This window comes from Enoplosus armatus, chromosome 7 (assembly GCF_043641665.1).
Source record: "Enoplosus armatus isolate fEnoArm2 chromosome 7, fEnoArm2.hap1, whole genome shotgun sequence".
NCBI classification, from domain to species: Eukaryota; Metazoa; Chordata; class Actinopteri; order Centrarchiformes; family Enoplosidae; genus Enoplosus; species Enoplosus armatus.
In genome coordinates, this window is record NC_092186.1 from 5,814,367 (window position 1) to 6,078,971 (window position 264,605).

At 41.7% G+C, this 264,605-nt stretch overlaps 15 protein-coding genes across 22 annotated transcripts; 11 read left to right on the forward strand and 4 right to left on the reverse strand.

Annotated features, from left to right (window-relative positions):
- Nucleotides 1–15,672: 15,672 nt before the first annotated feature.
- Nucleotides 15,673–30,148, reverse strand: hdlbpa (high density lipoprotein binding protein a). Of its 3 annotated transcripts, none has more exons than XM_070908505.1 (28): nucleotides 30,095–30,148; nucleotides 27,913–27,984; nucleotides 25,117–25,229; nucleotides 24,841–25,004; nucleotides 23,914–24,129; nucleotides 23,618–23,824; nucleotides 23,301–23,516; nucleotides 22,956–23,162; nucleotides 22,757–22,864; nucleotides 22,555–22,659; nucleotides 22,289–22,367; nucleotides 22,045–22,184; nucleotides 21,856–21,960; nucleotides 21,639–21,752; nucleotides 21,440–21,526; nucleotides 21,224–21,355; nucleotides 20,907–21,125; nucleotides 20,260–20,481; nucleotides 19,935–20,153; nucleotides 19,690–19,828; nucleotides 19,452–19,600; nucleotides 19,271–19,375; nucleotides 19,043–19,177; nucleotides 18,568–18,711; nucleotides 18,091–18,270; nucleotides 17,433–17,549; nucleotides 17,191–17,331; nucleotides 15,673–17,095 (listed from the first exon to the last, which is right to left on the reverse strand). In XM_070908505.1, exons 3-28 carry the CDS (start codon nucleotides 25,187–25,189, stop codon nucleotides 17,006–17,008), a joined length of 3,813 nt encoding a protein of 1,270 aa, XP_070764606.1. In that variant the 5' UTR covers nucleotides 25,190–25,229; nucleotides 27,913–27,984; nucleotides 30,095–30,148; the 3' UTR covers nucleotides 15,673–17,005. The 3 variants fall into 3 exon arrangements, with proteins under 3 accessions (XP_070764606.1, XP_070764604.1, XP_070764607.1); XM_070908503.1 differs by having other exon boundaries at nucleotides 19,452–19,603; XM_070908506.1 differs by lacking the exons at nucleotides 22,956–23,162; nucleotides 27,913–27,984; nucleotides 30,095–30,148 and having other exon boundaries at nucleotides 18,091–18,276; nucleotides 25,120–25,217.
- Nucleotides 30,149–34,045: 3,897 nt separating this feature from the next.
- farp2 (FERM, RhoGEF and pleckstrin domain protein 2) lies at nucleotides 34,046–61,128 on the forward strand. 2 transcript variants are annotated; one of them, XM_070909052.1, is made up of 29 exons: nucleotides 34,046–34,130; nucleotides 34,800–35,034; nucleotides 41,568–41,672; nucleotides 43,297–43,339; nucleotides 43,422–43,500; nucleotides 43,968–44,065; nucleotides 44,467–44,581; nucleotides 47,059–47,206; nucleotides 47,314–47,409; nucleotides 47,542–47,705; nucleotides 47,789–47,857; nucleotides 48,003–48,060; nucleotides 48,201–48,474; nucleotides 53,580–53,764; nucleotides 53,998–54,087; nucleotides 54,759–54,892; nucleotides 54,978–55,059; nucleotides 55,168–55,405; nucleotides 55,627–55,757; nucleotides 55,846–55,914; nucleotides 55,995–56,084; nucleotides 56,300–56,320; nucleotides 56,504–56,586; nucleotides 56,847–56,965; nucleotides 57,175–57,338; nucleotides 57,764–57,937; nucleotides 59,098–59,205; nucleotides 59,309–59,460; nucleotides 59,570–61,128. In XM_070909052.1, exons 2-29 carry the CDS (start codon nucleotides 34,834–34,836, stop codon nucleotides 59,661–59,663), a joined length of 3,384 nt encoding a protein of 1,127 aa, XP_070765153.1. In that variant the 5' UTR covers nucleotides 34,046–34,130; nucleotides 34,800–34,833; the 3' UTR covers nucleotides 59,664–61,128. The 2 variants fall into 2 exon arrangements, with proteins under 2 accessions (XP_070765153.1, XP_070765155.1); XM_070909054.1 differs by lacking the exons at nucleotides 56,300–56,320; nucleotides 57,764–57,937.
- A 3,400-nt stretch (nucleotides 61,129–64,528) lies between these two features.
- boka (BCL2 family apoptosis regulator BOK a) lies at nucleotides 64,529–71,962 on the forward strand. The gene is made up of 5 exons (XM_070909056.1): nucleotides 64,529–64,662; nucleotides 64,897–65,213; nucleotides 66,790–66,918; nucleotides 69,242–69,405; nucleotides 70,927–71,962. The coding sequence occupies exons 2-5, from the start codon at nucleotides 65,000–65,002 to the stop codon at nucleotides 71,050–71,052; spliced, it is 633 nt and encodes a 210-aa protein (XP_070765157.1). The 5' UTR covers nucleotides 64,529–64,662; nucleotides 64,897–64,999; the 3' UTR covers nucleotides 71,053–71,962.
- Nucleotides 71,963–74,103: 2,141 nt separating this feature from the next.
- atg4b (autophagy related 4B, cysteine peptidase) lies at nucleotides 74,104–81,557 on the forward strand. 2 transcript variants are annotated; one of them, XR_011597423.1, is made up of 13 exons: nucleotides 74,104–74,147; nucleotides 76,174–76,275; nucleotides 76,409–76,480; nucleotides 76,590–76,688; nucleotides 76,864–76,965; nucleotides 77,071–77,143; nucleotides 77,713–77,792; nucleotides 78,123–78,319; nucleotides 79,272–79,350; nucleotides 79,480–79,625; nucleotides 79,768–79,810; nucleotides 79,914–80,007; nucleotides 80,122–80,164. XR_011597423.1 is itself a non-coding variant. In XM_070909055.1 (13 exons), exons 1-13 carry the CDS (start codon nucleotides 74,138–74,140, stop codon nucleotides 80,193–80,195), a joined length of 1,185 nt encoding a protein of 394 aa, XP_070765156.1. In that variant the 5' UTR covers nucleotides 74,104–74,137; the 3' UTR covers nucleotides 80,196–81,557. The 2 variants fall into 2 exon arrangements, 1 of the variants encoding a protein (XP_070765156.1); XM_070909055.1 differs by having other exon boundaries at nucleotides 79,754–79,810; nucleotides 80,122–81,557.
- dtymk (deoxythymidylate kinase (thymidylate kinase)) lies at nucleotides 80,710–83,566 on the reverse strand. Of its 4 annotated transcripts, none has more exons than XM_070909059.1 (5): nucleotides 83,334–83,566; nucleotides 83,065–83,173; nucleotides 81,491–81,581; nucleotides 81,200–81,325; nucleotides 80,710–81,120 (listed from the first exon to the last, which is right to left on the reverse strand). In XM_070909059.1, exons 1-5 carry the CDS (start codon nucleotides 83,461–83,463, stop codon nucleotides 81,010–81,012), a joined length of 567 nt encoding a protein of 188 aa, XP_070765160.1. In that variant the 5' UTR covers nucleotides 83,464–83,566; the 3' UTR covers nucleotides 80,710–81,009. The 4 variants fall into 4 exon arrangements, with proteins under 4 accessions (XP_070765160.1, XP_070765158.1, XP_070765161.1 ...); XM_070909057.1 differs by having other exon boundaries at nucleotides 81,200–81,397; XM_070909060.1 differs by lacking the exon at nucleotides 81,491–81,581 and having other exon boundaries at nucleotides 81,200–81,397; nucleotides 83,103–83,173.
- A 1,059-nt stretch (nucleotides 83,567–84,625) lies between these two features.
- On the reverse strand, nucleotides 84,626–88,849 carry agxta (alanine--glyoxylate and serine--pyruvate aminotransferase a). The gene is made up of 11 exons (XM_070909206.1): nucleotides 88,691–88,849; nucleotides 87,376–87,568; nucleotides 86,827–86,891; nucleotides 86,647–86,747; nucleotides 86,487–86,557; nucleotides 86,270–86,354; nucleotides 86,098–86,196; nucleotides 85,916–85,985; nucleotides 85,131–85,230; nucleotides 84,843–84,967; nucleotides 84,626–84,733 (listed from the first exon to the last, which is right to left on the reverse strand). Exons 1-11 carry the CDS (start codon nucleotides 88,847–88,849, stop codon nucleotides 84,626–84,628), a joined length of 1,176 nt encoding a protein of 391 aa, XP_070765307.1.
- Nucleotides 88,850–89,897: 1,048 nt separating this feature from the next.
- On the reverse strand, nucleotides 89,898–94,861 carry LOC139288146 (allantoinase, mitochondrial). Its single transcript, XM_070909408.1, has 11 exons — nucleotides 94,715–94,861; nucleotides 94,485–94,636; nucleotides 93,579–93,693; nucleotides 93,343–93,489; nucleotides 93,188–93,233; nucleotides 92,575–92,668; nucleotides 92,285–92,471; nucleotides 92,053–92,191; nucleotides 90,342–90,514; nucleotides 90,193–90,225; nucleotides 89,898–90,108 (listed from the first exon to the last, which is right to left on the reverse strand). Exons 1-11 carry the CDS (start codon nucleotides 94,859–94,861, stop codon nucleotides 89,959–89,961), a joined length of 1,383 nt encoding a protein of 460 aa, XP_070765509.1. The 3' UTR covers nucleotides 89,898–89,958.
- A 3,611-nt stretch (nucleotides 94,862–98,472) lies between these two features.
- Nucleotides 98,473–104,814, forward strand: LOC139288059 (tetratricopeptide repeat protein 39C). Its single transcript, XM_070909307.1, has 14 exons — nucleotides 98,473–98,618; nucleotides 99,366–99,414; nucleotides 100,545–100,673; nucleotides 101,164–101,278; nucleotides 102,152–102,512; nucleotides 102,833–103,001; nucleotides 103,340–103,433; nucleotides 103,533–103,640; nucleotides 103,732–103,841; nucleotides 103,936–104,059; nucleotides 104,169–104,266; nucleotides 104,363–104,467; nucleotides 104,575–104,613; nucleotides 104,725–104,814. The coding sequence occupies exons 1-14, from the start codon at nucleotides 98,473–98,475 to the stop codon at nucleotides 104,812–104,814; spliced, it is 1,737 nt and encodes a 578-aa protein (XP_070765408.1).
- Nucleotides 104,815–112,989: 8,175 nt separating this feature from the next.
- Nucleotides 112,990–145,206, forward strand: kif1aa (kinesin family member 1Aa). The gene is made up of 48 exons (XM_070908865.1): nucleotides 112,990–113,095; nucleotides 120,360–120,433; nucleotides 120,590–120,772; nucleotides 120,889–120,954; nucleotides 121,211–121,389; nucleotides 121,705–121,816; nucleotides 122,070–122,147; nucleotides 122,312–122,377; nucleotides 122,469–122,486; nucleotides 122,602–122,680; nucleotides 122,781–122,859; nucleotides 123,146–123,288; nucleotides 125,654–125,787; nucleotides 126,173–126,252; nucleotides 126,547–126,622; nucleotides 127,261–127,340; nucleotides 127,495–127,601; nucleotides 127,695–127,778; nucleotides 127,900–128,080; nucleotides 128,326–128,398; nucleotides 128,593–128,683; nucleotides 128,775–128,923; nucleotides 129,016–129,194; nucleotides 129,478–129,615; nucleotides 131,467–131,790; nucleotides 133,971–134,089; nucleotides 134,210–134,295; nucleotides 134,385–134,520; nucleotides 134,825–134,987; nucleotides 135,089–135,179; nucleotides 135,272–135,390; nucleotides 135,498–135,553; nucleotides 137,050–137,158; nucleotides 137,321–137,387; nucleotides 137,498–137,582; nucleotides 137,690–137,795; nucleotides 139,557–139,583; nucleotides 142,079–142,193; nucleotides 142,297–142,430; nucleotides 142,524–142,585; nucleotides 142,671–142,816; nucleotides 143,465–143,653; nucleotides 143,900–143,971; nucleotides 144,087–144,208; nucleotides 144,427–144,570; nucleotides 144,659–144,851; nucleotides 144,952–145,070; nucleotides 145,164–145,206. The coding sequence occupies exons 1-48, from the start codon at nucleotides 112,990–112,992 to the stop codon at nucleotides 145,204–145,206; spliced, it is 5,382 nt and encodes a 1,793-aa protein (XP_070764966.1).
- A 3,745-nt stretch (nucleotides 145,207–148,951) lies between these two features.
- scly (selenocysteine lyase) lies at nucleotides 148,952–153,646 on the forward strand. The gene is made up of 13 exons (XM_070909173.1): nucleotides 148,952–149,027; nucleotides 149,836–149,934; nucleotides 150,067–150,176; nucleotides 150,320–150,420; nucleotides 150,534–150,711; nucleotides 150,873–151,000; nucleotides 151,251–151,406; nucleotides 151,496–151,602; nucleotides 151,722–151,758; nucleotides 152,539–152,622; nucleotides 152,818–152,917; nucleotides 153,109–153,184; nucleotides 153,288–153,646. The coding sequence occupies exons 2-13, from the start codon at nucleotides 149,843–149,845 to the stop codon at nucleotides 153,439–153,441; spliced, it is 1,323 nt and encodes a 440-aa protein (XP_070765274.1). The 5' UTR covers nucleotides 148,952–149,027; nucleotides 149,836–149,842; the 3' UTR covers nucleotides 153,442–153,646.
- A 578-nt stretch (nucleotides 153,647–154,224) lies between these two features.
- Nucleotides 154,225–165,757, forward strand: espnla (espin like a). Its single transcript, XM_070909321.1, has 11 exons — nucleotides 154,225–154,518; nucleotides 155,202–155,392; nucleotides 156,278–156,464; nucleotides 156,556–156,738; nucleotides 156,880–157,011; nucleotides 162,119–162,283; nucleotides 162,399–162,528; nucleotides 162,643–162,815; nucleotides 162,899–163,063; nucleotides 163,740–164,701; nucleotides 165,226–165,757. The coding sequence occupies exons 1-11, from the start codon at nucleotides 154,225–154,227 to the stop codon at nucleotides 165,755–165,757; spliced, it is 3,114 nt and encodes a 1,037-aa protein (XP_070765422.1).
- Nucleotides 165,758–167,279: 1,522 nt separating this feature from the next.
- klhl30 (kelch-like family member 30) lies at nucleotides 167,280–171,091 on the forward strand. Its single transcript, XM_070909324.1, has 7 exons — nucleotides 167,280–168,053; nucleotides 168,195–168,351; nucleotides 168,823–168,909; nucleotides 169,042–169,197; nucleotides 169,484–169,672; nucleotides 170,318–170,463; nucleotides 170,593–171,091. The coding sequence occupies exons 1-7, from the start codon at nucleotides 167,280–167,282 to the stop codon at nucleotides 170,839–170,841; spliced, it is 1,758 nt and encodes a 585-aa protein (XP_070765425.1). The 3' UTR covers nucleotides 170,842–171,091.
- Nucleotides 171,092–171,689: 598 nt separating this feature from the next.
- On the forward strand, nucleotides 171,690–201,848 carry crocc2 (ciliary rootlet coiled-coil, rootletin family member 2). Its single transcript, XM_070909472.1, has 36 exons — nucleotides 171,690–171,746; nucleotides 173,090–173,243; nucleotides 173,399–173,514; nucleotides 181,327–181,494; nucleotides 181,593–181,676; nucleotides 182,478–182,581; nucleotides 183,636–183,780; nucleotides 184,236–184,342; nucleotides 184,909–185,115; nucleotides 185,809–185,905; nucleotides 186,096–186,185; nucleotides 186,286–186,420; nucleotides 186,915–187,114; nucleotides 187,449–187,631; nucleotides 188,075–188,219; nucleotides 188,316–188,462; nucleotides 188,549–188,779; nucleotides 190,997–191,190; nucleotides 191,684–191,811; nucleotides 192,150–192,340; nucleotides 192,444–192,623; nucleotides 192,944–193,078; nucleotides 193,160–193,303; nucleotides 195,413–195,651; nucleotides 195,766–195,925; nucleotides 196,017–196,184; nucleotides 196,789–197,173; nucleotides 197,260–197,381; nucleotides 197,562–197,682; nucleotides 197,780–197,943; nucleotides 198,026–198,466; nucleotides 199,137–199,286; nucleotides 199,370–199,570; nucleotides 200,620–200,751; nucleotides 201,456–201,635; nucleotides 201,765–201,848. The coding sequence occupies exons 1-36, from the start codon at nucleotides 171,690–171,692 to the stop codon at nucleotides 201,846–201,848; spliced, it is 5,889 nt and encodes a 1,962-aa protein (XP_070765573.1).
- Nucleotides 201,849–203,684: 1,836 nt separating this feature from the next.
- sned1 (sushi, nidogen and EGF-like domains 1) lies at nucleotides 203,685–227,661 on the forward strand. Its single transcript, XM_070909123.1, has 32 exons — nucleotides 203,685–203,903; nucleotides 210,234–210,521; nucleotides 210,883–211,023; nucleotides 211,159–211,321; nucleotides 211,403–211,528; nucleotides 211,815–211,928; nucleotides 212,418–212,531; nucleotides 213,077–213,190; nucleotides 214,336–214,383; nucleotides 214,482–214,589; nucleotides 216,031–216,123; nucleotides 216,283–216,417; nucleotides 216,783–216,902; nucleotides 217,224–217,340; nucleotides 218,050–218,193; nucleotides 218,630–218,803; nucleotides 218,957–219,070; nucleotides 219,175–219,288; nucleotides 219,380–219,493; nucleotides 219,607–219,723; nucleotides 219,875–220,162; nucleotides 220,296–220,479; nucleotides 220,729–220,841; nucleotides 221,338–221,616; nucleotides 221,934–222,075; nucleotides 222,180–222,262; nucleotides 222,915–223,013; nucleotides 223,374–223,490; nucleotides 226,459–226,546; nucleotides 226,647–226,726; nucleotides 226,828–226,851; nucleotides 227,003–227,661. Exons 1-32 carry the CDS (start codon nucleotides 203,685–203,687, stop codon nucleotides 227,044–227,046), a joined length of 4,218 nt encoding a protein of 1,405 aa, XP_070765224.1. The 3' UTR covers nucleotides 227,047–227,661.
- A 2,108-nt stretch (nucleotides 227,662–229,769) lies between these two features.
- ryk (receptor like tyrosine kinase) lies at nucleotides 229,770–263,985 on the forward strand. Its single transcript, XM_070909278.1, has 15 exons — nucleotides 229,770–229,992; nucleotides 243,664–243,785; nucleotides 243,893–243,992; nucleotides 244,934–245,065; nucleotides 246,231–246,293; nucleotides 246,853–246,988; nucleotides 247,845–247,945; nucleotides 252,237–252,362; nucleotides 256,159–256,245; nucleotides 257,157–257,226; nucleotides 258,022–258,154; nucleotides 260,200–260,309; nucleotides 260,445–260,604; nucleotides 261,875–262,011; nucleotides 263,774–263,985. Exons 1-15 carry the CDS (start codon nucleotides 229,770–229,772, stop codon nucleotides 263,883–263,885), a joined length of 1,812 nt encoding a protein of 603 aa, XP_070765379.1. The 3' UTR covers nucleotides 263,886–263,985.
- Nucleotides 263,986–264,605: the final 620 nt, after the last annotated feature.

The window sequence follows — 264,605 nt, forward strand, 5'->3', positions numbered from 1 at the left end:
ACGCTTTCTGTGTCATGCAGACATTTTTAGGTACAAATGCTCTTGACAGACGCCGCCACGTGCACCAGTGAAAATATGAGTCCGTGCACTCTTCCTCCTGCTTTGTTAAGAGATGCAACATATTACAAATTAGCACGGATCTGTACAACTGTATTAATATTTCTTATGACCCAAGCTTAGATCATCTCCAGAGGAAAATTATCCTTTGAGGTACATCAGGCACAGATCCTATGAACACTGACACATCTAATTAGGGGGACCAGGGTTTTACTCTTTCATTGTAATATTTGACCTGCTTTAGGTTTGCGATTGCAGGACTTGTCAGCACAAATCCGAGAAATGGAGAAAATGGGGAAATTAGGGCACGGAAACGTAATACATAACAGTTCTTTCATTAGTTAAGGTGGTCTTCAGCAAGGCTACCAACTGCTCCATGAAGCTGGTGAGTAGTCGAGCATGAAGGGTCAAAGGTGTTTATGGTTGAATGCGTGAATGTGAACCAGGACGCAACTGAAAAACCCTCAACTAAAATCATTATTTTTATCAGGGTGTTTGGACTGTAACCGTTTTGCTATGAAGTCCTAAAACACAAAATTATGTTAAGAATCAAAAGGAAACTATCTATTTCTAGGTGAAAAGCATCTTTCTCCAACATTACCCCTTTATGGGGCTTTAAGGGGCAGTGATTCAAATTTACTGCCCCAGAGCTCAGAATATATCTGTGATTGATTCTTGGGATTATTGATCAATACCAATGACTTGATGACTGCTTTGCAAAAAAGCAATTGATTTGTGGTTTTCCAAACTCACTTTTCCAGCCTATAAAAGTGGAAATAAATACACTTCATGTCTCTCCACCAACCTATCCTGTTTGCATTTTCAACCGCTTTGTGAGACAAATATTACATTATATATACAGTGTGATATATTTACTATCACCATGGGCGCCTGGTTATGTTTTAAAATGGGGGAGTGACGGGTTCGACTGAACCAACTCAAAGGGGGGTCCAAAAATGTGATTCTTTTTTTTTATTACCTGTTTTTGTCAGTTGCTGAAAATTGTTAAATGATCTTTGATATAGTCTGCTTAAATATAATCACCTGATTGCAGGGACTGTATGATAAGTTTATTTTTAAAAAAGTGGGGTAGCAAAACCTCCCCATAACTGAATAATGAGGAGAGGATGCATTCGCTCCAATTGCTCTACTGCTCAGACTATGACTCTCATACACTTGATGTTTCCGATAGCTCTCTGATAGGGTAGCTTACTCATCTCTACTGCGAACACATGACTTTGCTTAGCCAGCGCGGCTCATAAAAATCAGGGTTCATGACAAAGTTGGGGACTGTGCCAAAGATTTGAGATCTATCAGTGCTGCTGGAATCCTTACAGGTCACCACTAGATGTTGATGAAGTTCATGGATGACATACTGCGTTTTTAAAGTAACTAGAAAATATAAAGTATATAAGTATTAAGTAGCATAAAATAAATACTAAATAGTATAACTATATAAGTACCTCAAAACCTATACTTGACCTGACCTTCCTTAAGTACAGTTATTGAGTAAATGTACTTAGCAGCATACACAGAATCCATCCCTCCACTACAGGAAAACCTTTGTACTTTAGTACTTAAAGTCTTACTTCACGTACTTTACTTATTAGGAGGGCGAGAACGTTCAGAAAGAAAGAACTTTCTAACAACTTTTTATTCTTCAGAATTTAAATTTAGTTTAAATGACCAATTTTAATCTACTGAAATTATTACAAAGTTTTAAACCACATTTAAAGCAGATGTTTTTGTGGCATGCGCCAGTCTATTCTGATGCTTCAAGATGATTTCATGAGGCATGAGCAGTTTTTCTGATTATTATCATTGTTGAATAAAAGGCCAAATACAAAGCTACTGTCAGAGTACAACTTCTTTAGAGGTATATATAAGGGTTACATGTAAATACTGATGACAGTGGCATGATGTTAAAAGAACTAGTCTGGCAGTGAATAATATGCTCATCCAAAACAACTGTACATGGAGGCAACAAACATCTGTTAGTCTTCAACACAACATTCAGTGAAATGTTTTTAATTCATATATGGTGTATAGAAAAGATTTTGTAAGCTATCGCAAACTGAACACATGGACATGTAACACCGACATGTATACGACATTTTAAATATATATAACATTTTAAATATAAATGTAAGCTTTTTATATATAAATCTAGAAAATCAATGCCACACTTTTCCTTTCACATTAACAATCAGTATTACCAATTAATAACATGCTATTAGATTAAATTATGCACCTCCAAGTTGCTCTAAAGGCTCTACTAAGCTGCAGCAGAAGGAAAAAGGCAACCAAAAACAATAACCTGTACTGTGAAGTGTTCTCCTGTTTCAGATCACTTTGAGTGTCAGATGGGGTTTTTTAATGACATAAACCCTGGTTAGGAAACTATAATTTTTCATAGAGATCTTTGATAAAACCATGTGGCATTACATACTGTATATAGCCCTTGGCTCATTGGCTAAATTTCACACTTAAATGAGCAGCAAGATGTTTGATGTGTCCCTAAAAACCAAAGCAGGTGAAGATTAAAATGCAGGAGGTGGTTAAACCGGGAACAGGCAGAAAATGAAAACAGCAGCAGCAGCAACATCAGGACCAATTACAGGTTGGATAGACTTTAAACAAAGCAGCAGACAGTATTGTGTAATCTCAATGAAGTGAGTCAACAAACAGCTATTGACTCAGTTACTATGCATGTGATATAAAACAGAGAGGCAGAAACTGCTTTCTGTGTCATCAAGGTCATTCGGCTAAACGTTAAACAAGCGGAGTTCCTGGAACAAATCCAAGAGAACAGGAATTACACCTGCTCTTTTCTCTCAAAGTAGCCAGTACTACACTGTATTCTCATGTAATGCTTGGAGATTTAAAATGTAGAAGAATGTCCCATACTGTTTTCTGACCTGGTTGGCACTGAATGAAAATCTCACACAACACTAACATAATTAGCTCCGGTAAAAGATGAAATGTTGCTGCTAGCAGATGAGCTGGAAGCAACATTTAAAGCGAGACTATTTAACAAAATTGTGACAGTAATGGTTAAAGCTAAAACATGGTGTAACAGTATCGCAACTACAGAATAGTCAGCAAACTGACTCATTAATATCAGTTACACAGCAATATCTAGAATCTAAAGTTTGCTAATATTAGCTAACATATGTTAGTGGTCATACCAGATCACATAAGGCTGTAGCAGTCTACCACTGAGTGTATTCAATTGAGGAAAGGTTGATTTTAATGCTAATAAATTAAACTTTTTGTTTGTAAGAGGAAGAATGTGTTACTTCCTATTTTAAAAGTTACATCGTCTCACTTTAAACCCTACTTACAGAGAGATCCATGAATTTAGTTGCAGTTTTCAGTTGAACTTCTTCTCATTTGACATATAGATATTTTCATTATAGTGAGTGAAAGCACGTTCAGCAATGTTAGAAAACTAGCTTCAATTACATACAAATGATACGATAATGTAACATTGGTGCATGTCACGGTGAAACTCAACATGATAACCACTGCACAGATAACACACAGTTATTTAATCAACATGGCTGACATGGCCACCGAATGGGTGTTGGTTGGTTTGCAAAAACATACTTCCAGGAAGTGGAACAGCATTAGCTTGTAGCTATTTTTTTCCCTTTGGATTTAAATAACTCATCATTGCTACCATTTATTCATGCATTCATACATTGAAGCATGGGCAACCACATCATCAAAGGTTCCATCAACGTAATCATTTTCTTGTTCGCTGATAAATCCCAACCTATAGCTATGTGAAACCAAGGTACAATGGCTGCGTTAGCGGTGTCACTCAGGGGCTTCATATCTTTGCTGTTCTAGCCAGCTGCTAAGTGCTGGTGACCAGCAGCCAAGAGCTCCAACCACTCGGGCTGATGTGCATATTCGTAACCAATCACATCTGTCACAGTCACAACATTCTCCGGGGTCAGATCAAGGCACATTGATATTTCATGTGGCCTATTTCTACCGAGCATGTCACAAATTATACAAATTTCCACATCATAAATGTAGTCTGGTGCAGAATTAGAGCGGTCATACTTCTTAAATTTTTCATCTGAGATATCAAAATAAATTGCACAGTGGTTGCAAGTTGCATTAGAAGATGCAGCTCTATACAGAAAATGCTATAGCAGGCAGGCAGTCGCACTGTGACCCTAAATGTCCTTTTAACTAGTATCCATACAATCACAGTTTTGCGAAGTAGCCCTTCCTGGGTCAATTCTCACTGTTATGGCAAATAACAAAAATATGGTAATATGCGTATTGAGATGGGACTAAGCACCTCCTGAACAAGCCCGAACAATGATCTCACCCTGACCCTGATGTTTATCGACTCAATTATCCTTCTATCTCCCCATTTGGACCGTACACTTGGACTACTTATTTGTCCTGTGTAAAAGATGAAAGCGACTGAAAAGTGTGGCGAGGAAAAAATGAGGGATGGGGAGAGAGTCAAAGAGTTTCATTTATAAGAGGAGGGAGGTATTATGAGCACATTTATCCAAAATTGGAAAATAATGAAGAAAGATTAAAGCCCTCCCAGTATTTTAGATGTTCCAATTGGACAACCAGTCCTGTAGTTGACAATGGACCACAGAGAGTTCCAGACACTATTATGTGCCACAAATGAGAGAGTGACAATGTGAAAGCCTCTTTGCAAGATAGAGGGAAAGAAACTTGAATAAGGCCTACTTGTGCACATCCCCTTTTATACATTTTGTGCAGTGGTGACAAGACAAGAGATAAGCGCTCACTGTCTTAAATGAAGTAAAAAGTGTAAAGAGGCTTTTACATCACCCATTTCGGCTGTTATTATACTCCACCTTTGCAAGTGCAGCGGCTCCATCCAGGCTAGTCATGCTGACCCCTTATTTCTCTGTTCCCCAGCAATATTTGGAGCCAACACTAACACGCATGTGGCCTCCTCATTCGGTCTGGTTGCTGCCCCTGATTTACTTCCAAAAACTGAAAAAATATGCTTTATTAGTTGTGTTTTTCACTGCACTTTCCTGAATGAATCTGCCCCTGTGAACTCAGTGTGCAGTTTCGGCTGCACATGACAGGTTGAGCATTTTGTTCAGCGAAGCTAGATGAGAACCACAGCCCCCATCACCTCGACCTAAGCTGAGAAAATACAGACAACCAGGTCACGGAAATTCTGTCACAAGTTATTGGGCACCTAAGAGTGTGGGAAATCCTACGGTGCAATATTATTCTCTGTAAATCTCAAACTGTGAATAACACAAGCCAAGCAATTTAAGCAGGAAGGTCATAGCAAAGTAAAGCAGGAAAATTGCCAGGGAAAAAAAGGGGGCTTTCTGAGAGAGTGAAATAGATGAGAGATGAAGGGGAGATGAAAAGTTGACGGGCTACCCAGGCAGGTCTACAAAAAGTAATGAATATCCCTTGGTGTGGAGCGATTTTGAGGAACTGTCATTCTGAATGAAGTGAGATAAAAATTATATTTCGCCCAGATAAAAAAACCAACCAATACAAAAGCAGAAAGGACATATGTCTGCCTGATGCTGCCCTTAATCCAAGACAAGGCCTGACAGCCTGCACCATCAAATGTCAGAGCGACTGAAGCATCAAAACAGGATGATTATACAACACATATGGCCAAAATAAAAACAGCAGAGCATTCAGAAAAAAAAATAAACAGAAAAATAGAATTTACGGACACGATTTGCAATGCAGCCTTAATTAACTCTCATCTCCAGTAACTTTTGAATATATCCTTGGCACTTCCTTGTAAAATAGAGGAATGAACGATGAGAAATGGAGATGAATGTGCGCCATTAGTCCAGCTTGCAAATTATTTTCATTCTGTATTCAGAAAAAAAAAAAGGTTTGAATAAAACATAAAAAAAATAGCTAAAAAATTATCTCTGAGTCAAAATCGACATGCAAGGTTATGTCCTGTGTCTCAAATGTCCCAAAATGGACTACATGGCTATCAGCTTTAGCATTACCGTGGTAACCAGTCAAACATAGGGCCTATCTATGAATTCAGACAAACTTTTTTTCCCTCCCCACCCTCCCCACCCTCCCCTTTATCAATTCAATTTCTTTTGTGGGCGCAGAATGAATTGAGCAGCCATAGATTTCGCATTGTGTTGTGGAAAAATAACGTGTCCTTCGCAAAAGAATACAGTCATGCTTCTCATTCCAAAGTCTTAATGCTTTTTCCTTGAATAAATCATCTCCATCTATTGACTCCTTTTCATTTTGGAACACAAGCCCACCATTCAGAGAGAAAAGAAGAGTCTGAATTACTTCAAGCTGGAGAGTTACCTTGCATAGAGCGGAATTAAGGACCATTTGCCAATATTGTGGATCAACTATACCGAGAATAAAAGCAGCATTCTTGTGTTACCTGGCTGGGGAATATAGCCACAATAGACTTCAAACAAGGACCAGTGAACAATCCACAGATTGATTTTTACTTGAGGGACCTTGGACTTTTCACAACAAACATTTTCCAGCAAAGACAAGTATAAAGGGAAGCGTTTGAATAGTCGTTGTATTACCCTCTTGCCCTTTGTCAGGAAGAATGCAGGCTGTTCATTGTACGCCAATGGATGACCTCAATCTCATAATTTATCATTGTGGTGCGGGAAAGTAAAAAGATCCCATTGAAAACGGTTGTTTTGCATTGTTCACAAGCTATTTGGTGTGGTTTATAACTCAAGAAGTTTTCTTGCATTTTTGTCCACTATGCACCTTTACATGCCCTTGTCTGTTGTACAGTGGTTTTACGAATAACCCAAAACAATGATAAATAATAACCCAAACTCTGTAGAGCTGAGAGAAAATTAAACTCGAAAATGTTTTCCATCCTTTTTAGCCACACAGGAGAGGTTGTAAAAGTTTCAGCTTCTGATTTCAAACAAATCTTTAAAGAATGCGTCAAAGTGAATATGAGGGTCTGATGTTTGCGCGTCTCATTGTCAGTACTGTAAGCCGGCTGACTATCCCTGCTGCTCTTAAAGGTGCCCACACTCCCACCTGAGTGACACTCACTTGAGCTCTGCTCCAGTCTCTAGCCCCTCTAACAGCAAGATAAGACTCTTATCACCTCCAAGAGTGAAGATTTGGCCTCAATCCAAGAGAACCAACGGAGCAGGAAAACCACTGTCTAGACACTTAAGGTGAACTAAAAGCAACAATGCTCAGTTTGACAGGAAATACTAAAGGGCTGTCGCTGAGGCACGGCACGCCGAGGAGGCTGTACTTCAGACAATGTCATTGTGCGAAAGCGCCTCACCAAATCCTCTTTCCTGCAGTCATTTTTCATCACCATCTACCATGAACCTTCTGCAGGACAGGGGAGGTGGGAGCACACGTGTTATCCCAGAATGCCATGAGTTCCCAATGGCGTTAATTGCTATGATACACATCGGAGTGCTGAGGTGATTTGATGCAGTGTTATATCCCAGTAGATTAAAGGTGCCCTGTGAAGTTTTATTGTAAACAAATAAAGTTCTGTTTACATTCAGCATTACTCTCCAGTGTATCCTTGAGGCCTAACAAGCGCATTGAATGCATTTCTTTCCTTGTGAAACATTTGACGAGACTATATTATAAATCTTACATTTTTCACATCAATTGTTTGCTAGCCTGAATTCTTCTTCCTTGACTGTTTTGATGCATCTGCTGGTTTCCATTCATTTCTGCACAATATGAAAATATATTGGCACGCTCTTGAAAGGCGCTTGAGTGCATTCATTTGTGTTACCTTATTAACATTAGGTTGCATAATTGTAATTGTAATGTATTCCCACACAACAATTTTCTTACATTGACATGCATTAAAGCTGACTCATGTTCACTGAGATAAATACAGTTTCAAGAGTCTGACAACATATTTTCACACAATACAGAAATGAATGGAAATGGAAAGTTTCAAAATATAGTTAATTACATTGCATAGAGATTCAACAACAAACAGCAAAGTGGTGTGCCATCTCGTCTGTGCATCAGTGTGTTGCGGTAAGGTTCGTCTTAAAAACAAGGCAGAGCAGTGGGAGATAGCAGCAGCTGCGGGTTGAAGCGTGCAGGAACACGAGGCTATTCGTGCTATCTAACACCTCTTTAGGTAGGATCTCACCCGAAGGTATTTGTTTTTCTCTCCGCGCTTTGTTTTAGTCGTAAAACAGAACTTAACCAGCAGCTGGATGTGTTTAGGCAGAGAGCGCGCAAAAAGCAGTTACTTTTATAAAATGTCTGCTTTATTTGGATGATATTCTGTACAGTAAACAATGACGAAGAAAAATGTGAGGAGAAAATGGGCATTAACAAACTCAGAGAAATAGAGAAACAGTGGTGACAATGGTGGTGGTAAATAATTGCAATGCATTGACTATACTAATAAATACTGTTTAAAACACCTTCTGTGTTCTTAAATCTTCCTTTTCAATTTCCAGTTGATGTTCATCTGTAGGTAACTGTCAACCTATGGTGGCCTCTGTTGCAACAGCTCACTAAACAAGCAGCCATAAAACACGTCAGTTCCTGTGAGGTTAGTTGGCATTGCTGGGAATTAAAGGCCCAATCGATAATTTTTGAACCACATAAATCACATGTATATTCACATGTATCATTGAGGGATTAGATGAAAAAGGAGGAGTTTGTAGGTTTATCAACTGATCATATAATTATTACTGATGTAAACAAACCTTTAACAGCACCAGAAAACATTAAAGCCCCCTCCTCCACTCAAAAAAGTGGTTTGCTTATTGTTACTCCACTTGATGTATATGCAGAGTTTGACACTAGAAAGCCGTTTCCAAACGTATCTGCTGAAGGAGGAAAGTTTATTTGCACTTACCTTCTCTGAGTTTAAGACGTGTACCTACGAGCCTGATTTTGTGACATCACAAGTAGTTTTGCAGCCAATCATGGCCCAATTTGCAACTTAAATGAGTGTGATGTGGAAACCTGAAACCTCCAGTGTACATACACTGAGAACGGACCTTTCAGTGAAGACATCTAGCAGTTAAATGAAACGTATTTGCATATTCACAGATTCTGGAATTTGTTAGTGAGGTCAGAGTAAATGTGATTTTAAGAAGTAGTTTATTCAACCTTCAGTCTTTTCAGAGTCTTTTTAAAATGTGTGTAGGGGATCTTTAATATAATAGATTGTTGTCTGGTGTCACAGACATGCAATAGAGTGTAGAGAGACAGAATGACAACATTAGGTTAACATCTATGAATAATCAAAACAGATTTAGAATGTTCTTGTTTACATTTGGAAGGCGGACAGTGCCTTTAAGTGAGGGGTGAATTCCCTGGCCACATGTGACCCCTACTGGTCACTATAAGGGAGTCCCGACATTAAAGCATGCCAGTGCACATCTCTCCTTTAGCTTCCCCTCTCTTCTTTTTAACTGCAGAAGTCTTGCCACAGTCAAATAAACACTTGAGGTGCGTGGACTACCCATTCTCTCGCTAAAATCTTAGGATATGGTACTCATATCCTGTCAACGGATTCAAGAATGCACCGAAATGCGGCTGCTGATTTCCAACTTGACCGAGCCGAACCCCAATGCAGGACAAATCAGAAGGCAAATTGGACGCTTTTTTTTTTTGCCTTTTTTTATGGAAGTCTTTAAGTTCAACATTTCATATAGCCAAGCCTTTTCTGGGGGGGGGGGTGTCAGGGAACATTGTATTCACTTGCATGTGAATGTGTTGCCTCTCATCATTTGATTGAGCCCTGCCAGTCTCGATCGCAGGGGATTCCACAGTCTGCCTGTGCCATTTACTGCCAGGACCCTAAAATCCAAATTGACCCAGACAGACACACAGATGGAGTCTTTTTTTATAGCAAATCAAATATGAAAATTAGATATTCAAGCTAGAAGACACTTATGCAATTTCTTTTTTTTTTTTATCTGTGTCAAAACTGCAGAAAAGTTTAAGATGAATGTCACAGCCACAATATTCAACTTCTCATGGGTGAATTCAAACACACAGGATATAAGCAATCACCCTCATTACTACTGCATGACGCTGTTATACAACTAATTTGTTTGATAAATCTGTTGAACAATGTAAAATATATCCCTTCAGCAGAAACCGCTGTAGATCGATCTATGTATCTCAATGGGACATTCTCTGTTTAGTAATAAATGGTCTTTTAAAACAGCATGGTGCAGATAAACAACATTTCTAAACCGGGGCACCTCTAAATATATTCATGTACTTTTCTGTTAAAGGGAAGGGAAACAATCATTCAGATTCAACAAAGATTCACCAGGAGACAATCAGTCAGAAGAGGAAAGGAAACTGGACTTAAAAAAAATGATCATCATAATGTTACTTGATCTCAGCTGTGTTTTAAAAAGGTAATGTTCAGCAAATAGATCAAATAATCCAGCTTTTCCTTTCAGCATTTACCAAGTGGCCAGTTGAACAGTAGATATGTACACATAGTAAAAGATTTATCTACTCCTGGGCCAGTTTCATTTTATACTTTCATAGACGAGATGTATGAGAAGATTTGTGCACACTGAGCAGGCTGATTGTGAGTGTGAAGGCTGGGTTCTGGCTGAGAGGATATCAAATTCAAGTCTATCAATGCCATCTAGTGGAGGGAGGAATTTTAACTAGCTTGCTCTGGTCTTCCACTCTCTATAACAGATAGAGACTCTGGCTATTTGATGCTATACAACATAAACTATAATAATAATAAAGATAATAATTGTTACAGCAACAAATTGTGGGATACTTCGAGAAATGGGCGGATATAGTGGTTTTGGAAAGAATTCAGACCTCTTTTTGCACACTTAAGATTTAATCTCAAATACAATAAATGTATTTTAATGTCAATTATTCCAATACACAATAACCCATAATGACAAAACATTAAACAGAATTCTCTGGAAATGCAATAAAATTGTAAATATTATCGATACAGTGCCTGTTTGGGTTCTTGGTTACCTCCAAAACCCGGACACTAGTTTGCGGCATGGCTGTCCTGGGCCGGGTTGCACAAGCGGTTCCCAGATACACACAGTGTTGCGTTGTTATTACGCAGGTGTTTACCAAAGAGAGATTTCCAAAGCACTAAATCAAAACGGGTTGCACCGCACAAACCATTATTTACACCCAGTAACTGCCAGGTGTAACTAAAACACAGTCACAACTGACACGGCTAACGTTAGCTTGCTAACATATGATCTGTTAAGACGGAAAAGTAGAAGAAGTAATGAAATATGGCCGACATATCTGACCTGACACTTGAGTGCTGTTTATTAAAATGAGACTAAATGGCCAAACAACATTGGTAAGGTTAGCGTAATTAGTTGTTTCCCACTCATTCTTAATTAATACTACTCACTCTGAAACATACATATTTCTCCATGTTTTCACGTTTGTTTGCTAAAGTCTTTACTAGCTAAGACATTAAATTAAATTAAATTTTGATTGTGCAGCCCAAGTTGGTTAATCGCAAGTTTGAAACTGCCTAATAGTTAGTGAGAACTTTGGAAGAACAATCCTGTTGGTGCCCCGATTTAGCCTATGCCTTTTTCACAGGATTTTTTTGCCTTGCGGGAGAGAGAAGGGATGACACGCAGCAAAGGGCCCTGGCTGGAACTGAACCCGGGCCACTGCACTAAGGACTCAGCCCATATGGTACACACTCTACGCAGGGCGCCCCCACAGAAGACATTTTGATGTGTCACAGTAAGAAAAGCACAGGTAGTAAATAATTTAATTAATGATGGCTGCTATGACAACTCAAAATGCATGAGTTGGCATGTTTGAATGCAGAGGTGTCCAGACGGTTCCTTGGTTTTTGGTCAAGACAAACACCAATGAGCGTGCCACCAGTGAGAGTGCAAACAAGTTGTATATCTCAAGGACTATAAAAGCAAAGGAGTGCCATAGCAAGGGGTCTGACATTTTTTTTAATTGTAATAAATTCCCAAATAATCTACAAACGTGTTTTTTCTTTGTCATTATGAGTTATTGTGTGTAAATTGATGGCCAAAAACATTTAATGTCTTTAATCCAATCCACAATAGTGTGCAAAAGGTGAAGGGGTCCTAAATACTTTCTGAAGGGGTCCTGGGCCACTGTATACCCTGATCATGATATTTAGCGTTTATTAATGTTGTATTCAAAGATTTACAATGTGAGTGTGAATTTACTTACTAACTAATTTTAGTTTATAATGTAAGCATGAACCCAGCAAAAACTATTACAACCAAAACAAATAGAATAAAAAATATATAAAATACATTTATAGAGATCTGACAAACCAAGCCTTAAAACACTGCCTTTTAGCAAAATAAATCTGGGACTGTTCATTCATCTCTCACTGTACTATAACTGCACTGACATTTATTCTCCGGTTTAATCTTTAATTTTAGTTTATATTTATCTCTTTTATTTTACTCTTTTTAAACCCTTTCTACACATCTTCTGTAAAGCAAGTTAGGTTCAAGGTTTATTCACTTAAGGCAAAGCCTTGTTGTTATACAAAGAAACTTGCCTTGAACTAACATCAAGTAGCCTATTTCATTTAAGAGAATATTCTTTTTTTTTTTATTACTGAAGCCAACATCCTGCACAGATTTTCACCCCAACACATGGTAATCTCATACAGTATGTGTTGAATATTGAGTTTGTCATTGGATGGCAAGTGAAAGACAGAAAAAGGAGACGGAGAGAGAAAGTGAGACACAGATAACGGGCCACTTGGCTCTTTTAAGTCACAAGATGCAGAAGTAGATGGCAGCAGAGGCAGGTAATAAGACGACAAAATGCCCAGAGACATAAATCCACCACTCAAATGTTTCTTTCATTTTCAAAATCAAAACTGCATTACCTCACGGGCAACCTCAATGGGCAAAGAGATACCTGAGGCCACCTGGATCCCACTCCAAAGAGTTAGCCAAGACAATTTCCCTCAAATCACCTGCTATCTTAATCTGACAGCCAGACTCGATTACAAGGCGTAAAAATTGCTTTTCTCGCCACCAGCAGTCGTTGGGAAATTATCTTAATTGTGTCATGATTATGCCTCAAAGCTCTGGTGGGAGCTTTACGTTGCTCCTTTCAAACACACAGGAGCACTTCATGAGTGTTGAGAGTGCACCTCTATCAGCATTCAAGAGGAGAGAGGATGAGGGGAAAATACATTCATCTCCACTCTTCTCTGTCTGTTCAAGTATTTCCACAAACACGCATACATGTCACCAACAAAAAGGAGGAGATTTTCTAAAATTCCTGATACTGAAAGAGCAAACCAAGAAAAAAAATGTAACATTGATTGCAAATTGCCCTTTAGGTAGTTTTAATGGGTATGAAAGGTAGTTAAGTATTTCATCTGGAGGAGCAATTGCATTTGTAGTTTGTTGCCATCTGAGAATGGGTAAATAACACTTTGTTCTGGTTGGATACAACATGCACCTGTCATCTGGAGAAATAAGATATAAAGTAGGATAATGTGTAATTTTGCCAACAAAGTTAATTACGATTAATTAATAGTCAATCAACAGAAAATTAATCCTGCAAGTAATTTATAAAAGAAAAACACTAAGCAGTCACTGGTTGTACCTTCTCCAATATTAGGAATTTGTGTCTTCTCTGCTTTACATCGTTGCAAATTGAATATCTCTGGGTTTTGAACTGTTGGTCAGACAAAACGAGTGATGAGTGAAGGTGTCACCTTGAGCAACTGTAATGGTCATTTTTCACTATTTTCTTATGTTTTATAGACCAAGCGATTTAATTGAACAAATAACTGATAGATTAATCTAGAATGAAAATAAGTGTTAGTTGCAGCTCTAAATTGAGATTTGTAGAATTGTTTGGAATACATCAAACCAAATTACCTTCAGTTAATAAACTATTAGACAACAGATTTCTATTCGCATCAAAAAGAAACCATGCACATATCATAGATACATGACTTACACACATTTGTTATATATTTTCTCACCATAGGAAAAATATACAGTGCTACAAACCTTATACTCTGATACAAGGACAGATCAGCACTGAACACAAAACAAATCACAGCTTTTTGATGGTCACATCAAAAAGTATCAATGCATGTTTCAAATACATGACTTACATTGCCACAGTCACTATTGTATATGCTTGGTATACAAATATCCTACAGTATTTATTAAAGCTCATCACTCATAATCGCTTTGCTTAAAACCAGAACAAGTAACTAAAAGACCACAGGCCACAAACAGTAACTACAGATCAACAGGTGACTTGCCAATACATGAAAAAGTGGAGACATTTCACATTATTCAAAGCCTGCAGGCTCTGTCCCAGCTAAATATGTTTGTGGTTGCAGCAATAGCACTTTCAGTGTCCTGGCAAACACGGGGAAACAAAGCACAGTAGCCATTTATGACCTCCAATAACAACAACACAGCAAACAGTTAACAAATTACACACTGAGCTGTGGCGGGACATTCCCACCAGGAAAGAAACCAGCAGGCAAAGAGACAGACAGAGGGTGTGTCTGACTCACCTTATGTGATGTTGAAGTCCATTCTCCTTTCTTTCATGAAGGCGAAGTATGAATGTCATGTAATGCTCCTGTGTTGGCCATTTTGTTGGAAAGAACTCCTCTTCACTCGGTCGCTGCTAGCTAACTAGCTAGTTTTACAGTACAAAGCACGCTAGCTGATAGCATTAGCAAAACTGGAAAAATAACGTTAGCTAGCTAACTTTAAATTTAAGGCGCGGACAAGCTTCACAGTTCACCTCAAAGGTTTCTCAAAGTTTCTTTTCCAGAGACCTGCGGTAACTGCTACGTACTGGTTAACGCATTTAATTGTTACTTCATTTTTATTTTCTAATCAAAGCCTTTCTAGACTTGGCTTAGGGAGTTACACCAACTTTGACTGGCTGACTTTTACCAGCCGTTAGAGCATAGAGGGCGCTGTTTCACTCATTCGTCCAAAACCAATTCAATTGATTATTGAATATTATTTCATTGTAATATCTCAAATGCTTTAGGACAGACTGCCACTACATTAGAGCAAAAACTTTAAAATTGCCCCCCTTTCTTGTTATGATCTATTTGTATGTGTGAAATGTATCCAAAATTCAATAAAAATATTGTTTAAACATTTATTTTTAACTCCCGACCTTCCCAGTAGTGCCACAAAATCAATATAATATGTGATGATACTATCTCGTGTTGTACATTATCAATACAGTTATAATACTTTGATATTTTATTGATTTGATTTAATATAATGGAGAGGTACGACCTCACTTCACAATAGTTTGACTTGAAACCGGTCTCACATTTTTTTTCCTATTGCCTGTCTCTTAATAAAACACAATAAATACAGTATATGGCCAATTTTAAATTGTTATTAGGTCGTTTTCATGTTAAATAAATTTGGTACAGCCACCGAGAGATCGAGATAACCCCTAGACTCGACAACACAAATCCTCTAGCACCACCCTCGGCACAAAAAGTAAGTCATCATGCCACAGCTGCATCAGCTTTGAAACAAGTTTCATTTTAGGTTGGGTTATACACCATGAGTAACTTTGCTCTTTACAAAAGACTCAGAAGGATGTGCAAGAGAGATTTTCAATTTTTATTGACTTTTTGGACAATTTCTTTTCCAGTGTCATCCATAACCGTTCACTTCAATGGTATTTGCATAATCTTTCATTCAATTCTAGGAGGATATAAACCAAGGTAGGCTGATGCTAGATGTTGAATTAGCAGCTAGCAAGCTAAATCTGCACTCCTCAGGCAAAATGAAACTAATTACAATAACTGGGGGGGTGTTCCAAAAGCTTTCAAAGGAACAATAAACATACCTTCCAGCTGTCCATTAAAAACGCACCTAGACATCATCTCTACCTGGTTTGTATCTTTCTAGTTGTAAGGCTGATAAAAAGGGCCATTGCTATTTAAACAGAACAATCTGCATAGCAACTGGAAGACAAAGGGACTGGACACTGACCCAATACAGAGGATGAATAACACAGGACATCACTAGACAGATAGTTGGCACGAGATGGTCTGCTGTTTTGCTCACAAACAGTCATTATATTTTGTAGAGTGATTTACTTTTGAATGTCAAAAAAAAAAAAAGTTCATTCAACAGTTAGTGTGAGGTTTGATACGTTGGAGCTCTAGGCCTAGTGTTGTAATAAGTTTTTAGTTCTGGCATGATCTCCAAGCATCTGGCAGTTTGAATGGGTGCCATTCTGCAGTGGCTGAAACCGCTCGCCCCCGTCCCCCCTTAGTTAAGTATACCAATTCATAAGGCTACAAGGTACGTGCCACTACTTGACCATATTCACAGAAGCACAGCTAAGCAAATGGAAAGATGTGACAGACGACAACCACTACAGTGTGCTTGAGGGCTAACGACTGACAAGTTTCACTCAGCTACATGAGTAAAGCAGGAGGGGGGTTTGGGTTACTGAAACAGCTGGCCCCTCGTTGGTCAGGCATCATGTCTGAACATGTCGCCAGCGGTAATTCAATCCCTTTACCCCACCCTGCGAAGGCAACTAAGATAAGGGCAGCTCAAAAAAACTGATGTCTGGCCACCATTGAATTTGGTATAACAGTTCAAACCACAATGAAATGTCAGGTCTGATCAACACTTAAATGTCAGTCTTGTACAGACTGTGTAGACTTAACCGCAACATTTTCTAGCATAAGACAGTATTATTTAATGCAGATACAAAGCTCACAAGTCAATTACAGTATCTGAAAGCACTTTTAGACTGATGAATCTGCAAGGGCAGACCAGGGTAAGTAGACAGAGATGGACAGTCTCAGAACTGAAGACTTTCAGGGTCAGCGGTCAGTCCAGGTCAAGGGAGGGGGGAGAGGGGTGATGAAAAGGGGAAGATTGTGTCCGGTTAAGTTCAGGCCCATCTGCAGCAGCGCAGCTTAGAAGCGCTTGGGTCCCCAGGGAGAGGTCTTGGTTGGCACTGGGGCTCCAAAGCTGGGGAAATCTTCAGAGCTGCTCATATCAGGGGCCTAAAAGTCAGGGGGGGGGGGGGGCAGGAATTAAGAAGGGAAGGTGTGACCAAGTCTAATTTCAAACAGCATCAGGCTTGTGGGAAAATGCTCACCTTTTCATTGCCAGTGGTCCAGGGAGCCTCCCTCACCACAAAGCCTCTAGATGGGCTACGTTGTTCATCCATGGCAGCAGCGCTACCCCCAGGAGGCCTCATGTAAGCCATCTTTGCCTCATTCTCCACAACATCTGCCAGCTGACAAAAGTGGCATGTCAAAATGGAATTAGGAAACGGTAAAACATTACAGTCATTTCTTACATCAAAAATGAACAGTTGTCAGGCACAGAAAAGCTTACGTATTCCTCTTCCAGGTTAAGGAGGTGGTCGATGGCTTCATCCACAAGCTCAGGGCGACCTGTGACTGTCACAAGGTTCGGGTCTGCAGCTCCACTCTGGGGAAACCTGAGATCAACCTAAACAAGATGGATACCAAGCCATGTCAAAGACTGGATACTTAAAGTGATAACACAAAAAAGGGAAATGTGGTGACTCAAGAGTTAGACCAAGTGGAGCCCCAGTTATTGCAGGGCACAAATTAATGCATATTAATCCGCCTGTTTAAGCCCTTTTCAGTGATAGTCTCATACTCCTGGTTGCCTTGAGTCTGTACACCTTTGATTTAGAGTTGGATCGGAAGAGTGGACCCCGGTATACCAGCTTGCAGGTCTAGTTGTGAATTTGATTTGTTGGTACAGAAAGATTTGTGCCATACTTCAAAAAAGGTTAATTCCATGTATAAACTAATAAAGATCCCTTTATGTTGCCAAGTGGAGAAGTGATGCCAAGAAACTACATGTCAAGGTTTTGCCAGATAAGAATGTGCTCACAAGTGAAAAGCTCGAAAGCTCGAAAAACAGTGCAAGTACACTGCTATCAAGCAAGCTACCTCTGGCTTTTGAATTTTATGTTTTCTTCTTCCACTGAAAAGAAAAACCTCCCTCTCAGTAGCCTCACCTTAAACTCATCCATGATCTTGCGGATGCCCTTGCCGCGGGCTCCAATGATACGGGCGTGGACCTTGCTGTCCAGGGTGATGTCCTCAGAGATCATTTCTTCGAGCTCATCCACGATAGCCTGGATGGCATCTCGTGCTGCTATGGCTTTGTGCTCATACCCTGTAATAGTAATCTGATCCTGTGGAGAAACAGCAGCACATTCACCATGACACAGGAAAAAAAATGAATTTATGGGGGAAAAAAAAAAAAAAAAAAAAAACACTTAGAGAATAATAGTAACTACTATACTTATTGGCAACTATCATAGAAATTATTACACATTCTTGTTCTCATGTAATGTCATGTGTGAATTGGTAATCTAGCACCACCTGCTGCACTGACTGAGTACATAGGGTTCACCTTTTACCTACATCTTCTGATTTGTAATAAAAAAAAATAAAAAAAAGGAAATGCAAGTTGTGTAGGGAGGCTGTACCTGGTTTTCATCATTCTTCTCTGGGAACTGGATGTTAACGTCATGCTCAGTGCGGATGTTTGTTATAATGGCACCCTTGCGGCCGATGATTTTGGGGTGATACTTGGGGTCCACAGTGATGGTCAGCTTGAAGCTCCTGAGTGCCTGTAGAGGGGTTGATGTAAATAATACTCCGGGGTTAGAACTGCAGCGAGTGTCACTTCTACTCTTGCTGGTCATCTGCCATGGTAAAAGTTAATAATTAAGCCCTTTCCTCATTCACTGTTATCACAAGGGTGGCCTTTAAAATAATCTCACAAGATAAAACTACCTGCTCCACGGAAGTATATGAATCATCAACACTGCAGAGGCACTTCAAAATACCACAAGAAAGAGTTCAGCATAAGGGGATCACTTATCCTCATTGCACACCAGACATTCAATCTGAATACACTGCCTAAAGTAGATACACCCGAGTTCTCCACACAACACTAACCCGATCCTCCTGCTCGGCCTGCAGCTCCTTGACGCGCTCCAAGAGGCCCTCTTTGGCGCGGTCGAGGTGATTGGCCAAGCCGGTGATGGCGATTTTATCAGACTGCTGGTCAGGAGCAGGCACTTGAATATTAACCTGGAGGCAGACAGTGAGGTCGCTCTGAATTAGCAGCAGAATAAAAGTCTTGTGCATCCCAGAACCAACGCAAAAATCTGTAAACACACACACCTCAAATTCATCCATCATCTTGCGAATTCCACTTCCTTTCTGTCCAATGATGTATCTATGAAGCTCAAAAGGCACTTCCACCTCAATAGTGACAGGGACCAAGGCCTAAGGAAAGGAGACAGTTAGGGAACAAAGAAACTATTTGATAGAAAATTCAGCGCCGTTATGAATACCACTATACCTTCAATGATTCCACGGCAGCCTCGCACCGCTCTTTACGTCCAGAAATCACAATCACGTCACACTTTTTGGGTGCGTTCGGATCGACGGGCTCCTTCACTTCTCCGTTGGTCTCTCCATTCTCCTGAATAGGGGCCTCTGCAGGAGGTGCTGCTAAAAGAGTGAGTCATATAAAGTTTGATGAGAAATTTATTTACAAAAAAAATAAATAAAAATCCTCAAACTGATCATGCGTTTACCTTGTGGGTCCTCACGCTCAGGGAACTTAATCTGTACATTGTGATCTCTGGTGATCTGCTGGATCCGTGAGCCCTTGGGACCCATGATAGAACGGTGGAACTTCTGGGGAATCACACACTCGATGGTCACTTGAGCATCCTGGAAAAGAAAATGTTGGTAGAGGAGAGGGGAAAAAGACCAATCAGTTACATTTCAAGCAGAAGAGGGAAAAAACCATCATAGCAAAACAAAACTATGTACTAACCAAGTCATCGACAATCTCCAGCATACGCTTTTTGGCTGCATCCACACATTCTTTGGCTCCTTTGAGTGTGACCGTTTCACTCTGAGAACCCGTGCGAGGGAAGCTCACCATCACGCCACCATACTCATCTGCAAGGTCCCTAAGGACTTGGCCACGACGAGCCACAAAGTAGCGATGATGCTTCGGATCAACGGTCATAGTATCCTCAACGACGTTGTCCTGAAACCAAAGTATACATATATTTAATATTCAGGCATTGCAAGAGAACCACAGCTTTATCCTCCTCCCTCGTCCTGCTAGGTTCAGAACTCTCTTGGAGGCTCACCAAACTCTTGATGAGCTCCTCCAGCTCCTTCTGGGCCTCCCGCACTGCTTCTTCAGTGCCAATCACAGTGATGAGCTCCTGGTCTTTGTCCTCTGCGGTGGGGAAGATGATCCTGGCCCCGGTGCTGTCACGGACCTTGCGGATGTTTCCACCACCTTTCCCAATGAGGAACTTGTGGTATTCTGGCTTTGCGCGCAGCTCGGCAGTGTGACTCTTCGTTTGCTGAAGAAAAACATACACAAAATAATGATTTTTACAACACGAAATGTATCACAAGTCAAACTCAATTACAAAAGGTCAGCACAAAAGACACGCTTATTAACTTAAGTTATAAGAGATGCAAAATTCATTCCTTTTAAGTTTTAATGGGCTAAACATGATTTAATCTTAAATGAGAAAACTGCAGCAGCCAAAACTAATTTCAGCCTCAATTTCAGACACAAGCTATGTACAAGCTTGCCATTTTTATTATGACAGCTGAAAGGCCACTGAAAGAAGTGCTCAGCATGTGGTAATGTACGACCAATGGGGCACAGAAGCAGCTCTTTGCCTTCTTACCCCTCCCTCTATGCCCCTGTCTAATGGCTGCCAGTTTAGCGAAGTCAACAGAAGTTCAACTTTTCATCATTCGAGATATTTATACGAACCTTCTCCTCTGCCAAGGCAAGCAGTTGCTGCTTGGCTTTCTCCACCTCCTCTATTGGGCCTCGGATGGTGACCTTATCAATCCCTGAGCCCTCGGTGGGGAAGTGGATGTGCACGCCGCCACACTCCTCCATGATTGAGCGCACAAAGCGGCCCTTTGACCCAATCAAGGAGTTGTGCAGCTTGGAGGGAATGGATACTTCTATCTCTGAGATGTTTGCCTGAACACAAAGAAACATTAAATTAGGCATATGTACTAGATTTAGACCCATCTGCCAAAGCTTTCGAGAGACTAGAATAAGTACATGCATGTGCTTACCAGCTCCTTCTGAATGGCCAAGATGCGATTTCGTGCAGCCTCACAGTTTGCCTTCTTTCCGGTGATGACAATCATCTCAGAGTTGCTGTTCTCAGCGGGCAGGTCAATTTTTGTGCTAGTTTCCTCTCGAATCTAGAAAGCAAATTGTCAAATCAAACTTGGGCCGCTTGAAGACCTCATTCAACTCCATCAATTCTCTCTAAACATACGCAGTACCTTCTTGATATTTGATCCTCCTTTTCCAATTATGTTTCTGTGGAACTGCTTGAAGATGGGGACTGAGACAGAAAAGCTGTTCTCCACCTGACAAAAAGGAATCACCGTTAATCACAATTAACACTCAAGTACACTAAAGTAGTTATGGATGCCAAATTAAAACAATATCTTAATCTTAGACACATGAGTAAAGACTTACCATTTCAGCCACTATCTTCTGCATGAATTTTGCGCATTTTTCCACCTCAGTTCGTGGGCCCCTAAGTTGAACGATGTCGCTTTTTTGTGCGGGGTCGGGGAAATTGATGATGACCTGGAACAAAGATTATAGAGTTATTTAAGTACATTTAATGGGCTTAGTACAGACAAACCCCCCCCCCCCCCCCCCCACCATGTACCAACAGTTTCCAACTCACCTCTGGGAATTTGTCGCGCACTTCTTTTATCTTCTCCCCTTTTTGGCCAATGATGGCTCTGTGAAAACGCTGTTCAATGATCAGGTCCTTTGTACGCTCGTTCTCCTGCAAGAGAACAGTATATTCAGTAACGGCACATAAGGATCCGCTTTACAGCATCTTGCCTGTGAACTCAAAGTTTGTATTCACCATGCGAGACGCAAGCTCAAGCAGCTCCTTCTTGGCTTCCTGCACACCCTGGGGATCACCCTCAATGCGGATCAGGTTGCTTTTCTCATTGTCGGGGGGGATGCGGACAGTCACCTTGTGCAGCTCTTTGATGCGGTTGACTATAAATAAAAAATAAATATGGTTTGAGAAGGATGCTGATACAGTTTTTGTTGCATTGTTGTAATTCAGTATCCCAGCCTGTTGACAGCAATGGAGTACTTACTGTTGACACCTCCTTTTCCAATCAGGTGTCGGTGGAATTTGGGATCTACGCTGATCTCTGTGTAGTCCATGCGGCTTACCTTTTAGGTAAAAGTAAACAAAACATGAATGTCATTGGAATACATCAACTGTAGCTGTAGTGTTGTTAAAAAGGTGCTCTACTCTCAACTTCCTATGTTGAGAAATGGTCCATAAAATACCAATTTCAGGTCCTCATCAGGCTTTGGATCAAGGTCCAAGACATAAAATTGTATCCTCAATGCTCACCAAATCAGTAACAATGGCTTCAATCTGGCTCTGCACCATCTGCACGTCTTTGGTGGGACCCTCCAGGGTGATCTTATCTTCTCCCTCGGTGAACTCAATGTGCACCTGTATGCAAAAATACACCAAAAAAGTAGTTAGAAATGAAATCTAAAAAAATGAGTATTTAATGTGTTATGGTAAAGAAATGCATCATTCCACAGACCTTGGGCATTTGTTGGGTAATCTTGGCCAAGTTCTGCCCCTTCTTGCCAATAATGAAACGATGAAGCCAAGAAGGAGCTGAGACCGAGGAAACAGTGTAGCTGTTTGCCTGCGAAGGGAAACATGTTCTTGAGTTACTCCAAGTCCCCTTTCCCCTTTAACAAATACCAATGTCAAAGAGTTTATAAAACGTTCCACACCTTGGCGTAAACTTCGGTGAGGGCCTGACCCAGGCGGTCCGGCTCCCCGCGAAGCATTACAGTTTCTGAGCTGCTGTCAGATGGTGGGATCTCAACTGAGACACCAGTTTTATCCAGAATCTCCTGCAGGGTGTTTCCCTTGGGGCCAATCACATACTTGTGCTGAGATTTCTTCACCTCCACTGCAATGGTGGTGGCATTCTTCTTCTGCAATACAAATGGTAGTTGATCAGGGACTTGTGTAATATTCAACCATAGAAAGTTAGTTCTAAAAAAAGCTTCCTCATACCAGTGTAATCTGCATCAACACTAACATTACTTGTAATAATTTTGATCTTAGCATACCTTCTCTTCAGAAATCTTCTTGATCATAGCCACAGCAAGGGCCACCTGCTCCTTTTCCCCAGTGATGACAATCTCAGTCTTGTTCACGCTTGGAGGGGGGACATTAATGCGGGCGCCGGTCTCCTGCATCATCTCTCCTACCAGCTTATTGTAGGCGCCGGTGATGAATGGGTGGTACGCCTTGTCAATGTTCACCCTCTCCACAGCACGCTTGTCCTAAAAGAATAGGAGAGGGGGAAAATTAAAATCTATCCTAAAGCTGTGATATCTGGGATGTATGTCAATGAAGTAGTTGGTGGTCTGAGGAGCATTGTTACCTGCTCAGCAGAGATCAGCAGGATCTCATGCTTTGCCTTCTCCAGGCCCTCCTTGGTACCAGAGATCTTGATCTGGTTGCTGGGGTCTTCAGGTCGTGGGATCTGGATTTTGGTGGCAGTCTTGAGCTCTAGCTCCTGAAGCTTCTCCCCATTTTTGCCGATGACAAAGCGATGATGCTCCTTGGGGATGGCGACAGTAGCTGAAGCCTGTTAGGGTTAAAATGTACAGTTGGCACCATTTTCTTCAACAATTAATACCTTATGAAGTTATCATCAACAAAGAGGGCTCTCTTAACCTGAGTCTGCAGTCGGGACACGATCTCCTTACGGGCCTTCATCACGGCATCCAGCTTTCCAGAAACCATGATGGAGAGACCCTGATCTTTAGCCAAGGAGAGTTCCAGGTGGGCTCCAGTCTTATGCATGATGTCCACACAGACTTTAGCTTGGTCTCCTTCCCCAAACTGGTTGATGTCCTTGTACCTGCGCTCCTCTAGCGGCACATGGAAAACCTAGTTCATGTGGAAAGACAGAAATGAAAAGTCAATTTGATGCGACGTTCCGAAGAGGCGTTTTTACAGCAGATATTTCATCATGTCATAGCAAAAACAGCACAGCTGTAATTGATATTAATTAACACAACACTGCATTTAGTTGTGTCAGTTCCAGGGCCCTGGTGTTCTGCAGACTGACTCACTGTTACGGCATACTAGGATACCTCATGGGACTAATCCATCATGAATGTAATAGGAGAGGAAAAGCATAGGTGCATCTGATAACAAGTCAAAATGTCTGCAGTGAAAATGTTGTTTTTGCTAAAAAGTTGGAAATTGATCAGTTGTGTTGGGGCAACTGGTACAATGTAATGATCGTCCAAAAGATAACTAATGATCTCTATTAAGAATTACATATATTTAATATAACAACCTATACTGGGGCTAAACCAGGCTTTAACAATTACTATTCACTGCTTGTATACATTCTATTAAAGCACTTGTGGTTCACTAACACATGGTTTTAATTATTTTTACCTAAACACACTTTGTAAACACCTGTGTGGCATTAAGTTAACCTTAAACACCAACAGGGAGGAATCCAACACAGACAGTTACATCAATTTCACCAACAACAGGGGCTTCATGTACTGTATGAATACACACTGCACTTTACCTACAGAGCAAGTTCAGTCTATATATGTGGTGGTAACTTTGAAAATGCTATACCTGGGTGATGATAGAAGACTTGAGAGGACGGATCTTGGATGTCCAGGCGTTGGCAGTTTCCTGGGTCCCCTCAGGTGAGGTCGCCTTCTCAGGCAGAGGTGGGAAGGCATCCTTGTAGGTAGGAAGGGCTTCCTCCTCCTCTCCACTGGTTCCTGCCACAGCAGCTGAACACAAGCAAAAAGAACAGATTAAAAAAACAGATGGGTCCACTTATGGCTGCGATTGCATTATTGCATTTTAGAAATCAAGCACAGCCTTAAATATCCAAATACTCACCACCACTCTCTGGCAAGAGCCCACTGCGGTGCTCATTGAAGCTTTCCTGCGTAAGTACAGCGACTGAGCTCATGGTCAAAATCCCACGTGAAACACAGAGTCCGAGTGTGCCACTGAAAGGAAAGTTTACATTCACAAGTTTGACAACAGGAAGGGGATAATGTTTAAAAAAAAACAACAACTTTTTTCTCAATCAGCTTCTTATTATGAGTGATTAATTAATACAACATTTTCTGCCAAAGTTGGAGCAGTTGTGGTTATTTGGGAGGTTTCTGTATGCATTTCTGTCCTCGTTTTTCCTCACTTGTCTGAAGTGGGCAGGGCTTAATTGGAAAAAGTGTATTCACATGGCTCAATAAGGATTTAGCAACATTTGAATCAAAATCTGATCAATGTTGTGGGGTTGTTTGTGACACCAGCACTGGCTGTCAAATGTGACCAAACCACAACCACCCAGTCCTGACAGGGCAGCAACTTCACATCTAACAGGCAATTAACTTCATCGTCGCTCTTATTTGTATTGTGTAATTGCAAATCTGGGCTAAACCAATACGTTGTAATCACTTTCTGGATTTAAACAGTTATCGTTTACCTTGTGTCTATGTTTCGCACGTCAGCACTGCCAGTGACGGAGATGATGGGTTCCTTATTTCACTAAGAAATTTTTGAAGTTTTGCATACAATTGTCATGATAGCTAAAACTAGATAAACAAGGCGCTCGTTTGAATGGTGGAAAATGGGAATTCTCCTCTGAAGTGTCACATGCACAGGTTTAACATGGCATACAAGCTTATCAGAGGTGGACTTTGCGACGGTCACCATTATCTAATCTACCTTTATCAAAAGAAACCGTGTCTCTCACAGTATAATCATGCTTCTTGTCACATTACCATGTCAGCCAGCACTGTGTTAATGAGACAGTGAGTGGCGAGTAAAGAGATTATCCTTAGCACCACAAAGAAAACACTGGTGTGGGCAGGGCTGCAGCTACAGTACATTTTGTCTTTCCAGAAGAAACCAGTTTGTCTTCTGTTCGACGGTCTTCGTCCAGTGCTATTCTACGCAGTGCAGCTAAGTGAGTAGGCTCCAAGGTTAAGAGGATTTTTCCCTCACTGACCCCTCTGTATATCCACGTTGGATAGGATTAAAGCAAAAATCCACCAACAGAAAACTCAGATGGCCTGTCTAGGACCTTTGAACACGAATAACTCTTTACAAGAAAGAAACCACAAAGCCAATCTTCTCATCTATGACATTTAGAAAAGATCTATAAAAAGATCTTGTAAAAATCTGGAAGTTTTGATTGAGTTCCATTATTTTTACTGTGCAAAGGAGGAAATAAACGAATGAGTGCTCCGACTAAAGCTTGATTTTACTTCACTATCGATGATGAAACTCAATATAACATCAGGAGTCACTGCTCTGCTTTTTCTGGCTGGCAGGGAAACTTAAAATTCAGGCCAACAAGAGCAGAGGAATGTGAATTGTTTTAGGGTTGATTTTGCCCCCAAGCATGCCTGAAATTCATCTGAAACGCATGGAGAGACAACTCCCAGATGTAACAGAGAGCTTGTTGATGTTAAAAGTTTTTTCTATAGACCGGGCAATTGAAGGAAATTCACTTCAAGCTTCAACATGGTGGTAGCATGCCTCCCCCCCCTCACACACACATTTTACAACACCCTTTCAGTGGCCTCTTCCTTGTCAGGATTCATAAACTTAAGGCTGCTCTGCCCAGCACGCATTACTGTTTGCCTGTTTGCAGATCCTGTTGCCAATTTAAGTCTGCAAATATCCTTCATTTAAACATTGGCATGAACAAGCATCTTACAAAACAAAAAAAGGATGATGTGTTGTTGACAGAGAGTACATTTTAGTCCAGAATCTCCAGTTTTTCCATATGGATTTCATTATTGTGGACATGTGGAGAGCTTTGTAGCAACCATAATTGAATTTTGGAGGTAGGCCGTCCCCACTTTGTTGACTTCTTTGGGGGCAAGAGAAGGTGCAAAACCCATCACAAGACATCCACAATGGGGGGAAACAAAGCCGTGCCAAAGCTAAACAGACTAGGTTACATTCTTTTGTTGTCCATAATTACATAACAGGTTACAGTGGCACGCTTAAATTCAATATGTGTCAGTTTCAGCCAAAATAAATAGTGAACCATAGTTTTTTTTAGTGTGATAACTAAGGCACACAAAAGGATGTCCTTTATGCTGCCTGCTCTAACATGGATAAATACCCTCAAAGTGGGGGGCAACTATTAAAATCTAGTGATGTTTCAACAAGTGTCCAGAACATGTAGCTTACTTTTGGGAACCCCTTAACTTAAAAAAAAGGGTCTAAATTAGCATTTTTTTAATGAAATACAACATTTTATAGATACAAAAGACAGTGGGACTAAATAAGTTGTCTTTTTATGTCTTGCCATGGCTATGTTTCTGAGCTTGCTTTGGAGATCTAAATCACAAAATTCAAAAAGTACAAGGTGAAACGGACTACTACTAAGTTTCCATATAAACCGGATTGACTGGTGTTAAATGTAAATGAGGAAACTTAACCTCTTTACAAATTTGCTTAACCAAAATGCAGAGAGAGGATTTTTAATCCACAATTGTAATTATACTTCATACTTTGACAGACAATAAAAAGTTATCTTATTACAACAAGGCCAATTTTCAAGCTGTGGTTGGGGTGGACAGAATCACATTTAGGGTAAACAAAACAGTATGCTCCTCACTGCTTAAAACCGTATTAGTGTCAGTGCTTACAATGCTAATAATTGGAACTTACCAGCTAAATGGTCAGTTACCAGATAATCCGTCCTGTAAAGATGCAAGTTCCCGTCAGCCTGCCAGCTTTTGCCTGAAGACCACAAAGAAAAAAGGATCAGTTGTATCAAAATAACCACTATGTCATCTTAGTTTCAAAGAAAGATCAAGGAATGAATATTTCAGGGAACACACTTGCACACACTACTACAGGGTTATCTGTGCACAAAGAAGAAAATTGTATTCTCAAAAACATCTGTACAATCAATTTGAAATATTGCTTATGTGTACGAGCCTTGTATCATGTCCCATTAAGCCAAACTACTAAACAAGGGTTAATGACATCACAATAGTGGACTTAAATAAAAAAAATAAAAATAAACAAACAAAAAAAACAGCCATTAAATGGAGACATCACAGAGCAAATGCAAAGTCACACGTGTTTATTTTTGACTTTGATAGTCATGGTTCTTGTTAGACTAGTATATTGCCACCACAGACATTAAGAGGTGTTCAGACAAAGTTGATGCCAAGAAGAGCATTCCTGAACTCCAGTAAAGTATAGGTGCCACTGGAGCTCACTCTCCTTGACAAGCAGCTGGCTTCTATAATTGGACACCGCCTTGTCACACAGAAGGACAGAGCTGGCAATTGATGAAGCTGCTGTGGGTGAACCAGGTAAATAGGCCATTGCTCTCTTATGCAAGGGCCGGCAAGATTACAGTGAATGTCTCTCATTAAAAGGGTGTGCGATTTAACATAGCGTGACACTTTGTGCCAGAGTCATTGGAACACTTTGATTCATTTTACTTGTTTGCCATTGTCATCACCAATTTCCTCTCTCCCCTTTGTTTTGTAAGGGGTGTATTATCAGTTAGAGTCAATTTCTTTTTAGCATACTCAATATTTATAAATTAGACACTAAATAAGACGTAACCAACAAGCTCCTACGTCTAGTATTTGGTTTAGTAGCATTAGCACAGACCACAAGGTATGGCCTGTTCCCTTTAATATTATTAAAGCAATTGATGACAGATTTCCCCTTTCTACACCAATCAGTCAATAGAGAGAGTGACTACATGGCTTGAAATGAAAGATGAATTACAGTGAGACCAAATTGTAAACTACCATGTCATGGTTACAGTTGTGCATTTACATTGGTGACTAATTGCTATTACATTATTGCATTAGTCACGAGCTCCAAACCCAGCCAAGCCCGACCACACAAAAGCAGTCAACCAACGTAAATGAATATAATACAATTTTGCGTCATATTATCTAACCTACGAGATCATTCATGTTAATGAGCTGCTAACATTAACGCTGATGGGCTCGTCTAGCTAGTTAAACTTGCATTAACGTTAGGTGCAGCATGACTTCCAGCCTATATAACATTATACCCCAATCCCAGATTAAGGATTTAAGTAGCTAGGTAGTGTGAGTGCTAGCTAACACGATATCAAGTTAACTAGCTGACAGTTGCCAACGACACATTACAGTTAATGCTAGCTGCCGTCATGTCTGCTAACGTTGATCATCCATAAAATGTACTGAGATCGAGGCAAACTAACATTATTTTAACTGTCAGAGGACACTAAAATAACGCCGGGTGTTTAGCAAATGTGTGTGCCTCTTCGCAGAAGTGGGTTTTTAAGTAGCAAAATCAGTGTAGCGTGGATTACTAGCTCCGAACCCCAAGCTAGTTAGCAAACTTGCTAAAAACTTTGCCTGTGGTGTGTGTGACTGTGACACGTAGCTCCTCAGCTAATATGTAGCTGGGCTCACTCAAGCAGCCCTGCACAGAACTTCAAGCTGTTATCTTGGCCAGCTAATGACATTAAGCTAAGAGTGGGTTGAAAATGAAAACCTTAAAATACGTCTGCCATACTCATTGACGGGATCATTTTTTTATATACACATTAGCCGACACCAACACGCTCGTGAAAAGTACAAGTTGAACTGTAGCCTTAGCTAGCGAGCTCATGTTAGCTTACAGTTTGTTCTACTAGCTCGCTAAGTCCACGTAGGCATACAGCTGAGCAGGGGAGAAATGACACGGAGTCAGGCCAGAACATACTGTAACGCTCAAGGTTCACCGACTAACTGTCTTCCCAACAAGTACCACCGTGTCACGCATATGACAGGTAGAGGGCATATGTAATAGCAATACAGTCTTATCCAGGAGAAAACTGCGAAGTACTTACTTATTTTATGTACTCGTCTGCCCTGAAGGTGCAGAAGCTGAGATGAAATTCCACTGGCGAGAAGGTGGGATTGAAGCCTGACGGATATATACCAGAGCCGCCCACCAATCATATCCTCCAACGTCACGTCAAAGAGTCCGATTACAAATGACTTATTTTCATTTCTAAGAGTGACAGACTTGTATAACTTCTGAACTGTGATTGCTTTGCCTATGAAAATAAGATGTGATTAATGTTGTATTCTTAAGACACTGCAGACTGGGCTTTAAGTAAGGATGTGTTTTTTAAAAAAAAACAACAGGTCTAGTCGTTTCCATTTATTATATTCATTATTAATCACTCATTTCAATGTGGGATCATTTCTCAGTGTCTTTTCAGACTTTAGTGAGATCAGATAAAGGATGAGCCTCCATTGCAATCAATTTTGAGGTTATGAATGAAGTCCAGGCACACCATGTTGTTGTTGTTGTGAATCTGAGAGAGCAATATGCACATGCCAAACGATCCTGCAGTTTTCGCAGAGGAAAACATATGTGCAGAAATACTCTCTACAAACTCAATACTACAACAAGTTCAGAGAGGCTACGTTCTCAGGTCCTTGTCATTCCTCAGCTAGTTGTTAATGGATACACTGCACAAGGTCACAGGAGTCTGCAGTTTACTGTGAGTGGACTGCTAAAAACAAATAAATAAGCACACCCTGTAATTGGGCTCAAAACACGGTAATGGGAATCAAAGTCAGTCCATTCTGATCAGAAACTCTGCAGGGAGTCTCTCCAGGAAGCTGCCCTGATCACTTCTAACTCACAAACTCTCAAAAGCTAAAATTATTTTACTGAACAGAATAAAACAGTGATCGTCATTATTATATCTGTCAATACACACTGGTTTTCTTGCACTTAACAGTAATGACTGATAACATGGTGGTAACTTTGTAACATCTCGTTATCATTTGCAGGGCCACAGTAATTCATGATTGAAACATGTAAATAATAGAAGACATTTCTTTGGTGTTCATTCTTTCACAACTGCACACATTAAATGCATCCCACTAGATTCAACCAAAATGTCAATTTGTTGTCCTTGAGCCAGAGGGAAGTCCTTCAGAAATCCTAAAACATAAGAATAGATCTTTTGTAATTCTGATTACAGATTTATTTCTCAATTCAAAACCTGTAAACTCAACCTGTATACTCACTGTATGGGACTGATTGTTATACAGTAATATGTGTAATATAACATGAGGCTGTAACTACACATCACGTCTTAATTATAAGCGGAGACGTTCAGACACCAACATTCTTTAGGGTTGTGCAAATTTCAATTCTTCCTTTAATTTCTAATTTCTAATTCAAATGAATTTAATTTCATGTTGTTGTTTTTTAAGCAAATTTCCACTTGGCAGATGCATCATCAGCAGATCAGAGTTTGCTCAGTTTGAAAGCTGATGAGGGCCATGAGATGAGGCTGAAAGCTCCAGAAGAAATCCAGTAAGGACCTTGAGATAAGATTTAACGTCAAGAATTTATCTTAAACCTCAAATTTTATTATTTTGTTCTAGAAGCTTTATAAATTTGTTACAATTGACAATGACTGAGAAACTGTGTTTAATATGGATCAATCAGTTCTGGCCAATACCCTAATCTGTTTAATAAGTGCCGACACAGATCCACTGTATGGGATCGGTACATCCCCAGAAATACGGATGTTTGACACTTCCTATGCAAAATAGATTTTGTCTGGGAATATGTGTGGCCTGTAGTTACAGTTTTCATTCATTGTGTCGGGTAAGGGTTAGGAGAAGGAAAGCCGTCACTGAAGCACAACATGTTGTTGGCTGCGTACAGAAATTCCCATTCTGGTGTAGATCAAATTAATAATAATTGAATGCAAGTTTTCACTGATGGTCAAATGATTTAGATGAGCAAAAAGGGGTGATCTTTGCATCTTTCTACTCACTACTGAGACAGCTGGTGTCCAGTCGCTGACTCATGGAGGACAGCAGCTCAGGAAAGGTCTTGTTTTTAAAAATGTTTTTTTTTTCTACATTAACCAAAGGTTATAGGGGGCAACAGTTCAGTGAAACTGGAGAGGAGATACACAGAGGGTGAACAAAATCCACAACAACAGCCTTAAAAATACTCCATTGTCAGGTTATTACGATCACTCTGTACTGTCATGCATTTTATTGTGCATGTGTTGCTGTTAATGTGTCCACCCTAAAACAAAACATCGATATTATAACTGAAACACTCATCTACCAGACTGACGTCATCACATGTGGGCACTGTGAGGAGGACCAGGGCTCTTTGAAGATAATGTACACAGATCAAAAAGCAGCATGGAAACATAGAACACTCAAAGAGCCGATTAAAGAATGAAAAATAATCAGCAAAATGAAAAGAGGAAAACAAAAAAATAGAAGCAACAACATGCAGACAGAATGGCAACCATGATAAATATGTAACTACCGATCAGGGGAAAGACAAACAAGTCCATAAAAGTGAGTTTTAAGAAAGGCAATATGGTCCTGAACATCTATCAGCTGGCAAAAAAAGAATGAACGCGTTCCTTATAGAAATTAAGTAGATAAGCAGCCCTGTTATTCCCTGCTTTCATCCCACTGCATGCTGGGATAGAATCTACAGCATGAGATGAATTAATAGACAATAACGACCCCCGTCTGCAGATTACATTTTCTGTTGTGTTGCATTGCATTGTTGCAGTGTTACCTGTAATCCAGAAACAAACACTTTTACAAAGTTCACAGTACAGGCCAAAAGAACGCTTGTGATGATTATCCTGATAATGTCTTATATAAAGTAAGGATGACAACAACAAAAAAATCTCCCTTTTCTTATCACCAAAAACATCTGTCTTCACAAAAGTAACTGAATTTACACTTTCAGATGCTTTGTGTATCCTTAATGTTGAGCTTTACTTTGGCCATCCCATACAATATTCTGTGATATATGCCAACGTCTGTCTCTCGCCACTATCCAAACAAAATCATATGCATACATATGTTTATCACATGTATTTGAAAATATGCACACACAGACATATATATACAGCATATTCACACAACATATATTAGAAATACATGCCTATATAATTAATATTATGTGTGTGTAAAACAAATATTTCTGCCACATATATTTTTAGATATATGTACATATGTAGTCCATTATTTAAACTAAGAACTATATACTTGAAGTATAATGCAGCTGTGTTCTTTATTCTAGAGAAAACAGCAGGGGGAGCTCCGTTACAATGCTAGAAGTGACCTTTTCCTTTCCTCGTGATATTAGTTCAATCTGACTCTTATCATTTACGTGCTGCCACAAAACAGAAAGGGCCTGTGTGCAAAGTGTGCGACGAATTCCTCATGATTGATGTAATCAAGCTCTGAAGCGAAGAGCGACATATAGGCTCTGGATAGGCATAGGTGACGCACACGCACGCACTAATACCTACTACTCGGTTGAGAGAAATGTGTAATTTAAATGTGTTATCTGTTGGGTTGCAGAGAAAACCCACCTCTATTTCATTTTTATCTACGGGTCAAACTTTAGCCCAAACTTAAAATAAAGACCGCTTCGCTTCGTGAGTCAAATCAGATAAAAACTAATCAGATGAAACGATCATCTTTTATTTCCTCTAGGTGTTCACAACCATCGGCCTGTAGACTAAATGCACGCGACCTCGAGACCATAAACTTTTTAAACTTTCCACGCGGCCTTATTAAAAATCCACAACATGTATTTATTTTAATTTTTTTTTGTCAGGCGTACAGGCTTTTAGTCTCCATCAATCGAGGCTATTTAAAGTAAAGGAAGGTAAATCTTCGCTCCTCAGCCTACAATCCTTCAGCCACATTTCAACCAATAGCAGGACGAAGGGGGCGGCTTTAGCCAATCACAGGCTAGTCTGAGTGCGCACTCCGTTGGACGACGACGACGACGACCATGGACTGGAGTAATGTCCTTCTCGGTGTAACAAACTTTTAGGATTTAGTTTCGATACAGGCAAAACGGTAAGTTTAATTCTACTTTTTGGGCATATTATCATATTTAGATATTCAAACATGGCGACTTTTTTTCGGAGAAAAAACTCGGTGTCAGGGTGTATTAATACGTCGGTTTGCCTCTCGTCGGTAAACTAGTGTCTACCGAGCTGCCTTTCCCAAAATAAAAAAAAAAGAAAGTAAAACTCACATTGTACTTATTTTGTTTTGTTTTGTGTGGCTCTTGAATGTCGTTCCGTTGGTTTTCCTCGCTTTAAAGTTGTTGGTGGCTGCAACATTCAAGCCTCACTGACCCAGTTAGGCCCGCATGCAACGTAAAGTCGGTACGCAGTCATTTCTTTTTGTACTTTCTTTTTTTTTTTAATGTCGTCTTCTCGAGTTAGGCTAACCTACACGCGCTTAGGTGAATATTAGCTATCAACTTGTACGTGTTACACGTATTATGAATGAGTCTCACATGTCCTTTTAACAGTTTCAGGCAGACAGACTACTTTTTTTGGAGAAACTATGTGAAACCGGTATTCACCTGGAGTCACCTCGCAACATTCATGACAGATTTACTTTGCCGCTGACAAAATTGTTTTAACTGCAAAGGTTTCATCGCGTTTTGCACTCTCACCCACCACCACCACCACCAATTTCGCTGATGATTTTCTGTTGTCCTCCCTGTGTTTGCAGGAGTGAAGTTGAGGGGGAGCTGCTCGGTGCAGTAATGGGGGAAACCGAGGGTTCATACCGGGTCCTGCAGACCCCTGGCACAAGGCTGGGAGCCCAGTTCAATGCTGGTATCAGCACGTTGGAGCCGGGCCAGAGCCTCGGTGGCAACATGATCGGCGGGAGCAAAAGCCATGGGCGCGGACTACAGATCCGGGTGCAGGGGCTGGACGACTCCCAGGAGTTCTTTGATATAGACGTGAGTTTCTCCTCAACTGTTGCGCAGCCTCACTGTGTCCCTCACACCCTCTTTTATTTACACTGCGATAAGCCTGCAGTTTGTTACACAGCAGGATACATCTAGCCTTTATTGTCATGAGCTACCCTGGTTGCGTGTGGCTTGGGTTTGTGACAGCTGCCACATGGCTTTGGTGCTGAAATCCTCCTTCCTCCTTAAGGCTTCTTATTCGGGCAACTTAGTGTAACTCACCAGGGCACTTTTTAGTTTCTTGGCTGTGATTTCTGCTCAAGGCCCAAGTAGTAGTAGTCGTAGTAGTTTTATTTCCTGTGGCCATCCAGGACTCAAGCTTGAACATGTGAATGAAAGTGTGTTCAATGGAAACATCCATTATCAACCTGTGTAGTCCTCAGCATGGCGGTCTAGACTTGCTTTGATGGGTTTTGCTTTGTAATGACCAGCATCAGGCATTACATTTTCTAGCCTCTCTTAGCCCGGTGTTGTCTGAGTTTCTGATTTAACTTAAAGGTTGATGAAATGGGCAGACAGAACAGGGTGTTTTTCAAGGTCTTGCTCTGCCATCATCACTGCAACTACAGCAAGTAACTGCATAGTGTTATCACTGACCCCCTGCAGTGACATCCAGCTGAGCTGATATTTTTCTTTTAGAATAAGTACAGGAGCATACAGTGCAAGGCAAGTTACACTGATAGTTTGAAATTATGAGCTACAATTTAATTTCAGATTAATCTATAACCAAGAATGATAGCTGTAATTACTTTACAGAGAAGTTAATCCCTTCTTTAAAGATTGGCAGTTGGTTTGAACTTTTGGATCCACAGTTTTACACTGCTTTCCTGTGTTTACTTGCCAAGTTGCTGCCGGAGTCATTCAGAAGGCAAGTAGGAAGCAATAAGGAAGCCACTATATCAGAGCAAGTTTCCTGTCTTTTCTGTGGGAGGGAAAGTATCAAAGTGATCAAAGTGGAGTCTCCACAATGAATAAACAACCGTGTTAATGACTGATCGATGGAGGAGTTTTAATTTGTCGTGTGATTTAACTGGACTTATTTGATACTAATTCTCCTAGAATAGGTTAATGCATTTAACTTGTGGAACTACTCTTAAATCCTTGCGTAGCCACAACAATAACGGTTCTGGCAGATGAAGTGTGGGGGCACTGCTGAGACAGACATTTCATAATCTTATGCACCATATGTTGTCTCAAAGTCTTAAACTAATAGAATGTGACAGACACAAGTTTAATTTGTGTGGTCGTGGGGTCCCTGCGCTGCTCAGTCTGGAGGAGAGGAAGTTTCAAGAAGTTGTTTTTTGTCTGCATTAGGGAGATATTCGGCTTCACATACTGAGAGACGACTGAAGTTGGCGTGGCGAGTTCAAAGTGAGCTCTGGACATGGTGTTGATAGGAGATGGCAGACAGAAATACATGGCTGCAAAAGGGGAATGACGGCAATCCTGTTGTCAAGCAGACTGCAGTTTGCAGAGAACAAGATGGCCTCTGTTGTTCACCGCTGTCCAACAACGCTTAATTTTTCTCTTCATTCATACCGAGTGGTCGTTGGCTGGTGGGAGGATGGTATTTATGTCTATGTACAGAATGGCTGCAGAGCTATACATCTGCTACATGACTTATGTTTAATTTTCACTTAAAAAGAACTGCTATTAGTTTTATGTTTATGTGACCACAACTCCCTTAAAGATAAATTAATGAAGTGGCATAACTTGTTGTTATTTGTAGTTTTCCCTCATGCGTACTGTATGCAAAAATAGATACATACAGAACATTTTTGAAATGGTTGTGGCCTTCAAACAACTGCCTCCCCTCATTGTGGCATTTTGGTTGCTCAGCTGCTCAAATACCTTATACAATTGTTTACAGTCTTTACCATGCCATTACCTTCGTCTCTCACTGTGCAGCGAAGCATGAATACTCTCTTGTCAAAAATGTGGTGAAATTCTGCTCTCTTTAGGGCACACTTGCACCTGGCTTTGTCATGCTTTATACCTATAATGCTTTACAGATTTCATCTCATGATAATGGAGAACCGTATGAACACATGGTGTGATAGAATACATGTATTTATGGTTACATAATGTCTTTAGTCTGGAACCACAACAGACAAATTGGATCAGAGCGTGTGTACTTTGATGTGTGGCCTTCATCTGCTGCAGGTACCTAGCATGGTCGTCATCATCAGCAGACATTTGCTTGCATGGCTCTCGTCCACAGGCTCCTCCCCACAGCCAGCGCAGGAGAAAGCTCAGCCTTGTGGTTTCTGGACAGGGAGGCAGGGCCGGTAGGGCAGGGAAACACAGGCTTCTTTTATCCAGCACAGCCAGCCCCCTTTTGCTGGCCGTAACTTCCAGCTCAAAACTTGCAACAAAAAAAAATAAAAGAAGCTGAGGGTGGGATGTGAAACCCAGCCGTGTGAAAATGCAGTACAGTCGGGGCATCGGCGGGAGGGGTTCCAGGCAGGCTTTGCTTTAGTGTTAGCAAACAAGCACATAAATAGCAAGGTTGACAACCAAGTGGGTTGGGGGAGACCGAGGGGCAGCCTCTGGTGTTAAAAGAGCAGTTCAGAGGGAGCAGTCATGGCCGGTACAAAGTTTGAGTCTGGGTTGTGGGGGAGGGGGCACACTCAGGAGTGAGGTCCTGCCGAAAGTTTGGAATTTCAACCACTGGCCTGTAGCAGAAATCACTTTTAGTCACTTGAGAAAGCTGAAACTCAATGGTTTTTATCTTTTAACCATTCGTACAAAGATTGACTTAGATGAGGTGGGGACAGTGTAAAAAGAAAGATACTGGTGTTTCATTTTAATTCTTTTGAGATAATGTTATATCAGACTAGTATAGCTGGGGATAATACAAAAGTCTAATTATCTGTGTAATGGGTGGATCTGTTTCATGTACATGCTCAAAAAAGGAGCACTCTTGCTCTTCATTACAACCACTACAGCTGAGCAGCTCTAAGCTCTCATCTCTACAAAGCACTCACACTATCCCACTGTATACTGAAGTAGCTAAACAACCTAATGGCTGTGCCTAGAAGGACTTGTTTAACATCTGAAACGATCCCTTGTTCTGCACATTACTGATCTCTCCTGTAGTTACTGTTCTGGTATTTTTTTGTGCCGCTGGGAGTACTTGGCTGCCACTCAAGGAGGTCCCACCTAGAAAGGTTTTTTTTGGAGGCAAAGTTTAGTTTGCAAAGTATCTGGGTTACACAGGTGACCTGAGCAGAAGGCGCACTAGCACATCTGATCCTGATTACCACTGTGTCGTGTTTATCTGGCCAACTGTGCACAGGGACAGTCAACTGAAGCCAGGTAGTGAGAAGAAATCAGCACTGATTATTTAAAATGAAAGTTTCCCTTAAGTGAAGAAAGGCATCAAACAACCTGTTGATCTTTGAAATGTGTCCTCGTGGCGAGCTTTAATATGTATGTCAGCAGGAAATCTCCAGACGGCAAGTCCTAAACAACGTACGTCCCACTGTGCCAAATGCAAGCCCCAACACACCCCTGCTGTCAGTAGGAGGTTCCCTGCCAGTCACTGGTGGCTGGAGAGTATCAACTACTGTTTGGTGAACCGTGCTTAACCTGTCATGCAAGGTACACCCAAGCCCAGGGTTTGAATTAGGCGGGATGATGTTTGGGTTCCCTGTGTTTTTGTAGGTTTTCTTCTCTGTGCACGAGAAGGGCAGTCCTCCTCCCTCGTTGCTGGCTGCTTTTCAAACACACAGGAGGAGATTTGTCTTCCAGTGAAACATCTGTTTGTCATAATCCCTGCTGCTTTCGGAGCTTGATTGACTGACCCACTGACCTGCCTTAATGTTAGAGCTCAGAGATGAGACTGCGGTCCATACCACAAGTTCAGTGTGAACAAACTGATCTCACTGTCACATCGCCAACGTGCTTGACCTGAAAATGCCAGCTGGGCTTTTAGGTAGCAGACCGCTGACATGTGTTTGCACGGCAGAGTGGGTTAAGATAAATCATGGATGGGGTTGGGGAATGTTGACCAAATGAAATACCTCAATATTTTTTTCTTACATATAAATATTTTTTTATTTTGTATTAAATATTCTCGTAGTAATTTCACAATGTTTTAGTATGAGTTTTTGTGCTTTTAGAAGATATTTACACTCCCCAGAAATTGAGAAATTATTGTTGAGAGTTATGTTAATTGTGACTTGATGACTAAACTGGAAGGATTCACAGGGTACCATCTTTTAAATCGCTTGTGTTGTCTGACCAACAGTCAAAATATTTCTCGGGTTAGGGCAATAACATAAACCAGAGAAAAGCAGCAAATCATCAACTGGGACCAGGAAATGCATGGCATTTTTGTTTGATAGATATCTTCATAATTGTCGGTTAATTTTCTGTTAATCAATTAATGGACTCTAAATTGAATTGTATTTGCTCTAACCAATAGCCTAGAAAATTACGTTGCATGTCACAATGTTAATAATATGTCTAAGTGTCTCTCGAGCCCTCTGCATATTGCAGGAGCTCATTAAGTCAACAGATCATATACACTTTACATTTATATGATGTTTACTTGTCATCTTGTTGCTCTGAATTCAGGTTTGGCTTGTCGCGTTTGTCACATGGCTTTATTTCTCCCTCTTCTCACTTTTTGTTACTGCTCTTGAATGCAGAAATGCCCAGCAGGGATCCCTGCAGTGGTATATGGACTGCGTGACTGCCCGCAGTGTATACAGATTTCCACACACGGATAACCCAATTTGGAGGAAGAGCAAGTTATTTGAAGGGAAATTCTCTGCACAAGTCTGCGTTGTGATGAAATTATTCTGCATATAAAATGCGGTAGATACAGTGCATACTTTTTGTGTGTTCATGCAGGAGGATATTAGGGTGGTTTCAGTAGTGCACCTTGTCCTTTTTGCTAGCTGTCTGGCCTCAAATAGGTCTGTGAAACTGTCATCCCTCCGTCTCAGACTGTGGAAGATAAAGCTGAATGTGCGAGAGGAGGGTTTAACTCTTCCTCCAGACCAGAGGGCTGTGAATGCAGTTTTACATTCCTGCAGAGGGTTAATGAGTAAAGCAAAGGAGGGGCGTCTGAAAGCACACCAGTCAACACAGAGTAGTTTGCTCATGACTACTTCACAGAGGAGTAAAACAATCAGTTTTTTTTTTGTTTTTTTTAATCAAACCAGTCACCCTAGTTATGATTTTTCACGGCTTGGTTAAAGAAAATATTTTAAGGTGGAGAAAAGGCGGCAATTTTTTAAATCCCATGTTGGAGGAGTGATTAGGCTGATTATACCTGTTAAACATTGCTATTTGTGCTTTAAATCTGCAGTATAGATGTTGGTTAGCCTGAATTTACTGGATTATTATATGGAAGTGTTGTCTTAATCCACAGGGAAGGTTTGGTTTTGCTCTAATAACTTTGTTTACAAAGCACTTTAGGCATTGGTTCCATCTGCTTAGAGCTCAGTATGTGATTACATTGAATTGGCATTCACTGAACCCCACTAAACGAGTCCAACCGAGACAGAATACCTCAAAATGTGTCTTTCGTTTGGCTGCTTATACATTTTGAGTACTTGCTGTTGCTGTCTGGATAGTATGTTTGGCCTGCACACAAAGACAACCCAGACAAAGTATTTTAACACACCAGTTTTTGCTCTCTGGTTGAGATCAGCTGTAATTAGACACCGTAAATGCACGGAAAAAGGGGTGTTTTTACAATAGATTCCTAAATTTATGGATGTTGTGTCAGTAGGTTTCACCTGCAATTTATAGGTTTTGTGAATGCAGAACATATGATTGAATCAAAGTAATGAAAATACTAACTACAGTAAAATCTCCTGGTGCTTTCTGGGCTGTAATGCTTTACTGTAGCTAATGCAAAGCAGTTCTTTTTATAAGGCTTTTAAAAATACTATTTTACATTACAACCAGATGTTTCAGGCTATAATTTTCTCAAAAAGTTACAGGCTGGGACTCCAAACCTCAACTGCAGTGTGTTCTTAGTACATAGTAATTAGTTCTTCATTTAGTGAAAACAAACCCCAGAGCGTTGAGAAGGTAAACTTAGGCAGATTTCCTGCTTGTGATTTTTGCTGCAGTCTGTCCAGGGCCAGATAACGGTTAATGTACAATCCACACTTTTTTGCAGTTTACTTGCTTATCCATGTCAAGGAAACTATTTAAATTGACAGACGGAACATAGGCAGCCATGAAACACACAATGAGGTGGATCATTTACAGATGCCAAATATTTTCTGCACCACACAGACAATGTTTATTCTGTGTTTACTTTGAACACAAGCATGACCTCTCTCATCCCAGCCTAAGCTTAAAAAAACAGTGATGACAGTGATGTCTGTTAATCACCTATGTTGACGAGCTATATTGTTCAAACTTCTTTTTAGTCAAAACAATGCACTTTCTCTTTCCATTGAGATTGTAAGATGTATCGTCAGTGGACTTTTTAAGATCTTTGTGTTGACATAGTGATGAAAATAATGATTCCTTTTCCTCTGTTTTTTTTCTTCCAGCCAAAAGCTTTTGGACAGGCCCTCCTTTCTGAGGTTTTCCTGAGAGGCAACCTCATAGAGAGTGATTACTTTGGCCTGGAGTTTCAGAACATGCAGATGAACTGGGTATGTACACCAGCAACTGTGTCCTCTGTTTCCTGTTTGAAACAGACACTTTGAATATCCAGAAACTGACATGCAAATTGATTAAACATGTCAGTTAAGTACCGACCAGCAAAGGCAGCAGTCTGTTTCAAAGGTCAAAGGTCACAGCTTGATGGCAACATGATGACTCTTCTTTAGCTTTCTACAGTGATGTAGGATTGTTTTACTGGACTTGAGCAGCATATAATCTAGGAATATTTTTAACTCGACAAATGTCAGACTTTCCATTGTTTCATTCTTCCAGAAACATAAATGGAATTCAAGACCACCTACAAGTTCTTTGTGAGGCAAACATACTGTATAGCTTCTTCAAAGAGAATGGAGCAGGTGTTAACCCACTGGCTCATATATTAAACTGCAAGAGCAGTGAAAAGCCATTCTGCATATATACAGTCCATTTGTTGCTCTGCAGTATTGTTTTTAAAAAAGCTTTCACATGACAAGAGTTGAGCAATATGTTTAAAACCAAGGCCCGGCAGCAAATGCAAATATATAAAGACTTTAATGCCTCTAACCAACTAAGTAAATGACAATCTAAGTCAAAGTTAAAACAAATTAAAATTTGGCTGCTCTGTTTTCCTTTAAGCGTCCCTTTGCCACATATAAGAGTAGAGTTACTCCCATAAAAGGATAGAGGCATCATTGAAGGTTTAAGCTTTTGGTTTTACTTTAAACCTCCATCAGTGGCAGGTAGATTGGTAGGTGTAGACAGGTGTCTGGAAACAACAGCTAATATCAGGTGTGTCAGCGGATTGCTGATGATGCCACAAGCCTAAACTGAACATCCACAACTCTTATATGTTAATTAGTTAAATGTTAGTCAGTCTCCTGGTTCCTTCGCCTCATGTAGCTTTGCTGCTGAGCCAGGTGTCAACACTCCATTAACAAACTGAATGCTTTTACCAAATTTATGTGATCTGGCAGAGTAAAAAAAAACAAACATACTATGTGATGTTTTGCAAACAGGATGTGTGGACCTGATGCTAATGTCAGTTTAGAGAAGTATCCATCATTCAGGCAGCTATAGCTTTAAAAGAACAATAACAACAAACATTATGTTAATATACATACATATATATATATATATATACTAATACTAATATACTAATATTTCATGCAAGTTATTTTTTTCAGTTAAACGATTTGATTATTTCATCTGGAAAACATCAGGATCAATATTGAAAAATGAAAACATCACCTTGGCCTCAGCAAATATAACCAACAGTCCAAAACCCAAATGCACCAGTATCTGTACATTTCCTGAATTTATTTGGATGCCCAAACACATGCATGTAACTATGAACTGAGAGAAGGATTCAGGCAAATATCAGCTGATGTTTTAATATATCTGTCTGGATCCAGCACATTCCTCCCTCAATCAGACCCAGATGGAATAGGGCACGCAGGCTGCTCCTGCCCACAACATTGCCACATCACTCTACTCTCCTCTAGATGCTGACACACTGTACAATCACTATGTAGTGAGGCAGTCATTGAAGCTAGAGCTGCCTCCATCTGTCACATTTTGTAAAAAGTTCTATTGTAATATTGTGAAGATGACACTATTTTTTTTTTCTCTCCTCAGGTTTGGCTAGAACCCACAAAACCTGTTGTGAAACAAGTCAGAAGTAAGTGAGCTCAAATCTTAGCTCAGTTTCCACCCATTGAAAATGTGTTTGTGTGCTGATGATGTGTTTTTGTGTTTTTCAGGACCAGCGAATGCGCTTTTTAGGCTGTCAGTGAAATTCTTTCCTCCAGACCCGGGTCAGCTGCAGGAGGAGTACACAAGGTCAGTGACTGTAATTTCCTACTGGATATTACTTTTATCTCATGCCTGTGTAGAGAGGCTTTAGAAAGACTTGCACACTTTTTTTGCCTTTTCAGAAGCTCACGATTATGGTTTTCAGGGCATCATAATATTTGTCCTCCCAAAAATGTTGAAATTCTTTTTAATGCTGTGCTGCCGTCAATAAGAAAGTGTGTCACTGCTTGTATTTATTTTGCTTTAACAACAAACCCAAGAAATGTGTGTGTGTGTGTGGGGGGGTGTAATACAATTTCAATGGGGGGGTGGGGTCTAGGCTTGTGTATTTTTTACATTAATAAACAATGACATTTAAGAGTTGAGGAGTTGGGCCGTTAAATGCCATTTAACTTTGATAAAGAGACATTAAATAATCTATGATAAGCTTGTTTTGTGCTAATTTGTGTCTCTTGAACAGACAGACAATAAGCCTCTGTGCTTTTTTTTTCTAGGTACTTATTCTCGCTGCAGATGAAAAGAGATCTGGTGGAGGGCAGGTTGATCTGCACAGAAAATACCGGAGCCCTGCTGGCCTCTCACCTTGTCCAGTGTATGTTTTAAGATGCTATTTTTACTACAAATATTTAGTTTGTTCACTTGCCAGTGACAATATTCAAATATATTGTGCCAGATTAAGCCAGTTCTTTTAATGACTGCATTTCAACGTCATTCTGCAGTATTTAAAACATCTGTTGTGTGAAGGATTTATGACTAACTAACATCAATGAAAAGCAAAGAGAAAGTCTTATAGATCCAGAAGAATAAGGCTCATCATTGGAATCTCATAGAACTTGATAATTAAAGAAATAGTTTAATCATTGGTATTGATCTAAAACCCTATCAAAACGAACGTGTGCACACTTTCAAAATAACGTCAGTCGACCTCACTTAATAGATGTTTACGTTGATGTACAAAGACAAACAGATGTTTTGCTCTTCCTTAAACCGCAGCCGAGATTGGCGACTACGACGATGCAGCAGACCGGGACTTCCTGAGGATGAACAAGCTGTTGCCTTACCAAGAGAAGGTGCAGGAGAGGATCATGGAGCTCCACCGCAGGCACCTGTAAGTTGCTCCCTCTGATCTGTCCTATACCTCGTTGTCTCACGTCGAGCCGAGGCTGCGTGACGTCGTGTTTGTATTTTGGCTTTGCCTTATCGACCCGCCTTTCCGTTGTTGTGGCTGCATATTTTCTTGATATAAACAATGTCAGTCAAACGGTTACGTTTAAAGCCGTCAAGTACACATTTATTGCTGCGCAGTGTCTCATCCCTGCCACAAAGAGACCAGCTGAGCAGCAGGCGGCCAGCAGATTGTTGTGTCGCAGCTGCTGACTGTGCACTTCTGCTCAAGTCCCTTGTGCAGTTTGTCATATTTTTTTTCATGGTTTTCCTTTAGTCTCTAACACATGTGACTTTAAATAAAGCAAAGTCCAAACTGGAAATAAAAAGCACTGCACTACTATGATTACGTTTAGTGTTTTTAAGTACAGGTACACAAACGAGAGGACCTGTGATTTATTGTGTTCTACTCCTGACCACGTGTTTAGCCAGTTTATGGTGACATGGACGGACACAGCACAGTCGAGGACAGGGACTTTTCCGGTTTGACCTCGTTCCCAAGCAGGGCCATAATATTGTGCTGTTTTGGTTGTAATCGCATGGTTTTATATAATGCCTCTCAAATCCTCAAAGTTATAAGGGATTTAAGGACACACAAGTCGGCATACACGTCATGATACGATTTTTGTTTGAATTTCATGTGATAAATCAAAAAGAAAAGATTGCAGAATGGACACTGGACTCCACATTATACTTTCAGGGGTGTGTGTGTGGTTATTCATTGCTCTGAGAAGCAGTGGAAGTAAAAAAAATTGACAACACAACAGTATGACAGTAGTGCGTTGCCTTTTACTGTTGCAAGATGTGAAAAATAATACACAGACTCGCTTCCCTGGAAGGTTGAGTTAATATATGACCAGCTTGAGTGAATATATTGTTTTCACTTGCATTTGTTTATGCTGAAAAGTACGGAGTGTACTAGAAATCACTGCCACTCTTTCCTGAACATTTTAAGCTAAATATTAAACGAACCGCAAAGTTTGAGTGTTAACTACATATTGCTGCTTCCTACCTTTTTGGACCATCTAAATTTGATTTTTGCATTTTAAGTAATTATATAACATAGTTGCAGAGCATAAGAAACAACAAAAGAAACAATAGTAAATAAAATAGTGGCACGTTGTCTGTGCCCCTTTTTTTTATGTTTAGTGTTGGCTATGATGAGGTAACTGAACTGAGACAACTGTGTGTTCTGGCTAAACAACCATAATGAGAGGGTTCCAGTTCACAAACGACTCGCTGCACTTTTCCCACCACCAGCCTCCTTGTTAGCTCAGTGCTATCCTATGGCCAATAGGGGCTCTTTTCAACCCAGTGTATTAGGCGGCTTTAAAGACCTTTGCTAATCTCTTCCCTCGGTTGCCAGAGTGGAAGCAGCGAGTTCCCTGGCCTAATCGCCTGCTCTGGCCGGTCTATTAGCCATAAGGCCAGTGGGGCAGGGGAGGGCCCTAAGGAGATTTCACCGCTTAACGGATGAACAAAATTAGAATGTGGTGATGATTGGATGGATATGTCTTCCTAACATGCTGTTTGGTTGTAATCACACGGTTTTAGATAATGCCTCTCAAATCCTCGAAGTTATAAGGGATTTAAGGACACACAACTCTGCACACGAGTCATGATACCATCTTTGTTTGCATTTCATGTGATAAATCAAACAGAAAGATGGACACTAGACTCCACACTATACTTTAGCCTGTGATTATAAACCTTTTTATTGATTACAGGAACACAAATGTTTTGCTGCACTTTTGGCATTGTGTATATATACAGGAGAACCAGAATCAAACAAAATCTTTTAGTAGTGTTGCAGCTATGCAACAATATTTGAAACTCTATTCTGACACACTGGAAACCAGTGCAGAGACCTAAGAATTTAGGTGATGTATAAATTTTTTATCTCCATTCACTTTCCTTTTGTTATTGACGAGATGCTGCTGTACAGATTTAGGTCAGCTTACACCAGGAATTCCCACGCTTGGTTTTTAAAGGTTTGAGATGAGCACAGACTCTTTGCCTTTCTTCTGTTTTTGCTCTACTTTGATATCAGTTAGATGGGTGTTGTCTACAAAATTATAATAGGTAATATTGTTTTGTATAATTTGGTCAAATTAAACCATTTAAAAGTTAAATAAAAGAAGAAATCCGCCGTGTTGGTCTGTTTGGATACATAGTTAAAAAAGAGAAAACGGTTTCTGTTTTGGAAACCGTCTGTAAGTCCATCGCATTTGTCTACGTCTGTACAGTGGTGTTATATGAAAGCGCTGAGATCTAATAGGACTATGACAAAGAGTTTGCATGAATCGGGGAATCAGACTCTCCTGTGTAAGTCAGATTGTGAATGCTGCTCGTACAAGATCAGCATGAAGGGGACGTGTTGTCACTCAAGTGTTGATGTGTTTAACATATTGTCTGCTCCAGGGGCCAGACTCCGGCTGAATCCGACTTCCAAATCCTAGAGATTGCCCGTAAACTGGAGATGTATGGCGTCCGCTACCACCCAGCAGCTGACCGGGAAGGCACCAAAATTAATCTGGCTGTTTCTCATATGGGCCTTCAAGTATTTCAGGTGACTGCTGCTCTCAAACCAGCTGTCTTTTGTGGATGTGACCCTCAGTCCCTTAACTATGTTGCTAAAGGTTATTTCTTTCTGTCAACATCCCTTTTTCCTCCCAGGGCAACACAAAAATTAATACCTTCAATTGGTCCAAGATTCGCAAACTGAGCTTCAAGAGAAAACGGTTCCTGATCAAGCTCCACCCAGAGGTTCATGTATGTATTAATGAATAGATTCATGTATTTATTCAGAAAAGTTATCTGTACTTCTCAGATTCCACATCCAATGTGAAGGAGACCAGTTTGGTGTGTGATTTCATTTGTCTTTCTTTTCATATTTGTGTTCAGGGCCCCCACCAGGACACTCTTGAGTTTATGATGGCCAGTCGAGACCAGTGTAAAATCTTTTGGAAGATCTGTGTGGAATACCACTCATTTTTCCGTTTGTTTGACCAACCCCAACCCAAGTCCAAAGCTATCCTCTTCACTAGAGGCTCTTCCTTCAGATACAGGTATTAAATACTTGGGTTTCCTTGAAAAATGTTTCCGTCGTTTCATTATTCAGTGTTTTTAATTCAAAACATTTCTCTGTCAGTGGAAGGACTCAGAAGCAACTTGTGGAGTATGTCAGGGAAAATGGAGCCAAGAGAACGCCGTACCAGAGGTGTGTGTTTCCATACACAGTATATACACACTTCATCTGAAAGACACGTTGTTTGCCTTACATATTCTTCCAAAGTATTGACACAGAAATGTTTCCGCATGGCATTCATGATGGTAATTCTTCCACTGAATTGTTTCTTGTTCAGGAGGAACAGTAAAATACAAATGTCTGCTCGCTCTCTAGCCACAGATGTGCCAAAACAGGTCAGTGTCGCTACAAGGTGTGCAACAAATGAAACTAAAACTTAATAACTTTAATAATGAATGAACTAATACAATTCTCCTCTTTCTTTTTCCTCCCTCCCTCTGTCTTGTCCTTGTCCTGCTGTGTTACATTGTTTTAGAGCTTGTCATTCAATGACAGTCTCAGGGTCCAAGGCTCCCCTTCCTCTGCTACTGTGTCCTTCCACCCAGCGCACATCTCTAGCATCCTCCCGCGAAAAGAACTCCAACCTCAGCCCCAGCCTTTGTCCTCACTGAGCCAGTCTCCAGCGCCTCCCCAGCAGCAGCAGCAACAACAGCAGCACCTTCAGTCCCCTCTGCAAGCTACCAGACCCCCCAGCCCCCCGAAGGAAGAACCTGTCAAGGCCGCTTCCCCGTCTCACTACGCTTTTCAAGGTGCCCCTAGCAATCAGGCAGCAGGACACTGCAGCCCCTTGTTTGTGTGTTTAGAGGGTGGCACATCCAGATCACAGCCCTCCAAAAATGGCAATGAGGATAATGAGCATGGTGGGAGAAGGGGAACTGGGTGCTCGGTGGGAGGGGGTGGAGGGAAGAGGAAGGGGGTTCTTACACCTGAGGCTTTTGAGGCGGAGCTTTTGCGTACGAAACAGAATCCCATGTTCTCAATGTCCACCTCGCCACTGCATGTCACAGAGGAGTTCATAGACGATGATCCCACTGAAATTTCCTTTTATGGTGGGGGGGCCGAGGCCTTCTCTTTTGGGCTTGATGATAAAGTACACCAGTTTGATTATGTCGAGGAATCTGACCTCAGCAAAAACAGGATCTTTAGTGTGGGCATCGAGGACCTGAATGGGAATACCAATCCCTTCCCTGATAGCATTGTTGGTCATTCTGAGACCAGCTCCTTGGCTAATAACCGCTCCGAGTGCAGCTCCCTGGACAACCTGGGGCTCAGCTCTGCAGGCGAGTCCATGTCAGTGGGTTATGGAGGCCATGACTCCTCCTCGCTTCGCCTGCCAGGCTCTGACATTCAGTCCGAGGCCAGCTCAATGGTCAACTTCCCGGCGTACTCTGTGCGATCCGAGAGCAGCTCTGCTGTGCAGTTCAGTGACCTGGTAGAGCAGCTGGAGCAGCTCAGCTACCCGCCCACTGCCACTGAGGGCTCTGGGAACGACAGCTCGGACTCAGACTCCGACTGGGGCTCTGACAGCGTCCTCCCCCCTGAGCAGAACCTGTTTTACAGTAATCCGCTGACGGGGAGCAGTGGAATCGAGGGTTTCCTCCTTCAGTGCCACAACCTGCAGGCCCTGGCACTCGCAGACCCCTCTGGATCCCCTCATATTAAAATGTAGATAATCGTGCAGCACTTAATAATTAATAATGATAATAAGCCACAACAGCATAACTCACTCTTTAATAATACAATTTAACTGTAGTCTCAGCAACACCTGTGACCAAAGATGGTTGCATCGTGTGAACCTGTATGTGGCTGTCTGTTTGTACTTTCCAACAGCCCGCACTCCCATCAGTGTTGATGCACACTTCATTTCATTTCATTTTGAACTTTCTACTGCGAAGTGGAGGGAAACGTCTGCTGTTCCACATGTTGGTTTTCGGCAGCAGCACTATTAGTTTAGTTTGTATCAGTGATTTGACCTGGTGCACCCCTGCTACGGTCAGGTTTTGGTGCATTTTTTTTGTTTTTTAAATCACTCCTGTCTTCTCATGAAACTTGGCTTATCAAGTTTTGGCCTTCATCTTCATGAGATTCTTGAATGAGTCTTTCTTGTCTTTTTTCAGTTGTCTTATCAACAACATTCAGCCTATTAAGAGCAAATGTTGATTATGCGTTTTGGGGTTATCCCTCAAGCAGTTCAGAAAATGCAATTTTTGTGCTTTTACTTTGGAAGCTTTTATATATTTTTAATACACGTTTCACATCCTTTATTAAAACACTAATGTACACATTAACATAGGAATGTCTTGTTAGGTTTGCCTCCCATTTGCTGAATACATATAGTTAAACTCCACTTTGATCACCTGGCTTAATAGTTTCAATTTAATGAAACAGATATAGCTAATTAAAGGAAATTTGTAAGTTATGTAGAGTTTTTTTTCCACCCATAATTTAACTATAACATCACCAACAAGTAAGCTTAAACAATGTGGTATACTAATTTACAAAATACTTAATAATAGTAGTCAAGTATTCATTATTACTTCATCATCATCTGGCTTTTAATTCTAATTTCTTAGATTGTACTTATTGTGCAGAGGTAGAGTTTTCCAGTAGATGTTAATCATTAATCGTTCTCTAATCTCATGCCTCCAATCTCAGGGTAAAAATAAAACCGAAAGTCATTCAGGTTCAGTGATCCCCACCGGCATCCTGTATTTAAAAGAACATGACATGCCATGGAGCCACTTCTGTGCCTCACTGACATCTGCTGGCTGAAGTAGTCGTCAGCATTCTTCACATCAGACTAAAAATATATTTCACCAAAATAGACACCAACTAACATTTGTATTGAATGTAAGCAGTGTACTAATGAGCCATTAAGTGCACTGTTAACACCACTTTCTACAAACTGAATGTATCATCTTACATATATGTAAGGCTTTGTGCTTCTGTAGCAAACATGAATAATAGTGTTTGATAACGTAGTACTTCCTAATTATTGAAAGTTAGAATGCAGAGCATCTAGATGTAGCGCTTTTATTTGTAATTTCCAGGAAACCCTTTTGGACGTTTTTTGGTAAAGCTTTTATTGAACCATCCGCACACGATCAGAGATTGATGTCGCTTTGTCTCTTTTCTGGCACGTTAGCAGGTTTTGGGGGTTTGGTATTAGCTCGTCTTCAGGGTACCAACACGATGGTATTCTGTTTTTTTGGAAGGAAACAGGGGTCTTTTGCACATTAGCATTATTTTCCCATTACTTTTTTTATTAGCTGGATTTGTTTTATGTAGGTTTTTTTAAAGTATTGACATAGGAACGATAGTTTGCTGTCAAGTGGTCAGTCGCTAACATGCTAGTATGCACAAAGCTTTTTTTAAGTGTTGTTTTTATCCAACCTCCTGACCTCAGATATGTCTGTGGTGTCTGGTCTGGAAAATGACTTGTGCCATCGAACACGAAAAGCTAATTCTGTGTTGATATCAAGCTCATCAGTAGTATTTCGTTAATTCACTGATGTCATTTCCTCCTCACAGCCTTGACTTGCAGAGTCCGATGTTTTTATTTCCTTCCATGTGAACTCTCTTTAACCTGCCCGAAGGCAGACTTCACTTGGTGTTTGCGAAGTTAGCTTTTTCTGTACGTGTTACAGAGCCTTGTTTTTGCACCGCAGTGCCTTAAAGCACTTAACTTTCACTCTTTTCATGCAACATGCTTTCATGCGTATCTCAGGTGTACGTTCCTGTTAATTTTTCAATAGCGTTGGGATGTTTCCGGTGAACATCTTTGTGGAAAAGGGGCCATCTAAATGAAGAGTTTTCCTCTTTAGTAATTAATACATCTTTTTAAATACTCACCAGTTCTCATTGTCATTTTGAAGGATGGCAAAAATCCATTTTTATTTTTCCTTATGAAAAACACTCAAAGAAGTGTTTTTGCAGTCTCTCTGCAGTCACAAGTGTGAACAGTTGTTTCTGTGTCACCTTGGAGAGTCGAGAACATTATTTTGTTTCAGATGCCATCAGTTGCCCAGTAGACCGAGTAGAGTTGGTCTACTAGGTGATCAAGGGTTTGTCTTGATGGCTTTTTTCTTATTATTTTTCTGCCATGTGATTCTTCCCACATCTCAACTAAAGATTGAATTAATAACGGACTGACAGTTAACCAGCTAAGCTAACTGCACTTAGGCATCGAGTAACCATCACTTAATCCTGAATATGTATATTGACTTATTATTATAAACAACCTGTACTTAATGTTTGTATGTTTTTTTTTTTTTTTTCCTCTCAAGAATAAAGTAATCACTTTTGGGTACCATGAATGTCAGACTTAAAATTCTTTTTGAGATGCAGACTGAAATCAAAGACGCAGCGCTGATGTCATTCTTTCAACTGCTTTAACAGAAAGCTCAGCGGGGTTAGACATCGCTGAAATGAAAGATCATGCACGGTCCAGATCATGACGGATAAAGTTCACCTCGCCCTCGGCCTTCAGACCACAATCTTATCACAGTGTTGTAGATATGTGAGAAAAGAAAGGATCCCTTGAGGTTATACTCGGACACTAGACTGAAAATATGTGTGCTGTTTTAGCCTCGTCATTTTCCAAATAATTTGAAAACTAAATGAAACTCTGCAGGTCCAACTTGTGATCCCTTTCTCCCCCATGAAAAAACAAACAAAAAAATCTTTTTCACATGCAGGAGCAACATACTCCGTCTGGAGAAGTGAAGTATCCTGTTCGTATGTAGTGATCTTCAGTGTAACACCATCAGAAAGAGAAACCTATACGCAAAAAGTCAATACGCTTTTTATGTTTGAGGCAACAAACTCGTATGCTGTTGGGGGTTGGGTCGGACTCGTACACAAGATTCCTCAACTTAATTCCAGCTGAGTGTGTGTGTGTGTGTGTGTGTGTGTGTGTGTGTGCGCGCTCCCTGTTTGGACAGGCTTTGTGCCAAGTCATTCCTCAGCAAACCCTCGTCCTCCTGCTGTGGAGCCCGACGTCCGCTCTCTTCCCCTCCTCGTGTCTTTCCCTGTGGGGCCTTTCAGATAAACTATAAACAACTATTTGCCCTCCAGACGAGGCACATTCCTGATAAGTCTTTGCGTGAGCAATTATTTCCGGGTCGAGCACCAACTTTTTTTTCTTCTTTTTTTTTTTTCCCTCTCGGCCTTCCCCCACTCCTTTTTTTTCTTCTCTCTAATAGAAGTGGAAGAACAGCTGTGGTGACCTGTGACTCAGTAAAGAGGATAGCCTAGCGTTTCATCTGCTTGTTTTGTCTTCCTGATTTGTTGTGTAGCGAAGCTCACAGGCAGAACAAAAGCAGCAGAAGAGCCAGTTCTCTGAAATGGAATCAGGGCTCGTATAAGTTGGCAATGAATCATTTTGTCCTTCTTGTCGAGAGCTCTGAAAACAATGGCGGGGGTTGGGGGGGGGGAATGTGGGAACCATTACTTGCCGTGGTCTACTATGCCGTCTCCCCTTTCATTTGTGGCCAGTGTGTGTGATGAACCATTCCACTTGTTTTTGTACAAATGTGCAGCACTCGGCAGTGTTTCTTTTCTGAGAGGAAATAAGATAATTGTGTAAAAACAGGTTAGGTGAAGATGAAACCTACGGTTGTATATTGGACTCACTGTATGCAACACATACAGCTTGATTGTTTATTTAAACTCCACCTATTTCAAAAGATCATGTTTGTCCTGTTTGTGTAGAGTTCTTTTTTACCTTTGTGATTCTCTTATTTTGTCACTTTCCTGACCCCTTACTCTGTAATATTTTTAGGACTAGATTTGGATTTGGATTTAAAACACTAATTTTCTGCATTTTTTAATTTCTATTTTCCCTCTTCCACAGATTCAGTCGTGGACAGCCCTCAGCTCTCACCCTTCAACTCCAAAGGTCCCCTCTGCCTGTCGCCCTCCTTCCAGATGTCCACCCTCAGCCTGCCGGGCCAGGCCCCATCACCTCTGCAAAGCCCCATCCTGAGCGAGGTGGGCAGCAATGCCAGGCTAGAGGAGGAGGAGGAGGGCAGGAGGAAGGTACAGTGCTTACATGCCACCCTGCCACCCCCCGCCTCACTATCCCCATTTTTAAGGAGTAGAAAACAGACAGACTTCACCTTGCTTGTAATTTTTAACAATGGATGGGGATTTTCAAAAATGTTGTTCATTTAATGGAGGGAAAACTTTCCCTTTTTTGAAAGAATTTTGTCATGATGGGGGATTGTTGTGCGTCACTCCATTTTGAAACGTATGTCCCTCTTCTTCCACAGCGATATCCCACCGACAAGGCCTACTTCATTGCCAAAGAGATTCTGACCACAGAGCGAACGTACCTGAAAGACCTCGAGGTCATCACTGTGGTGAGTTTCAATGTGTATGTATTATATAATGTGGTAGTAAAGATACATAATAATACAACATCAAGCAAGTACATTTATGATTTTAAAAAGAATGGAAATGATAAAAGACAAAGTATAACAATTAACATCCTGAATTTCCAGTTTTTAGAAATATATGATATAGAAATACTGTATATAATTCTTCCCTCAGCTCAGTTACAGCACAGTTCAGTGCACCTTTGTTCATCTGTGATGGGATCAGATTCCCACACAGTCAGAGACTAAAAGTGTGTGTCACATAGTAAAGTGTGTGTCCTGGTCATAGTAAAGTTATAAAATCACAGTTCACCACGGAGACGACGAGTCAATCACATGGGATGGCAGCAGAGGAGGTTTTAACCATTTCTGTGTAATAAACAGTTGGAGACCCCTGTAAGGTTTTGGGGTGGTTTTGTAGTTTGAATTTGAAACATGTGCCTGTATAAAAACTGCTTTTTGTTTAATTCTCTTCATTCTCTCCTTAATATGATGTTGGACTTGAAAACTCCTTACAGTCGCCTGACGAACAACGTTACTATCAGTTCATCCTTGAGATGCCCATCTCATTGTCACTTTCATCCATGATCACGTATACCAGTCTGTTTTTAATAAGGAGAATATATGCATTAATTGTCTGTTGTCCCTGCTCCCAGTGGTTTCGCAGCGCTGTGATCAAAGAAAACGCCATGCCCGAAGGCCTGATGACCCTCCTCTTCTCCAACATTGACCCCATCTACGAGTTCCATCGGGGCTTCCTCAAGGAGTTAGACCAGAGGCTGGCTCTCTGGTAGGTGCTCCTGCAGTGTCTGCCTGTGTGATGAGAGGTGTGGACGCCTCTGATGAGATGCTAATAATCTGTCTTGTTTCCTCAGGGAGGGACGCTCTAATGCTCACGTCAAAGGGGACTACCAGAGAATCGGCGATGTGATGCTGAGGAACATGTGCGCTCTTAAGGTGAGAATGCTTCGCTGAGCTCTCTAATTAACATCGACTCTCCTTCTACAGGCTGACGACCAGAATCTCCCGTATTTCACGCCGTACACATTTATTGTCACCCTATAGGAATTCACCAGCTACCTACAGAAACATGATGAGGTGCTAACCGAGCTGGAGAAAGCCACCAAGAGGCTGAAGAAGCTGGAGACGGTCTACAAAGAGTTTGAACTGCAGAAAGTCTGCTACTTACCCCTCAACACATTCCTGCTCAAGCCCATCCAGCGCCTCATGCATTACAAACTCATCCTGGAGCGACTATGCAAGCATTACTCTCCCACCCACCGGGATCACGACGACTGCAAGGGTGAGTTTCCCACAGCTTACGTCCTCTTGCTTAAATAATTAATATTGATAATAGACACCGTCTCACATTCTTCTTCAATAATACAAAATATCTACAAATAACAACAGTTTGTTTTCTAAAATGGTCAAAATGGATTGCGTGAGTTTCAGAGATCTCTTCTCTTGGCTCTGTTGAGATGGTTGTAAGTATTTTGGATTTACATCACTTTTGTTTGCTTGCAGAGGCTCTGAAGGAAGTGGCCGAGATTGCCACTCAGCTCCAGAGCAGTCTCATCCGGCTGGAGAATTTCCAGAAGCTGACGGAGCTGCAGAGAGACCTGATCGGTATAGAGAACTTAACGGCACCAGGCAGGGTGAGTGCAGTGATGCCGAGCAGAGGGTAGGGGGTGCTGGGGAACTGGGTAAAAAGTGGAGCATCTGACAACCTTCTTGTGTTCTCAGGAGTTCATACGAGAGGGATGTCTGTACAAGCTTACCAAGAAAGGGCTGCAGCAGAGAATGTTTTTCCTGGTTAGTACAAAACTACTGCTGCTTAAACTGTAATTAAAGCATCAACATGTACTTAAAAATAACTGTTTCTGTTGCCTCAGTTCTCAGACATGCTCCTCTACACGAGCAAAGGCGTTACGGCGACCAATCAGTTCAAAGTGCACGGCCAGCTGCCCCTTCATGGCATGATAGTGAGTATATAAGCTCTTGTTCAGCTTCTTTTTAAACTTTTGTCCCCCGTTAACCTACATCAGTCCTGTAAAAATCCCACCACAGGTCTGGGTACACTGTCAGAAGAATAGTAACACCTGATGGTTAGAAGTGTCAGTATGATCTGGTAGTGTGTTGAGAAGGAAGGGCCTGGGTCTCCTAACATTGCATGTCTCTGCTTTACCCCTGGCTGCAGCTCATAGTGCTGGATGCACCGGTAAGTCCACTGAGCTCTGCCAGCTTTGGATGCCCAAACCCTACCCTTCTTCTCTCGTGCTTGTGTAGACAAATCGCCAAGAAAAAAGCACACCTAGCAGATTGCTCAAGATGCAGAATCGCTTAAAGCTTAAATTTAAAGCCATTGTAAACAAATGTGTTTAAATTCTCTTTTTGTTTGTAGGTTGAGGAAAGTGAAAACGAGTGGTCAGTTCCCCATTGCTTCACCATCTACTCTGCTCAGAGGACCATCGTAGTGGCTGCCAGGTGAGAAGGGGAAAGAAAAGTTTTATTTATTTATTTATTTGTTTGGACTACAAGTGAAACTGTAGAGAATTTATTTAAACCGTGTCAACGTTTGTAGATAATTGTTAATGTTTATTTTCACTTAAATTTACTCATAAATTGACAGTGAAGATTTTCGCACATCTCCTACCTGTACTATAAATGCACACCAATAATCATCATGTATAATTCAGTGCACTGTTGTCCCTTTCTTCTGTCTGTTGTGATGTTTGTGATGTCAGCTCTAAAGTGGAGATGGGGAAGTGGATTGAGGATCTGAACATAGCTATTGACATGGCCAAGAAGTCCCAAGAGAAATCCAGCATCTTCCTTGACGCTGGCCTCGGCGATCACTCCAACCGTAAGAGCTTCTGTTGACCTCAGTGTTACGTGAAGACGTTCAGTAACTACAGAACTCGCAAAGGGGAAAAGGGTGCTTTATGTGGCTGAATAAGAAAGAGATGAGATACAGCACGCATTCAAATGTACAGTTAATTCCTTTCCTCCCCAAAAAAAACAAAACATCCTGTCCCGCCTCCTCCTTTCTCCCCCTCCTCCTCCCCCCCTCAGGTTCGTCTGACGAGGTTTCTTTGGAGCAGGAGTCGGAGGATGACATGAACTCCTCCCGCACTTCACTGGACAAGCAGACACACCACCGTGCCAACACCACCATGCATGTGTGCTGGCACCGCAACACCAGCGTGTCTATGTCTGATCACAGCCTGGCTGTGGAGGTACTCCTCCTCTGCCCGCATTAACACACACACACACACACACATTCACACACACTGAATAAGTAAAAAACACAGACCATAAGTAGTTAAACTCACATGTAAATGACATTCGTCACCACTGGTGGATTCGAGGAAAACATCCGTCATCGCTCTGGAGTCCATCTCGGCGTTCCTCCTTCTCTTTCTAACCCTCTCAGTTTCCCTCTTTTTTTTCCCTGGTCACTGTTGTGTTTCTCCTGCCTCTGCTGTTTGTCTGGAAGGCTCTTTGTTCTTGATTTAGGATATTAAGAATGTGCATGCAAGAAATGTTCGCTCGTATTTTCTCTGACACTAACATTCTTGCTCCACAGACCTGGAGGACTTCCTAACTGCTCTTTCGTTCCCCTTTTTCTTCCTCTTAAAGCTAACACGCTAACACTTTGTCTACTTTGTCTACACTTTGTCTCTTCACCCTCTCAGTCTTCGGCTCTCCGGCTGTCTCTCCGGAGCTTCCTCCTCGCTATCTCCTCGGTCAGGGCCAAAGACCAAACACCATCACGCATGTTTGCTGGTACCGAAACCAGAACCTCTCTCTCACTGATTACCTGCGCATGAACCAGGTACCAGAGCCGCGGGCCCTTTATAGGTCATTAAGAGGTTTAATTATTCTCAGAAAGCATAACTGAGTTAAAACAGCTAATTATGTATTTAACCATATTTAAATTCAATGAAAAACAAACATTTTGCTCTATAGAGATTTCACCCTCATCTGTTGATTGATGCATCATGTTTTATCCTCCGTATCTCAGAAGATACAAAATCAAAACCGGTTGCAGCACCTGCACCCACATCAAAACATCCATTCCAATCTATACCGACCCAACAGAGCAAACAGAGTAAAATAAAAATAACCATGATAAGATAAGAGTATGGGAAACTACCAAAAATAACCCCATACAAGGCAGCCAGTCGGGTTTGAGACACAAGTAATCTTACTTTACATACATCTTTGAAACATTTTGATCCTTTCTTTTAAAAAAGAAAGTAGTAGCAGTAACAATATAAAAAAGCTATGGGAAGCTATGAGATTGTCACATAAAGAGTAGGAACAACTGAAAGTACCACAAGACGGTTAGATTATAATTATTTTCAAAAACAAGTTGCTACAGCAGCAGATTCCTGCTTTGTTTTGATGCGCTGCAGAAATGTTGCATTAAAGGAAAACTTATCTGTGTAGCTTGGGCCGTTGGGTCTATCTGTTATGACAAAGTTCACTCACCAAAGTAACTGGCTGGTCTCCGCATTCAAAGATCTCAGCAGTTACTTTGGTGGGTCCAATGTCACCTAAATACCTAAAAACACCCAATGGCCAGAGCTGAAAAAAATTTGAAAAAGGGTTTTAATTAATTGTAGTTTTCTTGTAAATGCATGGATTCATAAAACGAGCATGAACGTGGTTTCACTTATCGCATCATCATTCATATCGTTTCACACTTTTTATAAAGGTCAGCTTCTTCAACTTCTTCTCTCATCTTGTGAGAATATCTCTTACTGTAGCAACAGACAAGAAAGGAAACATGATTAATATGACTAGAACAAATGAACTCACTTTCCATATTAAAGTTAGAGCATGCATCAACCTAATTAACGCACAGACGTATTATATGTAGTAATGAGTGCAGTATGTCACAACCAAGCGCTCTCACACAGCCACAAATCACTGGCTGACTTAATCCTCACCGTCTTACCATTCAGTGTTCTGCTCTCCCCGTCTGTGTAGAACCAGCTCTCGGGTTACCTCCTGAGGAAGTTCAAGAACAGCAATGGCTGGCAGAAGCTCTGGGTCGTTTTCACCAACTTCTGCTTGTTCTTCTACAAGACTCACCAGGTCAGCAGACGCATCCTGAGATGTATTGTTTCTGGCGTTTATAACGCGTGACGGAGGTGAAGTGGGTCTGTATTCAGTAAGCGTTTCCCATCTCCGCTTGCAGGACGACTTCCCGCTGGCTAGCCTCCCCCTGCTCGGCTACACCGTCAGCACCCCAGAGGAGTCGGACAGCATTCACAAGGAGTACGTCTTCAAGCTGCAGTTCAAGTCCCATGTTTACTTTTTCCGGGCAGAAAGCGAGTACACCTTTGAAAGGTATGTGACTTGTTTCTAATTCCCAGAACATCGTAGTACGTTTCACAGGTCAGCCTTAAAGTCGTGTAGCGACTGTTTTAAAACTGTGTCCGCTGTCTTGTCTTCACAGATGGATGGAGGTGATCAAGAGTGCAGCCAGCACTACGGGCCGGATGAGCCTGCTCATACCCAAAGGAGGTCCCATGGAGATAAACGGAAACTGAATCAAACATCGTGTGCCTGGAGGCTGGGCCTCTAGGACATCAGGAAGACTATCCAGTCTGGTTCTCAGTGTAAAGTTCAAGTGACGTGGACATTTGGACAATAACACCTGGAGATTGACAGAAACTGCCAGTTTTAAGTGTTAACATTTCTCAGCCTAAGGATTTAATTCTGATGGTCTGTGCCGTTCTCTTGATTAATGATGTAAATGATAACATTTGGTCCTGTATGCAGGATGTAATGAAAGGGAGACTTGTACATTTTGATCAGTTTTTGCATGTGTAGCGCTCAGTTGGGCTGTTCATATAGACTGATACTGTTATATGGGACCAACTCAAACACAAAGGGCTTAAATTCAGCTTTTTCTTTTTTGAAGGAATTTAGCACAGGATGACTGGAGATGTGCTGGGTACAACACTCTGCTATGACTGGGACACAGATGATATACAGTATGTGGGGGAAAAAGAAAGCACAGGACGGTGTGTAAGAGTCAGAGATGTGTGTGAGGTGGAGGCGAGCAGAAGGTTCGTGGAATGTCGAGACGAGTTTGCGAGTCATCGCAGTTTGGAGACGCGTGGGGAAGCTTTGAGAAGTTCATGCTGCTGTTGGGAGAGTGACACACAAGCCATTTTAAACATCTGGCAAAGTGCACATTTCTGAGGGTTTTAAGAGTAAACCTGTATGAACTATTGGTATAAGCGGTATTTATTTCTAAAACACTATCTGAGGCTTTATTTGCCTGATTTAATGGAGGGAAATGCAAAGGACGTTTCAAATGTTCAAAAGGGAGCTTTTCTGCTTAAATCTCCTGATTAGTTAGGCGGCATTACGGCCAGTTTGATGCTACATTTCTCTCTTTAATGTCAAGTGTAATCAAATGTATCCTGTTTTTTTTTTTTGTTTTGTTTTTTGTTTTTTTTTTGCATAGGGATAACAACTCGAGGAAATACTGTGTAGTGTTTACTCTGTGTACAAGTTGCAGCTTTTCCTGCTAAAAACAAACCAGAAGAACATATTTTGAAGTAATTGTACTTGGTGATGACGTCTTGCTGTGTGTCGGACTGTTTTAGACAAAAGGGAGACGCCAATGACACCTACTATCAGTTATTTAGTGCGCTACAGGCAACCATGGTATTATTTCATATATGTGTTTTTGTATGAAGACTGGAATCTTTACCCTCTGTGTGTGTGTGTGTGTGTGTGTGTGTGTGTGTGTGTGTGTGTGTGTGCGTGCGTGCGTGGAGAAGCCACTGGAGCTGTAACATGAGGTGATGATAGAGGTCATCTCCAAACCATCTGACATTCTGTGTGTGTAAGAGACTGACTGTTGCACAGTTAACATACAGTATGTGACTCCTATTTATTGTGTAGCATGTCATCAGGGCCATGCTCCCGAATGCCCTCATGTAGTCTTCATGTTATTCCATTGAAAACCTAACAAATAAAAAAAAAATTCTTTCAATCACAGTTGTTTTTACGTACTGTGTGTTACCGATTCACCAGAAAACATCTCGCCTGCAGACATCCACCAAATGTCTAGTGGTAGACATTTTAGGTATTACATTTAAGTTCCTTTACATTTCAACAGCATAAGAAACTCCAGTTGCTAGATCATTTACAACTGTGTATACGGCACACTGAACGTTTAAGCCACCAGTTTGCATCATCTTGCATCAAGTGAGCCATTTCCAATTCCCGTCAAGGCTGCACTTCTGCTATTTTTTTAGATGATAAATTCATTGAGGTTTCTTGCCTGCTGGCTTGGGGTAAGTTTAAGAGAATTACATTTTGTCAGGCCAGTTTCTTTCTCTGAAGCTTAGAACCTATAACTGAAATGTAATTTTTAGGTTGAGCATTCATCTAAAATACATCTAAAAAGATAATTTATTGTTAGATCATTATTGGTTTATTGGCCACATAAAGCTGTGTGTCATCAGCATAGCCTTGGAGAGAGATTCCGTATCTCTTAACATATAGATTAGAAAGAAGTAACCCTAAAATCGATCCTTGGGGAAGTTACTTTAGAATGTTATCATCAATTGTTAGAAAGATAAGAGGCAAACCAGTGAACAGACAATGTGATTCAAATGTAAAATTTTCTTCAGTGTAACCAAACATTTCCTCAAGATTATACATGTAGCAATGAGGCAAAATGATGTGGAGTAAAAATTAGTTTTGAACTCTTTCACTTTTCACATTTGATGCTGCACCGCTGTAAATATAGATAATTCTGTCTTAACACTACCGAAAATCCTACATTGATATGATATAATGATGAATGTGACTGCATTTTCTCTTCAGTCTCGACCGCAAAGTTGCTTTTTATTCAAGACACCAAACCTTAGATATTTACCTCACTTGTTAGTTTACAGTAATAATCAAAAACATAATAAACTGTGATAGTACAGTCAATCTGGAAGGTACGTCACATTTACAGTACAGTAACAGTACATATGTACTGTATGGCAGTGGTGGTGGTGATGCTGTTCACCTGGGAAATGCATGCAAACTGTCAGGCACATGTGGCGGAGTAAAAAGTACAATATTTGTGTCTGAGATGTATAGTGGAAGTATAAAGTTGCAGTAAGTAAAGAAGTAAAAGTGGAATATAGAGGGTTTTGTGCCGCAAAGATGTCGTGTAATGACGGGGAAAAAACAAGTCTCACTCTGCCCTTTTTCCATGATCGAGCTGTCAGTTTCAGTTCGAAGAGTCGGCCTTCTTGTGTACGGCATTAACGAGGATCTGCCAATCAGTCGAGCAGTCATAAATAAAGCAGGGCATTCCTCAGGCATGCCCAAGCAGTGTGAACAGAGGGTGGGGCGGCTTCCCTTGAAATGACAATATCGCTCATCCGCCAAGAAAATCTATTCAAAAGGTTTTCTGTTAAGGAGTGGAGAAGGTGTGTGGCTGCTCGCTGTCCGCCGTCACAGTGCTTTGCTCTCTAAACGACATGGTGGACACAGTACCACCACATAAACTAGATCATCATGGCTGCCAAATAATGATGACCAGTACTGTTTAAGAGTTTATGTGGCCATGATATAAAGTACTGACACCAGCAGGGCTGTACAGGAACGCTGAGTCACGAGTCCAACAAACCCTGCGCACCTCACACGTGTTACAGCTAGCCCGGCTAACTTAAGTCTGAGAAAATAACCCTGATGACATCATAGTGACGTCATCAGAGTTATCTTAGCTTGGAGACTAAAATTCATGTCGGCAAACCGCTGCATTGCAAACTGGGGGCCCGGAGTTTAAAAGATGTGGGCGTCTACCAGTCTAATGAAAAGATATCGTTGGTTGTATCATGGGAAATGTAGGATTCAGTGTTTTTGGGAGTTTGACCTCTACTCTGCACTTATAGTCAGCATTTTGTGGCCTCTGCTGCTTTGATTTGGTAAGGAAATATATAATTACAAATACAGCAACCAATTATAATGATATATAATGTGATAATTAATTCAGAAAATAGAAGGAGGCCCTGATTCACTCAGGAACAGCCGGGAAACTGAACCCCTCGACAAGTCTAAAGAATGGGCCCCACATCTTATTTATTTAAGATTTATTTATTGGACGACACCTTAACCGCATCTCTTATCTTCTCAAGTCTGATGTTGTTAAGAACATGCACAATCTAGAGGTTGAGACGATGGGGTGCAGAAGATTTCCATTTCAACAGGATTAAGCGTCTGGCCAGCAAGATGCCAAAGGCAGTCAGATTTGCCTCTAAGACAGAAAGTGATAATAGGGGTGGGGCAACCCCAAATAGTGCAATGATAGCATGTGGTTTAATCCGCTTCCTAACTGCTCCCCACAGTGTCTCAAAAAGCTCAGACCAGAAGGTTTGTAGAGATGGACAGAAGATGTGTGTGCATTTGTAGCTGGAGCTGGCGAGTGTATCTCACCGTAAAGATCAGACAGCGTGCCTTTCAACTTAGGGACAGGTGTGAGGAAGCTATCAAACGGCGGAGTCTCGGGCTGGTGAGGGAACCCCCCAATCCATTTATTGCTGATAAAGCTACGAACTTGTAGATATCTGAAAAAGTGACGTCTAGGGAGACCGTACTTCTCTGATAACTGTGGGAAAGAGGCGAAGGTATTATCAAGGTAGAGGTCCTGGAATGTTTGGATACCAAGATTGAACCATATTTTAAATGAAACCATCAGTCAAGGACGGAGGAACAGACATGGTTTGCTTTTTTAATGGAGCAGAGGATGAAAATGTTTGAAAGCAAACGCAGCGTATAAATTGGTTCCAGATTTTCAAAGAGGTTTTTACTATAATATTTTTTCGTATACAGAGAGGAAGGGTGTGAAATAGAGGAGTTGGCCAGGGCACTGCTTTGATTTTTCTTTTTTTAAGTCTGTCCCTTTATCTATGGAGGTGCAATACTAAATCATTGGAGTGACCCTTTAAAATAACATTTTAGGCTTTTATATCCTGTCAAATCTGTATTTATCCTTCATAAATCCTCCTTGTTTCTTTAAAGTATACCTTCACTGTGGGCAGCACATCACCCTCTATTCTGCACTTGATCAATGAACACCGCTCACACATTCAGGATGATTTCAACAACAAGGTTTTCATTTTGTCTGTTGGATAGAGGATGACATCATCGAATAGTTTGAGCCGAGATTGGGTGATTCTGTTATGGCGCACAACTTTTAATAAATCCAGTTATGATTAACAGCCGAGATACTTCTAGGTCATGTCCTGTGTGTGTGTGTGTGTGTGTGTGTGTTAGCTGTATGAGTTGGGATGGGGGCGGAGGGGGCGGGGCTTATGTTGCTCCGTTTATCCCCGCCTTTGGACTCAACAATAAGTGCCCTTAGAAGGAAAGCCTGTCAGACTGCACGCTGGGGAGCATTTTTTATGCCTCGACTGGCAGCAAATCTTCACTTTATGAAAGTCAGTGATCAAAACCAGCTTTCAGCTCAGAGACAAGTTAAGATGCAGACAAGGTAGGATGCCATTTTAGTCGGGGCATATCAATGCTCGGGTAAGTGCTATTTAATTGTCCTCACCTTCATTATAAGCGAGTGTGGGCGCACTAGCTGTAACTTTGTGGGTTCACATATAACTTTTCTGGTCTGGTGTCAAACTTTCCTTTTCTCTGCAGTTTGGGGTTTATTCATAATCTGCAGCTTCACTAGACTTTGACTGTGCGTCGGACAGCTTCATGGAGGCTATCATAAGAGATGTCCACAAACTAATCCGCGTGTTTGTTATGCAGGATAATCTCCAGAGGTCTTCCTGTCTAGTAGAAACAGAGGGAGGTGAGGAGGAGGAGGAGGAGGAGGAGGTGAGCAGCGCAGTCCGCGGCGGGTGACAGCGGCATGGAGATGTTGCGCCGCTCCTCTGTGTTCGCCGCCGAAGTGTTTGACCGCTCGCCCACCGACAAGGAGCTGGTGTCCCAGGCCAAAGCGCTGTGCCGGGACTACATCCACTCCAGGCTGAACCGCGCCGGGATCGGCTGGTCGAAGCCCGAACACGGACTGGTCGCGTCAGGTGGGACGCTGGGGGAGATATCGTCGGTCCTGCTGTGGCTGGGTGAGTTTATGTTAGACCGTCACTGACATAGAGAGTATTCCTAATAATATTCCCCCAGACAGTTATATCGAGTTTATATACCTGGACTGCAGTTTACATTTAATAATACTTAGTTACACACGGTGGGTTTTTAAAAGCACTGTTTTTAGACTCAGTGTGCTTACATTTGACCACTTTTAGGCCATTAAAAATAAGCTTTTCATGGAGCATTTTGACAATACCTGATGAAGAAGAGGACAATCATGAAACACTGCTGTTAGACCCCCATTTAGAGAAACTCTGGGACATACAACAGTTTCTAAAAGAATAACAAAAAAAATCTAAATGAATAAATTAAACATGGGAAAAAAATGTAAGGTTTCTTCAAAATGATGTGGGGGCTTGGACTCATTACCTTCATAATCCTGGCTGTGGGATTACCTGTCATTTTCAGTGGAAGACCTTGAGGTGATTCCCGGGAATCCCCAGGAAATAAAATCATTCAAGTAATGTTTCCACTCGCTGGATGTTTGCCCAGGATGAAAACTGATAGACTACAGATGGCCTCTTCCAGGTTTCACTTTACCATTTGTGGTTATCATCCCTCCTCCAGTTTTGGTAGTTATGCAATTCACTGGAAACTCAGATCTAACAAAGATTGCGTTTATGAAAAAAAAAAACCATGGTGGCTCAGGTCTAATGGAAATGTTTAGGGACACTTTCTAGCAGAGGGTCTCCAGAATGAGGTCAAAAAACTGTGGTCAGAACAGAGTTGGCAAACCTCTGAGCCCAGAATCTATTGAACAGATTATATCAGTTACTTTTGGACTTTGTTTACTGGATATGAAGTAATTCCGAGTTACAACAAAGCATCAGCTCATAAATTGAAAATTTAATGAAATGAAAATATAAAGGAATAGTTTGACATTTTGGAAAATACGTGTATTCGCTTTCCTGCTGAGAGTTAGATGAGAAGATGGAGGATACCACTCTCATGTCTGTGCAGTGAATATGAAGCTACAGCGAGCAGCCGGTTAGCTTAGCTTAGCACAAAGACTGGAAACAGCGGGAAGCAGCTCGTCTGGCTCTGTCCAAAGGCAACAAAATCCACCTATCAGCACCTCTAAATCGAAGTATTCCTTTGAGTCAAAACAAGATGCACAACAACAACATAGTTTTTATTAATCTGAGTGCAATTTTAAATTTAAAAGCATGTAGCTTTTGCTAAACCGCGACTGTTGTGACTACAAATGACGAATTATGGGATAAATGACTAAACTACTGTTTAGCATTTAGTTAAAAAAAAAGTCAGCCAACTGACTCAGTCAAGTTAACTAACATTAGGTAGAATTACCATAAGCTACTGGTCATACCAGACCAAGTACGGTTGTAGCAGCAAAACCCCCCGAGTGTATTAAAGAGTGCGTTTTATTGCTAATGAAGTCAACTATCCATTTGTCAAAGGAAGAATGTGTTATTGCTTTGTTCAAAAGTTACATAGTGTTGCTTTAACTAGCCTAAAAATTTCCACTAGCCTAAAAAACACACCTCAAACAAATAGAAAATGTTTAGACTGTGTCTCTTATGTTTTGTCCAGGTGATGAGTTGGAGTACCTTCGACCCAACGTTTACCGCAATGTAGCGCGACAGCTCAACATCACAGTGGCATCAGAGAGTATTGTGTCTGATGCTTTCCTGGCTGTGGCTGCAGACATTTTCTCCACAGGTAGGTCCACGTCAAAATCTTGCTGTGTTGTAAATCAAGCCATGCACGCAGGTCTGCATCATGGGAACTGGCTTTAGAGCTTCGTTATCAGGTTTCTCTCTGACCTATACAAACCTGGACTTGAAAATAAAGCAAGAATTGTTTGCTCATTTTAGTTCTTCATTTTGCTTTCATTGGGAAGCTCAAAGTAAATACAATAAAGATATTAAAAGTTTGGAGAAGTTATGTTACTGCTTCTATCAATGCCTTTTCGTTGAATTACTAGAGCAATTCAATGCTTTTCCCCCTCAGAAATAAACCAATTCTGGCCTACTTTCTCATGTAAACACCTATTACGCAGGGTGACCGCAGGACTCTCCCGTTAGTTAGGAGGAACATTTTGTTGCGGTCATTATTCCCTCACAGGAAAGTAACCACAGGGAAAACATTCAGTCCATATTAGGTTAACTTGTTGCTAGAGCGAGTGATTGTTACAGACAGTTTGGACCCCACCCAGGGAGTTCAGTCATGAACCGCAGCTGGCTTATTCCTCAGGGAATGTGGCAAAGCAATCTGCTGCAAAGGTGATTAAGAGTCAACTGCAAGCTGAAGTTACTTGGACAAATCAGTACTGCAAACATGCTAAAACTAAAGAGTATCTACCTTAATCCATCTAATCAATCTCGTGGTTATGAATATGAGAGTTTCTTCAGGGACATTTGGGAAAAACAAGTTGCAGTTAGGCTTAGTTTCAGTTTACAGGTTGAAAGTGTAGCCCTCAATGATTGCAGTGCAAATGTGGACATGCGGTGACGCTGGCAGTCTAGACACTGGCACTGTGTGAAGAGGAAGTCTTGGGCAGCAGTAGATTACGACCACAAACTTGTGTAATGTGTATGGGCTCAGTTACAAACGTCATGCTGCTTTCCACGGGACACAGATAAACAGCTAGAACATCCTCTCACACCCGACATGTTGCACCATGCAGCAGCCTCTTTTTGAAACCTTTATTTAAAGCTGTTCTGATCATTGTTTTCATATTAACAATGGATCAAATGACTGTGCGTAAAGTGAAAGTAGTCGCTCGTTGTGTCGAAAACCCACAGGGACTTTTCACCTGACTCTTAGTTCCCCTTCAGTGTTTTAGTGTCTTTTAGCTCATTGTTTTGGTTTTTGCAGCCCTCAACTTTGCTGTTTTGGTTCAGTTTCGTCACCTTCACCAATATGGTTTCCTGACGTGGGCAGCTGTTTTCAGTGAAAAAAAAGTTTGACCTGCTGTAAACTTCCCATTCAGTGCCAAACGTCAGACAGATTTTGTCAGATTTCGACCATTGTTTTTCTAAATCTGTCTCTCACAAGGCCCCCAAATTGTCCAATAATATATTGCTGAAGAACAGCAGTTCAGTTTTAATTTATTCAACTTCCAAACGGGATCTATATCAAAGAAAATAAAATCAAAGTAAGTGTGTTGATAAGATTTTTTTTATCTTGTTAACATCAACACAATGACTCTCCTGATGACTTCGAAGCACAATGAACCATCAGCTTATTTAAATACACATGGTTCAAACTGATTTGCATGATATGGACACATGGACTGAAGTACTGTCACAATTCTTAATTCGTGTCTCCTCCCACCTTGTTGATTACAATTAGGTGGTACAACTAGTAGAATTAGCCGGCAGACTTGTCAGATCTTTAATTTCTATCACAAGTCACAAGTGTGAGGCAAAAAGTCAGTGAGTGCACACCATGTAGAGTGCCATCCAGCAAATTCCAGATTTTAACAGTTAAAGAGAAACACGACCTCCGTTTATGAGATTCTAGGAATGAATCAGACGGCGGCCACAGAAGATGGATGGAGTTGAGGCTCAGTTTGTATGTGTTTTGTGTCTGAAGCTTTGACTGTAAATGGTGTGGCGGCAGAAGGATTTGCTCAACATGTGAACTAAGTCGGGAAAAATGATCTGCTCACTAATCTAGCGAGAGGCGTACTGTCTGCCCGCCGCCCCGAGACTTATGTTTGGGTTTTCTTCTTTGTGGGACAGACAGGCATGGAGGCTTAATGCCTGGCTGCTGCTGAGGTTTTAGAGGCTTTTCATCCATCTTTGAAGAGAGAGCTGCTGACGGACGTTTGCTGCACTAAAAACTACTCCAGCTCCTCAGAAAGAGAAGAGTCACTCCACTTAATTTAACCATTTTCCAAGAACCCTCAAATCATCAGATACTAATTTATTTGTATTTGCATGATTTGGCGATGTGTTCTTACATCAGGTAATCAGACAGCAGGACGTGAATGACTGATGAAGCTGTGAGTAAAGTCAACTCGTATGTCTCCTGTCAGGTGTGACGTGGGGGAAGGTGGTTTCTTTGTACGCCGTGGCAGGAGCCTTGGCAGTGGACTGTGTTCGCCACGGTCATCCAGCTATGGTCCATACCATTGTCGACTGCATGGGGGAGTTTGTCCGTAAGAGCCTGACCTCCTGGTTAAAAAGGAGAGGGGGCTGGGTAAGGGAAGCTTCTTCTATTTATTTTTTTTACTTGATCAGTTGTTTGTGTGAGTGTTTCTGATGATGCAACTCTTAGTCCTCTACTTTCACGGTGGTAAACCGAAGGTGGTGTGTTTTCTCCCGTTTGCAACATGCTGGATGTGGAAAAGTGTGTTAATCTCACTGTAAACTCACTAAACCCTACCACATATGTTTGCTCCAAGTCCTATATTATAACAATATTATATAAGACTTGAAATGATTAAGTAAGTGAACATAATTTGTTGTTTTCGTAACGTTGTGTTATGAATGTTAGAGCTGCAATCTACTGATTATTTTCTTTAATTGATTAGTCATTAGGTTTCCAAAACACTGAAAGGCAGTGGAAAATAACATAGGTGACGTCTCAATTCACAAAGATATAAAGAAAAGCAGCAAGTCTTCACATTTCAGAAGCTGGAACTATCAACTCTTTTTTTGTTCAGTCATGATCAAAATAGTTCCTAATAGCTCCCAGTTATCTGGAGATGATCTAGATGTGACAGGTGCATGCAGGTTGCTGTAATATTTCACTGATACACTGAAAAATATAAACTCACTGCTGAGTAGCTACAACAGAAAATAAATTACCATATGATAGAAGATACATATGGAAAAAGTCATGAGGTACAAATACAATACTGATTAAAGATAAATGTCACAGGAATATTTTATAATATTATACTTATGTTAGAAATGACATAGAAGAACTACTAGAGTACTAAACCCTGTCAGATATGTCCCTGTAGGATATTATAGAAATATTATACAAAAAGATTACTACACTCTACTTACAGAAACTCCAATATGAAATGAACGTGGCAAACAATAGTATGATAGAATTACTTGAATTTAGCTTTACAGAAGCTAACAGCTAGACACAAACTGGAGCCTCTGCCTCAGACAGAACATCAGATGTGTCTTCTGCAGAATCCTGTTAATGAGAAAAGCCTGTCTGATAAAATCCGGCAGAAACAATAAAGTGAAACAAGAAGGAACAAGGCCTGGCAACGTGCCATAACCAGTAGACAAATGAAGGCCCGTGTTCTCAGAGACATGGCACCCAAGTCAGTTTTGTTTTGAAGACAAGTGGAGTGTGACAAAGTGAAGAGCAGTGCATTGTATAACTGACCTCATAAGCTCCAATGAGGGACCAGTGGCAGTCTGGTAATACTTCTACGCTGGGAGAGGATGCCAGCGTGTAGGAAACCTAAAGAACATTTTGTGATATGTTAAGTTTCAGGACTTTCATTGTCTGTAAGTTTTCTAGTTGTTGTCGAAGTAGAATTTTGAAGTGCTGAGATTACAGTGTGGGCCTTGGCTTTGAAATAACATATTTGTGGGCAAGTTGCACATCTTGTGACTGCAGATTCTCAAGACTTTGACAAATGAAGAACATGTGGGATTTTTATCTTGCGTATTTGCTTTCTTCTTGTCAGAGTTCATCTGGTGAGCCCTGTAGCACTCGTATGACTCTCTGTGTCCCTCTCTAATGTTACAGGTGGATGTGACAAAATGCGTGGTGAACACTGACCCCAGCTTCTGCTCTCACTGGCTGGTGACTGCTGTCTGCGCCTTTGGACACTATCTGAAGGCCACTGTGTTGTACCTCCTCAGGGAGAGGTGAAACAAAGTCAAAGTCACACACTGGACTCTGTGCAGACTGATCAGCACTGTGCACCGCCACCACTGCCACCACTCCACTAAAGCACCCACTGCTTTGGATTATGTTTACACTCATTTGCACTGAGCCGTCATTATTGAACACCTGTACCTGTCCGTGCTTCTTCTGCTTCCTCTGGTAGCTTGTTTACCAGTTATTGTTTATGGTTGTGTCATGGCACATGTTTGATGTGAATGTATAAAATCACCCTCTGTTAATGCATGCTGGATAGATGCAAAATACAACATATTTTCCCTTAATTAAGGGACTGTACAAAAATTAGTAGGGTGAGGTGGTTCATAAACGGGGAAGGGTTATTTATGTATTTTTTCTTCCTTCCCTCGCAATTTGATTTTCGTGATCACGGTCAGCCAGTAGCAAACAGGACCAGTTTTGAGGAACATATCTTTGTGGATATTAGTGAGCAAATCTTATCTTTACCAACTTGTTCCTTCCTGCTATTCTGCAAAGGAAGAAAAAAAACAAAATGTGTCATTGACAGTGAGCCTGTAATATAATACAAATTCAGATTCACTCGTTGCCAGCTGGTTCTACTAATTTGTGGAGTGAAATTAAACATTTTGACCGGGGTTCCATTAACTTATTAATGTCTGGGCACTATACATCTTTCCCTCTTCATTGTTCACTGTGAGGCAGTGTATTATATTGCTGTACTGTAATTGCAGTAATGCAAGTTGCACAGTATAATTTCTTTGAGCACTTTGATAACATTTCATTTTACGAGTAGAATTTATTCCGTGAATAATTTCACTTTTATATGGCATGTAGCACTAGGAGTCCTAGAAAATGAACAAACTTTTGTGGGACATCTGCAACTGTAAATATTAACAATAATAAATGGTTCTCACAACAATCCGTCAAGTGTGCAGCTGTAAATGTTAATACATTGTTAAGAAACTGATTTTTCTCTGCAGCTGTTTTCCAGAAGGTAAATGGTCAAATGGTCCATTGGAGGGGTCTTCAGATGAAATAAAGGGCTTATAAAGCCAATATAAATGGTTCCTCAGTAGCAACTGGTACTGTATGGGATTTAGTGACTAAATGTCTAGTAATAAACACTTGAGCACAGTGTTAACATGAGCTCTATTATGAGAGTAGAGGATGTGATTTTACACTTTATACACCCAGATGTTTGTATTCAACAGGAAGAATTACGTGAAACAGTTTGGCTCTTTGCAGTAAAAGTTTTGCACTCTGAAACCTATGAAAACTGAGTGAAAGCAATCTTAAGATTCTGTGAGAGACGTTTGTGGGCCAAACCACAACTTTGTGGAGTTAGCTTGGTCTGGGAAGTGTCCAGACAATTTTATCTGTTATATCAACCAAACAACAAGCATAAAACGTTATGGCTTTGGACTAGTTTGGACTAATCTGTATAGTCTCAAAAGATGAAAGTTTAAGTCTTTCCACAACAGCTGTAACAGAAAAGACGTTAAACCTTTTTGGCCATCTGGAAAGTGTTTTTTGTTTTTTGTTTGTGGTAGTAGATGGATGTTATATAAATATCAACTCCTTACTTGCATATTTCATTCATTGAACTGGTTTCAGCCATTATTCCAATCCTCGGAAATCTTACTGTAACATTGGAAGTATCATATACCATGAAGAATATTTGGCTGCCGTTACAGAAACGTATGCTTTGGAGGAAGGGATTTAAAAAAAAAATGAGTTTAAACTACAGCAACAGGACAAAATTGTATAACTTAAACAGCTGTGTTGCTCTGTCGAAAACCAAGGCAAAGACTTTGCTCAGTCCAGGTCCATGGCACCAGCTGGTCAGCAACACCATGATGACAGTGTGTTTGTGTTTACCTCTAAGGTCAGCTACATCTTGGTGTGAATGACTGTATTTACAGACTGTAAAGAGTAAGCGATGGTAGAAACATCAATGGCTATTTGTTACCACCTAGTGGTTGAATCAGAAACACTAGACACAGACAGATTTAACCAGGATGAAATGCCAATTAAACACTTTTATTGAATGAATTAAGGACATTAGGTCTCCAACCACATGGAGATATCATCCACCTCATTTTTCAGCTAAGTGCTTCTGACTAAATGTAAGAAATTACAGCTGGACTATTATTATTTGTGAATTGCTGAGCCGCAGGAAAGCTCAGGTGTTTAAAATTGCATCTCAAACCACCCTTATCCCACTTCACCCTTTCACTGATCGTACTGTATACAATTTTAGTGATATACAATTTAGTTTTTTCTGTTACTCTGCCATTTTTAATGAAGTTTAGAATTTGTGATGTTTTTCTGTTTTGAGAAATTGAATCTGTAAAGGTTACTGTAAGAATCTGAACAATGGCCAATGTTTGTCAGGATAATTAACAACACTATAGTTTTAATTTTTATTAAAATTTAATTAATTAATTTTATTAATTAAGTGTCTATTGATGAGTTTTTTATTGTTGGTTTGTCTCGTCCAAAGAAGCCTTCCTCTATCCACTTCCTTCTCTCAAGAGCCGAGGGCTGTCTCTAAATAAATGTCATCTAACTTGTTCTGGCATTCACTCAACTGTCAACAGTGCCTCCTCTGAAAGGTTTTCAGCAGCTTATCTTCCTTGAGATTTTTAAATGTTGCCATGTCAGTGCCATAGATCTCATATATTTGCCAATTTCAAGTTTTGATTTCTATATAATTTCTATAATTTCTCCATGATTTGATTGATATTATTTTTGACAATTATGTAGAAGAAGGCTTTAATAAACTGTCTAACTAAAGTCTATATGAATGTGTTAAATTGAGTAAAACAATAATATTTATGATAAATCAGTTAAGCATGGATATCAAGCCTCCTTTAATTTGTAACTTGAACGCACCCTAAACTGTTTTCAACGGGACGGATACGTCAGCCACTACTGATTGGTTAGGGCAAAATAACCCCTCCTCCCAGATCTTATTGGGTGTTGTAAGAAATATCCCGCCTCTCCCTGAATTCCACAGCAGGACTCTCTTCCCATTGGTCCAGCGTGTCGGAGTGCAGAGAACAACAAACAAGATAGGGTGAAGACCGTCGGGATGGATGCAGGTAAACGAGATTTTACAGTAAAATAACATATTTTTCTCTCCCTTCGCAAGCGGGTCTGGCCACCACATAACCACAGCAACGTCATTTCATACCTGGCAACAAATCTCCTGCTCTGCCGTGACGGGATTGCCAACTTCAGCTGCCAGCCCAGCACAGACCCATATTGCTTTGTAGCCTCGGTGACGTTAGCCTGCTAAAGTGATGACTAAAGCTAACTGCTAACTCACGTTAGCCTGCTGTTATTGCTAAATGTGGTGGATTCCGCGCGTTGACAGCTCGCTGTCCAGCCGTATAACTTCCTGTACGGTGTCCAGATGTCGTCTTTGTCAATGTCATGTGTGGCTGTTAAGTTTCACTCCTTATAATTTGCCTCCTGTCCTTGGTTTGACTGTTTATGCTAACGTTATGTTACGCCCAAAGATGTACACCCCAGTCGATGCGCTGTCACCATCACATCAGTTATTAGGCTACTGCTAGCACCGGGAATGCTATTAGCTACGAGAAGTTATATGGTTATATTGCATTTCATTCTCTGTCGACTACAAATACATCTCTTCATTCTTTAGCTATGAACCTGTAAATCACAGCTTTCTGTGTCAGAGCTAACTAACTGCTAACTGACAGGTAGGGAGCTAGCTAGTCAACTTTTTCTGCTCTGTTGTCAGTTATATAGTTAAAGTTATGTTGTGGCAGAATCCTCCTTTAACTTTATATCAAACGTGTAAATACATTTCACAGTGAACGCTAACAGCCGTCAGTGGGCCAAAACCAGATGTGTTTTTCGTTACCCTTTAATGGTGTCCATGACTGTTGTACCCAATTTTATAACATTACCTGGCTTTGAGCCCAGTATTTTGAACTGCTGAATGTTACTGAGATTGCTTTTTTTCCCTACACACTTTCTTAAAAGCACCCACTTATCACCAGATGATTACACAAGAGAGACTTTTTTTCTCTCCAGATATTGATATATGTGATATATTCATTTGGTTTTGTCAGTCTCTGTTGTTAAAGGGGCACTCCACTGATTTTACAGTTCAGTTACTCGCCACTCAGCCTGTAAAAACAGTTGTAAAATGTAATCTGTGACTCTGGAGGAACTTTGTGTTGAATAGTTTTTATTGCAAAACTGTGTAATAACAAACAATGATATACATGCCAAGGGTTAAGGTGTAAATACATAAATAATGAAGATAAAAAGAAATAAAGATGTTCAGCTGTTCAGACAGTTATACATACACTATAGTGTAGATAGTCTTGAAGACGTTGGGGTTTATAGAGTGCTGAATAGTTTGTATTGGAGCAAAATAACCCTAATGATGTCATAGGGGTTTCGTCAGGGTTACCTTGGTCTGGGCTTGAAGACTACAAATTTCTAACAAAAAGCCTGACTTACGAAATGGTGTCATGAAGTTTAAAGATGTGGATATTTACCAGGCAGTGAGGGTCAGGGTACAACAAAAAAAGGATCTAGGTGCATTATGGGAAGTGTAGGATTCAGTCTTTTTTTTTTAGCTTTACCCATACTAGGGGGTAAAAGTCAGGATATCTTGGCGTCTGCTGCACTCTCTCACAAGTCTCCCCACGTATGTTAAGTACAATAACTAAACAGCTGGAGTACCCCTTTAAATATTATTTAAGTTGGTCCTTACTTTGTCAGGCTTGTTTGTGTTCGTGTATGTTTCACAATGAAATGCATTTGGCAGGAAGTTGAAACTTGACACTTAATTTATCCCACAGTGAGATCTCTCCTTCACTTGCTCCCTTGCATATAAAATGAGACCCAGGTTAATCTACAGAAACAAAGATTTAAAATCCTAGATACATTTTACAGAAGGATCATCCTTCCTGGAAATTACTGGAATGTTTCTGAAGCAACTAATGGATACTCCATCTTTACTCGCTGACTGACAGCCTCACTTTTATTAGCTGCAACAAGTGGTTAGTGGTCAACAACATGACCACCAGCAGTTTCTCCCCTGTAATTACCCACATATTTACAGTTCACTCTGATCCTCTTTTGCAGCTACCTTGACATATGACACACTTCGCTTTGGAGAGTTTGAAGATTTTCCTGAGACCTCAGAGCCTGTGTGGATCTTAGGGAAAGAATACAACGCACTCACAGGTAGGACTGTGAAATATACAGTGTATGTGAGACAGAGAGAAAGGAGTGTTGAAGTTATTAAGAAACATATTAGCAAGTGTACACTTTTCTCTGTGGATGTATTGTAATGTGGTGATCTCTGTTCTTCATACAGAGAAAGATGAGATTTTATCAGATGTCACTTCACGGCTGTGGTTCACATACAGAAAAAACTTCCCACCGATTGGTAAGTGAAGACGTGTTTGTGTGTTTTAGATCCCCTCATTGAGTAATCTGGGTTTTCACATCTAAATACAAAAGGGGGATCTCATACACGACTCTTGAATGTGTTACAGGTGGGACAGGACCGACGTCAGATACAGGATGGGGATGTATGTTACGGTGCGGCCAGATGATCCTTGGCGAGGCCTTGGCTTGTAGACATTTAGGCAGAGGTAACTTTAAACAAATGACAAAATCAAAGAAATAGATCTCTTGATTGTAGATAAATATACATAGCTGAATCCAGATGTTCTCACTGTGTGGCACTAACAGCTCTTCTCCAGTGAGTAGACTACACCAAACAGAGCCTGTTTTAAACCGGCTTGATAACTGTCTTTTTGTTCTCAGACTGGAGATGGGCCAGAGGCCAGAAACAAAGAGAAGAGTACATCAGTATTCTCAACGCCTTCATTGACAAAAAAGACAGCTATTATTCCATCCATCAAATTGGTGAGTAGTGAGTGTCAAACCTTTATAATTATATCAAGGACTCACTCAGGCAATCCTGAAAGAATTTGCTTAAAATCCTTTCTCTTTTGTTCCTAAATGCTGCAGCCCAAATGGGAGTCGGAGAGGGAAAGCCTATAGGCCAGTGGTATGGACCAAACACAGTTGCCCAGGTTCTAAAGTAAGTTTCCAGATTTTATATTTTAGGGCTGCAACTAATGATTCTTTTTATCAATTACTTAAAAGCCAGAGCCCAAGATGATGCCTTCAAATTGCTCGTTTTGGCCAACTTCAAGTCCAAAACCCAAAGATATTTAACTTACATCGATAACAAAAAAGACAGTGGATTATTGGCACTTTTGTAACATTTGTTAAGCTTTTTTTTTTTTTCAAATTGTGCAATATTTACACCCATATTTCCTTGTGTGCAGTTTTCTTTTTCACAGCCTTTGCAGGTACGTTGCTAAGTTTCTTATTGCATTAGTGCTACCAACAGTCAATCAGCGTAATAGTGCGAAAGCGGCGGCAGGAATGTGTTTCGCGTCACCCTTGAAATTGGATTCTTGTGCTCGAGAACGATACAATGATGTCTTTCTTTTCCACTCTCGCCATGTATTCATCTGTCCCACTGTCAAACAATGAACAAAAAAGACAAGATACTGAGGAGGGATGAAACTTTTTAAAGAAATGTCTCTCCAACGTGGCCAAACACAGAAGTGTGACTGTCTCAATGTGCTGCCTTTCTTTCAGGAAGCTGGCAGTGTTTGATACGTGGAGTAGATTAGTTGTACACGTGGCGATGGACAACACTGTGGTCATCGAGGAGATCAGTGAGTGTGACAGCTTTGTGTTTGAGTGTTCTTTTTCCTCCTCTTATCATTCTTTAGCAGAAGCAGTTCAGATGTCACTCCAGTACTTGTACTCCAGGTTAGGATGAAAGTACAACAAGTCCATCCAACAACAGTATTTTGGTACTTTTCCATGTGCAAATATACAAACGAGATAAAAAAAAAAGATCTCTAAGTGGAAAGCTTCTGTGTGAGTGGTCAGTGTCAGTATTTTACTCCAAGGGAGGTGTTTTGATCCTTGTCTTCTTAACATAAGCCAATAGACATTTTTCAGTAATTTTGTGATTTCTGTGTTCATTTTTGTCTCTGCAGAGCGTCTGTGTATGCCCTGGCTGGACATTGCAGGAGCCTGTGGCGAGGCAGAGGGAGTGGGGGAGCTCAATGGCTGCCTGGAGGGGGCGTGTGCCCTGGCTGAGGAGGAGACGGCTCTCTGGAAACCCCTGGTCCTGCTCATCCCCCTCAGGCTGGGCCTGAGCGATATAAATGAGGCCTACATCGAAACCCTTAAGGTGAGGTACTTCAACGTGTACACTCCTCTTGTGTGTATATTAAAACAATCAAGTTCTCAATCTCAGAGGCTTTGTATGGGAGATAATGGTCTTTATATCCAGAAATATTGGGGTCTCTGGAAACTTGATTTGCAAAATGAGAACTTAACTTAATTTACTGTTTGACATTTTAATGACTGATATCCAAACATATCCCACAATTGAAGAAACACTGACATTTCCAAGGACCGTAGTTTTAAGATTAGCCTTTTATTATTAATTCCAGTGTGTTATCATTAAATGTTGTCAAAGGTACGTTACCCTTGTGTGGTGATGCAGACTTGAGGACTCCAGGAAAGAGGGCCTAATGTTCACTGTGATGACAATCTTAAGGGAGTTGCAAGAATCCCTGCATGCTTCTTATGGCCGTCTACGTGCTCTCACACACGTAGCTGCAAACCTCTGCGATCACATAACTGTAGTCGGCATACAGATGCAAAGCATTGCCAATCCAAGTTCGCAAACATTGCACCACTCCTTATTTATGATTGACTCCAAATATTCTTTTGTGCAGGAAATAGATATTGCTTTGTCTGCTTCTCAATGGGTGACAATTTTAAACCATTTTCTTTTTGTAGGAAATACGTAAAATAAACACCAAGATATACGCTGGTTTAATGGTGGTAATGCTGTGCTGTGAGGGTATGTGTAGCCTACATTTCAAACAAAGACTCAGTAGTGAACTCAGGTTTGTAGACTAGAATCCACAAGTTACCTGGTTTTACATCGACCTTGCTGGTGGCTTTCTGTAAATTTCCCTTCAGGAACTAAATCTACACGACAAATGTATGCTTTGGAAATGTTATTTATGTTGTTAATAGGAAATTGGTTAAAAAATGAATTACTTGAATTACCACTGAGGCAAAGTCAGCTACAGCTGGGGTGAGATAAACCCTCTCGTCTCTTTTCACAGCAATGCTTCATGCTGCCTCAGTCCCTGGGTGTTATTGGGGGAAAACCCAACAGTGCCCATTACTTCATTGGTTATGTCGGTATGTCTCGTCTCTGTGTTTGTGAAATAAGCTCTCAAATGTGCACTGCACACTCACGCTCACTCATATTAATTTGACTCACGCCAAGAGGAAAGTCTAATTATAAAACATGCTCGTCTTGTTTTTCAGGAGAGGAACTCATCTATTTAGACCCGCACACCACTCAGCCTGCAGTGGAGCCGTATGAGGACGGCCAGGTCCCCGATGAGACGTACCATTGTCAGCACCCACCCTGTCGCATGCACATCTGTGAACTGGACCCATCCATTGCAGCGGTAGGAATGACAGGGAGGGGCTTTGTATCTCAAACTAAAGCTTGTTGTTAACTGCGACTGTGAGCAGGCTGAAACGTTTTACACTAACTCAGATGTTCCACAGCTAATTGTTTTCTGGTTTCTGCCAGGGTTTCTTCTGCAGAACAGAGGACGAGTTTGATGACTGGTGTATGCGCATAAGAAGGGTACGTTTCTGTCAACACGGCTTTTTAGTAGCAGTTAAATAAAAGCATCACTTTCCTGTTAGAGGAATTTGTACATCATTAAATGATGCTCCCTCTCTTCTAGCTGTCCTGCAACAGAGGGGGTCTGCCCATGTTTGAACTAGTAGACAGTCAGCCCTCTCACATGGTCAGCGTGGATGCCCTTAACCTTACTCCTGGTAAATGGAACTGCATATTTTTCAGCAAAATACATTCCAAAAATTCAGTTAAAAAAAAGAATTTAAATGTTTTACCCCCCCCCCTTCTTTTACGTGTTGACGCTCCCTTCACAGATTTCTCAGACTCGGACAGGTTGGAGCGGTTCTTTGATTCAGAAGATGAAGAGTTTGAGATCCTTTCCCTGTGAGGAACACACGAACAATGATTGACTGTTCTGACAGTCGGCGAGAGATTCTGTCTCTTCTCTGTGTCAGAAGGGAAGCCTGAGGGGATGAACATTAACTGGAGACCTCTTGAGCCAGTCCAGCTCCAATGGTGTAGTCAGTGTGTGTCACACAGCGTTCTTCTCAACAGCCACTGAATGCTCTCTGTATCCAACATTGAGACTGCCTGGTGGAAGCCGTAGCAGGAGCTCAGGATAAAATTCTGTATGCACATCTTCACATACATGTGTTTCCATTTGAGTCTTAACACTTTAAATGTTTATTCTGAAGTGATATGGTGCCTTTCCCTGACTCCATAAGTAAAATTGCCATAACAGGTTTATGTTGTATAGAAACACAATGGTTCATGATGCCCATGGCGTACGCGGTTTGTCACTAATCTGCAGACGAGTTGTAATAATTGTTCATGCAAAGTATCCTTGCAAAGTCTAAAACATATACACTAGTTCATTTGAAGATTATTTATTTAATCGACACAGTATATAGACAAATGAAAGACCAATAGACATGTAAGAAGATTAAAACCTTAAAAATAAAATCGGAATCTGATATTTGACAATTGTTCTACTCAATTTCAAGACAGTATGAAATTATATCCCAATCACAGCCCAGGCATTTCTCTTCTGCATTCAGTCAAGCAATGACTATAAAGCAATGAGTATAAAGCAATGAGTATAAAGCAATGAGTATAAAGGGGGGGCTTAAGAGTCATTCAGTAACTATACCAACAGGCTGTGTTGGTCTCAAAGCAGCAGCTTCACTCAGACTGGTTCAGGTTCACTTCCATAGCTCTCCAAGTGGCACGTTCTGCGCTGTGTTGATAACATTAAGGCTGTGGGTCGTGATGTCCTGGTGCACATCCTCAACACTCTGAGAAGCATCAATTACCTAGAACAGACAGTTTGTGAAATGTTACTGATTTGAAGGACGCCTGAGAATAAACCTACAATCCAGACCTGCCTCATACCTGCCAGTTGACTGAAGGATCCTTCATCAGCTGTTCAAATTTCTGTTGAACCGCTTTTTGGAAAGCACTGGTCTCGTATCTCTCCTCTCCAAACTGACCTCTGAGAGCGGCCTCGGCCGGACTGAGCTGTAGAAACATAACGAGGTCCGGCTTTGGCAGTCCCACGTCAGGTTTCATGCACCAGTCCAGACAGAAACCCTGTAGGAGATGAGCATACCAAATATATCTGTAGCTCCTCTCAAAACACACATAGTAATACTGCCTGGTGGATGCAGAGTTTAAAAGACGCACCGGCTTGGCACTGGTGAAAGCAGCTCCAGAGAAGGCGTACCTGTCTACTACCAGAGTGGTGCCTTGCTCCAGCTTCTTCTTCATTGAAGGTCTGTGGTCAGAATTATTGTATTATTATGCTGCACAAGAAAATGCTGGCTATAACAAACACAGGCTAGAGGAAACCTGTCAAGGCTAATGACAATGAAAAAAAAGTATGCATTTTTCAGATTGTAGTTTGCATCATTGCTAATATAGGCAACTGCAGAGATGAAAGGATGATGAGAATTAAGAAAAAGGTCAAACTCTGTTCTGTGCATTTTTAAAAAGGATCCCATGAAAAGATCGAAATCAACAATGTGCTCCGTACCCAAGCCCATTGGCTCCTATTGAAGACTTAAATATGTAAAACACAAATATATAGTTTCATTTTTCAAATGGGCTAAATCATTTCCTTTAACAATCGGGCACTGACGTTTTTAGAAAATGTTACTCAAACGGGTAAATAGTCCATTTGTTGGGGACTATTTTCAGCCGGGGATTAATACACACATTTGGTGCCTTAGTGAGTATTTAAGTGTGTTAGGGATTGACTCTATACAAACAGTGCTGTGTTCATGGTAATGAAGGAACATGTCACCCAGTGCTACAGCGGCTCACTGATGTGTTTTTAGTAGTTTTTGGATCACAATGGAGCTCTGTGGCACAGGGGAAGAAGATATACATCAGGCTTTGACAACGCATACAATAGTTCAGTCAATTCATTGTTGGTTTTGGTCTTTTTATGGAATATGTTGATATATATATATTCATATATAAAATATCGCCATGTTCACTTTTCTTTTTACATGCAAAATATACAATAAGCTAATAAGTACAACGCAGCTATAGTTTTACTATGCATGTATCAAACATAATTACCAGAAAATAATAAAAATGCACTTCACTGGAGTCTGTTCTGTTTAGTATCTGGTAATAAAACTCCAGTAAAAGTACTCCTTAGTCTGACAAAGTAAAGGGAGAATGATAACTTTGTCAGGCCAAGTGTGAAAGATCTGTCCAAAGTTTTACACCAAAAGTATATATCCCAGTTACTTTAGATAATCCACAGACTTCACTGACAACTGTTTTAAAGGGGGCTTTTCCTTCATACATAGAAACCAGGGCTGCCCCCCTAAATGTGGATAGTGGCGAGTGGAGTCACTGCACACAGAGAAATGCAGAGTAACAGCATGGCAGTCCATTATCTCCTACAGACTGCGGCTTGTCTCAATGATACTTAACGTTAACTTCAAAGCGAATTGTAATTAGGGTGAACTGGTCCTTTGAAGTTGTACCAACAGCTGAATGTTGGCACATTTTGTAGACCTTCTCACAGCCGACATCATTAGTTACAGCTGTGCTTTTCCTGCTATGACATGTCAAAATGTCTGCCGTGGAAAGCTCTATTGTTTAACACTGCTCTCACTTAAATAAAACGCTGTAAGATTTTGAATGCCGTATTATTATTATTTTTTTTTTTAACAGTGTGTTGTTGCTGCTTTCCGTAATGTGAAGCACCGGAGTATTTTCCCACAATAAAGCAAGAGTCTTACACCAGCTCCCAGCGGTTTGCAGAGAACAACAGGTGCACCGTGTGGTCCTCCAAGTCACTTTTCTTCTCCAGGTAGGCGCTTATCAGCCGTCCAATCGTCGTGGTCCTGTCTGCCCCAAGAAACCACACCACGGCACGTCATATTAATCTCACACGGTAGTGAAAAGTTATATTTACGCTACACACCTGCGCGAGGAGTGAAGGGAACACCAGAACCACAATTATGCTAATGCTAAGCGCTATAAAGTGACAAGGAGGAACACGTCTCACCGGGGAATCTCATCATCTCCACCGGCCGGCCGCTCTGTTGCAGCGCCTGAACCAGCTTCTTGCACTGAGTCGTTTTCCCGGCCTTGTCCACCCCTTCCAGCACAATGAGGGCTCCTCTTTTACACGCCATGACTGTCGCCTGTTTGTCAGCGCTGTCCTGTGGTTGACAAAAAGGCAAAGACGAACGAACTTGCTAGGTAAGTCTTATCACCATTTACCCGCCTTTTAGTGAAGCAAACCATCAACAAGGAAATGCAGTGACGCACTTCCTGTTTCGTGTGTTGTTGTTTTTTGTAACAACTTTATTGAAATAAAAGAGAAGAGGAGTGGCAGACACACTTCTGCACATAGAAACTACAGAATGAAACATTATAAAACAATAGATTCAGTTAATTATAATGAAAAAATATATATTTATTTATACCTTTCCTTTATATTTTTTCCTCTTTTATAAGATTTGAATGCACATTTACACTGTTACACAGATGAAAGGTAGATGAGCAATATTTATGGAGTAATTTTAGTGTGGCTTCTTTCACTTTATTTGTATTTGAAGTGTTAAAAGATCCAAAACCTTTTTCCAATATATATTTTCAACCACAGCCCAGTGTGACATACACAAGATACAACTTGTTATGTCTTATGTTTTGTTTAGAAAAAAAGTGCTTTAACTTTCTTGTTGTTCTAATAGCAGGATGAAAAGGATATAATCATTCAGCAACTACAGCTCCCACAAAGCTTTAACAGTGTACCGATGGCTAAGACTCATGGGATGTGTAGTTACTGAATGAAATGAATAGTGTTTTTTCTTCAGTTAAATGATAAGGTGTTCAAATTTCACACTATAATCAATACTGTGGCAGAGACCCCCTTGGTTTCAGATATGGACAGAAAACAACAGGATCATGTTTGAGGTTTATAATAAGAATGACGACTGAAGCCCACCATCAGAAAACTCACTAATGTAAAGATACAATTAGCTAGAAAAGGGAGCAAGATAGGGTCTCTCTATTGTACACGTGAAATATCTAATGTAGTGGAATACTGTCATGTCCAATTTGTCGTTACTGGGTGTTTATATGAGACCAAATATCAAATATAATAGATAAAGGCTTAGATCACAGACTGCTGCTGACAAAAGGTACGACAGCATTATGAAGACAAGCCCACTGTAGTGATTGAGCTGCACAAGACAACTACTGAGAATGATGGTTTATTTATTACACACAGTCTCTTGCTTATGACAGTAGCGTTGATTCAGGATTATCTTTAAAGTACTCAACAGGAACATGTTACACTTTGCTCTTGTGGCAGTGTTTCAGAGCGTCTGTCAGTGCTGCCAGCACCATGTCAACACTGGCCTTGCTGCTGTTACATCCCATCAGGCCAACACGCAGCACCTGAAAAGACCAAAAACATCTGGGAGTTAGGCTACACAGGACTTAAGCAACTTCTTGGTGGGCATACATAAAAGTAAAGAACTGAGAATATGGGCACACAATCTCTTACCAAGCCAACTGATGGTCCAAGTCCTCCAGAAATCTCTAAATTATGGGTTTTCATGATGTAGGTTGTGATCTCTTTCCAGTCATATCCATGAGGAGCAACAACAGTGGTGACCGTGGGGAGTCTTGCTTTCTGTAACAACCATTTAAGTCAGAACTAGTACATTTCCCCCATTTATCATTTTACATTATTATCATTATTGTACTTTTTCTTGTTAAAACAGCTACTTGCATGATGTAAATTGCACTATAGGTTATTATAAATATTACATGATTGTTTAATACTTGAAACTGACCTTTTCTTTGACAAAAAGTTTTAGTCCCATGTTCTCTAGGCCAGCATGGAAATACTCTGCCACTTCTTGATGTCTTTCCCAAGAATTCTCCAGACCCTTATATTAATATAAAAATGGCATAAAAACAGACAAAATATTATAGAATAGCTGACAGGGTTTAGGCATAAGCCATATTTCCATTTTGTACATGTTAATTTTCAGGATACTAATCAAGGTTTAGTATGATGACATCTATGTAGCGTCTAAGCATTAGCCATGCTAACGGCTCAGTGAGGCTGTCCATAGGCACAGAGGTGCTTTGAGCTAAATGCTAATGCCATGCTAACATGCTCACAATGACATGCTCATGTTTAGCAGGTATAATGTTTATTATATCCATCTTATTTTAGCGTGTTAGCATGCTAACGTTTGCTAATTAGCACTAAACACAAAGCTGGTCATAAACCAAGTTGCAAATTTTTACCTAATAATAGCACTAGAGGAAAAGTAAGGGGATCACCCATGTCAGTAGCATTGGGTACCATGAATGTGCTGCTGGCATGGCTCAAAACAACATGTTGCTACAACAGTATTCAGTTTATAAAGCTAATATTACTTGAATACATGTTCCCAAAGCAAAAGCTAGTTAATGGCTGATTTGTATTTATGCCTTGTTTTGACACAAGTATCGCTGGCACAGAGGTTTTCGTCACTGTAAACCTGCTCAGTTGCTATCTGTACAGAATTGTTGAGGATCTAGAAAGATGCAAAATCAAAATATTCCATTCAACATATGTCCCACCTCTTCAACAAGGACAGCCAGGCTCTCCCTCAGAGAGTAAAAAGCAGTGACTGGACCTGTGTGGTGATATCTATAGTCAGGAAATGGAGAAGACAGAGCAGTATTCAGAAATTGTACACATATGGCTAAAAATGAAACCACAGTTTGAAGTGTTTTCAGTTCCTGAAAAAAAGATGTCTTACACTCTTGACGGTTTGCCATCACATCCCCAGTAGTTTGCAAGCCAACTCAAATCCAAGAAGAATGACACAGGCTTTGTCCTCCGGTTGAATATTTTCTGGCTGTGGAAAAATTTAAGGTTAAATACATACGTTACATATATTTCAAACTATTACTTGCATATGCATTTCTCACCATGCTCTTTCACTGAATGATATGGGTGCTGTACCCGGAGGAGCATTCAAAACCTTTTGGGAGCCTGTGTATAGGATGTCTATCCCTGCAAATACAAAAACATCCACAGAACAAAATCTATATTTGGTGTCATCAAAACAGATAATATAACACAGTAAATGGTCTCATCAGCTGCCCCAGAGAAAACGGAAACATCTAACAGGCTTTAATACTAAACCTTGCTGGTCCATGTACAGCGGGGCCCCTCCCATTGACGCCACAGAGTCGACGAGAAACAAGCAGTTATACCTGTTGGCACAATTCAAAACATTGCTATTATCTGCCCTTTCTTTAGTCACAGATGTGATGATGACAGAAGAGTGAGCGCTGCATCTTACTTATGGCACAGCTGTCCGATGCCATCTAAAGGATGCAAGACTCCTGTGGAAGATTCTCCATGTGCAAGGAAGAACAGCACTGGCCTGTGTTTTGATAAGGCCTGTGATGAGATAACAGTGTGATCACACAGACCAGAGCTTTGACAGAATTCATTTGAGTAACCCGAAAGTCAGCAATACCTTCTCAATTTCTGCATTAGTGAAAAAGCCACCAGGGGGCGCCACAATGGTATTTACTCTGGCACCTGTTGGATTGACACATGGTATTCTTATTCACCTCAGAATCATTTTTAATCCATCAATTAATGCTGATTTTAAAAGCTAAGAGTGGCGATATTTTCTATCAACATCGCATGAAAATGATGAGAATGGGCACTGTACTTTATTTTGTCAATACCACATACACTGTCCTGCTGCTGCGTGCACACTAGCGTGTGTATTAATTTTTAATTGTGTATTAATCCGCAGCTGAAAATAGTCCCCAATAAATTATTCCTGTTTCGATATTGTTTGCTAAAAAATTACAGTGCCCAGCTGTTTTAGGAAATTACTGAGTCTTTCTTTCAACTATGCCTTTGTGATAATAAGATTTACATCTTCAGTAGGAACCAATAGGCTTGGCGTTGAGACAGGGAAGTAAGAAAATATTGGGAGATGGACTAATGCATTGTTGGTTTTGGCCTTCGTAGGATTTGTTGACAGAGAAACACAGAATACCACCAGCCATACCTATCCTCTCAGCCATTTCTGCCGCTCGTTCTCCCCATATGCCGTTGACTGCAGTCAGTACGCTCTCCCCGGACTCCACTGTGTTGAAGATGGCACACTCCATAGCAGTGTGGCCAGTGCCGCTCACAGCTAAAGTCATGTTGTTCCGAGTCTGGAACATGTACTGGATTCCACTTTTGATGTCACTCATTATCTGTGATGGAAAATGAGAAAATGGTGGTGAAGAAGGTACAGTGTAGCTGGAAATATATTTTCTTTACTATACTAGCCTGAGTAAACCCTTTAAATTTGTCCAATCATGAGGGAGCTAGAAATCAGATCTCATTAGTCTATCATTCACTAGTTCCAGCTTCTCAGATGTGACTATTTGCTGGTTTCCTTAAACTTTTACGATATCAAATGGAATTCTTTTGGATTGTTGCTCAGACAAAAGAAGACATAAATGTCAATCTGAGCTGAGTGTGTGATAGCCATTTTTCACTAAACTCTGACATTTTAACCATCTCAAATTCAAATGCCTAACCCCAACCTTTACCCTAACCCTAGCCTAATTCTAACCTTAACCTTAAACCCAAGCCTTAACCAAACAGTCCTTTGAAGTAGTGAGAACCGGCCAAAATGTCCTTACAATGAAGAAATGTCCTCACTGCGATGGTTTAAAACTGACATTGATCCTGATGAAGCAATACAAACACACATACACAGTTGTTTGTTGAATAAAGACTTTTAATCAAAATGGCATGACCTGGCTGCAAAGTCCTGAATGCAAGTTAAATTATTATATATATATATATGTGTGTGTGTGTGTGTGTGTGTGTGTGTGTGTGTGTGTTGCAGCTGGGTGGAGATCATTTTAACTGCTTTATATCCTATTGGATAGTTTCATTTATAAAACTGCAACCTATTTTATTTGTTGATAAATAAATATGAATATGTTTTGTATGTAAAATCTTAATCTACAAAGTGACCTGTCAAAAGTTGTCAAATAAATGTAGTGGAGTAAAAAGTACAATATTTCGCTCAGAAATTTAGCATAAAATGAATATATTCAGGTAAAGTACAAATACATTAAAAAATATAAAGTGTACTTAGTTACTTTCCATCACTGTCAATGTATAATAGATGCTACATTTGACTAAGTGTTGTTACAACTAACACAGGCTGTGTGGTAGAATACAACATTGATTTCTCTGTCTTTGAGTTATTGCTTTTCTGTGCACAAAGAAGATGTTGAAAACTGTTGTAAAATGTACAACGTGGACAGTGTAAATACCTATACCCTTAGCTTTTTAAGTGGATATCTTTACACAGTTACCTCAAATATCTCTGGATGCATGTGTCCAATGACAGGTTTGGCCCCGGCCTCCAAGATTCGTGGAGGAACGTTGGACGGTCCTGGTCCAAACATGTGACGGTGAGGAACCGCCAACGATTTCTGCAGGCATTTTGGTGGGGGTACAGAGACGGACGACATGTTCCCAGCAGCGTGACAGGCCCAGTAAAACCCACGAAAAGCAGCGGAAGCAGGTGAAGTAGAGCCTCAGATGAGCACACCCCTCTGTTTGACCAGTGAGGTCCTGAGGTCGGGAGTCTGTCAACCCTTGTTGCTTTCTGTGCACAGTGAGCTCAGGTAGCTCGGCGTTTTCCCATTTTTAAAGATAAGGACGTCACCCAACATGTCCTCAAATGTTAATCATTGACTCCAGACTCTCCAGAGTGTCAGGCTTCACTATAACACTGCTATGCTTTTTCCACATATGAGTGTGACATTTTCTCAACAACTTAAGTGTAAATACTCGTTTGCCTGCATTTTCATCAGTTGTCAGATAATTGTTATAATAATAATAATTAAGGTTATGAACTATATTGTGGAATGATTGTTTACTTGATGTGATGTGTTCTAACTTTGTGTCAGAAGCCTGACAAAGGATGGAAGAAAAGCACTATTTAATTAGTATTTATTCAAATGGTACAATTTTAGTTAGTGATTTATGCATTTTATTGTAGACGTGATGGCATGAAAATGTGATGAAAATTACTTAAATTGGTTTTGTTTTTGTTTGTTTTAAATGTTTGTGTTAAAAACAATGTATATGCATAAGCACATGCGGGCAGGGCAAAGTTGTATGCATAAGACAATAATAAAATTAATCCATTCATTCATTCATTCAATTCATTCGTTATTTTCATCACATCTGCCATGTTAGACTCAGCTCATCATGTCCATGAACACTTTCCTTCTTTGCAGTTATAGCTTTAGAAGTTTCAGTAGCTTTGTTCAACTGAAAACAGGCTCTTTTGTGAGCTTTATATTTAAATATTTTGGTTGGTTATTGGCCCTTAAATCCAATTTCTGACACTATTATAAGGTTATAAAAAAGGATTAACTATCTGTTAAACCAGCAAGTGTCCCCAGTTCTATTGCAAATGAAAATTGTGATGTAAACATTTTTAGATGATAAAATATAATTAAATGCGTGTATTAGGTGAGAGAGGAATTAAGAAAACAACATGGTGCACTCTTATTGCCAACACAATAACTCTGATTTGTTGAGGTTTATTCCAGCTTGTTGTTATTGTGTTTCACAGTTGGGCTTGGTTTTTCCTCTGAGGGATGAGGAGATGCCTCCCAAGAGGCTCGGGGCAGAAGGAGCCTCCTCTGTACACCAGCCGGCCCCTGACAATGGTGGCACACACCACTCCATGCAGTGTGACGCCGAGGTAAGGAGTTAGCTGCACACACAAACATGATCATAAGCTCAGTCACGTAAAAAATGTGCTCCTTTTATAATAACGTGTTCATTGAATGAGGTTTACCTTGTTTTTATGATAGACGCTTGCTTCTTTAATCTGTGAAGCATGACAGGAAATGAAATTAAGCTTAATACAATGCAAGTATGTATATTTTCTTTGCCAAATAAAATTCTAAATATGTAAGAAAGATTTAGTTTATTAGTTATACTAACTTCGAACTGTCTCTCTGGGTCCCATATGACAAAGTCGGCATCATAGCCGGGGGCAAGGCTGCCCTTCTGGTTGTCAAGACTACACAGCTGGGCTGTTTTCCAGCTGAGGAGTCTCACCACGTCAGACAGCTGAAAGCCTCTCTTACTGGCTGAACTCCAGAACAGAGGCAAGCCTGCAAATGGTTATAAATGGGTGGTGATTAACAGGCCCATAGAGAATTGAGTTGACACCATCAAATATGTATGATGTTTTTCCCTGCATTCATTAATTCTTTCATAAAGGTGCAGTCACATCAGGAAGTGTCATGATTCTGTGAGGCTAAGTATTAAACGCTGTGAATCAGTGTCAGAGTCTCCCCTGGTGTCAGACTTTGACCACCCTCTCACTGTCTGAACAGCAAATGATTGGTCTGTCCTCTAAACTGGCACTCGGCTCTTGTTTACCTCCCCGTGAACTTTGCCCTGTGTGGGTGATTGTCAGAGGGATTACGGGTGGAAGGAATGAACCACTAATCCACCCTAAAGGAAGACTTTGCATATAAATTCCCTATAATATTGCACGGGCCAGGTTTAAGTTGTGAAGTTCAGCCAGTGTTTTCCTTCAGCTGAACAGCAGAGAGGATTTGTCACATAAAGACAAAATCCTGGAGCTGCTCCATAGACAGCGAATAATGTGAAAACTGCCGCGGCTCTGTGACAGCAGCTATGGAAATCTTTACAGTGATGCTGGCACATTTTCCAATTCACAGCTACAAGTGTCACCTGTTATCTTCAATTCACTGATGTGTCTCAAATCACTCCCCAGTGAAATGTGAATTAAATCAGGGCACTGATTCAATGAACATTGGGGCATTGATGAGTGAATGACCTTTGACACAATTTTGAGACAGAGCATGATAATGTCACATCAAACACATACATGTCCAGGGGTAAGATAAACTGTAAAAAGATTCACTCTTCTTTCAGCGCTGGTGTGGTCTACATCCATTTATGAGGGAAATATTTCTTTAGGTGCTAAATGCTCCGCCATGTTCACCAGCAAGTTGTTAGCTTTGTCTGTCTGCTGTTTGGTGCTGGACATATTAGTCAGTTTATCAGAGCTTTTAGCTGAAAACAGCTGCAGCTGGAAATGTGGTTGATGAGGGAACCAAAACAGTGAAGTTGTGAGCCGTAAAACCAAAACAATGAACTGAAAGACTCTAAAGCACTTTGAAAGGTGGAAGAGAACTGCACTCCTACATATCATTACAAGCAACCCCTTTCACATTACACAGTCATTTCACCTATTGTTAATATTGATAAGTGTAGCTTTATTTTTTTGTTGACACTGACCTGTCAAATGTTGGCTATGTAGCCATTTTGGTATCATTTTGTTGACACTTGTGCACCTTTTGCAATGTTTTTTACCATTCAGCTGCTTGTATTTATGTTGTCTATGATATGACATGAACGCAGAATTGTGGTAACACTTCCAGTCAATGACCAAAGACCTTTTAGGGTCCTGAATGTCCAGTGCAATGAAAGAATTTGGGAACTGGACATCCTGGAAAATGGCTGATTCCCTGGGCAGTGTATTGAACTAGGGAACAGGTCGAGACGCAACTATTTAAGGAGATAGTTGGGATGTATAACTATAACTAAGTCATTGGAATATAACAATGCAATGTTATGTTGGACCACAGTTTTGTGGCTGTCACTAGTCTGTAGTTACCAAATTGTAGAGAAGAAATTCCTCCCCAAGCCTCAGTGAAGTCTCCGCTATCCAGTTTCTTCAGATCAGGGGTGCAGGGGGAATGATCAGACACCACCATGTCAATCTGCCCAGCTTTCAGTGCGGACCATAACTGCTCCTGTGGGGACAAAACCAATCATCTACTAGTAATCAAAGAATAATAAAGCAAGTTTTATGTTGAGGCTCATCTACTGTTCATCCTTCTATTAACCTGGTTAATAGATCCTCTGATGGGGGGGCAGCACTTGAATTGCGTGGCCCCCGCAGGTATGTTCTCTGCGCACAAGCTGAGGTAGTGGTGGGTAGTCTCCACTGTCAAGGGGGCTCCGGCCTGCCGCGCTTCCTGGATCAGTTTCAATGGCTTTGCAGAGGACAAGTGAACTATATGGCACCGCACCCTGGAGCAGAGAGACTTAATGTGGCGTCAAGCACAACCAAGTCCTATCCAGAATGATCCACTTTTGATATTATGGTCATTTGTTAGCACGCTGGTGTTCTTACTGGTACTGGAGGCAGAGCTCTGTGACTGTGCGAATTGCCTCTATCTCCATGACATCTGGTCTGGATTGCAGAAAGGTGGAGTACTGAGTAGGGTCTAACATGGGGCGGGGTGTAGGCAGGGGTATGGAACATATCAGCATTGGTTACTGAAAAATTATTTTCTGACAATCAGTTTCATGGAGTTTATACGAACCAGAGCAGGGCGGAGGATCTGTATCATATCGACACTGTGTTATCATGAACCTTGATCTTTGGATATCATATTAGTAGATATAGCTTAAATGCTATGTATTGGTCTTAAACATTGATTAATGCAATTTTCTGAACTTCTTCTAGCTGAGCGCATTGCAAGAAAATTCAATTCACCCAAATCACAACAAAAACCACATTTGTAATTATCCCTATGTAGCACTGCAGACTGTTTTTTATGATTACTGCCACCAATGAAAACTACCACCAGCTTCCATTGGCCACAACTTTTAATGATATAGAGAGAACTGAACTGAAAAATAGTGGGACCTGGATATCACTGGGGCTAAGGGAAAAAAAGCATTGCCTGCAACAGATAAAATAGGAAAAGATGATCTATTGCGAGCTGTAAAAGTATTGTTACCGCCATTCTCCTCTGTTGTCTGTTGGACATCCCTCTCTGCATGAAACTAAAGGAGCCAAAGCAGAAGGTATTTCAGTTACATTACTGTACTTTACTTGGACATATGGATTTAATAATCACAAATGTTATGGAAGATGCTGCACTTGGTGACTTACCAGCAGGACACTTCCTGTGCCCTGCAGCTGCTTCATGGCCGTGTGGAGATCCCAGTCAGTCACATGGGGGAACTCCTCCACCCCACTATGGATGAGGAAACACTTGAAGCCAGCCACCCCAGCCTGGATCATGGGCTGAAGCTCTAGCTGTAAGGAGACGTCCGCTGTTTGTGTTTGCTTTGGTCATAATTCGGCGCAGCCTGGCTGAGAATGTGTTCATTTTGTCCGAGCTGTACCTGGTTGCCAGGAATCACACCTCCCCAGAAGGCCGTGTCCACAAAACACTTCCCTGTCGCCTCCCGCAGCTTCTCGTGAAAATTACCAAGTGTGGTAGTTGGAGGGATGCTGTTTCTGTGGGTATTTCAACAAAAGAAAAGGCCTTCAGTTTGTCAATGTTTATGGATTTACAGCTGAAAAACATATTGCTCTTGGGAGAAATTCTGCGAGTTTCTTAACTATCCAAATGTATTCAGCAACAAAAGCAGTAAACACACATTAGCTTGATAAAAACAGTAGTTTGGATATGTAGTTTTATTAATATACTAATACACCAATAATACAATATGCTAATATGCTTTTATTAACATTTAAACACAAAAAAAGTTGCATTGTGTCATAATTCAACATACAAACCACTAAGTCCTGCCCATGAGAATGAATGTAAAGTCTCAAGATTGAAATATATATATTGAGTAAAAAGGAAATATTTGTAGTTACTCTGTGAATTACACCAAACTCATTCAACATGCATCAAGTAGTTGGTCACCACTTCTGTATACTGTAAGTGCAAACATAAAAATGGTCATCACATGGCAATAAATGGCAAAATAAGGGAGAAAGATGTTAGCTTTATCAACTCTTCTTTGCTCAAAAAACATAAACTTTGTATTTTGTTAATATTACCCGGTCTAATAAATAAAATACTTCTGTTTTTTTATTGACACAGTGCTTGTCTGCTGTGTGTTTCTGCACCTTTCTTTCTTTGCTGCTGTGACTTGTAAATTTCCCTGCTGTGGGATAAATAAAGTCTAAGTCTAAGTTTCACAATCTGTACCCTGCGACCTTTACCTTCCACCAGTGACCCTCTATGGTTAGACAGTGGGTATTGATCGATTTTGGGAAGGGGGGAGTCTCCAACTTACAGCGGCATGTCCACAACCGTTGTCACCCCTCCGGCTGCAGCAGCCCTGGTGGCGGTCCAGAAACCCTCCCAGGAGGTGCGGCCTGGTTCATTCACATGAACATGGCAATCTACAATGCCGGGCATCACCACACTGTCGCCCACATCCAACACCTGCCATCACAAACAGATGATTAGTGTTAAATCGATTAATTTGACCGTATAAAAATCTTTCAGGAGTATACAACTTACCTCACAGGCAACATCCCCAGAAAAGTCCCTGTTTGAGAGTATTTGATGGATTTTCCCATCCTTTATGACGATGACAGCAGGACGGACTTCATCACCAACCAGCACCCTCGTACTCCTCACAGCACTAACCGTTGATCCGAGCTCCATGTCTGTCTTTTACTGAGAGTTAAAGTAGAGTCACAGCAGACTCTCCTAACTCTGAGTCTACCATTCAGATATTGGCAGTTCTGTGGCCGGGTGCTGAGGCTCCACCCCCTGCTGAATGGTTCAAAGGATATGCATTTGTTGACTTTTCTTGTCTGTGTGACGAGCTGAATTTCAAATCCAGTTTAGGCAGTTTAGGTGATAATTCACATGTAGGGACTAGAGCATTGATTAGACACAGAGAAGAATATAGACACATATGAGCAAGTATGGAGACTATTGAAGTGTGTTAGAATGGTGAGGACAGGGTGATATGGCTGCAGTGTGTGTGTGTGTGTGTGTGTGGGGGGGGGGGTTCAGAGATGCCGAACTCCTCCTGACCCTCAGCTTCAAGCTGTTAGTTATAATGTTTCCCGCTGTGAGCAGCTCCTCCTTTATGCTGTGCATTTCGTTGTGGATCATTAGCGTCCACAGCAAGAGTCAAAAATGAAACAAATGCCGGCATCTTTGAGTGGACTATTAAACTTTGCCCACTTTGTCATTTTTCCAATGTGAATCCATCCACTCAAAACGTGGTTAGAATGTGTATGCACTGTAGTGTAGGTCTATAAAATGCTTTACTCCAATCAGGGGCCTGCATAGAAAGTATGCATTTTCAAGACTGAATATGTCATAACACATGAACATGCTATTAGATAAAGAGACTACCACTCGTGTTGAAAAATCTTAAAGAATAAGATTCTTATTGTTTCAAGTATGTCTTAAAATAATACTAACTTGCCTGTGTATATGTAACCCACTGCCTCTGCACCTCCCCTGGACTCTGCGTTGTGTATTTTAGTGTGTAGAGTGTCGTGCGGAGAGAAGGAGGCACCAGACGCAGGATTCAAGATTGTGGCTGAGACCTGGACTGCACTTTATTTCGCAGTACCACTCCTCCTCGCTGCTACTGGCTATCCCAGGGGTTGCCGGTTTCCTACCACCTTGCGGGGCAATACAAAGTAAACTTTTTAAAAAACTTAAGAAATAAATCTCTTACTCAAACAATTAACATTAAGAAAATAACATATATATAAAAAAAATGAATATTACCATCAATTTAAATTAAATACAGCACCTCTGAAAAGAATAAACTACCAACATAAAACATCCTGCCCGGTACACACATATACTTGTTTGCAGCTAGCCACACTCATAGTCACACCTCATCAAAATCATCAAGTGGTAACAAAACAGTTAATTAAACACTTTAAACAACAGCAGACTTTAGCCTGTCATGTAAATAAACAATATGCATGAACAAGTTTGCAAAATGAGTGGTTTTAGCACTGATATAGGATGATAATGCAGCACGCCGTTACAATGCCTACCTTGCGGTACAATACAAAGTAAACTTTAAAAAACAACATGACGTCCTACACGGAATAAATTTCAGAACTACGGTGTCCCACAAGTGACAAAAAGCGTTAATTGCCGAACATGCTGCGGCGCAAACAGTGAAACAGTGCCACCTGGTGACCCAAACAGGCAACTGCCCTACATATACTTTGAAAAAGTCTTTGATTGTTGTAATACTCCTCATATCCATACCAGCTCAAGAGACCCACTTGCTTCTAATGTAAATGACGGGGGACATAAATACACAGTCAGTAAAAACAACTACTGCAACGTGCTTTGTGTTTATGTTTTATGCCATGTTAGGATCCACCTGGTTTGTATAGGGACAGCTTCAGGCTACCAATGAACCAGCCCTGCTCCCAACTGAAGACGGTGGTGAGCACCATTGTGTTGAATGACATGTCAGTTGGCATAATTGCAGGGAGGTCCGTCAGATCTTCTTTACCGAGATCTAAGTGTCCTATCCAGTACAGGAATATGAATAATAATCATTCTCAGACCATTAGAGGAGATGTTTCGTAGCAACTCCACTGAATTTTAGAGATTTGTTGAACAACCAGTAGCCTAACAGCTAATACTGAATTGAGTGTAGTTCCCGGGTCAGTCTAACTGGGCAAATGTAGAAATATTTAATCATTCTTAATGTTATAATAGTTGCACAAACATCCTCTCTAGCCTCTGTGTACACTCATTCTCTCATGTATATCGGCTCTGCATTTCTTATCAAAAATATTTCATCATCCCCAGTCTGCACCTTTATTTACAGTGGACATGAGGATGCAGCTGCCGTGTGTTCACATGAGTGGTTTATTTGTAACAGAGCGGGAGAGGAGAGGGAAGAGGATGAGAAAGTGAGGAGGGGGTAACAGGTGATGACGTGGCAGAGAGGTGAAGCAAGAGAAAGATAAAAAAAATCATAAGGGTGATGCTAGGAAGAAGAGAAAAAAGGTCATACACTGATGAGAGAGAGTGAGAGAGAGAGAGAGAGAGAGGGTGGGGAGAGTGGCATTAGAGGGAATTAATGTGCTCCTATGTTAAAGGTGAACTGGGAGGGATTTGGGGCTGATCACTTCAGTGCGTCATTTGTGCAAAAATGAAGCAGGCTGGTGGTACCAAGCCAAGCTACTGTGTACGGTGCTACTCCTTCATACCTTTCTAACAGCTGGAACTGACAAAACAAGAAGAAGAGTCTGCAGCCATGCTAATGCTAATTACCATTTAATACAAACTACAGCTGAGAGGATGCATCATAAACCAAAGTATATCAAAAAAAAAAGAAACAAATGTAAATATACAGTTTTATTTCATTTGGCAATTTCATGATATGTTTTATTCTATTAACTAATGTTGTGCACATTTCATTCCTTAACACTGTCTTTCATATATTTAATATGTGTGTGGGGGGCAAAGGGTGACGCGTATCTTAGGTCAGAATCCTTTGCACTCAACAATCACAGATCATACCACAGCCTCAACATGCAGGCCTACAGGAAAATGAGCGATGATAACCTATTTAAGAATGATAGAAATCAAGTTTCGCTGCAGCTCACCTGCCTGCCTGCCAGCAGTGTGGCTACAGGCGGCTCATTGGCTGACGGTGGGAGGAGAGGGCTGGGCTCGGAGCCTGTGGGTGCGGAGGGAGTCTGAAGGGATGAAGGCTGACAGGATGCAGCTTCGCCTCAGCGGGCCCCGTCCCTCCATCCTCCCGGCGATGCGCTGTGCGTTATGACGCCAGGCCGTTTGACGGGTGCATTACGTGGGACTGGCAGAGCAGCACAGCAGCCTGGATCCTCGTTATGTAATGCATCGGATGCTGCTGCACGGCGGAGAGTTGCAGGGGGGGAAAGACTGACGAATGGCTGATTTAGTGACAAATAACGATGCGTTGGCTTATGACGGAGAGTACAGACGTCTGCAGTCGGCAAGTACAATGGTGACTGTAAATCGCTGGAGTGCAGTGTGACTGAGCCCGGCTGGGCATCAGTGGCCTATCCCTGAGGTGTACAGACGTCTGGAGCCTGCGGAAGCTGCACAGCTTCTTCTCTTTTTTTTTTGTAGCCGACCAGAGGCGCGTCTCCGTTTAAATTCTAGTCTCCTAGTCTCCTACATCAGTGGAAATAAACCAATGCGGGTTTGTTTCAGAGAAGAAACAGGTTCACATTTTGTTCTCCATCGCACTGGTTTGATCCAACAGCCTCTGAGCGGTGATATAAACAATGGCGGGTCCCGAGCAGTCCCAGCAGCAGCAGCAGGTAGAGGAGAAGGCAGAGCACCTAGATGATGCCGAGATGGCCCTGCAAGGTATTAACATGCTGCTCAACAACGGATTCAAGGAAAGCGACGAGCTCTTCAGGAGATACAGGTAATTATTTCATCGCCATAATAATGTGTTGCAGTATGTCGCATGCCTACAAGCCCAGCCTATAATATCAGCAAGGGTAAAAAAAAAAAAAAAAATCTCCAAGAAAAACGTTACAAGTGGCTGAAACACCATCAAGAGAAATTCTGAGTACAGCATGTACTGCTACTGTACACAGTAACCTGTAATTCAAATAAATGACAGTTCTGGCTGCTTTAAATGCACGTTAAAGCCTGTTGATGAGTGAGTGAGGTTTCTGTCTAGCCTGTTTTACTATTGACAGACTGTGGACCACCTTTTAACAGAGACATGACATGTTATTAACATCTGTGCACCTCGGTTTTGGACACTTGCTTTTTCAAGTAATTAGATTGTTGAGAGTGTGTTTTGGAGGCATTTTGCGTTTTTTATTTTTTGATGGCAAATAATGGGAGGTGGACACCCCATGTCAAACAAACAGATAGTAGTCATCAGTCAAGACAGCTGACCGTGGGGATTGTGGCTGCACCTGCTCTTGCTCCTGAGCATGCTCTGTTTGTGCTGGAAACAGTCACCATCCACGGCTCCTTTCAGTTATGACTCGTTCTCTTTGGTTGTCTGAATGCTGAGACAAGAGGTGTGCCGTCACTATAGGAAGACGAATGGTTGAGATTTTGTTGTAATTACAGTTTTCAAGAAAATTTTCAACTCAGTTTGTTTCTGTTTTGTTCGGTGGTCTCTCAATCTTTCTGCTTCCTGTTCTCTCTTTAGGACCCAGAGCCCGCTGATGAGCTTTGGGGCCAGTTTCGTCAGTTTCCTGGTGAGTTTCCTCTCAGCTTGTGATAAAATGATCAAATATAATGCCAGAGGAAACATCAGTTAGTGTTATGAAATATTTAATATAGTATGATTAATATAATGGATATAGCAGCAGTTAGATTCAAGCCCATTCCTCATTCACAGTTCATGAGGAAAGCACCCATTATCAAGAACCTGGAATAACCCAATCTGTCAAATTGGTTGCATCACTGTCAACACTGGCATCCTCCTCTCCCTTGCTTTTCCATCCATTAACATAATGGACGCATCTTCCTCTCAAGAACGGCATTGCTCTTGCAGAGAAGCACATTACTGTAGCGCTGCGTCCATCACCGATGGGCGAGGGAGATTTTTCCCAGCGTGGTGGTCACACGCACACACTCTGTCGCTGCAACCTCGAGACGACCCTCACACACCATGAGGCCAGAGATGATGTCATCCTCTGTTCCTCAGTGGCTAAATGTCCCTGAAGGCAGTGGGGGTGGTGACATCTGACCATCATGGTGGGCATTAGAGCATGCACAGGGATAGTTCAGTGCAGCATGAATGGAGAAAATGCCTCAGTTAAAGAAAAAACATCAAAATGTGAAACCACAAAAGTCATCGCAAATGTCACTCAAATACCACTAAATGGGTTTTTTTCATTATTATTATTATTTTGTACTTCCTGCTTCATAAATGTGTGATTTTTTTCCCCCTCACTGGTTCAACGTGATCTTAAGAGGTTTCAGCAACATCAGAGCAAAGATTTTCTGATTGTGTTTGCCGTGTAGCATCTTTCCATCTCCAAACACACAGCTGCACAGATGTCACTGTGTTCCTCCATTCATTGTAATGCAGAAAGAGCCCTTTGTCCCTTTTAAGACTATTACATAACACTCCTTCCATCTTATTACAAGATGTTTCTGTTTGTAAGTCAGCTAAAATGATGCAGTTTGACAAGAAAACTCCAAGGCACTCCCTTTTTAAACAATTAAAATGTTGTCATGGCACGGTCATGCTGACGAAGGCTTGATGCTTTGTAGTTTTCTTGTGATTTTTACATGTATCCCTATCCAAAGAGCACCTCAAACAAACTCATTTTAAGCGCTCCTACCCAAACATTTTTTAATACAGTTTGGTGCATTGCAGAATGCCATGATGACATTTGAGGAGGAGAAGATGCAGACGGCCTGTGACGACCTGAGGACCACTGAGAAACTGTGTGAGAGCGACAGCGCCGGAGTCATAGAGACAATCAGAAACAAGATTAAAAAAAGCGTGAGTGAAAAACTATGGACAATTAAGAACATATATGGACTGTTGCATGGCAAGAAGAGACCTATAAACTAAACTCTGATAATAATGCTACTGTTGAAGTTGAGCAGACCTGAAATAAAGTGATATTGATAACACCAATTTACACATTTAGATTTTTCACAAATGTCACAAACCAATAGGATTCCATTGTTGCTGATGTGTCCTAATGTTGCCGCCAGAACAGGCTACTGTTCAGATAACAATGTTTATATCCTCGGCATCAGGCCTAATGACGCAGCCAGCAGTGAGATCATGTCAAACCCACTCACAGATTCAATTAGTTCTTCTGTGAAATGAAATCAACAAAGTGAGTGAGGAGTGTGAGGGCTGTCTAGCACCTCCGGGTCATTCAGGAAACTCTGTGTTACTTTGGCTGCCAGCCTCTGGGGAAAGTTGCAAGGTGCGTGTATATAATCCTTATTGAATGTATGTGTGTGTTTGCGTGTCACAGATGGACTCCCAGAGGTCAGGCGTGGTGGTCGTGGACCGCCTACAGAGACAGATTATTGTGGCCGACTGTCAGGTGTACCTCGCCGTGCTCTCCTTCGTCAAGCAGGAACTTTCAGGTAATCAAATCTCACCCTCAAGCTAAAGAGTGTGAGCTTAAATGTCTCTCATAGCAACCAGTATTTGGGGCTTTATGTCATCATGGTGGGGTATATGACTGCATGTAGACCATAGACTGTATATAAACACATTCTTGTGATATAACTCAAGAACAAGACATGATACAAACAGATAAACAGTGTAGAGCAGATTACCTGATTTTATTTAGGACCACCTCATATTATTACTGCATAGGCAGTAGGCAGCTGAAACGATTAGTTGATCAATCGATCAATTAATTAAGTCAATTTTTCTCTGTTTACTATCCTTGTGAATTGAATATCTTTGGGTCTAGTCTGTTGGTGACTGATGCTTTGAGCTACATGTTAACGTCAGCAGGCTAATATGCTCACAATGACAAAGCTAACATGCTGATGTTAAGCAGGTGTAATGTCTGCCATGTTCACCATCTTAGTTTAGTGTGTTAGTATGCTAACATTTGCTAAGAAGCACTAAAAACACTAACTACAGCTGAGGCTGATGGGAATTAGATTAGCTTTGTGGGTATTTGTTCATAAACCAAAGTACTGAACAAAATGAGATTGGACCTGATGAAAAGTTAAGGGATCACCAAAGTCATTACAATGAATAAATGCACCGAATTTCATGGCAGTCCATCTGACAACATTGCCATCCCCTGGAGCACCACATGCTAGCGTAGCTGAAAAATGAATCAATAGATTAATTGATCGTGACTATGTTCATTAGTTGCAGTTCCATCAATTAGACTAATTAATAGCTGTATTACAGAAAATGATGGTGTTGGTCGTCCACTAGAGCATCTCCATGCAAAACCTCATCAAAAGTATCTTGTTTCTTGTTTCCACTAACAGCTTATATCAAAGGAGGCTGGATTCTTCGTAAGGCGTGGAAAATGTACAACAAGTGCCACAGTGACATCAGCCAGCTCCAGGAGGCCTGTCAGCGGAGGTCCTCTGTCCACCAGGAGTCCCTCTCGACGGACAACGCCAACCACAACGCGCCGGTGGAGAACGCCGTGACGCCCGAGGCCCTGGACCGGCTCAAGGGCTCCGTCAGCTTCGGCTACGGCCTCTTCCACCTGTGCATCTCCATGGTACCGCCACACCTGCTCAAGATTATCAACCTGCTGGGTTTCCCTGGTGACCGTCTCCAGGGCCTGTCCTCCCTTATGTATGCGAGTGAGAGCAAGGACATGAAGGCACCGCTAGCTACGTGAGTAGGCTCTGGTTGTATAATTTTTTTATGTTTTGTTATTTACAATCTGTCAAATGACTGCGTGTAGTGTGATGTGTAATGTGTTGCTCAGAGGGACCAACCCACAGATAATTATCACCAAACTCTGCTCTCCCCTCAGCTCTACGTTTCAGCTCATTGTTTTGGTTTTATAGCCTGAAACTTTACATGTTTTGGTCCGCTCTCACCGGGAGTCTCATCAGCGTTGTTTTCAGCCACAGCAGGCAGCTGTTTTCAGAAGTTTAATACAGATTCCCATTGAGCTTCAGATTCAAAATTTCTCCTGTTGTGTTGCTCAGGTTGGCCCTCTTGTGGTACCATACAGTAGTGCTGCCTTTCTTTGCTCTGGATGGCTCTGATACGCACGAGGGGCTGCTGGAAGCCAAAGCTATTCTGCAGAGAAAGTCGGTGGTTTACCCCAACTCATCCCTCTTCATGTTCTTTAAAGGACGGGTTCAGAGGCTAGAGGTATGTACAGCGGGCTCAGGGTTGGTGATGACACATAAGCCGAACTTTAACAGGCCTATTGAAGCTGTAAATGGTTGATCTGTAATGCTGGATAAAGACATGGGGTTGCAAATATACAGTCTTTTACAGTAGAATCTTCCATCGGCTGGTACAGAAGTCTCTGCACATATACAAAGCACATATAATTAATACGCATGTCAGATTGTCCAGTAACTCACCAACATCTGATCCACCATCCACTTATCTAACTCTCTCATTCAACACATGCATGTAGTGTGTGTGTGTCTTAACATAACTACCGTTACCTGTTGGTGTGTGTGCTCTCTCTCTGTCCCCAGTGCCATATCAACAGTGCTTTGGCCTGTTTCCATGATGCATTAGAGCTTGCATCAGACCAAAGAGAGATCCAGCATGTGTGTCTCTATGAGATTGGTACGTGTTTTCCTCATCAGGTTAGTTGTGACATACTGGCACTTGGCGTCCACTACAGGGAGGGATTCATTTTGTTCTGTGTGCTTGTCTTTGTGTCAGGTTGGTGTAGCATGATAGAGATGAATTTTGAAGATGCGTACAGGTCGTTTGAAAGGCTGAAGAATGAGTCGCGTTGGTCGCAGTGCTACTATGCCTACTTGACCGGAGGTAAGCCTGTCACACACTAACATACGCAACTGACAATACTGCTGGTATGTGCCAATCTGTATTATTTATAGTCTTTTTTGTCGTTCCCCAGTGTGTCAGGGTGCTTCGGGTGACCTGGATGGAGCAAGTGGAGTCTTCAAAGACGTGCAGAAGCTGTTCAAGAGAAAAAACAACCAGATAGAGCAGTTCGCTGTCAAAAGGGTGGGTTTTGCTGCGGATTCAGCCCCGTTTTCCTCTCTTTCGAAAGTCATCGCGTGTGTGTCACAAACGTTTCCTGTCTGATTCCTGTCTGCAGGCTGAGAGACTGAGAAAGACGTCGCCCACCAGAGAGCTGTGCATCCTCGGTGTAATTGAAGTGCTGTACCTGTGGAAAGCGCTTCAGAACTGCTCCTCATCTAAGCTGCAGATAATGAATCAGGGTGAGTGTAACTTTCATGATCCATACCAACACAACCAAGTCAGCTGCAGCTGGATTTCTATGAATTTCATTTCGCCCTGTGTGATAATTTCCTCTTTGTGTTTATTCAGTGTTACAGAGTTTAGATGAAGCTTCGTGCAGAGGCCTGAAACACCTCCTTCTTGGTGCCATTCACAAATGTCATGGAAATATGAGAGATGCTGTGCAGGTATCACTCTACATTGAGCACTGGATGACTTTGCAGTTAATCTACACTTTAAATGTTACTCAAATCGCTCCCTTATCCATTTTATCTGTGATCCAGGCATTCCAGCTGGCTGCTAGAGATGAGTACGGACGACAGATCAACTCATACGTTCAGCCGTACGCCGTCTATGAACTCGGGTGTATACTCCTTGCTAAACCGGAGGTCAGTCCACTGCACACAGATTTGTATTCATTCACATTTTTATTTGGATTGTACTGATGTGACCACGTGCACAGTTATAACCAAGTCTTTTTTATATTGCAATCCAGACAGTGGGAAAGGGGAGATCATTGCTACTTCAAGCCAAGGTAAAATATTTACACAGCGATCATCTAAATTAGAATTAATCTTAATTTCCCAGATAGTTAGAAATGTATTACTCGTTGACATGACATATCTATCTATGTAAAATGTTTTAGGAGGATTTTACCGGCTACGACTTTGAGAACAGGCTTCATGTCCGCATCCATTCAGCCCTGGCTTCTTTGAAGGAAGTAGTGCCTCAGTGACTCCAGGAAGGGAAACTACAATGGCTCAAGCTATGCTCTTGGCTTTTTACACCAAGTTTTAAGCCACTCAAAATAACTGTAGGACATCCCCGTGAACAGAGTCCTGTGTTTTCCATTCTTAAAGGATTTGGGGAGACACACTTGTTTGTCATCTTACCCAGTCAGATTGATATGAAGTGACATCTCTGTGCATTTGGTACAGAGATACTGTATATATGGATATGTGTTCACACTTGCCTAGCACAAAGTATAGAGAAATGGCTGGCCTAGCTATGGCTGACAAATTAAAAACTCCAAAGCTATGATAACGGTATAGACTTGTCTTGTTAGCCAGCAAGCTAGTGAATACATCCACTGGACAAGCCCGGTAGGACAGAACTGTTAAGAAGTTTCTGTTTTATGGCGTGTTCATAAACAGTATAACCTGCATAAATAAGACATCTTTGAGCTTGTTGGAAGGTACATTTTTTTCAATTTTAGGGAGCTAAGCTAGCTGTTTCCCCTTGCTTCCTGTCCTAGCGCTAAGCTAGGCTAAACTCATCCCTGGCCTGTTTCTGAACAAGATGCAGAGAGATGAAATTGATATCAGTCCTTGTCCCTGGGAAAAACAACAAACAAGCATATTTCCCCAAATCTCTAACTGTTCCTTTTAAGTGTTTTCCACACCCAAATGTATTAGCTAGCTAGTAACACTTTTTCCTCATTAACTTGTGTATTTGGAGGACTTCAGTCATGCCTCCCCCTCCCAATTCAACACATAAAAGTAACTTTTTTAATGAGATCATATTTCCCTTAATGGAAACTTTACAATAATAGTAATAAAAGACACAGGTAATAGTGTTTTTCCACATTCTTTAAAAACATGCATTTGAGCATATCACATATAATGAAAGAAAATAAGGTAAAGATTAGTCAAATTTAATATTTGATTTTATATATTCTTATAAAGGACTCCATGGGTTGTTAATTTTTCAGCAGTTATTTCATGAGTAGTGCTTTTCCTAATTAAATTTTCAATATTTTCTTGTCAAATTGCAAATGGGTGTTGAGTCATATCACAAAGGGGCCACTTACTATATTCACAATGGAAATAAAATGACAAACTTGTAATTAGTTACCATGGGAATAGTTAAATAATGCCCCAAAATTTCACTCGTCACCTAAAATCACACGTAGTAACGACTCTCGGCTGCTGTGAGTTAGATATTCACATTCAAGTAGTTAGATATCCTACATTTATAGTAATTGAGAAATCACCACACGATGCCCTAATGATGTGTTTTTATGTGGAAACACCGGGCATTGATCCTGTGCACTATGCATGGTATGGCAGGGTAACAGTGGCTTTAAGACTGTGTTGAAGTCCTGTGTGTCCATCCCTGCAAATATATGAAGGTATTACAATACAGTACACCTGGTACTGTAATGTTACCATTGAAAGGTGCTGCTAAATGTCAGCCTAATAATCATTTATTACGAGTGACTTATTTTAATAGTGTTTTAGTGATACAAGCTTTTGAATTAGTCCATAATAGTGACAAGTTTATTCGTTACATAGCAACAGTTGTACTTTTACAAGTGTCATTTACAGTATGCTACTTTAGTTTGAGTCGTGAACCTACAAATCCTGTGACGGCCAGCAAGATAGACTGCAGTGTTGCCAATCAAGCGGATTCAAAAGTGCGATCTTGAATTGGACAAAGAATAATATTTCTGTGGTAAGAGGGATTTTAACAAATGTTCTCGACACAGTTTTGCACTGTGCGTATGAATTATTCTGTGCAGGGTATTGCGTTGTATTAACGAGCACCCTCGTTAATACAAGAGTTTTTCTCATGCGAGCAATATAAGTAAAAGGAGGGCATCTTACGGTCATTTACAAAGGCTTTTTAACAATGACTATCTGTGTTTTTCATTCCATGTTCAAGGTTGTGGACATATAGATTTGTTTTGCTCTCATTAAGCCAGTTAGACAAAGCCAGTCATCCCCCTGTGGCTGTGATGGATGTAAACTGTGGTAAATGTTGAGGTGACCACTGTGCAAGTGGTCTGTGCGGTGCAAGTGACGTAAATGTCAGTAACCTACCTGCTGTACCAAATACTTCTGTCACTGAAAGAATTCTTTCCTTTTGTCATGATATTTTGTTGAAACTGAGATCAGGATGATGGCGTTCCAATATGTCACTGAACTCTACAATAAACCGTTCTCCATTAATACAGACAAACGTGGGGTGTTTTTCTTTGCCTCTGAGTTATTTCCTGTTGAAATTGCACTTAATATCATAACAGTTGATGTTATGTGGAGTGTGTCAGGCTGGACATGATAATGTGCAGGAATTCACCAAAAGAGAACCAAAGGTAATGTGTTGATGCGTTGATGTAAACTGATCTACCTCTGCTCTGTCGTTCCAAATCAGTTTTCTATGCCAGGAAGATGCCACAGAGAGAAATTAGTCAAATTAAAGTATTTGCCCTGGAGCCACTGCGAGACAGTGAAGGAGGTTTGCAAAGACACCACTGACAAGGGGGTGATGTGCCAACCAAACCAGTTGCCAAGAGAGTTGACAAATTCTTTTGACATGAAAGCAAAGCTTGCAGGCAGTCATCACTATGGTTCTGATGTGACATTGACATGAGTCAGACAGAGCTTTAATGTACCTTTTTAATTATGATTTAAGGCTGTTGTGGTTCTTTTTTAATGCATCTGTCAAAAGTTCATTTATTTTTTATTCCAGCAGGGGGCGCTCATCTCACAGGCAGCATCCAGGATGTGACGTACTGTATTTTCCCACACCTTGACAATGATGACAGCAAGACTGACATCACAAACATAATACAAGCTAGATGAGAATACCCAATGGTAGAAAGTAACTAAGTACATTTACTCAAGTGCTGCACTGTTGAGGTATTTGTACTTTTCTTTAATATTTCCATTTTATACAAGTTTATACTTCTACTGCACTACATTTTAGAGGATCCTCTGCACGTCCCGAACTCAGCAAATCATAATAGGGAGAGTGTGTGAGTGTGTGTTTGTATTGCGTCCAATATCATTCACTAAACTAGACTATTAAAACTAGAATATCAAAATTGGATGAAATATGATTAGGTTATTATTGGTTAACTGCTGCATGTCATTGTCCATCCACTGGTTACTATTGCATTAATGTAATGTGTAAACAGAATTCACCATTTTATTCTTTTAATCTTTTCCAATCAAAATGAGGAGCTTCTTTAACTGAGCCTGAGAGGAGGAGTGATCTATCATTCAGTGGATTATATTTATAATTCAATTATATTATTGTCCCTGTTGTTTCCATGTTGAATGTGATTAGGGTGGGAGTTCAATGTGCTCCAATACACACCAAGAGCGCCTCTTTAAGAAAACATGTCTCTCACACTAGGCTCAAGGCAACAGCTCACTCAGCCAATAAATTATTCAGGCTCCTGTGCCACTGAATTTAGACATGGCAGAGCAGAGCTGGAAGGCTGGAAGGGGCAGAAACAATACCACCACTCCTCCTGCAGCTTCCTTTAGTGGACGCTAGTGCTCCTAAATAATCAAAAGACATTACCTTTTTACGCTCACTTATAAAACTGAGCCTTCAGCCTGGCCTACTTCACTTTAAAACAGGGAGGAAGAGTGTAGACGTGGTACATTGTCTAGTATGTGGTGATTAATGCGAGTGACATCATCCTTCTTTATCTGTTGTGATTCACTCACTTCTAATGTTTTACTGTGTGACGTTGATAGACCGTGGCTACACTTCAAAGCAGGAGGCTATATTCTTTCTTTGCGCGGATTAGACCTTGAAATCTTAATGTTGATGAATTAAATAAAGCAATTGCATCAGACAAAAGTGGAGGAGACAGAGGGGGCCCAGGAGAGATGTTACACATCAAGCAAGAGTGTCCGTGAGAAAAAGAGAGAGAGCAGTAGGAACGGTAGGACTGTGCAAAGAGCAAGGTCAGAAAACACAATTGCATTATGTTTCACTCAGGCTGAAACCTGAGCAGCCAAAGTATCCTACCACCAGATAGTTCCTGTTTACAACCCTTTATTGCTGCTAATCCTCATGCAACTGTAGTTTATCTTAATACCAGCATGCCATAATATCCATAAGCCTATTCACATTCTGGGTGGAAATTGATTTCAACTAATAGGTGGAATACTTTAACATACAGTATAGGCAGAATCCAGACTGCATTGTACTGTTTTACCTGCATTGTACTCTTTTACCTTGTAGAGCTGTTTGGCGATGATAGTGAAAAGAAAGTGTATTGATCTGTGTAACCATTACTACAATCCTGTAGTGTGCAGGTCAGGTCCCTGGCACAAGGATATATTGACATTATTAGGCCCGGCGCTGTCATCTCACCAATCAGCACAATGACTGTCTAAGAGCTTCGCCACAAGAATATCTCTCCAGGCGTAGCATTTCATCTGTGTCTGTTTACACTCTATTCTTATTCGGTCTAACGTTTACACAGGCTGAACTACAAATATTGATATTTTTCTCTCTGGCTAAATAGAGGTCCCATTATAAGATAAATAAATAAAAAATCCCCCTTAATTAATCATCAACATAAGTTCCTGTTTAAACTGTGTATAAATTCAAATTATGCTGATATTTAAATGTCACATTGATCTTTGTAAGAGATGCTACAGGAGGTACAGATATTTGTTTCAAATGCAGCTCAGTAGCATTTAAAGCCTTTAAGAGAATTGTACATTACATTTCTACTAATTTGCATCATGTGCACTTCTATTCCAAGGCCGAGTCCAACACACCGCTCCCCTTCAATTTTGATTAGACAGCAAAAATAAAATCTCTTTAAAAAGTGTTTGCAAGTATTTGAATTGGTGATATTTTTTCATTCATTCTTTGGTCTAAAATAAGTAAACTTTAAATATATTTAGTCTAGAAATACTCAAATCTGCCTATAAAATACTGTTATGTGTTACTTTTCTAAATTGTTGAACGTTAATGTCCCCCAGGTTGCTAAAATCCCCAAATTCACACAAAAAATAGGCATTTTGACATGTGTTTGTAGTAACAGCTCATGAGCTACCAGGCTCTGCCGAGACAGTGTGACATGTCACAGTAGGAAAAGCACAGGTGTAAATAATACATTTAACGATGGCTGAATTCCATTTAGCTACTTCAGTTTAAGGGTCCTGGTATTGCAGCATGCTGGGACACTTGAATAGAACAGAGCCATGGTTAATGATATTAGGAACACATGTACTTTCCTACTATGACAAGTCAACACGTCTGCTGTGAAAAAGAGCTTAATGTTTACCATTTAACTTTCAGAACGTGCTGCAGTAGACGGAGGGTGTAGGCACACAACTGGCTGAAAAAGCCTTCAAACTGCAATGCAGACATCCCACATCCCTTCAGAGAGAGGCATGCAGGAACACCACATTTGCAAAGGAAACATGATGATATTTCTGCTACAGTATAATCCTGTTTCTGTGGCCAGGCTCTGCTGCGAGATGCTACATGGCGTGCTTCTCTGAGCAGGCAGTGTCCATGGTGCGGAGACCTGCTTTGTGCCAGTTTGTCTCCTCTCAGCTTGGTGTCCCTGGCCTGACCTACTAAACCCTATTCATAACAAATGCGGGTTTGTGCTCCTATTGTCCCCTGCATTTAAAACAGTCCTGTGAGTAAACTTGGCTGCTTTACCCCTTTAGAAACATTATTGCATCCCTGCTATCTTCTGTTTCTAACTTTAAATAAAAAGTATAACACAGCAGCAGTTTTTATGTGAGGTGTTTTAAGAGGGATACTAATCCTGCTCCCTGTCTTTCTCCCTAGCCTCCCCCTCCCCTCCCTCCCTCCTCCCTCTCTCTTCCCACTACTGCATTGATGCTGTTACCTCCCTCAGTGGTGATGTCACCGGCTCAGTGGAGCTCGAGCATCCTTACCAAAGACAGGGAGACAACAGAGCCATTTTGACCGCTTTGGAGTGTGGAGAAGCGGCCGACCATCCAAAGAACCGACCGGCCACCTTCCTTCCTCGGTCCCCGACTGGCAAGGCAGGGCAGAGGGGGGTGGGTTGGTGGGTTAGTCTACAAGACACCGTCGGCGGTACCCTCAGCCCTTCCCGTTTTCATGGAGAGGAGAGGCTGTTAGCAGGGGCAGTGCCAGACCTGGAGGAGAGACCGACGGAGGTTGAAGCAGCTACGGAGCTGGATAATAAAGGTAGACGAGCACGACAAACGGTCCGTACACGGGAGCAAGACGTTGTCGGCACTGCGGAGGTACGTTTACCTGTTGTTGTTGTTGTTTTTTTTTAATTTTATTTATTAAATCTTTCCACCGACCCCCCGGTAATGCAGTTTTAATGACACAGTCTTTATTTACTTAGTGTTAAATCTCCTGGGAAGAGAGATGGGCACAGGGTGCGGCCATTGAAGGAGGCTGTCAATGTCGGAAAGATAACGTTAGTATAGAGACATTAAAGCTGCTCCCTAACACAGCACATGTAGGCTACTGTCACGCTATTTTATTGCTTATATTGTTTGATAAAATGTCTTTTAATTGGAGTGAGCGGGGCGACGGGAAGAAATGCCCTGTCATTGAGCGAAAGGTAAACTACGAGTTGCCGTAACTGCTAATAGAAGAGATGCTAGGCTATATCACAAGCTCTGAAAATGACGCAAGAAGTATAGTATTTTTCCCCAGTTATTACAGTAATTAATAATCAGTGTTAGCCGAACAAAATATGGGCCTTAAGCCAGCGTTGACCTGTGGTTTATGGCTCTGCTGTCATGCTAGAAAGCTACCAATTCAGTATTATTTTTTTATGAGCGGTAAGGTCAAACTGTATCAAACTGTCGTCATGCTCAAATATGCTACACACCAGCACCAGCATGGTATATTACATTAGTCTTTGTCACCGGGAAAATGGTGGCCGCCCAGCTGAGCTGCACCATCAGCTGATTGGTCTGAGCATCTGTATGAGAAGATTATGGATGTTGATGGGGGAGAAGAAAAAAAGAAGCAGATTTCATTTTTTTGTTGTTGTTGTACTTTTAAGTATTGCTTTTTACACAAGATATTCTGTTGCAGTGGGTGAACATGGGATAAGCATGTGGATTTCATCTTCATCACTTCAGTTCAGATGTCAAAACAACATTGACTTTGATGTTGAATCTTCTATGTTGTTCAGTCCATTTTATTTATTAATCCCAATTTGTCCTCAGTGTACTTAAACGGCTGCACCGCAAAAAGCCAAAATGCTGTTTTTCCCAGTGGAACAACATTACTCGTACGCATCTCACAAATGAATCCGTTTAGGTGTCAGCTGTGGAGGATGTACCAGGAAGCAGGGTGACACAGCAAATTTACAACACTCAATTATGATGTCAGACATCTGAGTCACAAACCTTAGGAACATACTCTTAATATTGACCCAACGTTATCCCAAATCTTGGGCATAAATTAAGTTAAAGAAATTACGTTCTCTTATTAATAAGGTATGAATTATGATTATTCTCTAATATTCACAGTTAGACTTGAGCCGTGCAGTGAAAGCTAATTGTATCATATTGCTCACTGTTAAAGCTTATTGATGAAAACATTAAATGATCGTAATTTGATCGCCTCGGATGATGAGTCATGGTTGCTCTTGATACACCCACGATGCCACCACACACACACTAAAATCACACAGTGATTTTATGTTCATATTTAGTCTTTTAGGAGGACGGGTATGACGAGTTACGAGTTTCATGAAACCGGGCTGCTGAATGGAGCCAGACCCTGGATTTGTGGCCGGTTTCAGTGCCATTGTCATCCAGGGAAATATCCTGACATTTAGCTGCTGCTGCACTTCTTTTGTTACTGCTAGCTTTATTATCCATCTCCCGTGGCTGTAGCTGACCATGCATGGTCTTTTCATGTTACAGCCACAGAGCCCTGCCCTCCTCTATTGTGCTGATCACGTCAACCATAAGGTGTAATATTCGGCCTCACAGTTTTTAACACAAATGTAAAAATAAGACCTTAGTTTTGTAATATAGCATAACGTAACACATGCCAAAAAAGGTCTGTTGTCTGTTGAATTATATGAATTAGGATTCACACTCTGCTCCCTTCTACAGACCTGCAGGCCCTACACCTGGGCACTAAAGAAGGCACCCCAAGGTGCTAGGAAGAAAGCACCATGGCAGGGGCCTCTGTGAAGGTGGCGGTGCGTGTCCGCCCCTTCAATTCAAGGGAGATCGGGAAAGACAGCAAATGCATCATTCAGATGTCTGGAAACACCACCAGTAAGTACTTTGTACAACAATTGTGTGGTTTGTGTACTTGTTCTGTTTTATGTTTTCATTGTCTTAAATGTTGGATCAATTAGATAGATTGTATGGGCATCAGAAGTGTAGAAAGTGGTTGGCAGAAGGCATCCAGCCAGATGTGAGCTTGAACTGGGGGATCCTTCTTCAACCCTAAGGCACGGGTTCAGGCTTTTCTGAGCTATTGCTGACCCTGACCTCTGACCTCTCTGTGCGAGAGGATTACGGAAAAGATAAATTCCCCCTGCATAGTACCAGGGGTGATCATGTAAATCTCCCGTAAACAAGCAAGACCTATTCCAAGACATATGAGCAAGAAACTTATTTTGAATCAGCTATATTTTCAGAGGCGGGTTCTTGAGATACTGTAGGAGTTAATTTGAATCTACCTATAGAGAAAATGTCATCTTGTTGAGCTTGTCTGCAAGATTGACGACTGTCCAATGACTACAGGGCCAATCTTTTCAGTTACTTAATGGAGCGAGCAGTAGAGCAGTTGTCAAAATGAAATCACTTGCTCAGGAAATCTCTTGACCATGATGTAGGTGACATAATCTCCTGCATATTTGACTTAATTTATCAACACAAGGCCTGTTATTTGTTTATGTGGCCACATTAAGCCAGATGCTTAATCAACATTTTATAATTCATCTTTCTGGTCAAATCTGCCACTAATGCAAATATGCATGGCAGATATATTTGGAAGAAACAGAAGGATTTTGTCCATATAGAATAACCCTAATAAACAGTGTCACTTATTGTGTACTCGTATCTAACTAGAGTAAAGTTTTCTGTTTTTGTGGCCAAATGTTGTACGCTTTTTAAGCACATAGTTCAGAGCACCCCACATTCCTTGGGTTATAGAGTGCACAGAGTGAGGACTCTGGTGGAGAGGAGACTGGAAAGATACTCGATACGTAGTCTGCTTAGCAAGGTAAAGCCATTTGTCAATAATGAATGAGGCTTCCTGAAATATTTACCGTTTGGCCTAATTTAGCCATCTCCCCCCTCCTTCCTCATGTCATGGGTGACTAGACAACAAGCTGGGTGGCTTTTTTGGGCCGTCATATTTCAACTGTGTGATTTGTTGCATTTTGTGACGTAGTTACCTGCTAGACTAGATACTTTGAATCTTCACAAAATGTCAAATTAAGAGAATCAAGGATTTCACAGCATGACGGTGACTACATACCTACAGTAAGAGTGGTGTTATTGCTTTGGCACATAGCTCCTTCTTCTGTCTCTACAGCAGTGGACAATGACCTTTTTGCTGTCAGCAGGGTCTCTTTTAGCAGTGTAAACCTAGATCAGATACTCTAGTCCACAGGAAATATATTTACAGTGTGGATACCAATGAAATGTCCTTGGGGATGTCCTGTTTGATTTATCTGTGAATTTGATTGCTAATCACGCAAAGCCTGTTTATTGTTTTTAATTAAGCAAGTTATCCAAGTACATGTGACTTGAAAATACTTGAATTTTAGTGAATTTTGCTGGCATGCCTCCATGATAATCAGTATGGTGTTTATTTGTTCTTGTTTATTTGTTCTGCTTATTGACTGCAATACTCACTACTCGAGTTTGTTTGGAGACCCCCTGAGAGAACCCAACATAGTGCTTTTACAGTACAAACTGTGCTGTGGCTCATTTAACAACATCAATCAGGCTGTAGGCATTGTATAACATATACCATTGATTACTCCTCCATTAAAAAGATGGGGAGCCAAACATTTACAGCTAAAAAAAATTTAATGTACTTGGCTGCTTCTGGTGTTTGTTTTTCAGAAATGTAGGTTTTTGAGATGTATTGATTACAGTCACACCAGAAATAGATATGCCCTCTAATATAAGTAACACAAGAATGTGCAAAAGATCACTTGACCACTTTACGGATAAAAGCAGGTCTACATGAAAAGATTTTTGTCAGTTCTAAGTCACAATTCTGTTCAATCAATCTACATTAAAATCCAGAAATTATTTTTACCAATAAGTCAGCAGGACTAGAAACCTTCTTGTTGTTTTGGACCTACATCGGAAGACAAAGCAGCGTTCAGTGAGAATACAGGTCTTTCAGCAGAGCAGATTGTTCTCTTCCAAACTGAGTCAATGGCTCTGGATGTGGACTGGAGGATGTGAGCAGACTGATGTCATGAAAAAGCCCATTGGTTGCAGTGTCTGGAGGGGGTACAGAGGCTGGGTATAAATGCCCCCTTGTCTTTTTGTAGTCTGGGCTGAGGAAAGGAAGAAGAGGAAGGAGTTGTGGGGTTTTTTGTGTGTGTCTCGCTCTCTGCTTTGTGCTCTCTGACACTCATGTGTGGGTCAATAGCTCGGTTCCCACAAAGCAGGAGAATGGCAGTAATCTTGTTGGTTGAGAGATCTTCCCTCCCACGCTGACCTTAATTAAGATGCAAGGGACAGACCTGAAGGAAAAATACGTCTCTCTTTAGAAAGCTATTGGCTGCATATACTTGGTGGATAGATTTAGATTTATATTGCAGCAAAAAATATGTAGAACTAAGACATTTCACTACTGGACTGACTCAAAACTATTAGAAGTCTTGGTATTGTCTATAAAGGTAAATGATGATATCCCCCGGCAAATGTATGTTGTGGTATATTCGGTATATGTGTTTGATGTGGACATGCCCCTGTAAACAAATTCCTGCAAATCTAATTTATTTTAGGCACAGTTGAGTAGATTCATGCCGCTTCTTTTAATTTTTAGCAGACCTCATTAGCATAAAGTTTACTGCTCCATAATGCTAATTTGGCACAACATAAAGCTGCAGACAACAAACCACCTACTGCTGCTGCTGAATATAGCATCTATGTGGCTCTCCTCCAGTCACTGTCAGTGGGTTCACATCGCCTCTGCTAGACCTGCTGACGCAGCCACATTTCCTCTCCTATTGACTGGGGCAGGTCACCCGTGACAGTCTGACCAGCATCACTCAGTCACAATTATGAAGACCCAGCAGCTATGACAAAGACAAACATGGAGTGTGCCATAATAGGCTGCTGAAAATATGAAGTATGACAACTAGAATTAAACTAGAGCAGAAGATCACCACTTGAATTTGGATAAAACGTGGGCATCACTGACAGTGATTATGACGTGCAGTGGTGTCGTTCTAAAAAAAGTGATCATACCAAACATCGCACCTGGTGAAAATAAAGTGCACATTCTTTTTAATTAGGGATACATCAAAATATACAGTATTTATCTATTTCCAAATTCCAATACTCATTTTTGGGAATTAAAATCACTGATCACTGAAGAAATCAGTCAGTGCTTTTAGATTTATTTAAAACATACCCTACAGTGTCTTCAACGAAACATGAAGATCTTAAAAATAAAGTTGTAACTATCCCTTTGTAATAAGTAATGCAATGCACTTACAAATGTAATATGCAGTATAACTATCCCTTTGTAATACACAATTATTCAGCAGTAATACTGTGTATTTGATAGTAAAATGGTTTAAATAGAAAAGTGATCGGTGTGAGAAAATTATGCACAATTGTTACATTATCAATCTATTAGTCGATCGACAGAAAATTTATCAGCCGTCAACCACTTTTCAGCAAAAATATCCCCAAAAAATCACAGGCACCAGGTTTTTAAATGTGAATACTTGCTTGTTTTTTTTTAATCTTCTATGATATTAAAATGCATGTTTTGGTTTTGAACCATTTGCCAAATGTCAACATGGGTTGTGGAAAATTGTGATGGACATTTCTCAGTATTTTCTGACATTTTATTAACTAAACAAATTATCAGTCAAATGAAATTGATTATTAATTGAGCGCACTGCCAGAAGAAAAATGAGCTGCTGTCTAATTATGTTTGCCCTCCATGACGTGACTTCCAGACCTGCCGTCGTCTATAAACTTAACACCTCGTGATTAAAAAGGCATTTCCGTAATAAAAGGAGAAGACAGGTAGTAAAGGGGAGTATGATGAAGACGGGAGACGTGCTCTGTGTGCTTAAAATGCTGCTAAAACCGGCCTCAGGGTTTTCTCTGACACGCAAGCTGTGACCACTGGCAACCTCACCCAAGCCACTGAGTTCAATTTAAATAGGCAGCCCTGCCTCATGTCTCACTGTAACCCTCATATATGCTGCCAATCAGTGCCACTCTAAAGTAATTACCTTGTCTGAGAGCAAGGCGCTTTTCTTTCCGGTGCTGGAGTATGTGGGGGGGGGGGGCGCTTATCTTGTATGAATCACACCACAATCAGAGATGAGTAAGCAACCAGAGGATGTCGTACTGCAGAGGCTCTGCTTCTGGGTAGTCAGATCTTGATGTACTTTTCATTTTAGAGGTTTGGTAAAGTAATCCAGGTCTCCTTTTAGATTTGGTTTATTTGATGGCGTTCTTCCGTTATAGAGTCCAGATTTTATAGAACCACGTCAGCGTTATTTACCGCGTGGCAGCCTGAGACCTTGTGGGACCTTCATTCATTGTCAGGCTGTATTAGATAGACAGTATGTATATATATATATATATATATATATATATATATATATATATATACATACAACTATAGACGCATACATACAACTATAGAGGCATTCCACAGAGTGCTCTTAAACCCAATATTCCTTCAATGCTGCATATCAGAAATTCTGTATAAACACATAAGTAGTAGCTTGTTGCTTTTTACTAGATAAAGTAAGCAAGGTGCAGTGACACAATGATATATTTTTTCAGTATTTCACCTGCATCGCCACCTCACACAATTCCCTTTGGAAAGTGGTTAGTTAGGAAAGGTGAAAAGCCTCTATTAAGTAATGTTTTATTCAACCAGATTCTAATGATTTATTTTTTACTTATTTCTGTCCTTGTACTGCTGCGAAACCTGAATCAATAAAGGCTCATCTTATATTATATTTTTTTATTATTTAAGTTGTACACAACTGCACGGCCACATCTTATTTCCAGAATGTGTGAGCAGTCTGGCTTTGTAATGGCCTACAACACCACAATATACTGGAACAGGTAACAAGGGTGAGCTCAACCCAATCCCGGATACACAAATGTCATGAGTGGAGGGATTAATAACCATTGTTTGGTCAATGTTAGCTGACCCTCCAATTCTAAGTAGATATTTAGGTCTAACTGGAATTTCTAATGATGTCTGATGTCATGACACATTACCGTAGAAGACCATTTGTGGCAGGAGACAGTGCGCAGCAGGGGAAATGAGCAGTATGGAAAGCATTTCTAGTTGATTAATGAAATTGATTCTGTAGCTGTGGCAAACCTCATGTATTTTATGACACTAATAAGCGCAGAATACACTACTTGGATTAATATGAAAGAGAGCACTCTGTGTAAACTGTAGTGAATCTCTGGTGCATCTATGTCCATATTTGTACGTGAACACATCACGCACAGTAAATGAAGCCTCGTCTCTCTGTCATGGTGAGGAATGGGCCTGAAACCCGAAACCCTAGTCAGCCACACTGGCCTATATTTCATAGCTGGAAACACAGTAGCAGCGTAGAGAGGAAATGATAGTGTGTACACTTACTTGAGAGTGTACTTAGCTCTGGGCCTTTTCCTCTACTATCGACCGCATCTGCATTAGAAGAAAAAATAGTGTCTGGAGCTCTGGGAGCCGGGAGGAAGCATTTTCATAGTTGGCATCACCAGACCACACCAGATATACTGTTCTTGGGTGGGCATGCTACCAGGTGCAAATAGTCACACTAAAACCTCTTGATTTCAATACGTGAGTATGATAGATACCTTTAGAAAAAACAGGAGTAATTTGCATTGTTGTATCTGATATTTTGCCTTTAACTACGCAGTGTAAATTGTAAAATGTCTCTCTAAATCATGAGAAGAAACAGACAGTAGGCCCCAGCCTCCCATCACACAGGCTTTATTTGTTTCTGAAAGCATTTTTCTATAAAACCCTCATTGCCATTGCTTCATGTTGATTTTTTTGAGAATATTATTCTTCGTTATCGTCATAAAGTGAGTGAGTGTCTTAGTTTCACTTGTAAAGGGTCACTGAGCAGACGTATCTAATAGCAAGTTAGGTCGGATGTCGGTAGGAAATGATTTGAACAGGCATCATAATTTAACCAGGTTTGCCAGGTGATTTGCTTGAGTCATCAATGGTCATCCTGGGGATGTAAATCTACCAGATCAGAATATTATTGTTTAGACTGGGATTCTTTGTGATTTATGAAATCCATAAGAAGGCCACACTGTGTTGATTTGATTTTAATTTGAAGTAATTAATGTGTACTGGGGAAAGTATTGTCCTGTTTGAGTAGAAAATGGAAGTTTGGAACGGCTGATTCGATCCAAGCTAAATGGACACTGTGGTGGACACACAACAACCTCAGATTATATCAGTGCTTCTCTGACAGTCCAGAAAGAAGGAATATTATAAGATTCATTAAGGTAGAATCTTTCTGAAGGCTAACAGAGGACAACTGGTGGTTGTTTGAGACTGTTGAAAGATGAGCTGAGCCTGACAAGCTGAGTCTGAGCTGTCCTAAAATGGCCACTGGTAGATAAAGAAACCTGGTAGGTAACAACAAGGCCCTTTAATCTGGCACCACCATCAGGCCAAACTGCACATTTGAAAATAGGAAGTAAGACCAGTAAAATTGTTTCTTTTTTTATCCAACAATTTTGTTTTTTGGTGTGTGATGAGTGTTGCAGCCTCACAGCACCACCAGTGGGGTCCAGTTTTTGATGCGCATGATATTTCCCAGTTTCTCAGATGCTCACATACTTTCACAAGTTTGTATCTTTAGAGTTTGATTCATAATATGTCACCATGAAACTTTAAATCAAACCTAAACTCATCACTTGCACAAATAAGTAGAACAAAAAGGCAGTTTATCAGTGGTCAGTAGTGAGTATCTCTATTATCTCACTAAAGCCTTTTTTGCTGATTGATTCAATGTTTAAAAGCAACTGTTTTTCTACTGTTTGTTTAATCCGCAGCAGTAGATGGCAACTGATATACCACAATGTACATGTACTGCAGTATATATTTAAAAATAGGTTTCATGTCCCAATACATCTGCAGTCTCATGTTTGGCTTTAGTGCAGAGGCCCAAACACTAAAGATCACTATTGGTACGTGAAGAGGAGGCGACTAAGGCCTTCGCAGCTCTATTAGCACAACATGACACCGACACAGCTCAGATACAGTTTCACGTGGGCGGCTCTCACCCTCCCTCTGACCCGTGTTCCTTGTCCTGTCTTTCAGCCATCATCAACCCCAAGCAGGCCAAAGACAACAAGAGCTTCAACTTTGATTACTCCTACTGGTCCCACACCTCGGTAACTCTCTCTGCACCCCCACAGATGTTGTACAGACACCCCAACAAAGACACGCACACACTCGTTTGCATTATTGTGGATTGCTTCATGTTGTATTTGTCAGATTTATGAGAAAGTTTAAGATTTAAGTGGCTGATTATTGATCTCTGTCCACAGCCCGAGGACGTCAATTATGCCTCTCAGATGCTTGTGTACAAAGACATCGGAGAGGAAATGTTACTGCACGCCTTCGAGGGCTACAACGTTTGCATCTTTGCTTATGGTCAGACAGGCGCTGGCAAGTCCTACACCATGATGGGGAAACAGGATGTCAAGGACCAACAAGGAATCATTCCCCTGGTACAGACTTATTGTGATTGCTTGACCATTACTGATAATAAATCAAAGGAAAGATGCTTTTGAATTTCTCAGATGTAACAATTGTGTAAATAATGTTCTTATTTTTCTCCTTCCAGTTGTGTGAAGATCTTTTTACTAAGATCAGTGACAATACAGACAACAGCATGTCTTATTCTGTGGAGGTAAGCATCGGTTCCCTCTGTCACCGGCTGTTTAGTTTATTACATTTATCAGAGACCATGTAGAAAAAAACATTTATCTCACACAAAGAGAGGAGACGTATTGCACCAGGTTTAGCTGCTAGCTCAATTCCATCTGCAGTCCCTGGGCAGGTAGACACAAACACTAAGAATACAAATTCAGGTGCGCTGTATGTGCAGTATGTCTGAATCTGACACCTGTTATAAATTCTCAAGCTAATATTATGAATCTGAACAGGTAAGCTACATGGAAATCTACTGTGAACGCGTGCGGGACTTACTGAACCCCAAAAACAAAGGGAACCTGCGTGTTCGAGAGCATCCTCTGATGGGGCCTTATGTAGAGGACCTGTCTAAGCTGGCCGTCACCTCCTACAATGACATCCAGGACCTGATGGACTCTGGCAACAAGGCCAGGTGATGAAGCTGTTTATTCATTCAGGCACTTCACTCTGTTGTTGTAGAGGGTCTGGTGAATCTTATTTCCGAAGTGGAGGAACACACACTGTAAGAGCAGGATATAGCTGTGCAGACACTCAAAAGTCAAAGACGGAACTTAAAGCTCTTTATAATGCATGCAAAGGTTCAGCTAATCATTTATATTCTACCTTTTTGCACTTTGAATTCTGCTTCTTGATTGTTTGTCGTACCTACAATAGAAATATCAGGAAGCAATTTGCTTTATCAGCTTGCTGTACAAACTGATAAAAAATGTATTCGCTGTCTCTGCAGGACTGTGGCCGCCACCAACATGAATGAGACGAGCAGTCGCTCGCATGCTGTCTTTAACATCATATTCACTCAGAAACGCCATGATGCTGAGACTGATAACACCTCTGAGAAGGTAGAGTTTTATCGCATCCTGAGTGAACTTGTTTAACATTGATCTGTTGCCTCCGCTTATCTCTGAGCTGATTGATGACACTGATTTAAATCTTGTCGTGAATTGGAAATCAATGATTGCTTGAAGGTCATGCTGTAACGATAAAGTAACGTTTTTTTAATGAAACCTGTCTCTGGTATAAAGATGAATAGCTTTAGCTTTTTTTGTTGTCAGCTAATGTGTTGCAGTTTATTTATTGGATGTTGTGTTGCAGGTCAGCAAAATAAGTTTGGTGGATTTGGCTGGAAGTGAGAGGGCGGATTCTACTGGAGCCAAAGGGACCAGGCTTAAGGTGAAATGTTTCTCTCAACACGACCTGAAAACACCTTTCCTTTCCTGTATGGGAAACAAACACTATGATGACGATATGATTTAATATATATCCAGAGTAAAGAACTTAATCAGGGTGTTTTCTTTCAACGTGAACATCATTCTCTGCTTCTTGCTCTATCACAGGAAGGAGCAAATATCAACAAATCTCTCACTACACTGGGAAAAGTCATCTCTGCTTTGGCAGAAGTGGTATGTATTATATCTTCATATGGTACATTGTAAGATAAAACAGATGTTATGTGAGATAAACATGTTCATTTTACTGTCTATTTCATTTTAGGACTCTGGGTCGAATAAGGTAATCTATTCAATTTTTTTATAGACATTTTTATTTAGTTATTTATTTATTGTTTTTCTTAACCTAAATGCCATTATAAACATTGATTTAGATTTTGTTTTAATTTAATACACAGAATAAAAAGAAGAAGAAAGTGGAAAGCTTCATCCCATACAGAGATTCAGTTTTGACCTGGCTACTGAGAGAAAATTTGGGTATGAACACAATATTTCTTTGTTTGACAAGCTAATGTTTCTTACTGATCCATTCGTTCGGGACAAACTGGCACCAAAGTGTTCTCCTTCATTGTGTCAGGGGGGAATTCTCGTACTGCGATGGTAGCTGCCCTGAGTCCGGCTGACATCAACTACGATGAGACCCTCAGCACGCTCAGGTAGATAACAGACAACAACACATTTTCACCGCTGCTGAATGTGGCTTTGAAGGACACTGATGCCAGTGAGACCAAAGTGTTGTGCGATACACATTTTCCTCAGCAGCTTGCATCAGTTTCCCACTTCAAACACCCTGCAGGAGTTGCAGCACCAGGCTGCAGAATCCTGTGGATGTGTGATGTCAGGGGGATTGTGAATGTGTGAATGTGTGTGTGTGTGTGTGTCTTTTTGTCTCGTCCCTCACCTGTGTCAACATGCCCAATGATCCCTCTCTCACACCCACAGGTACGCAGACCGCGCCAAACAGATTCGCTGTAACGCCGTGATCAATGAAGATCCCAACAACAGATTGGTGCGCGAGCTGAAGGAGGAGGTGTCTCGTTTGAAAGACCTCCTCTACGCCCAGGGCCTGGGTGACATCATTGAGAGTAAGGGATCGTTTATTGGGTTTATGTGACCATTAGCGCTATCTCTAGATTTAATTTCATGCGTTTGTTATGGTTTCACATCCTTTAGTTAGTGTGCACACTATTCTCAATGATACACTGTCAGTCTCACCTCAGCATAGCACCGCACTTTTATTCTCCCTCACAAATATTGCGCGTGTTGATCTGCGTTCAGATACAACACGAAGCAAATTAAGGGCCAGTGCAGAAAAATCAATCACAAGACGTGAATGGAGATGAACAGATACTGCTTCTCTTTACACTGCAGCGAGACCAGAATTTGAGCTAGCATGTCAAGCCAGCTAACATTAGCATATAGTAGAATGTCTGCTTTACAACCTGGAGATGTATTAAATTGTGGGTATTTATCAGGCACGGTGGGCCTAACGAAAATATGTTATTAAGTTGCATTATGGGAAATCCAGTCTTTTAAGTTTTGTTCAAATAGCACAGGTCAACTACAAGAAATGAATGCACCATGAAATGAAAACGCAATGCTATGTAACATGTACTGAGAGCAGTGACTGCGCTGCTCAGGTGTTCAGCAGATGATGTGTGCATGTTTAAATCCATGAACATTTTTATCTAAAGGTGTTTCGCTGTCTCTCTTTCTCTTTCTCTCTCTCTCTTTGTCACTCTTTATCTTCTCTTCTCCCAGCATATCGAGCGTCTGGTGCTGATATAGAGGGTTTGAAACGTGTGTTTTCTGGCTCTTGCTTTTGCTCTTGTGGCAGCTTAGCATCCCCAGTGCTTACTGTGACAGTAAATAGCAGCTTTTCTCTGTTCTCTGCAACACCACAATATTGTAAAGACTTGATGGGAATATTTTAGGCGAGTTGCATTGAAATACAAGTAGCTAAAGTTAATGCAAATATAAATATCACATAGATTGGCTCTAATCTTCAGGTCCTTATGGGCTATTTGTGCCATGTCATGGCGCTGTAGAGATCTGTGTGTGGCTTCATAGCTGTGGCATTCGTGGGACAGAGCCTAACTGTGCATGAAGCAAATATGGAAGATTTTGGACCATAGTGAGATATGTTTCATCCCGATCTTTAATTTCCCTGATGAAAAAACTGTAGCTTCCCATTCCCCTGGCAGGGTCTGTCTGGCTTTATCGCCTCCTGTTGGCAACCGTAACAGAAAACATAAGATGATGATGCAGTCACAGAGAGAGTATAATCACTTGCATAATATTGGATCTAATTTTATTGTCTTTCAATAATACACGACTTCATTAACTGCACTGCGAAGGAGATATTATGTGATCCATCTGGACAGGCTCTTGCCTGCCCAGATGGATGGGTGTGATACACTTTCCCAATTCATTGCTCTGTGTTGCCATAGCAGCAGCTCCAGGGTTGATATTGTTTATTTTGTAGAATCTGTCATAGGCCTTCGAGGTGCCAAAACAGTGGCAAGATAAAACACTGAACAGAAAACAGGGACCATGATATAAAATCAGGTTTGTTGGTAGACTATTTTGATAAATAGAAATTATACTAATATTAATTTTAAAAATGTCCAACGAGGACTTAGGTTTCAAGGCTATCCAAACAAACTGATTCTCTGCCAGAGGAATGGATTTCTGCTTTCAGAATTATTTTTGACATTGCTAATTTTAGAGAAGCACACTGAGCATTAAATGCCTCCTGACGCTTTTAGATAATAATCTTAATTGAGAGTTCTGGCTTCCCGATGTTCTCTGCAGGAAATGTGACCCTATTACAAATTAGTCATCATGTCTCTGCGCAAAGGGAGCCTTGCTTATGTATTTTATTTTCCATACATGATGACTAATTTTGTTTTTGTTGTTAAAGATGCTTGATTGGGAGTGAGCAATAGAATCCATGTCTCATACTAGATATCTGAAATGGCAGATGAACAGTATATATATATATATATATATATACATATATATGGCAATTTTACATTTTTTCTTGTTTTTGAATGTTCCTGCATATGATGCTCTGCTTGAGGTTTTCGCATAATAGCTGCATTTTCTTTGGTTATGGCTGGATGGCCTACCTATTGCATCTTTTCAGTCGGTCCCCTCTGCCCGTGGCTTTTTGCTGGTGCTGCCCTCGCTTGTATATTAGCAATTCAAATTTCTCTTTGTGACTATTTGTGAGTTGTTTCAGCCCACATATCTTCTTTTCTATTCTCCCTTCTCTTCTCTTCCTTATCTGTTTGCATTTCTCCATTTCTTTACTCCCTATTATCGATTACCCCTACCCCACTTCCTGTACATACGCCGTTCCCCCTCCCACCCCGACAGACCTATCCGATTACAAGAACAATAACAATAAAGGCCAAGCTGTGAATCAAAGGGATGATCTCTCCACAGTGACCAATGCCATGACAGGGATGAGTCCCTCTCCGACTCTCTCAGCCTTGTCCAGCCGTGCCGGATCCATTGCCAGTCTGCATGACCGCATCATGTTCAGCCCAGGCAGCGAAGAGGCCATTGAGAGGCTGAAGGTGAACACTGAATGACATACTGTGCACTTAATCTCATATATACAGTATATATATATAAAGCAATAGCAAAAATAAAGTATTCTTACTCATAATCCTCTCAGTAATTAAAGTGTAGGGCTGGCAGTATTCTGGGCAATATTTTTTGGGCACTTTATGCCTTTGTTAGAGAATAGTAGAGGGTTGACAGGAAGTGAGAGGAGCTCTATGGCACAGAGGAATAAGATATATCCAGCTTTGCCTACAATACTTGTTCGTGGGATCAATTCATTGTTGGGTTTTGGTCTCTTCATGGGATTTGTGGACATAAAGAAAAATACAGAACACCAATGACAGACTTGTCCTTGAAATATATAATTTTACTTACCACTGTCTTTTGAAATATCAGGAAACAGAGAAAATCATTGCTGAACTCAATGAAACTTGGGAGGAGAAACTTCGCAGAACGGAAGCCATTAGAATGGAAAGGTGAGATTTAAACATCCCATTTTTATTTTTGTTTTTATTTATTTTAAAACAGGTTTAAGGAATAGCATGCATATTTCCTCTTGACCTAAGGTTGTAACTACTAACAGAATATTTAGCAAATAGGAAACAATGGGTTTGTTTTTGCAGTATTGAAAAATGAACCACTTTGCATTTGTGCAGCAAAAAACAAAACAAAAAACAATCTCATATAAACTATAGTGATGAGTAAGGCATCTTGACATAAAGACAAGACCTGCAGCTGCTTGATATACTGAGTCTGACATTCATCCACAGAGAGGCCTTGCTGGCAGAAATGGGCGTTGCAATGCGAGAAGATGGCGGGACAGTTGGTGTGTTCTCTCCTAAGAAGGTGAGAAAATATGAGACATCTCCAAAAATCTGATCTAATTCTTACCATTTAAATTATTCACTGTAATGCTTGTTTATTCACCCCAAAGCCCTCCGATAGCCCTAGAAAGCCCCAGCCTGTGTTTATCGACACAGTTGGGCTGTTTTCCCCCAACGAGGTTTGTAGCTGTGAAGTGTTTAAAGCCGTCTCCTTCTCTGAGTGCTCTGAGTGTCACTTCAGCAGGAGCCTCGCTAAGGCAGATCAGTCGAGGGTTTTTCTTTTTCATTAAGTGTTATCTTAAATCTACTTCATTACTCACTTCTAACACTCCCTGAAGGCAGCAATGAGTGTAAACATGGGGGGAAAGATAATGGTGGTGCCCCCATTTCAGTGATTTATGGATGTTTGCCTGTAGCCCCATAACATCTGGCTGAGACTACATTAAACACTCATGCTATGAAGCTGTAGGGAGTGAATTTGGCTGCATGGTTTTAATTACTGCTGATTGTTTGATGTTTGTTACCGGGAGAGATTTCTTTTCAGCTCTCTGATGTGCAGTGTATCCATATATTGTAAATAAACATATGGCTAATGAATGATTTATGTATATTACTCACCAAATTTCTACATTTAGTAAATTATTCCTTGTTCTGTGTCAGACACCTCATCTGGTGAACCTCAATGAGGATCCTCTGATGTCTGAGTGCCTGCTGTACTACATTAAAGACGGGATCACCAGGTTAGATACCGTCAGACATTTTCCAATCTAGTATTAGAGTAACAAGGAAGGATGTTCAGATTTTATTGAGGTGCTAAATGCATGTTCAATCAGTACGTTTTTTTTTCATTTACTTGTTTGCTCTGACATCATCTCATCACTTTATCTTTTTTAGGGTAGGTCGTGTAGACGCCAGCAGTCGTCAGGATATAGTCCTCAGTGGCCATTTCATCAAGGATGAGCACTGCACCTTTACCAGTTCTACCGGTCCAATGGGAGAAAGTGGGTTATCTTACTCCACAGGCTTGTAGTGTTGTACGTAAGAGCTTAATATTGACAGACAGGAAGTGTCATATTGCTTTCTCTGTTCCTAAGCAGCAGTTGTGCTAGAGCCCTGTGAAGGAGCTGAGACTTATGTCAACGGAAAGAGAGTGACGGAGCCCACTGTCCTCAAATCAGGTCAGTTAGCTCTCTGCTCTGTGAATTTCACCTTTCCTTATGCATAGTACCAAGTAGCTACATGTATGTGGTACACTCTCTGTATGCATTTACCTTAACACATTTTTTTATTCCTGTAAAGGAAATCGCATCATCCTGGGGAAGAGCCATGTGTTCCGGTTCAACCACCCTGTGCAGGCCAGAGCTGAGAGGGAGAAGACCCCATGTGCTGAAACCCCTGCTGAGCCCGTGGACTGGGCCTTCGCCCAGAGGGAGCTGCTCGACAAACAGGGCATTGACATGAAACAGGAAATGGAACAGAGGTACTTTGGGGAAATAGCGAACCATTCAACTTCAAGAAAGACAGTGTAGGCAGCAGATAGGGTCTCACCACCATATTGTCGATAGGAACAACAGATAAAGAAGCTTGGAAAAAGTAATACTGCTGCTAATTGAAATCTTAATAGCTACCACATTATACATGTGTGCACAGTAAATGGCGTGCTGCTCCAAAAACTTGCATCACCTCTCTTAAACCTGCTTTGTTCACTTATGTTTATGTCTTCAGGCTGCAGGAGTTGGAGGACCAATATCGCAAAGAAAGAGAGGAGGCCAACAACCTTCTGGAGCAGCAAAGACTGGTACAGTGATGAGCAGCTTTGTGTGCTGTTGACAACTGCAACAACTTAATTGAAAATAAGACACAAAACATTTTCCATGCTTTACATACAATACAGTATGTAGTATTTTGAATGAGCTTTGGTCCTCCATTTCAACAGTTCTGTCAATCAACCGGACAGTTAATGTGCTAAGTCTTCATTTATCAATTGTCTAGGATTATGAGAGTAAGCTGGAGGCTCTTCAGAAGCAAGTGGACCGTTACTACCCAGAGGCCCCCGAAGAAGAGGAAGAGCCAGAGGAGGAAGGTAGTGCACAGAACTGGACACGGATACTTGTCTATATTGCTGGTGAGCAAATCCTCACCACTTGGTGATGTTTTATCCTTTTTGCCCACAGTGCGATGGACAGAGAGGGAAAGAGAGCTGGCTGTGTGGAGCTTTCGTAAGTGGCGGTGCTACCAGTTCACCTCTCTCCGTGACCTGTTATGGGGAAATGCCATCTTCCTTAAGGAGGCCAATGCCATCAGTGTGGAACTCAAGAAGAAGGTCCAACATGTCATTTGAACTCCATTATATCCGCAGATTTGTGTTAAAAATACGGCTCCCTTACCATACCAATACTTGTTGTGCCCCTGCAGGTCCAGTTCCAGTTTGTGCTGCTCACAGACACTCTCTACTCCCCCCTGCCTCCAGACCTGTTGCCCCCAGAGGCGACTAAGGACAGAGAGATACGACACTTCCCACGCACCATTGTGGCTGTGGAGGTGCAGGATCAAAAAAATGGAGCCACCCACTATTGGACATTAGAAAAACTAAGGTACAAGAACACGCACCAAGTCTTTACACAACAAGTCTGAGGCCAATATATTCCTGATATACTGTCAAACAATATAATTCTTGTGAGCTGCTCTGTAGCTCATAAAAGTTGTTTTTTTTTACAAGAAACATTCTCTTGAATAATTTGTCCCGCAAATAAAAATGTCTGCAAGCCTTTGATAAACAGTGGAAACCAAAAAATCTTTATAGAGTCTGAATTCTCTCCATGCTGTCTTCTTTTTATCACAGTGACTTAATATGGCTATTTTCGCTGCTTCTTGCAGACAGAGGCTCGATCTCATGAGAGAGATGTATGATCGCGCTGCTGACGTGCCCAACAATACCTCTGAAGACAGTGAAAATGTGATGACCGGAGGGGACCCCTTTTATGACCGGTTCCCCTGGTTCCGTCTGGTTGGCAGGTAAACGCTGAACACCATTGTTCCTCTTAAGTCCATGGACAGCACAGGAAGGCATTCATACTGAACTCATACAAAGGTCAACAGCAGAGAGCAAACAGAAGCCCAGTGTTAGTCATACTTGTCCATTCCGGATAATGGGAGTCTGTTGGCTGTAACTACCCCATATTATGCATGTGGTCAACTGATGGACCATAATGACAGAGACACCAGCATGAAGTAGTCTGCAGCCCACTTCATGAGGGTGTGTCTGTCATTACATACTGAAGTGTGGTGTTCCCAGTCTATGCTCTGAGTGCACCGCTGTATTTATATGGATGTCTTACTAGGCATCATTTATCAATAATCAATCATTTGTCAAAAATGTGATCACACATTTGCAGCTTTTAAATGCATCATTTGAGCATATTATTATTCACAATAAACCTTCTCATCACTGGCAACTTTTAACTCTGTACACTGCCAATTTTCAACTTTCACATTCTATCTATATTAATGAATGAAGCCCCTTCTTTTTCTGGTATCTAGTGGGAATATATTTCTACTGAACGTGGGCATGCAGCTTTAACACAAAGGATGGAACTGACAGCGAATAAAAAATGATCGGCACATGCTAGTTGATGCCAGGCCCGTCTTTTTTAATGGGAAAAAAGATTGAGATCGACATTTCTTCAGTCCTCCTACTCAAAGCCTACTGTTTCTTTCTCTCCCACTTTGGCACACAGCCTCCCAATCACTCTGCCAAGCTCTCTCTCTCCTTCTCTCTCTCCTGCAGATGGGTCCTACACACAGTCACATGGCCCTGTTACATAACATTCAGCTTATCATGGCTTTAATGTCATTTAGCTCCTGCAAGACAAGCAAAAATGATCAGGCAGTAATCTGAAAAATGTCCCCTTGAAATATGTTGTTCGTCAGCTCATTTATATTTTCTATTCTTACAATAGGTGAGTAATACAGGCATATGTGGCCAAGAGCACCACATCTAATAAGACTTAGTTCCCCAGACAAATTATGTGTCAGCAATCACCTGAAGTGTGTATTTGTTCTTAGACCTACAAAGGCACCAAAGGCATTTGCATTATGAACACTCTTTAAGCTTACCAGCAGAGACGCAGCTTTAGTACACTCATGTTGGAGGGCTGCTGATTTTACTATAGGCTGAACACTAGCAGTAACTGCTGTTGATAATCTGTGGGGAATCATTCGCAAATGTAGAAGCATACAGTTGTTATACTGTATTTAAATGCTATTTATATTCATGCAGTCTTTCATAAAACAGTTTTCAACGATAGCAACATATTTATATCAGATAGTTTATAAGCAAATATTTATGATACTGACAAAATAACAAATTAAAATCTCTGATAAACGTAGAGAGATGATGTTTATGTATAAACAAGTATATATAAGAATAATAAAAACAATATACATACAAATATATTAAAGTATACAGTGTAAATGAATAATGACACCTACGACAGAACGACATAAATACATAAACAGATAAATATAAGATCAACTTAACCATTTCTGTCTCCTGTGATACCTGGAAGTGACTGGCCTCTTTGGAAGAACATATTTTTTCTACAAGGTGTCAGTCATCATCTTCATGGTATGCACTCTCAGCAAAGGCGGTTAAATACTTCTAACAACCTTTGTAGCTTGTCTCGCACTCTCCCACCTGCCCTCTGTGTCTCCACTGCACATGTATGCTATGCTGTCCACTAAAGCGAGGAAGGTTTTCTCCTGTGGTCCAGTCCATACGGTTCTCTACCGTCCCTCTTGTTTGAACAAGTGTGTGCTTTCTATCTAACTGTACTAACCTAGTTCCCATGTCTCTGGCTGCACCAGAAACCCCATTTTCAACACATGCATGAGCGAACGCATGAGTGACCCTACCCCATCCCCGACCCTCTCCAACTCTGAAATTACTGAGCTGGCTGACCCGCATAGGGAGGGTCGAGGGGAGGAGGAGGAGTTGGAGGAATTGGAAGACCTGGACGATGATATCTTTTTGGACGACCCGTGCTTGGAGCTCGGGGGAGAGGATGATGATGATGATGATGATGATGATGATGATGATGATGATGATGATGAGGGAGAGCTCTGCCGAGGCTCCAGCGAAGGCCAGGATCCCTTTTACGACCGCTCACCATTATTCAGTGTAGTGGGAAGGTTGGTGAGGTTTTGGGAGCATGCTGGTGGAAACTAGCTCTTTCACACTGAGACGCAGGGTCTGTTTCCCTCGATAGACATCTGCACAGATGAAATGACGTTTTGGAAAACACAATAGGCAATGTTACAGCACAAGAGTATGTTCTTACAAAGTCCTAACTCTGTTGTGAACTGAGTACATGATATCTTCACATTGAAGTTTCTGCAGCACGTTAGAGTGACTTTTGTTTTCTTATGTGGCAACCACACATCTTCTGTCCAAATTAGCCTGCTTTTTGGTTTAAATAAAGACCTTTTCAATTGTACTGTCCAGTTGGGACACATTTAATTGTAAAATCAACATGGAGTTGGGGATTTTCAGTTGGACAGCTTCAGTGGAGATTTGTAGACCAACTTTTTTTAAACATGTCCTGCTTGCTTAGTACACCAAGTCAAACAAGCCACTTCAGTTTCCCTGTCTCAGTTGTCACTGTCACTGTGTCTCATGTTTGAGACACAAATGTTCTCAAATGTCAAACCACTACACAGATTTTTTTTCATGAACATGATACTGAGTGGACACTGGAGTAGACATTTCTGGGCTTTAAGGTTTATCTTTTGCTTTATATCTTTAATGTCATCAAATTTGACTGTTTGACTGTTGCTTCATTTTCTTTGTTTTTTGCTAACTCTTTTTTCCACTCTAATTTACACTAAATGCTTCGGCTGCATATTACAATTCTACTTATACAACAAGTCCTTTATGTCAGCCCAGGGTGGGACAGTTCATACCACTTGTTTCCATGGAAATCCAAGCAAAGTTGATGCTCAACGGCTGCTTGAGTTGTGTGTCTCACTTATGTGTGGCTAAATGCAAACTAGCAGCTTTTAAAGAAGACCATTCACTTTCGCAAAAGCACTGACATGTCTCATGGAGTACATTCAGGTCTGATTTGCATAACACAGGAACCCACAGTGAAATGTTCTCACCATGCTGTGAAACCTGAATAAGTATGAAAGAGTCTGGAGATTATTCTTATGAAATAGCAAAGTGGCGTTCAAGGAAGACTCAAAATCTCAAGATGAAAGAGCTGGTTTCTACTGCAGCTGTCTCTTTTAGGCATGCCAGAGCACAAGTCTTTTCATTTTGACCTTTTTTGTCTATTTTTACTTGAATACGTCTGATGATGAACTAGTGCCCCTCCTTTGCACAAATTAGCACTTCGACCCAGGAGATGCACTTTGATTTCTGATGTCATTCGTTGGTTTTTTTGGTGTAGCATACAGTATATCAAGCTGTTGGCAGTTTTTATTCAAGCTGAGCCATGTTCCGTATGATGATTTCTGTTCCATTTGCTTTTGATTCTTTTGAGTCGAGAAGTTGAAAGCATTTTTGTTCACCCTTTTTTGTCCTGAGCATGCCTTCTTTGCACCTCACCAATCTTGTCATAAGCCTCTCTCCCTTTTACACTCTCCACCCTTAAATGTCTACCCCTATTGGCTTGTGGAAAACGTGGTCCTTGAATGCAAGATCAAATATTGTAGCTAAAAAGTAGAGATTGAGAAACATTTCTAGTGCAGTCGTCCCTGCATTTACATTCCCAGAAGTTAGTCTTGTCACTACCCCTGAAGTGTTTTCAAATCTAATGCAAATACAACATGCCTCAAGTGCTCATTTGGCTCTGTACATTTGATATGTAGTGTAGCGTTTTCATATTGAGGCACGTTCAAGATGCACATTTTAGTGCAGTAGCATACAGTCATTAAGCAATGCAAAATAACTACTTCAGGAATGCAATTCATTGCTCATGAGGAGAATCTGCTATCCAGCTTAGTAGTGAGCTGGTTTCCAGTATTTTTAAATAATTTAAAGAATTCAAAGTTGACCCTTACACACATGCTCCTTAGCCTCACCAAGCTTTCACCAGGACAGTACAAAAGTTAAGGAATACTGCATGTGACCCATAATTGTCCTGATAATGTCATTATTTATAGATGGTGAGGAAAAGCCCCTACAAAGCGATAGTAAAGGGCAGCCATGGCCGTCGCAAGAGCAGTCCCAGCTTCTGTTTGGTTGCTTTGCAGCTCTGTGTTCTGTTGTCCAGTCCAGTGAAATTTTATCAAGTGTGAGTCATCTCCTTAAGCTCGGTTGTTTTTAATATTTTGTCATTTCTCTCTCTCTCTTTCTGCCTCCCATTCAGGGCTTTTGTTTATCTGAGTAACCTGCTTTATCCAGTTCCTCTCGTCCACCGCGTGGCCATCGTTAGCGAGAAGGGAGAAGTGAAGGGCTTCCTCCGAGTGGCGGTGCAGGCCATATCAGGTAAGGCTCGGATCTTCGGCCTCACCGCTGTTGACACTAAGGGCTTGAAGGGATTGAAAGGACGGACTGTGTGTGACTTCTTGAGGGAGTGAAGTGAAGGTGCTTTGTGTTTCCCTCCAGCTGACGAGGAAGCTCCCGACTACGGCTCAGGAGTGAGGCAGTCTGGCACTGCCAAAATCTCATTTGAGGATCAGCAATATGAAAAGGTAGAGAAAATCACTATTTGTGGTACATACACGATTCACCTGTGCATACTAACCTGCTAACCAGTCTGTCTTGCGTCTTGCTTTTACAGTTTCAGTCCGAGTCCTGCTCTGTAGGACTGTCCCGCACAGGGGTTTCCCAGGAGGAGCTTCGTATCGTGGAGGGGGAGGGGCAGAACGCAGAAATGGGACCCTCAGCTGATGAGGTCAACAACAACACATGTGCGGGTAATCGTATTTTATGAGTGAATGGATGCATGTTTTGTGTGTTTAGGTGTGTGTGTGTGCGCTGTCCCACTCGGCCCAACAGTGGCCTAAATCTGGCACACCTGGCTGCTAGACTCATGCCAGACTGATGCTTTCTGTGTGAGGAGCAGATGATACTTGGCCCCTAATCCTATCCAAACCTCATCCATCCATGGTTCATGGTGCCAGAAAACAACTGAGTATACTGACAATCGGCTCGACTTGGCCGGCTCCCTGGAATGCAAGCTTTAACCTGTGTCTGATTTTTATTTTGCGTTCTTCCCAGCTGGTGCAGACGAGCTGGAGAACCCACTGAAGGCCAGCGTGGACGGAGCGCTTGACTCAACTCTGGAGCACCTGAGGATTGGTAATGTTTTTACCTTCAGGGTGACTGTCCTCCAAGCCTCCAGCATCTCTGCAGAATATGCTGACATCTTCTGCCAGTTCAAGTGAGCAATTCATGAAAATGTTTTCATTGAACATTTCTACTCCCATGACTGTCAATATCTACCACGTTTCAGTTATGTTTTGCAATTTCGATTGATTTCAGTTTCATCCACCGCCATGATGAAGCCTTCTCCACCGAACCCCTAAAAAACACAGGCCGCGGCCCCCCTCTTGGCTTCTACCATGTGCAGAATGTAAGAAGTACAAGATTCTGTGCAATGATGAGTTGTGGCAGGTTTTAATATGTCAAGTGCTTTAACATCACTGTGTTGGTTTTTTTTTATAGATTGCTGTTGAAGTTACTAAATCCTTTGTTGACTACATCAAGACTCAGCCAATTGTTTTTGAGGTGTTTGGACACTACCAGAAACAACCGTTCCTTCCACTCTGTAAAGACGTCATCAGGTACCTGGCGATGAAGTCTGCTGATAGTTCTAATTTACTGCACGGACAAAGATATAATGTATATTGTGTTTTCAAATAATGACACTTGATTGTGTTTCCACAATCAGTCCACTACGTCCCTGCAGAAGACAGTTCCCACGAGTGATGCCTCTGTCCAAACCAGGTAAATTAACTACAATAGTAAATTCCAACATTTATTTATGTTGCATTGTCTTTGTACTGGTCTTCCTGCAAGTCATGTCATCTTAGCCTCATGTTGTTGGGTATGAGCAGTTGACTCCGACGCCTCGCCGGACCGGGAGAAATCGCTGGAGCTGATCCGATACCTGGTCCCAGATGTGTTCAGTGGGGCGCTGGTGGACTCGTTATCAGGCCACGCTCTGTCTGCTGCTGGCTTGGCTGCTTCCTTCCTACTGGAAGGAAACGAGCAGGCTCAGCTGACAGCTCCACCCACCTCTATCTGTTCAGTTATTAAAGCTCAGAAGCCGGGTTGGTTACTGGTGTCTGATCCAAGAGAATCCTGTTACTGAAAGACTTTTTATATCAAGCGTTTATCTTGGTGTGACTTAAAAAATACTCCTAAGCCAAGTGACTGTTATACCATATTATAATTAATTCATTAACTACTATTTCAAAGAACACAAAGTGCTACTTTTATGTAGAGATTCAAGCTCAAATGTAACACTGAAGTCCTTCTAGCTACTGGGTCGATGCTCTGTGACATGACCTTCCTGTAGAGGGGGAGATAGAGTGTCACAAAAAGAACGAATAATTAGCATGCTCCAAGCCTCTCTGCTATAGTTCATATTACAGAGTGACTAGTAGAGGCTGTAATAGTTATAATAATGAAAGTATTTGATATAAAAAGGGAGTTTTCTTGTGTCAGGATTCAGTTGGATTGGCTCTCTGGTGTTCTGTGTGTTTACTGTCGACCTGCGTGGTGGATTCTCCTTGCAGTTCCTTCTTTGAGCTCTTCTTGAATGGGATGGCAATGTTAACTATATGGTAAATTATACAGTTTATATATATATATATTGCACAGATAATATAAGATTTTATTGAATTCACAAGTTGCAGCAGTATAAGAGACAATCCGAAGAGGGAGGAAAGAGCTAAAGAACTATTTGAAATGATAAATACAACAAAATAAGAATGAAGGAAATTACATTTGAAATCTGAATTTTTTTTTTTTTATGCACACTCTTTCTTAACTCTGAACTCCTTTGGGGGAACTACCTTAACTCCATAACTCATAGTCAGACTAGATTTAATCATTTCTACAAAACAATGATGATCAACAACATTGATACTGTTAAAGGAGAATGCTGTTCAAGGAGTTTGCGCACATGCTTTTCCTCATGCACGGGGTGGTTCAATCTGAGAACCCACAGAGCCAGAGCTAGTGAAGGTTTATGAATACATATGTGACATCTTAAATAGCAGTATAAATAGTAGAATGAAACAAAGATCTAAATCTACTGAAGGAAAGGAGCTCTTTCTACAGGACTGAGTGGTTCCTCTCTTTCCCTGCATCACTGATTTCCTTTCTTCTTCCCCTTTTTCTTTCCTCCGTAGGTTTAGAGCAGCTCCCTGCTGTTAGCCACTAGTCTGCTCATTCCGCCCTCAACCTGTCTTACACTGTCTCCTTTTTCAACACAGTACCTGCCACCAAGCTGACAGCTGTGACCCGCCCGCAGGCAGGACCCTGCCACTGCAAATATGATCTCATGGTATTCTTTGAGATATGCGAGCTGGAGGCCAATGGAGAGTAAGTTTGGAATGATTTAGAAGAGCTTCCCATGAAATTATATTATTAAGGAATAAGTGTAATGATCCTGAAAACCTTTGGACCACATAAATAAAAAAAAACACCAGCACTATTAATCACTGGCATGCGATCCAAAGCTTGTTTTCATCTGTGTCTTCCCAGCTACATCCCCGCAGTGGTGGACCACAGAGGAGGAATGCCTTGCCATGGCACATTCCTACTGCACCAGGTATATCAATCACACTGAGCAAATAGAATATTTGGAGTATTTTAGGTGCACTCAACATAACCACACCTGTTTCTCTTTCTTTCCTGTCTGTTGTTTCTTCACAACCACAGGGCCTCCAGAGGAGAATCACTGTTACCATTGTACATGAATCAGGAGGTGACATGGAATGGAAGGACATCCGTGAGCTTGTTGTGGGTAAGTTTGGTTTTCAGGCTTTCTCACCCTGAAAACCAAACATAGCACCAACAGTGATATTGCCTTTTGTATGAGCTGCTCTAACTGAGGCACTTGTGCCTTCCTAGGACGTCTCCGCAGCACCCCTGAAGCTGATGAGACCATCATTGACCCCAATATTCTCTCTCTCAACATCTTGTCTGCTGGGTTTGTCAGGCCCATGCAAGATGACCGGTACGTACTAGTGTTGACATTTGATAGAAACGCATCACTTTGCAACAGCCAGTCTGTCCATCTTTTGTAGATTTCATCAGATTGTGAATCTATATGGTCGATAGGAATTCAATATTAGAAATGTCTAGTGGCCACAGATATTTGTTTATTCTAAGGTTGTGGCAGCTTCGCTGAATTTGGAAACCAATCTATGGTTCTGATTTTTATGTCAACAACAGTGTTATCTGAGGACCTCACTTTATTACTGCTGTGGCAGCGCCTGCACTGGAACACGGCACACGGGCAAATGCATGGCATAGCAAACCAGCTGTACAAAAAAAGCATGGCAGAAGAGGCACAACTTGAATGTTATATCAAAACTCAGCGAGTCATTTTGTGTCCTTACCTTTATTGTTGTGTCTGCATGAGTCTAGTTTCCTCTCTCTAATTCCAGGAGGCCACGCATAAAAAGATCTAGAGTGACCATGAGCAAAGTGAATGAAATTTCCTTGAGTTATTTAACCTAAATCTGCCACATCAGTAGCTATGAATTCACTTGTCCATGCTGGCTGTACGACCCTCCTTGGTGTTAATCTGTGCTTTGTTGTTTGATGGTCATCGTTGCACCTACATGTTGCATCTCACCTTGTTTATCACCTCACCTCTAACCCGTCTCATCTCTCAACCATGATTAGATCTACTAACCCCAACACTTACCTGCTTACAGACTTCAGGAGCCACTGTTTTTTACCAAGCACCCTCAGTTTACTATATCTCACTGCTGAATCAGCATACCTTCATTAATTAATACTGTAGCACCATGAAATTACAATGCATGTCTTTCTAACTTATCCAGCAGCATGTATCACTGCAAGTAGTTTACAAACCTTAAACTATCTGTATTTGGACTCAATATGATGTCATACATTGGACATACAACATTTCATCGTCACTTTATTGAATCCCTTGATTAACTCTTGATATTTAAGAATGACAGACTGTTGATGACAATGAAATGTTAATCATGGCCTGACCCATGTAGTGTCTTATTTGAAGCATTGAAAATGGTGTTTCTGGTGTAAAATTGCAGCCTAGTTTGTAGAGTAGCAGGGAGAATGTGCAGCCTGAAACAAACTCACAACTACAAGAAACAACAATGTTGTTGCTAATGTCTTACTGAAATTCATACAGGACGTTTTTTAATGACATCGTAAAATTCACCACAGGACAAAAGACATTACGTAGCTCTTTGTGACTGACATCTTGTAGGAAGATAATATGTACCTTTGGTGAGAAATGTTTTACGCTGTTCTGCAGCCTGCCAGTAGAGGGCAGTAGGTTTCTTTTAAGACTCATGGCCCCCAAGTGACTTTTGGCCACTTAACTGATTTTTATGACCCTCTATTTTTGGCTCATTGCTTAGTCCCTCTGCTTTCCCAACCACTCTCCAAAAAGCTTAACAAAACCAGCAACACCACCACCCAGACCTGGGTTTACTGAGTTTCAGTCTAAAGCAACCAAACGCAGCTCTGTCCAGTGGCCCTGCTCGACCAACCTCTCTTTGACCATGGTGCTTTACGCCTGTGGGTTTTCAGCCTCCAATGTTTGTCTTGTTATGGCCTCAATGGCCAAGAATTGGGTTTAAGGGCTCAGCACCGGGTCAGGCTGTGGTCCAGTGTGGTCTCTGCTCAGTCCTGCAGAGACTAACATCAAGGTATATCTGGATGCTAACGTTTTTCTCCCTCCAGTCCACTAACAGAATGTTGTTTTTTGCTTTTGCAGACAGTTTCTTGATTCGGACATGCCTAGGTATATTATTTTGCCTCTCTTCTCATGTTCTTAGTTACGTAAACACATCTTTCATCTTTCTAACGTCCTCTACACCTTCTCATTCCTGCTCGGCCTGTGCCAGTGATTTCATTACCCTCTCTCTTACTCTGCCATTACTGTCAGCAATTCATCTGTGCCTCTTTCTCCCCCTCATGAGAAGTGAGGGATGTGGTTCTGCATGTCCCTGGTTCTCTTGCTGTGCTGGGTGTGTGTTTGAGCTGTTATCAGGCTGTGGTTTATGACGGACAGGGTCTGCATGGCTCGCTTTGCTTCACGTGGACTGTCCTTGACTGTGTCTCTGCTGGAGGTGTCGTGGGGCCAGTATCACACTCTCTGTTTCCATCTTATGAGGCTGATTTTAGAAAGTGTGCAGTCAGTATTTGGTCACTCTTGCATTTGTCTTTTGGACAGAAACAGGGAATTTTAAAATGTTGCCAGCATTTTAAAAAATGTTTTTACTTAACATTCCCCTCCTGATTGTTTCACTGATGCTAATTTATTTGCAGATTAAATTTCAAAGGCAGCAAAGTCGCATCCAACATGATTGTACTCCATATGATGTACAGGGGTGAACTGAAAGATTTCAGGATGAGTAAGAGGTGCTGCCTGTCAGTAGAGGGTGGTAGTGATCCTTTATTATAACACAGCTCATTTTAAACAACAAAGGCAAAGAGATGCATCCTGTCCTGAGCAAGAATATTCATATAATGCTAAAAACCAGTCCTTTTCCTCTCCACTCTGTTTATTATTGTCACATTTTTGACCTTTGCAGTTAAGCAATATTTTGAATCCATGGATATGATTTTACTAGTCACCTCAAATCCCAAGAGACGGAGAGTGCTTCCCATCACAGCTACACAATATTAACAGGAACACTATTACTCAAGTGCTGTAATATGGATCACATCATTTACAGTACCCGCTCTGGCACGATATTCAAATGCAGCTATTAAAATGTAATCCAGTGAACCATTACCTCACCAGTAGCTCTTCGCCCAAAATTGCTGCAATGTTGTGAATATTTTTGAGTCTTGCTTGTACCTCAGTGAAACTCTGCCAAGCACCAGAAACAAACGGCTCCTCACATGTTACGCCAGCAGCATGACTTCAATCCTGGCTCCCGCATTTTTTAGGAGGTAGTAAAACACAGAGAAGCACATGTTGGTGTAGTGCAAAGAGGAAATTGCTTCCTTGTAGTATAGGCGAACAGTTTTCTACTACTGGGAAAGAAGCGTGCGTGTGTGTGTGAGTGTGTGTGTGTGTGTGTGTGTGTGTGTGTGTGTGTTAATGCACTTGCTAATTACTTTTAAAAAAAACAGCTGAATCCCATTTATTCACACTGAGCGGCAGCGAGTTCTCTTCACTACAGAGTCAACTCAGTCCACTGCTGTTTGCTTTCTTCTGGGTGACACATTGTTCACTTTCCCACAAGGTCACCTCAGTCCAAGGCCAGTGGGCCCAACATCTGAACCTCATGAAGCGTCCATTCAGTCTGTTTTTATGGCTTACAGAAACATTAGTTTCCTTTTACAATTCTTGCTTGGATTATCTTTTTCAAATTTAAGGCCGTGCCGGGCTGTAGGCCAGAAGGATAACTGCTTTCAGTGTGTGATTATTTCCCCTCGGGGGGAAATGGAAAAAAATCGTGTACATTAACGTATGGAGTAAATCAGAGACCTAACAGAAAGCAGTATTGTATTGCTTGAGGAACGGCCATGTGCTGTTATTTGACCTTTTCAATGGTAGAGCAGGAGGAGAGATTGCATCAAGTCGATCAGCACCTTCCACAGGATTTCTCAACAATCTCCCATGGGTGAGCTGCACTATCCATGGCAGTGTTTACGTAATGAGATAACAGTGTGGAAAAAACACCATCCCAGCCACACAAGCGCAACAACCACAACATACTTCCTGACTCTCACTTTCTATTCTTTTGCTGATTTCTTCTTCCTCACAGCATTTCCTTGGGACTTGACCATAGGTATTTCACTGACCTGTCCCTCATTTCGTCTGGCTGTCTTTCATCCCACCCTTCCTTTTTCTGTACTAATAGTCATCTCAGCTCTCTTTGCTTTTCTGTCGCGTTTTGTACAAAGCAGAGCATCTACTCAGTCAGCCTGCTGCATGCAAAAAGATTTCATTAGCACTTTTGTTGTACTGACAGTTTGAGGAATACTTGCTACAATGTTTAAGTACTATATAATGCCAATAGTATATTTATTATGACTGTTTTTACAAATCATAATATTATTTTCTCAGTGTATCAAATCAAGTTTTAGTCCACATCTTTGTGTATGTGAGGTATTTTTGATTATTGAAGTTGGATTTATCCTATTTTTATGTTAACATCTCTGTTGTTGTGCTGATAGACATTAGCATGGGTTTAGCTCTCACTGCTAATTTGTTGCTCAGCTAGAAGGACTTTAGGAAATTATGACTACTGATTCATTTTCTTGTCGCTCGGATCACCTCAGGACTTTCTACCGCTTCGAGACCGCTTGGGATAGCTCCATGCACAACTCCCTGCTACTGAACCGAGTCACTCCATACGGAGAGAAGATCTACATGACCCTCTCTGCCTACTTGGAGGTACAGTACAGTGCTTGTATTCATGAGAGGCAGAAATAGCTCTTCCAGAGGGGATGTGTGAATTACTGTAGAGGATCAATCCCTCCTCTTTTATCAATTGCAGATGGAGAACTGCACCCAGCCCGCAGTCATAACCAAAGATATCTGCATGGTGTTTTACTCTCGAGACACAAAGCTCTCAGCCTCCCGCTCCATCCGAAACCTTTTTGGTACAGGTAGCCTGAGAGCCGCAGATGGGTGAGTTTGAAACTTCTAACTATGAGAAACATCATGTAGCTCTTGTGTTCTCTCTGTTGATAAAGATCTCTGTTTTTCTTTTTCTTTCTATAGAAACCGTATAACTGGAGTGTATGAGGTCAGCCTATGTAACCTGGCAGATGCAGGAAGCCCAGGTGAGAGTCAAGACACATTTTTCAAAACCATTTTGCATTAAGCTCACCTCTGCAACATTTCTAATCCTGCACCTGCCCACCCCAGGTATGCAGAGGAGACGCAGGCGGGTGCTGGACACCTCAGTGGCCTACGTCCGTGGGGAGGAGAACCTGGCTGGGTGGAGGCCCCGTAGTGACAGCCTCATTCTGGACCACCAGTGGGAGCTGGAGAAACTCAGCCTCCTTCAAGATGTGAGGGGCATTAGTTACACTTCTTTTACAGCATAAGCTACTTTTATTAACAGCTCAATGTAAATAATGTAAACTGTCTTAAAACATCTAGATGACTGGAGATTTGGTCACTGGTCCACATTGGTAAATTGGATTCAGCCCATGATTTACATATATTTTACTGTACATATGAAATGCACTCCTTTACACAGATGTGGTGACTCCTGGTGTGTTTATAGGAGGGTTTTTTTTAACAAAAGTACTGGTTACAGCCTTCACCATAAATGTGTGTATGCATACTGTTACTGTATGAAAACCTCTGCTTCCTCAAGGTTTTCAGGACAAGTAATTCAGGACTTACTAGGATTACTGCTATCAGCAATTTATACAATTAAGTTATGATTAGATAAATAGGAAGAAAATCATTCAAGAGCTTTACAGTACAAGATATCCCAACCCACTTCCTCAGACTATATAATACAATATTATGATTTAGGGTATTGAAGCAGCGCAGAGAGCCATCCCTGCTGTGCCTCTGATGGAAACCAGACTGGAATTTGTCAAACTGTTTTCCTCTACTATTTCCAAAAGTTGTTTACAGACAACTTCCTCTAAGTTTAAGCAAGTCACATTGTCAATGATTGTGATGTTTTGTCCTCATTCTCTCAGGTGGAGAAGACCAAACATTACCTCCTGCTTAGGGAGAAACTGGAGTCTACCCTGCTCCTGGGCCAGGAGTCCCTGCTAACCTGTGTCACTGAGGAGCTGAATGAGTCTCCTCAGCCCCACGAGGTCGACCAGGAAGTCAGCTCCAGCTCCGAAATCACCACTGAGAGGCAGAGGGAGCTCGCTGCCAAGGTCAGCCATCATTACTTAGGGAATACTGAATTTCAGGCTTGACTTAAGTGCAGTCCTGACTGTATTTTGTTGCCAGAGAAGAGCTTGTCCTGTTCTATGATCTCTCTCATGTCAAGTAGATGCTGAAATATTACCTCAATGTATTTGCATTTGTATGTGTTTTTTAAAAAATCACATATCTGATTTGACTTATCTTGTATCTAACCTTAGAAGACATTTTGAGCTCTCTGTCCTTTTTACACACAGTGTTTGCGGCTGCTCACTCACTCCTTCAACCGAGAATACAGCCATGTGTGTGTCAGCGCCAGTGAAAGCAAGGTAGTCGCACAAACACTCAAATTAAAACCTACGCATTAAAAACAAATGTGATGAATGTTGATTGGTTCCTTCACAGTCGAGCGAGCATGCCTCTGTGTGTTTGTGTGTGTTACAGATCTCAGAGATGTCTGTCACAACGCTAAGAGACTCCACTTCGATCTCTGCTCTCAACACAATCACGCCCTCCTCAACATGCCCTTCGCTGGTTGAGGGTTGCTATGGCAACGCTGAACTCAGGTCAGTCCTAAGACGTACTTACATGGTTATTGCTATATACTAATGGTCATCCTTGGTATCCATGGTAGCCTTTGTTGTGTTTTTTCAAATAAGATGTTTGGTAGTGGTTTAACATGCAGCACTAATTAATGTCACTCAGTCACTGCAAAGCACTTTGGTCACATGAGGTGTAAGGAGCTGCTTTGTTACTGTGGCTCATAGACCTCTTGTTTCTGCAGACCCCCTACGCCTCGCTCTCGTGCCGTCAGCCCCAGTCCCGACACACAGCAGGACGCAGAGGTCAAGAAGCCTGTCAATGGAGCCTCTGAAACCAAACCTCGGACCCGCAAATTTGTCCCTGATATCCAGGAGATTAGAGTCAGGCGAGTGCCACAGTAACTCATCACCTCATGCTGTGGAGACATGTTTCTTGGTTTCACACGTGGTGATATTTCATCTCTATTTCTGCAGCCCCATCGTGTCAAAGAAGGGTTACATACATTTCTTGGAGCCACACACCAACGGATGGGTGAAGCGCTACGTTGTTGTGCGGCGGCCGTACGTCTACATCTACAACACAGAGAGAGACACTGTGGAGCGAGCTATCCTCAACCTCTCCTCTGCCCAGGTGGAGTACAGTGAGGACCAGCAGGCAATGCTGAAGGTCGGTGATTAACCAAACTCTCCACAATTCCCTCATTCTGCTCTCTGATTGGTGGAATACTCAGGTATAGCATAATACGCTTGTTTGGTTCTTTCAACAGACCCCAAACACATTTGCCGTGTGTACAGAACATCGTGGGATATTGCTTCAAGCCACTAATGACAAAGAGATGCACGACTGGCTGTATGCGTTTAATCCTCTCCTGGCTGGGACTATCAGGTAAAAAATACTTAAATAGGTAAAAGTAAACACAAACCTAGAACTGGGAAAATGTATCTTAAACATGAATCTGTTTTCTTTTCTGCCTCTCAGGTCAAAGCTGTCAAGAAGACGAGCCGGACAGATGAGGATGTGAAACAAGACTCTCATGAGAGAAGGATGAACGCAAAGACTAAGATGTACATAGATCCTTGTCCTTATCCCTCCCCTTGTGCTGAGCCCCCCTCCCCCATCCCCACCCAACCACCACAGTCACCGACATCTTTCCCCTGTACGTTCTCAGTTTATCACTAGTGTCCTCAGCACCTAAAGCGCCCATTTCGTGTCAGGCCTTTGCTGCGGTGTGAGTCTCGTAGTCAGAAGAACCTCTTCAAAAAGCTGTCACTGTACTGTACTGGAGTGTATTCATAGCTGGACGAATGAAGAAAATGGAGGACGTAGCAAACAGTTTCTTATCTCAGATTACATACGTATGGTAATGTACTGTAGTTGTTGTCAGTGACACATCAAGCCTTATACATTTATTCCTTAAAAAAAATGCAGTGACATATCTTTTTACCTGAAGCTGCCATGTCAGTGAGGATCACATTGCTCCATTCGCATCAGTAAATAGACAAACATGCAGATTCTTCTCTACTCTACAGCTATATATACAGTGTCTAAACTGGTTTGCAAACAACGTACAGCTAGAAAATCCACGCTAAAAGAAAAAAAAATGACAGTTGAGTGTAACTCTCTTTTCTTTCTGGTCCATGGATCCTGACATTGAGTAATCTGCTTCCTATTCCTGAAACTCCTTAGAAACTTTAGCATACACAGCCTGACAAGGGAATGGCATATCATCATAGACTTCATGTTCTTGTGGCATTTTGATCAATCCATGTCGTTTTAGCTACTTGTAGGAGCACCGAAGCGTATCTACATTCACACAATACGTAATCAAATATCATCCCATTAATCCTCTCAATTTAATCTCGACCTGAATTTTATTTCTTTTGAAATGTGATATATTTAGATATTTAACAGCTTTATTATTTATTTCTGCATGTATTTATTTACAAAGACATTTATATTTCTAAAGTAGTAGTACCGTGCAATTTCTGCACACTGCACTTTTTAATATGAGTTCCTTAAATGTTTGAATAATAAAACCTTGTCCCCTTGTAGTTACTGCTATTTAAACAATTGAGTAACTTGAACTATGATTGGCCACTTTCTTTGTGCTGACGATTACTTGAATAATACTATCCCCTTTAATATTAGGATAGTCACGCCTGACCTTTGACCCAACTAACATACATCTGAAAAGGTCAATATATTGTTAGGTAGAGAACATTAAGGTGGTCTGTCCATCCTCAGCTGCACAAAGCTACCTTGTTAAGTGATCAGAAGTACAAAGTGTTCCTCTCAGTACAGAATAAGAAACTGATTTTCTGAATGATATGTATATTGATTAAATGTAGTGCCTCTCTTTTCAATCATACTGTACAGTATGCCTCTGCACCAGTTGCTTTGAAAGTACATCCTTCATGCTGCTATACATCTGTTCTGGAAGTGTCTGCAGATCATGTTACATCACCTTCCTGCTTTTCATCATCATCACTTACATATTCAAAAAGGTATCATTTATTACATGTCTAATGTGGCAATCAGCTGTCATATAGTATGGGATTTCCATAACTCAGAGTATACTTCATGTTTATGCATTAAAAAAACAACTTATTTCAGGATTGTCAGAAGCATTGGGTTAAATTTGTTAAACAATCTGACTTTAACTGGGAAAAAGATCAATGCTGTTGACAGTGTCAAAGTGCAAATTGACAGACTGCACTGTTCTTTTTTTTATCATTCAAATGAACTATGAATTTGAAACTGAACCTGTTCAAAAACTAGTGACAGATACAGCTTGAGAGATGTTGTGTGAAGCTTGATCGATGAGCATGCCTCAGGTCAGCCAGCCTGGAGAGCATGCCCAATGGCAGTAGTGACATGTCAAAGCATTAAGCTGTTACACAAATGTTTTCTCTAATCTAATTACAGTATGTTTTAACAGGGGATTCATTTATAACAACGATTAAGTATGTTTTTATTTTTGATGCTAAGGTAATCCATACAATTACCTTACTCTACTATAAGCATATTTCCTGAGGTTGGAAAGTATTCTGTGGGTGGTGGACACATTTTGAAGTGATCCAATCCAAACATTTACACGTGTATACAACTGTCAGTAGTTGCGGTTAATCAAACAGTCAAATGTCTGTTAATATCTGTTGTTTGTTGTGTAACAAGTCGGGTGATCAATGTTATGATCCAAATCTATGACAGACGTTCTTGGCAGAGACCGCAGTTGTAGTTTATCCATACCCTGCTGTACTGTACATGACACTGTCTCAAGCACTCATTTCATTTTAAAACCCAATCTTTTAAAAAAAAATGTGAGCCCAGGATTGCTCCAGTCTGATCTCTATGTTGAGATTATTCCTCTTGTTTTCATCGGGCCTTTTAATGTGTGTCACATTTGAGCCAACCAAAGTTCAGTTGGTGCAGTCACAAAACAATTCACACTGAATGTATATTGATATTTGAACATGCTTATTCTGCAGGAGTGGTTGTGTCGACTTGTCCTCTGGTTTCACAGTCTGGTTCCTTATTGATTGTAGGTTACTATCAGGGAACCAAGTGGAGGTTTGTGGGATATACCTGTAATAATCTGTCCTCTGACGTGTGGGGGGAAGGTTGGTTCATTATGGCCCTGTAAGGCATTGCATCTTGTACAGAGTAATGCTGTAGGTTACCTTACAGTCACACGTTCACTATTACTTCAACATCTACCTTCACCATCATGCTCTGACAGCCTTCACAAAAAAATCGACTTTTTCTAACCCCCCCCCCCCCCCCCCCCTCCCCTTTGAAGGAATATCATTTACATTTTTGTGCTTCCATATCTAATCTTGTTGGGGTTTTTTCAAATTGCACCGGTACTTTTTTTTTTTTTCTTCTTCAAATAATTTTGCATTGTATATAAACATGATTGCTGTGAACAGTGTATTATAAAGTTGCACCCATTTAGAAAATCTGAAATGGGCAGTAGTTCAGTCAGTGTCTCTGAGTGTTGGAGTTTAGCGTCAAATGTTTGTGTACACTAAACACATTGTCATATATTAAATAAACATGGAAATTATGCAACACGAAGTAATGGACTCCTCCTCTTTATAGAATCTACATTCGTTTTTGTACCTGGTGACCGAGCATTTATTTCTCATTAATATCACAAATAAATACATGAATTTGGGGTCTGACCCAACATTTTATATGTGTATCAATTGGTACACAGCAAAGACCTTTGATGTAATACACTTAAAAATAAAAAAAAGTTAAAAAAGTAAAAAACTACTGGAAAGTTACGTATTTGTCGCAATTTCAGAAAACACTCAAAGCTATATTCACTGCGTAGCTTCCTGGTTGTTACCATGGCAGCAGAATCCAGAGTTGCCATGTCCTCATGTCACCGTTTGGGAACTGTTTATAACGCATTTCTTTTTTTTCTTAAATCTTCTAAATCCTCATCTACGTCTATAGACTCTAATTTATATGATCTTCCAGGCTCTTCAGCATGACTAATATCGGACTTTCAAACCATGAATGTAGTTTATTCTGCCTATTGTGCCTATAAGTGTTAAAAAGAGACTGGATGGTCTTTGCTATTACTTTACGTTATACGAATAAGATTAATATAATAAACCATACATTCTATGTAAAACTCTTATACTGTATATGCTACAATGATTTCAGCGTTCTCTGACATCTGTAATTGCAGGTTGCAGGTTTCCGTTTACGACATCTGGCAACCCAGCGGAGTAGCGCCTCATCAACCAGTCATACAAACTGGCTAGCTAGCAGATGATTGACACAGACCGTAGTAAATCTATTCAAGACACCTTCGCATCACTTCACAAGGTCAGAAACAAAGCCAAGAATGCCAGCCTGCCATGTCATATGCAGAAGGACATATCTGACTCATATTGAGAGCTTGGAAGCAGATTAAACAGTTAAATGTAAACTTGCTAGCAAAAATCAGTTAGCAGCACTGGCTAGCTTTAGCTAAAGTTAACTACCTACCTTTACCTACAGTAAGTTAGCGTTAGCTGGTTAAATACCACTCCGGTCTGTCAGACATTGTCAGGGATGAGACAGGTTGTTTTAATGTTCCAGTCATAAGATTCCCCGTGTTTTGAATTAACCGTAAGCATACAGGAAGCTACCCGATAGCTGAGTCAATAACGTTACCAGTAACGCCTGCTGCTGACAGACACAGCATGGATGTAACGTTAGTTGACAGTGACCATTTAACGCTAAATATTTGTCTCAAGTGTGTAATAAACCTCTGCAGCCTCTGATACCCAGCTGACATTTTATTACACACTACATCGTGTTAACCATGAGCAGAATATGAGTAGCTGGCACTCCATCAAGATTCAGTCCCACCTGCTGTGTGGTCTGCAGTCATACATTATTCTGGGAATAATACATCTCTATCTGTACAACCAGCTGTCAAAACACATTGTAGTCAAGGCTCCCAAGCTTCTGTCCAACAAATAATGCGGTCCTAACTGATTAAAAAGTTGAGATATATAAATATACGTTTTGCTGCAAAGAATTATATAGTGTTCAATTACAAATCCAGTGAATTTAGTTTTTAACTGGCAATTTTGCCTGACTAATAAATCTTCACAGACATACTACTAAATGTCTTATATCTCCATAGGAGTCTTATGGCCAAACCATCTGATGACATCACCTCGGTGAAGGGTCACACCTTCACTGGCCATACCTTTCATCATCACTCAGAAATGAATCTGGACAGGTAGGAGGGTTTGATTTGGGTTATTCACTCTGAATCAAATGAACTGATGTGTTGTTAATGTGTTGTAGCATGTAGGCTTTACGCAGCATGTGAACGAGAAAGTGTCTCTCCAATGTACTTACTGAAATATAGGATCTACATGGACTACAATGCCACTACGCCGCTGGAACCAGAAGTGATCCAGGCCATTTTTGAAGCCCTCCAGGATGCCTGGGGAAACCCGAGTAGCGGTTATGTAGCAGGTGAAGTAAACTGAAACTGGATTGATGTTGTAATTTGGAATCAGAAATGCAAAAGGAGTTGTCAGCACCCAACCAATACTGTTGCATCTCAACGTCCAGACAATAAAAACTTTACTTTTTGTGTAAATCATTTGTATTTCTAGGTGCTAAAGCCAAGGCAATGATTAATCAGTCCAGGGAGAGCGTGGCGAGAATGGTTGGAGGTAAAGCAGAAGACATCATTTTCACATCAGGTGGAACCGAGGTAATCTTTTCTTGGGCACTCTTTTTGCTCTGGTTTTGAAAAGCTACTTATGCGCAGAATAGTAGTATCATGTGTACAACAGTGGTTTCATAGCAAGCAAATCTTCATTTCAGGCCAATAACCTGGTGCTCCACACTGCTGTAGAGCACTTCAGGAGAAACTGCAGGGCTGCAGAGCAAGGTGAAAGGCACCAGAATGGAAGCAAGGGCCTTCCTCACATTATCACGTCTAATGTGGAACACGACTCGGTTAGCCTGGCAGCTGAGCATCTACAGAGAGATGGCAAGGCTGGTAGGAGACCATACTGTAAAGTTTTATTCCGATCAATACCAGGAGAATAAGATCTTTTTTATAAAACAAATCATGGCTTTATTTGAACAGGTAACCTAAAGTAGCTTTCTTACATTTACTCTCTTTCTTGACTTGTTTGGGTAACTGTGTTTTTGTCACAGATGTGACATTTGTGCCTGTGTCAAAGGTGACAGCCCGTGTGGAGGTGGAGGACATCATCGCGGCGGTGCGTCCCAACACCTGTCTCATCTCCGTCATGCTGGCCAACAATGAGACAGGAGTCATCATGGTAAGAAGAAGATAGAGGCTTGGAAATCTTGGACACTCTCATCTATATTGACCTACAAGTGCATCTCTTTACAGTACTGAAAATAGAGAAAATTGGTGCTGAGGAAGTAGACGGTTACGTTAACCGATGAATCCCTTCCATGTATCATATAATTCCAATGTAAAAAATAAAAAGCTTTCCCTTTACATGTAGCTCTGTGTACATTGCTGTCCAATGCGCCCCGTATGCTGAAACATGTTCCTCTCGTCAGCCAGTCCAAGAGATCTGCCGTAGGATACAATCTCTCAACAAGCAGCACGACCGGCTCCGGATCCTGCTCCACACTGATGCGGCTCAGGCTCTGGGGAAGGTCCGAGTAGATGCCTTTGAACTGGGAGTGGATTACCTCACCATAGTGGGGCACAAGGTCAGGAATCTGTTGTAAAAAATATTTTGATTTGGCAAAGGAAAGGAAATAGGAAAACATTTTATTTACAGGTTTTGTTCCATTTCTAGTTCTATGCTCCTCGGATCGGTGCTTTGTATGTGAGAGGCCCTGGAACAAGTGCACCATTGTATCCAATGCTGTTTGGAGGAGGACAGGAGAGAAACTTCAGACCAGGGTAACGTACTACATTGTCTTACTTGAAGAATAATCAAGAAAGTACCAAATATGCGTGAAGATCAGAGAGCTGCACATCTAAATATAAGGATCTATATTATCTCTTTCTTAATAATACAGCACAGAAAACACACCAATGATTGCTGGTCTGGGAAAGGTATGTTTCAATGTCTCTAGAAGCTTCCACTGGATAATGTTCGACTCTGAATGAGGTTTTATCTTCCTAATTTAATGGTACATATTTGAGGGGAAAAAATAATGTCTTTTGGTTGGTTACAAATCTTTAAAAATAGGATTTTTGAAAATACCATAGCGGCTATCTGACACCCTATTGGAAGACTACTGCCAAGTTAGTGGAAGACAAACACTTGATTGTTACCTTGTGAATTAACCTCTAAAATGGAAAATAGAATGGTAACACTATGTAAAGGGTTGGTAATGTTTAATGAATCATCTACTTATACTTATAGATAATTATATGCCATTAGTAAGAACAGATTTGGGGGTTGACAGGTTGAAATATAACAGTTATAAATAGTGGGAATCTATTATTAAATGTTTAATATATGACTTTTCAGCTCTTCTCTGGAAGTCGCTGGTCATTTTTAGGCTGTAGCTTGTTGTGATGTTGAATTGACACAAATGTTTGGTAATACACTGAATAAAAACAACATATGATCAATTCGTACATTTAAAATTGACTGTGCAATTCAAGTTGTATGAAAGCCTATAAATGTATGCATGTATGAATGTAATGCCTGTAAATTTGGTGATTTATCGTAGCTGAATGTCCTGCATTCATTTCCGTTATGTTACAGTTTTTTTGTTTTGCAAAGTAAGTAAGTATCATTATTATAACCTCATGTAGTACTTATTCAAATGAGTTATCAGTTCCTACTTCTTTATTTAGACACCAAACATATCATGTGTCTGTTAGGCTGCAGAGCTGGTGACGTCTAATCTGTCAGATTATGAGAGTCACATGCGAAGTACCAAACTCTACTTGGAAGAACGACTGAAGGTAAGTTTGTAACACATTATCGTTGTGATAGTTGTAAATATGCTGCTGCTGGTAATATTATCAGTTTATAGTGTGGTTGAGGCTATTTGAAATACTGTAGTTTTGTGATTCACAGTGATTTTTTGTCCTTTGGCTTCAACAATGATAACCTTATACATTACAAAAGCGTACCGTCAGTATGTTTTCCTTTTTCAGGCCGTCTTTAAAGACAAGATCCACTTCAACAGCCATTACCCTGGCTCTGATATCCTCCCTAACACATGTAACGTGTCCATCCTGGGCCCAGCATTACAAGGTGATGTCATGACTCTTCCGTGTCCGTCCTATGTTTGTTTAGGCCTGCCAGTCCAACACAGTGTCCTCTAACCCTACACCAATGTTTGTCAGAGGCAGTTCATGACCTGCACCGGGCTATTTGTAAACGACAAAGGCCCTGAATGATTAATCTCTCTCTCTCTCTCTCTATCTCTCTTTCTCCTGCTTTAGGCTGGAGGGTATTGTCCAACTGTACGAGGCTGTTGGCCAGCGTTGGCGCCGCCTGCCACTCAAACAGTGGAAACAGGTAAAAACAAAAAAGAGTCCCTCTTTTCCCCCTGTTCTGCTTTTGTCCAGGCACCGTATTGATCGCAGTTACATAACTCCGCTGCACTGTGTCTGTCCATCAGGCCGTCCCATATCCTCCTGAGCTGTGGCGTCCCCTCTGAGGTGGCAGCTAATGCCTTGAGGCTGAGCGTGGGCAGGGGGACGACCAAGGCAGACGTGGACGCCGTCGTGGAGGACTTGATGGAAACTGTGCAGCTGCTGGAAGAAATGGACTGACGCGCATAATCAGTTATCCTGTAGGTCTAATAAGGATGTACAGAGTTAGACATACATCATGTGTTTATTGTTACATCAACTGATCGTGCAAAGTGGATGAAATATTTAATATAAATAATAAAAGGGAAGAACCTGAAGTGACCTGACGGGTGATGTTATGGAGAGATGACTGTGCTCAGCTTCCATCACGTCATGTGAGTAGCTAATCAGCTAAATGGAGTATGAGTGTTACTGAAGTAAAATATTTACATACACTTTTAATATTTTTTTCACGTATCTCATCAACCACAAAATATTCTATATAGATTATAATCTTCCAAATGTATCAGCTGTTTAGTCATCACCACTGAGATACATTTTTAAAATAGTTGTAAAAAATAACACTCGGTGTAATCCACCATGCCTTGGCGCTGGCTTCTCCCATTACTTAAGTTTCCGTGTTGCCCCAGCTCCCCCATCTCCAGTGAAGCGTTGGTGCGTGTGCCAGCATATGGTCACTGCCACACAAAGGAGAGCAGGAGGCCACGAGTGCTGCGCCTCCACCCGTCTTTCATTACCTTTCTATCTCGCTGGCTCTGACCCCCCTCCTCTCTCCCCAACAGCCATGCTGGCCAGCTGGCTGCCGCTCGGGTGTCACTTTCCTGGCTCCGGAGGAGGCAATGAGTGCACAAGTTTTTTTGTTATTGTATGAGCATGAGAGAGAAAGAGATGGTAACCTTCTGGCATCCAAAGAGCTCCAGAGAGCTTGTTCTGTGTGCCATAACATACTCCTAGCAGCCAGGGATGGTGCTTCATCGGGCCGCCCAGGCAGCTCGAGCAGGGGATCTTGCAGCCCTGCGGGGGCTAGTGTCTTCTGGACACCTCTCGCCCGCCGTCACTGATGCTCAAGGTGCAGGCCCTGTGCACCACGCAGCTAGGTGTGGACGCCTGGAGTGCCTGCAGTTCCTGGTGAGTGAGCTGGGGCTGGCAGCTGATGCCCGGGCCTTGAACAGGGCCACGCCAGCACATGATGCAGCAGCTACTGGCCACATCCGGGAGCTGCAATGGCTGGTAGACCAAGGAGGCTGTAACATTGAGGCAAGTGTATCCACTGAGGACAATCTCTACACACACACACACAAACATAGAGAAACCTACACTGAGAGCTCAAATGCCTTGGAGAGATGCCACATGTCCAGCTTTCCTGGTAATTTCTACCGACTCAGTCGTGTGTAAATTCAGGCGATGGCTTCAGACGGTCATCTAACTGATCCCAGAGTGAGATTACATCACTGCAGTTGTAAAAGGTACTGTACACTACCTTTTCAGATGTATTACCAGCTGATTACATCATATGGTTTTGACTTACTGGGTATCCATTAGTATTATGTAGCAAGTGTAATTATGTCCAGATGCTTGAAGGGAGCTCCCACTGAACTTAGCCATTAGTATAGAGACAAGTCTCCCTACATCTCTGTTGTTACACAGGTCTATTGTAATTCAATTTGCAGGCTACGTATGTAATGTTTCATCTTATTGTTTCTTACTGGATTTTAATGGAGACAATCAAATGTCTAATTGGTGGTCCTCTTAAGAATCCCTCCTGTAGCTTTGCAAAAGAAATGCACCTGTTTATGATCTTGCACCGTATCTTTTGTACATTTGAGTGATGACGCCCCTTCGACGTGTCTTGGTAATCAAGAGGGTTTACCTACAATAAGCACACAGCAGAGGAGTTTAATTTGTCTACACCTTACGCTGGTCTTTGCGAATGTTTCCAGGACAGGGACGCTGCTGGTGCCACTGCGCTCCACCTCGCAGCCCGGTTTGGTTGTGTGGAGGTCATTAAGTGGCTGCTCTCTGTTGGAGGAGTGGCAGAGGTGGAGACAAACTGCGGCGCTGTACCTGCTCACTACGCTGCAGCCAATGGGGACCTCACCTGTTTAAAACTACTCGTTCAGCAAGCACCCGGGTGAGTTCACAGCCCTCGCTGTCACCGCTGTCAACCCTGTTTTTTAGCGGTGCTAACAGCGTGGCTCTAGGGACATCAATGTTGTGGTCTGTCTGTCCACACATTCATTGTCCCCTCAGGATGTTGCTGACATTGAATGATGTTGCTGAAGTGCTTGTAGTGTTTCCACACCATTTTAAAGGGCACTAGTTGTTATGTGGTACTGAATAACTTTAAAGGGGATGCTGAAGAAGCAGGTCTAAGACCTAATCATGCACACCTGTTTTCACGATCACTGATTAAACAGATGACCTACACTACAAGGACAACAACAACATCAACTAAAAAGACATTACCACTGTAAGGGTGACTCATCACAGATTCATGAACTTGTGGAACAAATAAAACAAATTTAACCTGAAGTTAATGGTTTAACACACACAAAAAACTGTTAATGTTGGGGAAAAAGGGTGTAGTGAAATGGGGATGGTGCTATTTATTACACTGAACTTTATTAATTAGATACAGCAAACTCTGCCACATACCTTTGGTAACCAAAAGAAAAAACGGCTTATTTCTATTTAAGGGTTAGGGTTAGGTTGTATGTTATTCATACTTTGCAGTATGAATATCAATAATATGTATCGACAATAGCACTGCATTTTAAAGTTTTTCACACGTGACACTGTACACAAGCTGATATTCAGTAGTCCATTATTTTGTTCGTCATTATACCCATGCTAACATTTTTTTCAGCACCACCATGTGTTTAGTTGGTGAGGTAAATTGGTGCATTGTATCAGACAGAATTTTGATATTGGTCCCAATACTGACAACATATTTTTAAGCATTTAATGGCTGATACTAGTAACTTAACCCCTGTTGTTGATGTATGTTGGAGTACAGCTGTGTGAACCACCAGACAGGCATCGGTGCCACCCCGCTCTATCTGGCCTGCCAGGAAGGGCACCTGCATGTTGTGGAGTACCTTGTGAAGGACTGTGGGGCTGATGTCCACCTGAGGGCCCACGATGGCATGACCTGCCTGCATGCTGCTGCTCACATGGGCCACCAGGCTGTGGTGGTGTGGCTGGTCAGTAGAGAAGCACGACAAGTGTTTCCTAGACATATTTATGTCTTTTTCAGTCACCCAACGTTGATCCTTTTTCATTTACCCCAAATAGGTGACCTGTACTGATGTCAGCCTGTCCTGCCAGGACAGAGATGGAGCGACTGCTCTGCACTTTGCTGCCAGCAGAGGGCACTATTGCATCTTGGAGAGGCTGCTTCATATGGGTTCAAAGGTCATCAAGGATTACTGGGGAGGGACCCCACTTCATGATGCTGCCGAGAATGGAGAGCTAGAGGTTGGACGCGGCTATTTTCTTTAGTTTTGTTTTGTGGTTGTCATAGTTTTTGTCTTAAACTGTATTCATATATCAACATTTTAGGGTTAGGGTTATATTTCTGTTTCTTGGTCTACTACATTGTCCTATTCCCTCTCTCAGTGCTGTGAAATCCTGTTGGCCCATCAAGCGAACCCTTCAGACCACGATATTGATGGGTTCACAGCAGCAGACTTGGCAGAGTACAATGGACACCACGAATGTGCCAGATATCTCCGTGCTGTGGAGAAAAATGTAAGCTCTTTCTCTCTCACCTACAGTGTCTTTTAGTTTACACATTTCCCGGCTTTGTGTCCCCTCTTTATGTCGGTACTGCCCAGCTGTTTAAAATCAAAGCTAGTTTGGGGTCAACAGCATCATTTTCTTAATTTGTGACGTGTATTTAATGCAGGTCAAGCCTCGTCCTTCTCCAGTGCTATTCTCCTCCACTTAGCCTGATTGTTTTGCTCTCAGTTTAAGAAAGTGGTGGACGATGGCCTTTGTGTTTAAAAAGGCTTTACATGCGATGATGCCGTGAGTGCTGGAGGAGATTCTTCGTTCTCAGCTTGCCTCCTGAGGACTCTCTGAGATTAGCTCTTTTGTTTTGTGCAGAAAGCACGACACCTTTTAATGTGACTGATGAATATTTCATTGTTAACACCTTGTTTGTGCTGGTGTTGCCGGTTCAAGTCAGGGGTCAACGCAGTCAAAACTGGCCTGCGTTCAACTCAAATTGATAGTCAGTTTGCTGTGTGTGGCCTCCCTAAGTCTTGATTTATTTGTTTTGCTTTCAAATGGCTACATGATGATTAGGTTTAGAGGATTACAGTTGATACTGATACTGAAATTAGAGCTTGTGGAGTTCATTTTAAATACGAAACAGAGAATACTGGTAACTGAAAGAGCCTATGGGGACCGCTCTGTCAGCAGACTTGTTGGACCTTAAAGCCTCACAGCTGTCCGCCTGCAGCCTGTCATTGGTTCTCCCCATCACACTTCACTCGCCGCCTATAGTGCAGACTGCGCGGCGATCTACACAGAGTAACGAAAGCTGTCGGCCAATAGAAGCCATGAATAAGTCAGCAGAGAAGAGCCGCTCTCAAACATGAAGAGGATGATGATGGGGGAGCCAGCGAGGCGTTGCTGCCGAGCTCCCCCTTCAGAAATAATCCTCCCATCAACAATGGGGAGCTAATTAGCGCAGGGGCCGCTGCAACGTCGGAACGCAGCCGGAGCCGCCGCCAGCTAAGGGCCTATCAGTTACCCCTCTCCAGCGGCTCAGGTGGAGGGCCCGTGGGCCGAGCCCGTTATGAGATCCACAAGCTTAAGTTTCAGCGTTTTCACCATTCTGATGCCTGGAACCAGCAACTCTATCCCTCTGTGGACTTGGAGAGCAGGATGTCATTGGCTTCAAGCGCACATTTGATTGTGTGTCATGTCTTTTTTCCTCAGGGGCTTGGAAGTGCTATGATTGCCACCTCTGTATACTGTGTAATGTTGGTAGCAGACAGAATGATGTATCGCGTTTCTTGGCAGCTCATGAATTGGACACACAAACTTGAGGCTGAACAAAACGGTCCTCTGATAGAGAGCTTGAAACCGCAGTAAATTCATTTAAATTCTCTTAATATTTGGAGAGCACACTAATGCCTTGAAGCCCACTGTTCCAGAGATGAAGCGTTTAAGTAGCTTTAATTACATTTCTGCTGGTGTTTCAGGTTTGTAACGTGCAGCGTAGATCACAGGGTTTCAACGGTTCTAAAGTGTCAGTCAGATAATCTCATTTCCGAGCAGCGACCTAAATGGGCTGGGACATCCACCGGGGAGAGTGTGCTGCGCATGTTTGGATCGCTCACAACGAGGTCAGTCTCGTTCAGCACCGTCTTCCTAATCTCGCATCTCAGGAACAGCTGCAATCAAATAAACAGTGTGCGGCGCGAGGTTTGCTTCACACACACTTGTGGCTTTCACTCTCCATTCACAGCGTTCGGGCCAAAGATACTGTTGTTTGAGAATGGTATTTTTAGAACACTTGGACGGAGGAAACAGACTGTTGTCTAATTCATCTCTGTGTTTTTCTGGGTAGTTGTCAAAATTTAATTGCATTGTTTTTTGAAGATATTCTTCTTATGAAGCCCTGCATCCTCTTTCACATCAGGTCTGTGAAAGCCTGGCTGCATCACAGATGAGATATTTTACAGTGCTATAAAATCTATATCATATCCCCATACCTGCATATCCAACCTTGAAAGTATGTAATGTGGTGTTTAAGCTGCAACGATTAGTCCATTAATCAACTAGTAGATTGACAGAAGATTTATTTATTTGCAACTATTCTGATAATCGCTTAATCATTTAAGTAATTTAAAAGCTAAATTCACTGCTCATAGCTCCTCAGGTGTTTTCTTTTTATTGTCTTCTTTGACATTAAGTCAGATGTCTTTAGGTTTTAAAATGTTAGCTGAACAAAACCAATATTAATAGGTTAACCTGGGCTTTTGGGAAATTGTGAGCAATGATTAATCAAGAGGATAATCACCAGATTCATCGTGAAGGCGATAATCGTTAGTTGCAGCCCTAAATGGCCATCTTTTTGTTGTTTTTCAGCATTTCTTTCCAGCAAGGATGCTGGCATGCGTCACTTTTGAGGAGGCCGAGGTAATATCCATCAGGACATTGGTGAATTAGTGGATGATTTCAGTTGTAAAATCTTGAACAATGTGGCCACAGTTTGTCACGGCACTCTTGTTTGTTGTTGTCAGCTTTTCCACATTAACAGTCAAAGCCATCTGTTTGAGCTTATGGTGTCACATTGTGTTTCCGCTGTCCAATTTCACCCAGGTAGATTCTACCCCAACCCTCACAATAATACAGCCTGATGAATTAGCTCCTCCATTCAATTGTTCCAAGTGGAAAAAGCACCTGAACGTGCATGGATAAAATGTCTGTTTTCCAGCTGCTTTGACAAGTCTTCCGCTGATACTTCCCTTCGTGCAGCAACATGGCGTTTGTCCATGCGTTAGTGACATTACCGGCCATCCTATCCTTTCCCTTAATTATTAACAGCATTCTCCCAATCAGTTTATTGTTTATTGCCTGCCGGCCCTTGGCCACTGGCAGAGATGCTGATGATGGTGTCAAACGAGTGGTTGGTGATCTTACGATAGTGTCACATCCTCCACACGGAGCGGCCGCCCCGGATACCTGGCTGCACGAGTCGGTGCCTCTGGAGTTTCACTGTACAGTGGAGTCGCAGTGCTGTGCACTGGGAGAATCATTCAAGGTCAAGGTTGGTAAGTTTTAGGTTGGTTTATCGATCATTTTTATTACTAGTTGTATTTTTATGCTGCTTTGCTTGTTTTTGCTCCTTTTTGTGCTTTATCACATTATTTTTCCGTGTGCATTTGTTCGTAAGTCAGTGACTGGACAGCCTGAGTAATTAGTTTTGCAAAATGAAAGGAAACTTTTGTACGTTCTGTTATAGAGGCCCTTGCTGGCAGATGTGTTGGCAGTGTTTTAACTATTTTCTGATCAGTTGTGGCCTCTTACGGTTAGGCATGACTAATACCCCAGGCTCATGACCTTACTATATGTTGTCATTGTTGTTTTTTGCAAATTGGACATGATTTGTCTACCTTTTTCTGTGTCTTGCGCTGTTTCTCGATATAGTTCCAGTAGTTCCAGTGTTCCAGTATGGAAGTAGTAAAGTATGTTTAGCTACAGAGGATGCAATGAAAGCTGTAAATGTTGGCCAAGTGATTGTGTCCGTCAGCTGTTTGCCTCTCGTGCAGGAAACCTGAGAGTATTTTAACATGTGAGTGGACATGTATTTACACTACAGTGTTCTGTGTATAATGTCCACCCACTGTATACATTCCACGTTGCAATTTATCACCAAGAACGTGAACGTTTCACATGGAAGCAGGTTGTTTTAATGATTGATTTCAGAGGGCAGAATTACAAGACATGTTTTTTAAATACACACAGTGTTCTGAAATACTTCTCACGGCTCGACCCACAGGGACCGCAGATTACTGGTGCTGCGTGTCTGACAATGAGACAGCACTGAGTGGCTGTTTCTTAACTCTTGGCTCCTAATCTGTGGTGATCGGGCTCTTTGTGGTCTTTGATACAGGGAGAGTGGATCCAGGCCAGAACAGGGCTAGGCTATCTATATCTGCGTGGCAATTGTGATGGGGTGCTGATGAAAACCAAATGCTCTCTGGCCACTGGGCCTAATTAAACACACACACACAGGGTTCATCATAGCTTTTAGGACATTGAACTGTTTCGAGAAGGGTCACAAAGGAATCAGGCTCCCCCCCCCCCTTTTCCCAGCCCCCTTGTTTATCTATTTATGGATTGCACAACTTCGGGGAAGTTTATTCCTCTGCCTGATCAGTGTCACAGCATATTTCGTGCTGTTCGACATCAAAGTGCCGTGTGAGAGGAAATGGCAAGGACCACCTCATGGACACAAAGCACAACAGCATGCAGCAGCATATTAGGGCTGCCTTTGATGTTTTGGTTACTAATAATGTCCTTGGAGAGCTGAATTTGATATGCATTCTGCATGGAATGCATTAGGACAACGCAGGTTCATTAAAGGGGATCTAAATGTTTCCATACATCCTACATCCTCCCTAGAGTGGTGTGAAATGCTGCCAATTATTCAAGGTTGCTTACTATCCCGTGCGCTTGTTTTGTTCTTTTGTCTTTCACAGTGCATGTCTTCCGGATTTAAAATGTTTCGATGCGTTCATATCAATCTAGACATTATATATTATTTAGCTTATTCGTTAATTTCCGTCTTTAGAATTAAAGAATAGTTTCATCAGCATAATAAACATTTTTGATTGAAAACCAAAGCCAACCTGACTCTTACTCCCATGCATGACCTAATATACTTGACTTGGCCTGTCCCTATAAAAATAATTGTGTAATTGATAAAACTTTTCCCCATTTCCCACAAACTGTAACTGCTCTATTTCTACCATATACTGTATGTGACTACCTTTAGGCAGAACCAAATACATATTACTTACCTTTACAATACTTGTGTTGTGTGAGAAATATTGTGTCTTTGACAACAAATGACAAACAATCATAAATGTCACTTTTTGTCACTCGACTGGTTTTATATTAGATGTGAACTGTCACATTAGAACTAAAAGTCCAGACAATTAGCTTATCATTGTCAACATGTAAAAAACATGAATAAACTGTGTCACTAATGAAAGGTTTGTGGTGCAGACTTCTACAAAGTTCTTTTGACTTCAATCAGCTACAATAATCTTAATCGTGTTCCCAATGAAAAGAAACCTGTTTAATAGTGTTCAATGTCATTCTGTGATATTTGCAGACAGCCTGTGCAGAGAAGCCTATCGAGGTAATTGCTCCAGTGGAGGACGCGCTGAAGGTAAAGCCGGCTGTGCTGTTGCAGTGCGGCAGGGAAGACTACTACGGCTGCCTGAGTGACACATGCAGGGACAGTTACAGCAGTAACACACTCATGGATAGTTTAAAGGTAAACATTGAGTTTAGTTTCTCACCATGTTTTCCGTTCTTCTCAATTTTCTGTTGTAACCCAAAGCAAACCTGGGCCATGTCTCTCTTTTTTTAATTTTGTTTGTCTGAATTAGCAACCTGAGAGCGAGGAGTCCCCGCAGGCGAGATACCCTCAGCCCCCTCTTCCTTCTGCTTCATCCACGCCTGCCCAGCCAGAGAAAACTGCTGTCAACAAAATGGAGCAGGTTCAAATCGCAACATCTGGTGAGAAAAACATTTCTGTGTATCTAATTTAATCGAAATTAAGCAACTCCAAATAAATGTACGCGTGTTCAGTAAAGTATATCGGTGTGCGAAAGACTTTGATTTGTATTTCAGTTATTAAGGGTTTCAATCAGCCCAAGGCTGCTGGGAGTGAGACAACTGTCTCTGCTGATAAGAAGATGTTGCCCAATGCAAACTTCCTGGCTGAAAGAAAACTTCTCGGCGACATGAAGTCCATTAAATCCTTGAAACAATCGGGGATATCAGGAGTCTTCACCGGACAAGCAGTGAGTGCAATAAGCTTACTCATTTTGTACATCCTTCATCTGTAAGGGCTTCCTTTCTTTGACTAAAATGTGTCTGTGTGCAGAACAAGATGGTGGTCCTGCCCACAGAGGAGGCCAACCTGTCGGACATCGACTACCTGGTGCCCACTCACGATGAGAGGGGCCGTCCCATTGCTGAGTGGAAGAGACAGGTCATGGTGAGACAGCTGCAGGCTAGGCTGCTGGATGAGGAGGATCAGAGGAGGAAGGTACATTACCTCTTGAAAGATCCAACAGGCTTACATTATTAATGCCCTACATTTATACATTCATCTAAATCTTACAAACCTGTTGTGATAATAGACGTCGCACACTGTTGTCAGTACATGTTATGATCACAGTTTTAGATCATTTTAGTCTGGGAAATATCCACTGTGATTCTGTGTGTTGACGTGATGATGTGACGTTCTTACAGATGGAATAGATAAAGAACTTAAGCACAATGAACACCTTCTTCAATAGGTGCTGGCTTGCAGGTAGACATCAAAGAACGGAGTGATTAGCCACACATTAGCCATGCAGTTCATTTTTATTCTAGAGATTGACAATTAGTCAATAAATCAATAAGTCGATTGACAATAAATCCCCTCCTAAACTAATGCTTATTGAGCCTAACCACAATGAGCAAAGCGAAAACTGTGGTCTGATTTTGTGATGCTGTTCTACATCTACATCACTGAAAATTTGGAAAACACTTAGAAATTCCGTCACCATTTACCTCTAATTGCATATAACACTGAACACATAACACATTGCTAGTCAAGTCATATTTTTGAGGTTTGGATCGCAGTTTAACTGTATCATTACTGTTTTTCCTCTCACGCCTAAGCCATTTGAAATGTTAAAAAATGTTTATCTGCCTGCTGTTTGCCTCTTCTCTTACAGGAAAATGGGAACAGATATGCCAAAGTCAGCTGGAGGTACTCCCAAGCCCACAATGCCATCCTGGGGCCCTCTGGTGAGCTGCTGGCTGAGGATGATCTCATCTATCTGGAGCAGCAGATTGCCAATGTCTCCATGCAGAGGAACTGTGAAGGCTACGAGCTGGAGCTCGCCCGCCTAGCTGAGGAGCTCAGGCACATCCTGCCAGCCCCCATAGTGAACATCACCGTCAACACACAATTCAGAAACTTCACGAGTCAAGTTCCCCTACCTGTGTGGTGCAGCCGCATCTCGGGCATCGTAAAGAGCATGTCCCTGCTCATGACCAACCTGACAGACCAGCCCTACTGCAAGATGCCCAACACCGACCTGATCACCGTGTTCTCTCAGACACCAGACAGACAGAACTCCACCAGGGGACGCAGGGAGAGGATAGAGGACGAAATCCATCAGTTTGGAGTGTCTGTAAGGACTCTGAAGTCTAATTTTGAGACACAGAACTCGCCTTTGTCAGACGAGCCAGAGGAGGCCGTCTTATTAAGTTCCTCCACACACACACTTGAGGCCGCAGAGTCAGACAAACAGCCTAAAGTGTTGAGTCCGGCCCCGGAAACAGACCAGAGCAACGATTCCGGCATTGACTATGATGAAAATGTTGCAGATGTTCTGGAGACCAACAGTCTTAGAAAGGAGCGTATAGTTGTGCTGTTCTTGGGCCACTGGAAGAAATCTGCCTACACTGTGACACTGAAGAGCAAGGATGCAGCAGAGAGGAAGATGAGTGCCGGAAACCCGGGGATGGGCGACAAATCCGGGTCAGGTCGCAGGGGCAGCGTGGAGAGCGCCCAGTCAAAGATGATGAACAGCTCTCTGGGACATTTCTTCAAGCAGAGGAGCGCTGTCAACAAGATGCTGGGAAACTGGAGGAGCATGATCTCCAGTGTCCCGTCCAGACAGATACGCAGGTAGGGCTGCGTGACTTTTTATAACTTAGTATCATCCCCAGCCTCTTTTACAGCAGTTTATTGTTTTGGTTTTAGAGCCCACAGATGTACTCTTTTTGTTCAGTGTCACAGCTCTCATCAGCTCCTCTTTCAGCAGCACCATCTGCACACCACATGCTTAGCAACAAACAGCTGACATAGTTAGCAACAAGCTGGAAAGAAAGTTTTAGCTAGCTAAACACCAGCTTTTTTGGGAGTTAGTTGGCACAAAAACAGAGCTAAATATCGTACATTTGTTAGGTGGCCAGAAACACAACTTCATATGAATGCTAATGTTGCACCATATCAGCTGAATGTGTTTGTTGTTGTTTGCTAACACGTTCACCGTTTTAACTTTGCAAGCTAATGAGTCAGGTTTTTAGTTTGTTGAGTTATTCTGCCCCCTAGTTGCCAAAAAGTGAATTAATGCAGCTTTAAAATCCTAAATTTAGAATTTGAAGATTTGCTTAAATGTAACCTGAATAACCATTCAGTGTTGTCCACAGGCTCCACAGGCAGAAGGCCCTCTACTCCCCAGAGCAGTTCCTACCTCGTCTGGATGGTGTGCCCGTGGAGTACGACAACCTGACCCTGGATCTCTTCATGTTGGGCTACTTTCACATCCTGGAGTTGGAGCTGCCCGTGGACGAACGCAAAATGAGGCACCTGCTGTGTTTTGAGGTGTTCGACCACGTGGGGAGCTTTCCCTGGGAGCTGGTCAGGGACTTCCACAAGGCTGTCATACAGGACATCGAGGCTGGGAACCGCGAGTGGAAGGACGGCTTTGAGGACATCAAAGTCAAGTTCTTTGGAAACGCTGTGAGTCAGTCTGAAAGCACTGTGGAAGTGGTGAAACACAGCCTGCCAGAGGTTAGACAGGTCCCTAAAGTCATTGTACAGACACCTACACCTGATGAGGGCATGCTTCACAGTGGAACTGACATTTCCAGTTTTAGCAATGAAGAAATTTGTAAATACATCGACCGTAGTTTTGCTTTTTGGAAAGAGAAAGAGGCAGAGATTTTTGATTTTGAGTAGTTGCTTGTGTCATCTTTTTGATATTTTTGTATTGTTTGTAGTTAGATGACATGAGGGCTGGGTATCAACCCTAAATACTGTTTGAATTGTGAATTTAATTGTCAACTATTGAGTACAGAATGCTTAGCCAGATTCTTAGCCTTGTTTACTTTGGATCAGATATTGCCTGATTTGAATGATAATTTTGTTAATTTTATACTGTATTTTATTGTGTTAAGACATTATACTCATGCATTTCAGAAGTGTGGACTTTGTTAAGTTTTAAAAAGGATTTGTAAAAAGAAAAATATGTATTTATATAGTAATATAAGATATTTAGTAGATATTTTGGTACTGATTCAAACTCAGGTATCAAATTGGCAACAAACTTCAAACCATACCCAGCCCTATTACAGAGGCCAGAGTGCCTGGAGTACGAGTTTATGTTCCTTAGAGTAAACATTTTTGTTTTGAGATTAAATATTGTTTTTTTTAATTTGGTAATTTCTGTCATTATTACAAAATAAATCATTACACAGATACCTGTGTAATTTCATTTCTTGTAAGGCTGATAATTATTCATCATTACCTTCTTATAAAGACTCATTCCAGTGACATTACGTCTTCTTTTCATGTCTTACCTTTTTTAAGGCACTTTCAAACCTCGCATATCTTAACTCCTATATAGACATACAGCACTTTGTCTGTCATTCATTGTTGTGACATACAACAAAGTTGGTGCCACCTCATGTATCTCCTCTGCTAGCTTCCAGGCCTGTTAAATATGTGCCTGTAACAGCAGCTGTGGCTCCCATGCATGTTGTTTGGAATCTGGTTCAGCACAGCGTCACTGTCGGTCCTAAAAATAACTGAAACGACAGGCAACCCGTCCCAATGACTTGGCAGAAGCTCTCTCGCCATGCTGCCCACTCCATGTTGATCTAACCAGCTGCGCAGCTACGAACCGCTTTTTTACTGGAAGGATGAGCCATTATTTCCACTCTCTGCTTCTGTGGTGAGTTTGTTGTTGGTTACTTATTTAATTGGACAGTATTTGATGACAGGAAATGTAATTTATTGTTGGCTTGGGAAGAGATTAGAGTCATACTATTGCATATCATACTGTTCCTATCATGAGCCAAAAGTTCTTTGTTGTCCGACAACACACTGATGCCACACTTAATAAGACAAGGTACATTTTTTACGAGATACGTTTTTTTTTGCTCTAATCAGAAAGGTCACAGAGGAGCTTTCAGAACAGCTCCTTTTTATTTGCGCTATAGTACATTCTATTTTGCCATTAATTGTAAAATCAAAGGAATCTTTTTTGTAAGTGATAAATGACAATCCATTCCTGTACACCACCTTTTTTTTTAGCAGTTTCTCTGTGTGATGCAGTTACTTCTAAATAAAATATCCTGAAAAATTAACATTGTTGGTTTTTTAGAATAATTTCCTCTGCATATTTATGTATTCTTTCTTCACTTCCAGGTGAGCTCTGAACTCTGACTGATTTGACCTACATTTTGAACCGAAGTTGACCATGGTGCGCAATGTGGATGACCTGGACTTCTGCCTGCCCTCCCATGCTCAGAGCATCCTGGAGGGCTTGCGTTCCCTCTGCTCTCACCCCAAACTGGTGGACGTTACGCTGAGCGCAGGCGGTCGGGACTTCCCTTGTCACCGCAGCGTGCTGGCCCTGTGCAGCACGTACTTCCGCTGCATGTTCACAGGGGACTTTGTGGAGAGCATTGCAGCGCGTGTGGAGCTCCACGATGTTGACCCGGAGATACTCAGCTGCTTGCTGGACTTTGCCTACACTGGCAAACTGACCATCAACCAAAGCAATGTGGAGGGCTTGATCTGCACCTCCAGCCAGCTGCAGTTCCAGACAGTGAGAGCTGTGTGTAGCCGATACCTCCAGCACCAGATTGATGCAACCAACTGCCTGGGAATCCTGGAGTTCGGGGCGATCCACGGCTGCCCTGAGGTGGTGGCCAAAGCGTGGGCCTTCCTCTTGGAGAACTTTGAGGCTGTGCAACAAGGTGAGGAGTTTCTACAATTGGGAAAGGACAGGTTGCTTGCCTGCCTCTCTGATGAAGGACTACAAATCCGGTCTGAGTGCACCCGGGTGGAGGCCATCCTGAAATGGGTCAGGCATCACAAGGAGTCTCGCCTCTGCCACCTCCCTGAACTCCTCACCTTGTCCCGTCTCTCTCTACTCAGCCTGGACTACCTGGCCGACACCCTGCTGACGGACAGCCTGGTGCAGGCCTCTTCCAGCTGCAGAGAGGCCGTGGAAAGAATTCACAGAGAGGTTAGTGAGCTCACACCTCCTCCTCTTTCTCTCTCATCTTTGTTTGTCCGATCTGAGTTGACTTCCAAAAACAATCACGACTTTTACTTTTTCTAGAAAATGGATTTGGCGCCAGAATACATGGACAGACTCAACTCTGAGAGTCCCCAACCAAACCTGCAAGAGGTGCTGTTCGTAATGGGCGGCCGTTCACTGGATGACTCCGATGATGAAGATGGCTCAGACGAAGATGAGGACAGAGACCCGAGACTGCAACGGCTGCTCCTCAGGAACTGTGCCTTCTACAACACAAAGACAAGTACATATGTTTTTGCACATATCAAAAGAATCCAGAATCCATTTTACAACAGAAACTTTGACGGATTTGTTGAAACAGTTTGGCAGATGTGTCGTAGGTCGTTACATGTAGTGTTGACAGAAAAGCAGCTCTGCAGGAATGCAGTCTGGATGTGACAAAATTGGATCCTCTTCTCAGATCCTCAAATGAGGATTTTATTGTGCAGGGTGGGGAGAAGGCATCCATGTCAGTGTTTTTCATATGGGGTGTTAAGGAAAAGATTGTTGCATCTCATTCTAAGTTTTACGTTGAGGCATGCCAACTCTAGCCACAATGTTAAGGGCTGTGCCAGACAAGTTACATTTGTTAACTCTTTCTTTCTTTCTTGACCTAACTTTGATTTACCCTTACTTTAATGGTCCTGGTAGACATTTGCATCCTCACTCTCTGAATGATGCTCAAACATGAACTCCTTTTTCTTTTTCTCTGTAGAACAGTGGCACGAGCTCCCCAACTTCCCCAACCCTAACAAGTGGGGTTACTCCATGGTCTCCTTGAACAACGATGTGTATGTCACAGGTGAGTCAAGTCCTTGAAAACACAGAAACATAAGTACTGATAAATGGTTTTGAGCAGAACTCATGTGTTTCTCTTGTGAGGAATGCAAAACGTTGTCAGACTTTTGACAAAGTGCTCTTGTCTGCCTGACAGGGGGCTCGCGAGGTTCGAATACCAACACCTGGTCAACCACAGAGACCTGGAAGTACATCACAAGAGAGGGGAGGTGGGTTACCGTGGCACCCATGCTCCGGCCTCGGACTAACCACACGTCGGCAACGCTCAACGGGGAGATTTACGTCATTGGAGGTAAGAAAATAAATACGGTCCTGCATGTGGTGAATTAAAGCTGCAGTGCAATGGAAAAGTTTGATAAACTCAAGTAGCTCACCTGCCCTCAGTGGCTTACCTCTGCGGGGATAGTTTGTAAGAATTTGCTTGCTTGCATGTCATCTTTGTGGTTGAATAGTTTCAAATATGACCAGGTTCTAAGAACAGGTCAGTATTTCAGACGTGTGTGCCGCCACAAACACGTCTTTAAATTGTATTTGATAGTATTTGTTTACTCCTTCTGCTTTGCATTTCCCTCCTTTAGGTACAACAGCAGATCGTGTTGAAGTCGAGCATTATGACCCTTACAACGACACCTGGGCCTTGACGTGCCCCGCCTTGAAATATGTGACTAACTTCACCGCCACAGCGTGTCACGGGAAGCTCTACGTGATTGGCTCGTGTGCTGTGAAGTACAATGCTTTGGCCATGCAGTGTTACAACCCTGTCATAGGTAAGGATGACCAAGGCAAACCTTTCAAATCTTTATTGGCGAGAGATTTGCAACATAAAATAACAATCACCTTTTTGACTCTTGGATATTGTCATTTTTTTCCATTTTTTTCCCACTTGAGCTTTTGTTGTCTCAATTATGTGTCAGTTTTTCATTTAAGACGATTTCTTCAACAATTACTATCCATTGCTCCCGTGTCAAATGAGTCATAGTTTTTTTTAAACTTTCATCTATAATATCTATTGCTTCCTAGTGCAATTAAAGCATCACACAGCTTGATATTTTAGTATTTGTTGTAACAGTTATTTTCTGACGTTTCCTCCATATATGTGAATTGGTGGATTTGTGATCGTGCTTATCGCTATCTGAAATCTCCTCATTAGTCTCTCTTTGCCCAGTTTTTTTCAATATTTAGTTGTGTGTTTATCATTTATCAAAGCAGCTTGTTTTTTCCAGTATCAGCTAATTGTCATCTCACCTATTGTGTTTAAACATTATAACCCTATTGACTGAAGTGCCATTCCTTTTTCTTTACATCCGTTTAACTAGAACCCAAACATGATTTTTAACTCAGTATGGATATTTGTTTGTTTTTTTATTCTTCTAAATCCTATATGTGTTTACATGTTGTATTTTTTTTAACAGATAGCTGGATCAGCATATGTTCGCCCTTCATCCCTAAGTATTTGTCCTCTCCTCGTTCAGTCTGTGTGGATGGAACTATATATCTGGTTGCTGACAACACTAAGAAAGTCTACTCTTATGATCCGGAGGCGAACATGTGGCAGAAGGTGGGCTTAGATATCACTGCTGACTACAGTCATAGTACTGCAATACAATCCCTTGTATCAATGCTAATTTAACAGGATTATAGCACATATAATCAGTTTTGTTCTCCTGTTATTTTTACCTCTCTTCAGGTCCAGCTTCTCCACATGCTACACGAGAATGGCGGCCTGGTGACGCTGGATGGCAAGCTGTTTGTCACCGGAGGCCATTGGAAAGGCATGGAGGGGGACTACGGTGTGGAAGTGGAGATTTACAATCGAGCGTCCAACACTTGGGAGGTGGAGTGCTTCCTGCCAAGACTTTGGTTCTACAGCGGAGTCTGCACCATCTTCCTCGATCCATCCCAGTGGCCTGAGCTTTTCCCCATAGACTCAACATAACGGCCTCCTGTCCTGACAGGACTGGACTCAGGGTCAACGCGTTCACAGAGACATGTCCCTATCATATCTATGCTACAGGGCAAATGTCATGTTTATCCCAGGATGTCATTGTGCCCTAGAATAGTGTGTCACATGATACTTTTTGGTTGCTTTTAGGGCCTTGCTTGGCTGCTCAGCAGATGTTTATTTATACTTCGCATCACGTGTTTGAGATGTGATTTCCTTTTTGTGTTATTGAATGGAGCTTGTGAATCATTAAATCTTCGTAGAAATAGTTTGTGGGCTACTGTTTTGATGACGGTGATGATGATGTTTATTATTACTGGTGGTATATCACAGGTTTGAATTATTAATAAAATGTGTTGCTGAAAAATGATCAACCAGCCGTAAATCCTCTTTGGGGAAACACTGTTCACTTTGCCTTTAGTGCCTTGATGATCATTAACCCATCGGAATCCAGCAGCTTGGCTCATGGCGTCTGTCCTGCCATGGAAACACCCAAGCCAGCATTCTGTTTCTATGGCAACGGCCCGGAAGCGTGCGGTCACCTTGGTAACGTCTACTGGGATTAGAATGGGGCTTCTTTCCTGCAGTCGCTACTCAAGTTTCCTGGCCAAAAAGTTCTCTCAGTGATTTTTTTTCACACTTTCTATTCTTTTCTTTAAGCAGGTGCCAGTTCAGTACGACCTATCTTTATTTGTTATATTTGTGTTATATTGTTATATTTGTTTATTTGTGTTTTTGACTTCTCTCCGAAGTTGTAATAGCTAACGTTTCGTCAAATGAAACCTTTAAAGTTTGGACTTTACTAGCTAACATTTTATTGTTAAAGCTGGGCCACTTTTGCAATGAGTTCTCAACGGGAGCAAGGTGCACACTCGCCTAGACTGGAGGCTGTGATTCAGGTTGGTACCATAACAGCTAACTATTGTCCACTGTGATAGTTAGCAAGCGTCTTTCATATTATAACAGGCTGTTTTTCACAGATGACACTTTGACAAGGTGAGAATAATGAAATTAAAGATGGCCGAATTCAATTTAGCTTCTGGTCATGTCTCACTGGGACACTTCAATAGAACGGAGCCACTGTTATTGTTATCAGTGACAGCTAATTACTAGCTATGATAAGTCAAAATGTCTGCTGTGAAAAAGGCCTATTGTAGGCAGTAGTAGTGGAAGTAGAGGTGGCAATAAAACTGTAGAAATACTCAAAGTAAAAGTCAGGCATTCAAAACTTTTCTTGAGTAAAATTGCAAAATGATTAGCATCGAAGTACCAAAAGTAAAAGTGCTCATTAAATCCATAATGAGTAATATCTCATGCATCTCAGTATAATATAATTGTATTATGATTATTGATGAAATAATGGAAGCATAAATTTAATTTTGCAGCAGGTAAAGGTGTAGCTAATTTGATTTAGTTTACTGTATATTCTGATGGGTAGTTTAATCATTAATAATACATCATAATGTGTATTTTCTAATTATAATCTGAATCTGCAAAGTAACCAGTAACTAAAGTTTGAAAATAACTGTAGTGGAGTGGAGTTAAAAAATACAATATTTGCCTCTGAAATATGGTGGAGTAGAAAAGTAGCAGAAAATAGAAATAGTAAAGTATTGTATGTATTTAGTTATGTTCCACCGCTTTTGAAAGGAAAACCTTTCGGCAGAAATCTTGACCTGAGACTGGACGTGCAATTGGACATGTCACACATCTTTGTGAGTACTTGTAGTCAGGCTCACCTTACTGACCCCAGTACAAACAGTGCTGGGGTCTTGTTTGTACATTGGTGGAAAGTAACTAAGTACAATTACTCCAATACTGTGCTTAAGTACAATTTATAGGTACTTGTACTTTACTCCACTACATTTATCTCTCAGTTATAGTTACTTTACAGATCATGTTCATAGAAATCATATAGAATATTATTCATTGTTATAGATAAAAACTATAGTTAAAATGATCTGCAGCTTGACTAGCTGCAATAATGACAATGTTACTTCCATGGTAATTAATCAATAATGATAATTCAGTATTATAAAATATATAATATATATATCTCTGAAAGGATCCATTCTGCACAATGAGTACCATTATTGTTGAGTAAATACATGCCTCTGTATTTTTACTTAAATAAAAGTAAAAGTACTTCTTCCTCCACTGTTGTCCTCATAGTCTAAACTTAATGAATTGAGCCTTTTCTGATCAGTTATGTGATGTGTTGTGGTGAATGGCATGATTGTAGAAGTTGGAGGAGTCCCTGCTTCACTCGGATGGCAGCTCAGGAGAGAGGAATCTGACACTTCGAGGTGATGGACAGGAGTCCGGTGTCTCGCCTGCGCCTGTCTCTACCCGCATCTGCCAGATCATCGCCCGCAACCTGGCAGAGCAGCCAGCTGGTAGGAAAGAGAGCTTTAATTCAAATGCACGGACAAAAGCATTGAACACATGCAGCCCGAACAATAGATCTGTCTTGCTAGATATCAGTTATATCATTTACCCCATGTGGTAAAATTGACACTTCTGTATGCATGATCTGTTTCCTCAATCCCAGGTGAGAGCCCTGAGGTCAGCAAGCTGGAGGAGAGCAGGGCCCTGAGGGAGCAGCTGTCTCCGAGCCAGACGGACCGTGACCAGTCACTAGTCAAACAGGCCAGTCTCACAGACAGGGTAGGAGTGACACATGGCAGCAGCACATTCTCAGGTCAAGGTCAAGCTGCGGAACATTATTTACATTTTTAGCATTCGTTGTACACATGCAACTCTGATATATCCATTGTTCTGAAATGGAAAGGGGAAAAAAAGTCATCAAAAATATGGGCTGCACAGGTGATATCATCTAGGTAAGTTTACATCTGATACTTTATCATCTACCTATTCTTGACTTGAACAGCAATACACAGGAAATTTAGTCTTCTCATAAACAACATACTAATCACGTGAGTGTCAACATATATAACCATGATGATGACCTCGCTCCTCATCAAACAGCATCTCTAAATACTTTTTCTACAGAAAGTGTTTACCATTTCCCAACCCAGCTGTGTCTCCTGACTGAGACTACATTGGCAGAGATTGTTTACAATGTCAGATGTTAACGCAGCTCTTACAGAACTTGGAGTATGTAATGCTGTAGATGGTAAATTTGTGCAGTTTTGTTTGGAGATGAGATCAAGACGATCGGCCACACTAGTGCATTGACTGCAGAAAGCTGCATGCGTTTGAAATGGAATATGGTTACAGTAAACATCAGTGTGCCACCGCTCTTTCCAGCAGGGAAAGCCTCTTGGGGCTGAACAAACAAACAGTGTGGGAAGGTTGACACAGCTTTGCATGTGCTGTAGTGAAAACTGAGTTGGAAAAAGGGCCGAATGTACATGTACAGACTCGATTGAATAAATGTAACTTGGCACTAGCACATATTTTATGTCACACATTTTTCATTAATTAGCTGCTGTAGAATCACAGTTTACATATTACAGTAAGTACTGTATAAGCATCCGTTGTGTGTGTGTGTGTGTGGGTGGGTGGGTTAGTGTGGACGCATGTGCGTGTATGTGTTTGTAAGTGTAAATAAGAGAGGGGAGGGTGGTTCATGAAGGGTTTCCTTGTGGTCTGTTCAGGTAGACTCAGACCCCCTGTGCTCACGAGGACCGGCGTCTCCCTTCATAGCCCCCCATGGTTGCCCCTCCATGTAGCGGCTGCTGTTTTTGGGGGAAAATTGTGAAGGTCACTGGCCTCCTCCCTTGAGGCCTGTCGAAGAAAAAGCTCATTTTTCATGGCGCACAAAGCGGCCATTTGTGATAACACTGCCCTCATTCTGCAGCTTAAATCTAATGAACTCCCACTGCTTTGCCTTACTCTTGGAACTTATTTTAAAACCAAGGCTATAAATATAACTTAATTAGCTCTGCAGATATATATAGCATATTTATTTTGTTGATATTTTTAGATGTGTGAAAAGGCACTAAACTGAAACAACTTAAGTGTTGCTGATATTTGATGCTCACACCACTAAGTAGCAATTTGAAGAGTGGAGGGGCAGGGTTAGCACGTGATCACAGGAATTATAAGTGTTAACGCAGCTGAATGTTTTATCCAGTGGTGTCTCTAAAGTCAGGAGGTTCATTACAGGACTCCTGTTGTGACTCGTCCCTTCTAGTGAATGCTCCTGTCTCCTCCTCACTATTTTTATTATGATGTTAAGGCAGTGCACTAATCAATGCCCTACAGCCAAATATACTGCCTTAGCTGTGGCATCCATGTGGAGCTAACATTTAGGCCAACAGTGTTACCTGCATATAGCTTTCTCCCTCAGTGTTTACTGCCGCAGGGATCATATCACTGAATGTATACAATATGATACAGTAGCCATTTTCACCATCAAATCTCAAGAGCAGAGTTCAATAAGAGCAGAGTTCAATATAATCATACAATCATCATTGGAATGATTGAATGAAATCAATCATTCCAAGCAAATTGTAAACAAAATGACTTATTGAGTTTCTGTAGTGTTTGTTTGGATTTTTGAAAAGCAACTCTTGGGAAGTGTTGATGGTCCATGAGATCCTGTGAGAAACCTTTTAAGTCAGTACTTGTCCCAACTGCCCGAAGCTTGAGCTTAATATCCCTGGATAGTTTACATGGAGTATTGTGAAATTGAAATTTGTCTTGATAATTTGCACATTGCTCATAATTCTGCACTGTGCATTCCTGTCAAGGATAAGAGTACAAGGCCAGCTGCAGTGTCATGTCCCTCGAGCAGTTTTTGGTTGCATGTGTTGCTGAAAAAATTGTGGGGACCAGGTATCATCCTGCCCATGCAGTAACAGCCATCCTCCAGTTGCCAGCTCACAGCTGGAGTATGCCCTCCTGTCAGTTCTAAGGGTCAAACAAGCAGCTCTCATAACTACTTACAGGCCAACTTGCTCTATACTTTTTGCGATCAGGTTGATGCAATGTGGCCAGGTGTTTTTCCATTCCAGTTTGTCATGCACTGGATGTACCAAGCCACAGGCAAAAATGACTTTAATGGCAGCAGCAGGAAGGTGTTACTCTCTCCATGGGCTTTAATTTCTCCCACCATTAACATATTGTTGTTGCTTAGTAATTTTCCAGCAGATTTGTTGTCAGTGGAGTCTCCGCTGGTTGCTTGGCAATGTCATGGTGACAACAAGACTCTAGGAAGTCACTTCTTCAGCCAAGAAATAGTCCGGCACACAACCGTCCATGTCATTTTTATACTTGAATTTTTGTACGGATTAAACAAAATTGTTTTAACTTTGGACAAAGCCAGGTTAGCTGTGTCCCCCGTTTCCTGTCTTTGTGCTAAGCTAAGCTAACCAGCTGCTGGTGGTGGCTTCATATCTGCTGTACAGACAAGAGTGATATCAATTTTCTCATCTAATTCTTGGCAAGAGACATATTTTCCAAAATGTCTACTATTACTTTAAAGCACTTTGTTTTTCCATTTGAAACAAGGCCAGCTTTGACATGTATTCTGGAAAGATGACACTAAATACGTTGCCCAACTACCAAAAGTTTCTCTCTGAAATCCATCTGATGCTCATAGTGTCAGCTGAAGCAGGCCCACCACCTGAAACATACATAGTTATCCCTAATCCCCATTTTCCCTCGGCTTTCCTTAAGTCTCTTTGACCTGACAGAGGACCATTAACGCAATACTGGTGAAGTCACACCTGGACACTGAAAGCCCTCCTCTGTGTCTCTGTTAAGTCACTCAGCGTGATCTCTGATGACCCCAGAAAATTGCACCTGAACCAGGATAAACCTTGACCTAGTTTGTGAGTTGGACGTCCTCGGGAGGTTGAAGAACATGTCGGGGTGAATTCTAAACCCTCTGTGTTGCTTTTGGAGCCCTGCCAGTGCGCATTTTCTCAGACATAGACATCCATACCCTACTGCCTGAACACTTAGCGAGTGGCTGCACAATACCCCAGTGTGGCAGTCAGTCGGATAAAGATAAACTCTTGCTGAATGATTTCTGACACCAACTGCCGTTTGCCAGTGCCCTCTGAAATCTTGAATCCCCCGGGTCTCTGCATAAAAACCCTGTCAAACATAGCTGGAGCAGATAAAGTCTGTTTTTAGGGATTGTGTTACTGTCCCCTTTCACCCCCCCCCCTTTCTGTTTCCAGTTTGTTTTTTATACTGGCACAAACCCACTCATTTAGGCTGCAGTTTGAATGGAGCACTGCCAAAAAGTCTGCCTCTCTCGACTATCATGAAAATTGTAAAAATTAATTGCCTTCCCCGGAGAAAATATGCTTAAAAGCCCATCCCAGCACTGAATTTTTGATGAAAGTATTCCATTAAACCTTTTCAACATTTGACATTAGGCTACTCATGTTACCTGACTTTAAAGTCAAACATTAAGCACACTTTTCAGTTCTTTTCACATGTCAAGAGTGTCTAATCAGATGTGAAGTCTTAACTGACGGTGTACGTAGGTTTTGTACGGTATTGTCCTTGTCGGGGTCATTGTGTGCCGCAAGACCAGCCACATGCTTGTGAGTACACAGCATGTATTATTAGCTTGGCTGTATTTACACAGATCACTTGAATCACTGTGTGCCATCACAGCAGCTGTCCCCCTAACCTAAACGTTCACTTCATGGTAACATACTCATAGCAGCTCCCCCCTCCTCACTTCCAACCCCCCCAGCCCCCCGTTCTCTGTTTGTTATCCCACATTGTGTAATTACCGTCTGTGATGATACATAAACAGCTTTCACAATCAGCTGGGGCTCTTTCACAGAGTCAGCACTCAGGGGGTAATGTGAGGGGAAAGGGGAACGGGTATGTTGTTGAAGTAGGATAGTACGTTTTTTGGGCAGCTTGGGGGCGATGGACATCCGCTCCAGCTGTGTTTAGGAATCTGACAGATAGTGCACTCCATTAATTCCCTTTATTAAGCCTCTGGGCCCAGGCCAAGCCAGGGAAAACGATTGCAGCTGTAACCCTTCACATGCTGGCTGGACTGCGCATTCATGGCCAGATTTTGGCCTGAGTGAGTCAGAGATAGAAAGGAAGAGGACTGAGGATGTGGACTAGTTGCTGGATATGCCTGGAATTGTATCTCTGTGTCAATAAACGGGTGTGGATCCACAATGCCAGAAATGCAATGACTTCAGAAATGCATAGGAAATTCCAAAACATTTCACAAAACTCAGCTGAAACATTAGATAAACTGGTGAGTTATCAGATCTCCAAATGTTGTGACATTAGGTCAGTGAGAGAATATTGTAATCATAACTTAGTAAGTGAAATGGATTGGATTTTGATCTACCACAAGAGCAAGGCATCAAGTCTTGGCCCAAACACCAAAGCCTTCACAAGGGCCTTGAAAACGATTCTCTTGTTGCTTGCTGGCAGATGAATCAAAGCGAGATTATCCCTTGATGTTGTTTGAAATATTTATCAAAAGAGACAATACAAGGAGTGGCACAAATCATAAATATCAAGAAATATAAAAACCTAATTCGAAGCACATTTTAAGAGGCTGAAAAGTCTTTTACTTTGGAAACAAAAGCAGGGCTCCAGAAACAGATACTTAGGAATGAAAAAAAGGAAAAGGAACCGTAGCAACCATATGGAGGCATAAAACATACCATGACAAAAAGGCTGTTTTTGTATAACTTGCATCTTGAACATTATTGCAAAATGGCAGTAGATGACCTCAAAGAGTTGGGCTACATTGGGATTGGGCTCAGCCCACTTTAGGGGGCTGCGGAGGCTGCTCGAGAGTGATTGTACTCTGAGGCAGGTCGTAAATAGCCAGGGTGTTCAGTGAGCACACTTCTGGGCCCCCAGTAAGCCCTGTAAGCCCCTGAGTTAGGGCAGATGGAGGACTGGGATTACTCGCTTCTCTCTTTTGCCTTTTTACAGTCACCGATGGATGGGTGTGTTGTGAAGAACAATGAGTTCAAGCTCACTTGGAGATCAGGGTGATGAGATTAAATGATGCAAGCAGAGCGAGGGAGTAGATGGTGGTGTAGGGGAGTTCAGTGAAGGTGGGGGTCTCCACAACAGACTGTTATGGCGCCCTCTTGGGAGCTTCCTGCACGGAGCATGGCTAATCCAGAGCAGCCCCCGGTATCCTGCTTTACAGCTGACTGGGGAGAAACAAGGAAAAAAAGCGTCCCCTCTGTACTGTGTGGAGCTGGGGCGAGGCACTGGCAAGAAGCCCACACACTGCAGCGATGTATGCAAAAGTGCAAACAAGCCTCCTCATCCAGTAAGGGCGGGGACCTTTAGGAGTTGCCAGGGGCACCTGGTCACTGAGTGCACAGCAAGGTAGGGCGGGTGTAGTCTGTAGCAGTGACAGTTGTTGATAGAACTGAACTACATATACACATGGGCAAATTGCAAAATACAGCATAATGTATATCACAATTTGTCTATATACAGTCGAAACAAATCTGCAATATTTGTGTAATCTGCATGACCTGCCAGCTCTACGGAGGTTGATGTGTCCCCTGTTGATCACCGGAGTAGTGTGACACTGACGGCAGGACTGCGTATCACGCCACCTGGGTGCTTGTGCATAAACGTCCTCGTGCATGAGTGTGATACGAACAAAACAGGGATTATAAATTGCTCCATAGCGCTGCCAGTGGTCAAAAACTCCACAGATTACCTTCAAAGCACAATATCAACTGAAATGACATGGGCCTTTATCTGAATCCTGCATTATTACCTAATCATGGAACTATTAAACATCATCATTAGTAAAGTTCATATGGTCTCAGTTGTGCTGTGGTCCCTTTCCCCAAAGCTATAACAGCATTAGACCCCCTGTAGGCTCCAAATGTAGATTACGCTGTAATAAACCTTGTGTGCTATGGCCATGTATTCAAGGTGTATTTATAAAGTACATGCTTGTTAGTAAGTCTGTGTTATTGCTATAGTTGTGCCAAAATACTTGAAAAGATGCATAATCACTCATGCTCCACACACAGCTGTTTCCAGGAGTCCCTTTAAACACAGCTGCTGCAGTTTTGTGTGTTTCAAACACTCCGCCCATGTTGTTCCTGTGTTTTCAGTCCCTAAAGCTGTCACCTCAACAACGGACAGTAAAAGAAGCTTTTGTGCTCTCCGGGTCCTCGGAGAAAAACACCAAAAGCACAGAGCCAAGTGCATGATGGTCGTTAGCGTAGTTTGTAGCGTAAAATTCTGAAAAGGGCATTTGAAAATGTGTTAATAATGGTGGCAAAGTGGCTGGGTTCAGTGTTGAACAGTGAGACTATTGTCTTGGCTCTCTTGGAGCCTGCTGGAGAGATTAAGCACCCAGAGAAGAGATGAGGTACAGAAAAGAGGTGGGAGGGAGTGGGTCGCAGGGTTGATTTGAAGGGCTTGGCTGGTGGTTTGGAGTGTGTTGCAGGGGAGGGGGCTCCCTCGCTCTCGCTCTCTTCCTCTCGTTTTAAATGAGAAGTCGGCAAGGGCAGCTGGAGGCACGCAGCGCGTTGTAGTGCTCTGGGGCCATGTGGTTTGTATTAGTGAGGACAGGGTGTCTGGCACCAGGATAGAGAGTGGGTGGTGCAGAGGGAGTTTAGGTTGTGTGAGGTTGAGAGGTTACAGGACATTTGGATTTCAGATATGGGAGAGGATATGAGATTCCACAATGAGAAAGACCAGTACATTTGTATATCTGTGTTTTTAGATGCATTTGACAGATACAGCCAACATGTATAAACACCAATATACAAACACACTGTACTTGGACATTCCATAGACTGACATTAATACTGTGATCCCTCACCCCATCTTTAAAACTAGCCACTGTTTGTCCAACCTGAATTAATCCTGTGGGTGTCTAGATTGGTCAATCAAATGTATATATTACAGGGTTTCTGTTCTTTTTTGGAACATGCTATGCACATATTTGATGTCATTCGTATTGATATCATTGAATCATCTGATTATAGTAATTACCAATCAAGAGTGCTGTATTGTAAGATGTTCTTTTTGGCATGAACATGCATTCCTTGAATACCGCAAAAATGCATTGAGCAAAGCTCCCATGCATTAACTTTGTTTTTTTCTCAAACAGAACCCACAGAGAAATGTTGAAAACTACGAAATGACTCGTCCAAATGCAAACATATCTTTTAGCCCAACCATTAATCATTGGTATATCCAGATAATTAGGATGAGATAGACTGACATACCGGTTTGTGAAGTACAAACATATAATATAATGCAACCCTACACATTTGGTGTACAATTAAACAACATCTGTAAAAATGACCATACCACACCTCCATGACACACTGTCAGTAAAAAACAGAATACAATAAGATTGGTAAGAATTTATTGTAGGGCTGCTGCTATGGATCACATTAGACAATACAAATGTATCTAATAAACTGATAACTGATGATAGAGTGCATCTGTGTATTGTAATGTGCAATATCCTGTCACATTGTTTTGCTAAAGCCCATTTGTTGCCGCTCCACCCAGCTCGATCAGATGCTGATGCTGCAGTCAGCAGTGGACTCAGACCAGGACAGTGTCTCGCCACGATCCTCGCAATTTCAGAACAAGGAGAGAGCTTACAGGCAAAGACTGCAGGTCTACCAGGATGCCCAGCAGAGACAAGCCCAACTTGTTCAGAAGCTACAGACCAAGGTGACTGGAAATGGACCTCACAGTTGTAAAAATGTTACATGAAAGAAATTAAGTTCCATCGGCTCAACTGTGCACCATATATGTTTGTTTTATACGAGGTCCTTCAGTACAAGAGGAGGTGTGGGGGACTGGAAGAGGAGGTGCTGGAGAAGACCTCAGAGTCTGAGAAGATGAGATTGTTGGTACGTCAAGAATCGGTGTTGCTTAGATATAAATATTCAAATCTAAAGTCTATAGGGCCCGCTAGGGTCCTCTAGAGGCCAGTCTGCTCTTTACACCCAACTGTACCAAAACTTTTTCAACTGACCCATCAGCTGACTTTGCCTTGCGAGTATTAAACCCTCTTTAAGCTGGTGTCCATTTTTACTGCATTAGACTTTTCAAATAGAAGCATAGTCCGAGAGATTAAGTATTTCTCTTGACAAAGAAGGTAATACTGCATAGGGCTGGGTCATATGGATAAAACAAATCTTTATCACTATCACAGCATCATCACAATGTCAATATGTTACAATATTAACAAAAATAGTTAAAAAAAGTGTTAAAATCCCGTTTGTTGCGTGGAAGCAAATGTTTTTCGGTTTAACTTCAACTTCAACTTAATTCATTTAGACAAGAGAACTGTGAACCATTATATCTCCATATAAGAATTTTGTTGCAATACAATTCTATCCTTTATGCTTATTTGTTTGAATTAAATAGTTTATGCAGGCAATGAAAGGCATTTCAACAACTAGTGAAGGAATAATAAAATAAAACATTTGACTTTACATGTCGTGAATAAGATTTGTTTTTGATTTATTTAAATGTCAAATATTGTTCTTGGCTGAGTGGCCTCCACAGAGAATCTGGATTGGCAGATTTCCACTGTAATTATGTTGCTTTATAAATATTAGTAAACTGCTAACTTACTTCTGCTGCCATATACTGAAGTGTTATCAGGATGCCAGTAGTGATGTGTGTGTGTGTGTGTGTGTGTTCAGCTGCAGACCCACCTGGACACAGCCCAGCGTCAGCAGCGGACAGAGCAGGATCTCAACACGGCTATCCAGAATAAGTCTGCTCAGCTGGAGGAGGAGCAGAAGAGGTGAGTGATGGGCATCATGCAGTGCAGGCTGCCCGGTTACCCAGCCAATAGAGAAGCTTGTACAGCTTTTGTATTCGTAAGTAATATATATTATGGAGTTTTAGAAGTGCAGAACCTTCAGCAGCAGGGAATCACTATTTGGATGCAGTCTTAGAGCAGTAAATTCATGGATAAGCCTGTTAGACATTTGCTCCTGTTTCTCTCTCTCTCTGTTTCTTGTTGAGAGACAGGAATCAAGCCGAAATATTTCTGTGAAATGCGCGGACCAGAGATATACCAAGCAGTTCCTTAAGCTTTCCCGCTGTTTTTCCCCTGCCCCTGTTGCAGGGAGAAGGCAGAGCCTGCCCTTGGCAGATAATCTCAGCATCAAAATTTGTCAGAGAAAATTAGTCAGACTATGTTGGCTCTCTTATCCAAAGCATTTTAATGATGCTTCACATTAAGTATGGGCCAACCTCTGCAGCTGAGGCCAGGTTTTAATGTCCTATGATTTATACGGTTATGGAACTTTATTTGAAATGCCCATGGCAGAAACTTTGCCAGGACCTGATATTTTTTACTAAAATATCACTTACTGCAGAGTTACCAAACTCTATCCCCTTAAGCACTTTGTAATGTAAGTTTAATGTAGAGATTAAGCCTACAACCATGACTTATATGTTTTTGCTTATTATAGGGATTCCTGAATCTCTTTTTTCTTCACGTCTTTTCAGTTCCCTTTAAACACTATATCATCCCGAACATGCAAACATGGGTTTGGCTTCCTCTCAGACAGAAAACCAAACATAGTGTGGCGTACTTTACTGTAACAGGGTGTGTGTTTAGTGTGAGAATGATGTAAACATTTTTGTAAATGACTATACAAGTAGATCTGGTTGAAATAAAATCTAAGTTGACACAGACGTTATAAAACTGTCACGCATGTTCACCCTGTAAATGTGGTTGGCAAGGGTTCGGGTGCTGTGGAAGGGTCATAGGAGGGTGTCCTGACAGTCGTTTGTCAGTGGAGAAGTGCCGAATGGTCCCTCTGTGTCATAGCGCTTGTTATTTCCAGGTGTGCCAGCCTCAGTCAAGTCAACTCTATGCTGCGGGAGCAACTGGAGCAGGCAGGCACTGTCAACCATGGGCTAACAGAGAGCTTGTGGAAGGCTCGCGAAGACGTTGAGCTGTGCGATACCCGTCTGCGCAGAGAGCAAGAGGTGAGAATAACCACAAAAATGAAGTGCTTGAGTCAGAAAAGCAACAGGGAAAGCTCAAGTTTATCCCTTTTTGCACAGAGATTGTGCAATTAAACTCCTGTTGAGTTCACATGGGGTAGGAATTCCATTCATAGCCAGTTTAGTCAATTCATTCTCATTCCCTGTTCATTTCATTGCTATGATTTTTGAGTTGTTGTTTCCTGTGAAAACATTCCAACTGCTGAGGGGGAGGAAAATTTTGTGCAAACAATCTGGCGTTCGTGCTGCAAATGGGCTACATCTGTTGATTCAGGGAAATCCAATTATTTGTATGTGTGCCAGTGTGAGTCCAGGAGTTCCAGTATTGCATCTGTTCAGGATCACAATAAAACGAGAGGTGCCATCATTTGCTGTAAGCAACCCTTACCACCCACCCTCCAGTCTCTAGTCCCCTTGTTGTCTGCTTCTCTCTGCAGACGTGCGCCTCCCGGCTGTGTCGTGAACAGGCTCGTGTCAGAGCACTGTGGCGCCAGGCCGCTTCCCTGCGGAGCACTTTCACCCAGCTAAGGACTCTCACTGACAGGTGAGCGTGGCGCACTGCCAGAATCCCTCCGGCGACTCAGTATTCCACAAAGAACCCCCCCTTCTCTTGTGTCTCACACTAACGGCTGCAACCACAATCCATCTCTCTCAGCCGAGGATCAAAGTGGAACAGGTCAACAGGGTCGCCAGTGCCCCTGCTCATTGTTTCTTCACTGGGGGGACAGAGGGCTTAAGGTGTCTAGCTTCACCATTGAAATCATCCATCAGGACAAAGCTTGAACCCTTAAAGACATGGCCTCTATCATGTTGAACCACTGTGAGCACTACTGAAGAGTAATTTGCTTTAATAATGATTGCTCGGCTCATATATATCTGTGATCATGTCAGAGACTGTTCTGTAACTTAAACTGAAGACACTTCAAAGTGAGCCCTGATCCCAGATCTTAACCACATCAGACATCCATCGTTTTCAAATACAAACAGACAGTTTTTTAATTAGACTAATGGCTCACAACTGTGTGAACAAAATGTTTCCTTACCCTTTTGATTCTTTCATATGTTACGATACATTCTCTAACTCTTGATGCACATCATCCTGTTCAACAGGACTCTGTCTGATATGCGCGGGGAGTGTGTCGCTGCCAGCCGGCAGCTGCATGCTGTCTGCATGAACTTAGAGGCCAAAGTAACACAGGAGAGCACCTCTAGTGGTGTGGATATGTCAGCACTGGAGAGGCAGCTGAAGGACAAGCTGAAAGAGGCCATGCAGCTTCAGGGTCGCTGGGATGCAGAGAAAGTCGAACTTAACTCCAGGTAAAGTCCAAATCTACATGTTCCTGTCTATCATGAAGAGTTTACTTCTTGTCTTTTGAAAATGCCAGCAAAAAAGACATAAGATATAGCTTTAAACTGCATTAATTCCCCATGAATCTGGGACTAATGAAAGTGATCGTTTTATGAAGCCCATACCCATATTTTTCTACAGTCTCTGGATTGGTCTAGCTGACCAGGACTGCTGGGAAAGAAAAAAAAAATAAACTGAAATAGAAATTGTGGGCCTGAGGTCATCTATAGTGCAGTTGCAATTTTGCAATTGCAAAATTCACATTCTTCCTATGATTGAAAGGAAAGCCAAATGAATTGAATCCCCTAGATGCAACTCCAGAAGTTTACGTAGGCTTTGATCATTAAAATCCAGCCATTTTCAGTATATAGAAGAATCAAGTCTTTTGTACCGTCTCCTGTGCACTTCAGTCAGAGGACTGCAGAGATGTCGGTGCCTTTGTATTCTGGATTTTAGCAGGCTTTTGATCTTATCAAAAGTCATTGTTAATCCCTTGATTCTATACAGAGAATATGATAGTGTTGATGGTCTAGCAGAGGAGGAGTACATGCCAGTCTTGTATCTTCAATGTCTGTGTGTATGTGTGTGTGTGTGTGTGTGTGTGTGTGTGTGAGAGAGAGATTTTGCTCTCTGTCCATTTACACTCATGTTGATTTATCTAGAATCCTGGAGCTGACTGACACGGTGAAGCACCTCCGCAGCCAGAACGGCGAGAAAGATGCCAGCCTCGACACTATGCAGATCAGTCTGGACAGGATGGTGTGGGACCTTGGAAATCATGGCTGGGAGGTGGCAGATAGGCGGGTGGTTAAGAGGGTTAAATTGGCTGTAGTGTGGACCTTAGGCTTGATAAACTCCACGACTTCCTTGTCTAGAGGGCTGCCGTCTGGGGTATGTCAGGCTTGCTCTATGTGTACTGCTTATCTGACCATAATGGTTTCCTGCTCAGGAGACGAGGAGAACAGAGGACAAAGCAGAGATGGAGGTCCTCCACGCAGAGATCCAAGCCCTCCAAAAGATTTTATGCCATGTTCACCAGGTCAGGACAAAACAACGCACTTAGCAAGATCATTCATTAGGTTAGCACATAAGAAGATTGATGTTTTTCTATTCTCCTTCATTACATCTGCCATATCCAGGTGGTCGGCAGTGAGGGTGATAGCAGTGGCTCTGAAAGTGTGTCCTCCTCGCCTCTTCATGGCCGCTCTCCCCTGAGGAACACTGCCCTGATGGCTGTGCAGAATGCTCTCGCCAAGCACCAGAAACAAACACAGGTCCTACATAAGTTGTTGGTCTTTGCTGCTCTTTCCTTATTGTAGATGTTTTAGAACAGTGGCTCTCAATCTGAGGGTAGGTACTGTTCAAAGAGTCCCAAAAGAAATCTGAGAGGTCACTGAATGAAGAAAAAAAAAGAATTGAAAAATAATAATTCAAAATTATGGGTTTTTTTCAGACTCTTCTCTAATTTTTTCCTTTTTCCTTGTGGAATGCTGTATTCCTTCACCTCGTCAGGCATCTAAAAGGCCTACAAATGAGACAAATCAAGAAGGAAAAATCATTCTGTACTGAACTGCTCAACACTCAGGTCTACTGTATTTCTGACCCCTGTAACGAGGGGTCACAAGTAAATATAGCTACATTGTAAGAGGTCAGAAGCCAAACAATGTTAGGAATATATGTATATATGTTTAACAAATTGTATCGACATTTCACCCAAGTTTCTTTTTACCCACACACCACAAACAATGCACCCTCGTACAAACCACAGGACCTGCGTGGGCGTCTGGATGCTGCCCTGGAGCAAGTGGTCACACTGCGCGCTCACCTGCAGGAGAGGGACACTGAGAGGAGAGAGCTGGAGCAGAGGATCCAGGAAGTGAGGAGGGAAAGTCAGGAGGCTAAAAAGACTCTGGAGGAAAGTCTCAGAGACAACAACAGATATCGCTGCTCACTGGAGCTCATCTCCAGGTACTCCCTGCTCAAGCAGTTATTATCCTTTTATAGATAAAAAGTAGTTGCTTACCTGTGTTTCATATTTTCTATCTATGTGTTGATATTATTATTATGATGATGATGATGACAAGTATTATAGGTTGGTTTTATGCTTAATTAAGCAAGTCATATTTAGATGTATTGAAACCTCTCCAAAAGCAATACTTATACAACATGATACAAGATATGTTATGTTATGCTGTGGAGTGTTTTGTTTTTTAGAAAAATCAACTGTTCTAATGATGATGATGATGATTATTGTGTAACAACTGACCCTAACATGCTCTGTCTTTCTTTCCCTCTGTCTCAGTGAGAAAGGCGGCCTGGAGAAGCTGCAGTCAGGCTTGCAGCAGGAGGTGGACTCCCACCGTGCCGAGCTGGAGGTACTGCGGGGCTCGTCACTGGAGCTCCAGAGACAGCGGGACCTCCTGAGGCAGCAGAGGGAGGATCTGGAGATGCAGCTGGCACGCCAGCGCACAGAGGCCCAAAGAGGGTACAGCAGGAGCATGGGAGAATGACCGTTACACAACACACATCCCGTCACCCGTGATTGTTTTCAAGCTCCGTTTGTTTAGAGTTCAGATCAGTAACACATGTCATTCTCCGGCCGGCAATGCACCCAGATGACATTTGGATGAAAATGTAAATGATTTACATTGCATTACTGCACTCATGCACGAAGAAAACCTTTTTTTCCTCTTTTTGAGGGTTTCTTTTGCTTCAAAAAAATCTGATTAGCTGAGAATTGGAGCAGGACATGCGATACAGCAAAAAAGTAACTCCCTCAGTGTTCTGGCCTTTGGCACCAACATTTCTCCATCTTTTAAAGTGGAGATGGATCACTGTTAAGGGATTTTGTTTATATAAATAATCTGTGTGTGTGTGTGAGACAAAATAGAGAGTCATGTACTGTATGTGTTACATTTTGTGTTTCAGCGAGAGGAGTCTAGAGGAGCTTGAAGGGAAGCACTCAGATCTGCGTAGGGAGCTTGTGACAGTGAAGGAGGCATTGAGTCAAATCACCCTGCAGAAGGAGGTGCTGGAGGATGATAAGGCCAGCCTCGCTCTGGCTCTCAGCAAGGTAGACTGCTTTGTTCTGCACCACGTAGCCTGATCTGTATTACTAGATTCTCCCTGGGGGCTTAAATCCTTCTAATATTTACGATTCACTCCACAGATGGAGTCCCAGAGTGCTGCACATGAGTTAGCCCTCACCAAACTGCAGAATCAGGAGGCTGCCCTAAAAGATTCTCTGGCCAAAATGGCTGCCCTGAGCGAAGGCCTTGCCAAAGATAAGGTGGAACTAAATCGTGTTCTGCTGCAGGTCAGTAGCCGTGCAGTTACCCCGTAACGTTGATGGAAGGCAGAGTTGAACAGGACAGGAGTGAAATATTTGTGTTTCCCCTCCAGACAGAAGGTGAGAAGGCAGAGCTCGGTGAACATCGACGGGAAGCTGAAATGGAGCGGGCAGCAGCCAGGGAGGAGACAGCACGGGTGCAACAGGAGATGATGAATCTGCTCGCTGAGAAACAAGCCCTGCAGAGCTCCCACAGCCACTTGCAGGATCTCTGCCAGAAGCTCGAAGCAGAGCTGAGCCTGCTGCAGAGGGACAACGCTCAGGCCCTGGAGCAGCACTCCAAGGTCAGAGACCCCCGGCCGCTCACACACTTCAGCCTCCATCCCCCCGGCTCCCACCACCTGGGAGAACTATGTTGATGTTATTAATAGCTTTCAGCAGGTTTACGGAGCTTGTTGTCACATTAAAATGTATTGGAGGTACTGGACACATCTGCCATGTTTTTTTTCTTTCAAATGGGATATGGAGAGCCCCGCTCCGTGTTTTATGAGTAACTTGGGACAAAAAAAGCAGGGGATCTTCATGAACAAATGTGAACTGGAAAAGATAAATAGATAGACATATAATATCCAGTGGGGGTTAGTGAAAGACCCAATAAATTATCACCTAAAGTATTCCCCTCTGCAGATCCAGATCTCCCTGTATTGTCCCCTAAAGAATGAAAAGAATCCTCTCCTGTTTTGTTATCTGTTCTGAATGTGAAACTAGGATATCCGTGTTGATCTCGGCGAGAATATAACAAACCTAAACAATTTGACAAATTCCATCCAAACATTTTTAGACAGCTTATCTGTAAAAATAAATCTGCCATGTATAAAACAAGCCCTTGAGTGTCCTCCATCACGCTGAGCTCATGTTTCTTCCCCTTATTGGGCAGTACTCACATCCATAACATTGGTGTAATTCATCCACTTTAATATTTACCTAAGGAGAGGCTGAAAGACATCATGTGCTAATATTTAGTGAGTTCATTTTCATTTGGGTCAAATTCAAATTACAGTGATTGTTTCTTTTCAAACAATCCGCTGCAGTGAAATATTAGAGGTTGCAGGGGCCCATCTGCCCCTTAAGGCACAGTATATCAGGGAAATACGATTTTGATATCTTACAGGTTATAGTAAACATTTATTCTGTTTCAGGGTAGAGCTTTATAATAGGGATAGTTCGATAGAAAATAATATAATTAGCTTTATTGCTGAGAGTTAGAAGGCAAGATGGATACCACTCTCATGTCTGTGTGCTAAATATGAAGCTGAAGCCAGCAGCCGGTTAGTTTAGCTTAGCATAAAAGACTGGTCGATTGGGGGGGCAGCTAGACTTCTGCTGTCCAAATTAAAAGAAAATCTGCCTACCAGTATCTCTAAAGCTCACTATTTCACACTTCATACCTTGTTTGTTTAATCTGTACACAAACAGTAATGTAAAGATCATATTATGAGGGGTTATGTGCTGAAGCTATTTCTTGTTGTCACAGGGAGGTTGCCAGGCATGCAGCGGAGACTACAGGAAAATATAGTTCCAGCATGTAAACCCTTGTAAAACCACAACATGTTGTTTTTACACGTTTTTGTACTGGGTAAACAAACGTGTTAATAGATGAGCTTCAGCTGTTTCCCCTTGCTTCCAGTCTTAATGCTAAGATAAGCTAATCGCCTGCTGGCTCCACATTTATTCATCATATTTAGCACACAGACCTAAAAGTGGCATCGATCTTCTCATCTTAACTCTCGGCAACAAAGCAAATAAATGTATTATCCAAAATGTTAAGATATTCCTTTAAACAACACTGAAACCTGTTGGTTGTCAATGCCTCAAGTAATGTTTTACTCTAACCTGTAAATCCACCATGTTTGCATTAAAGTGTTTCCATTGTAAATTTCTAAAAGATGAATCCCAGCACAATCCTCTCCTCAGTACTTTCATACAATAATCTCTTTTTGGAGTTTAATAAATGCTGAATAAAATCATCAAGTTCCCCATCAACTGCACATGTTCCCAGTTCATTATTTTTGTTGCTAGATATAGACCCTGTGGTGTGTCTCAGTGATTTAAGTGGTAACTGGGAAAAAAATCCGAACCCCACTAATCATTTTTGTTTTGCTTCAGGCAGTGCATTTGTTATGGCCCTGCAGTTTCTATACACTGTCATGAATCACTGAAAGTTTGTTTAATTTATGCTTCAGAACAGCAAAATGAGGGCTATGCAGAGTTCAATATCCATGCAGCAAATGTGGCTGCATAAAATGTAGCGGTTGGGTGGGTCATTCTCAATCCAACAGATACACATTACCAGCCATAACTGTAACTGTTAATGTTGGAGGATCATACTCCTCCTCATGAAAAATGTGTTATTATGACAATACAGCCATGAAGTGTGTATGCTATAGCTTGATGCATATAATGCTTTGCTTTATGGTCTTTATGTCGTCTCCTTTAAGAAAAAAGTATAAATGAATTGCTTGATGGCATTTTTATTTCTATTTGTGTGTGTCGGTCTCCAGGTCAACAGGCAGATGCAGAGTGTGTCAGAGGAGCTGTGTGCGTGCAGGAAGGAGCTTGAGACACAGACCACATCCCTAAAGAGAGTTACCCATGACAGGGAGGAGCTGGCCAAGGACAAGGCGGCTCTGGATGTCAAGCTAAACTCCGCTGACCGAAAGGCCTGTGGTCTCATGCAGGAGCTGGTTGCACTTAGGTCTGACTGTGTTTGTGTGTGTGTATTTGTTTGTGTGGTCTGACCTCTAAAATGTTTTGGACCAATTTCAGATTTAAAACCAGTTTTCCCAGTTGCATTCAGCACAAGCTACATTACAATTGTTTCTGTCTTCATTGGTTAGGGTCAGGGTCAGGTTTGGGGTTAGGCATGTGTCGGTTGTGGTTATGATAAGAGTGTAAGGAATGAATGTAAGTCAGTACAGTCTCCCCAAAAGCATCATAAACAACCCAGTATGTGTGTGTGTTTGTTTAAGTCAGACCAACTGCCAATGTATATTTAAGGTCATTTTGACTTTTTAAGCAAATTTCACTTTCTAAAGTGCAGCCAGTCACATGTAACAAGAGTCTTTAAGTAACATGGTTTTATTTGGAAACTATGCACATGATGGATCATTGGATTTTATGACCTTCTACACCTAGTGGTTCAAAGGTCTTTTTTTCAGAGCTCAAACCCTTTTACCGCTGTGTTCTAGAGCAGAGAAGGAGTCCCTGGAGACGGCTCTGTTTGAGAGCCAGGAGCTTGCCTCGTCTCTGGAGGCCGAGCACACCAGGATGGAGGGGGAGAGGCGCGGTTTGCTTCTGGCTAACGAGGCCTTGACGCGTGAGTAGCCCCCTCCCTCAGAGACCCCACTATCCTCCGTGCCAAGCCCCCTGGCCATGAAGCTTTTCCAACAGCCCACTAGAGATCCATATTTCAGCTGTGAGCTCTGCAGCAGCTGGGCTGCGGGATAGCTGGAGCTGCTTTCTCAGCTGACCAGGGTCCCACCACTCTCTGCACAAACACACATGGATCGGATAAGTGGTGTTAAGCTAGCATGTCCCACATAAAGACATGGAGGAGTATCCCCTATACTGTAAATAAAACACAGGCACAAATAAAATCTTATTTCTTTAAATCGGATCCTGAGTGTCTCCATTTAATAATTGAGTGGGATTTTGAGATTGGATACGTCTGTCCAGGTGATGCTGCTCGGATGCGTGTAGATGCTGAATGCCAATTTGCACAAGCTGCACAGGAGCAGAGTAAGTTGGAGGAGAAGCTGGCCCAGGTGCAGAGGAATGCCCTGCTGACGCTGAACAACAAGGAGCAAATTCACAGAGAGCAGCTTGAAGCTGAACGCAGGCAAAAGGTGCAATAAGACTTACAGGGTTACCGTGGCTTAACAAAATTTAAATCAGACGCTTTAGCTACCCATGAACTAATCAGGAGTGTATGTGTTTGGTGGCTGACAGGAACAGCAGTGTGCAGAGCTGACGGTTCAGCGGGAGCAGGCTGAGGAGCAGCTGCGCAGACGGTGTGAGGAGCTGTGTGTGCAGAGCCAGAAGGAGCTGCAGCAGGTGCAAGAGGAGCTGGCTAGGCTGCAGCAGGACTTCAACCAAAGCCTCCTACAGGCTGAGAGTAAAAAGCAGCAGGTGTGTGAGATGGTCTTCATAGGTTTATTATGCTTTTCTAGATTGTTTATGAACCTTTAAATGTTTTTATTTTAGGGTAGAGAACTTTCTCATAACCACAGCATCCCACAAGTTCTGTCTTCCCACTTGCCACTGTGTATCCATCAAAAGCCAAATACATGTCCTGCCAGTATCCTCATGCATGATGCTAGGTCCATTCCTCATCCCTCTGTGGAAGTTTGTCTAAGCACGATAGCTTCTGCATGTCCAAATCCCCCATGGTCAAACTTTATGTGAGCTACATTATAAATGGCCCTGACCTCGCAGTCTGTTGTGACCAGGCTTTGTCTCAGAAGGAGGAGGAGAAGGCTGCCCTCACGGAGAAGCTAGCAGCCCTGCAGCAGGACCTAGCCACAGCCGGCATGGAGCTTGAGTGCATGCAGAGGAAGGCATTTAGCAAACGGGAGCAGGATACGGTAAAATATGGCAGGTCTGGCCACTTTTCTTTTTCTCTACATAGAACTCAGCTAACTGATTTATGCAACTCTGTGCTCCAGAACGCAATGGCTGTCCTCCAGTCTGAGCTGCAAGACTTGCGGACTCGATTTGAAGAGTCTTTGAACTCCCATGAGAATACCAAGATGAGTCTAACTGAGCAGGTCCGAGAGCTTAACCAACAGAGAGAGCACGCACAACAGGAGGTGAGAACCAGTTTTGTTCTGCCTTTCTTTGTAACATAAACATCACGCTTGTCCCCTCAGCGGCACCAGTGTATCGTAATATGTTACAATGATGACTCATACAGGACTAATGCCAATCTTCAGTTGATGTGGGCATGGAAACATATAACAAATCATGGAATACATAGAATGGATGTCACCAGAGGTGGTTTGTACAGTAGGATCACAGAAATGGATAGGAAATTACAGGCTTATTTGGCTTGGCATGGGATGGGAGACCACGGATCTGCCTCTAGATTGAGGGGGAGTTTGCACCAATTAGTACCAGTGTGAGGGAGAGCCATTTACCATAGGCCGCTGTTGACATTGGCCACAGAGCTTTACTAGCATCGGGGTGCCATCAGGTGCAGAGTGCGCAGGGCCAAATTCTACAAGGAGAGGTGGTGTCCACTCTTAAGGCTCCTGCTCAGCACTCACTCTCTGTGTCTTTTTCCTGTCAAGTCCGCTGGAGGAAAATTTAGTTCCATTGACCTGAATATAAACATAAAAGTGCAATTAGAGGCTATAATTCTGTCCCAGTGACATACCTCTCTGAGCCAAATGAGAGCCGTAAATCTCATCTCTTGGGGTTGCTTGAGGTCAGGATTCCAGGGTCGCTGAGCGTTTTTAGCGAATAACAAGCTCACAGTCACCTCATTAAGATGTAACTGCAGAGTTGTAAGGGCCTCACCATGCCTTGATTTAAAAGCTTGGTTTCCCTGAAAAAGGGGATTGTTTATCTGTGTGGGACTTTTTGCTTCCAATAAAAAGGCAAAAAATGAGGATCATCCTGTCTTCCCCCTGTCTCCTTAGTCTTGTCAAAGTATAGTGAATGAGGTTGTGTGGAGCCAGAGCAGAAGAGTTTTGAGGTTTGGACAGCCCTCCCTACCATATATCAAGTCGAGCCTCAGCGACACTGTCATATTTGGCCGCCACCCCTGCTCGTTTCCTTGTTTGATTATTTTCACTTATCCCATCTCAGGGTTCTCATGTCAGGCCGTGACAAAGCAGGAGTGAGAGTGTGTGACAGAGAGCAAGTGAGCATGAGAGAGGAAGAGAGCAAGGGGAGAGAGGGAGAACGAGAGGGGTGGGGGGGGTACAGCCCCTGGTACCATAATATGAAATCAAAGTTTGAGTTAACCTCTTGTGTAAATAAGCCAGTGGGGGAGTGTTTATTTTCTCCCTTGCAGCAGCGAGAGGCTGGCTCCAGTGGGACTCCAGGTCCCCCTCTTCCATCCATATAACACAACACTGCTGCCCTCATATTCTCTGCCCTTCTCCTCTGCTACCCCTCCCCCCTCCAAAAAAATCTGATAAAATAAAGAATAATTGGCTAGATCAGCACTGGCTTGTTTTTTCTCACATAAGACTTTATGAGAAAGAACCATCTTGTGTGGCCTCTGAACATAACACTCCTCCTCCTCATCCTGCTCCTCATCCTCCCTCTTCCCCCCCTCCTACCCCACCACCTCCAGGGGGGGCGGGGCTGCTGTTTATCATGTTGCTCTCTGTGGATTCTTCACACTGTAAGCCACGGTAAGGAGATGGGGAGAGACAGCACCTGGCCACAGGCCCAACTGGCTCTCATCCATGCCCAGATAAGCTGTGTCCTCCCTATTTCTTTCGCTACACACAGCATGTTGCCATAAAACTGAATATAGGTCATATAGTATCTTGAGATTGTGCGCATAGCACTTAAAATAGGAGAATGTTGAGATTTAGCTTTCAAACAATGAAACTCTAATGCATTATCTGATCCGAAATCCGAATCTATCCGAAATCAGTTTTACAGTATGCTGGAGGATTTTTCCTGTTTGATTCTGATGATATATACATGTGTTTGAGCTTTTGATGTACTGTATGTAACTGCCTAATAGAAGTGATTTTAAAAGCAGTTGAAGGCAAATTTCTAAGTCCTCTTCAATAAACTATGTTTATATCACCAAACAAATAGGAACCAGGAACAGGGAAAAAGGTAGTGTTTCTAGAAAGGAGTTTATCTATTAACCTCATGAATAAGAGGTTTACTGTTTATTCATAAGACCCCACTGACATAACATGCCTTTCGTTCTCCGTAATCTGTACATGAAGTTAGAGGGCCTTCGTCGACAGCTGCAGGAGGCAGAGGACGGACTCATTAAAGGCCGAAGGGAGCTCATTGAGGCTCACAGAGAGCTCCAGGAGTGTGCACAGGATCGGGACAAGCAACGAAAAGAAGCCCTGGACCTGAGAAGGCTCTTGGGTGATGAGGCCAGAGAGAAAGAGGCCATCCAAGCCTCTAACCAGGAGCTAAGAGCTTTCATCAAGAGAGCAGAGAGTGACAACAGCAGGTACAGCTTTCACAGGGAACTGCCGATTTCCTGTAAATTCAGTAGTTGCGATGGATACTTTTTTGTTGGTTTGTTGGTTTTCTGTTATGTTAACTTTAAACCTATCTTAACTAGTTTGAGACGAGCTGTGGAGGAGAGGGAGCAGAAAGTGTCTGTCTTAGAGGAATGTAGGAGCTCGACACACCAAGAGGCAACCACTCTACGGAGCAGTATGAGAGAGCTGGAGAAGTCTCGCCTGCAGGCACGCAGAGAGCTGCAGGAGCTGCGCAGACAGGTGAAAGATTATTGAGCTAACTGCTTTCCATCTGATTTATTTCAAATAAAGGATTACCCTCAAGTAGTGTGTGCTATGTTAACATGAGCAGATAAAGGTCCTCGAAGGCGAGAACAGCCGGCAGAAACAGGAGCTGCGGGAGTTGCAGGCCCGGGTGTGTCAGGAGGAGCAGAAGGAAGAGGAGGCGCGTCGCGAGGCTTTCGCTCTCAAACAGAGAGTGCTGGAGTGTGAGGCTGGCAGAGAAGCAGCGCTGAATGAGGTAGAAGGCCTCCGGGAAATTAGTCTGTTAACAGCAAGCAAGAGCAAACACTCCACCCTCACGTACATACTTGGAGAATACCTGCCACACTCGTGCAGAGACAGAGAACACGAACCATAACCCACTGTATATTCCACTCTATCAGTGATGGGTTGTGTCGAGTTTTACTTTCAAACCTTTTGTGAATATAACTTAAAGAAGCTCCAATTCATTGCAAACTACCAGAAATGAAAACAACCCATTGTTAGTATGTGTTGTGATTAACAGTGTGGCAAAATGTGAGGAAAAAGTGGGGTTTGTTTTCCAAGAGCACGGAGGCAACTCCAAATGTTTTCCTCATTATTATGATATATTTGAAGCCTTCTTAATGTATCTTTTTTCAAACTAAATACAACAGATATCTAAACACATCCTTATATCCTGTGACCATGTCTACATACGCAGCCTCTCAGCCCTGAGGCTGAGAAGCTCTGCTATAAAGGGATAAAGAAGGGTCACAATTGTAAAGTTTATTGTTGTGTATGCCTCAGCCATGATTCTTGTACCTCTTATTATACAATCGGAAAATATTCGTCTTGTGACTCTGTTCCGTGTGTTGGCGCAGGTCGCAGGTCTGCAGCGCCGTGTGGTGGAACTGGAGACGGCAGAGCATCAGAGCCGAGAGCTGCTTCAGGAAAGAGGAGCTTATCAACACCAGTGTGACCAGAGGCACAGAGAAACCACAGCTCAGCTGGGGGAAGCGCTAGAAGACGCCAGGATCCAGGTCAAGGAACTCTCTGCGCAGGTTGGCCTTGCTGAGAGCAAGATCAAGGGCCTGGAAGAGCAGCTGGGCCTGGGCGATGCCAAGCGCAGAGACCTGGAGCTCAAGTTGGCGAGGTTGAATTCAGCTCTGCGGTGCACTGTTGGCACCAGCCATACAAGGCTTTCAGGCACACCTGGGTCCCGTAGACGGTCTCCCTCTCCCTGGAGAAAACGCCTGCAAGTAAAAGGTATGGTCATGCACTTTCATAATGAGGTGTCATGAGGGCGTTTTTTGCTATAAGCAGATGCATTAATGAGTGTGTTTTCTGGTTAGGGGGAGACAGTGTGACAGACGGATCTATGTTTCGTGGTGAAGATGAAGAGCTGGATGTGGACTTGGTGCACACAGCCCTACGTGAATTCCAGCAGGAACTCAGGGACACACAAAGAGACAGGGTATATCTGAACTTCTTAATGACTGAATAAAGGATTAAGCTGAATGGGATTGTTGACCTAAAGTTGGTCTTGCTTTTCAGACCAGAACAGATCAGTTCAACAACCTTAAATTGAATGCACTTATTAAATTTTTTGTGTTTAGGAGCTTTTTAATCTCATAAACATGTCTTCTTCCTTCAGGATGAAGCCAAGGCTCAGATAGTTAGTCTGAGTCAGCAAGTGACAGAGCTCCAGGGCAGCCAGGATAAGTCAGCAACCCAGCTGCTACAGCTACAGAAGTCCTTGAAGCAGTCAGAGCAGGGTAAGAAAAACCCAGTGGATCCTACAAACACAATAAATACCAGTTAGTAATATTATATTCTGTTTAGACATACAGCATGTTTATCACATTCTTCCAGGAAAAAGAGACATGGCAGAACAATTGCACGAGGCGCATACGTCCTTTTCCCTGCAGGAAGAAGTGGTACGTCGTACAGAGAGGGAGAAAAGAAACCTTGAGGAGGAAGTAGCTCAATTCAGGACTAGTCTGCAAGCTGCTGAGGCTGAGTCCAGGGCTCTGCAAGTATGTAAAAGGCAAAGATAGATATTAACTAAAGCTGCGTGAAGCATCTTTAATGACAATCCCTTTGCTAATTCCTCCACAGGACAAGCTGGAGCTCTTGCAGGGCTCAGAATGTCGAGCAAATGTAGAACAACGGAAGCTGAAGGAGTCTCTGGAGGCCGCAGAGAACAGGGCGAGCCGCCTGGAGCTCTCCCAGCGCACCCTTGAAGGTGAGCTACAGAGGGCCCAGCTCAGGGCAGCAGAGCTGGACGCAGAGGCAGGGGCATCACAGGAAAGACTGACGGAGCTGAGGAGGAAGCTGAGCGAGAGCGAAGACTGGTGTGCAGCGCTGAGGGTCGGTGAGGAGAGGTTGGCCACGTCACTGGCTCGAGCCGAGCAGCACGAGAGCCAGCTGAGAGAGCAGATCCACAAACTGTCAAACGCCCTCAGTGACAACAGGACAGGCAGCGGGGCCCTGCAGGAGCAGATCACACAGCTGCAGAGGGCTCTGGCTGCTAGTGAGCAGGACAGACGGTTGCTACAGGTACAGTGTATCACATAATCATCCCCAATCCAGGATAAGTTAGCAAGATAAATGCTGTGTGTGGTAGGCACATAATCGAGCTACAGGGAGGAATTAATTCTAAGAAAAACATTTCTTCGTTTCTGTAGCATAAAACAAATCAAACGCACTGCGTATGTTTAATTTGTAAGCTTTTCTCCTCTCTAAGCATGTTTGAATGAAAGTTCAGATGAATAGCCATGCTTCCACGGCTGTGTTGTGATTTACAGTGCAGCTATGTAACCTTCTCAGCTCCAGACTGAGCATTTTTTATTTACATTTGCCGCTGTGGTTTTCCTGAAGGACCTCAAAGACTGAGCAATAAAATGCTCAGGCAAGCTCATTAATTCTCCACGAGCTTCTCAGGAGAGCTTTCCGGTCTTAGTTTGGGACTGCACTTTAAAGATACTGAGCAAACAAAAACATGGCATGCTTGGTATAAATCTCTTGATTTGCTCAAAAGCTGTCAGGTCATTGCAGTAAAAAAAAGCTGAAAGCCCCAACTCTTGCCTGCAACTTTTAACAGTATGCCAAGAACTGTTAAAGAGACAGAATATAAAGGAAGGTGAGAAATACAGGGTCAGCCTGAGTGCAAAATCATGTTTTGATGAGTGGACCATTATATGCTGCATACTGATGTGTGTGTCCATAGGAACGTCTAGATAAAACACGAGATGCCCTTTCAGAGAGTAAGAGGCTGAACCACAAACTAACAGAGCAGACCCAGAACCTTCAAAGAGCCCACGAGGACTTAGAGCTCAAAAGTTCTGAGCTGGAGAAACATAACAGGACACTGAAGGAGGTGAGTTACAAGGGTTAAAGTGCTAATAAAGGTGCAACGGTTGAGGCTTCATTTTGATGTATGGATGACTGACTGTGTCCCAGAGCCTGAAGCAACAGCAGGAAGCTGAAGTGCAGGCCCAGGGGAGCTCCCAGCAGCTGCAGCGAGAGAAGGAGGAACTCCAGGACAAGGTCACCAGCCTTCAGAGCTCTTTGCAGAAGCTGCAGACCGAGAGAGCAGAGGTGGAGAAGGTGCTGACACGCCTGGGTAAAGACAGGTCAGCACTCAGAAAGACCCTGGAGAAGGTGAGCTGACCTGTCTGCTGCACCAGACTTTAGGAACAGTTTGACATTTTGGAAAAGACGTTTATTCTCTTTCATTCCAAGAGTTAGATGAGAAGATCGCTACCACCCTCATGTCTGTGTGGTAAATATGAAGCCACAGCCGGCAGCCTGTTAGCTTAGCTTAGCATAAGACCTGGAAACAGGGGAAAACAGCTGACGTATTCCCCAAAATATTAAACTATTCCTTTATCCCTAATCTTTAGGATTAGTCCAACTAAACTTATTGCAACTTGTCTAAATCACAGTTTCAAATACACATAGATTACAGTAAAATACAATAAATAATGGTAAAGAAATCTGCAGTGGTTTAATATTGCACTTCCATGAAGTTGGGGACTTAGCAGAGACTGATGAAAAAGGTCTAAAAATGAAGAAATAATGTAGTACTGATTCAGCTGACTATGAGAAGTTGCTTCATAATGTTACAGCTTAAACAGTAAAGGCATGATCCCCCTTTTATTGGACCCCAGAACATTAAACAGCTTTTGGTCAGGAGACCTGAAAAGTCTTGGTGCTGAATATGAGGTAAAAGATTTGAAATATGTAAGGGAGCCAAACCACAAAGGGCTTTAAAATGTAATTAAAAGCATCTTAAAGTCAATTCTAAAACTGCTGGAAGCTCACGTACATATAGAAGCCAGGGCTGAAGTAATATGCCTTTAGTGTTGGTCAGAAGCCTTGCTGCCACATTCTGGACCAAGTGAGGACGTGCACTTGCCCAAGTATGAAGGCACATAAGTGGGCAGTTACATGAAACAAAGCAGGTAGTTTAAGTAATTTTCAGTTTAATGATTTTATGTTTTATGCTGTTTTTTTTTGTCATTTATCTAATATTGTTTGTTCCATTTTCCACATATTCATCTCGTCGTGATGGAAACATGTAGGTGGACTGTGAGAAAACCAAGAGGCTCTGCGCTTGGCTTCTGCTACACGCATTACAGGAAGGCACATGAGTGCAGGACAATCATGGTAAAGTCGTTCACATTATGTCACCCTCGTGTTGCTGTCAGGTGGAGGTGGAGAGGCTGAGGAGGGAGGATGAGGCAACGTCGGCAGCCAGAGAGACGGAGCGGCTGGGGCAGGCAGTCCGCAGCCTGGAGCAAGAGCTGGCTGAAAAGCAGGAGGAGGTGCAGACTGTTCAGGTGAGAGGCTGCTGGATTATAGCCAGGGACGGGGCAGATGGTCACACGGGTCTGATGTGTATATCATGATTTTGATATCCACAGCAGATATCAAAAAGGCTGTTAGCTGATTTAAACACCACAACCGGTGATTGACAGGTGACATCAATCGTCAGACTAATCCAAAATGTTCACAGAAGTATGTTTTACCTATTTTTCATATTTACTTACATTGACATAGGATGTCAAACGAATAAGGAATAAATACAAATGTTTATGTAACTCGAATGTTAAAAGGTTTTTCGTCTGAATGTGGAACCCTCTCTAACTTCACTGAAGGCACTGTCAGCTTCAGTGAGTGCAATAGGTAGTTGCACTTGCTTGCATGAAAAGCCAGATATCCCTGCACTGACATGTTGCATTTTGAACAGCAGTAGCATAATTCTCAAAGGGAAGCTGCTGCTGTTACATTGTAATTTCATTTTAGAGAACTTTTTTTTATTGTTTACGCCTATCAACAAAATGCCTTCCACCAACACGTGCTTTCTAGTTGGCCAAGTTGCCCAGGTAAGAACCCCTGAGCCAGGGGTCATGACCTCGGTAACCAGGGTCAGAGAGCCTCTGTGTCCCTCTTCTGCTCAACCACTGATTGCAGCAAATCCTGACCTTTTTATTTTTCTTATACTGTATTTTCTATTATATAAACTCATGTGAACTGTTTTCAGGCCCAAATCTCCCAGTTGGAGCACTCTCATGCACAGCGCCTCCTGGAGGTGACAGCTCGCCATCACCAGGAGCTGGATTTGGAGATGGATCGTCTGAGAGACAATCAGCTCCAAGCAGAGCAGGCCTTGGAGATCAGGGAGAGAGCTCATCGCCAAAGGGTCAAATGCCTGGAGGAACAGGTATTTTAATTCTTGTGTGTGTGGATAATTAGCTGGGAAGGTCTTTCTTTTGCATTTCAGGTTTATGTATGTGTTTTTGTGTTTGTCTACCTGCCTTCTAATGTGTCTGTTTTTTTTTGTTTGTCATAGGTGCTGACTCTGAAAGAGCAGCTGGATCAGGAGACAAGAAGACGACAGGCCTATTTCAGTCAGATGCTACAACCTGGCGTGTAGGCAGAGACCCTGCAGTGACGTATGTAGCACCTCTGGCTTCCTCATTCCCTGTTCCTCTGGCAACGTCCCAGCAACATTATGTGACAAGCTATGTCCACATTTGGAAGCGCACACACAAACACACTCCTGAGGCGTTTGCTCCCACCCATGCACATGTGCACACCGGATTACATTAATCTGCAGGAAAGCTCAACAACAACAAACAATGAGTGTTTTGTTTATAAGTGGACTGGATGTGCCAAATTGTTTTAAGGATTTCCTCTCGCTCGCTGCAGTTGGCGCTGCTAAGTCTGTTTATGCTGTGTCATTTTTTTTAGGAAACAATGTGATGAAAGGTTTCCTTAGTTGGTGCTTTATTCTACTCTTATAATTGTTCGTGTATTCATTTGTCAGATTGATCATGTACCAATTTTATATGTCATAATCAGAGTTTGTGTATCCTAATGAGAATATATATCCAAATATTTCCAGTAATTGTTTGCAGATTTTCCTGGTGCTGTGATTTATTAGTGTTTCAGGCTGTCATAAAGATTCTATAGTGTAACTCGCGTATTTTATTATGTGTTGCATTTGACTCAGTCAACAGAAGTGTGTGCAAAAGTTGTGATTGTTTTTAATAAACTGGGTGTATCAGAGCACAGTTATACAAGATGTTGAGATTTGATAATCAATGGTGTTTATTCTGTTGGCCACACAACTCTGTTATGGAAAAAGTGTTCTGTGAACTCTGCGAAGGACAGCACTGCCCTTTCATGGCATGTGAGTTCTGGCGTTTGGTTCGCACCATTAAAAGCCTTTGTGGATTTAGTGTTGTGGGTGAGAGAATGACCTTCGCTCTCTGTTGCCAGTGCTGTCTCCAGTGTTTTCTTTCAGCGATCGCTGCAGACTCCAAGGTCTGCGGGGATCATCATTCCTTGAAGGTTTCACTGGCGAGCCTTCTGTAATCCTTCACAGCCCTAAAATCTTTAGCTAATATGTGGTCTTCCTTTTGCTGATTAGAAACCACAAGTATGTTGCGTCCTCCGTGTGTTTGTGTGTTTTCATCCACACATGCATCTACCGTGTGTGAGTATCTTAAGAAGCCAGTAACTCCTCTTTGCTCTTTCTTTCATTTCAGTTCCTTATTAACTGTACAGTGTTGCATTTTCACAACAGTGCACATGCATGTCTTCTCACTGTGTAACCTTGCATGCCTTGGTAACTGTACATAGTAGGAGTTTCACTGAAAGGGGAAAATCTTGTCAGAGTTTCTTTAAAGCAGCCCTTTGATTATCATAGATCCGCCCAGTGGTTATCCAGTTACCGGCCTCTTCTCGGCTATTGGCTGCAAGGAGCTAATTATGCAAGGTAGTGAATCCCTGTGGGGGAGGTGGGGCCAAAACTGAAAGAACTCCTTTGGCAGGCAGAATAGAGCTTTTATTGAGGATATTTCTTAGCTGACCATCAGGGACCAAATCGCTGGATTGTTCACAAAAAAAAAACAAAAAAAACATCTCAGCTGAATCACGCTGCTCCCCCTCTTTCATTCCTTCCCTCGTTTCGTTTCAGTGAGACAGAGTGCAGCTCATGCAGTACCCAGCAGCAAGCAGAATGCAAGGAATCTACAGTATTCCCCTGTCTCACACAAGAAGCCCAGTTCACTACTGAAGGACAAGTGAGGAGAGGAAGAGGCAGAGCCAGAGAGAGCAGTCAGGGGAGGATTCAGACGGCTGTGGTTGAGAGGAGGAACGTACGGTCTTGTCCTGTTCTGCTCTGCTCTTGTTGCCTCAGGTGTGTGTGCTCCTCCCTCCCCTCCGCGGTGCCTGCTGTCAGCTCCATCCCTGGGTGGCTGAGGCCATGGTGTTGGTGCTGCGAGCCCTGCTGCCCTGCTTCTGCACCCTGCTCTCCCTGGACCTGCTGCCTGGGGTGGAACCCGCCGTGCCCCTAGAGGACTTCTACCCCTTTGGCCAGGACAAGGGGGACTCCCAGACCATCGCTCAGGACGACGGAGGCTCCAGGCTAGTGGAGATCTCTGTTGCTTTCCCCTTCTTTGGAGACAGGCACACGGGACTCTATGTGAGTACAGAGCAGTGTGTTTTCACTGATGTGTGTTTATGTCTTTATGTGTCAGCGTGTATGTATGTGTGCATGCACTTGGTAGTTGGCAATTGAAACTGACATGGTGTGGATTGTATAAGAGCCTCAGGGAGATGAGATTTGGCACATAGCCAAACACTACATTGCTGTGCCCTTTGAGAGTTTGTATATGTTTGTGTGCGCTCACAAGCTCTGGTGTGTAACCTCATTTGTAGAATATCGTGTTTTCCCCCCCGTGGGTGGAATCATAATCCCCCATGACATTCTCCTCTCTTTACATCTGCCCTCCTCGCACTCTTGAGGGCTCTGAGAGAGAAACTATTAGCAGAACAGTGGTAAGCCCTGTTCTAATAAGTCTACAGTTAGCTGCTAAAGGAAATGACAGTTTGTGTTCTCACTGTTGCCGCGGAGCATCTGTGAGCAGTTCTTTTTCAGAGAGAGTGGGGGGAAAATATGCACGCCGGAGAGAGAGAGAGAGAGAAACAGTGCTCGTGGGAGGAAGCTGAATGGTTTGACAAGGATTTTCGCGCACCACAGTGAAACACACTTTGATCTGCCTTTGTCATGTATTGGGTTCAGTTCCAGCGCATGGAAAGGCAGAACTCCCTTAAATCAACACCACCTGTTGTGGTTATGCATCCGCCGCTCGCTCTCCGAAATCCCCTCCTCCTTGCTCTGAGCCCCGCCTGCCTCCTCCCTGTTCAATGCATGGGCAAGGGGAAGCTGAGGAACCATGGCAACAATGGGCAAGGTCAAAGGTCGTCTTTCTAATCTAGGCGTCTGTGCCAAGGGAGTGAGGTCAGTCTCCCAATGAAGACATTCTTAAAACTCTTTTGCATCTACACACAGTGCACAGACTGTGACAAAGTTCAGTGTTTGAGTGTCTCTCTGAAGAGTTATAAACTCAGCAGTCTGGAGCTTCTGTGTATCACAATTGCTGCCAGATTGTGTTTCTCGCGGGAAACACAGCTGAATTCCAGTACATCACCTCTCCTGTAATAATACTGATACACAATAGCCAAATTAGACAAGACAAGACAAGACAAGTCACTGTTGCTTGGCTTGTTGATCTTAGATTGAATTATCATCTGATAGAGAAATCTGCGCACGCCACACTCTGAAATGTGCTGCGTTAGTTGCGATGTGATATCCTGCAGCTCACTCTGCATCTCATTGGGCTGCAATTCTGCAGTCACGCAAGGCATAACAGATTGTGACAGGCACTTGAAATTACAGTCACGCTCATTTTGAATGCCTCACCTGAATCCATTAAACATCTGCTGCAAAGCGCACCGGCCACATGGTGATCTCTGCCACCAGAGAGCTGCTTTGAACCGTTAATATTTCAGTGAGTGCTAAGGGGCTAAATTTGTATGAATAGTTTCTTCCAGGACATGTTCCATGCCTCTGGGCCGCCGTCACATGGAAGCTGGAGAACCAAACTGGTTTTAGATGCTTTGTGGGTGCTGTCTTACTTTATTATCATAACTGATTCTGCTTAGCAGAACACATACCTTGAAACCCCTCACAGCAGATCCTGTTAAACTATCAGCCTATGTCCCTTCCTGAAGCAAGGCTTTTATTTTTAGCAGTTGCTGATCAACTCTACCACCGCCATGTGATACTTGGTTACAGAGGTCTCTAATGTCCCATCAACAGACCCTACAAATCCCTTTACAAACATGGGTCCCCCCTGACTTGGTCCCGCTCCAGTCCCACTTCTGCCTCCTGGTAACCAGGCTGTCCCTCTGTTATGGTTTGTGTCTGGGAGTTTTCACATGTTGCTGGGATCTCTCCTCCTCCTCCTCCTCCTCCTCCTCCAGGTTCCCCCCTTCCCTCCTCCCACGCCTCAGATAACATGGCAGGGGTCTTCCCCCTGGAACTGTCCAGCTGCTTTATCTGAGAAATGACCAATCACTTTAACAGAACACAGATGTATCTGCAAAGCGTCTTAGGGGCTTCCAAACAATGCAGTTCACGGATTAACTACTCTTACGGATGGCCAGTGTAAAGAACATGAAGGGAGATATCCAAGGTCAGAGAGGAAAGAACACAAGTTTAAAAGCAGATGTGAGAATAGATGGTTATGATCAAAGGCTTTTATTGTAGATAGATAAACTCACAGACAGTGGAAAGACTTTCTAGGGCTCGTTGTGTACGTTTATACGGTGAAACGTGTTATTCATAGTATTAAAATGTACAAGATAATGTGGCATTGGTCTGTAATTAGAAATAAACTACATTTAAACAAAAGTCCGATATATTTTTGAGAGGATCCTGCCAAGAACGTGCTACAGTGTAACGGCACTCTTCACAGATTGCACATCTGCTAGTGCTCATCTGCTCTTCTGAGGAGCTTCAACACTTTGGAGTTTGTGCAATTTCATTCACTCACTTTCACTCACCGCTATGTATGGCCCAAAGATGTGTGCATCGAGTTTTATTCTTTGTACTCTGCACGGGTGCTTTTTATATACATGGGCAGGATGAGAGATGGGCTGAGTGATGTTAGGAACAGCTCCTCCACCACGGACAAGATATGTCTGCAGACACTTTAAGCCTTAAAGTCTTAAAGTAAATGATGCTCTTTAAGGGAACAGTTGGGGAGATGCGCTTATTCGCTTTCTTGAGGAGAGTTAGATGAGGAGATGGATACCACTCTCATGTCTGTCGATTAAATATGAAGCTACAGCCAGACGATGGTAAACACTGGAAGCTTGTTTGTGTAAAAACAACAAGTTGTGGTTTTTACGGGAGTTTCTTGGCCGGGCGCAGTGACTTCCTCCGCTGGTTGCCTGTTAAGCTCACAGTGACGACAAGACTCAAGAAAGTCACTGAACCCGGCCAAGAAATAGTCTGGTACATCATCTAACTCTCAGCAAGAAAGCAAATAAGCATATTTCCCAAAATATAGAATTATTCAATTGAATCTTTAAGCCTCTATCTTTATTTTAATGTATTCAATTGCAGGTTCATTTTCAGGTTTACCATGCTATTACACATGGATGTTTCTTTGTGCAGCATGTCCACCTAGTTTGGCTTTTCACTTTCACTTCATGCCCTTTACAATCAATTCCCCTCTTACCTTTCTTTATTTACAACATTACTACATCATCAGTAACATCAGTACACAATATTTTTGTAACTGGAAGTGGGCTATTTTAAACTGATCATAAATTCAGTTATCCTACATTATACAGACCAGTGAAACAGTAAACTCACATTTTTTTATACCAAGTCTCCACATCACTTGCACCATGGAAGTTGTATTAGAGTCCTACCACACTGTTCCAGGCAGGATTTATTGCCTCAATCTAAACTATTTGGAGATAAAGGTGAGCCCGGGCTAAGGAGACAGGCCAAGCGCACAGACGGTCAGACTGTAGTCACTTCCTTTGGTTTCGTCAAATAATTGGACAAGCTTGTAACTGTGAAACCTCTGTTTTTGACAAGGAAAACTAATGTTTTCCTGAGTTGATGTCCATGGGCACCTTTTTCATTCAGGGGTTTGCTTTGGCTTGACTTAAGCCAGATGAAAGTTTATTTTAGTCCATAAATTGCTTGGCTCTAAAGAAAGCCACCCAAGCAAAATCCTGGATGTATCCGGCAAAGAATTCCCAAAAAATAACACGGGAGTTGTGAAGTGGAGTGGCACCATTTTGAGAAAGAGAGAAAGAAATATGGGGAGAGCGATGCTTCTTACAAGGTTGACTGATCGCACCTCTCTCCCCTGCGATTCTGACCTTGGTCATGTTACAGCATAACACAAGGCAGCTCTGAACCCATTCACTCTCGCACAGAAGTGTGATGCATAACCACCCTTCACTGGATGTCTGTGCTAGTTATAGCCTGGTTGAAATCCATGAGAGGAAGAGAAGTATGTGATATGAAGCAAAGAAAAAGGTCCCAAGTTCAGTTTAAATTCCTCTAAGGCCACTGCCATGTCAAAGTAGTCCCCTAAAAAACCTTAACAAGTAAGAAATACACTTGTTTAAACAGTTCCAGATGCTACAAGAGATTGGATTAGGCGATTAAACATATTCCAGTATTGGAGTATAAACTCTATTTAGTGTTCAGCATGATTTCCTACACTAATTTTGCTGTAAGATGGGTGACTTCCAGACCACTGCCACCACAGGTCTCTCATTAGTGGGTATGTGGGTGTGGGAGATTTGTAATTCATGTACATCCCTCCATTCATCCAGCCCTGTGCCCTCGCTCTTGTTTTTCTCCCGGTATCAGATGGCGCTCTGGCTGACCCCCGGGCCCTGCCCCTGCAGTTTCCCCACATCAGCCACGTTCTCACCACATCACGCTGATGCAGAGGGGAAGACTGTGGTCGGGCAATTAACTTAGCCCCTGTGCCGTGCCAAACAAAACTTCCTCTCCTGTTTTTACAGCAAAGTCCTTCAAATTATGGTTTTCATACATGCAGGGAGCAAAGCCGAGCCATCTGACGTTGCTTTGTCACTGTCACATGCCACTTGGCTTGAACGCAGAGAGGCAAAGTTCACGCCGGCGCTTAGGAGAAACAGGATAGGTGCCATGGTGGGAAGAATCTCCCCTTGTTGATAATATGCAGAGATGATGTATGAATGAATGAAGGCCTTTCATGGGGATTCAGTCCTTCAGCCTGTATAACTTTCCTCTCCACTCAGCTTCAGCAGCTTGTTTCTTAGAAGGTTCAAAAGTCAGTGCGGTGGCTGGTTGGACACCACATACTGTTTGTGATGTGACTCTCTTCCTAAATTCTACTTAATAATCTATCATTGACATAACAATTTACCACATTGCTAAGTGCTATTTTAGAATCTATCAATTAATTATTCTTCTCCTCTAGAGGCATTTTAATTACATTTTAAAAACGTTCTCCCCTAAATATCCTCCGCCCTGCCCCAAAACATCCCTCGTTTACTTCCTGTACACCTGATCTGTCTTATATCAATAATCTTTACCTCTTCTCAGAAGTTTTATCTAGCACCATGGCAAAGAAACATTTTGCAAAACACAAACATTTGTCACATTTTGTCTTGGTTCTGTGGCTTTCAGCTTGCAGTCCTTACTGTTGCTCTTTTGTTGCTTAATTTTGGAATCTATTTTTCAAACTGCAGCTTAAAGCTTCACTAATCATTATTTTTATATTAACAATGGATCAAATGACTTGAATGTGGAAGTGGTCGCTTGTAGTTATGATCCCACAGAGAATTATCAAGCAAACTTGCCACCCCCCTCAGCTCTAAAGAGTTTTTTTAGTGTCTTTAAGCTCATTGTTTTGGTTTTATGACCTATAACAATCACTGTTTTTTTCTCCGATAAACCAACTGTACACTACCTGGCCAGCACCAAGCAGCAGACAAAGTTAGCGACTAGCTGGTGGACATAGTGGACCCTTTAGCAGCTGAAGAGTCAGATATTTATCCCTGGAGTTGTTGGTACTTACATTTTCCAGGTGGACAGAACACATCTCTACATGAAGGCTGATGTTTCTCTGTGCTCTCTACTGGATGTGTAAATAAACAACTGTTTCCTAACATGTCAGCCATATAACACAGTATAAGACAGGTTTTATTGTAACAACGAAATGTTTATTTTTATATTATATTATAAATCTGTCAGTTATTTTTGGTGCTTCATCTATAAAATGTCAAAAATGGTAAAAAAAAAAAAAAATCCCCATTTGAATTGTCTTCACGTTGCCAATTGGTCTGACCAGAAGTGCAGAATCCAGAGATATACAATTTGCAATAATATAAGAGAAACAGAGAAAACCAGCCAAATTTTCACCTTTGAGAGTGAAAGTCATTGATGGTTTATTTTGCTTCAGCAATGCACCATCATCATTTAGCTTTTAAAGTTGATCTTTTAGGAAGTTGATTTTTGACCATGCTACAGTACATAGCTGCAATGCACACGAGGGGAGGACGGGTTCATTCATTTGGGGTTACTTTGCTGTTGGCACCCATCTGTGGATTTAAAGAGTGTGAACGTCCTTCCTGCTGTGATGACTTTGCAGGTGCGTGAGCAGCAGAAACCTGGTTTTCTCAGCTGCTGTAATTTCACGGAATAAAGGTAGCGTCTGTTTGCTACATGAGAAGCGCAAACATCCGTTATGGGAGCGTCCGCTGCCCCATGCTGCCGTTTGCCCCGTGAGGTTAGACTACCTCTGTTTGTCCACCTTCGCCTCTTCTCCTTAGCACTTCCTCTCTAAACCCGCCTCATCCTACAAACAACTCACAGTGGCTCAACACAATATATCATTGTATGATTAATGTATCCAGAGACTCTTAACTCCAACTCTTTCCTCCCCAGGTTAACAACAATGGCCTGGTATCTTTCCTGAGGGAGGTGTCTCAGTTCACGCCTGTGGCTTTTCCAATCGCTGGGGACAGAAGGGTTGTGGCACCGTTCTGGGCTGATGTGGACAACCGTCGAGCAGGGAGAGTCTTCTACAGAGAGAGCCGGGAGCCCTCCATCCTGAGGAGGGCCTCGGGTGACGTCAAGACGTACTTTTCCGATTTCCCCAACTTCAACGCAACATGGGTCCTCATCGCTACCTGGCTTCAAGTTACTTTCTTTGGAGGCAACTCCCTCACACCGGTATAAACTCACACTGGACTGTACAGCTCTCCCACTACCATGTAGTTACTGCGTAAACAGCTCTGATTCATACTGGGAACCGCTGGCCTAGATAATCTCAAAGTCCCAGGAAATAGCCTTGTTGTTACTGGTTAGAATTTGGATATAATATGTGGTTAGAAAGCACATCAGTTGGGTTTTATTCTAATGGTAATTATGAATCTGCCTCAACCACAGGCCCACAGGAGTCTATTATGTGTCTAGCTTGACTGAGATTTAAGAATCTGTACCATTGATATGAGTTCTGTCAGATGCATGCATTATTACCAGATTTCGTGGAAATCAGGAAATGGTTTAACCGAGCCTGTTCTTCTCTATGCAGGTAAATACTTTCCAAGTGGTGCTTATTACAGATGGAGAGCTTTCCTTCACTATATTCCAGTACAATAATATCACTTGGACCACAGGCATGCATGCCAGCAGCGGAGGAAACCTGGCCGGGCTGGGAGGGATAGCAGCGCAGGTAAGATCACACGGTTATTTGCTCATGGTGGAATGTACAGTATGATCTGCGTCCTGTGAAGATTTGTGAGGGGGTGTCTAAACTCTAATTCAGCGATCCTTTGTGATGTCTGCCTCCTTGTTACTCTCTTCCCAGGCAGGTTTCAATGCTGGTGACGGCAATCGCTATTTCAACATCCCCGGCTCCCGCACGGCCGATGTGGTGAACGTCGAGGGAACCACCAACGTGGGCTATCCAGGCAGATGGGTCTTCCGTATAGATGATGCAAATGTGGAAGTGGGTGGCTGCAATAACTCTGGTAAGACCCTCTAAGAGATTAGTTCCTCTACTTCTTAATACTTGCTTCCGGGATTCCTGTTACATTGACCTCTTTCTACAGCATCAGTGTGCCCGCACCTGCGACCATGTCTGAACGGAGGCCAGTGCATCGACGACTGCATTACAGGCAACCCCTCCTTCACTTGCTCCTGCTTGGCTGGCTTCACTGGCCGGCGGTGCCAGATTGGTGAGTTATGGTTGACACCACTTCCTACTTGACACACACTGCACACTGTGCTCAGGTAGATAGGCATGAATACCTATCTATCAATAATGTCAACTTGTAAAAAAAACCCAAACATACTAGAATTCGCCTGACTTGCCAAAGAGACACCCGGATATGTCCTTAATGCTTGTATCAGCTTCTGTTGCATTCTCCTCGGACATTACCTTACTAACTTACCTTGGCCAGATGTTTTCTTCTAATTAAAAGAGTCACACTACCTCCTTTGTATTCCTCCCTGTCTCTGTAGATGTCGATGAGTGTGCCTCGTATCCTTGCCAGAACGGAGGGACTTGCGAAGACCAGATTAATAGTTTCATCTGTCAGTGTCCTCCTGGGTACACTGGGATTCAATGTGAAACAGGTACAGAGGACACATTGACTCAAAGCTGGTATATAATGTGGTTACAATTACATTTTTTATTTCTTCTTTGTAGAATACTTTCTGTAGAATCATGTGGAAATTGCTCATTTCAGCTCGTTGCTCATTTTACACAATAGTGAAGTTGATCTAAATAAAAATCCTCACTTCTTCTACCCTGCATGCACTAAATAGGCTGAAGACCTGGAAAAACTCTGATTAATTAAAGTATTTCTGTGCCTCATTAAGCACTTTCCACACACAAAAAAAAGTATTTAGAATATCTTGGTCCAGCCTCTCAGGAGCTCCTGTGCCTATTCCCACAGTCCAGCCTGTGGACATGTATCAAACCTCTTCTAATACCTTTCACAGCCAGCAGCACATACTTGCAGAGTGAGGGGAGCAGTGTGGCGGATATATTAATCAGCTGAGTAAATATTCCATAACGTGTCTCCCTGTCCCCATGTGTGTGTGTGTTTGTGTGTGTTCCAGACATTGACGAGTGCAAAGACGGACCGTGCCTCAACAACGCGCTGTGTGTACAAGGCACTGGCAATTTCACCTGTGTGTGTGAACCGGGCTACACTGGTGTCCTGTGTGAGACAGGTGAGCAGGGTTTTTCACAGTTTGGGGGAAAGTAGGCATCTCCCTCCAGAGGAAATATTTTCTGCTGCTTTCTACATCAAACACAGTCATTTGGCAGATGTTTTTGTCCAAAGAGTTTCCCAGTCTACCTAGACAAATGGGTCCAAGTTGGGGTTATGGTTGAATTCATTTTCAATTTTTTTTCTTGGGTCACACAATGTAGCAATGAACCACAGTGAGGAAGTTCACTGAAGTCAGGTCGGTTTCCGGAAAGGCCTTTACTAATCTGGCTCCTCTTGTGATTGATTCTTGATGAAACGTGAACCCAATAGGGAATTAAATGATCAGGCCCTGCACAGTTCCCGAATCCTTGTATCTACATGAGAAGGGATTACTCTTAATACCAGACACCTGGTCAATGAAACTCTATGCTTTCAGAAGGGAAGTTCAGTAGTCTCAATCCAGCTCAAGACGACGACCTCTTGCTTTTCCATGTGAAGATTGAAAAATCTTAATGAGAAACTGAATCGACAGCACATAAACTTTCTTTGTTGTGCATCCTCCAGACATAAACGAATGCGGGTCGCAGCCCTGTCTGAATGGAGGAGAGTGCATCGATCAGGTGAACAACTTCACCTGTATTTGTCCCGCTGCCTATACTGGAATGCTCTGCGAGACAGGTGACTTGAATTCAACTTGAATTCTGCCAGAAAAGCATGTTTGGAAAAATGGTTTACGATAGAAAATGTTTACACAGTTTGTAAGTCGTCTTTTTGCCTTTCTGTTTGGCTTCCTGTAATGTAGCATTTCTCCAACTTGGACGAGCACAAAGGGAAACCTATCATACCTCTTTGACAGCAAAATTAGTGTTTATGGCTTTGAACTTTGTTTAAGTGAGCTGGTTCTGTCGTTACACCAACTTCTATTAAGAATTTCAGCTATTTTGCCACTGCAAACGTTTTCATCATACTCACATTCTTTATCTGCTCTTACCAAGAAAAATGCCTTTATAGTATTTAATAGGGTCACAAATCTTGACTGAGGATTGTGGCATATGCACATTTTGTTTTTCTGTTTGTCCGTCCACCTCACTGCAGATAAGTCTAATAAAGGATGTGTCTGTTTTAGCCTGTTACTATCTGCTCAAGGCTAGTTTGAAGGGTCGGTTCACTCAAATAAGAAAAATAAATCTGATAACAATATTGGCCAATATTCTGATTTTATTCATACATAGCATAAATGCGTGATATAAACCAACATTTCTGATAAAAATCTCTTAAATTTGGCTATTAAAGAACTGCTGAATAATAAACCTGTCAGTGCTCTTTGGTGGACAAACTATGTAATGCTTACACTGTTTCTAAATTATAGAAAACATATCTTTGGCATCTCTGTACTACAATTTCTATTACGAATAATAGTTGATCAGACTGTTATTATTACACACTTTTCATATATTTCTCAATTACCTCTGGTTAGTGGTATCTCGCCATTTATTTGTACAGGTTTTGCCACTGACATTTCTGCTGCCACCCCAATACAATGGAGGTAAATGGAATTTCACTGTGAACTGTTTTCATTGGGACTATTTCTTTTGTAAAAAGTGTTGAAAGCAATGTATATGGATTGATAGGGAGGGAAACAGGGGCACTCTCTCTGGAAAGACATCTTGCTGTGACTAAATTTCATTCACCTCCATTGTATTGGGGTGACAGCATATATCTCAGAGACAGGTATCTCCAAACCTGCATGGCTAATTACCACCAGAAATATGTTATTTGGATGAATCCAAACCTTTAAGCTCTGTCTTATCTTCCTCTCTCAGAGGTATTGGTGCTCCAGGTCAATTCAACTGAGGCAGAAAACCAAACAGGTAAAAGCAAGTACAGCTACAGCTTGAGCTTTGCCAAAAAAAATTTCACATAGAGTTTGATCCTCTCACCTCAGCCTGTCGTGCTTTTCCATATGCAGCCCCGTGTGAAGAGGAAGACTGCAAGAAGCACCAGATTTGTGAATACACCAGCACGGGAATCCACAACTGTACATGTGCTCCGGGCTTCTATGGTGACAAGTGTGAAGGTATTGTACGCTTACTGCAGGCAGCTGGGCAGGTACAGAGCAGACTGGGGCATTTAAAGAGGAGCTGTGCTATCCCACAGGAATTTGGAGCCCTGCCCTGGAAGAGGCTGCTTGTGATGATAGATTAATGTAATTATCAAAACTGACACGGCCTCGCCCAGTTTACTACGGGAACCAGTCGCTTGATGTTGTGAATAATTGTTTTATAGCACATTTTATTAGTTTACCAACAAGAGGAAGTGCTTTGTCTAGACTTGAAAAGGCCTCTTTATGAGTCAAAGCTGGTCTTTGGTATTCAGGTCATTTCTTCAGACAGAGCTGTTGAAATATGCATGCTTCCACACCGCTACTTGCTTTTCTGGAAGTTGGCCATTGCACCACGCTATAGTTTCAAGCACAGCTGCTGCTTGCATAACCATAGGGCAATTTGAACACAAAATATGTAAAACACTATCATCCTCAGCTAATGCTTCATGCCTTCCTTTCATAAATGCATATTAAGTCGTTTTACATTAGGTTTAACATCTGTATTATATTATATTTATATTATATTTAGGAAATAACTAGTGAGCCATTTAAAGCTAATTCAGGCTCCCATGAGAGGTTAGTGTCACCCTCTGATAGCAGTTGTTGCAAGTTTTTTCTTCCCCCGCCCCCCACCAAAAGCTCTTTAATAGCATTTGAGCTATTGCAAATGCATGCTACTTCTCACCCTTGAGCTGAAATAACTATCAGTGCTTATATAGGCTCTCTTAAATCTCCCAAATACTTTCCTGCCTGGCTCACTTGGAAAGCACAGTGGAAAAAGGAGCACGATCCTCCAAGGAAGAGAAAGTAGTGGGACTCAGAAGTGCCTAATCAGGCTCTCAGATCAAAGGGGCCCGGGCCGCACAGGTGGCCCATGAAAAGTGTCTCTCGCAAATTAGCTATCCATTAATTGCCCTCTGGGCCATACATTTTGTGCACAAAATATGCTCCATATCATCAGAAAAATAATACCCTCCACCGAGCTCCCGGGACTTCAAAGGGGAGCCATTTAGCTGTGATACGGCCACGTCCTTTGATCCACTGCTGCAATTAGGAGGGAGAGGAAAATAAAACCATTCTTACAATTTGTACGGAGCGGATGTGCAGCGTGCTGACTGGTAATCCTCTGCTCCTGTGAACTTTGTTAGAAAAAGATTAGGGGAAGAGAAATGACAGCGAATCAATACATCGTTTACAGTATAGCAGATGAAAGACGTTCAGCATGTGGTGCACATGTTGACCGTTTATATCTTCTGCCTATGTTTACACTTAAACTGAAAACTTAACATAATGTAAGTACTTGCTTTCAAGAAGCTCGAGCAAACTTTCCAGATTTGAATATTTGAGCCTCTCTCTCTCACACACACACACACACACACACACATGCACTCTCTCTCTCTTCCTGTGTCTGCAGAGGAATGTCTTTGCCAGAATGGGGGTGTCTGTGTGGACAGCAATGGGACTTGTGAATGCCCTTCAGGCTACACAGGACTCTACTGTCAGTTTGGTGGGTATGATACGTATAATCCTATCAGGTGTCTCACGAGAGCTTTGATGAATGTGAAAAAAACATTGGAGTCCGCTGTAAGATCACAAATATATCAAACCAGAAGCCATTTTTTTCCTAAATTTGTGAACTTGTCTTTCCCAATAACTTTCCTCTCAGAAGTAACTCAGACGCCGTGCAGTAACAGCAGGCCGTGTCCTGATGGGGGTCCCTGTTTGGAATACGGAGGGACCTACCTGTGTACATGTCAGACTAGTGGAGCAGAGCTAGATCATAAGGACTTCTACCCCTATGGTAAGAGCCTCAGGCACCAACCCAACAACACGGCACTTTGCAGCTATGTGTCACTGCATGAGCAGCCGGTTTCTATAGCGACAAACCCATTTTCAAACACACTGGTCTTGACAAGTGTCACTTTCTATTTCAAAAGGAATGGTCACATTTGCAGGTTGCATTTACGACGTGGAGAGACATTTCAAAATGATTTATGCTGTTGTTGAGTGCTCTGAGGAGATTTTGTATTTAATCCAATCAGAAAATGGCAAATAATCTGTGTTTTTTAAAGGTTGGCCCAAGGCTATGTGCTGGAGTAAAATTAAAGAGGTTTACCGTTTCCCAGTGCAATGGAACACAGTCAAGTATCGGTGTGTGTTTTTCAGTACAGCCCCGATCGGTCTGCGACTCCTCTCCGTGTCTGAATGGGGGCTACTGCTATGAGCGGGACGGAGGCTACACCTGCGAATGCAAATACGGATACTGGGGGAAGCACTGTGAAAAAGGTAACTATAAATGATAAAAACACTAGAAGCATACCTTCACATGAACATAAGAACTGTGCCTTCATCAAAACATCCCTCAGACTTGTGTGTTATTACTCAAATCCAGCTTTAATGCACCAGGAAACATGCCATTACTCGTAATGCTGCTTGAAATATTACAATCCAGAAAGGCTTATGATAATTTGGATTTATGACTGAGTTATGAGCTCTTTTTCTGAATTATGACTTGAATGGCAACTCACTGGAACAGATTTATTTTGTGTGATTGAAAGCTAGAGTGTTCTCCACTTCAAGGATTCCCTACTGCCTGTCTCTTTCCAGTTAGACTCAATACCTGTGCTTCTGGTCCCTGCCGCAACGGAGGCTCCTGTAAGGAAGAGGCAGGGAGCTACAGATGTGTGTGTCCATACAGATTCACTGGAAAACACTGTGAAGTGGGTGAGTGCCCGCCACAGGTAATATTCAAAACATTTTGTGCCCAGTGCACAAACTGTTATATACATGTACATGTGTAGAAATGTACCATAAGAAATCTAATCATCAGACCCCCCCCACAGTTCTTTGAATGCTCTTATTTCTTGTCTCATTGATGTAAATATTTGGATGGGTAACATTTTTGTAAAACTAAATGAGATCCTTGTATGATAAAAAAGTAGACTGACAGACAAGTTACAGATCTGGGAGAGGTTTTAGACTCTGATCTGAATTTTATTTGCTATTTCAAGATCACAAAAACTTCACCAAAATTTTATTTTTAACTCACAAAGCTGCTGAAAGGCAGATACATGCTTTGTCACTTAAATTATGAGAACTCTCTTCTCACCGGGCTCCTAAAAAGTCTTTATGGAAATTATAGTTGAATCAAAATGCTGCAGTCAGGACTACGAATAATGCAAAAAAAAAACATAGATCATGTTACCCCACTGCTCGCGACACCGCACCGGCTACCTTTATCTTTTAGAACCGATTTTAAAGTCCTTTTACTTGTTTATAAAGCCTTACATAACCTAGCACCTTCCTATATCAGCCACTGCAACGAGAACTCTCAGATCTTCCACTGCCTCTCTTTCAGAAGTTCTTTTAGAAGTAGCTTTTTTCCTTTTTTTTCTCTTTATCAATAGTTCTCGGTGTTTATGTTTTCTTTCAGGGAAGCCAGACCCCTGTGCCTCCAGCCCCTGTCTGAATGGGGGGACATGTTTTCACTACATAGGGAAGTACAAATGTGAATGCACTGAGGCCTTCAGCGGCAGACACTGTGAAATAAGCAGGAGCTCGGCACAACCCTCCGCAGGTAAGCAGACTGTGTGTCACCACGCAATAATGTCAGAATCTCGCTCCGATGCTGAGGTTTGTACGATGTTGACTTTAGTAGATTGTTGACTAATCTAAGATTGGCACGGTCGGAGGATATCCTGAGCTGTTAAGTGTAGAGATACTGTCTGAAGATAATCTTAGCAGTGTTGCTGCACTGGAGGCCCCACATTTACAGATATAGAACGACTGCATAAGCTATATAAAGTAAGACATGACTAGACCTGGTGATTCATGTCTACACACTCTAACAGCATGCTGGAGGTAATTTTAGGATGACAAAAACAGAGAGCCTGGATGGAAAACACCTCTGTTGCCATTAGTCTGTCCTGGATGAGCTCATTTAAGCCCCAGTGTTTGTGAGCTTGTGTTACTATGCAGCCATGCTGACATTATCAACGCGTTTTGTATTTCAGAGCTGGGCTGTGGGCTGCCTCCACAAGTGAAGCACGCCGAGATCCAGTTCTCCTCAACAACACCAGGCTCCATGGCTGTGTATCTATGCCACTCAGGCTTCATGTCTGTGCCCAGAGCCACCCAGAGCATCTGTGGTATTCAGGGAGACTGGAGCCAGCCACCCATTTGCGAGGGTCTGTAACATACACATGGACACACAAAAACTGCCTTTTAATGACCCCTGAAAAGTCCTAAGAAATAGAATGCCAGTTATTACAACCATTTAAAATGTTTTAGGTTGATGTTGCTGTTGATTTAGACTGATTTCTTAATTCCCATCATTACAGAGATCAATGAATGCCTATCACAGCCTTGTCTTCATGGCGGTACATGTCGGAACCACGTTGGATCCTACCAGTGTGAGTGTGATGATGGCTACAGTGGAAAGCGCTGTCAGACAGGTAAAGCCTGATCCAAACCTTCTAATATTAAATGCTGAAATTCAGAGCACCTGCAGACAGGTGTAGCTCCTGTGTATATATGTGTGTGTTTTGTCTCCCTTAAGACATAAATGAATGCCTGTCGGAACCCTGCAAGCACGGGGGGACATGCGAGGACCAGCCTGGCTCCTACTTGTGTCATTGTCCACCAGGCTTCAAAGGCCAGAGCTGTGAACTAGGTAAAGTATTCTTTCACCCTGTTACATTATTATATTACTATCATAATTATTTTATAAGCACTGAAATTCTTCCATAAACATGTGTGTGCAGAGCAGGACGGGTGCGACTCCAACCCCTGTCTAAATGGAGGTGTGTGTCGGGGTTACAGACGGACTTATGTGTGCGCATGCAAAGATGGTTTCTTTGGGGACCAGTGCCAGATGTGTAAGTGACTTTGCACTGCCTCACATGTCTGTTTCATTGATGTTAAAAGCTAATTCACTCAACTTCTGACATGAACCATATTGCACTGACTGCTTGTCTTTGTCGCCCCCAAGTGGAGAACCCATGTGTACTGCAACCTTGTGGAAACCGTGGCCTCTGCAGGAGTGACAGGAGAGGGAACTACAACTGTGTTTGCAAAACAGGACACACAGGCAAAGACTGTGAGAAAGGTCAGTAATTGAAAGGACACACCAAACTGCATCACTCAATCAGCTTGTCATTTGTCAGCCCATACTCTGTGGCTCATCCTCTGCATTGCAAAGACAACTCTGTAATTATTTAATGTATGGATTTGACATGTAAGGTTGCCACTGTTCCCAGACCTGCTGCCTCCCTCTGGTCTCCATGTTTTGCGCGTGGAGGAGAACGAGGTGGAGCTACGCTGGGATGAGCCAGAGCCCTCACACAGCCTGGTCAGCGGGTTCGTCGTCACTTACGGTCCCCTGGGCCGGAGCAATCGCAAGTCAGACCTCCTGGACAGGCAGAAGTCCACCCACGTCATGCGAGGCCTGGTGCCCGGCCTTCTGTACAACATCTCCACCTTCTCCATCAAACGCAACACCAACAGCAACGACATCAGCCAGCCTGCCACCGCACTAATACGCACCAGTGAGCACACTCTTGGCTGTAGTAGTAGTGAGAAACTTTCCTGGAAAGTGTTTCTCTCTGCATATTCACATGAGTTTGAATGCATGCTTGCAGTTTTCATGTGTGAGTGTGTGTGTGTGTGTTTCTGTGCTAGGACCTCGGCAGGTGGAGCAGCTGCAGGTGGTCAACGTGTCCTCCTCTCAGGTGTGGCTGAGCTGGCTGGTTCAGGCAGCTCGTCATGCAGCAGTCAGCAGGGTGCACGTGTCTCTGTTACCTTCAGATGGGAGTGAGGCTCGCACCGCCGTGCTCAACATGAGCACCACTGAGCACACCTTCAGGTCAGGTTCTGCACTGTGCTGCTAAAGAACGCTGATAACCCAGGATCTCACTTTATTGCACAGACCTGCGGCTTCGTATGTGTCCACTAAATGGTGCTGCACTTTGAATGGCTTATAGTAATATACCTTTCAACCACTAGAGGGCAGTATTTCATCACTGTTTCGAGGCTGAGTTAAGAGGATGATGAGGTCAGGTATAATGCTTGTTGCTGTAGTGCAATGTTTTGTGTGCCTCTTTCTGTTTCCCAGTTCATTACTCCCTGGTCAGATGTACACAGTGGACGTGTTGACTCAAAGTGGAGTCGGACCAGATGAGTTTCCCTCCACCAGCCACTCAGCTGGACCGCTGCAATTCTGGACAAGTAGGTTACATATTCAGCAGTCAAGTATGTATTACTTATTAAGTTAATAATAACAAGACAGAATGTATATATTAGAATTAACCCTGTTATTACATTTCATACATTGTGGAAATGCAGTCAGCATTTATTTTGCTTATTTAATCAGCACAATTGTGTGGCTATCAGTCAACTAAAAAGTACACTTAACCTTCACGCCATGTCTTTTCTGTAACTGCCTCCCCTATAAAAATTCAAGCGTTTATTATTTAACAGTCAGTGAATGCTAAATCCTAACACACTTAAATGTAATTGTAAGCATATTTAAATGTAGCCTGCAAGTGTTCATTGATACATTTATGAACATCTGTAAACGTACTACAATAATTATGTGTAAAGAGTTAATAAATGTTCTATAACCTATTGATAATAAGAATAAAGCAATATTAAGCAAAGAAAATTTGAGAACATATTACATTATTAAGGTTATTAATGTTAACCATCCGTGTTTTTCCCTCAGGGCCTCTTCCCCCACAGAACCTCTCCCTGTCACATGTGACCACTAACTCTGCACTGATCACCTGGAGCCGCCACCCGAGAAATGTCCCAGATGGCTTTGTGGTCAACGTGACCCGAGGGTTGAATACCAGGAGCCGCTTCCTGCCGAATTGGAAATTAGGATCGTATACTCTGCGGGAACTGACGCCAGGACAGAACTACTATGTGGCTCTCACGTCCGTCAGAAACACAGGGCAGGAACACATCCACAGCATACCTCAGCACTTAGCCTTCACTACCTGTGAGTGCCTGTGTTTGAGGAAAATAGCTTCTTATCACCCTCTCATTTATATGAACATGTTTCCAAAGAACATTTCAGTATCACACTTGCATCGCTTTGTACCATGAAAGCCTGCTGTAGAAATGTTTTCTCTTGTGTTGACAATGTTGATGCCATGCCCGGCTATTGTGGACGCTATTGTAGGTAGAATTTTTGGGATACAACATAAACTATTAAGCTCAAATTTACAATTTGGCTTCACTGAATCTATCCAATTTCAAATGATTACAAACACCTGAATGTCAAAACAAATTCTGTATACATTTCCTTTGACCCAGTGCCAATGGAGGCAAGATCAGGGAGAAGAGAGAGGCCGACCGGGACTGGACAGGGGACTCAGGTTGGAGTCAGACTTCCACCATCTCAGCCTCAGGTCCTGGGAGGCACAACAGAAACAGAGAACTCGGAGGAATTGCCCAGGTACACGTAGAGTGTTGATGATTATTAAATGGTCATAAAAAAGACTTTGGTTCCATCTGGTGATTCAGCCGTCGATGATAAACAATCCGTTTTCTCTGTTGCAGATACACAGAACTCATTGACAGAAGGGGAAAGATAACAGCCAGGTTCAGTCACTTGCCCCGAAAAGCCATTCGACATCGTACTAGTAAGTGCAAGTAGAGGCAACCATGTGACTTCTAAAGCCAGATTAATTCAGCAGGACATTATTACATTCTCCGACATCTATTAAAATAACATGCTACACCCATGTATTGAAATGGTTCTGATTTGCTCAGGATGTAAAACCATGAAAGAGTAATCATATTTGCTTATCTTGATGCAGATGGAATAACTTAAAGCATGGTCTTATAACCATATGGTCCTAACCATGGCCTGGTCCTCTAATGTAAACTGGACTCTCTGCTATCACACAAACAGACCCATGTTACCTGACACACGGTCGCTTCATCTAGCAACTTTTGATAAAGTGAAACAAGTCAAAAAACAATAACTTTCAGCAATAAACTTTTTTTTGCAATGTATCTTCACTTTTTCGTAACTTAATGTGTCCCAGTGCAGACGTTTATAGCCTATAGCCTGAACAGAAGAACTGTTTTACAGATGTTATCTTGCGCTCCTGAGAATACGCTTCCTTTCTAGGATTGTTCTGCCCCTTTTAATGATGTTACGCCTGTGATGTCGTAACATGATTTTAACCATTTTGTCAAATCAATAGTATGTCCTGTTTCATTGTTCCAGGCTGAGCAATGCAAGTCTTTTCACGCCGATTCATGACAGGAAATGTTTTTGCCTTGCAGAACCTGACCCGCCAATTAGATTAGAGAAGATGGAAGAAACAACGAACAAAATCAGCCTCGCACTAGAGATTCAAGAAGAAGGTTTAAGAACGAAGCCTGGTAGGTGGCACATCTGCCCTTGTAATGGATCCCAGCTTGTGTGCACACACATGAGATGTCCTGTTGGACAGAGACTACTTATTAGTCTTTAGGCGTTATTTATCGTTGGTGGTATGTATGTTTTCCAAGCGCTGTGATTGAAATGTCAATGAGGATGCTGACCTTGACAGACAAAGATGTAACATTCAGGAAAGCGGATTGTCAATAAAGAAAGGGGGGAAAGAAAGGGGGAAGTGGTGTAAGAGCTAGAGGCTATCAACACATGGTATCAGCTGTAGATAATGTGGAGTAGTGGGCCTGAAACTTGAGACCCATTCTCTTTCTGTACTGCGGATGTTGATGGCAGCTGTTGTCTTTTAGAGTTGCCGCAGGACTGCCGCAGTCTGCCCTGCCAGAACGGGGGTACGTGTGCGAACGGAGGCGACTCCTTCATCTGCGACTGCGCAGCGGGGTTCAAGGGCAGACAGTGTGAACTGTGTAAGTTTATGTGCTTCCTCTCCACACATACACATACACACAGGGGGGGGGGCGGTTCAGTGAAAGTAGGCTGCTCCTCATAATAAGCTTAAACTCTACAGCAGTTCTGTGAAGCTGTACTGCAGCACAGTGGTGCTTTGAGCTAAATGCTAAAATCAGCATGCTAACATACCTGTGTAATGTTACATTCAATTCACTTCAATTCAAAGGGGCTTCATTGGCATGGGAAACACGCGTATTTGCAAGTGTGAAATAAAAACATGTACATAAACAGAACAATTGTGGCTTTGCTGTTAAAAAAAAATATATATGTAAAAAATGACGTATCATTTATACTTTCAGTTAAAAATATACGAATACAAATAAATGAGAATGTTCATTTGCTAATTAGCATTAAATACAAAGTACAGCTGAGTCAGGTGGAAATACACCAAAGAATAGGACAAACAAAGATTTTGACCAGATGATGGAGCGAGATAAAAAGTCAGGGCATCACCAAAGTGAATAATAATTTAACCTGAGGAGGACATGAAAGTTTGTACTAAATTTCACAGGAATCCTTCCAACAGTTGTTGAGATATTTCAGTCCAGATCAAAGTGGCGGACCAACCAAGAGGCAGACATTGCCGTCCCTGGAGCCACGTAGCTAGCATGGCTAAAGACCCCTCTCCAAACTGAAGTACAGCCGGAGTCCTTAGTATTTTACCAGTGGCCCAATCGTAACAAGGACATTTCAGTGTTTGGCGGCACAGTGGCTCAGTGATTACCATTGTTGCCTCACAGCGAGAAACTCTGTTTCTGTGTGGAGTTGGCATGTTCTCCCTGTCTTAAAAATGTTGGTCAGCTGGATTGGAAACTCTATAAATGCTTGCTGGGATCAGCCCAAGTGCCCAGTCACCCTGAACAAGATACATGATGTTGAAAATGGATGGATAACACAATGCTATTTCAAGTGAAAACAATACAACCTCCTTTCGATTTTTTTTCTAAAAGGCATTGAATTAGCGTAGTAGGTGTATACCTGTTTCTCCAAAGACATTTTGATTAAAGATGTCCGATCACCAGCTGTCTGGATGTCTAATGCAGGATTTACTGTCCTGTCCATGTGTCACCAAAGGGTTGTAATTCTGCTTTCTCTCAATGTAACTGTAGCATCTCATGGTGTGAACTTACAGCGGGATCTATGTTAGATTTGCATTTCGTCATGTAAACTGACATACATGCCGAGCTATGTATAGACCTCTGGTTTCTTAAAAGCAGGAAACACGCTCTGCTGACAGTTGACCCCACTGACATTTATGAATGGCTTGGTTAACTTTAAGGCTTAGGGGCATGAATGTACAACATGAATACAGTGTCAGAGAAGCCACAAAGCACCACATTATTTGCACTGCACCACTTTCCTTCCCTTTTTTTTCAGGGAGCCAGTGTTACATTTACAACTCAGTGTTTCTTTTGAATGCTGTGGGGGCCGTATGTATGCTGCTCTGTGGACAATATCTCTCTTTGTTCTGATTTTACTCTATCTTTTGATATTTACTCTGTCTTTGCCGTGTCTCATTGGTAAATCCTCAGCAAAATTCTTGAGGGCTCAAACAACTAAAAAAAAAAAAAAACCCATAAAATTAGATTGTAACTGTAAAAACAATTTCATATATTATTAATGAAGAACGTTTGTGTCCTCATAAGAGAAGCCTTATTCCTTTAAATGAAAACAAATCCCTCAACAGTCCAAATCTAGAATCTTCCCATGTACATACTCATTCATTTTTAAGATATACTGTACCGTTATGAATTCAAGCCGCCAGCTTGTATTAAATGCACCTCTGACAGACTGTGAATGGGAAACTGCCAGCTGCCTGGAGGAAACGTCTACCAGCCAGTAGGAACGCATTATTTACAGTGTCCACTGCCTTATTGAAGTTAATGATCATGATCATGTAATGATCAACATGTGTTTACATTTATAAAAGTAGTTGATTATATGCTGCCATTAATGTATAGATACAATTTTAACTTAGGAGCATGAATGAAATGTAATTTCTTGCTCAACAGGAATGTACACAGATGATTATTCAGATCATTGGTGTCTCCTCCTCTATGAAAAGCAATTAGCTGCTTGAATCACATTTTCCTTGAATCAAAAGTTAATAGGACGTCCAGAACCTCCTGTAAAAACAACCTTAACAAGAGTTTTTACCAACAATATTGCACTCTATCAGAGTCTTTATTGCTCTCTAGGTATTCAGATAGTTTAACACAGTTGCAGACATCACAGTCCTTATAAAAAACAAGACAAAATGTTATGAGTTCCAGGAGGAAATGTGTGTGATTGCTGTGTGCATTCATACTTATTAGCATTTTGGACAACTTTATTATGATATGAACACGTATTGACCTTATTGTCATTATAGTAAGCTGACATGCATATACAGTTAATCAGTCTGCGATAATGAATATTTTGAAACATCAGTGGACTTTGCACTGGATCCATTGGCTGAGATATAAATGGATGTCTATGGGATTGCTTTTTAAAACTTAATAAGTCAAAAAGTATAACTGTTATGAGTGAGAAAAGTCATAGCAGACGTCTACAATGCAATCAGTCATCTTACCAAAAGTGTCTTTAAAAGAAATTGTTTTCCACACTAACGGCGGGAGTACATTCTCTGACATCCAGCCTAATCCCTGATCCCCCTCCCCAGTTTTATTTCACTAATAATTAGATGTTGATGAAGCCGTGTGTGAGGAGACACTGGACGCACCCTCGCCCCTCTTGAGTCCTTTTCTTCACCTAAACATCCAGCGTCAGACTGTTTAAACATTCCTTTCCTAAAACCATCCATCAGCCCCGAGAGCAGGGCCCAGCTCCATCCCACATGACTCCTAAACTATCCAGCAGACTTTTCCCCTCGCTGACAGTACTTTAAAACCTTCATACCTCATGTTGTGTGACTGCTGTTTGCAGTGTGCCAGCGAGTGCCACACCCCTGCACCCGCCTCTACTCCGAAACCAAGAGTGTGCCTGTCTGGGAGGGTGGAGTGTGCCACTACCTGTAAGTCATATCAGATCTCCTGTTCTGGCCTCACATGCTCAGACTCATCATGACACGTGTGACGTTCCGACATCTATAAGTGTGTTTTTATTCTTCGCAGGTACAAAAGGACGTATAAAGTACAGCAGGATGTTTGTTACCGAGAGATTTGTGAACCGATGCTTCCCAAGAAAACGCAGAGTAAGTTGAAAAAGCCGCCTGAGCAGTGTTGAAGTTGTTTTTTAGCAAATAAACCGATGCAATTCTTTTCACCCGCTAATATTGACTTTCTTAACAGTCAGAAGAACAAACAGACAACAATAAAGGTTTGTTTTCTTTAACACAATCAACATAATGATATATTTCTTGTGGTGAAATGTTTCCTCCAACCATGTAAACGCACTGCTACTATAGAAGATCACAAGATTTTCCTAAATGATCCTAAAAAATTAGTATTTTATTTTTATTTTTTTCTAGAGCACTTGGATACCGATGAAAGGGCTGTCATCGCCATCATGTGAACTTCAATTTTGGTGTTTATAATCTACTTGAAGTAACTGATTATGGTCATGTTTGTGCTGAGAAACCCTGTCAGAACCCACTGTAACATTTTAGAAACAGATCGTCATTCATCTGAAAATAAGGTTGTATTTGTTCATTCCTGAGAGCTGTGTTTGTAGCTCCGTGCTTCACGAAAGGACTTCAATCAGTCAAATGGAAAATGATGACTTACAAAAGCATACGTATGCAAATATTAATGGTAAGCAGTCTGCTGTGCTGCATCACAGACCTTATATACCTCATTTCCATGTCCATGCTGACACATTAGGAGAGGTTTTTTTTTATTATTTGTGATTCAGCTGCAGGTTTGTCCCTCAGGGAAATAACTGTAGAGCGTTCCCAATCTTTTCCTTATACCAGCCCCGTGATCTCCTTATAAAGACGATGGGAAATGTATGTTTTCTCCACACCCCATAAATTCATCTCCTCCTCTGACAATGGTGCACAGTATTTTCTGTGTGTATATAAATATCTTTCTCTGTGTCTTAGCAGGCGTCACTGCTCGCTACTCTGTAAATAGTGTTTATAGGCCATTTTGTAGGTGAATATTTTAATAATAAAAATGTTAAAATGTGTTTGTGTTTCTGGTGTCTTTTTTGGGGTTGATATTTGCATCCTGGACTGCATCTACATCAGTATTACCATCACACAGACATGGTCAACAATACCATTTAAATAGCTCTGGGTCCTTGGTATGATTGTTTTTTTTTTATATATCACCACTAGCTACACTATATTTAATCAATCATGCTGTCAATTATTCAATGGGCCAGTGAGTTTAAAAGTTGCAAAAATCACCTGATTGGAAATATGTTAATAATATTTTATTGAGAAGAGGCAAGCAAGACCAAAGCCGGTTGTGATGCATGACTAGAGTTAATTGAAAGATGATTCATTCTTATTTATAAACAGGAGGGAAGTTAAAGGGCAGACCTAGATAAATAAGAAACAACAAATGCAGATGCTTCCATACAGGGCAGGAGGGTGATTGCTGAATGGCTTGATGAGTATGAAAATGATATGCTATGGCCCTCATTTTCACCAGATCTCAACCCAGTTGAATATCTGTGGGAGATTGTGGAGTGCTCTCCGCAACCTTCATCAAAAGACCAAACGGGAATGTTTTGGAAGAATGGTGTTTATCCTCTACTAAAGATAAAATAAAATAATATAATCCTTTATTAATCCCTCAGCGGGGAAGTATGCATTTACAGCAGCAGACAGGATAGTGCAATAGGAAAGACTAAAGGAAGCACTGCAGCTGTTTTGGAGGCTACAAATTCTGCCTAATGTGTATATTGTGCCAAACCTCCGTTTTAATGTATCATGCTGTATTCTACATCACAAATGAATGCTGTGTTGTGTGGTGTAGTCTGTATGTTTTTACAAAAAATGCAAAATGGTGCTTTTCAGCCGTCTATGTTTGCCTAGTGGTTATTTTATTTTCATTCTTTCGTTGGCCAGATGGAACAGCAACATGTGGATGAAAAAAAAGATTTGATTTGATATGTGAAAAAGGCAATTAAGATAAAAGAGGCAGGGCAGTTGCCCAGTACCTCCCACCGTTCACTTTACTGAAGGCCCATGATTGAGGACTACTGACCTGACCCCTGAAACCAACACAAATTGAAACTACACAGAATGCACCTAATTTAATGGTGTCTTTTAATTTTAAAGCTGATGTCTTACTACTCGTTTTGGTCCCTCTACCTCTACAACGCGGACTCCTCATTATTCCGCAGTGTTTGCAGTTTGGCATGTTTAGGATAATCATCCCACTTGTTCCAGACTTGTGGTTTTTATGCTGCGTTCAATGAACCCCGGAATATCCACGTTCTACGTACCTTTCCTACTGCCCATTGGAGTGCTTATGGTCGGTTATTAAATGGCAAGTGTAATGGAAATATTTTGAAAGCTCATTAGTACTGGAATCACATTTGTCGTACTAAAAGCATAGACTTTCTTTATAGTATGTAATTGAATATGATATGATAAGAACAAATGCTAACATAATCGCACAGTTACAACATTTATAAATATAGATTTCACAATGTGTTTGGCTCCATTGCTTCCTTATTATAATAAAAATCGAACTGGTTATGTCTTCTTTTTTATTTTGGTTCGTTCATTTACAAACTGTTTGTAAAAATATTTCCGACAGCACCTGAAGGCAGCATTCCACTTCTGTAGTCAGAGCAGTGAGTGCCCCCGCTGCCCCCTCCCTCCCTGCTCCGAGTGAAAACTGAGATAGTGAGGAAAAAGCGACGGGAGGAAGCTGGATGTATTAGCTAGTTTGCCACTTTAGGGCACTTTTTCCCCCCTTTCTTTCACCTTTGCCTGCGCAAATCAAAGCGCATCAATGTGGAGATATCCGGTGTGTGTTTTATGTGCCGGGAAAACGTCGTAAAATTCCCGAACATTCAACATTCAACGGCTGTCCGACCGCGGACGGTTAGCACAGCCCCGACGAAAGTTAGCCTGCTCCGGCTAACTTAGCCTGTCTTAGCTAGCAAGAAAGGACAAAAAAAAACAGGCTGGTGGAAAACGAGTTAAGGCTAAAAGTGGCGCTGCGGCGTAAAGTAGCTAGTAATGTTGCCTCCCGGGATTAACTTCAGATACGGATGAGAAAGAAGTTGGCGACAGGGGAACACCGTGAACAACTGCGAGCCAGACGACCACTGCTATGTTGGGGTTGATTCACGGCTCTGGCAGCCCGCCTGAGTCCCGAGGTTGGCCACACTCGGTGCTGTGGAGGCTTGGGGGCTTCTTCTTCCTCCTGCTGCTGGAAGGGGCCGGCTGCCTCGCCAGCCCGAGCAGCATTTCAGGCGTCAACAACAACAACAACAACAACAACCACCCTAGTGTCAACATATACATGAGTGTGGAGGAGGTGAAGAAGCTTTTGGGTAAGAGAGCCTGCACGTAAAGCCAGCTGTCTTCAAACTTTATCAGTGTATCTGTGTGTGTGTGTGTGTGTGTGTGTGTTGTGATGCGATGCAGTTGTGCCAGTTTTCCTGCCACTGAAGCATTACAACTCAGTCTTATTATATGTAAAGAGCAGCCACAGTGCTGCATACAGCATGGGTCAATAGTAGTTTGGGTGTAAATGCTCCCTGGCCCACATACAGAGCTTTTAACTTTGAGCCTAAGACGGTGAGTTCATTTGCAGGTCTACAAAATTAACTTTAATACACAAGATGGACAAACATTATTACTTTCATCATTTGATGTTCTAATCTTGTGATGAGCACATGGTAACATGAAACTGAGTTAAAATAAAGGAGCAGCCCTGCAGATTTAAAAAAAACACACACACAGGATCATGTATTTGTGTAAGTTTTGCAGTTTGATCTAAAATAGTAATGATAACATAACAGAGGAAAGTAGCATTACTTCTTATTTAAAATTCTGTGGGTATGTGTGGGATAATCATCTGCCATGAACCCTATGCTATCACAAAAATTCTAGACAGCTGGGCGGTATTTGGTTTTTATGAGTTGTGCTGTAGGTATGAGCATGACTATACAGATCAAGATGTAAAATGTGAAAACATACTGTACACATCATGTTTGGATCTTTGAACTTGAATGGGTGTATCTGTCATGTACAGTGTGTGCATCATTAAGAAAACAGGCTTGAAGCTCAAAGCAGCTCCACAGCTGTGGTGTGTTTCAACCTTGGGCTGCATCAAGAAAGGTATGCTGATGTGTCACCAGGAATTGTGGAAAAGAGGAAGTGACTAAACCATACATTTAAACCACAATCAGAACGGGGTATTTGTGGTTCAGTGTTAGGTTAGTCTATATGAAGTGAGCTGCAGGGAGGTACGTTTGGTCCAGTGTGCTGATAGTGCTGTTGGGGTCCATTTTGCAGCTGCAGAAGATGCACAAAATTGTGTCTTAAGTATGATTTGAGCCAGGGGCACTGCCATGGCCATATTAAGCCATTGGTATTTAAGCTTTAAAGAAACTTGCTGGCAAAATAGACAGAAGTGTGCTGTGTTTACTTTTTGGCTGTGAATGGGCTAATATCCTTTTATCCTGGTGCCACGGACGAGGCAGTCTGTGGATTGGTCCTAAATTGTTAATTTAGGGTTTACTGAAGATGTGTCGAGGGTGCAGTTTGGAACCAGTCATTTACCATTTGAGTGCCAGTGTACAGTCTAATGAAGGGGTAGAAGTGCTAGAGCGAAATGTCTTTGTGGGGGGGAGGAAGCTGATGTTGCAGCTTTTCAAATTGACTAATGTGCTGCTGTGAAAAAACTATGTATCATCATCTTGTCGCGGCATCAGCAATTCTTTTTTGCAGAAAGTAACGTACGTAAGTAAGTAAGTATTTTGAACAGGAATTTGTGTTGGCGAACCTCTTCCTACAGCATATGCAGCAGAGTTATTCAGTGCTGCCAACCATCAAACAAAAATGCGTGTTACTGTGTTTAGGTCCTTTTGATGTTTTAACTATGTTTAAATTGCATCTTATTGATGTAGATTCATGGCAGATTTGACAGATCTTATGTTGCTTTAAGAAGAGGTAAACTGGATGATTTTGGTCTCTGGCTTTTTGACAAGAGCATTTAAGTGTCACTCATTTCAGCTCCTTTCCTCCTCTCTATAATCTGACTGGTGTTAGACCGTAGGCTAACTCTGTCCCTTTTGGTTCCTCTTATTCTCCATCACGCTATAGTTAATCTTCTGTTGCAAGATGAGGGCCTCTCTCGTGGTTTGTTTGAAACCGTGTCTGGTCGTATGGAGAAATCTCCGTGTGCAGAAACAACAAGTGTGTGTGTGTGTGTGTGTGTGTTCACTGGCAACTGTCAGAAAAAAAACATGCTGGAGGAAGGTGAAACTGGCATCACATTGGCGATAAGCTGCTGGAGCGATCTCACCCCAGATTCATGTGGAGAGCCGAAGTTTGATTTTCTTTTTAAACCAGCTGGTACAGCACAGGTCTTGTAGTTATTAAAACCTCAGACTCATCAGTTAACATAATAGACATAATGAATTAGAATACATTAATACATGTTTAATGTGGATTCATATTTTTTCCTGAATTAAAACCGATTGACAATGTACATAAATAAGACACGTGACATGGCATGTTTTAGTTTGTTTTTATTAAAACAAAAAAGAAATTTGATATGAAATTGAAAGCCTTTTGAAAGATTTATTTTCCTACACTGATTATGGTCTGCCCTGATTTCAGTGTTGGTCCCCAAATTAGGATGCTTTCAAAAGTGCACTGCTTTTCAGATTTGTCTCAGTGCTCAGCTGCTACCAGCCTTGTATGCACACATGCTTTGACACACATGCCTACGACTTCCTGATGACAAAAAAGGAATGTAATCTCCTAAAATTGTTCTCTAAACCTCAAAGGCCATGTGTCTGTTAACGTTGTTGGGAGTTTCCGGAGAGTCTTGTATTTAACATAGGAGTATCCAGAGATCCAAACGTGGCTGTCAAGGGCAGGGACGGGATGACATTCTCATTTTACTGCTGGGTCAGTAGAACATGTTTAAGATAGCCACAGTATATTTGGGTGTGTTGTCTTTATTTATTAAGACAGCAAATTAATGTCTGTGTCCAAGCTTGTTAAGTGCATAATAATTTATGATTTAAAAAAATGGCATATAGATTGGTGAGGACCAAAAGTCTCAGGTATTGTGACTTGTTGCGGCAGTAGAAGTTAATGATGACTGCTCCACATACATATCCCAGTGAGCCAGCATGCACAGTAGGACTTTTTTTTATGGGAGACATTTTGACATGTCACAGGAGGAAAAGCACAGGTGTAAATAATAAAATGATCAGCACATTCAGTCCAATCTAACCAATTAATGTTCATATCTGCTGTGGACCAAACTACAAAGTAAAAGTCTTGTCTGTTGTCTGGTACAGCTAGCTCGTTAGTGTAAATAACTGACAGCCGGTGGATCGTGACCAGTAGTCGCAATCTTCCTGTTTAGTACATCAGGTCACTGTTTTGAGCTGATCATCTTCTTTTCTGAATAGTGACCTGCAGGAAGCAATTCGTTCAGTTATTCAGTGCTGCCAACCATCAAACAAAAATGCGTGTTAATATGTTTAGGTCCTTTTAATTAATGTTTAAATTAAAAGTGGCAGCCCTAATGCAGACCACAAATGTAGACAGAGGACTTTAATTTGTATACAGTAAGAGCAGTCAGTCAGAAAAATCGCATCAGATCATTTTCTGAAATGTGTTACCAGTACACGCAGGTCAGTGGTGTCATATTTTTGCTAAATCTTATGAGCATTCATCGACCATGTTTAACCTTCTCCTCTGAGCTCCATTCTGACCATTTGAAGTTTCTTAACATTTATTTTCTCCACAGGATTTCTGTTCATAAATGTTCACAATACGGTAATAAAATTGTATTTTCCAATAAAGCATAGAGACATTATTGTGAGAGGGGAAAAAGTGACATCACCAAGTGATGTAGTCTCTCTGTGGTCTCTCTGCTTTTTAAGCAGATGGTCTGTCTGTTCAGGATGTCATTTTGATAACTTTAACAAACAACCTGACTCTCAGGGGGTCGGTAAGGAACAGGAAAACGTCATGCCTGAATTGAACCAGTTTTGCATACACAGTGTGTCTGACTATGGATGAACTGCAGGCAGCGTCCCTGAGTGTTTTTACATATGACTAAAGGGTAGTGAAGCCTACGCTCGACATGCATTCCTACCCTCAGCTCCCATATCAGCTGTGTCTCAAGACCCACAACCTGAGTTTGATATTCAGTTACTTCAAGGAACACTTAACCCAAAGGATTAATTGTTGCTGGAGGGCAGTTGAAACAATTACAAAACATGGCAAGTTACAGGACACACATTAGAGGAGCTGCTTCTGATCTTCAGCCAGATCAAACATGTTCTTTTTAGATGTGAACCCACTACGTTGATCCAAACTTATGAGCGTACAGTTATAGATTTCTGGAGTGTAATGAAGGTCTGTAAAGGTTAAAACAGATAGTGAATCAGATCTTATAAGAAATTACATTTGAGTAGGAATATAGTCCTGGGCAGGAAACAACAGGTCTAAGTGAGTCCCAGGGGAGAAGAATTGATCAATTTGTCTTTAAAGCGTCAGAAATGGACATCACAGTTTTCTAGACCACAGGTTGACAAAATCATGTCTTGTTTTGTCCGACCAACAGTCTAAACCCAAAGATATTCAGTTTACAATGACATAAAAGAGAGAAAAGCAGCAAGTCCTCGCACTCTGTAACCAGGGGATTTGAGTCAAAAAGGACTTAAAGGTTTAATTGATTATCAAAACAGTTGAAGCCAAAACTCAACTTTGAGTGAAGTGAACTAACAGGCACCATATGTCAATGTTTGCTGTGAAGGTTTTACAACTCCAGAAGGTCTTTTTATTTTAAAGGTTGTTCAGAAATCTATTAAGATTGTTTTGCGAGAGAGTCACTGCGTCACACCGCTCACTAAACATCAGGTGAAGCCTCGCACTGCATTCATAAGGCCCATGACCCAAGCTATGTTATTGGTTTTACAAGCTTCAATAGCTTCCTTTCTTTCTCTGTTTCCTGGCAGTCTGACCCTCCATGTAACAATTTAGAAGATGAGGGATGAAGTAAAAATAAGTTTTCTGTACATTGATTTGCTGTCTCCTATAATAATGAACTTTCTGAGCCCAGTTTTCCGTTGTAGAATCACCAGTCGACTTGATCCCTAACACATTACTCTGAGGGATTTGTCTTGATGGAAAGTAAGCACTGAGAGAGTCTGTTTTCTAGTTCTTGCATGGCATACTTAATGTGTCACTGGTCCTGCTGCTCACTGTATTAGTGCTGTGCTTTTCCAGTCAAAGCCAAACTAGAGCTTCCCAGTCCCCAACCAAAAGTAGTATTGTGTAGACAAAAGAAGCCCCATTAAAATTAGTTTTACTTTGCTTGTGGGAAGGGGAAACATGTTTTGTGCAGTTGTTGGCCTAATCAGACAAACTCCACCTGGTATTACAGCTATCTCACATATTGTAATCTTAAACTTCCAACAGGGAAAAGCTTAGCAATGCGGTCATTTTGTCCTCCTGCCCAATCCGGGGAGTAGGTCAGAATTTGGCTTACTAACTCTGGTTGAGCATGCAAAAATTGAAATATCCAGGTCTTATAAAAAATGTGAGCAAGTGTGTGAAATTGTATTCTTAAGAGCCGAGTGCATGCCTGCTAACCAGCCTTCCTCCCCTCCTCTAAAGAGCTGAAAGGCAAGCAGGGGCTTTGAAAAAGAGCCTGTGAACAGTGAGGAGTGATTGGCAGCAGCATTCATTTCCTTCATGCCACTCTCCAAGGATCCTGTGGCTGAATAGGGGAGGCCCTGCTTTCACATCTTTTGTCTAAGAGCTGCTGCTCTTAGACAAAAGATGGGCTGTTGCTTTACAGGAGATTCTGTAAAGCAACGAGCCATTTTTTGGGTGGTTAAAATCAGAGTATCGGCATCATGGTTTTTTTCTGCTTGTATGTCAGTTGGACAGCATTAATAGTTTGTAATAAAAGTTGTGATTCTGTTGAGGCCACTGTCATGCCTGAGTTACATTGATTTCATTTTGCAGCAAATTGTGGAAATGAGGCAATATTAGCAGCAGTAGATGTTGAAATCGGATATTTTTCAAGCCTTCTGGTTTCTGTAGCATTTCTAAAATAGAAGATATTTTAGTTCGGAAACACACCTTTCTAAACTAAAAATATATATATATATATTTGACCTTGCGAACACAGCCCAGGCGTTCAAACTGCTGCTGCACTCACAAAGCTGCCCATGTGAAACAGCATCCAAAAATAGATGAGTTAGGTGGTGTGTGTGAGACCTCTTAAATGACCCGTTGGTTGGCTCAAGACGAAATCTGCCTCAAACAGCTAATCATTTTTTCAGTGAACTATTTGATATTTGTTGAGTAAACTAAGGAGCCCCTTTAAGCAACAACTAAGCGTCAACAAGGTGCCTCTGAAGGGACAGCGGCTGACAGTCTTGCTCAGATTCCTTTCCCTGCCTTCATCCTCGTCTGCCCTTGGGGCACTTCATGGAATAAGAGGGAAACTGATGTATGGTTTCTTTGAAGTGAGTCAAAGAAAACCACAGAGATTGTGACTTAATGTGTTTTTCTTCTAGCTATAAGATACTTACTACAAATGTGACTATTTTTGCTACCAGTGCTGCGGCTGCAGCCTGCCTGTCGAAGCTTAGTTTGTGTCTTCGGTCGTGATGTTTGGCTGTGCTTTTCAGAGGTTAACTTTATTCTACATTAGTATTTTTCATTTTACACTTTGATATTCATGCTTTTCTTCAATTTCTGGAAGTAAAGAAACGTCTGTTGGGACATGCACTGAAGCTTGGCTGTGCCTAACCTTTCCTTTGGTAAGAATGGTGTGTGGCTGCCAATGAAAAACCCTCAGTAGTCAAGTTTCAAATCAAAAGTAGCACAAATTTTAATCATATTATAATTGGCAAAAGAAAATGTAAATGAATGCGCGTTTCCATCCACTGCTGTTATGTGACTATTAAGAATTGGAATCGAGATCCTCAGTTGGTGGCACTTATTTTCCAGTCAGGTTCCATTAATTCTTTGCAGAAGGAGATGGTGCGATTTAAGGAGCGCCAGTCAAAATGGGAAAACTGTGTTGAGAACATGATGGAAATATGGCATTTATGTTTGTTTCACGTATTCATTTGAGGAAGGTGACAGTCTCTTCATCGCTCCACACAGATCTGATGTTTTCTTCAGGAAGATGCAAATGCTTACCACATCCCAAAGTTGTCTTGACATACCCAGGACCCCATACCTCAATCCTGCAGACTTTGTAACCTGGATGTTATCTAACTGTCAAGTGCCCAGCATCTCTGAGAACTAACTGTGAGATGGGATGGCATGTCAGGTGATTTCCTGCTGAAATTGTTAACCCAATGCCTCATGTTAGAGGGGATGTTATTAAAGCCAAGGGTGGCTATTTGAGGATTCAAAGCCAAAATTACATTTTCTTGAAAGAAAAAAAGCCATTATACGCTATTGAAGTGTATCGTCCTTAAAATGTTTATTTAATACCATAAAACTTAAGTTGATTGCCTGAGCTACTGAAAGCACATACCCTGTATAATAGACAGTCTAACTCTGCACTTTTATTTTATAAAGCAACTAGCAAGTCTTAGAATCATTGAAATGCAATAATTTTCTTGTCAAAGCTTCCCATTTGTAGTGGAGCAAAGCGTTCGTCCAGTCAGTCAGTCAGTGTTTGTATTTAATCTGTCATTGTTGACGGACATATTTGTATGAAGGAGTGTGAGGTAGCTGCTTTGCTTTTTGACCCGATGAACAATTATTTTTTTACATGAAAAAATATATATGTTGCGGCCTTTTTCAGGTGATAACATAATTAAAAACCTGTACAATTCATTGAAAATAGGTGTTCAGACAATACCCAACCAACCTGGCAAATCGTTTTTCTTCATTGTCGCTTTGTGCAGCGTGTTGTCAAACTTAAGATTGAATGGCTGCTGGATTTGGGCTGCGATGCAAAAATGCAATGGATTTTAAGTTGTGGACAAGTTCTCCAAGGTATGTATTTTGGTAACATGCTGCAAACACATGTTTATTAAATGTTTTCAACGGCTGTTTTCCCAAGCATGTTGGTTGGCAGCATACACTTCTGATGATAAAACCTTGGTGGCCACGATTCACCTTACTTAGTGAAGACAGGAGCAGTAGTAACAGGCCTCCAATGTCACCATGTGTTATTTTTACCTGTCGGCTGACAGACTAAACTGCTCGTCAACCCATAGAGATTTTAGCATACGGCTACTTTACAGAATGTTTTTTTCCGTCAGCTCTATTCAGTTCATAGCTTTTTCAGTGTGTCCCATATCTTAGATCTTGAGATCCTTCCTACATTTTACTCCCGTCTCCTTCCTCATTCATGCCTGTGGACTTGTTTGGAGTTTCCAGTTGATAGAGTTTCACACGGGCCCTCATTTTCTCCTCCCTTGGTTAATGTGGCCGGGATCTTCCTAGTGAGAAGCTGGAGGGAGTGTTTATCTCCTGGGCACTCAGGGATGAAGGCTTTGGGAGGTATAGTGTCGACGGTGCGCACAAGAGGGTCTTTGTTGTTTCTGTCCTGGACCTAACCACCTGGCCACTGCCACCTTTTGTTCTCCTCTTTCAGTCTGCAACGTGATCCACAGCTTGCAAGAGAACACTGCATGTCGACTTGAACCTCTGTAGAGCCCAAAATGTTAAGACAAACTTTGATTTATTGCTGTAATTTATAGCTTTATGTTGACATCTGTAGTGGCTATTTTTAGTACATTTATAAGACTGATTTTATATGTGATGTTTGTGATGTTTTGTAAAAGTATCAGTCAGTTTTGATGTCTGAAGCAGTAAGAAAAATGTGTTGGGGGGAGTGAGTGAGTGAGTAATCCTCGCTGCTGAAAGAAGTGTCGATGTGCCCTTGAGCAAAGTGAATTCTACTCTTGTGGAGCTGCTCAGTGGCCAGCAGCAGAGGACTGATTGACCGGGGGGGGGGTCTGGTCTGAGGAATAATGTGTTGGTACTCTAGGAATGTCAGCATGGAAAAGAGCATGTGATTCGTTTTGTGTTGAATCCTGGTCACACCAATGAAGTTGTGCATCAGGGAATCTTTCTTTATTTTCTAACAGAGGCATTTTTAATCTTGTACCACATCTCAAGTAGCCACGCTGTAAAGAGGCCTCTCCCACACGCTTGGAATAATTCCCCAGATTCAACTACTTTAACTCGATATGATTGCTCCTAAGAATATGGAAGGAGGCAAACTCAGGAAAGTTTAAAGTTAAAGTGACCACAAGACTAGAAGAAAAAGAAGAAATGTCTAACCCGCCTAGCTGTGGACTGGATACCGAAGCTAGCTTACTGGCTACTAGTATACATGCTGAGATCAAGGTGCTTTGCTCTGATGTAAAGAGTGAGTGGACTTCTTTATGCCACACACTGAGCGAGGATGTGATAAAGAATTGATTGGATTTAGAGATAACATTAACCAGGGCCTTGAAGATGTTTGGGATGACTTGAAAACTACAACACCACCAGTGGAGGAAGCGGAGCGGTGTGTTTCCTAGGTAGAGGAATGCAACCTTGACCTTGAAGAGGTGCTTTTAATGACTTTTAAAGAACAAAGTAACAAATAATCTTTTCCCAACTTAAGTTTTTGGCTTCTTTTATTATAAGACTTAAATACTAAGTTGGTCTAATGTTCATGGACTACGATAATCTGGATAAACCAAACCAATGGACAAAGGTAGCCCTCAGGGTTTGCTTGAAGACCTGCAAAAGGTTTCACCTTGAGAAGCAGGAAAGAATACTGAAAAGGGTGGCATATGACTAGTGATAATGGCTTAGAGTCTTTTAACACCTTTTAAATACATATGGCCTTGAAAAGAAGGATTTCTTCAGGTGTCCTCCGGTCAGAGACTACTTTAGTAAAAAAACAAAAAACAAACGGAGGATAGTGAACCTGACTTGGTCAATATATTCATTGATGCATATAAGATTAAAGATAAACATCAAATATCAAGAATATGCAATAGAATACAAAAGTCCAAATACTACACTGCTGTCTATTTCAAACAAAAAAGGGAGTAAGAATCAGGCCTGGAGATGTCTGTAGAGGATTTTAATGATATATGGGAAGGCCAGGCTAAGACTACCAAATCAAGATCCTGGAGAGAGCTCTGTTGGATGAACACAATACAATATTTTGTGACTCCAAAATTAAAATTTATTAAGGAACAGGATGAATGCTTGAGACAGTGTGATAAAAAATAGCTGACCATTTTCTGCGCTTGCCCTTTTAATCTTTTCATATTGGCAAGCAATTGCTAAAGAAGTACTAAAACATTTCAGAATAGAAGTTGATTGCTCTTTTGTCACATTGTACCTGGGCAAAGTCCCAGACAAATTCACGGCTCAGGATGAATATCTCTTAAAAAATACTCTTGGCTGCTAGCGAGAAAGCCATAACACGGAAATGGCTGCAGTTACCAACAACAAAATAGACTATGGAGTAATTGATCGATGTGTAAAATACATGTCATACAAGTATAATGTTGCCCATGTCAGCCCCTTCTTGTTGCCTAAAACTTTCCATAAACATAAAGTTGCAAAAAAAATAAATAAAGGCTATATCCACATGTACAGTTACACTGTATGTAATGCTGGCTTTTCTTACGATGAGTAAAGCAACCAGTCATTGACTCAGGTGACGATGTATGCATTATGTGTTTTTAAACCACACATTGTTCATAGTCTTAAGCTCATTTGTGGGTTACAGAATAGGCTTTTATTGCTCCTGTCAGCCAGCATAGTCTGCAGATAATTTGATAACAATTTAAAAACAAACCAGTCAATCTTTTAATTAAGTAAGACACAAAGACAAAGCAGGGTGGGAGACAGAGAGGGAATGTCGTCCTGAAAAGACTTAATAAAATTGATTTGCCAAACTCGGACTGCTGAAGCCTTGCATTAGGTTTGGCTAAAGCTTAGAATGCATTTTTGCCTAGAACAAGGACTGTGGATTTTTTCCACAATTTCTTCCACTGGAGTCACATTAGGAAGGAATACTTGGGGAAGAGGGAACGTATGAACTGCAGGAATGATTACAGTGACCAATAACCCTCTCAAAGCACTCTGATATGTAACATGAAGTGACTATTCTGTTGATACAGACTTCTGCATGACGACCATTGACGGTAAACTGTAGCACTGATTTTAACAGTTGGGTCTTATGGCTGCATTTCACTATGCACATATTTCCTTGTGCTCAAGTGTGCTAGAGTTGATGTTTTCAGATCAGTGCAGGTGATACAGTGTGTTCTGCCCTGGCTATTGTTAATCACTTGACACCAACAGAGAGAAATGGAAATGTCCAGCAGGAAATAATCCCTCAAAACATAACACGCTGCCAAGTTATCGCGCTGGAATTCAAAAGGATGTTGTTATTTTCCATTAGCGCTTGAGAAGACTGTTAGCATTAGAGACGTTTGCATCTGTAGTAGCAAACAGCACGGTGATGTAGTGAGGCACTTTATATGGTGTGACCAAACACTAACTGACAAGAATCTTGTTTACAGGCACACCTTCTAGTAATGCTGTTTTCCCATTCCAGGGAGCAGAGAGTGTGAGTCAGTGATAAAACTGCAGTTCATAGTTCAACTTCCTTAACCTCAGGAACCACTTATTCCCTGTCCTCAGTCTGTGTACACTGACAGGCTCCTGTTGCCATTCCTTCACATTCCTGTTTTTGAAGTTGTTGCAGTTGGGGTGGATGGCTATGGTGCTGTGGGTGGGTCAAACCTGAACCAGACTCACACTGGTTCTCTTTGAGCCTTTATGCCTGGTTGCATAGTTTAATTGGTATCAAAGCAGTGTGGCCACATGTTGAGACAAGGGAGGCACACAGAGTTGAGAATGAGAAAGGCAATTATTATGGGACTAAACTGTGTGGCCATGTGCACATCTGTTAAGTGCCTGCATATATATACACATGAGAGACTGTGCATAGAAGAGGGTGCAATATGAACACAATATGAGATTTTCACATTTGATCACAATAAGCAAATGTATTGTAAGTTTTCCTATTCCAATTTTCCAGTTGCTTATTTAAAGCTTGGCCAAAAGTTAAAGATGCTGTAATCAACATTTTTATATTAACAATGGATCAAATGATACAAAAGAGGTTGCTAATAGTGATGAATCGACACAGATTTTAGTATGTGTTATTCAGACTGTACCCCCCTTCTCAGCACCAGATGACAAACAGTCAAAGTTAGTGACTAGTTGGTGAACATAGTGTTACATTTAGCAGCTAATTGGAGTTGGTGGAAACAACCGATCTAAAAGGAGCGTGAATACAACTCCAAATGAATGCTAATAGTTACTCTGTATCTGCTTGATGTGTAAATTAGCCACTGTTTGCTAACAGGTTTGATTGAATGATCAACTTCATGTTTTATTTACTGCCTGTTTTGTGCTCTGAAGTGGCCATAAACACAGTAATGTAGATTAATGCAAATTTTATTAGCAAAGTAAAAGTGTGGTTAGTTATTGTCAAAGGCAAAAAAATGAATAAATTTGATTAACTAAATCATTTTAATGGCTTATCTTTGAATACAGTAACATAATAATCACACCTAAGACTGATACACCTATGTTATCTACACATTAATACTAGTCTGTCCTTTGCCAACAAAAAAACCCTTAACTCGAGGTCCACTTACTAGCTGTTTTTGGGGCTTTCACCTGCATCCCATGGTCTTCATCAGCAGATGAGGTTTTCTCAGTTGTCATTGAGATTTGAATGAAACCCATTTGAGTTTGACAGCCAATTTTGCTCATTTGTTATTGTTTCGACTACTGAGACTATGAGATGTGGTTGAAAGCTCCGGAAAAGGTTAGTGTGCGGACCTTGATCCAAGATCTTTTGTGTGTCTGTCAAAGCTCTATTCCCAAGGTCAAGAATCAACTTTAATGCTCAAATTTGTGTTATTTAGCTAGTCAGTCATACTCGTATAAAAAAAATAGACCTAAATTAAATTTGAACCATCTCTTTTTAGTGAAAATGAACAAGGAGCAGAAGGAAAGCCACCGCTCTTACTCTTCGGGTTTGGTGAGATACTAGTTTATGTAACACCCGTCCCCTCTCTGAGTTGGTAAATGCCTGAGAGTGTTTTTAATTGAGCCAATGTGAGAAAGGTCTATGAGCCGGAGCGCTGAGACAGCCCGAGGGTATTGGGGGAGCCTGGGCACATTCTTCCCCTCTCTTTAAACTAGATACTCAGAGACTGATAGACAGACCCCACTCTGCCAGAGAGACGCTTTCAAGGACTTGATAGCGCTGCCCCAGGCCAGGGTCGGGGATTTCACCAGCACACATTAGACTTTTATGACTTTTTGATGCCGCAAGAGCCGAATGAGAAAAACTTTGTGGCTTTGCCTTTGATGAAGTGAATGAGAAAGAAGCACTACATACAGTGCCAACCCATCTAGCTTTCTGATGTTCATGTACTGTGGCATTTCATAAGCTATGCATTCACTAAAGACTGAATGGTTGAACAGACTGTGGACGTTGTAGGCAAGTTCACATTTTTTTATCTGAAGCATTCCAATCCCTTCCTCTTAACCCTTCCCCTGCGCAGTTTTGTTTCCTGGATAGAAAATTGCGGTCATATTTTGGATGTTGTCTCACTTGAACGTTTTGAAGTTTTTCACTTGGGCACTAAGAGGTCTCAAGTACTAACAGATGTGGTTAGTCCATCTCTCTTATTGGGGAGAAACCTTCCTAATCCAAGCTGGCAGTTTGAGTGGATATTTTAACATTTTCCTCAGGCTTGCTCTCTGTCTGTGTGTGTGTGTGTGTGTGTGTGTGTGTGTGTGTGTGTCTAAATCTACCTGTAAATTCAAATATTTGTTGTCTTTTATGTCCAGTTGTGGTTTTTCTTCTTCTTGATTTCCAAAATGATTCAGTAAATTGATCTCAACATTTTCTCATATGGTGCAATTCTATGTCCTCTGTCCTCACACAGGTCTTGATGCAGAGCTCTACTATGTACGAGACAATGTGGTGAATCATTATGCTCTGTCCTTCACTCTGCCTGTGCCAAGTGAGACCAACAGCCTTCACTTCACATGGCATTCCAAGACAAAGGTAAGTCTCATCGGGAATTATTGATTAACCACTTCAATACTTGTACACACATGCAAGGCAACCCATTTATGTGACATCAACATTTGCTCCTCATTCTCTGTTTTTAGGTTGACTACCGGCTGGGCTTCCACATGGAGAACCCTATTGCCATGAACCAACCATGGACCAACATCTCCAGTCAGGGGGAGGTGCCCCGCGTTCCCTCTGGTTTGTCAGATATCCGCTTTTTGTTGTATCATGCACTCGTAGGGCTCCTACATGATTCTAGTTTTTAGACTTGGAGGAATCAAAAATGGTGCCAGTGAATCCATACATACAACAGCTGTAGTCATGTAGGCTGCCACACTCTTAAAGGAGAAGTTTGTGATTTTGGGAGACTTATTTGCTTTCTGGCTGAGAGTTGGGGGAGAAGACTCATATCTGTCTGTTTAAATGTGACGTCTTTAGCTTAGCATAAGAATAAGACTGGAAACAGGGTAAAACTTCGAGCCTGTTACTGTCCACAGGTAACAAAATGTGGCTACTAGCGTCTCTGAGCTCACAAATAAGCATATTATATCTGTTTTGTTTAATCCACACAAAAGCGTTTGGGGGGGGGGGGGGGGGGCGGGGTTATGTGCCCAACTATTTCTTGGCCAGAAACAGTGACTTTTTGAGGCTCTGCTGGTTGCCTAGTGACTGCTCAGAGCCAAGAAATAGGCCGGCATATAACCTCCAGTAAAACGGCAAATTGCAGTTTTTGCCCATCGTTATTCGCACTGATTAAACAAACTATGTATAACATGTTAATTAGTGAGCTTTACAGGTGCTGGTAGGCAGAGTTTTTGCCTATCAGCACCAAGTGTATGTGCTTTAAACGTTTTCCTTGAGGAATCAATTTCATCATTTTTAAATTTCTGACACAACTGTAACATCATGTAAAATTGTACATCATGCATATGAAGATTTCAACTTAAAAAGTGAGTGACAGCTCTGACAGTGGTGTTAAAGTTTGTGTACGACATTGTAACAATTTCATGATTCTGCTAAACTCAAACAACTTTAAAAAAAAAAGTTATTTAAAGGCATATATTTAAACCAGATATTATGTATCGCAGGAGACCAAGTTTCTCTAAATGACGTGTGTTTTTATATGTGTGTGTCCACAGTCTTTAGAGTGGACCTCCTCTGTTCCGGCAAGGTGGATGGAGAAGCTGTTTTAACAGTGCAGCTCAATCTGACCATCCATGCCAACAACTACACAGTGCTTAACTTCAAAAGGAGGAAAATGTGCTATAAAAGTAAGTATCTAAATAACCAGCTAATAATCTCACAGATGTATGGTGAGAAGTACGCATCATTATTTATCCATCTGTAGACCTTTTGCATAGCAGACATATTTACATGTCATAGCAGGGAAATTTCAGGTGTAATTAATAACAGTAGTAATGGCTGTGCCTGCTGGCTCATTGGGACATTTCATGGTATTAGTATCACCGGTGCCTTTCCTGCGATGACAGTCCAAAAATCGCTGTGAAAAAGGCCTCTTGACCCATAAGAAACTGTCTAGCACAAACTGTTACTTATAGAAAGTGAGAGATTCACTGTGTGTCCGATACTCTAAAGAGTTACAGAGGGAGATGTGCAGGTTTTTGTATTCTGCATTCAGTTCTGTGCTATTTTCAGACTGCCTGAAGATAATTACATGTGGCCAAGAGCCTTCTTGCCATGCGCCCCATGGAAACAAATTTATTCCCATCTTATTTTGAGCATGAGTGAAATTAGCCGCCATAAGAGATTCTTTGTTTGCCTGAGTGGTGCTCAAAATGAATGCTGAGCTATCATGGCCGTCAACTTCTTTCTTGGATTGTGCCTGTAGTGTCGTAGCAGAGGAAAAACAACGATGTGTTCTTGCTGTTCTATAATGGCGCCCTGAGCTTACTGACTTCTAGTCATTTTTAACTGCTGGAGCTTTTTAAGGAACCCAGAAGCCTTTTTAGGAACTGAGCTTAACCTAAAAATCCTATTTCAGGGTTTTGTCTCTGGCCCTCTAACAAAGTCCCTGCTTGCGAGGTAGTCCTTTCCTGTCAACTAGGAACTATCAGAATGAAGAGCACTGGGTGTTTTTGATCAGCAAACCACAAGCTTTAACTAAAGAAGCAGATCTACTCTGTAGATCCTCACTACCTATAAGACATTTGGAGATTTTGCCTTTCTGGTGGTTAACATTGTGTAACATTTATTAAAACACGCACAGACACACATCTTTAAATTACATAGACATAAACATTTTGACTTGATCCTACAACCACATTTACATACTAATGTTGTATGCAAAAATGACGTCTCACACAGCTGTTGGTATTTAATGTGGCACCAATCTGCTTTGCGTTATCTTTTGAGCTCATGAGTCTAATTGACTCTAGAGTCGACATAATTCTCTTTCCTTCTTCCTTTTGTGAACAGGAATAGATTCTGACCCAAAGATCCACATTCCCTTCAACAACAACACTCTTCCACGTCCTGACTGTAAGTAATCTCACCCCTACATCCTGCTCTACTCCTCCCTATCTATCATTGGTGGCATCATTCTGATAAGACAGAGGCTTTCTGTATAACAGTGCACATGAGTCAAACTTTCCAAGACATATGATTTCAGAGCCCAAAGAGAAGGATTCATTCTCCTATTGAAATGCCCCCCCCCCCCCCCCCCCCCACCACCACCACTTGGAGTGGTTGTCCTCTTCCAGTGGGATTTATTCAGACTCTTTGTGAGCCCACTGCCCCAGTAACAAAGTGCCATTAGTGGGTTGTCTCCCTTCTGCTTGGGTAGGCCTGAGGAACCTGGGGCCCACAGAGGCTTTTAGAGAGGTGATGAGAAAAGCTCTCAGACACTGGATCCTGGGCACAGCCTCTGCTATTCAAGGCCTCCATTAACCCTAAGTGGAGCCCTTATAGCCCCCTCTACCCCCAACCCCCCACACTCATGTGTTTCTCCCTGCTTTACATCATATTTTTGCTCTGATTCTATCACAATAGTTTCTCCTTTGCTGTGTCTGATTGTTAATGTGTGGCTTGTTATCATTAGTAGATGCCACCCCTACCACCTCCACCCAGGTTTTCTACATAAGTGTGAGCGTCTGCTGCATTGTCATCTTCCTCGTGGCCATCATCCTGGCCATCCTGCACCTGCACAGCATGAAGAGAGTGGAGATGGAGGACAGGTTTGTTTCTTTAGTTTGTCCCGGTTCCAAACAGATCATAGTCATTGTTATCTATCTATTAGCTAATCTGAAGTGCACTTATTATATTCAAACTGACGACAACCAGCACAGCAGATTTACAGCTCTGTCACCTGTGAAAGTTATGTTAGTACAAAGAACAACAAAAATAGGTAATCTCCGCAGAGAAGATTATATCAAGTGTAAACCTGCGCTTCAGCTTTTCTGTTATTCACTTCCTGTTATCTCCTGTAAAGTCAAGAGTGTTGTTGGAGAGCAGTAGCTGGTCGTAAGATCAAACTTAGCCTGTGGTAGTGGACATTTACACATTCACTAAATTGAAATGTGTTGCACCACACATACTAGTTATCACGTGGAGATGAACTGTAACTGTGGTGCAGCTCACTAAACCAACTGACAAAGCTAGCTTGTCAGTATACAACCTGTTTACAGTGAAGATTTTAAGAGGTAAAATGGAATATGGCCATCACATCTGACTTGACTTTTGATTGAAAGCAGTTAAATAGTTATAACTTCAAATACATTTCACAATAATTACACAATATGCCTCAAATCACATGGGTTGGTTTGAGTAATTGGATATTTACTTTTAACCCTACATTACATGAATACTTCTAGTTCTTAAACACACACATTTCCCTGTGTATGTTTTATAAAGTCATACCTACATTTCCAAAGCGTTGTCAGCAGGTAACTTCAACAATGTACATTGTTTGGCCTGGTGTAGGAAGGACTTTACCCATAAACAAAGTAATGGATTTACCGAGGTTTGCCGGTGCAACCCAATCCAGGTGCCTCTGGATAACTACTCCGCGTCCTTCCTCTCTTTGTCTTTCAGTGTGAGTGACAGTGGAAGCTCCCAGGGCCTGTCTCAGCCGTCCACCCAGACCACACAGTACCTGAGGGCTGACACTCCAAACAACGCTGCCCCCGTCACCAGTAAGAGATTTCACTCCCTCACACATTACCAAAGGCAATCAGTGACAAGATGCAACATCAGTTCGTGTTTCATTTTAAAAACATTTTTGTGGAGGTAATTGCACTTACAAGATGGCACCTAGAAGTGCTGGAGTACATTCAGTCTGGTTCACGCTGCCATAGTTGGGTTTTTTTTCTCTTCTCACAATGGCATCCACAAATGTGCATGCTTTTCCAAATCCAATAATCGGCTGTGAATGACCTAATTAGCTTAACTAGTATCATAAGGTTGTAATGAAGAACAGAGCTCCTGCAGTGATGCTCCCTTTCTTTTTGTCGCTGCCACCCTTGTGACTTATTACTGTCTGAGCAATGTGTAAATGTGCTCTCCTGTGCTTTGCGTCAGGCCAGCTGAAAAGCACAAGCAGTCTTTTATTTTGTAAGTGGCAGAAACTGATCTACTCTAAATTGATTGTAAATATAGAACATGCTGGGAAACAGACATACAGTAACAAAGTTATAGACAGTGCTGAGTTTAAACATTATACTTATCTCAGAACGGTGTTAGAACTTACTCACTTTTGCCATTTAACGCCTTTTAACGGTGTGACAGTAAGTGAAGCTCAGTTGTAGCACATCTCCTCCAGTAGAGTTCTTTGTTAGTTGTTGTTGGTGGTGGTGTTAGGTGGCAGTATGATTACTCACCCAGCCATTGTTCTCTTGGCTGGCACCCTTTTGTAATTATGGGTGAGTTTGTTCTGTATTAGTGGAAAGTGGAAATAATCTGGCATGCTTTGCAGTGTAAACATTGCAGAACAATTTCTGTTTGTCATGGATTTGGTCTTATGACAGTGTAAGTAATAGGGCCATGAAATGAGATTCAGGGTTGCCTCGATAAAAGCATCACCATGGTTACCACAGCAGCCCTAGATTTCATAGGAGATTTGACTTTTTGTCAAATATTTCTTTAGTAGTCAGAGGGCTCTTTTCCTTCCATCTAACCTTTTCCTATACCTGACCATAACACACCTTGTACCTACTGAATATTGTATGTAGACCAACTACACATGTGTGGCCAGCACTAAACATTTTAATAGTCTTTAATTGTCAGTTCAGTTTTAAAGGAATAGTTGCACTGGTTCACTTTCTGGCAGAGAGTTAGATCAGAAGATCAGTGCCACTCGCATCGGTCTGTTAAATATAAGATCACAGTGCGCAACCTGTTAGCTTAGCTTAGCATAAAGGCTGGAAATAGGAACCTGTAAAACCGCAACATTTCATCTTTTTAGTTTGGTTTGGGAAAGGTTTAAACAAAGGAGATGTAATGTTAATTAGGGAGCTGTAGAGGTGCCGGTAGGCAGATTGTCTTACCTTTGGGCAGAGACAGCTGTTTTCTGTCTTTATGCAAAGCTGAGATAACCGTCTCCTGGCTGTAGCTTCATATTTAAAGGAAACATTCTCGGAAATATGTGCTTTAGATGAGAAAGTTGATATCACTCATCATCGTCATAATCATCATCAGCATCAGCATCATCATATCCAGCCAGCCACAGGGGAATGGCTAGTGGGAATAAAATCTTCCTACCAGCATCTCTAAAGAACTCTAAGTTATATCTCGCTTGTTTAATCCGTACAAAAAGTGAAGTGTAAAAATGACGCTTTGGTGTGCTGGACTATTTCTTGGCTAGGAGCAGTAACTTCAATTCTACTGAACTGAAAAATTACACCACCCCCATACACCAACACCTTCAAGATTTATTTAAAAACAAAGAACAATTAGTCCAGTAACTTAAAAAAAAAAGGAAACATTTTAACCTGAAAATAACTGCTACAGTCCCAGAGAGATCCATCTTCTTAAGATTGTCTCGAGAGACAGTAGTTCGTCAGTGAGATACAGTTTGGCAGACAGGCAGTTGTCCATGCTACATACAGGGAGATGTATCAGTGGAGAGAATCAAACCCTGGACTGTAACCACCTCAAGAAATAATGGTGACATTAATCATGCTCTTAATGAAACATTGATCTCTGTGGTTCATTTTGTAGTCCACTAGAAAAGCACACCAGCTATTTCTTGTGCCTTTTTGATCCTTCATTGCCCTCTTGTGGATACAACCCACACCTCACCTCCTGTGTCTTTTCTTTATGTCTTATGCTTTTGCTGAATTTGATTTTCTGCACCACCATCCACCCATTTTGTTTTACCCCCCTCCTGATGGGCAGGTTTACCCAACTTGCAAGCATGCCTGGTTTGATTTGATGTTTTGTATATGAGCTGAACATTTACAACTACAGTATACATCCATTCATTCAGGTCATGTTGTAATTTGAGTGAGCTATCCATTAAATCACGTCTTTCTCGCTCTCTCCCACCTTCCACTCCCTCACTCTCTCCTCTTGTCATCAGACAATCACCCTGGTTCTGCACCCATACTCCAGCTTGCTGCCTCTTCCTTCCAAAACCCCGGCGCTCCCCCTCATGAAACCAAAAGTAAGTTCCAGTGAAGCTCCAGAGACAACTTAAGACTTTTCTGAACCTCACAGCTTGGATAAATTCTGTATGTGGTTGCATTTCTTTACCCTCCTGTCCTGCTTCTAGCAAGTATTGTGAGCAGTTGGGTGAAAGTACATCCTTATAGAAATCCCTGTTGGCTGGTTCAAGCATCAAGCATCATGCGTTATTCTTAAGTGTTTTCTGTAACACAAATTAATGATTAAACTCATAACAAAACTCATCAACATATAATGTTGGAGACCGAACAAACATCTTTTTGGCCTGCTTTTTGGTTTAGACAGACCTAACCAGTGTCCCAAATCCTTACAATATGCTAATTCTAAGCAGGTTTTAAGTATATAAAGTGTTCAATGAAGTATACTTAGTCAGACTGAAACAACTGCTTGGTTTTTGAGTGTGCTGTTGATGGACTCTATTGTCCCACAATGCAATGCACAAGGGAAATGGAAGAGCTGCTCACAATTGGAAAATAATTCCGACTAATTGGGGATTGTTGTGAAACAGTTTCAGCAATACCTAATAATGTTAAAATGGTAGTACCTTGATTTCTTGTTTACTAACTGCAAAAACAGTATATGATAAAGATAAGTATATAGCACACAATGTACACAAATGTTATGTAGCATGGATTATGGAAATAGCACTAGTTATTCTTTGGACCACTGTTTGTGGCTGTTGTTATACTGACCTCTTCAGGCTATCAATGCCTTTTCTCTTTTGGAAACAGGGTAGTATTACGTATTAACAGTCCACAGTATAGGCACTAAATAATAACAATTATTATTTTCTATCATATATGATGTATAAATACTGTTTACACACCTGGCTATATACTGTTTTGTCCCTTAGTTAATTGTCCTCTGCTGTATCTTAGCTTTTTTAAATTACCGTATTCTTTTTCATTCACTGTTGAAAATGATAATAGTTTGACCTCTAGGGGGAAGCATTGACTCACTACACAGTTTACACTCTACAGCAGAGATTTAAACCTTTAATCAATGCAATGTTGCAGCTTTGACAGACGGGATCCGTTTCTGAGCCTTAGCTTGACCCCTCTGCATAGAAAACTGTTGTGAGAGCTTGATATGTGAGAATGAAGCAAAGTATCAGATGTAGCTCACAAGAACAAGAAGAGACAGTTGTCTCCTGGAGGAAGTCATTGCCTCCAACTTTATCTGGAGGTTATCTGGATGTTGTTTATCAGTGAGTTTTCCATTGTTGCCATTCATCCACTGGTTTATCTACAGTCTGTCTAAGCAGCTGTACACAGTTGAGCCTGGCAGAGTAGCAGTGGGCTACAGACACAGGAGGCTAGAATGAGTTATCTCTCATCACTGACATGTTGTGTACACATGGTGTGTGTTGATATAAAGGAGTTGTGTTTACACTGTTTGTTCATCTGTGTCTAGATGCCGTGGGGAATTTTGTGTGTGTGTTTTTTTTTGAGTCTAAACTCCGGCAGCTAGTGATAGTGAGTACATAGGGAGGTTATGTAATGGAAGTGGAAGTGATGTAATACAGGACTTCGCATGAAGTTGCTTTGATGCAACATGTGCAGGGTACTGTACACGTCTGGAATTCTTTGAATTGAAACGAGGATTCTGTGTGTTTTTCAGAAGAAGCCTTTCTGTGAGCAAGACGTGTGGCTCTGTCAAAAGTTATGCAAAGCAGAAGTCCCCCGGGTTGTTTTCTAGTGTTAATCAGGGTCAAAAGACCTGTCAACCCCTTTTGAAAGAGTTTTGTTTACATTTGGATTATGTGTGCCTTTAATGCGAATCTGTGTTTTTCCGTCCTCACAGGTTACCCATCTCTCCGCATAGAGAAGAATGACCTGAGGAGTGTTACTCTGATGGAGGCCAAAGCTAAAGTGAAAGACATTGCCATCTCAAGGGAGAGAGTCACACTACGAGATGTCTTGCATGAAGGTATTGATCTCTCTTGTTCCCTCTTTCCTCTTTTCTTTGTTCTCTGTCTCTCTTCTCCTAAGGAAGCTCCCAAATTACTTTTGTACCCTTCAGAAAGGTGTGAACATTCTGTTATCTCAAGAATTTCATAAGTGGAACACACTTTCAGACAGTCTGCTCTTGGCTCTTCAAAGAAATGCTGATCACAGATTGTGTCATGCGGAGTGGTTAACATTTCTTCCCCTTGCTTTGCCCAGGGGTGTCACCATGTATGTGAGTTGTGGTTTTGAGTGGCAGGTTGGTGGTGAGAGGTAATTATTAACATAACTCAACAATCACAAAAAAAACATACATAGACAGTATATCGGTTTTACAACCTTCTATTTATTATTATTTATTATAATTATTGATAAAAGAGACAAAATGATCAAACAACTCACTCCAACTTCTGTTGTAAGGACATTTTTATGTTTGCAATTACTCAAACAACATGAAAACAGAGAAAAGGAAACTCCAAACAATAGAGCATGCGACAACAAAGATCAAAAAGCCATAGGATTGTGCAGTGGTTCTCCCCCCATCCAAAAAACGTGAATTCCTCAAAAATACAAACAAATCAGAGATACACACAATGCACATGAAACAGACAGCCATCATATAAAAACTAAGTGAGAATGGATTTTAGAATTAAGATTAAAGAGCTCACTAAAATATGATGGGAGAAAGTGGCAAGAACATACATTAATACAGGGCATTCAGAAAGTATTCAGGCCCCTTCACATTTTGTTAAGTTTCAGCCTTATGCTAAAATCATTTGATTCATTTTTTCCCTCATGAGTCTACATTCGATACCCCATAATGATAAAGCAAAAACAAGAAAATGTTTGCAAATGTATTAAAAAGAAAAAACTGAAATATCACATTGACATGAGAAATCACACCCTCCATGATAAAGCAAAGTACAGATATATCCTTAATGAAAACCCGGTCCAGAGTGCTCAGGACCTCAGACTGAGCCGAAGATTCACCTTCCAACAGGACTCTGTGAACTCTGTGTGACTTGAACCCAATCGAACACCTCTGGAGATACCTGAAAATGGCGGTCTGTCCCCATCCAACCTGACAGAGCTTGAGAGGATCGGCAGGGAAGAATGGAAGAAAATCCCCAAATCCAGGTGTGCAAAGCTTGTCGCGTCATACCCAAGAAGACTCGAGGCCGACCAAAGGTGCTTCAACTGAGTTTTGGGTCTAAATACTCAAGTCAATGTGATATTTCAGTTTTTTCTTTTTAATAAATTAGCAAAACTGTCTAAAATCCTGTTTTGGTTTTGTCATTATGGGGCATTGAGTGTAGAATGTAGTATGAATTTTGAATGATTTTAGCATACGGCTGCAACGTGACAAAATGCAAGAAAAGTTAGTGCATAATGTTGTTGAGTCTGATGGGGCTGAATATGTCTTGTGTGGAACCTCTGATGTGCAGAGACTCACAAACATTTGCTTTCTGTTTATTTTCAATAGCTTAATTAATGCGGCCACACAAGAACCTGTATTTCTTTTCTTATTCATGAACATCCCCATTATCCCCATGTATTTGTGTCTGTGATGAAAAAGGAGACGGTGACCTATGAACATCAATGCTGTTTTTCTCCTGTACTATATGAGCATACCTCATCAGATCAGTGTCAGTGAAAACCTGCCATGAACCTAAAATAGCAAAAGTTTGTTCTTGCTGAGGCATAGTACATATTGACAGAAAGTCTTAGACACTGACGTTTCTAAATCTCTCTCTCTGGCTTGGTATCAAAGATAAACACAAATATTGGGGCTTCAGTTTGGCTCGATCAGTCCTTTTCACTTCAGACGCTGGATGCTTTTGGAGACGATTCAGCATCGTCATGGAGTGAACTGAACAAGACTGTACTTCACTTTCTGGAGATTTGCCCACACTGAGGTTTAGTGTGGCTGTGTGAATGATGTAATAGTTACCCAAGGGTGACTTCAACACAATGGAAGCGAAAAAGTTCTGTTTTTAAATGCCACCTGAAGGTCCTCTGGTGGTTTATGTGCATTGTGTCCGTCTAGAAATTGAATCCGAACATAGGCGGTACTCTAACCCCAAATTCATTTGTAGCCTACTTTAAAACAGTACTGTTTACAATACAAAAGCTGTAACTGAGCCCCTCCATCTCAAAGAAATATTCAAATACTTCTTTGCTAGCGACGTTGCTCTAGGGATGACGATTAATCGGTCCACCACTTTGGTCCAAACTGAAATATCTCAAAAGCTACTGGATAGATTGTCATGACATTTTGTACAGACCTCCATGTCCCCTGGATGGATTGCAATAAATGAGGATCCCCTGAATCTTTATCTTCTGCCTCCGGCAGGTCCACATTTTCATTTTGTCCAATACTTTAGTTTATGACCAAATACCTGCAAAACAGCCTCAGCTGTACCTTGTGTTTGGTGCTAATAAGCAAATGTTAGCATGACAACACCCTAAACTAAGATGTCAGCATATTAACATTGACACTGTGTGCATGTTAGCATTTAGCCCAAAGCACAGCATAGCGTGGACCCTGGCTCTGCTCTCACTTGGCAACATTTTGCTTGTTTAAAATATTTAGACATTAACAGATAAATGTAATTTCAGTGTCAAACACAACTCCTCTATGGCCTCTACGTTGATGAACAGCTTTATGACTCTTGTTCATTTATTGATTTAGCTATCTACTGTAACTTTTTATCTCACTTGTCATGGATGCTTTTATAGATTGTGACTGATTGTACTTTGTAAGGGTGTGGTGATCAGATGTGTGTTTAAATGGATAGTTGTTGAGGCTTTATGATACCTGTACCCTGCTCTAGAGACCTTGTGCAACTTGAGTTTTTTGGTAACAAAGCTGCTTTAAAAGTTCACTTTGATGTTGCTTTTCCCCCCATGGGTGTTTAGTTAGTCTTTGTCAGATTTGACAGAGGGTTATTGATCACATCCTGTTTAGATCAAGACCTATCTTGATGTAAATATTGATGCTAGGTAATACAAAGTAGTTGTAAGGTTCAAAAGTACTGTACTGTTGTCAGGATGCACACACTTGATGCATGTGGATAGCTTTCCAGTGCAGTCAGTTATCCACATACATCAGGTCCTACAAAATGCAAAATAAATATTAAAACCATGAGGGATAGTGACTGAGAAACGACAAATACAACAGCTGCAAGGCCATGTCTCCGAGGCAGTTGAACTCTGAGTTGGGTTCTGTTTTTGGGAGCCAGCAGGTCCAGACAGGCCTGACGGAGGAGGTAGAGGCGGGAGGGAGACAGTTACACACTAACCCTGTTGTTGTGCTTCATCTCTTCTCCTGTTGAAACACAAGGCAGGGTTAGCCTTGGGGCTCAGGTTTTTTTTCTCTCAGTTTATGTTGATGGTTTATCTTCTCAAAAGGCATTTTACCTCAGTAAAGTCCTGGAGCGACGGGCTGACAGTTTAGACAAAGGAGATGATGAACATGCTCACTTTGCCTTTCCACGTCGTATGTATTTCTGAATCGTTCTAAGTGATGTAAGGTCCGCTGAGCTGCAGTGAATCTCTCTTGTTTTGGCTCATGTCAGCGAGACAAGGGCCAAAACTGCCTAATCCCATTTCCGAGACAAAGCATTTTAAGCAGAAGCCTGTCCATCTCTGTCCACAGATCAGCCAGGCATGGCGACCTGTGAGTGAGGTGACATTTCGATCTTTGCATGTGATGCCTCTGGCTGTGTCTCTCCTGCCCTTTTTCCTCAGATAAAAACCTTGTGATTTGTTGTTGACAGGCACGTTTGGCCGCATCTTCCACGGCGTGCTGTTGGATGAAAAGGACCCCAGTAAGGAAAAGCAGGTCTTTGTGAAGACGGTGAAAGGTATGCACCACGATGCACAGTTGAATGCACAGCTGTCAAAGAAACTTAAATATTGTCATGGCAGGTGTGTCGTAAATTTTCCCATCTCTCATATTAATGTGCAACTCACTGTGGGTTTTCTAAGAAGTGCGTTGGTTGGGAAAGCGAACACTGCAATGCTCAATGAACGTCACCAGACCGAAACACAATTGTAATGCCAAAGACGTAAGATGAGGCCACTTGACTGAAACATAACTAACAGTTAACTGTGTGCTGTTTTTGATTTATTTTTTGTATTTAGCCTGGTGGATTGTTGACCAAACACTGTCAAAGAAATAGTAGGTGCTCTTCTAATGGCTTCAGCAGATGGCCATACATGGTTTCAATCCCGTAAACAGGCACACAAATTTGACAGTTAATGAATTAATATGTCTTACTCATGCTGCAGGGTTTGCATGCCAGTGAAAGGACTCCTTTATGCGAGACTGTCAGGTTCTTTGTTAGCGGCATGTGTCAGCTTTCTCTGCCAGTTGCCTTCTGACCTCTCCATTCTCTCATGTTTACTCAGGGAGGGGTGGATACCACTCAGCGAACAATATCTTAATGCCAGTCTTGGCTTTGTTAAACTCTTAACTTCCTCCTCGTGTGCCTTTTGGGAAGGGAACAATACCGCTTTCCATAAGAACTAGACGATGGCAAAGCTGCACACACAGATTAAAAAACTGGACCTCAGTGAGCTTGGCACAAGTCAGTTTTCCTCTGAAGTTTCCCCACTACTAATGACTGTGCAGGGAAACAAATACAAATCAAACACTACATGAGAGTACAGAAATATGCTTAACTTTTCAACTTTGTTACTGCACAGGTCACTCTAGTTCTGCCAGATTGTCTATTTTTTTTAGTCAAATTTTGTGTCTAATAAATGTCTTCAGATCATGCGTCTGAGGTGCAGGTGACCATGATGTTGACTGAAAGCTGCAAGCTTCGTGGACTTCATCACAGGTGAGTTGAAGAAAACACAAATCGCTGTATATTTCCAGCGTTTGCCTTTTATTTAACATTTTAAAAACAGAATCAAATTTTAAAAGACAAAATGCCAAAATACCACATAACCCCAACGTGGTATGCATCTTAGACCACTATGCAACTGTCACACACCCAGATATTAAACACAGAATTAACCTGTACCATAGTTGTGGACATATGTTGGCTTCTTTATTGTCACCGTTGTCCACTTGCAACAGTAGTGGTAAAGATTCTGGTTTACTCCTAACCCAACACTGTATTCCGTCAGAGCAGTTCCTGGTCGTCTTTTAAATTGCTCGGTTTGAACGCTGACGTAAGAACACCACATTTTTACGCATAGAGCATATACTGTAACGTAGACTGTGAAGGGAACAACACATGTTTTCTGACATAAATGTAACACTCCCAAAGTGCCCTGTAGCTTGCTCTGGTGTGGCTTTTATAATCAGTCATTTATTTCACACAACAAAGGTCTCAGTTTTGATAGTGGAGTCACAGTCTGAAAGCATTGAATTTAGTTTAAAATTACAGCTACTAGTTTTGCAAATTTATCAGGAGGCTTGGACTTTTTTTACTTTCTTTATGTGGAAAATATTTTGAGCTCAGCAAGTTGATTAGATCTTTATGAACTTGACACTGACACTTCATCTTCCGCAATCTGGCAATGGTTTGAATAACATGTACTTCCAAGAACCCCTTTGGCTTCTACACATACTTGAACGGTGTAGATGCTCTGTTACACACTGTTCCTCTTTCTCTCTCCACTTTCAGAAATCTGTTGCCCATAAGTCATGTGTGTACAGAAGATGGAGAGAAACCCATGGTGCTGTTGCCTTTCATGGCTTGGGGGAATCTCAAGCTGTTCCTGCGGCAATGCAAGCTAGCTGAGGCTAACAACCCGCAGGTGAGGCTTCAACTCGGTATAGATTTGGTAGAGCTAAAAACACTTATGAAGCTATTAAGATAAATGCCTCAATGCAAGACATGTATGGTACTGGTTAGAAACATTTATTAAGCTATTAAAATAAATCCCCCAAATTGGAAGAAAGTCTCTCCTAGAGTCATCCTGAAAGAAGGTTTTGTGTGTTTGCAGCATTCAACACCAAGTAACACCTACCAGTAACTACTGTTTACACTGTTATTAGAAGGACTGTTGATATAGTCATGAAGCCGGTGCTCAGGGCAGATATTTTGATTCACTGTATAAAGACAATCAGGCTTTTGTACAGGTTAACCCCAGGGAGTCTTTGATGTGCTTGGCAAACCCACAGCACAGATCCAACCAATCAATCAACCCCAAAATACAGATGCAGCGTACATCACAAGACGAAGCTTGCCATCCATTTGCATGAATCAAAACCGCTTTGTAAAGTTTCAGTTAACACATCAGCACCTACGTTCTCAGCAATCTCATTATGTAGTTTTGGCTGTGGTTGGAGACAAAGACATAGTCATTAAGTTGTGCTGTTGCAATAAACATGGAGCTATAAATCTGAAATGTATTGGTACAGGGGAGATAAAGCACAGTACTCATTCTGAAAGTGAACATCTGGTTTGGAAGGTAGAACGGTGAGAGAGAGAAAAAAGAGTTGAGTGTTGACCTTTTCCACAGTTGTCATTTTTCCACTGACAACCAACTGTTAAAGTTGCTCTGCATGGTGGATACAGACTTGTCTGGTACCAGCTACACACTTCTTGCTCAAGTTGTTGACTTCACATGTTCTTATCTCGGTTCCCTGGTTGCCAAGACTTTGTTTTTGTTGTGGGATCAATTAATTTAGGCTGTATCACACTGTCCACTCTCCGATAAGATTAAACAAACATTTGTGTGTGTCTGAGCCAGGGATTGTGCAGCTTAATCAATTATATTGGATACAAAAATATATGAATTTACACATTAATGTATGGCACTGTTGCTTCAGGAGCTCTCTTACAAGGCTAGGTTGCTTTTTAAGCTACACAGGATGTTTATCGACATTATAGGAGCTGCCTTCACTTTGTTACCAGTCGGGTCTTTTCTCAGACACATCTGCTGGCCAAGCCATTGTCTGCAAGCCCTTCAGTAGCTCCAAGCACAACACAAACCATTTTCTTTAATGTCACACTCTGGCTCAAACCTTTGAGCTAGGTAAGGGACTTTCTGAGTAATGTCCATAAGTTATTCAGCAATGTTAATGAAGTAATTTTACTTTTAAATGCTAATATAATCTGTATATAATCTTTGTACAGAGGACCAAGAAATAAGAATCTACTCTCATGTTAGCGGCTCTGTGAGGCACATCGTGGTGCATTGAGCTAACGCCAATATGCTAACATGTTCACGATAACAATACTAACATGCTGATGTTTAGCAGGTACTAATGCTTACCATGTTCACCATCGTAGTTTAGCAAAAAACAAAGTTAAGCATGCTAACATGTGCTAGTTAGCACTAAACACAAAGTACCTGATGGCGCTACATGAAAAGAGATCACCAAAGTTGTTAAGAGTTCATCCTGTGGGCCACATGAATGTCTGTACCAAATGTTATTGCAATCTATCAAACAGTTGAGACATTTCACTCAGAACCACAAATGTCAACCTCATGGTGGCGCTAGAGGAAAAGTCAGGGGGTCACCAACGTTTTTGAAAAGTGTGTTTTTTCTTTGAAGCAAAGCCTTTCCCAAGGCACCAGTGTTAATTAAACATGTGGTGTTTTTCCGTTGACGATCCTTCCACTTGCATTTAAAGACTGAAATAGTCTTTGTTTATGCAACTCCCATCTTTGACCTAAAGTTGACTTTGTCCCAATTTAAAGGAAATGAGAACAATTTGACACAGTAGACCAATTTTGCCACAGTAAAGTCACGTCAGCTGTGGTCTCCTGTCCCTACTTCCTCCCTTTTTTTTGTTTTTCATGTCTCTGCTTCTCAGCCGCACATTGTCTCTCTCTCCCTTATTTCCTTTCAGGCGGTTTCTCAACAAGACTTGGTTTACATGGCCATCCAGATTGCATGTGGAATGAGCTACCTGGCTCGCAGGGAGGTCATACACAAAGACCTCGCTGCCAGGAACTGCGTGTAAGTGTCCCTGACCCGGCTCACAGCTGTCGTCATTTGTCCTCACCTGTAGCTTTCAGGTGACATGGTTTGGAATTTAATTGCTAAAAATACAGACTCTAACGTTTCGCTCTTGCCCCTCCCACCCTCTAACAGCATTGACGACAACATGCAGGTAAAGATCACAGACAATGCCCTTGCCCGAGACCTATTTCCCATGGATTACCACTGTCTGGGGGATAATGAGAACCGGCCCGTCCGCTGGATGGCCCTGGAAAGCTTGCTCAACAATGACTTCTCTAGTGCAAGTGACGTGGTAAGAACTGCAGTACCAGATACACATGTATTAACCATGCAAGCCTATGTCGGAGGACAGTGTATACACGATATAAAATTAACCTTTCTTGTCTCTCAAGGGTTTTTAATAACTAAAACATTGTTTGGAGGACATGACACAGAGAAGGTGATGCAGGAAATGGCACCAATTGTATCTGAGCCATTCTTAGACACTTGGTCAAGGTGTAAGAGCGAAGGGAGGTACAGTGTTGAGCACCTCTTTCCTGTCTCAGGATAGCAGAGCGGGCGCGGCAGAGACAGTCAGGAAACTCAGCAGATCCTTAGAGACACCACTCAGACATGCCCCCACCCTTTCACATTCCTCTTATGGTCACACCGCTTCATAGCAATCACCCCCACCCCCCCTGCACTTACAGTTAACAGAGGCCTGGCATTACCAACCAAGCTTCAGGGGAAGTCCTGGAGCTGTGTAGCATCATAAGAGCATCACACATGCCAGTGTTGCACACCCCATACGCTTATGTCAGTAGTTACGCACATTGGATACTACGCCGGACAGGATGGTGTGTTTAGGCCTTGTTGGGAATGTTGGCAGTGGCAGGGAACAGGGTGGATTACTGTACATCTTGTTTTTCACTGTTAATCGCTGTGCCGTGTCCTTAATCACTCCCTTTACTTCCTGTCAAAGGTTCTGGCATGATAATACAACAGAAACCTGCTCTTTTCAGAGATCATGTGTTGCATTCTGTTCATAAGTCACTGTCAGGCTAGTCCTTATCTAAAATAAACCTGGTCAACTCTTGCTAACCTCTCTCCTAAGATTCTGAATAACAAGTGCAATAACACCGACTGTAAGCACTGAGAGCAGCCTTAGATATGGGTTAATAAGAGTCACACAAATAGGGAAATTCTTCTTTTCCTTGTTCCCTTCTGAGAAGTCAGAGTGGAGGATCAGTACAACATCACATGCAGGGTGGACCCTCGCTGACACGGGAGCTTGAACCCTCAGTCTCCTAAACATAACGGCCATCCTACTGTTTACTTTCAGTCTCTTAACAAAAACTTGCAGCAATGATTTATATTCCGTATAAATTTTTCAACATAATTTCCTTGCATTGTTCCTCTGGAACATTTTGTATTTGAATGCAAGTGGGCACTGCTGGCCTTCCGCACTCTGGATGGAAACATGGTTTTGTTTATCCTGTTTGATGATAAAACATTAAAGACAACGGCTTGTGTTGATCATGTTTAGAAGATGTTGTCTCAGTGTTGATCTCGTGTTTTCACAGTGGGCCTTCGGAGTGACGCTGTGGGAACTGATGACTCTGGGTCAGACCCCCTACGTCGACATCGACCCCTTTGAGATGTCGGCCTACCTGAAGGATGGGTACAGAATAGCACAACCAATCAACTGTCCAGATGAACTGTACGTTGATCTACAGAGTACACACACACACACACACACACACACACACACACACACACACACACACACACACATACAAACTGATTGCTGATAAAATAAAGCTTTTAAATTGACAAAACAAGCAGTTTGAAGACACCACTCTGTCCTCTGTCAAACTTGATGGAAATGCTGCAGTCTCTTTCTGGACAACAGGACATGTTTGCATCCTTATCATTATCAACACATACAGACATACATTTGTAGACCTCTGCAGTGAATCGTGTGTGTGCATGTTTAGCTGCAGCCGACCTTGTTATTGCAGACTTTTCACCAAATGAAGTGAGACATTGTGTTATATGGGAGCTGAATCAAATTAAAAAATGTTAAGCGGCTACCAGCATTGGTTGATGTGAAGCTTATCAACATCCTGCAACTGTCAAGAAGAAGAAGGAGCAGCAGCCTGTGCCCACAGGCGTCATTTTCCCACCACGGCATTATGATTTACGGGACATTTCCTCAATATCAAGTAACGAGGCTGTCACCTTTTCACTGCTGGATAATAACAGGGCTTTTCCTGGCTCAGAGCAGGGCTGCAGTGGTGGACCACCTGGGTGGATTAGCTTGTGATGCATGGTTGACTGAAATCAGTGAGCGTTCAAGCTTTGGGTGGTCGTGGCACAACCCAGGTGTTGTGTATCATGAATAAATAATTCATTATTGTCATGAATTTTTATCAGTATTTATTTACAAATCTAACAGAACATGGTTCAAAATAAAGTTCATATTTTATTTTCATCATACATGCTCTCGCTTGGTCATATCATTCATAGGTATGCCATTTCTTTCCACCTATATGCTGATGACTCACAGCTATACGTCCCAGTAAAGCCTTAAAACCCCACTATTATTTTGTCCACCATGAAAGATTGTCTGGATGTCTGGATTGCATTTTAGCCTCGTCAGACAATCTTGTTTGTATTATTTAAGGAATATTGCTGTTCATTTGTGAGTTTCAGAGGCACCAAATCCATCATACATGCTTTCATTTCCTCACATTTAGATTACTTAATGGTCTCCTGACAGGCGCAAATCAAAAAACACTTCACAGACTCCAAATTGTACAGAGAAAAGAGATCATATTACTGCCCTTATTATGTTTTCACATTCACATTACACTACTACTACTACTAGCTACCAGGTGTCTAATAGCAATACAATGTGAGGATTACAGCATCATCATAATACACTGATGAAATATGCTTTGTTTTTTGTTTTGACAGCTCAAAAATGTCTCAAAACACCCATGTGCTGGAAAGCCCCTGAATATACCCAGAATTAACTCGAGGAATAATTACTTGAAATCTGTTAAATAGCCAAACATGGTTTCCTTCTAAATACAATAGGTGGTGAGGCCACAGCTTCCTTTTCCAAAATATTAGAGGTGGCAAACTAAAACATTTAAGGGCCTGCACGGATTAAGAAATGATTATATCTCACTCATTTATATCAGCGCTGTACAGGCAGCTCCTGTAAGTGGAACACATTGAAAGTGTGTACCATGTAATTACAATGCCCGGAGTTTGACACCAGCCTGTCACCCTCCTCCTCTCTCCCACTGCGTCCTGTCTTAAACACACGCACACACACACACACACACACACACACACACACACACACACACACACACACACACACACACACACACACAAAAAACATAATCCTGAAATTACCCGTGGACAGACATTTGATTTGACCCATCATTTCTGTCCCCCCTGTGTTGCAGGTTTGCAGTGATGGCTTGTTGCTGGGCTCTGGACCCAGAGGAGAGGCCCAAGTTTCAGCAGCTTGTTCAGTGTCTCACAGAGTTCCACGCAGCGTTGGGCGCTTACGTGTGAACAGCAACAAGAAAAGGCTCGTGGACACTATTCATAAGGAATACATGTATGAAAATGTGCCTTATCAGATGAAAGAGCGGACTTAAGCCTGATGATTTGATTTTGTACAGTTCTTTTGGAGTTTTTATATAGTTGAATTACCTTTTTACAGCATAGCAAAGTAAAAGGATTCTTTGTTGACTATTGTTTCATATGCTTTGAAAGCGTCTAGAAAGGCAATTATGGCGCTCTTCCCTTGCCAAGAGGACGGAAACGGATGGAAAGATGTCCTCATCTGTTCAGCACATCAACATTTACGGACATTTGTGTGCCATCAGACCAATTTTTTAAAAGAGCAATTTAAGCCTCTGACAACGTGGTTCTAAAGACAGTATTTTCTACAGTTTTTTAACTTAGTGGAACAGTGTAAATTGTAGATGTGTTGTGGATGTGAGTAACCCTACAGCAGAATGATTTAGGTACCAAAGTAGACTTAAGGGCTTCATTTGTATATGTAACCACACTCTCAAACATGCTGCTTCACACTGCCACGGTAAGCTCAAGCTTGGTACGAGAGGCCTCTTGGAAACCAGATTTGTTCGCTTGTTGAGACGATTTTTGAGACCCTTTACGACTGGTACACTGTTTCCTCTGGATGACACTAGAAGCGGGGCCACAGATGAGTTTTCTTTTTCTCGTGGATCAGACGTATGGACGCCACAGCTTGTACAAGCAAAGCTC

What these genes read in the sequence shown, in the direction of transcription:
- LOC139288146 (XM_070909408.1), bottom strand. Translation starts at nt 94,861, where the DNA reads ATGGAGCTCGGATCAACGGTTAGTGCTGTGAGGAGTACGAGGGTGCTG. An exon ending in GACAACAGAGGAGAATGGCG is followed by an intron (nt 92,669 to 93,187) that starts GTAACAATACTT and finishes GCCCCATGTTAG; the next exon opens with ACCCTACTCAGTACTCCACC. An exon ending in TCAGAGGATCTATTAACCAG is followed by an intron (nt 92,192 to 92,284) that starts GTTAATAGAAGG and finishes TTGTCCCCACAG; the next exon opens with GAGCAGTTATGGTCCGCACT.
- espnla (XM_070909321.1), top strand. Translation starts at nt 154,225, where the DNA reads ATGGTGCTTCATCGGGCCGCCCAGGCAGCTCGAGCAGGGGATCTTGCA. An exon ending in AGGAGGATCAGAGGAGGAAG is followed by an intron (nt 163,064 to 163,739) that starts GTACATTACCTC and finishes CTTCTCTTACAG; the next exon opens with GAAAATGGGAACAGATATGC. An exon ending in CCGTCCAGACAGATACGCAG is followed by an intron (nt 164,702 to 165,225) that starts GTAGGGCTGCGT and finishes TGTTGTCCACAG; the next exon opens with GCTCCACAGGCAGAAGGCCC.
- atg4b (XM_070909055.1), top strand. An exon ending in AGAATACAACGCACTCACAG is followed by an intron (nt 76,276 to 76,408) that starts GTAGGACTGTGA and finishes TTCTTCATACAG; the next exon opens with AGAAAGATGAGATTTTATCA. An exon ending in AAAAAACTTCCCACCGATTG is followed by an intron (nt 76,481 to 76,589) that starts GTAAGTGAAGAC and finishes AATGTGTTACAG; the next exon opens with GTGGGACAGGACCGACGTCA.
- dtymk (XM_070909057.1), bottom strand. Translation starts at nt 83,463, where the DNA reads ATGGCGTGTAAAAGAGGAGCCCTCATTGTGCTGGAAGGGGTGGACAAG. An exon ending in GGAGATGATGAGATTCCCCG is followed by an intron (nt 83,174 to 83,333) that starts GTGAGACGTGTT and finishes TTCTTGGGGCAG; the next exon opens with ACAGGACCACGACGATTGGA. An exon ending in GCAAACCGCTGGGAGCTGGT is followed by an intron (nt 81,582 to 83,064) that starts GTAAGACTCTTG and finishes TTCTGACCACAG; the next exon opens with ACCTTCAATGAAGAAGAAGC.
- farp2 (XM_070909052.1), top strand. Translation starts at nt 34,834, where the DNA reads ATGGGGGAAACCGAGGGTTCATACCGGGTCCTGCAGACCCCTGGCACA. An exon ending in AGCAGAGAATGTTTTTCCTG is followed by an intron (nt 55,915 to 55,994) that starts GTTAGTACAAAA and finishes CTGTTGCCTCAG; the next exon opens with TTCTCAGACATGCTCCTCTA. An exon ending in ACCATCGTAGTGGCTGCCAG is followed by an intron (nt 56,587 to 56,846) that starts GTGAGAAGGGGA and finishes TTGTGATGTCAG; the next exon opens with CTCTAAAGTGGAGATGGGGA.
- sned1 (XM_070909123.1), top strand. Translation starts at nt 203,685, where the DNA reads ATGGTGTTGGTGCTGCGAGCCCTGCTGCCCTGCTTCTGCACCCTGCTC. An exon ending in TGGGAGGGATAGCAGCGCAG is followed by an intron (nt 211,024 to 211,158) that starts GTAAGATCACAC and finishes CTCTCTTCCCAG; the next exon opens with GCAGGTTTCAATGCTGGTGA. An exon ending in TGGAATGCTCTGCGAGACAG is followed by an intron (nt 213,191 to 214,335) that starts GTGACTTGAATT and finishes TTCCTCTCTCAG; the next exon opens with AGGTATTGGTGCTCCAGGTC.
- kif1aa (XM_070908865.1), top strand. Translation starts at nt 112,990, where the DNA reads ATGGCAGGGGCCTCTGTGAAGGTGGCGGTGCGTGTCCGCCCCTTCAAT. An exon ending in GACTCTGGCAACAAGGCCAG is followed by an intron (nt 121,390 to 121,704) that starts GTGATGAAGCTG and finishes CTGTCTCTGCAG; the next exon opens with GACTGTGGCCGCCACCAACA. An exon ending in GTGTGTTCTCTCCTAAGAAG is followed by an intron (nt 126,623 to 127,260) that starts GTGAGAAAATAT and finishes GTTCTGTGTCAG; the next exon opens with ACACCTCATCTGGTGAACCT.
- boka (XM_070909056.1), top strand. Translation starts at nt 65,000, where the DNA reads ATGGAGATGTTGCGCCGCTCCTCTGTGTTCGCCGCCGAAGTGTTTGAC. An exon ending in GTCGGTCCTGCTGTGGCTGG is followed by an intron (nt 65,214 to 66,789) that starts GTGAGTTTATGT and finishes TGTTTTGTCCAG; the next exon opens with GTGATGAGTTGGAGTACCTT. An exon ending in TGCAGACATTTTCTCCACAG is followed by an intron (nt 66,919 to 69,241) that starts GTAGGTCCACGT and finishes GTCTCCTGTCAG; the next exon opens with GTGTGACGTGGGGGAAGGTG.
- hdlbpa (XM_070908503.1), bottom strand. Translation starts at nt 25,189, where the DNA reads ATGAGCTCAGTCGCTGTACTTACGCAGGAAAGCTTCAATGAGCACCGC. An exon ending in AGATGATGGATGAATTTGAG is followed by an intron (nt 19,178 to 19,270) that starts GTGTGTGTGTTT and finishes GTCTGCCTCCAG; the next exon opens with GTTAATATTCAAGTGCCTGC. An exon ending in AGAAGAATGATGAAAACCAG is followed by an intron (nt 18,271 to 18,567) that starts GTACAGCCTCCC and finishes GTTTCTCCACAG; the next exon opens with GATCAGATTACTATTACAGG.
- scly (XM_070909173.1), top strand. Translation starts at nt 149,843, where the DNA reads ATGGCCAAACCATCTGATGACATCACCTCGGTGAAGGGTCACACCTTC. An exon ending in GAGAGAAACTTCAGACCAGG is followed by an intron (nt 151,603 to 151,721) that starts GTAACGTACTAC and finishes TTAATAATACAG; the next exon opens with CACAGAAAACACACCAATGA. An exon ending in CCTGGGCCCAGCATTACAAG is followed by an intron (nt 152,918 to 153,108) that starts GTGATGTCATGA and finishes CTCCTGCTTTAG; the next exon opens with GCTGGAGGGTATTGTCCAAC.
- crocc2 (XM_070909472.1), top strand. Translation starts at nt 171,690, where the DNA reads ATGAGTTCTCAACGGGAGCAAGGTGCACACTCGCCTAGACTGGAGGCT. An exon ending in TTCAGAAGCTACAGACCAAG is followed by an intron (nt 181,495 to 181,592) that starts GTGACTGGAAAT and finishes GTTTTATACGAG; the next exon opens with GTCCTTCAGTACAAGAGGAG. An exon ending in TTTTATGCCATGTTCACCAG is followed by an intron (nt 186,186 to 186,285) that starts GTCAGGACAAAA and finishes TGCCATATCCAG; the next exon opens with GTGGTCGGCAGTGAGGGTGA.
- klhl30 (XM_070909324.1), top strand. Translation starts at nt 167,280, where the DNA reads ATGGTGCGCAATGTGGATGACCTGGACTTCTGCCTGCCCTCCCATGCT. An exon ending in CTTCTACAACACAAAGACAA is followed by an intron (nt 168,352 to 168,822) that starts GTACATATGTTT and finishes TTTTCTCTGTAG; the next exon opens with AACAGTGGCACGAGCTCCCC. An exon ending in AGGCGAACATGTGGCAGAAG is followed by an intron (nt 170,464 to 170,592) that starts GTGGGCTTAGAT and finishes ACCTCTCTTCAG; the next exon opens with GTCCAGCTTCTCCACATGCT.
- LOC139288059 (XM_070909307.1), top strand. Translation starts at nt 98,473, where the DNA reads ATGGCGGGTCCCGAGCAGTCCCAGCAGCAGCAGCAGGTAGAGGAGAAG. An exon ending in CGTCAAGCAGGAACTTTCAG is followed by an intron (nt 101,279 to 102,151) that starts GTAATCAAATCT and finishes TTCCACTAACAG; the next exon opens with CTTATATCAAAGGAGGCTGG. An exon ending in ATGAAGGCACCGCTAGCTAC is followed by an intron (nt 102,513 to 102,832) that starts GTGAGTAGGCTC and finishes TGTGTTGCTCAG; the next exon opens with GTTGGCCCTCTTGTGGTACC.
- agxta (XM_070909206.1), bottom strand. Translation starts at nt 88,849, where the DNA reads ATGTCGTCCGTCTCTGTACCCCCACCAAAATGCCTGCAGAAATCGTTG. An exon ending in CTAATGCAGAAATTGAGAAG is followed by an intron (nt 86,748 to 86,826) that starts GTATTGCTGACT and finishes ATCTCATCACAG; the next exon opens with GCCTTATCAAAACACAGGCC. An exon ending in TGGCTGTCCTTGTTGAAGAG is followed by an intron (nt 85,231 to 85,915) that starts GTGGGACATATG and finishes TATTAATATAAG; the next exon opens with GGTCTGGAGAATTCTTGGGA.
- ryk (XM_070909278.1), top strand. Translation starts at nt 229,770, where the DNA reads ATGTTGGGGTTGATTCACGGCTCTGGCAGCCCGCCTGAGTCCCGAGGT. An exon ending in GAGGAAAATGTGCTATAAAA is followed by an intron (nt 245,066 to 246,230) that starts GTAAGTATCTAA and finishes TTTTGTGAACAG; the next exon opens with GAATAGATTCTGACCCAAAG. An exon ending in AGAGTGGAGATGGAGGACAG is followed by an intron (nt 246,989 to 247,844) that starts GTTTGTTTCTTT and finishes TTTGTCTTTCAG; the next exon opens with TGTGAGTGACAGTGGAAGCT.